The 276206-nt window shown below is 57.4% G+C and overlaps 13 protein-coding genes and 4 long non-coding RNA genes across 31 annotated transcripts in view; 11 read left to right on the top strand and 6 right to left on the bottom strand.

The window, feature by feature from the left end:
- Window positions 1-6966: 6966 nt before the first annotated feature.
- Window positions 6967-10920, top strand: DNAJC22 (DnaJ heat shock protein family (Hsp40) member C22). Its single transcript, XM_024110430.3, has 3 exons — window positions 6967-7150; window positions 7638-8595; window positions 9261-10920. The coding sequence occupies exons 2-3, from the start codon at window positions 7756-7758 to the stop codon at window positions 9438-9440; spliced, it is 1020 nt and encodes a 339-aa protein (XP_023966198.2). The 5' UTR covers window positions 6967-7150; window positions 7638-7755; the 3' UTR covers window positions 9441-10920.
- A 1516-nt stretch (window positions 10921-12436) lies between these two features.
- Window positions 12437-56344, top strand: SPATS2 (spermatogenesis associated serine rich 2). Of its 8 annotated transcripts, none has more exons than XM_065576320.1 (14): window positions 12460-12598; window positions 21934-22225; window positions 37498-37585; window positions 37680-37759; window positions 38050-38158; window positions 39458-39507; window positions 40765-41026; window positions 41350-41562; window positions 42760-42895; window positions 49804-49862; window positions 51178-51287; window positions 53490-53592; window positions 54441-54643; window positions 55196-56344. In XM_065576320.1, the coding sequence occupies exons 4-14, from the start codon at window positions 37721-37723 to the stop codon at window positions 55514-55516; spliced, it is 1605 nt and encodes a 534-aa protein (XP_065432392.1). In that variant the 5' UTR covers window positions 12460-12598; window positions 21934-22225; window positions 37498-37585; window positions 37680-37720; the 3' UTR covers window positions 55517-56344. The 8 variants fall into 8 exon arrangements, with proteins under 8 accessions (XP_008172093.2, XP_065432391.1, XP_065432392.1 ...); XM_065576321.1 differs by having other exon boundaries at window positions 37501-37585; XM_008173871.4 differs by lacking the exon at window positions 37498-37585 and having other exon boundaries at window positions 12437-12598.
- Window positions 56345-62378: 6034 nt separating this feature from the next.
- KCNH3 (potassium voltage-gated channel subfamily H member 3) lies at window positions 62379-90190 on the top strand. 2 transcript variants are annotated; one of them, XM_065575857.1, is made up of 14 exons: window positions 62379-63075; window positions 72572-72805; window positions 73180-73311; window positions 73948-74078; window positions 74691-74940; window positions 75223-75380; window positions 79797-80004; window positions 80625-80906; window positions 82047-82246; window positions 82866-83115; window positions 84130-84341; window positions 88522-88812; window positions 89163-89269; window positions 89861-90190. In XM_065575857.1, the coding sequence occupies exons 1-13, from the start codon at window positions 62997-62999 to the stop codon at window positions 89202-89204; spliced, it is 2469 nt and encodes an 822-aa protein (XP_065431929.1). In that variant the 5' UTR covers window positions 62379-62996; the 3' UTR covers window positions 89205-89269; window positions 89861-90190. The 2 variants fall into 2 exon arrangements, with proteins under 2 accessions (XP_065431929.1, XP_065431930.1); XM_065575858.1 differs by having other exon boundaries at window positions 62380-63075; window positions 72576-72805.
- LOC135977056 (potassium voltage-gated channel subfamily H member 3-like) lies at window positions 89789-91125 on the top strand. Its single transcript, XM_065575887.1, has 2 exons — window positions 89789-89937; window positions 90168-91125. Exon 2 carries the CDS (start codon window positions 90198-90200, stop codon window positions 90762-90764), a length of 567 nt encoding a protein of 188 aa, XP_065431959.1. The 5' UTR covers window positions 89789-89937; window positions 90168-90197; the 3' UTR covers window positions 90765-91125.
- A 231-nt stretch (window positions 91126-91356) lies between these two features.
- MCRS1 (microspherule protein 1) lies at window positions 91357-106297 on the bottom strand. Of its 3 annotated transcripts, none has more exons than XM_065575874.1 (14): window positions 106108-106297; window positions 104759-104888; window positions 104220-104358; window positions 98004-98162; window positions 97570-97679; window positions 96131-96239; window positions 94693-94831; window positions 94486-94561; window positions 94071-94099; window positions 92816-92908; window positions 92406-92488; window positions 92052-92139; window positions 91704-91831; window positions 91357-91558 (listed from the first exon to the last, which is right to left on the bottom strand). In XM_065575874.1, exons 1-14 carry the CDS (start codon window positions 106280-106282, stop codon window positions 91472-91474), a joined length of 1545 nt encoding a protein of 514 aa, XP_065431946.1. In that variant the 5' UTR covers window positions 106283-106297; the 3' UTR covers window positions 91357-91471. The 3 variants fall into 3 exon arrangements, with proteins under 3 accessions (XP_065431946.1, XP_065431944.1, XP_065431947.1); XM_065575872.1 differs by having other exon boundaries at window positions 106081-106297; XM_065575875.1 differs by having other exon boundaries at window positions 104759-105008; window positions 106108-106218.
- LOC135977057 (uncharacterized) lies at window positions 98785-103985 on the top strand. The gene is made up of 2 exons (XR_010594384.1): window positions 98785-99613; window positions 99768-103985. It is a non-coding gene; the product is annotated as an uncharacterized LOC135977057 (long non-coding RNA).
- Window positions 106298-106514: 217 nt separating the features above from the next.
- Window positions 106515-111712, top strand: LOC135977058 (uncharacterized). Its single transcript, XR_010594385.1, has 2 exons — window positions 106515-107340; window positions 107495-111712. It is a non-coding gene; the product is annotated as an uncharacterized LOC135977058 (long non-coding RNA).
- Window positions 111713-115176: 3464 nt separating this feature from the next.
- On the bottom strand, window positions 115177-136724 carry ITGA7 (integrin subunit alpha 7). The gene is given in 28 exon segments (XM_065575888.1): window positions 115177-115893; window positions 116962-117087; window positions 117167-117265; window positions 117435-117548; window positions 117834-117941; window positions 118207-118302; window positions 118304-118384; window positions 118690-118792; window positions 119075-119152; window positions 119348-119372; window positions 119375-119426; window positions 119682-119762; window positions 119839-120046; window positions 120293-120402; window positions 121026-121175; window positions 121259-121428; window positions 121844-121905; window positions 122379-122474; window positions 122744-122871; window positions 123071-123159; window positions 123473-123666; window positions 123757-123964; window positions 127334-127453; window positions 127737-127868; window positions 128531-128786; window positions 129467-129546; window positions 129921-130048; window positions 136555-136724. Coding segments are annotated over 28 exon segments (3444 nt in total). The 3' UTR covers window positions 115177-115713.
- LOC122174394 (uncharacterized) lies at window positions 136604-141519 on the top strand. The gene is made up of 2 exons (XR_006176130.2): window positions 136604-136743; window positions 138737-141519. It is a non-coding gene; the product is annotated as an uncharacterized LOC122174394 (long non-coding RNA).
- Window positions 141520-146981: 5462 nt separating this feature from the next.
- BLOC1S1 (biogenesis of lysosomal organelles complex 1 subunit 1) lies at window positions 146982-154555 on the top strand. Its single transcript, XM_024110398.3, has 4 exons — window positions 146982-147139; window positions 148946-149018; window positions 151185-151317; window positions 153940-154555. Exons 1-4 carry the CDS (start codon window positions 147079-147081, stop codon window positions 154048-154050), a joined length of 378 nt encoding a protein of 125 aa, XP_023966166.2. The 5' UTR covers window positions 146982-147078; the 3' UTR covers window positions 154051-154555.
- A 377-nt stretch (window positions 154556-154932) lies between these two features.
- On the top strand, window positions 154933-161704 carry RDH5 (retinol dehydrogenase 5). The gene is given in 6 exon segments (XM_024110441.3): window positions 154933-155905; window positions 157926-158247; window positions 158408-158666; window positions 160534-160640; window positions 160643-160696; window positions 161390-161704. Coding segments are annotated over 5 exon segments (957 nt in total). The 5' UTR covers window positions 154933-155905; window positions 157926-157934; the 3' UTR covers window positions 161614-161704.
- Window positions 161705-163537: 1833 nt separating this feature from the next.
- CD63 (CD63 molecule) lies at window positions 163538-170755 on the bottom strand. The gene is made up of 8 exons (XM_065575880.1): window positions 170568-170755; window positions 170289-170365; window positions 165619-165807; window positions 165309-165383; window positions 164964-165059; window positions 164599-164748; window positions 164331-164414; window positions 163538-163957 (listed from the first exon to the last, which is right to left on the bottom strand). The coding sequence occupies exons 2-8, from the start codon at window positions 170352-170354 to the stop codon at window positions 163892-163894; spliced, it is 726 nt and encodes a 241-aa protein (XP_065431952.1). The 5' UTR covers window positions 170355-170365; window positions 170568-170755; the 3' UTR covers window positions 163538-163891.
- A 4874-nt stretch (window positions 170756-175629) lies between these two features.
- On the bottom strand, window positions 175630-182078 carry LOC101953281 (inositol polyphosphate 1-phosphatase). 2 transcript variants are annotated; one of them, XM_005308424.4, is made up of 6 exons: window positions 181921-182078; window positions 179345-179562; window positions 179015-179075; window positions 178600-178800; window positions 178104-178278; window positions 175630-176438 (listed from the first exon to the last, which is right to left on the bottom strand). In XM_005308424.4, exons 2-6 carry the CDS (start codon window positions 179546-179548, stop codon window positions 175949-175951), a joined length of 1131 nt encoding a protein of 376 aa, XP_005308481.2. In that variant the 5' UTR covers window positions 179549-179562; window positions 181921-182078; the 3' UTR covers window positions 175630-175948. The 2 variants fall into 2 exon arrangements, with proteins under 2 accessions (XP_005308481.2, XP_065431948.1); XM_065575876.1 differs by lacking the exon at window positions 181921-182078 and adding an exon at window positions 181046-181469.
- Window positions 182079-194890: 12812 nt separating this feature from the next.
- On the top strand, window positions 194891-234245 carry GDF11 (growth differentiation factor 11). Its single transcript, XM_065575877.1, has 3 exons — window positions 194891-195694; window positions 217428-217801; window positions 227424-234245. The coding sequence occupies exons 1-3, from the start codon at window positions 195301-195303 to the stop codon at window positions 227802-227804; spliced, it is 1149 nt and encodes a 382-aa protein (XP_065431949.1). The 5' UTR covers window positions 194891-195300; the 3' UTR covers window positions 227805-234245.
- Window positions 209698-215692, top strand: LOC135977054 (uncharacterized). The gene has a single exon (XM_065575855.1). The coding sequence runs from the start codon at window positions 210461-210463 to the stop codon at window positions 215372-215374; it is 4914 nt and encodes a 1637-aa protein (XP_065431927.1). The 5' UTR covers window positions 209698-210460; the 3' UTR covers window positions 215375-215692.
- A 15242-nt stretch (window positions 234246-249487) lies between the features above and the next one.
- The window catches only part of SARNP (SAP domain containing ribonucleoprotein), a 49672-nt gene continuing 22953 nt past the window's right edge, over window positions 249488-276206 (bottom strand). For all 4 annotated transcript variants that reach the window (XM_065575884.1, XM_005311060.5, XM_042847044.2 and 1 more), the window contains 2 exons: window positions 253868-253957; window positions 249488-251953 (listed from right to left, as the gene is read on the bottom strand). In XM_065575884.1, the coding sequence (XP_065431956.1) occupies window positions 251912-251953; window positions 253868-253957 (132 nt within the window). In that variant the 3' untranslated portion in view covers window positions 249488-251911. The remainder of the gene's footprint in view (window positions 251954-253867; window positions 253958-276206) is intronic.
- Window positions 262075-276206, bottom strand: part of LOC135977059 (uncharacterized) — a 20017-nt gene continuing 5885 nt past the window's right edge. The window contains exons 1-2 of the long non-coding RNA XR_010594386.1: window positions 274744-276206; window positions 262075-274552 (exon numbers count right to left, since the gene is read on the bottom strand). The exon at window positions 274744-276206 is cut by the window's right edge and continues 5885 nt beyond it. This is a non-coding gene — a long non-coding RNA (uncharacterized LOC135977059). The remainder of the gene's footprint in view (window positions 274553-274743) is intronic.

Below are 276206 nucleotides of genomic sequence, written 5' to 3' on the forward strand. Positions count from 1 at the left end.
GCATCAGCCGCTAATACATCTCCAATTCCCCTACTACCGGCGCGGGGTAACCGGGCGGCTTGGCAGCGCCGGCTTTGGCATTGATATACGAGCCCAGAGGGGCCGCAGCCCCCGAGCTCGCATTAATTACCAGCCAGCTGACAAGCCAACGTGACAGGCCGGATTAGGCGCCGGATTCCTTCAACCAGCCCGGCTGTAGTGCCTGGAACGGCGAGCTGGGCTGGGGGGGGCGGTCTCTGGCCCGTGGGTCCCCGTGTGTGTGGAGTGGGTGCACATGGCTCTGGGCGTGGGCCCTGGCTGTCCGTGGGGCTGGGCCGGGGGTGCCGAGAGGGGCAGGGCCGCGGGCGGGGGACTGAGCAGCTGTGTTCGGGCTCGTCTCTCCAATGAGAATGAGCCCGTGGAGTTCAAAGCCACTAAACCGCCCAGCAGCAAGGAAACTGAGGCACGGGGATTTGGACGTGTCTGTGCAAGGTCACGCTGGATCTCTGTGGCGGAACCAGGGATAGAACCCAGGAGTCCTGGCTCCCAGACACCGCCCCCCAGCCCCCACTCGACCCCGTTGCCGTCCCGCCCCGTGTGTCTGTGACGCCAGATCCCCCTTTCCCCAGGCTGCTTCGTAGCCTGCACCCCAGCCCGGGTCTCTGGTCATGGCCGCTCCCCGCCGTGTGTCCGCGGGTGGGTCCCGTGGGCCCGGCCCGTGTCTCTGTTGGCGACGGGCCCCGTGGAACAAGGTGACAAATCTTCAATTAGCAGCAAGGTTCCAAAAATCGATGCCTTAAGCGCTGGTGGCCAGCACTGATCAATGGCTCCAATTATGGCTTGTAGCGGGCGTCTGATCGGTGTCAGGAGCCCCCCCGGGGCGGGGAGAGCCCAGCAGCTGGCCCCAGGGCGGGGCACCGCTGTCCCTGGCAGAGCATTTCAGACATAAGCCTGGAGTCGGGGCGCGCCTAGTGGTTAGAGCAGGAGCCTGCCTGGCTTCTAGCCCTGGCTCTAGGATTGGGAGGTGGGTCTAGTGGTTAGAGCAGGGGGGGGTGCAACATCCCCAGGCCCCAAATGACACCCTGGCCCTCCGCCTGGGACGGCCCCTGCATCCCCAAATGACACCCCGGCTCTCCGCCTGGGGCGGCCCCTGCACCCCCAAATGACAGCCCGGCTCTCCGCCTGGGACGGCCCCTGCACCCCCAAATGACAGCCCGTCTCTCCGCCTGGGGCGGCCCCTGCACCCCCAAATGACACCCTGGCTCTGACCCATTGGTTTGAGACCATCCCCCGTCGCATTGCGGTTTGGGTGGGGAGAGGCGCCGGGGGTCCCAGGCTCTGCCGAGGCCCATCACTGTCAGGCACCTGTCTGCAGGCAGCGGAGAAATGCCAAATCGCGTTTCCCTGACAACCCACAAACCGTGCCTGGGATAAAGGGCTGGAGCTGCCCTGGGGGGCGGGGGTGGGGGGGGTTAACCCACTGTGTGCTGGGCTGTACTGGCAGGGCTGGCAACCATGTGCCAGCTCCCAGCCCCACATTGGAGCAGGGGGCTGGGAGCCAGGACTCCTGGGTTCTGTCCCAGCTCTGGGAGAGAAGTGGGGCCTAGTGGTTAGAGTGGGGTGGGCTGGGAGCCAGGGTCTATCCCCAGCTCTGGGGGGCGTGTGGCTGGCAGGGGCTGGAGGTTGGCGGGGGGGCAGCTTGCGGGGGGGGGGGCTAGTGCAGGCCAATCAGGCCGTTCTCATTCTGGGCACAGCTCCATCGATCCCTTCGCGTTTCATTCCCAGACGCTAGATCTGGCCCCGCATGGAAACGGCAAATTTGACATTTTTAAATCCAGATACTTAAAAGAATCAATAGGGACACAGGAAACCCGCCCCCGCCCCCCCCAGCAATCGATCTGCTGGACTGCGCAGCGGCAGCTGACCTGAAAATGTGTGTGTGTGTGTGTGTGCGTGTGTGTGTGTGTGTGTGAAAATAACCAGCCGGGGGCGAGACCTGAATGGGACCCACTGTAATTGGCTGCGGGGGGGAATGACATTTTGGGAGTGAGGGGCACCGGCAGAGCTGGGGGGTGGGGGGGGCCAGGGCTGGGCTAGCAGGGGCTGCGGGTCGGGAGTGAGGGGCACCGGCAGAGCTGGGGGGTGGGGGGGGCCAGGGCTGGGCTAGCAGGGGCTGCGGGTCGGGAGTGAGGGGCACCGGCACAGCTGGGGGGAGCCCAGGGCTGGGCTAGCAGGGGCTGCGGGTCGGGAGTGAGGGGCACCGGCAGAGCTGGGGGTGGGGGGGGCCAGGGCTGGGCTAGCAGGGGCTGTGGGTCAGGGATGAGGGGCCCAGCAGGGTGTGGGGGGGAACAGGACTACAGGGCTGGGCTAGCAGGGGCTGTGGGTCAGGAGTGAGGGGCAGAATCCAGCCCCCACGTGCTCCCCTCCTGCTCCGTTCACAGGCAGCGGCTCCTCGCTTGAAAACCCCCGGCCCAGCTGGGCTGCGCTCCGCTTGGCTCCATCCTTGGCTGCTCCCCGGGAGCCCCCCGGGGCGGCTGAGCTCGGAGCCAGCCAAGCGTTGGGCCGCGGCGCTGGAAGTTTCTCGGCCGCACTGCCCATGGGACTTGCTGCGCAGACGCTGCTGTCATGGAATAAGACAGGCTGGGGGGGGGGCATTGGGGGGCATCCACAGTCCTGTCAGGCAGCCAGGAAACTCCTGCCCCGATGGACAGACGGACAGAGAGACCCAGACACTGGGGCCCCCGGGATCAAAGGATCCAACCCTCTGACTGGCAATCCCTGCCCCCCCTCAGGAGCCCCCCAAACTGGTAACCCCTGTGCCCCCCGCCCCATGGCTCCCCCCAACGCTCCCCCCCATACACACACCCCACAGCCTCCCTCCGCTCCCAATGGGCAATCCCAAACTCAGAGCTGGGGCAAGACTTTGCAGAGCTCAGGGCCCAGCCCCACGGGGTTGTGGGGGGGACCTCAGGACTCTGATGCCTGGTTCCTGCTCTAACCACTACCCTGCCCTGCCTGAACTGGGAACCGCGCCCAGGAGCCCTGACTCCCAGCCAGGCCTTGGCTCCCCGGCACTCCCGGCACCCTGCTGCAACCCCGCTGGGCCCTCGCTCTCCCCTAATGGCAGCACATGGGGGCGGGGGGCGAGTCCCGCTAACCCCTGTTCTCTGGTCCCCTGGCCCCGGCCGCTCCGGCTCTCTTTGAATATTCATCTGCCCCCCTCAGCTCCTCCGAGGCAAAGCTTTTCAGTCCCCCCCACTCCATCCCCCTCCCCCTCCATGCACCCCCAGGGCCCCCCACTTCATCTCCCCCTGCTTCATTCCCCCTCCCCCTCCGTGGACCCCCAGGGCCCCCCACTTCATCTCCCCCTGCTTCATTCCCCCTCCTCCTCCATGGACCCCCCAGGACCCCCGCTCCATCCCCCTCCCCCTCCATGGACCCCCAGGGCCACCCACTTCATCCATCCCTCCCTCCGCTTCATTCCCCCTCCATGGACTCCCCCAGGGCCCCCTGCTCCATCCCCCCCCCACTTCATCCACACCCTCCCCCCGCTTCATTCCCCCTCCCCCTCCATGGACCCCCGCTCAAGGCCCCCTCCCCCTCCATGGACCCCCCAGGACCCCAGCTCCAGCCCCCTTCCCCCTCCATGCACCCCCAGGGCCCCCGCTCCAACCCTCTCCCCCTCCATGGACCCCCAGGACCCCCTGCTCCATCCCCCCCGCTTCATCCACCCCCTCCCTCCGCTTCATTCCCCCTCCCCCTCCATGCACCCCCCCAGGACCCCTGCTCCATCACCTCTCCCCCTCCATGCTCCCCCAGGGCCCCCCGCTTCATCCACCCCACCCCCTCCATTCAGACCCCTCCACCCCACCATGGCTCTTTAGACCCCTGCTCACCCCAGGTTGAGCTGGGGTGAGAGAGAGACCCCCCCCCCATTTCTTCCCTTCCTCTGCCGAGCTGGGCTCCGGCTAGTTACCTACCAGTGGGGTGGGTGGGGCCTGCTTTGAGGGGGACATTGTGGGAGCACCTGAGAGGCTGGGGTGGGAGGTGGGGGGTGTCAGGGGCTAGCCCTGTTGTACAGCTGGAGGCACGGAGAGGGACCGTGTTGCCGCCCCGCCCCATCCTCAGGCCTTTGGGTTCCAGGCCCCCGAGCCCCTGAGCCAGCCGGCCCCGACCCCAGCGTCTGACCCCCGCCCCGGGCTCCGGAACCGCCGCTAAGTCCCCCGGGGAGACTGGGGGGAGAATGAAATCAGAGAATTCACCCGGCGAGCCCCCGCCCGCCCTGGCGAAGGACAGATCCCATTTGCATGGGGGCGAGCGGCAGGCGGCTAAGTCAACAGCGCAGGCCGGGGCTGGAGATTGGGCTGATTAATAATGAATTAGAGCAAATTGGCGGCCTGCTCCCTGCTAATCCATGTAAATAACGGCGCTGCTGCGACTGGCCTCTGCAAACAGGAGTCTGGGGGCGAGCGCGGCGGGATGGGGGGCGGGGAGACATTGCTAGGAGCCGCGAGACCCTATGAAATCCGCCAGATGTGGCCACTGGCCACCATGACCAGGAAGAAAAATGGGGGGGAGGGGGGGCTGGAGGGATGAATCAATTGCGGGGGCCAGAAGGGGCTGATGGATTGATGGGCGGGGGACACCCCCCAGGGCCTGATTCCCAGCCCAGCCACATGTGAGGTTCAGTGGGAGCTGTCTGCCCCCCGCCCCGAGGTGGGAATGGCCCCCCCCTGCAATCTAGGGTGCTCAGCGCTCTGCAGGAGGGTTTATTGAACGTTGACTCCAGCACAGGAAACTCTCAGGGCCTCAGGCCTGGCCTCCCTCAGCCCAGCACATCCCAGTCTCCCTGCATCCAGGTGGGCTCTGCCTGCTCCCCCTCTCCAGCCCAGAGCCCCCCTGCTCCCAGCTGGGCATCTGATACCCCCGGCCCCAAGCCCCACCTCTGTCCATTGTCTTCTCTCCAGGTAAACAGGGTCGTAAACCGGGGCCTCCTCTCCTGCTTCTGTCCTCGGGATGGAACCGGCTGGTTCGGTCACTGGGTCCTCACTCTGCAGCCCATTGTCCTCCCACTGGCCAGAACCGGCTGCGTCTCCTCAGCTGGGTCTCCGGGTTGGGGTCTCAGGTAACCGGTCACTGGGGCCTCCATCCTCCAGGCCATTGGCTGGGGTCCCAAGTCCCCTCTCCGGCCCTGTGTACCAACAAACTCCCTCTCCCCGCCCCTCGTTAAACCAGTAACACCCAGGGAAACTGAGTCCCACCCCCTCCGCATGCAACCATTGGAAAAACAAACACACCCAGCCCACTCCAGCCCCCCCACGCAGTCAGGGCCCTCTCTCAAACTCCGCCTGCCCGTCCCACTGGCTAAGGACTTCATCCCCCTGCCTCCGGATGGTGCACAGGCAGCTCGGCCTAGTGGTTGGGGCCCAGCACGGGGACTTAGGACACCTGGCTCTGCCCCTGACCTTGACCCTGGGCGAGTCACTTCCCCGAGCGTGGCCCCTCTAGACACCCCAGTAACAATACAGCAGCCTAGTTGCACCCAGAGGTGGCTGCATTTCAGTGGCAGGGGGCAACCACGCATGGCAGGACACTGCAGGTGGCCGGTGCTGTAGGAACGTCTGGCTCGGCTGCTGGTTAGCGCCAGCCGGGGCCTGCGTGGCAGCTCCGGGACGGAAGAGCCTGTGCTGGGAATGACCCCTGGATGGAAACGGACGTGGGTTCCCCATTCGCTGCCTCCGACCTGGGGCTGCTGGTCCGGAGGTTACCCTGCCCCCGTTGTTCCTGCTTGGCTCTCTCCTGCCGGGGGTTTTGTGCAGGGCCCGGGTCCCACGGAGTGTGGGGGAGTCCGGGCCCTGCACCCCCACTTCCTGCGATTCACCGGGACTCTCAGCCAGACAGTAAAACGGAGGGTTTATTAGACGACAGGAACATGGTCCCAAACGGAGCTTGTAGTTACAACCAGGATAGGGTGACCAGACAGCAAGTGTGAAAAATCGGGACGGGAGTTGGGGGGTAATAGGAGCCTATGTAAGAAAAAGACCCAAAAATCAGTACTGTCCCTATAAAATGGGGACATCTGGTCACCCTAAACCAGGACCCCCCCGTCAGGCCCCTCGGGGGCGGGGGCAGGGGCAGGGAGCTTAGACCCCAGCCTTGGGGTTCCCTCCGTTCCCCCAGAGCGCTCCAAACTGAACCCCACGCCCCAGCCGTCTCACTCAGCCTTCCCCGGCTCCTCCTCCAGCCTTTGTCCAGTTTCCAGGCAGAGGTGTCACCTGGCCTCACCCCGCTCCTGGCTCAGGTATCTCCCTCGAGTGAAGTCCCCCCTGCTCTCCCATCCCCCATGCAGACAATTCCCAGTAAAACTCCCCTGCGACATCCCCAGGTCACTCCGCCTGCTCCCCGCTCTGTCACACCTGGGGTGCGCAGGGCCCTGGCCAGGAGGGGAGCAGATGGGGGGGCGGGGGCCGCGCCCGGCTTCACACTCGAAGGCAAAGAGCTCCATCTGCTGCTTCCCAGCTGCAGCGGAGGCTGGACATTCCCACGGCCCCGCGGGGCGGATGGCTCCGAGCCGGGGGACAGCGTGGGGGAGCCCAGTGGTTAGAGGTCGGGGCACGACTCCTGCCTCGCCTGACCCACACGGCAGGTGCAGGGGCGCCCGAGCACACGGCCCCACGAGACCAGGGCAGGGCTCAGGACCCTGGTGTGGAAAATCCAGGTGATGGGAGGAAACGACCCACACGGGCTTAGAGCCAGCTCGGAGCCGGGGTCGGCAGCGAACCCGGGCCCCGAGCGGGGGCGGGAGGGTCATGCTGGCCCCACAGCTCAGGCCCTGGGACAGGGCTGCAGCGCCTAGCGGAGGAGTGAGGGTCAGGAGTCTCTGTCTTTCCACCAGACATTTCCAGGGGCCTCACTGACGCCCGCTCCGCTCCCCCCCAGGCCCCCAGGGCAGCAGAGGCTGCTGGGAAGGCCGGTGCCCTTTGACCAGTGGGTGCAGCCAGAATCCAGCTCTCGCCAAGCCCCACTGAGTCAGCGCCCGGACTCATGGCACATGGGCAAAGTCTAACCCGGGGAGCGTGGGGAGCAGGGGACCAAAGTCCTGGTGGCCCAGCCCCCTCCCTGCCCTGCAGCCTGCAGCTGGGGGCCCAAGCCTGGGTGGTCGTGCAGCGAGGTACGTGAGCCAAGCCGCAGGGCGGCTCTGGGATTGGGCTGGGGGTTGTTGGGCGGGGGTGTCCCTGTTCTCCTGGCCTTAGCAGGCTCCGGGTGCCCCCCTCCCAGCTCACGCTGGCCCTGGCTCCAGAGCAGTGGGGGACGTCTAGGTGTCTCCACGCCCCTGCCGGCTCCAATCCTGCGTGGGACGAGGGCTCCCAGGGGGCCCGTGGCGTGGAGAGGGACCTGGTCTGGTGCCTGGGAACGCCGGGGCACTGAGCACACCTGGATGGGGGGCAGGGGGCATCTCTAGTTACTGTGCAGGGGGGAGGGGGCAGCCCGGGCCAGGGGTCCGGCTAGGGGGGGAGTCAAGGGCACAGAGCCACGGGGCCGTTCTGCCTGTCTCCCCTCCCGGCACAGGCATAGGGGGCAGCTGTGTGACATAGGAGGAGGGATTTTTGCCCCCACCCCCCGTGTTGTGCAATGATTGTTCCACCCCCCTCCTTTAGGGTGACAGGACACCTGCAGTACTGCCAGCAGCCAGCGGGGGGCATCGCAGCGGGATGATGTCGCACCCCCCCAGCCCGGCATTGGAGCCCATGTGAGCCGCCCCCCCGCACACACACGATGGCCAAGCGGCTCCTGGTGACCTACGCCCTGTGGGCGCTGGGGGGCCCCGTCGGGCTGCACCACGTCTACCTGGGCCGGGACAGCCACGCCCTGCTGTGGATGCTAACCCTGGGGGGCTTCGGGGTGGGCTGGCTCTGGGAGTTCTGGCAGCTCCCCGGCTGGGTGGCACGAGCCAATGACACCCAGGAGCCGCAGCCCCGCAGCCCGGAGCCCCCGGCCCTCAGCCCCGTGCGCTTCTTCGGCCAGGTCCTGGTGGGGATCTACTTCGGGCTGGTGGCGCTGATCGGCCTCTCCTCCCTGGCTGGCTTCTACCTGCTGGCCCTGCCGCTGGCCGTGGGCCTGGGGGTGCATGTGGTGTCCAGCGTGGGCGACCAGACCTCGGATCTCAGGAGCACCCTGGTGGCGGCCTTCCTCACCTCCCCCGTCTTCTACGGCCGCGCCCTGGCCATCCTGCCCGTCAGCCTGACGGCCAGCGTGACCGCCCAGCAGTGCCGGCGCTACAAACCCTGCCGGGGCACCCGCGCGACGCTGCGCGCCCGGCTGTACCACCTGGGCCTGGCCTATCTGGCCTTCACCACCCCGCTGGCCTACTGCGCCTTCTGCAACACAGCCGCCACTGTCCGCTACGTGGCCGACGCCATTGGCACCATCTTGGGTTGGCTCAGTTTTTTCCCGGCCCTGGGCAGCTTCCTGGAGCAGCTCCTCCTCCTGCCCTACCGCGCCTGGAGGCTGCTGACGGAGGGTGCCGGCTTCGCGGCCGGCTCCTTCCAGGAGTGGGAGAAAGTCTATGAGTTTGTGCAGAGCTTCCAGAGTGAGCGGCAGCAGCTGGCGTACAAGGTGGGGAGCTGCTGGCTCCTGGGGGGAGCAGGGAGGGTGTCCGCGGGGACGTCAGATCACAGCACGAGGGTGCGGACTAGCGTTAACGTGGACAAAGGAGACGTGTAAGAGAGGGGGATGGGGGCTAGTGATTAGAGCCAGGACTCCTGGGTTCTATTCCTCGCTCTGGGCTGGGGGTTAATGGGTAGAGCAGAGGAAAGCGGGGGCCAGGGCTCTTGGGATCCATCCCCAGCTCTGTTTGGGAGGGAAACCAGCGGGACCTGAGGGGGCAGCGGCTTCCAGTCTGGTTTGCATGGAGCTGGTGGAGGTGGGAGTCGTTCAACACCCATGTTCCAGGGGGAGCAAACGCATGTGAACGGAAGCACATGGCTTCCCAAAGCTTCGGGGCCACATTGAGCACTAGCGCCCCCTAGGGGCTGCGCTGCTCCCAGCGGGCTCGCGTGATCGCCTCCTGCAGGGGAACTCCTGCACTGTCCAGCTCTGTGCCTGCACTGCCCATCCTTTGCCAAGGCCCAATCTCCAGGCAGGATGCAGTTCCTGGGTCTCCAGTCTGGATCCAGCTCCCCTCCCAATCCCGGAGGGGGAAGGCCCCAGAGCTCGGAGACCCACTGCATCCCTCCCCCGCTGCCAGTCCAGTGGGGTCATTTCTCTTTGCAACCCCTCAGGTCTTGGGCCTCCGGGATGGTGCCCCCGTGGAGGAGATTCACAAGAGTTACCGGGAGCTGGTGAAACTTTGGCACCCGGATCACAACCGCCACCGGGCGGAGGAGGCCGAGAGACGGTTCATCGAGGTGCAGGCCGCCTATGAGAGCCTCATGCAGCCGAGGAAAGCCAAGCCCGCATGACGGGCAGCAGCCTTTGTGGGGGAGGCCAAGCTGCCGCGCCACTCCCACGGCTTTGCAGTTGGAGAATGTGCCTGCTTTCTCCACCCAGCCCCCCAGCACTTCTTGGGGACGGCATGAGAACCAGGAAGTGAAACTGACCGGACTAGGTTTGCTCTCACAAGCAGAGTGAAATGCAAAACAGCGACCCAGGTGCGAAGGAAAATGGCCCGGCTGAGCGGCAGTAACCTCAGCTGTTCCTCTCAATCCTGACGTTGCGGCAGAGATGGACAGGGCACCGGGCTGGCACATTGCACTGGGCAGCAAGAGAGATGCTTTCCCCCTCCCCCTTCCTGAGGGGGCAGGTGGCTCACTGGATGGCAACTCGTGGCCTATGCGAAGGGGACTGGCCATCAGCCCTCCTGGGTGCTGTGCCTAGCTCTGCTGCTGAGTCATCGCGTGACGTGGTGCCAGCCATGTCTCCTGTCCGGGTAAAAGGGGGCCAGTGCCTGGTCCCCAGGTGGGCTTTGAGGTGACTGATTTCAAAGTGCTTTGAGATCCAGGGATGGAAGGTGGCCGAGATGGGCCGGGGCTCATGAGAAACCAGGGACGGGGGGACAAATTATCAGAAGAGCCTCAATGAAATGGCCAAAAGTGCTCCAGACCCGTCGCTCCCATTGAGAACAGTAGAGTGTGGATCGGGCCCAGGGCGTGTCATAAAGCAGGGTTCTTCCGTTGTAATTTTTGAGGGCTGTCGCTTAGTCTAGTGGCTGGAGCAGTGGCATGGGAGCCAGGAACATGGTTCTAGTCCGGGCTCTGCCACTGACCTTCTTGGGCAAGTCACTTGATCCCTGTTTCCCTTCCCACTCTGTGTCTGTCCTGTCTGTTTAGACTGCCCGCTCTTCAGGGCAGGGACCGGTAATGCTGCATGTCGCTGCCGACACCCCTCCCTGCTGAGCTCCAGCATTCTCAGGGCCAGCCCCATGGCTCGCATGTAGGGGCTGGCGTTGCATCAGCAATGTTTTATAGCTGACCGGGCAAACATACACCTGCTTTTGATTTACCAGCCGCTCCTGGGCCCTTCTGAACTGTTCCAACGGGCCAGAGTCCATGTGCGGCCGGGGCCAACGAGCGGCTCCCACGCATGGCTGGGGCCAAAGACCGACAACATCACGTTGCTGCCGACTGCCCTCGGACCAAACTTGGCGGTGGCCTGGGGACTCTGCACTTTGCTGCCACAAGCTCTGCAGCCGATAAGAAGGGCGAGGACGGTCTTTTACCCTGCGTTTGGACAGCACCGAGCTCTGCTCTGGGCCTGCCAGCCGCTTGTCCTACAAATAAACAGCACCAATGAAGCACTTTGGGTTGAATGTGGGAACGATGCATTGATATTTGACGTCGTTGTGATGCCCTGGGTGCCCAGTAGGTGTCGGCATCAGGCTGCAGATGGAAAGAGGAGAACCAAAAATAAAGGAAATAAAGCCCTAAACTGGGCTGAGGCAGCGCCAAGAACTGAGAGGACAGATCCCGAGCAGAGAACACAGGAGAAGGGAGGAGCGTGGGGCTTGGGTTGGCCTGTGTTGTGATGCGTCGAGGGCAGAGATGAGAAAGGCCTGGCTGGGTCAGACGTTCTGGGAAGGGGTGGTGGGCTCCAGGGGATGGAGCCTTTGGCTGCTGGGTCCCTAGTTCCCATCCAGCCCAGGACAGGAAGAGCTGTTGTCCAGATCTGCCAGCCTCGAGGAGGGCAGGGGTCCGGCCCTGTGGGTGGAAAATCTGGGCAGAACGTGGCGCTGGGGATGCTATTTGGGATGTGGGACCCTGGCATTAAACTCCGGAGCCAAAGCTGCCCTGATGGGACCTGGGTGGGGACCAGGCCCTCTGCCTGGGACATGGAGAAGGTTGGCCAGCAACCCCAGAGCCAAGGGGCCCCCATGGGAGTAGGCATCATGCATGGGACAGGTGGGGAAGCAGTGACCCCAGGGCCCCCAGACTCCAGGGACCCCCGGACCAGTGACCCCAGAGCCCAGGGGCACCCGGATTAGTGACCCCAGAGCCCCCCCGGACCAGTGACCCCAGAGCCCAGGGGCACCCGGATTAGTGACCCCAGAGCCCCCCCGGACCAGTGACCTCAGAGCCCCCCCAGACCAATGACTCCAGAGCCCCCCCGGACCAATGACCCCAGAGCCCCCTCAGACCAATGACTCCAGAGCCCCCCCAGACCAGTGACCCCAGAGCTCAGGCCCCCCCGGACCAGTGACCCCAGAGCTCAGGCCCCCCCGGACCAGTGACCCCAGAGCCCAGGGGCACCCGGATTAGTGACCCCAGAGCCCCCCCGGACCAGTGACCCCAGAGCCCCCCCAGACCAATGACTCCAGAGCCCCCCCAGACCAGTGACCCCAGAGCCCAGGGGCACCCGGATTAGTGACCCCAGAGCTCCCCCGGACCAGTGACCCCAGGGGCACTCGGATTAGTGACCCCAGAGCCCCCCCAGACCAGTGACTCCAGAGCCCCCCCAGACCAGTGACCCCAGAGCTCAGGCCCCCCCGGACCAGTTACCTTTGAGTCCCCTGCAGCCGACCCCGCCCCCCGGTTCCCCACCAGGCTCCAGCCTTGGCACATCAGTGCTGAGACCAGCTCCCAGCTTCGGCACTTTCCGGAAGCAGCTCGGCTCTTTCCGCCAGGTCCGCGGCGGCGGCTTCGGCAATTTCCGGCTCAGCTCGTCTCCCCCCGCCCCGCCCCGCCCTCGGCATTAGCCGGCGAGAAAAGGGGGTGGAGCCAGGTATCTCCTGGACGCTGTTGGTTTGGTCCTCGACCGTCTCTAGCCACGCCCCTCTCCTGGGGCGTCCTCGCTACCCGTATTGGCTCGAGCGCTCTGCTCGCCCATTGGCTCCGGCGCGCAGGAGGCTCCGCGAGGGAGCCTCTCCTTGTCCTATTGGTCGGTGAGACTTGGATCGGCCCCTCGCCGCTCCTTATTGGCTGGCGGGGCTCGGTGTCCCGTGCCGCCATTGGTTGGCCTCGCTGTCCGCGCGCTGGTTTTCCGTCTCTAGCGCTCGCCATTGGCTGGGTGGCTCCTGAGCCCTGTTCCCGTTGGTTGGTTGGGCTCGAAGGCTCTTGCCGGGGTCGGTGCGGGCCCCCGCCCCCCCCCCTTCCCCGGTGCCTGGCAGCGGCGGCCTGAGGAGACGGTGAGGGGGGTTGTCGCGGCGGCGGCGTCTGGCTCCCTGCGCGCGCGGCCAGGGCCCGCCCCAGCCTCGGCCCAGGGCCGGCGGGGCTGAGGGGAGCAGCCCGGGCCCGGTGGAGGCGGGTGAGTGCGGGGGGAGGGGCAGTGAGGCGGGTCTAGGAGTCGGGGGGGGCCTGTGGGGGGCACTGGGAAGGAAGGTGGAAGGGAGCTGCTGGGCCCAGGGGGTGGGGGGGCAGAGAGCTGATGGAGGGGGGGTGGGCATAGGGGGTTTGAGGGGGCAGAGAGCTGATGGAGGGGGGCATAGGGGGCTGGGGGGGCAGAGAGCTGATGGAGGGGGGGCATAGGGGGCTGGGGGGGCAGAGAGCTGATGGAGGGGGGGCATAGGGGGCTTGAGGGTGCAGAGAGCTGATGGAGGGGGGCTGGGGGGGCAGAGAGCTGATGGAGGGGGGCTGGGGGGGCAGAGAGCTGATGGAGGGGGGGTGGGCATAGGGGGCTGGGGGGGCAGAGAGCTGATGGGGGGGGCATAGGGGGTTTGAGGGGGCAGAGAGCTGATGGAGGGGGGGTGGGCATAGGGGGTTTGAGGGGGCAGAGAGCTGATGGAGGGGGGGTGGGCATAGGGGGTTTGAGGGGGCAGAGAGCTGATGGAGGGGGGGGTTTGAGGGGGCAGAGAGCTGATGGAGGGGGGCATAGGGGGCTTGGGGGGCAGAGAGCTGATGGAGGGGGGGCATAGGGGGCTTGAGGGGCAGAGAGCTGATGGAGGGGGGGCATAGGGGGCTTGGGGGGCAGAGAGCTGATGGAGGGGGGGCATAGGGGGCTTGAGGGTGCAGAGAGCTGATGGAGGGGGGGCATAGGGGGCTTGAGGGTGCAGAGAGCTGATGGAGGGGGGGCATAGGGGGCTTGAGGGTGCAGAGAGCTGATGGAGGGGGGCATAGGGGGCTTGAGGGGGCAGAGAGCTGATGGAGGGGGGTGGGCATAGGGGGTTTGAGGGGGTAGAGAGCTGATGGAGGGGGGTGGGCATAGGGGGTTTGAGGGGGCAGAGAGCTGATGGAGGGGGGGCATAGGGGGTTTGAGGGGGCAGAGAGCTGATGGGGGGGGTGGGCATAGGGGGTTTGAGGGGGCAGAGAGCTGATGGAGGGGGGGTGGGCATAGGGGGCTTGAGGGGGCAGAGAGCTGATGGAGGGGGGGTGGGCATAGGGGGCTTGAGGGTGCAGAGAGCTGATGGAGGAGGAGGGTGGGAGGGTGAAAGGAGGGGGCGATGAGGGTGGTGCTGGGCGGAGAGCAGGCGGAGCGGTGCAGGGGACGCTCTGGGGGCTCTGTGATAGAGCAGCGAGAAGAGGTGGGGGCTCGGAGGATGACCCAGCAAGGAGTTGGGGCGAACGGCTGAATGCGGGTGATGAGGAAGATGTACAACGGCAGGTGGGAGAACATAAAAGGGGAGATTAAGGTCACTGGTGTCAGCTGTGTCCGTGGGAATGGACTCCTGATTTGTACTGCACACCGGCACATACACAGCCAAGGGTCCTGCTGCTCTCACCATCTCGCCCCTACTCCCTGTGTCTGTATATTACACCCACTTGTTACATCCTGGCCTGTAGACTCTTTGGGGATCTTGTGTTTATACGACAGCCACTTCAATGGGGGCCCGATCCCCATTGGGGCCTGCAGGCGTTACTATCCTGCAAATAAGAAATGATGACTGGGAATGAGGCAGCAGGAATATGTCTGATGAAAGGCAGGTAATACTGCGAGGAGGAAAATGGGCAGGACGGTGCTTGGAATCCGCAGGTTTTTGGCATGGTTTCCCTGACTATTCAAACATTTAACATGTAACATTTAATAAAGAATCTGTTGGGCAGCTCTGTGTGTGTGGGGGGAATGTTTTACAGGCTGGTTTATTAACTTTTAGCACTGTCTGTAAAATGTTTAGTTTTTGGTAGAAAACTTCAACAAAATCAAAATGTTTTGGTTTTGTCTAAATTTACAACTGAAAAAATAAAGTTTTTCAGTTTTCTGATGAAAAATCATTTAGTCGGAAAACAGAAAACTCTTCTTTTCCAATAAAAAATTTTTTTTTTCAAGGAAATCATACTTTCCACTAAAATTTGTGTTTAATCAAAAACTCAGTGGGAAACATTTGACACAATCCACACAGAAGTAATACATATCTATCAGTTAATTTGTTCTGCATCACAAATGTACAGCAGTAGTGGTGGTTGCTGGAGCCACTGTAGTTAAGGGTTTGCCAGCATATACTTCTGTTTTGAGGGAGAGTTGATTTGTGTATTGGATTGTAGATTACTTTTCGAGTGGCTTTCAATTATTTTATGATTTTGCTGAACAACTGCAGTATAGTCCCTAAGCGAAAGGGGCTAATTAGATTCAAGACAAAGGGAAGCGGTGACCTGCAAAGAATGGGGATAGAGACATGTTTTTTATAAACTCTTTATGAATACAAAGAAGGTGTGAGGTTTTTTAAATCTGCTTGTTTTTAAGTTTAAAATATCAAGTACTGTCTGTTGGGTGACTCTTTGATAGACTTGGACCACTCAAACTGACCTCACACGAGCCAGGAGAGTGAAAGCTGAGCCACTGAGAGAAAGGAACATTCAGAGGGACTTCTTAAAATTCATCGTTTATTTGTTGTTAACCCCTATTTAATTTAGGAGATCTTAAGGATTCAACACCTTTGCCCCTTCAGTTAAGGCAGGAGATCTAACAGCATACATTTTCTGAGACTTCCAGTAAGTCCTCTTTGGATGTAAGTCCTCTTCTAATGCTATCTGAACTTTTTAAAGGAAATCTTTTACAGATTATGTTGAAAGAATAGCCAAAAAGACACCAGCTCATTTAAAAAAAAATTCCTTCTATAGGTCAGTGTCGAACAAAAATCTTATTTTGGTGTCTTTCAAACCCAGAAAGCTATTTGAAAGTAATCATGGTGGTTTAACAACAAACAAAAGAGAGAAACTCTGTGTGTATCTATTTGAACAAGCTACATCTAAGGAGCAAACAGTTCATATCCATTATTACTTCTTGGGGGACAGTCTTGAAGTGTATTTAATGTTTGCAAAGTGCTTTGAGATCTCTAATGGAAGGTTTTATAGAATGAAGAGTTAAGAAATGTCTGCAATAGGGAAGTAAGAATTTTGATAAAGCGACGGTGGTGGCAATGCACTTAGACATGGCCTGGAACACCTGACAGAGTATGCATACAGCTGCAGTCCAAAGTATGCCTTAAAGCGTCACAGCTGGTTGTAAGAGACACTAAAATACCATCAGGACAAGAATCTCTATCTCTTTCTTTCCGTCTACATTTTCTACCAGGGATCTGGAGACAGGGACTTCTGCAAGTCTCTGCTCCCTCTACTCAACTCCTCCTTATCTATTCTTGTCTCCTCTTTTCACATGAATATGCAATGTCTTTGTCTCCTCTCATATGGCTAAATTGTTTTTCCGGCCAAGCTGGGCTGGATGCAGACCCATCCAGAATGGCTGCTAGAGCATGAGAGGTTCTGTTTCTGTACAGGGCCTGATTACACTGTCTGTGTGGCACACATACCTCCCTCAGGACCAAAGAGCTTGGAACAAAACAGTTGAAGACCAGAATAATACACAGCACTTTACACCAATACAAACACTTTGCAACAGATGTGAATTATCCCCACATTACAGTAGGTGCATGGAAGTGAATTGACTTTCCCAAGGCCACATAGCACATTAGTGGTAGCGCTGGGATTGGAATTTGGGAGTTCTTGCTTCCGGTTCTCTGACTAGTCACTAGACTACAGCAATTTTTTTTTTAATATGCAAGTCTTATAAAAACAATCCTACATTGGATGGTATCCGTTCACTATACAGTTGTGTAAAACATGGTATAATCTGGCATTAGCTAATGCAGTCTACTGGTGGGTGGTGTGGTGATCTGAAATTTGTGGAAAAGTAAAATGGTTGTCTTTTGCTTTTTACCTTTGTATACTGCATCTACATGTGCACACATGTGTGTTTGTGCAACAAATAATCAGTGTGTTCTGAGCGGTGTTCGCATTTTCACTTCTCTAAGGTGCAAGATTGTATAAAACTAGATTGTAAGAGGTATGTATGTTCTAGACTATGTAATGCTTAGCTTGTGCTCTTCATAATGCTTTAATTGAAGGAACAATACAGGTGTGGATTTAAGGAGACCATAGACAGCGACATCTCTATATTTAAATATTCAGTTCATTCTTGTACAAAATAATGAACTGGTTAGAGCAAAATATGTTCCATATGGAAAAATCCTGAATAAAAGTTTGAATGGGATAGTAGGAAAAGATTGTTTTTGTTTTTTACAAAATGATTTTGCTTTCCTCTCCTAGAAACATCAAAGGATTAGTCTGGGGCAGGGGAAAAAAGCTGCTTTATGCAAACAGAGATTCCCCTGGGGCCATTGGTATTGGAGACACTTTCAGACCTGTGCTCAGAAAACCAAGGAGGCCAGAGTGCATAAAAATTCCCCTCTACCTCTCCCCTCCTCTCCACGCCAAGTTGTTAATAGCACTGTGTATTAAATGTGCCTTTTTTCTTCTGGAATCTGATTGTATAGATTCAAAAATCAGTTCCTGTCATGCTTTTCTAATCGCTTTTACCACTGTCTGGCATGTTCCTGGGTGCTGAAACTGGGGGCACTGCCGCACCCCTGGCTTGAAGGGGTTTCCATCATATGTAGGGTTGACCGCTTAATTCAGTGGCTCTCAGTACCTCCACTATACAGATTGTTCCAGAACTCCTGGACATATTCTGTTCCCTCTTCTGACAGAAGATACCTAAGCTAACCTGCTGTTATCAAAACATTGAGCACGTTCAGTTTAGTGTGTGATGGGGGCCATCTGGGCTCACTAGCCTGTGAACCAGGTTTAAATCTCTTCTGGAGCGGAAAAGCTAAAGGTCTTCGAAGAGGAATGATGGAGGCCTGTGTCAAGCTTTAATGATGCTGGCAGTTGGAATTATATGGCTTTTTTGGCTTTTGCTTAAAGAGGAAGTGTCAGAGATCCAGTGCAGGCTGACAAATAAAGTGAATGCTGTCAGCTGGGAGGCAGGGTTTTTTGCGGGGACACAGGACACAACAAAAAAGAAAACTTTGTTGGTTTTTGTTAAAGTATTCTTAATTATTCTCGCTATTCCTATCCCTAGCAGGTATATGAAACCTGTTACGGCTCTAAGTATTGTTTGTGGTAAGACAAAATACGATACGTTGGATCCCTAGGTTAATTTGGGGGCACTTCTAGTACATGGTACTTAACTGATCTTTAATCCTGTGTCCATGTGTATGTGTTACAAAGGCAGGGTGCATAATATTTTGGATAAACATCTTTGTTTTTTGGGGCCTCTGCTGATGGTAGTCATCCTGGTATCTTGGAAATAGTTACTTTTTGTGAATGATTATAAATTACAAATGGAAAGATTTATCCTAGTAAAATGGTATTGTGTGTAGAATCACAGACGTCCGTGTGCTTGATCAACAAGATTAAAATAGCTTGGTAAGGGACTACTTTACTCAAAAGCCAATTAGCCAGATGCTACTGTATAGCACGAATTACGTTGTTTAAGCTCAAGAGAAAAAAACCCAACACTACTTGCTTGACATCCCAACATGAAAATGGGAAAAATCCTTCTAAGTAGCAGATTTGTCCTTTAGGCTTCAGGATAGCAGCAGCAGAAGCAACTTTTTTAGTTTATTTAATAGATAACCCATGCAAAGCTTTCACAGGTACATACTTTTCCTCCCGGCAAACATTAGATAGCCGGTGAGTTTAAATATTGACAAATTATCAGTCCTAGACTATTCTCATAGTATTCTTAAAAGAGGCTATGGATGAGTATATTTTAAAGTTGGTACTTCCTACAATAAAGGCATAAAGAAGCTTGAAAATATATCCCTGCTCATCTTGTTATTCCGTTTGGAAAACATTGTGGGTTTTTTTTTTTTACTTCTAAATTTCAAGCTACTTTAGAAACGCTAATTTCTTTTTCACATCCTATTTTATGTAATCAGCTAAGTGACTGCACGGATCTGGGAACAGCTTAATTGCTCCAGAGCCAGAAAAAGAAGCACAAATGATTGTAGTTTTTTCTTTATAGGTCCTACATAATCTGTGGATGTAAATTTCATAATGGAGTTACTTAAAATCCAACCAATCCGATATTAATTCATTTTTTAAATTTTCTTGCAGTTTTTAAAGGTTAATATTTGTTTTTATACAGATTTTATTGAAATATGCCATACCTAATGTCTTAGATGTTGGGATATCTTTTCTGACTAAATACACTATCCTTTGCAATTTTTTTTAACTTGTACTACCCTTTGGTTATTTTACCGGTCTTGGAATTTAAAGAGATGCTTCCACTTCGTTTTTAAAAACAAAAGTGATTTGTCTAAGCCTTTCATCTAACAACCATGTTGCAATTTCCTTGCTGGTCAGTTATTTACAAGGCATCTGGTTGTGAATGTTGCACAACTTTATGAAACTGAATATTAACATAAGCTGAAGTTGCTTCCGACTGTCCAAGTGATGTTTCCACCCTGGCAGTTTCATTTGATAATGTACTATTGATTCCATCCTTGAGAATATAATGGCCAGCCATTTAATGCTTATCAGATTTATCAATGGCTACATTCCTTTGATCCATTACTAGAGTATCATTTATATGATATTGTCAGGCTTGGTAAATAATAACTTATAATTGCTGGTAAATGCCTTTGTTTTTTCCAAAACTTAATTACTGCAATTATTTTTCTCTTTGAAATGAAGACATAACTTATCTCACAGTTGGAGAGGCTTACCTTTTGCAAAGTGCTTTGAGATCCTCAGATAAAAGGCATTGGAGAAGAGCGATATATAATACATTAGGCTATTTAAATGTATTGCTGCCATCTATTATCTGAATGAGGCATCTCTCTAGCTATTTACTGTCCAGGAATTTGCATTTATAGAAAATCCACAGTCAAAAGTACTGTTAAAAACAAAAAATCAAGGTTAAGACAATCCCATAAAGCAAGGAGGTTCACTTAAAGGGACTGTCAGGTGCAGTGGCAGATTAAACACTGAGCCAATGGGGCGTGGGCCCCTGGAAAAATAGGTGCCCCTGCACCCATATGTGCTTCGCCCGCCCGGCGGAGCCGGATCGGGGTGTGGGGGCTCCCATTTGCTTTGGCTCAGGGCCCCACAAACCTCTAATTCGCCTCTGGTCAGGCGTTATAGATAAAATGTTGCTTCTGTATTTAAAATTGCCTGGGTACTTTCACACACTACTCTGAATCGCAGAAGCTGTTTTGTTTTGTTTTCTGAAAGTAAAGGTTGCACAAGACCTTACATTATAGCTATGTTCCTGAAAGATCCTACAAAAATAGACTTCTGGGTACTAGTTCTGTGATCACAAGTGTGTGTATATACCACATTCCTTCTCCTGAACAGGAATTATCTTGAAATCCACAGCAATTCAGTTCTAGCATTTCCAATAGCAGGATCCTTGTATCATTTACAGTGTACTGCCTGCTCACAGCCAGGAGGGTGGGGAAATGAAACTTACACGTACTCGAATGAGCCAGAGCACATCTGTTTTGAGCATTGACGGTGTTTCTGCAAGCAATGATTTTCTGAAGGTCCTGGCAGTAGGAAAAAGTTCAGCTGGTTCCCTTGTTCTATCCAAATATTGAAGATTTAGTCCTTCACTAAATTTCCTGGCTTTTGTGGGGATCTCATTTTATTTTCAGAATTTCATTTGACACACTCCAAATGTAATGGGTGGGGTGTGCCTCAAGGCACCAGAACCTAACCAATTGCGTTATTTAATTCCAAGAGCTGAAGGCAGCAAGACAGGAGTTTGTATTCCTTCCTTTCTTCCTTCCAAGAGCTTTGCTGACAGGTAAAAGGGCTCTCTTATGCATGCAGCTTTCAAAATACACTGAGCCTTGATTGTGTTCTAGCAGCTTCCTCTGTATCTTAGAGCGTACGTCTCGTGATTGTAAAAAGTGTGTTTGAGTTCTGTGACTAGAAGTAAAAAATGTTTTGAACACTTGTATAGTTTAGCTTGGAAAGTTTTAGTTATAGCAAATACTTCATTTATAAATCAAATACATTTGTATAAGCACCTGTGTTGTAGGAATCTGCTAATGTTCAGTTGGCCAGTGTTACTGGTTTCTTGTATTATGCTAGTGTTGCTGCGTTCCCTAGATGTGGTGACAGGTTTCAGTGGTAGCCGTGTTAGTCTGTATCAGCAAAAAAAACCCGAGGAGTCCTTGTGGCACCTTAGAGACTAACAAATGTATTTGGGCATAAGCTTTCACGGGCTAAAACCCACTTCATCAAAGCCCATGAAAGCTTATGCCCAAATACATTTGTTAGTCTCTAAGGTGCCACAAGGACTCCTCGTTTTTCCCCCCTAGATGTGTAAACCATATCCCGGGAATGTCTTTAGCACACGTGCCTAAGCAGGGGTTTACTATCAGCTCTTCACTGAGTTTTTATATTTCCTTCTGAATGTGGCTGTAAGGTTTAGCGGGGCAGCTGGCTCCACAGAGCTGTGCCAATTTACAGTAGCAGAGAATTCCTTCTTAGTCTTGGTACCTTGTTGTTCTTTGTTTTGCCTGTCATGCCTGACTGTGGTGACTGCTATCAAGGCTCCTGCACTAATTAATGGGAGCAAGAACAGTAACATCACTGACCCCTTCAGTTCTTCAAATTAAAAACAATGCAATGCAGAGCGAGAACTATTCCTGCTTTAGTCAATTGTGATCATGTTCTTTGCTGAAATAAAGTAACAGAAACTATGGGTGTGGTTAGAGAAAAATCAGAGCAACGTAATGTTGTTGCCTTGCTCAAACTGAACATGCTAACACTCCTTAACATGAAGAGAGATTCCTGAATGAAAGTTCTGCTAAATGTTATTGTCTAATATAGGAATTCGGGCTCTTAGTCCCTTGCGTAATGAACCCTGCATACAGAAATGTAATCTCCACGCTACTATCAGTTTAGACAGCTGTTTTTGTAATGGGCCATAAATTGGCCGTAATGCTTTTGTGCGTCAATAAAATTGTCTTGTAAAGGCTACACTGACTCTGAATTCCAGAACTGCACGATTGCTGAAACTCAGGGCAAAGTCTTTAGAGACCTTGCTGCTTTGTGTTTAGATTTTCTTTTTTTGACTGGTAGTTTTACAGTGCCCTTTAAGCAACATACATTTTATTTTTAAAAAGCATTACCCAGAAGAGCCCAGTACCCTAGGAGAGTTCCTCTACAGACATGGCTAATACTGCAGGAGTTTTCTAACTTAATTCCTTTCTTGTTTTGTTTTTACTTTCAGAATCTGGGAAAAGGACAATGTGAGCTGCTACCTTCAGGCATCCTGATAAGTTGGTGTTGAGAGGAAGGCGCCTAGAGTGCTTTGCTGTTCAGTCAGCAGGATTTCTGACGACTCTAGCTCCCATTTGCCATCCATACCAGATATTTGCCATTTCCTTTTGATACAAGACGACGTGTGAATTGCAGCTGTCAGCCACATTATTCAAGGGAGAGGACTATTTTTCCCCCCCTCATATAATTAATTGACCATAAAAACAAATACGCAGGGATGTCTAAGAAACAAAATCAGAAAGGTAAGATTACATGTGAATGAGGCGTTCTTGGCTGGGTCATGCATCAGTTAATGTGGTTATTGGTTCTGAAGTGATCAGTTTGGAAAAACTTTGACAACTTTGGAGGATAATTGCTCTCCCTGTCCCTTTCAAATCTGATAACATAACTTGTCAGCTTGTCCCCACTACTTTAGTGGACTCCAGATAGTTCCTGTTTTTGTCTTGTTTCCATTAACACTTCAGTTGTTCATCCAGATAGCATCTGATTCTAGGCAATTCCACTGCAGTGTGAATGTTGCACCGTATTTGCAATCAGCCTGTGTGGAAATAAGATGTGATCTACTAGAACCAAAATAATCTCTTGTGGGGACACTGTTTTGCTGTTGCATGTGTGAGTTTGAATAGATGTCCATATCACACATTGGACTTGATGAAGCTATGGGCATTCTCTGGTCATTAGCATTTTGTATGATCGTTCTTTCACTCCAGAAGTGATGACCAAGTTTGCTTCCTTTCAGAAGTGGTCTGACAGTGTCTTTGTCACATGCTCTGTGTGCCGTTAAAATACTCGTGAAGAATGACTGTATATGCATAACAACATCTCAAAGTTAAAGGGATACTGTCAAGTTGGAATCTAGTACTTAAAAAATTAAAATTCATCTCAGGTATTACACCTGCCTCCAAGCCATCCTGACAGTTTTTGTCTTTAAAATTGCTGCCCTATTTTTTGAAATGTTTCTCTTTTCTTGCTCTGTGAAAGACAACAGAGGAATGGTGGGACTGACTAGCTACATCATGCTGGCAAATGCACAAAGCAAACAAGCTAAAATCCTAGAGGAACATAACTTTGTTACTAATCTGTTTCAGACGTAACAGTCTTAGGCCCTGATCCTGCAGTGGGATGCACACAGGCAAACCTCTGTGTCTGCATAAAGGAAATGGAGTTCCGTGCAATTGCAGGGTCCATCTGCACGCGAAGCATTGCAAGAACAGGGTCTTAGGGTTACAAGTAAAGATGTTTGGACAGAGGTCTGATATATATATTTTTTTAAGTTGAACGACCCTTCCAATATTTCTGCTATTTTTTCCAGCTTCTTTAATAAGTGTTTAGACCAAATTCTAGACAAATGTTTTTGTCCATGTTAGAGCTAACGAAAAGTTCTGGGTTGATGACAGGATAAACTGATGTCCTCTCCACAGAAGTGGCAGTGACCGTGCAAGTTTCCTCAAACTGCCTTTGTAAGACACTTCCCCCTTGCCCTAGGGATCACTTCTGGGAGTGGGAAAGTAGTTTGGTCTCCATGCCAAAACTCAGGGACTAGGCTAGATGTCCTAAGTGTGTGTGGGGTTTTTCACGAGCTTACTATTTATAATTCTACATGGATTCGGTCATCTGCTGGAACTTTAAACAAAGGCACCAGTTGTGATTGTGGCTGTGGGCACCTACCCACTAGGAACCAGTCTGAAACCACTTAGCTGTTTTATAGACATTGAACAGATACCAGATGTGTGTGAGGCTGCCTTGTGGTCACCACTTCCCTGATCTGGGTTCAAACCAGAGACCATTTAAATATGATGTCTTTGACATGGGATCCAAAAGTACACTAAACATATGGACATTTCACCACTGTTGAGTAGCCAACTGTACTTGAAAGACTTGCTCCCTGGCTGTTGCCCTCAAAGGTTATGGTTTGGTCTTTGAGATTCTGGCTTACATATCCAGCTTTACCCTACAGCAGAGGTTCCCAGGCTGGCTGGACTCTCCTGGTTGCCAGCTGTTAGAGTGCAATGACCGATGTGGTCCACCCTATGAAAAAGTTTGACAACTTCTGACCTAGGCCTAAATGTTATTTCTAGAGTACATGATTTTTCCAGGGTGTTTTAAATGCTAATACTGCATTAATTATGGTCGCATTAGTAGGCTCCGCTGTAATGTCTGGAAATAGATACCACAACTGAATAGTTTATACTAGTGAGTGACATCTCATTTGCAATGATTAGCCCACTTGCCATTCTGCGACGGTATAGTTTTGTATTTCTGTAACAGGATTTGTTTGTATCCCAGAGAACAAAGGTCAGTGGAGAAATAGATGACTATCAGGCGCACGGTAAAGTCAGCACTAATTTATGAAGATATTAAAATCAGTTGGTGATGAGCTGGTGTGTTTCGTTTTTTATATTTTAATGGATTTTTATACCATTTCCACAATTTATGGAAAAGTGAACTCCTGCTGTTCTTCACTGGAGTGTCTTATGGCAAAGGAATAGTGCCAAATAATTTTTATTCAGGGAAATGAAGCTTTTATTCTGTCTCTGAAATTTATATAAACCTACCTGGTTTTCCTATTAATTTACTGTTTTGTCTGAACTGCCAAACAAAATTGAGTACCTAATTTATCCCCGACAAAGAAAATAGTTACTAGTTTTATCTTGGTGGTTAAAACTGATATTTGTTTTCATTAAAGCCCTGATCCTACAAACACTTATACAAGTACTTAGTTTTGATCTCATTGGGACTACTGTTCCCTATTAAACCTTCCTTTAAGAAAATCTTTTTGATGTACGTTGTGGGTTTTGTTTGCTCCTCGTATCTCAAATGAATATTTATGAACAGGATCATACTGTGACCCTCACCACCATCCTGCTTCCTTCCCAAGTCCAGAAAAAAGACTTTCTAGTGTGTTGGGCAACCTTCTTTGGGCACAACAGTCACGTAATACTTAATCTCGCATCTCACCATGAACGTTCTACACATGCATTTTTTGACCTGCCAGTTGTATCTGCCTCTCCAAATGACACTAAAATAGGTTTTTGTTGCCTACATTTAATATGGCTTTTGCACAACATGTAGCATCTATAATAGCCACAAAATGTACACAAGTGCATTTCTTTCACAGACCACGGAAATATGCAAATAGCCATCTGGTTTAGTTTCACACCCAGCTGTCCACACTTGATATTCTCACATCCTGTGTTCCAAAGTATAACAGTTACCTCTAGCAAACTGATATTGCCTTGGGCACTGCTGGAGCTATTTGGCGTGGAGAGGTATTCAATATATACATATAGGATCATTTAGAATAAGAGGTATGTTGTTAGGTCCGTTTCTTCTTTTGAATTAGCCGTCATCTTTTTTGCTTACATACTTTGACTCCTCATTGTAATTATGTAAGTAGCTTTATTCCAGATAATAACTGTTCCTGGTGGAAATAAACTTCCTCCTTTATTCCTTTTCTCTCTGGACATTACTTTCCTTGTTCTTGTATCTATCTTATGCCTGTCCTCTTTATTGTAGAAGATACAGTGCCGAGGTAATTGTTAATTATTATTCAGACTTTTGGTGGATGGATTGGTAGCAGTTTTATAGTTAAGGTGTAATAAGATTTCGATTGTAAGCCTTGTGGATACTCTTCAGACTTTCTTTAAAAGAAATCCTTGTGATTTGAATCTTAGTACATTTTCTGAACAGTTGAAGGAAATTGGTCAAGGAATTTTGGGTTTACAGCTAATCTTTCTCAAACCTTTTGCAAACTGTACTGTTTTGGAGAGAGGGTTGGTATAACTCAAATTGCTTGAACAATAGAACTTCAAAATATTGTTACCCATATTTCTTAAATGTTTATGTAACACTTTCAAAAATGCGTAATGCCCATCTTTAAAAGTGACTTAGGCACTGAAGAGCCAAAGTGCCAATAACATTCAGTGCGATTTAGGTTCAAGTGCCTTAGTCACTTTTGAAAATCAGATGTAGGCTCCTTAAGGCACTTACGCCCTTTTGACAAATTTACCTCTTATCTTTGAAACATCCTGTCAATTTTCTAAGTATTTATTTTTAACTGACTTGTCTGCTGCTGTAGAATCATTTTATCAATGAACATTTTAATGTGACTGGATTTCACAATTCAAGCTTTTTACCTGAAGAAAGGAGTTCTTGTTCTCCAAGGATTTTCCTGGGAGCTCCCACATTGAACTGGTCTTCTCCCGGAAGGATCTGGTCCTTAAGTCAGGATTTATCTATAGAAGGACTCTGAGAGAGGTTAGCATTCTTGGGGAAGATTACTGCATAGCATAAAATGCTGTATCAAAATGATAGACATTCAGGGGCTGAAATACTGAGTCATGAATGATTGGACTACTAAATTTCACCGCTAGCAACAACGCCGCACAATTAAACTGATGAACAAACTTGAAGAGAAAAATGCATCTGGAGATAGCAGAGGGGAATTAACCTAGCTAGATAGGGAGCCTGCCTGGGAGATGTATAAGGGAGTATTGGAAAGGGGCAGGGAAAGCAGTTATCTGTGAGAAACTTTCATTGTGGGGATCTGCAGGTCCCTTGTTGAATGTGGGTAGCCTGATTCAGTTGCCTACATGAGGAGCCCCAGCAGGGTTTGTAGCAGGTGGCCATGTGGAGAGCCTACAGAGGAGTATTGGAGACACACCAAGTGCCTACAGAGGAGTAAAGGAATCAGGAACATACATGTGGACAGCAAGCAGGGATACAGGGTCAGAGTCAATAGAGATGTTTGAACCTGGACTGAATTTTCAATCAGCTCTTTAATTGTTTTGTTTTATAGCCTTAACTTAGTCAACAGCGATTTTAACTGCTTTGTTTAAAAAACAAAAAACCTGGCTAGTGAAGGAATACGTTTATTCTCGGATATTTTGATGCATCTTTTCCCTCAAAAAAGCCACCTCTGCTCTACAGCAAAGCCTCAGCGAGAACTACTGAAAGATTTGTAAGAGGAGCTGTAACTATTTTTAATAACGCAGCAGTTTTGAAACCAAATCATGGGTTCATCTGTTTCTCCTCCTTGAAGCACCAGAGAGTGGAATTTCCCTCTGAACTATGCAGAAGGATATTTTTAAAGTCTTTTGAAAGTTTGCATGCAAAGTATTGGCATATATTCACTTTGTATCTTGTGCATAATGCTGCATTAATTATAACTTTTTACTGAAAGATCTATACTGCAAAGAAACCACTGCACCCTAATGCAGTCCTAGAATCTCCATTTGAAATGTAGTTCCTTGAGTCCAGATGTAGGACTGTATCTGGGTTATACCATATGTTTCATTTAAACTTGTGACTAACTTATTCCCTCTGGAACTGCTTAGAGATGCAAGGGAAAGGCACTCTCAGTGGGGCTAACTGTCTGCGTAAATATTTTGGGTAGTTTGGTGGTTCTGCTGATTCATTGCTGCCTGAAATAATAGCATCATTATTTGTATTGCCAAGCTCTTTCCTTCACCTTCATTTTCCAGCCGGCCCCCACTAATGCACATTACCCTGCTGTTTCCCGTCGGGCTGGGAGTAGAGCGAAACAGAGGCTGCTGCTTGGTCTGAGAGCCAAAGGCAGACGTGTCAGTAAAGCAGCCGCACTCTGGAAAGAGTTCAAAGTTTATGCAGGAAATTGACAATCAAATTATGGGGGACTCCTATTAATTTTCTCTTGGTGACCTTCATTAGCAATATTTTTCAATTTATAAATCAAGACCACTTTTTAAAATGCCCATTCTGCGAATTTGAATTTGTGATCCGAATAATTCAGCAGAGTTCTTTCTGCCTCTGACATAGGCAGTAGATTCTGCAGCTCAGAACTTTGCTGGTGGCTTTGTTGATAATACACAAGGGATAAAAGTTTCCAATGTGCCCCTCTGTCATTGATAGGAGTAAAACTTGGCTTGTAAGTAAAGTCAACAGATTTGACATGAAGAGATGCTGCACAGAGGGGAACGGTGGAGTAAGAAGTTGCTGGATGTTTTTATACCGTAACACGCTGTGTATTGGAGTATTAACAGCATTGTCTTTAGAAAAGTAGCTGGAAATATGCAGTTGTAATTTAATTTGCAGTCATTTTCCAGCTGCAGATGGGAACTACATGGGGTGAAGTGAAAATTCTGCTGGTTAAATTATGGTTTATTTCTTAGGTTTCAGCCAGCTGAAGGCAGCAAGGTTTTCCCTCTTCTCTTGCTGCATTACTTGCTAATTCAAAACGATGTGCAGGGCTTGGGTTAAAATTGCCAGCTGTGACTTACTGTCACTTGTAAGTAGCAGAGAGCCAGTGACTGCTAAATTGAATCAGTAGCTAATAACTGGATGAGTACTTAGAGATGTTTTGGAATGGTTTCCACCTGTCTCCTGTAAAGGAAGCACTGTGCTCTTAAGGGCACTGTCTTCATACCATCGACTTTCCCTACGTCTTATGGGAGTTTTACCTTGGGACTAAACTGTCAGGTTTGAAACGTCTGGCTTTAGAGTCGAAATGCCATCTTCGCATATTTGGGTAGGCCTCGGCTGTCGGCAATGGCTAACGTAGGCACTCTAGCAGCACTAATTAGTGTACAGAGATTCTCTATCCTGTTTCTTTGTAGCTAGATTATTGGGGAGAATAGGAAACCTTTTAAAATATTAATTTGTTTAGTGCTGTTCTGTTCCATCCCTTCGCCTCCAAACGAACGTATGTCCATACGCTGGAAATGCAACCTGCTGCCCAATTAAAAGTGCAGTGTATTCCAGAGGATTCCATTCCCATCTCACAGGTGTCAGACTCGAGGATCCGATCGCTGGCAGGTTTAATCTGCTCACCTGTGAAGGAAGTCTTTGAATCACAACACGCAGAGTTTCACGGTGGTAGACAGTATAAGACTGTCAATGAGAGGTTTTAATTAAAACTTTATGAGCTGACGACCTTCAAATACAATGTTTCTTATTTCTGACTTTATAGAGGCCGTATCCTACTTGGAGATGTATTTAGAATGTTGTTAGAGGAAAGTAAAGGATATTTTTGTCTAGACAGACTCCTTGTGTGCAACTGCCACTTGTTTCCCCTGGCTGACAATACAGTGAGATCACAACAGGGCCCTTGTGCTGTTAAAAATAACTTCCATAGAAACCGATTGAGGCCTCAAGCCTGGATTTCTTTATCTGAGCAGGCTGTACACAAGTGATTTGGGGCGGGAGGAGGAGTTTAAGATACAGGTTTATTAACCAACCTGTCTTTTAAAATCCTATCTTAGTGTTTTCATTTGTGTGTGAATAGGTGTGTGCGTGAAAAAGACGTTCTTCCCCAGGGACCACGAAGAAAGGTGCAAAAACCTTGAGGAGACTTTAACTTGCCTTCTCCACAACCTGAAATGCCGTGGTGAAGCTACACTTTGTAAACCTGATGTATATTCAGTCTTGGTAAAGTGTGAATGTTGCTGTTGCTCTGGTGCTGTATGATTGGTGCTGGAGAGGAAACGCAGTGCCCTCTCTCGTGGCTAAAGCAGCAATGGGCAGTTAGGGGATCTGGGCTCTAGTCCCAACTTGGCCTTCGACTTGCTGTGTAACTTTGTGGAAGGCACTTCACATCTGTGGCTCCATTCTCTTACAGGAGCAATACTTCTACAAAGGTGGGAAGCACAGCAAGATACGCTGCTAAAATTCACAAACAGCTATAAATGTGGAATACAAAGTATATCTACTTTTTAAAAATAGACTTGTCGCATTGTGCATGATTCCTTGAGTCCTGGTGCCAGTGAAGCCATGACAACTTTTGGTATTTAAGGCTTAGAGAATAGTTTTATGTAGCTTTTTTTTGCAAGGAATTTTGAGATGTTAATTTCTGCATAGATCTTCTGTGTCTTTCAGTGACCTCAGGACATGGTAGAAGATCAATGGTAAAGTAATACTATTTTTTTATCAGCCTAATCCCATTGAGACAAATTCACTTTGTCCTAGGAAAATAATGCTCAACAATAATTCAGGTTTGGCCTTCTCTGCAATATCCACCATTGACTTTTAATGACCACTGTGATCCAGGAACAGCTGAAGAGAACTTGTAATTAGAGCAAATTCAAGCTGCTCTTAGCCTGCAGTAAAATTCCATTTTTTTAAATAGCTTTTTATTTCATATTAGCAAAGGTCTGATGTGTTATCCCAGAGAGAGTGAGAGCAGTTACCACTGACCTGAAAAGCCATCGTGACTATAAATGTTTCACAGTTTCACTGAAGTTTTATTGGGTGGGATTTCAAGCATCTATGCTACATAATTCCCCATAGTCAGCCAGTTGCTAGGGTCTTTACTAGGACAGGGAGCAGAAGCTGCCATTTGTCGGGAACATGATTTCGGTCATTAGGCAGGGAACAGAAACCAAAGGGAGCTTTGTCCTCTTGCCTGCCTAACTGAAAGATCTATGCCACTGCTAACTGGGCTTTCAGTGAGCTCTCGTAAGAATGGAATATAGGCAGTCTTGATGCCAGTGTTGGCTTAGTGTGCCACACAAGGCAGTAGGTAATGGCACACGCTCATCTACCGCAGGGCAAGATGGTAACTAGACAAGCGATGGGAAGGAAGATTTTGACTTGTACGTTCACCACTCTACCTTGTAGACAAGACAGGTCTCCATTTTCAGAATGCGTTTGATGTAATCTAATGTAGCATCTATTAGCTATCAAGTAAAATGATCTGAGCTATTACGTAGTCACAGTCCAGCAGTGAAGGTACTTCAGTTCCCAGAATTCCAGAAGTACTTTTCTGTGAGGAAAATCTTTTCATTGACTGTGTCATGGTCTTGTAACTTCTGTCTTGACCAGACAGGCTGTTTTAAGGAAAGTGTCATTTTTGTCCCAAGTGTTTTTGGGAGGATAGAAAGGCTAGAATTGTGTGACAAGCTAAAGAAATATCTGAACTTGTTCATAGCCTCTTCCAAGGATTCTGGAAATTAAGAGACTTCTTTTTTCAGTCTTGTGTTGTTGATGCTGGATCATTCTACAGGCTAAAATTATTCTGGAAACTAGCATTTTTCTCACAATGGACACCCTTTAAAGTGCATTATAGTCAATAAAGGGATTGTAAAAATGATGTTAGATTTCGTTTTTATTCTCCTTCAATGAATCCAGGGCTAATGATCTTAGCCTACAAGTTAAAAGATTATTTTTCTAGCTGCTGGTGCCACAAACTCTGTGGAATCTAAAAATCCACCTGTGTTCTGATTGATCACTGAAGACATTACACTTGTGAATTTGACTTCTTGTGATGTTGCACAAGACAGACTAGAACCCAGCTCAATCTCCCAGAGCAGTATTGTCTCTGCAGGGCTAATGGGAAATAAGAACTTGGCTTCATAGGTCAAGTGAGCAGCTATGGCTTCAGTACGCACTAGGATCAGATATGTTGAGTAAGGCATTTCAAACTGGACAATACAGGTTTGTTTGCCAATAAGGAATTGGAAATTGTATGTGTCTCCATCGCTAACTTTTCTGACCGTATAAGAAGGCATTATTTATTGTTGATTATAACCCTTTGAGTGCCTAGCACTAAATATTTAGTGTGCTGCAGAGGTTACTTCCTGTCAGGAATAACAGGAGATGGAGCATCGAACAACTAAAACACAGCATAAGATGTAAACTATACATCCCCCATGTCTTTAGTTCACTGTGGTTCATATTTCACTGTTGCCCAGGCAAGACACACTGCCTGGTCTTTGTGGGATGAGATACTTTAAGCACAGCAGTGCAGTCAGGATGAGGCAGTTCAGGAGGGGGAGGAAAAGGGGTTACTTACCAAGTCACTCTCGATGCTTTGTCCCTACAGAAATGTAGAAGTCATGTGGTTGGCCACAAACCTTTTTGAAACAGTATTTGAATGTTACAGGGCGCACACAGATCCCTCAAGTCCTGCATTTTGCTGGTCAGGGTATATGTACCCTCCCCCTTGCTGTGCAGAGGCAACGTCATGAAGTCAGACAAGCAGCTCTCTGCACTATTACTGGCCTCACATCTGTGTTACATAAACAGTAGTTTCATTACCTTGTGAGTCTTTAATGGACTATAGCTCCACTACAGTGCTATGGTCAACTTTGTTAATGCGGTGTTAGATGAAGATATTTGAGCTCCACATATGGAGAGAGAGTGAAGATTCTGTTTATCTTCACCAGTGCTAACTGACAGTCTGACTTGCTATCAGGTCGTTGCTTTACTTGTTGGCACTTGATTTCTTTCCTATGTCATCTTTCGAAAGCTTGCACACTGAGACACTACTGTTGTAGATAATGTCTTCTGTTTTTCCACTGGAGAGACTTGTTTAGTTTGAAAGGGTCTATTAGTTGCATAAATATCATAGTGTTTATCTAACATTTCAGGTGCACTTAAGCAGTGATATTGAATAGATAATTGAGAGCATTAGAAGGAGTGTTGAGTAGTGTGAGATATCCTTACGGAATGTCACCAAACGTGGCAATGTCTCTTGTGCCGTGCCTGATCGTAGTCTCAGGAATGTGGTTTGAAATGAATGAGGATTACTGCACGGCTTTTATAGCTTCTGGTGTGTGTACAGAGAGAAAGTTGGACAGGAAACAACGGTATTTGAATTCAAAATGGAAAGATACATATCTACTGGTGCAGCGGCTCATCCGCTAACCTTTTTGTTGAATGCGGTTGGCTTTTCGTCTATCTTAGCTCTGATGTGTGTGCCATGCGTTGGAGGGACTAATCACTGGAGCAGACCAAGTGGTATGGAATGTGGCTAGAGTGGATTCTCTTTCTGATCTCTTCAGTGCAGCTGTTTAAAGAAGCCAGAGTTAATTTGTATGATAAATAGTGGTATAAACAAGCATGGAACTAGATTTGTGATGACATCTTCCCTATTGATTTGATTTCTTTGGAGGAGACAAGGTTACGAACAAAGAAGCAATTTAGGTGGTTAGCATTGTCTCCGGAGTTTGTCACATCAAATCAATGGGATAGCTGCAGTGTGGCTTACATTTCAACACTACAGAGATCTGGCCTAACTTATTCTGCACTAAATGAGTTGTATTATATTTGTGCTTTGGAAAAGAGCATGTCTTCACCTGAGGATAAGGTATACGTTGATATGGTGGTAACATTTTTAATGGGAGTCAAGATTTTATTAAGGGTGTAGAGATGAGTAATTTAACTGCTGTCCCTTCTCTGATGCATTTCAACCATCTCAAGCCAGCTCCGCTCAAACAACCCACACTAACTGGTGGCCAAACTTACTGATCCTCCAAGCCGCATACAACAGTCTTCAGAAATCAGAGAGCCAGGGTGTGCCTGACGGGGGTTGGGGCTTCAGCCTTGTTCCTGCTGAAGCCTCAAGCCCTGGCAGGTGCACCCCTTTGGGCAGAAGCCCTGAGACTCCCCTCCCTGCCGGGTAGAAGCCCTTACCCGGCCACCCCGCTGCAAGGCAGAGGTCCCAAGCTTCCCCCCCCCCAGTCTGATAGGCAGAGAATGGAGCCACAATTGGGCCACCCCTGCTCTGTAAGACCCCGTGGAAGTGTGACTCTGCAATAACCAGTGTATACAGCATGGTTCAAGCGAAGGAAATTCTCCAGGGTCCTTTGCAAGAAATAGTCAAACACAAGGAGGGCTTAATCCATTGAGGAGGATCTGGCTTCTAGATATGTGAATCCAGGTGATGTCTGTACAGAATAGTTCTTGCTGCATTTTTAACTCCATGAGCACGTTCTGCATAGGGGAACCCTTATTTACATCTGTGCAACCTAACTTCAGTGGCCTTACATAGGTATTGCCTGAGGGCAGGATCTGGCCTGAAGTCTTTAGCTGGGAAATCACATAGTCTGGCTTCATGTGAGATAATGAGGTTTTTATAGAGAAAACCACTGTAATAAATACGTAGATCCCAAACTGCACACAGTCTTCTAAATTAAGAGCAGTCTTTTAATGAATTTGATACATAGAAAGCCACTGTAACCCCTTCAAATTGAACTGCAAAGCATTTTAAGGAAAAAAGTTTAAGATCCCAAATTTCTAATATACTATGTGCAAATGGGATTACAAATACATTGGCATTTAGAAATAGCTGCTCTCCCGTTCCTTGCTGATTCCCCTGGCTGTTTAATTTCACTCCAGCAAATATCCTCATGCCTAAAACAGATTAGGGAGTGCTAGACAAACACATTTTCTTGAATTTTGTGTTGTGTTTATACCTTGCATTCATTAAATGTAAACTGATTTAAAGCAAGCGCTGAGGGTAAGCAGGTTAGACATAAGATCAGTGTATTGTAATCTGTTGTTCCAGGACTGTGCAACATGAATTTTTGGAGGGTGGAGGTAAGGGGGACTTCTTTGCAAAGAAGAGTTTGAGCGGGAATTGGTAACATTGGTTTTTATCATCCACCAGCTTTTTTCAGTGGTACGAACCATAAGACTGTTAAAGGTTTAACAGCAGGAAGTTAGTGGCTTTTGTCTCTGAGGCCTGAAATCTGGGAAAGTTTGTTCGTGAGGCTGGAATGGGAAGAGAAACCGAGTGAGGCAGGATTTAACCATTGATCGGTATCCTTAATGAGCACCTGCCCTTTCCATCAAACGTCGGTTCTGTCCCAGTACTTCCTCTGTTTTAAATGCTACATCAGTGTCTGAGAATTAGTGAAGTCCATGTGGTGTCTCAAAGTCTAGTGAGAGTTATTTAGAGAAGGTGAGGGAGAGGTTAAGTTACCAACTTGGAATTCAGTTGAACTAAAACCTAGAGGCCAATGACTGACTTGAGTCTAGGTCTTCTAGCAGATTGTGCCTCACTCCTAAGTAGTGTTGCCCTTGGAAGGTCCAGCCAGCTAAGCTGTCTGGCTGTGGAGATCTGTCTGAGGGCTTGTCTATACTTACGCGCTGGTTCGGCGGCAGGCAATCGAACTTCTGGGTTCGATTTATCGCGTCTTGTCTGGACGCGATAAATCGAACTCAGAAGTGCTCCCCGTCGACTCCGGTAATCCTGCTCGCCGCGAGGAGTACGTGGAGTCGACGGGGGAGCCTGCCTGCCGGGTCTGGACCGCGGTAAGTTCGAACTAAGGTACGTCGACTTCAGCTACGTTATTCACGTAGCTGAAGTTGCGTACCTTAGTTCGATTTGGGGGTTTAGTGTAGACCAAGCCTGAGACTTCGCAAAGGAAATCAGCAGCCTGCCAGTACAGTGTGCTCTGGGTCAGTCCTTGTAGGGGATGAACTGCACATGAGCAAATCTCCTCTTTGAAAGCTTGCTTCGTGCTTAAAAGAAAAAAAGTCCCTGGAGATGCAAAGGTGGTGCTGGCTAGGGGAGGAAAGCGAAGTCTCACTTGGTCTCCGTGAAGTCTGACTTCCTCCAGAGCCAATACAGCTGACACTTGAGTTGAAATAAAGCGAGAGCACAGTTAATGTCACCAACAGCTGCTGCTGGGCTGTTTGTATTCTCTCCGAGACTCTATGCACTAAAATATATACATGAACTACGCAGTCTGAAAGTGGAACAAATTGACAAAATTGCCTGTTCCCTGTCCCCAGAAGACTTGATACTTAGACCATTCAGACCACCACGTGTAGGCTCACATACCAGCCACTCATCGGTATGTGTCTAGGTAAAATGGCATGTTTGGCAGATTCATGTGACCCTTACAGGCTAGTGGGAACCAAATCTAGTGGAGATGACAGGGCTTTAATGGATTGCCTGCAATAAAGTCAGCTCCTTTGTAGCCAGCCCTAAGCCAACTTTGTCAAGCTGGAGTCAAGTCTGCACTTTGAAGTGTGGGAGCTAGGGTAGAAGACAGAAGAGTCCTGATGCAAAGTTTGTTTCCAGCACAGGGTGGAGAAGTGGAAATGTTTTCAGGATAGTTGATTGATGAAGGGCAGAAAATAAGCGTTTAATTGGAAGTTACAGTAGCACTTAACAGTAGCTATTGATGTCTATCGAAGTGTCTGCAGTTTGTATTTCCGGGTAGGTGAAATTGCTAAATATAGAGCAAAGGCTATGGTGCCTGGGTTACTGGTTGTTCCTTATTATTGAGCCCAATAAAAGCACATTGTCCTAAGATTAGTACAGAAATACAAAAGATGCATTGGGCTGCTTGGATTAACTTAATTTAGTGCGTCAGACCAACCCTGTTGGTGGTTAAAGTTGCTGGCTTGCTGCTGTGATCTAGTGCTTTTTTCTGTATTTCAGTTGGCCCGGGGCTGAAGAATGAATCAGAATTTCAATGACTTGTTAAGGCTGTAATACGTTTAGTTAAAGATGTTGCCAACTGAACTAGTTTGCTTTTTTAACATGTTAGATCATTTTTATTTTATCTGGGGCAAGGCAGAGAGTAACCTTTGGCTTGACGCTTTGGACACTGAAAAGGGTTTATTTAGCAAAACTCATTTTATAAAAATGTTACCAAAGAACAACAGGTGCCAACTTACCTGATGTTGGAAGCCCATGTTCTTTATCGCATGAAGAAAATGTACTGTTCATGATAGCCAGTCCACAGGCAATTCTTAATTTGGCTGAGTGTTCCAGATGTTAGAGCTGGGCTTATTGGCGGCAGGATGGAGGTCCCTTCAGCACTGCTCCTGTTTGCAAGCTTACATGAGGAGATTAAAATTGGCCTATCTGGATTTGTGAGGACACAACTAACCAGCCAAGTCTATCTTCCCACTGACCTTATCACTTCGGTTCCCCTACCATGGCTTTTCATTCCAGACAGGAGCATTTGGAGGCCCTTAGATTTGTCCCACTGACTCTTTGGTTGCAAAGTAGGGTCTGGTGTGCCAGATCGATCAGCTATTGCCTCCCGGTCTGAGGTTAGGCTATAATGTATCTGAGTCCGTGCTGCTATTCATCCTCATTGATTGCGTGATAGAATTAGCCAGTTAATATTGTATTTTTGCAGGTGATAAAGGAAGAGCGATCAGACTGGGTCAGACTAATGGTCCATCTAGCCCAGTATCTTGACCGTGGCCATTACCAGAGCTTTAAGAGAGTGTACAGAAGAGGGCAGTTGGAGTGATCCACCCCCTTTTCCTCTCCAGGCTTCATTTTGGCTAACAGCCACTGATGGACCTGTCCTTCATGAACTTACTCAGTTCTCTTTTAAACCCAGTTACATTTTTGGCCTTTACAACATCCCCATGCAACATGTTCCACTGGTTAATAGTGCGTTGTCTGAAAAAAGGTTGGTATGAAACTTGCTGCCTATTAATTTAATCGGGTGACTCCTGGCTTTTGTATTGTGGAAAAGGGTAAATAACCCTTCCCTATTCACTTTTTCCACACCATTCGTGATTTTACAGACCTCTGTGGTATCCCACCTTAGTCGTCTCTTTTCTTATCGGACCAGCCCTAATCTTTTGAGTCTCTCCTCACACAGAGGCCATTCCATACCCTTGATCATCTCTGTTGCCCTCTTCTGAACCTTTTCCAGCTCCACTATATCCTTTTTGAGATGGGGTGACCAGAAGTGGATACAGTATTCCAGGTGTGGGCAGACCATGGATTTATATAGTGGCCTTATGATATCTTCTGTCTTATTTTCTATCCCTTTCCTAGTAGTCCCGAACATTCTGTTTGCCTTTTTCTTCACTGCTGCACATTCAGCAAACACTTCAGAAAACTGTCTCCTGCTTTCTGCTGCAAGGCAAGCATCTGAGCTAACCTGTTGCCTTAGGTTATTCTGAATGTCTCTTCCTGATGTCCACCATTCACAGCACAGCCTTTCGCTGTCTTTACAGAGCCAACAGGGTTCATTTTTGATGTGCAGTCCAACACCGTGATGGCCCAAGGAGGAACCTTTGAAAACATGAAGGAGAAGGTAAGTGTTACTATGGGCAATTCTGTAGCTTTCCTTTGGCAGTGGAAGTGCTAGTGAAAGTGCATCTCTTAGCTATTAATTGAGACATGGGGAAAACATTCACTGACTAAAGTTTTGTTTTGACAGTTTTGCTCTCCAAGATGCATTGTCCTGGCCTATTAAAACCATATCCAAGCGATCCCATGTTCCATACAGTATAATACCCTTTGATGCAAGCTTAGCAGTTACAGTGATGGTACAAAGAAGGTAAGCAAGTGGCAAAGATGTGACTCCTTGTTCCTCTCTTCCAGATCAGTGCAGTGCGTGCAGTGGTCCCCAACAGGAGCAACAATGAAATCATCCTGGTGCTACAGCACTTTGATAACTGTGTGGATAGAACCGTGCAGGCCTTTATGGAAGGTAACGATCTCCAGTTTCGTCATCTGGGTAACTGGGCTTTAGCGACAATGTTTACTGCGGGTTTTGTTTAGAAATAGCCCGTCTTTTCAGCAGGCACCGTACAGCTTTCAGGAAAGGGCCATATGCTATTTTTATACAGTATGTAGACTTTGTGACTGGGGACTCTCTCAGATCTTCTCTGCAAAGTATCCAAGTACGGATTGGCTTTCCTGGAAGACAATCCAAAGATGTTCCTCTCCGCCTTCCCTTCATTTTATTCAGAATCCGCCCCATTAGGTTTTAAGAGAAAAAAAGACAGTTACTTTGTACCAAACAATACCTAATCCAGGAGATATCAAGTATTTAACCATTGCATTTCTTGCTCATGTGCACAAGAAAAGGGATGTCTGCATCAACCTTGGGGTAGTTCTCTCCTCCCTTTTGAAACATGCTCATGTATCGGGATCAGGTGGCATATTGCATCTGATCGAGTTCCTACCTTGTAGGACAGGAGGTGTTCACCAAGGAAACTGTCTTTTTGCACTTCTTGTCTGTTTCTTGTACTAACCCTCACTCACCGCATGGTGCTTTGCCTCTGGCTAAGAGAACAGATGGGTTGTGCAGCTACTCCTAATGCCTGGAACAACTTTATAGAATTGTCCTTGGGGAGGAGAGAGCTGTATAAACCCTCTGACCTGGACTGAATCCCTGTTTAGTCCAAGTTCCAACATTTGTCCCCATATCGAGTGGCACTGGTGGTGATACTGGGAAGCTGGAGTGTCTAAGGGAATTGCTTGTGTGACTTGTGGTTAGGCAGTGGGGTGAGATCAAAGTCTTCACTGTCTGGCTGGTTTGGTTTGCCTTAGAGGTGGAAAAACCCCAGCCTAGGGCTGTAACTGCCCTGTTTGAGCAATTTGTCCTGAATTGTCACTCTCGGTTGGGTCCCGCCAGAACCGCATTGTTACAGAGCCGTATAAACCCTCTGACCTGGACGGAATCCCTGTTTAGTCCAAGTTCCAACACGGCCAAAGTCTTTAGCGTGGCAGTGCTGATAGGGGGGTTGTTACCTGGAAGCAGCCAGCACAGCACAGAATGTTATATGGGAGGAGTCATTCTGATCAGTGGGATATTCCCAAAGCAGAAACGAAACTGATCCTTTCATTTAATCAGCTAAGAGAATTGAAACGTAACTTCTTTACGTCATTAGCTGCAGGACACATTCCAGCTGGCTGTAGATATGAAGACTCCCTGGGTTTTGTATGGCATGAGTGTAAGAGAGTGTGAAGCATTTTCCAGTGCTTATCGTAAGTTTCATTTCAGGCAATGCCAGCGAAGTATTGAAAGAATGGACAATAACAGGCAAGAAAAAGGTAACCTTTAAAATGTGCTTTAACTTACTTTGCTGGGATCTATATCACCCTGGCCTTTTCTTCTTTAACGGCTCCGGGGCATGTTAGAGACCCAGCCTCCTTTATAATTCCATGCTAAATCATGAAGAACAAGGAAAGAAACCACAGGGAAAAGATAGATATATTGCTGTGGGCAGAATTACCTCACATGAGGTAGTCACCAGTCCGGCTAGTCTAACTTACCGCTGAGGTGAAATGCTTTATCTGATGACTTCCCAAGAAGGTTTGAACCCCTCCCCTCCCAAAACACCATAATGCACTTAGTTCAGTTCTACGGTGTAATATTGATGACACTGCCTTGCAGAATCACCATGAAAATTTCCTACCTTGGCCACAAATTGTCCTCCCCTGCCCTTTGCCATGACGATGAAAACACTGCTACATGCTGGTCTTCCTCCCTCCCATCCCACCCCCACGCTGGGGGAGAAGTTGTCATTCGCTTTGCATGTGTTCAGCCTGTTCTGTGTGTCCCGTCCTGAACCCTTGGCTCTGAGCAGCCTCTGTTTTGATGCCCTTCTCCTTCGCAACACATGTTTTGCTCATTGACGGTTTTGCCTGCTGGTCTGTTCGCAGCCCTACCCAAACAGTTAACTTAGGAGGGTTTCACTTATATTTTCAGTGATTAATGCCATCATATCGAAGTACACTACAGTATAAGAATTTAAGCTATGATCATGCCAAACTACTCTCACTAAATAACCAACAAGCACTAAGGCGCAAAACAAAATACTATAGCTCTGATGAGCAAAAAGTGTAGGAGACGTGGGGGAAGCGAGAGGGAGTGTGTGAGGGGTCCCATCCAAGGGCTGATGGTGGGTAGAGCAGCCTCTAGAACGGTGTTGAGTCACTTCTTAGTGGCGGGTAGGTGTGGGCTGAGGCAGGGGATGTGGGATCACCTCCTGGGTCACCATCACCCAGCAGGATTAACCGCGAGGAGGTAGACTGGAATGTCACTGCTGTGTAACTGATACGAAAGGCAGCGTTCATCTGGTAACGGGGGCATGGCTTCCCCCACGCACCGCTGCAGGGGATAGTGCACTCACACCTCATTAATACCAGGCTATCTCTTCTCATTGTTGAGTAAATCCCTCCTGCGTTTGTAGGATTGGCAGAAAAAGCATTTAATTCAGCGATTCCTGGGCAGTAAGCACAAAATGAGTTTTCCCTTCAGGAATTAAGCTTAACCTGTTTTTTGTGGGATGGGTATTTAATCCTTAGAACAAAAAGAAGAAAACGAAACCCAAACCTCCAGTCGAAGCAAGCCTGGGCCTCCCAGATCCTGGTAAACTGGCATCCACTGAAGGGGAACAGTCTGCAGCTTCCTCTGAGAAGGGCGGGATTAATGGTTACCATGTCAATGGCTCGGCCAATGATACGGAGTCTGTGGACTCGCTCAGTGAAGGCTTGGATACGCTTTCAATAGATGCCAGAGAGTTAGAGGATTGTGACTCTGCCACACCGGACATGCCCGATGGAACAGGTTAGACTTTCGCAAGTCTTGTAGGAATTGAACAGCTCGGTAATTTGTCAAACGGCTATTTTCTCCCTTCTGTTGCTGCTGCCTTGCTCTGTGCCAGTTCTGAATACGGAGGTTTTTTAAAATAGCATTAACTCTTTGGCTGTGTAAATACTCTCTTTGCTTTCCACTCTTTGGCAGTTGTCCCAGAAAGAAGGGCTGCTCACCCTGTTGATTTAAGTTTTGGTGGGAAGGGGGCTGTTGAGGCTGGAATACTTTCTATGCTCCCTGTTTCAGCTTTGTTTGTTTCTTTCTTTCTTTCCCTGAACTCACTTGCTTTTCTACAGCAGTGTCTGAGCTAGACAGTGGAATAATGGACTTTGAGCCAAAGTCACCCGTAATGCACTCTTCCCAGAACCCTCCATCTGTCAGGCCGCAGCCAGAGCAGAGGAATGCCAGCAAGTCTCTGTCTAGGTCCACGGCAAGCAATCAGATGTCTGCTTCCTTGTCTCCAGCGATGCTGGAAGATGTTCCGGTTTCTTCTTCAAACAAGAAGTTAGGTAAGGCCTCGAGGACTTGCATGCGCTTGAGTTATAAAGCTGGTTACCTCCAGCAGGGGTCTGTGGCCACCTCTCTGGTTGTACTGCCCAAATGTAGCTGGTTGCTGGTGGATGGAGAGGCACACTAGCATCCTTTTTATTATGTGGTAACTGGTAGTGCACTCTCCTCTCTGCACAGCTGGAGTCTTGACAGCAGTTTAGCTGTAATGCCTGAAGCACCAAACCCATCGCTACAGCCGGGGTAGTAGATAAGCAGTCAGTCACGCTGCATGTGCTTAGCCCGTTTCTCTGTGTGCCCCATCATAGAGCCTTGAGCCTGTGTGCGCTTTCTCCTCCTCCGTGAGAGTTTGTCTAGGAGCCAAAGCTTCCCAGAGACTCAGTTACAAGAAACGACAGCCTCCTGTTATTTTTCCTTCCTTCTGTTTTCTCCACCTCTGTTCTCTTGTCTCGGCAGCAGGAAGGACCTCTGAGACCCCAATTTTAAACACCATTGTTATCCTCTGCTTTAGTGAGATAAGAACATCCGGCCCCTAGTGCTGGTAGTTCACCTTCTTGCTGTAATGAGGACCATAATGAGCCGTTGCTAATTTAGCTTGTCAGGGGGTGATGGCAGTCAGGGAGCTGCAGAGACGCACATAGGCATGGTGATCTGCTCTGTTGGAGATCTGAAGTGTAGAGAAAAAATTTTGTAACAAATAGCCAAGCCTTTCATCTCTTTTTCTTTCAGAGGAAATCGCTCTCTGCGTGGATTTGATTTAGCTTCTAAAAGATTTCCCTTCCCCTGTAAACTTTATTCACAACTGGACAATTTTTCCATATGATTCAGTGCTTCTGCTTGCTATTCCTTGAGGTGGGCTTCCATTCGGTCGTCCCCAATCTGTAGCAAAGGAGCGTCACACAAGAGATGCATTAGATTTCTCCTGTGTATGAAAAGCCAGTGACACATCTGTGTTCTCAGCTGTAAGGAGGAGATTTCATAAGCCTAGAAAAACTTCCACCTGTGGAAAACTCTGCAGCTGTCCAGACTAAATCCAATGTTTTTGTAACAGGAAAAGGCAGAGGGGAATTTAAAGCCAAGCAGTCTGTGGTTTTGAAATGAACTGAAAGACTCCTTTATGATTTATCACAATCTGGAAGGTTTTATAAGCTAACGTGCTTGGCTTTTTCTTTTTTTTTTATATTATTTTCTGTCGATAGGTTCAAATATTGAAAAATCAGTGAAGGACCTCCAGCGTTGCACAGTCTCATTGGCACGGTATCGGGTTGTGGTTAAAGAGGAGATGGATGCCTCCATTAAGAAAATGAAGCAGGCCTTTGCTGAACTGCAGAGTTGGTAAGTAGACTAGGAAGAGATCCAACCATTAGGAATTAGGAGACCTAATGTTTTACCTCATGGATCGCTCATTTGTCTTTTCCCCTTGCCCCGAACACTGCACATCAACCTTGTTAAGGAATAAACACGAATTCTAGGTGCTGGCATCTGCAACACCTGTATCAGCCTAGGGCCTGCAGTCCCTTAGTACTCCTGCCCTCCCAGGCTCCAGCCTTCATACGGCCCACACTGGAGCCACTGTACCACGTGTGACTTAGACCCACCCGAGCCACTGTACCATGTGTGCCTTAGACCCACCCGAGCCACTGTACCACGTCTGCCTTAGACCCACGCTAGCCGTGTGCAAGGCTTCAGTCTGTCTGTTTTAAGCCATGACTCTCTGGTGCTGGAATTGACAATAGCAGCACCCTGTCAGCACTACCCCGATGTCCAGGCCAACACACACACTCTTTTAGACACCGATAATCTGAGGAAATTCACAGGCAAAATATTTAAGGTATTTATCTTAATCCTACCAATTATTGCGGGAAACGTGGTAAGAGAATTCTGTAGTTTTCTTCAAAAATATAAATGTTGGGGCTTGGTGGTAATTCCATGTTAAGGGTAGTGTGACGGGTGTGGAGGGAAGAAACCCAGTGGAAGAGAAGAAACGCACATGAGAGATCATCCCACACAACCTTAACTTTGCCCCCTCCCAGGCCAGCCTTCCACACTATGGAACTGCTACACCTTGTATGTATCATAGCCAGGGCCGGCTCCAGGCACCAGCCTGGCAAGCAGGTGCTTGGGGCGGCCGCTCCGGAGAGGGGCAGCACATCCAGGTATTGGGCGGCAATTCGGCGGATGGTCCCTCACTCCGCCTGGGAGTGAAGGACCTCCCGCCGAATTGCCGCTGCAGATCGCGATCGCGGCTTTTTTAATTATTATTTGTTTTGGCTGCTTGGGGCGGCCAAAACCCTGGAGCCGGCCCTGATCATAGCTATGTTATTGAAGGACTTATTTTAAGATGATGCCCTTTTAAGCTGATAGTACCTATTACACTAGCTGTCTGTGCTGAGTCTGTCATAATTTTTTGAGGAATTGCCCTACCTGATGGTCCCAAATAGGGTCAGTTTTGGTGAAGAAATGTTAACAACTCACTGGAGTGAGTAACATTGTTTGACAGGCAGCTAAATATAACTCTTGTGATAAGGGATGAGAGTAGATTTCTGTGGCAGGCTTGCAGATGTGTTAGAACCTGTCTGGTGACTGAGCTGGCCATAAATAAGGAGTGAAGGTTTTGCTGTAGTGATGTAAAGACATTTGTAACTCAGTTCAAATGCTGTAGTGGTGTGCGATCACCATGTCCTCAATCCTGTAAACATGCACGTGCTTAACTTTGCTACTGTGAGACATTCCATTGATTTCAATGGAACTACTCCCAGGAGCAAAATCAAGCACGTGTGTAAATGTTTGCAGGGATGGGGCCTGTATCAGCAAATGTGTAGATTACATAAACTCATGTCGTCTAAAGGCTGTAGTGTTTGAAGCAGATCTGTGAGGCATCCTTAATTTGCGCCTAGCTGTGGAGCAGAGTTAAGGCTGTTTGGGTGATGTTACCTTTGTTGCCAGGCTTTCTAATTGTTTGGGATGTCTTGGTGTAACCTTAACTTGGAATTTCTGGTATTTCCAATATTTTGAGAGAAGTATATTCTCAAGAGATTTTCCCCTATAAATAACTGAGATATTTACAATCTTAACTCGGGTTAATGTTTTTATGGATGGGAATTAATACTATTTATTATTTATGACCTGTTTCCATCGATTTTGTCTGTGGCAGGAGTTGAAGTAATATTAATTATTATTACTGTGACTTTCTTCTGGCAGCAGCTTTATCCTCTGCCTCTCTGTAGGGAGAAAATCTCTGAAAAACCTCTCATTCGAATGGAAAGCTTTAAGGGTCTGGTTCTTTATCAGTAATTCTTTGCCCTTTGGATTAGAGTCCATGAAACACTCGTGTCTTTTTTTCAGAAAGGGGAAAGATTCAAGTCCCGTTTAGCAGCATTGCTCTGATTGCTGAGAGACAGAGCCAGCACGAACCAGGAAACAGTTCTGTGAGGCTGGGATGTTGAGTACATGTCTGGAATGCAGCCAGTGGGAACCTCCTTCAGTAAATGCCAAATGAAGTGCCTCCCTGCTGGGAGGCTGTGTATGTAGGATTGATAAACCCCGGCTCTGCAGCCGGGTCAATTTAACTTTAGAGAGAAGACGACCTGCCCTTTCCCGAAAGTGACGCACTTGCCACTCAGTTGGGAAGTAGGTTTGTGCCTTCGAGTATCGTTTCAACGCCCTTTATGCTCCATGCTTCAAACAATCAGTATGTTTGTTAACTCTTGTTGGCACAAAACAAGATCTTGGCGCTAATGGTGCTCACTGAGCCATCTCTCCTGCTGGTTTTCGGCTGAAGAGCACTTGCCCCAACGCTAGATTAAAAAGCCGTCTGTTCTTTGGGGGCAGGGCGTTGACTGAAAGGCAAAGTTTGGACGCTTGACTTTAGAGGCCGTGCGGGTGGGCTGCAGAACAGCTGCTGGTGCTGTAGCCATCAAAGCTGTACTCAGACGACTGCCATTTGCTTGGCTGTTTCATGCCCTCTTACACCCGACTCTTATAGTTTCTTACACCAAACGTGAGGCTCTGACCTATGCTTGTAGCTGGACTAGCTCCAGTCCGTGAGGACTGACACTCTCCCCAGAATGTCAGTGTGGAAATAGCCAAAGACATCCTTATGCACTCAGAAGTTCTCTTCAGCCTGTGACGTTTCCACTGTTCAGCAGAGCGTTCTCCAACCTGGGCTCTGCTGAGGTGGTGATAAAGCAGTCCAGTGGGCTAGTCAGTCCGGGGCACTGCGTGGGGCTGTACTGACGGACTGCAGTCTCCTCTGCTTCTCAGATCCCTCCCTCTGTCTTTGGGTTGGCGTCCAGGCTGGCAGTATTGCCTGGGGAACATGTATCATGACCAGAATGCTTCACTACACAGTATGGGGAGAATGGCTTTGCGCACGAGGTGTTGAGCTTTGTGGGGTACGTGGTTCTAGTACTTTGGACATGCTGTGCATTGGGCGCTGGATCCGGGAGGTCCACCTCAGCTTATGCATGTCGCATGCTGTAGGTTGCCTTCATTGTCTTGTGGAGGAGCTGCCAGGCAACCTCCCGTCTTTCAGGTACTTGTTATGTGTAAGCCTGAAATAAACCTGGCCCAAACCCCTCGGTGTGCATGTGCAAAGGCAAGCCGCTGTTTTACTTCACTAACGGACTACATCTTGCAGGCGCTGTTGCCAGAGTTTGGATGCAGCTGAAGTCAGCCCTTCTAACGCTGGGTGAGATCACAACGGTGTGGTCAGCATTATTTCACCTTCCTCGTTTTCCCCTGAATTTCAGCAGCTACCAGCTGGCTGGGTTTTTTCCTCCCTCCTAAACCCGCTTTCTCAGGAGCTGCCATTCAGATCTCTGCTGTGAACTAGTCTCCCCTCCCCCCACATAGATTTGCCCCTGAGGCAGAGCCATCAAAAAATGAATACTTGTTTCTGAAAGGGTCTGGCACAAGGAGCTTGTTTCAGGGTTTTTCGCTGGGTTTGGATCAGAGAGTCGCTCATTCAGTGCGCGAACCTCGGGCAAAGCCACTCGACCTTTGTCCCTTAGTGAGCCCAGCTGTAGAATTGCGTAAAAGGCTCCCGCTTCGCTTCGCTGGGTAAACAAAGCAAGCCGGAGTTTGCACAGGCTCCCCGGCCTGCTTTTGGGTTTGCCCATCAACCTATTTGGAGGCCTGGCGTGCTAAGCCAGGAATGTCTGATAGAAACAGGCACTGCTTTAGCATGGGTGGGGGGGGGGGTGTGGAAGGAGGGTGCAGCACGGGGCTAGTTCTCTGGGGTGGTCACACGATGCACAGCAAGGCTACTTCTAACCCTGGAGATAGGCAAGGGTCGTTCAGGCCCCACACCCATGGCTGGAGAGTCATTGCTATGCTCTGTCGGGGAACCCTTCCTGGAGCACAGTGTGGGATAGCGTTAGCAGAGTGCAGTCATGGGGTACAGTCCCTTCCTGTCCCCTCACGCTCTGTACCACACAGTCTGACTGAACTGGTTATGGTGTGGCTGGGAATTGTCAACCGGGCACGGTGAAATCGCTTTTTAATTTTGTGCTTGTTCATTACTAGTAAATGTGGTGTTTGTATTCTGGTAGTGCCTAGAGCATCCCAGCCAGGGTCAGGGTCCTATTGTACTGGGCACGGACACACTGTCTGCTCTGAATAGCTCACAGCCCTAGAAATGTAGGGCAGAAGAGGTCATCTAGTACATCCCTCCTGCACCGAGGCAGGACCAAGTAACCTTCCACCATCCCTGACAGCTGTAACTTGTTCTTAAACACAGCCAGGATTCCACGCCTCCCTTGGAAGCCAATTCCAGTACCTAACTATCTGTCTAGTTAGAAAGTTTTTCCTAATATCTGACCTAAATCTCTCTTGTTACAGATTAAGCCCATTACCTCTTGTCCTACCTTCAGTGGACATGGAGCACAACTGATCACTGTCCTCTTTCTAACAGCCCTGAACATAGCTGAAGACTTCTCAGGTCTCACCCACCCCTCAATTTCCTTTACTCAAGACTAAACATACCTAGTGTTTTTTTTAACTGTTTCAGGCTTTTGGAATCTTTTATCACAATTGAGCTTTCCTCTGGACTCTCTCCAGTGTGTCGTCAACACCAGGGGCAAGTAGCGTGGGACAGTTCCCTCCCGTGTCTTACATCCAACGCTCCTGTTAACGCAGCTCAGAACATTAGCTTGGTTGGCTCCTCTTCAAATTGTGGTCCACTATCACCCCCAGATCCTTTTGTGCAGGACTTAACATGCAGCCAGTTACTCCTCCCCCATTTTGTATTTGTGCATTTGTTTTTTTCCCTCCTAAGTGCAAAGTACTTCACTTGACACTGTCGAATTTCATCTGATTAGGCAACACAGACACAGTGATAAGTAAACAGAGAAGCACAAGGTGTGGTTCAGACAGAATTCTTAATAGAACTTGCCTCCCTCCCCTCTGAGACACGGGAGAGCACGAGCATTTCAGATGTGCTGTGCTCTGTGCCCACTTCCAAATGGGCAGTAGGATAAAGACCCTCCCCGTTTGGTGTGAGTAAATCATTCTCAATGAGGAGCACTAAGTTCTGATCCTCTGGGTACTATAACTGCAGAGATGCCCGTGTAGCCTGCTGTGATGTCCCACCTCGAATGCAGCGAGAAGCCGCCCTTTTGTATTGTGGAAATATCAGAAACTGTAATGAGCCTAAGTTCATGAACTGGCTGGTAAATGTATTCGTAACATGCTGGCTGCCACGCTCGGTAACGTGGTGTGTCACAGGGTATGGACCGGGTCAGTATGGACAAGTGAGGCGTAAGAGTGAGAATGAGTGCAGAGGGAGCAGAATGGAGACCTGAACCCCTCCCCATCTATATCTGAATCCAGACTGTGGGCATTGGCCTTTCCTCCTTTGCCTCCACAAAGTCTGAGTAAGGCAGGTTGCTCAAGTGCCCTTCTCCACATGACCTGTTCCTTTGAGCAGCAGCTACAGGGAGTGCCTCCTTGTCTGCTCTTCAGTGGCTGAGCTGAGCAACCAAATGAGCGAACTGAAGAGCACTTACTCTAGTCTGAACCTGGTCCTCACCTGAAGTTCTAGCTAGAACTGCCAGTGCAGGCTGCCAGCTGAAGGGCTCGGGGAATTTTTAGTCTCCTAGCAACAGATACGCATCCAAGTCACAGAACAACTTACGGGCAAATGAGGGAGGGAGCTTCATTGTGATCCTCTTGGTTTCGCCTTTGCTGGAAAGTTGTTACAGTCACAAAGGGCTGGGGGGGGGGGGGGGTCATGCTGTGTACTTTGACATCTGTGGGCTGCTTTCTGTGTGTGGTGACAACTGGAGGCCAGAGTGGTGTCTTAGTTGTTAAAATCTTGAATGTCAGGTGTGTGTGTGTGTGTGTGTGTAATCCTGAGCTTGTCAATTCATTGGTAAGGTGTGTTCAGCTGTTAAAGTGCCTCTGTGATATGAGCAGAAGCATCAGCATTCAGCCTTTGTGGTATGAAACATTGTGTTTCATAACAAGCCCAGAGAACTTTGCCTGTGCATCTGGCCCCCGCCCCGGTGAGAGCGTGAACACAAATCACCTCTCTAACGAGGCTGGTTACCGACACCGTCCACATAGAATGAGATGGGGCAACGCGAGACTAAATGTCCCCTGCTCTGTCCTAGAGCTCAGCTCCTACTGACAAACGGTTCTGGAGGGAGTGTTACCTAGTGGTAAGGTCGGGGCCTTGGCCATCAAGACTTCTGGTTTCTGCTCTTGTGCTGCCCTGGACTCAGCCTGCGACTTGAGCAAGTCACTGAACCTCTGTGGCCTAGTTTCCTCATCAGTGAAAAGCGGGTTTTGCTGATGCAGGTCTCCAGAGCACAGCTTCGTGCAGGGGCTTTACCATTGTCATACGGGGATTGCACCGGTACCCAGGCTGCCCTGGCAACGAGCACAGTAATTTATGTGGGCCAAAGTGGAATTGGGTTTTGTAATGCTAAAAAAATTCACACCAAGCTCTCGAACTTCCAGACCAAACAGTAACATGAGAATATTGAGGTGCGTGCTGGACTTCCAATGTCTGCTCGTTGGAACACCGGCTTTCTGCCGCCATCTGCTGGCCTGTTCTCTGCCGATTCTGACCAACATCTAACTGAAGAGCTTCCTGCAGTTGGCCACGTAAAGGGAGGGGAGCTTTTGCTGTCTGCTTTCCCCCCCAAAAAATCCTTTGGTAACTTGCTTTGAATTCTGGGTTGTTTGTGAACTCAGGCGCTTGATCAGACCTTCTGATTCCTGTCACCTTCTCTTCTTAGCCTCATGGACCGAGAGGTAGCGCTACTGGCTGAAATGGACAAAGTGAAAGCAGAAGCAAGTAAGACATGTTTTATTTTTTAGAAGTGGCTCATCTTAAAAGCTGGTGCTGTTCCACTCTACCAGCAAAGTTGAACAGACACTGCTCCAGTGAGAGCAGTGTGTGTAGTACATCTTCCAACTTCCATCGTTCCCAGGTAAACTAAACACACACACACACACACACACACACACACACACGTTTAAAAGTTTCTCTCTACAGGTTAGAATGACATTTAGTTGTTAAAGGGACAAAACTCAAAGCTGGTCACAAGCTACATTTGTTTTGTTAAGTTTGTCGGGCTTCAACGTTGTAAAAATTCTAATTCCAATGGAAAGTTTCCTTTAAACAAACATCCCTTTGTAGTGGTTGCAATCTGACCATTGTGTAAGAGCATTACAAGAATAAAGTGAAATTCACTAGCCTATTTTTAGGTTCCAATGAGAGAAATGAGTGACATAAATGTTGAACAGTTGAGTAGATATAAGATCCTTTCAATTTTAATAATCTGGGGTGTTACAAAGCTCAGGAAATATTTTTAACCAGATGAAGTAAATACTTATACCTTTCTTTATATAACCACTGTTTTTTGTACTTGGTCTTAATGTACCAGGTTTGTTTTGAATCTGGCTGAAACTTGCAGTGCCACCAAGACTTTACCTTATCTGGTACCACATAAGGTATTGGTTAACTATTCTAACAAAAGGCAGAATATCTGGTCTGTGGTTGGGTATGAAACAATTCCTCCAGATCGTTGCTTTCTCTGTGATGCCCCAGTTCCAAAGGTTGTTTTGTGCTAGGAAGCAGGATCCCTGGCTTCACCGAAAGTGTAGGCTGAAGCTGAGGGCATAAATTCCTCTTGGATGTCCGCTATCTCAGTTCCTGGTATTGTACTGCAGATCAGATCAGCTGCTGCCCGTCAGTGCAGGCGGTCTGGGGTGATCAGGAAGGAAATGAAATTGGAGGAGAGACAGGCTCTGTTTTCGTGGGCGTGCCAGTTAAGATGTTGGTGCTGTTGACCCTCAGAAGTGCTTGGGATTTAATAGAAACAAAACCCAGATCTGTTCTTAAACTCACTTTCCAATGGCTTCCCTAGCAAGGCGCTCTTGTGGTCAGAAACAGTTAAAATCTGGACAGCGTCGTTAACGTGTAGATTACCAAATGGTATCGTGGTGGTGCTTGACTGTTCCATTTCTCGACCCAGTACCCTCCTGTGCTTAGCTGCTCGTTTGGGTGCTCAGTTAAACCTTGTGTACCAGTGAGATGCTTTGCAGACTGACTCTTCCTTCAGCATTAATTCTACCTCAGCTTTGGTCTTCCTTTCCTTACTTTTCAGTGGAGATCCTGGTCAGCCGACAAAAGAAAGCTGGGGCACTAAAGAAGATGACTGATGTTGCCGTGCGCATGTCAGAGGAGCAGTTGGTAGAGCTTAGAGCTGACATAAAGGTGAACTTTTCTCCTCCTCCGTCCTATTACAACAGGCACTGGCAGGAGAGCTCTGACTGCAGCGCGTCCCCAGGCCTGTGTTTGGAATGAATGTCCTTTTGCATATACTGTAATCAAACGGTAGTTATGCCCAGTGAGTCAGGTAAGTGCTAGCTTCCTCTTACTGACACAGAAGTGAAGTGACCATTGAAGGACACAGATTTAAAATGGAGCCAAGGTGAATACTTGGGAGTTCTAAGCTCCACTCCAGGGTACACATAAAATCACACTGCCCGGCTTATGCAGAAGTACATTCCGGGCAGCACCCGTGTCTGTAAATCTTCCATTTCTTTTCAGCGAGAAATAGTAGTTCCCAAAATACATTCACTCCTAGCGGTGCGCATGCACATTGTCCAGGACAGTGTAGTAAACTTCAGTACACTTTGTCCTGCATTTCTTCTTACAGCATTCGGTTGGCAAAATACTGACTTCAGCAAACAAAGGGCCTTTTGGTCCTTAACACCACTTAGCTCAGTTCAGCTTTTAACCGTTTGGAATTGGCCCAGAACGGCTTCTGGTACCTCGTGAGCCTTGTCCACCTGGGTTTGCCTGGCAATCTCCTGCCAGGGCTCGCAACACACAATGTGCTGACGTAGGCTAGCTGCTGATGGGTTTGGGTTGGTGTCACTTCCACCAGGATCAGCAGGCACCTGACCGCTGAGTACCGTTGTAGTCAGACAAATGCACTTATTTCTACCACCAGAGGTCAGTAAAATGTTATCTACAGGCTGAATTTTTGATACTAAACTGCTCAAGATAGTTAAGACCAAAGCAGACTGTGACGAACTTCAAAAAGATCTCACAAAACTAAGTGATTGGGCAACAAAATGGCAAATGAAATTTAATGTGGATAAATGTAAAGTAATGCACATTGGAAAAAATAACCCCAACTATACATACAATATGATGGGGGCTAATTTAGCTACAACAAGTCAGGAAAAAGATCTTGGAGTCATTGTGGATAGTTCTCTGAAGACGTCCACGCAGCGTGCAGAGGCGGTCAAGAAAGCAAACAGGATGTTAGGAATCATTAAAAAGGGGATAGAGAATAAGACTGAAAATATATTATTGCCCTTATATAAATTGATGGTACGCCCACATCTCGAATACTGCGTACAGATGTCTCCTCATCTCAAAAAAGATATACTGGCACTAGAAAAGGTTCAGAAAAGGGCAACTAAAATGATGAGGGGTTTGGAATGGGTCCCATATGAGGAGAGATTAAAGAGGCTAGGACTTTTCAGCTTGGAAGAGAGGAGACTAAGGGGGGATATGAGAGAGGTCTATAAAATCATGAGTGATGTGAAGAAAGTGGATAAGGAAAAGTTATTTACTTATTCCCATAATACAAGAACTAGGGGTCACCAAATGAAATTAATAGGCAGCAGGTTTAAAACAAATACAAGGAAGTTCTTCTTCATGCAGCGCACAGTCAACTTGTGGAACTCCTTACCTGAGGAGGTTGTGAAGGCCAGGACTATAACAGCATTTAAAAGAGAACAGGATAAATTCATGGAGGTTAAGTCCATGAATGACTATTAGCAAGGATGGGTAAGGAATGGTGTCCCTAGCCTCTGTTTGTCAGAGGATGGAGATAGATGGCAGGAGAGAGATCACTTGATCATTGCCTGTTAGGTTCACTCCCTCTGGGCACCTGGCATTGGCCACTGTCAGCAGACAGGATACTGGGCTGGATGGCCCCCTGGTCTGACCCGGTACGGCCGGTCTTATGTTCTTAATTCAAACCCAGATCACCGGGTCCACTGTGTTCTCCCAGCAGCAGTCCGTCCTAGACCAGGTTTGTTTTCCCTGGTTGGACTATTGCTGCCGATCACATCCAGAGCAGATTTCCGTAGGGTGGAGCGCAGCAGATTGAGCTGCTCGGAGATTGAGCTACCTGGAAATGTTAACTTCTGGTGGGAGGCTGCAGACACACGTGTGTAGGTGGAACTGGTGCCACAGAGCCCATGCTACTCCAGAGTGACTCGTGGCGTTAACTGTAAGCTTTCTTGGCAAGGCTCTCCGAGCCGTGCCTGACCTGAGGCACTGTTACCAGGCGAGGGAAAAGGCTCTGAGCTCAACTTCCCCTCTTACGCGCCGGGTTGTCACCAGGCATTAGCATAAAGATTGTGTTAACTTGCAAGCGTTTTCTTTCCCATCAAGCACTTTGTCAGTGAACGCAAATATGATGAAGACCTGGGCAGAGTGGCACGATTCACCTGTGACCTGGACGCAGTGAAGAAGAGCATCGGTTCGTTTGGGCAAGGTGAGCTGGTCTGAGGCTGCAGGTGAGGGGTGCCTGGCCGAGAGCGGGCAGCTGTGGACAGGGACAGGGACTGTTGCAGAGGAGAGAGTTCAGAGGGGCCCCTGGATTTAAACCAGGGGCCAGTGGTAGAGCGTTGTCGGGGTGGGCTCTGCTCTGGAAGAAGCTTCCCCTCTGTTCAGAATAGCCGGCGTCTGCTGAGCTTCTGCATGCTGCAAAGCCCCTGTCTCTTCACCCAGAGCTTTGGGGCAAGCCGGGATTGGTGGTAGGGATGGGGAGGATAGCAGTCTGCCGGCCGTCTCATGTTTGTGTTTCATTTATGGTGCGAGAGCATCTTTGGCAGGGCCCCTTGTAGCCGTATGTATAAATGTGAATACATGAAGAGCATTGACAATGTGGTGTATTATCAGAGTCTGTCCAGATCCTATTTAAACCCCACAAAAGCTCTTCAAAGGCTGGTCGGGTCTCTCCGGCCCTTAAGTCATGCAGGAGCCAAGTGTTCTCCTTCATCAGGAATTTGCTTAGTTTGGGGAAGGAGGGACACGTGTAGTGATGAAAACGGGACAGGATCCTGTCGGCTTTCGCTGGAATGTGCGGTGCTTTCCGGGTCCAGTGCCAGTCAGGGCCCTTTCCCGGGGCGTTGTAACGCCGAGGTGCTGACCCCGGCCAGCCGAGCTTTGGCACAGATCATAGGCTGGTCAGCAGGTGAGGAGGTAGTGTCCGCTCTTCCCTTCATGTCACGGAGTGAACAGCGCTGTCGCCCACAGTAGGTGAGATTCAGGGGGCATGTGTGTGCATGTGGAGGGGCGTGCAATTCCTTTACACCATCCTTCATTGTGTTTCCATTTCAGTTTCCCATCCAAAGAACAGTTACTCATCCAGATCACGGTGCAGCTCCGTCACGTCCGTGTCCTTGAGCCCAAGTGATCCCTCCACCCCAGAGTGTGCCTCTGCTCCCAGCCTTCCCACAGCAAGCAGGAAGCCCCCGTCCTCGGCAGAAACACCTGCAGCTGGAGTCAGCGCCGGCAGCCGTCCATGCCAGCCTCACCGAGAGGTAAGTGACGACTTCACAAGAGAAGCCTTTAAATATGGCATGGAGCTCAACCCCGGCTCGGGGCCGTTTCCTCTATATCTAATGGGTCCCTCCTGCCAAGTGCCTTTTCTGAGGGCATTTGTCGTGCCTGGTGCAGACTGGGCAGTGGCAGTGTGCCCTGCTCACAAGACAAGAGGGCACAATAAAAGTCCAGGGCATCACAGCATGGCTGGAGGAAACTTGGCTTTTCTCAGAGAGCAGCACCCCCTACTTCTGCAATGGCAGCTGTCGGTATGAAGTCAGCCACAGCTGCATGCTGCAACATCTCCTGGGGAGGAGCGCGTCTCACCCACCACAACACCCGCCTGTCTTCTGAGACAATCCCCTGAGGTGCCACTGGTCTAGGGGGCTTCCCGGGTGGCTGGAGAGGAGACAGTAATCAGCTTTAGGATCATCCAGGGCCTTGGCACGAGTGGTTCCTAGATCTCTGCTGCATGTAGCTCGCTTTTGGCAGCGGCCGGCTCTGCTAGTCTCCTCTCTCCAGTCCCTTGCCAGCCCGTCTTTCTGTTTCAGGTCTTCCAGGGTAACAGGAGACAAGGCCAGGGCTACCGGCCCCAAGGCCAGCGCCATAACGGCCCCTCCAATCCAGGAAGACACGACAGTACGAACCGGTACAGAAATGGGCCTTGGTATCAGTCCAGTTCCAGGTCTCAGAATTCCCAGTTCCGATCTCCAGGGATTGCTACTGACCCTGGCCAGACTCATTCCATGGGAACCCTGGCGAGCCAGCCCATCCCCTCAGCACAGGTGCATCCAGGCGCACCCAGCACAGACACCGAGGGGCTCCCACAACGTAAGCCAAGGTCAAGCCAGCCTGAAGAGGCAAATTCCTGAGAGGATCCAGATCTCCATTCCCTCCAGAGATTCGGCTTGATAACTGGACTGTAGGAAACTCCTAGCTAGAGCTATTAACAAAGGAACGTTTACACTCCTCTCTTGTGCCACGTTTTTCTCTCCTCCCTTGTGCGTTTTTCCTTCATTTTCTTCTCTTTGTGGAAGCTACTTAATGCGTCTCCATACGCGCTACTGCCATGTGACAGGTTCATGTTTTACTGGGAACGCACCTTGCTGCTGCCAGATCTGTGGCTTCCCCTGGGAACTCCAAGGATCTCCATGGCTCCTTTTCCTTCAGAGTTATCCAGGGAACCCCAGGCAGAATCCGAGCCAAAAATAACCTTCCAGTTGTGGTCCTTGGTGAGCCAACCTGTGGGCAGAGCCCCACCCCCCAGCCAGCTCTCACGGGTAACAGCACTCGGTTCATGCTGGCAGTGACGAGGGTCTCTGTGAAATGTGAGTGTCGGGCTTTAACTAGGGTAGTTGATCAGACTGGAGGGAGCCAGATCGAATCTGAATCCCAGCAGTAGCCCGGGCTGAAACTGGTCACCTGAGTCCCAAGCCCTTGTTATCGGGACCCTTCAGTGGAGCCAAGCAGCAGGTGTGAAGCATATTTCCTGTATACATTTAGATGTTCCCTATTTTTAATGTTTGGGGAGGGGGAGGTGTCTTTATTTTATTCACCCCCTGCCCGTCCCTACCCCATCTTGTCCCTAAACTAAATTTATAACCATAACAATTAGCAGTGCTAATCCTAGGTAACACCAGTCAGAGATTGCTCCTGGCATTCTTGGTAGTTGTACAAATAAAGACGATGCTGACGATGGACACGTTGAACTGTTGTTGTTTTGTGCTTTCCTGCTCAGTTGCTCCCGAGCTCGGAAAGGATGGGATAAGGAGCTTTCGCTTCTGGGGTGAGTGGTGAGGACTGAAAGCAGGTCTCTGACCGCGTGTTCTCAGGCTTAGGCAGAATGAGTTGGAGAAACTGATGTGGCTGAAATTCCACACGGGTGATTCTGTAGCGGCCTGTTTGTAGGGACAGTAGAAACCCCCCGGCTCTGCAGTGACTGCAGCATAATCCCACAGCGGGCGTGTCTGCCAGGCATTGCACCATCCCAGCGCTGGCCACGGTCGTTAGCAGGTCTGAGGTGAAGTGCCTAGAACTTAACGAAGACTGAAAATGCCTCATCCCTCACCTGTTTGTGACAAGATCTGAGCTGTGGCATTGCAGATCACCCAGCGAATGGGAATTTCCGGCTGGAGAGCTCGGCTGGGTCGGAGGAGGCTGGGCATGGTGGAAAGAGGAATAGTTTGACTCTTGAAATGGGGACCTCATGTGCAGTCCACATCAGGGGACCTCGACAGCCCCTCCCAAAAGGGAGATGCTGATAGCAGCAAAGTCTCTCTGTGCAAATCGGTGCATGAATTACGGCATTGTGGTTGTGATTGCACCAGAGGAAGTGATTTTCTTCCAAGTCCTTATTTCTGGGCGTCTAGAACCTCCTCCGACATTCCTGTGGTGGTGGAATGTCTTAGGCCTGGCCATTAAGTCCTTGCAGGGTTTTGAGTCTGGCAAATCGTTTCATTAAATAAGCCCCCTACTTCTGAGCTTTAAATGTTCCAGCGGCATTTGAGAGCGGGGAACGTGGATGGCTCCTGGCTAGTCAGTACGCCGTCACTTGGTGACGTTTGAAAGCGGGTCTGTAAATGTCTGTAAATGTAACATAGGTGCAGCCCTTTGCCATGCCTCAAGCTCAGAGGAGAGCCTAGATTTTACCTGGATTTGCATTCTCTACACGTTTAAAAATGTGCCTTTTTTCCTGGTGTAGACATGGCCTCTTGGCTTGACTCTGCAGCCTTCTCCACCCAAAGGCACAGGGTCCGTTAGTTACCGCCTGGTTTGTGCTGCCGGCTCTGTGTGCAGCCATTACACGATGATTCTCCCCAGTCAAATGCAAGGCATCGGGAGAAACCAGGGAGGGGTTCAGTGACAGAAGGCAGCATCTTTTGGGGTCAGCTGTGTAGTGTCTGGGTTTCCAGTGCTAGTCATCCAAGTATTTGAATGGACACTTCCCCATTCCCAAATATATGACGGGGACGGGGTCCCCTTAGTGCCAGTTAAGTTTGAGATGTGCTGATGAAAAGCTCTGCAAATGGAATCCCGTTTGCCTTTTGCCCCCTTTCCTGTCTCCAAGGCCTTATCCCTCCCCGAATCCGTTTCCCTCCCCCCTGCCCCCGGGAGCTTTCATCAATCAAATCACAGGAATACAAACCCGTTCTTCGCGCTCTCCTGGGTTAACGCTGCTTTTCGCTTGCGGCGGCTTTACTGGCATTTTGGAGCAAATCAACGTGACAGCCACACCCTCCCCTTCTCTCCCATCCCTGAGTCACTGCGAGGGGGAGGGAGCGGCTGGAAAGGCATTTCGGGCCTGCACTGAGGGATCCATTTGAGAGGCAATGTGTCTAGTAGTGCTTAGGCTCCTGGGTTCTATTCCCTGCTCCCCCTGACTTATTGGGGCCTCAACCGAGGCACTTCGCTCCTGCTTCCCTACCAGTTAAAATGGGGACAGGTTACCTGCTTTTGTACGGCACTCCTACCTTGTCCGCTCGAAGCAATGCGGTGGCTGGAATGTGGCGCTTGCCCCAGTTTGGCCTTCTGTGCAGACAGCAGACCGTGGAACTGTCAACAGCCAAAGGCCTTGACGTTCTTCAGAGGGGATCCCCTTACGTGCAAAATCTTTGTATAAAAAAACCAATCTGAAGTGTTAAGGGTTTTCCCCTGGTTTCTGATACAGATTGGTTCTTCTGGTCATAAATAAAAGCCATTAAACCAGCCCTGGGGGCTGCACAGATGTTGCTGTCACTGGCGTAGGTTACAAGTTGCAGCTACGTGCACTTCGCTGCAATAGAGAAGTTGGCTTGAGGGGAATCCTGAGAAATCGGAAATAAACGTACGTCTCTTAATAAAGACGCTGTGGGCTCTCCAGTGCCCAGAACGTGACGATGAGAGCACTGTTCAATACCGCTGGCTTGGGAGCAGCTAGGGGAATCAAGCTGTCACCAAGGGCACTGCTAAATAAGTTGTTTTTACGTGCAGATGTTTTTTGCAATTATTTTTCACGCTTCTGTCTAATCACAAAAATAATCGTAGGTGCATCAGGCTTTCAAAACCTGAGCATAAAGCCCCTCCCAGCACTTAAAAGCCCCCAAAGACTCCTAGAGTTTCTGCAACGTATTAGGTTTTTAATGTTTTAAATGCGTGATGTTTGTGTGTTGTGAAGGGAGGAGAGATTCCCTTCACGGGGACAGAGATAGAAACCCCATTTAATAGCGGTACTATAGGCTGGTTATCCGCTGGCCTCAAAGCACTTCACAGAGGGCAGTGTCGTCATTCCCATTTCAAGGATGGGAAAACTGAGGCAAAGTCCAAGTGACTTGCCCAGGAGTCAGAGGTAGAGCCTGGAACAGCCCTGAGCACTCCCGAGTCCCAGTTGAACGTCCCATTCCCTGCGGTAAGGGAGTTTCAACTGGCCTTTCTTACTGGAACTGCAAGGTCTGTACAAAATCTCACTTCTCATCACTGCGGCGCTTTGGGGTTTGCCCTCAAGGCACCAGCTGCAGACAGGGAGACTGGGCCGGTCAGTGTCTCTTCCTGGCTTTCATGTGTTCGGGGTTTCCAAGAAATTCCGCATCTCTGCTCCTAGCCAGGTTTGTAACAATCTTTTAAAGCCACCAGAAACGGTGGGTGGGGCCCAGCGCTTGGTCTGCCAAGAGCTGGGGGAGGGTACTGTGCTAACGTCTGATAGCCTCAACCCACATCGTGCCCCGTTGGGCCGGGGGCTGCACAGACAGTCTCTGCCCTGCGGGTTTCTTGATATAAAGAGACATGGGGCAGAAGGGGAAGTGACTTGCCCAAGGCCACCTGGAAGCTTGGTGGCAGAGTCAGGTGTAGAATCCAGTGCCCTGCCCACTGGCCGGCCGCGTGGGTAAGCCAGGGCGATCCCTGCCCGCGTTCCCATTTAGCACTAGCCGCTGGAGCGAGACTAGTTCTGAGTGCAGGCCCGGACCCCGTGACCAGCTCCCGAATCTAGTGCCCGAGAGCCTGGGCTGAGTCTTGGCCATGTGGAAATCTCCCTCCAGCACCCGGGGCTAACCCCGGGCCGCGCCCTTCCCAGGGCTCCGAGTTCTCAGGCCAGCAAGCAGCTGCTGCCTGCAGTTTTCTCCGCTCCAGTGGGAAACGCAGCTGGGGCGGGGGGCTCACCTGACCTGGGAGACGGGGGCACACACTCAGGAAGTGAACCCCGCTGGGTTAATCTCAAAACCCAGCCCGTGGGGGGAATGGAGCCCTGAGCTCTCAGGCTGCGGCTGTATCTCCCAGGGCAGCGCCGGACCCCTGCTGCGGGTATGCGTTGGAGGGCCATGATCCCCCTCGGCTGCCAGGTGAGGCCGTCAGCACCCGAGGGGGGGGACTGAGGCCTCTTGCCCCCAGCCCTGCTGCGCTGCCTCTGACACCAGCTGCCTTGTTCCCGGAGCTCCCTGAGCTGCCGTTTCTTCTCCCCCGTTTCACGGCCTAGCTGGCTCGCCCACGGTCCAGCCCACGCAGCGCGCACGGGTTGTATCCTGCGCTGGCTGACAAAGGCTTTCTCCTACGGTTGGGTGCCCACCCATGCCAGCGGGGGGGGGCATGGGGAGCAGGTAGCAGAAGGCAGAGCAACCCCACCTCTATGCTGGCACCACGCCCGAGCCGAGCTGGCCCTGCTCAGCCCGGCTACTGCTAAAGCTGTCGGCCCTGGAAGCCGGGAGAGGCCGTTGGGTGCTCGTCTGTTCTGAGCTCTGGCCAGAAAACCCCTCAGCGGTTCCTGCTCTGTGCGCGGCCGCTCTCCAGGGGGAGCTTTGATGGCCGCTGGTCCCAGGCACTGGGTTTTGTCCTGCCTTGGTCAGACTCCCGCCTTAGTCCTTGGCTTCTAGCCACGTGCTGCCAGGATGCTGCACTTTGCAAAGAGAGCAAGGCCCTGATCCTGCACATGGATCCGGAGCGAGTCGCCCCATCGGCCTACGGGTCTGCAGCGGTCAGCTTGCGGGGGTCAGGGTGTGTGACCCGGTCCCTGGCCTGTGGGGGTCCCAGGGAACGCTGTGGAGCGGGTTGGGGGAGCAGGTTTGAAGGAGAAGAGAAAGGGGGATTGCAGGGTGACAGCGGTGAGGGTCCCTTAACAATTCCAGGGATAGCAACAGTGGAGGCTGCAATTTGGCCTGGAGACAGGAATTGCCAGGCTGCTCTGAGCCAGGCCCATCTTGCCCGGTATCCGGCCTCCCCCAGCTCCGCTGCTCCAGAGACCCTGCCCTGGGAAGCCAGGGGCTGACCTGCCCCTGGGGCAGTTCTTCCTACCCCCAGGAGTGACGGGGGAGGACAGACGCTCGGACAGTTCAGTCCTGTCTGATGTCCCAGTGGATGTTCTCTACCCCGAGAGCCGCCCTGCGACCTCGGGCGGAGCTTGGCGGTGGTGAAGGGCGGCGGGCCTGACCCTGGGCAGGGTGGGCAGCCACTGGGGGCATTACTGGAGCTGTTGCTCATAGACGCCCCGAGCCCCTGGCTCCGTGTGCAGCGTCCCTGGAGCTCCCCGGGGACCAGAGCTTGGCGCCAAGCCCAGGACAGGCACGAGGCTCCTTTCTCGCCGGGATCACCTGGGTAACTTGCTGCCAGGAAACCGCCTTGGGCTTGACTCTGAGCTTCTCTAGGGGAAGCCGCCGGGAGTGTGGGGCTGGCCCCCCAGGTGCGTTAGAGCAGTCCTGGGCCTGCGCTTCCAGTCCCCCCCCGGGCCCTCCCGCCAGGCCCCTACACCAGTCCCTGCACCGCCAGGGCCCACGTGTAACAGTGAATCGGGCCTGGTCCCTCGCAGTTCGGCGCTGGGCCTGGGAGCTGCCAGCACAAAGCCCCCCGAGGCCGGATTTGGTTTGTCCCCAACTTCCCCCTGCAGCCTTGGCAGAGCGGGACCCTGCGCGTCACTCAGCCTGGGCAAACCCCCCAGCGCCGGCCCCAGCCTGGCCCTGCTAGGAGCTGGCCCGGCCAGGGTAGTGCCCCAGGGAGGGGGGTGCATGCACCCTGCTGGGCGGGGAAGGCAGGGTCCTGCCTGCAGGAGTCTGGTCGGCCTGAACCCCAGCCCCAGCTGCGAGAAGGGCCTGGCCTGGCACTGCCCAGCCCCAGCGCGACCCCTTCCCTGCCCCAGGAGTTTGCAATGGCAGTAGGGCAGAGCCCGAGGCTGGGAGACGCGTGTTCTGGGCTCAGTGCTGGATTTCCCAGCCCCTTGGCCAGCTGGCCCTGGGGTCTGATGGCTGGCGCTGCCCGTTCTGCCTGCGGCATCTCGGTGTAAGTGCCCTGGGCAGGGGCTGCCTCTCGCTCGGGGCCCTGCTGTCCCCTGGGGTCTGTGCGTCCGGCACAGGGGGGCCCTGATCTCACTTGCACCCACCGCCCGAGCCCCGGGGCTGGGCAGGGGGGCCTGGAGCTCTGGGGTTTACATAATTCCTGGCCGTGCTGCCAAGTTGCTTTTGAAACCTGCCAGAGCCAAATGCGACCAGAGAAGAGACCCCAGCGCCCGCTGCCCGTGGGGGGGCTGGGCCGGGCCCACCCCCTTTGCAATAAGCGCTGGCTGGGGGTGGGGTGCGGGCCATGGGCCTGGCAGACCCATGCTCTCTAGCTTGCCGGGGGTTTGGCCTGTCTCTGCTCAAGGATGGGAACGAGCCTGGCCCCTCCTGCATCCTGCCGCCGGGGGGGCTGGGCAAAGAGGGGTCCCCTGGGGTCAACACCCCTCCCATGCCCGTCTGTGGCAAAGCCAAGGGAAGAACCCAGGAGTCCTGATTCCAGTCCCCCCCCCCCACACCCCCCAGCCGGGACTGGAACCCAGCCGGGCCCAGGTAACCGCGGAGCTGGGGGCGGCTCTGCCCCTCCGCCGGTGGCCGCTGCGGGGTGCCCGGTCCCGGCCCCTCCCCAGCGCCGAGCGGCCACGCGGAGCAACTTCGGCGGCGCGGCGCGCCCCGCCCGGGAGCGTTTCCACGCGGCTCCGGAGCCAGGGCGGAGCGGGGCACTGACCTGCCCGGGGCAGCCGCGCGGGGCACCCCGGGGCCGGGGAGCCGGGGAGGGGGCGCGGGGCTGGCCGGGGGCGGCGCCCCGGGCGGGAGCCGACGGGCGGGCTCGGGAGCGCGGCGGAGGCGGGCTGCGCTGAGCTGTGCCCTGGCCGGGGGCTCGGGAAAAGCTCGCTGGGGCCGGGGCTGCGAGCCTGGGATTCTCCGCTCGCCCCGGCGCTGGGGGCGGCCCCTCCCCGGGGCACTGGACGGGGCGCTGGGGGACCCCCCGGCTCTGGCAGGACAGGGGCTCGGTCTCCGCCGCTTGGCCGAGGGGGGGTCGGGTTACCTGCAGATTTAATCCGCACCCCCCCGGGGGGGCGGCTCCGCGGCAGGATGGAGGGAGCCTTCCCCGCGTCCTGACATGCCCGCGGCCATGCGGGGGCTGCTGGCGCCCCAGAACACCTTCCTGGACACCATCGCCACCCGCTTCGACGGGACACGTGAGTGACCCCCGCGCCCATCACCCGCGCGTCCGGGCTCCGCGCTTGGGGGCGAGGAATCGCCACCGACCCGGGTCTGATCTCCCACCCCAGTCCCTGGATCGTGCTGGGGGAGCCGCCCGGGACATGAACCGGTTCGGCCCCCAGTCACCGCTCGGCCCCTGGGACACGAGGCTCGTTGGGTTGAACCGGGGGGTTGTTTTCAGTGGGACCTTCCGACCCCCAGACTCTTAAACGCTCCCGCAGGCTGGGACTGGGGTCCCGCTGTCCGGGCTGCGCCTGGGGGGCGGGGAGGGGGGCTGGGCGTGGGAGTCTGGTGAAATCCACCGGAGTCATCTGGTAATTTCCAGTGTCTCCTTCGCCCCCCCGAGTGACGTGCGTTACATCGGCCGAGCGGAGCGCAGTGTGGACAGCCGGCGCTCCCCTTGCTGGGCTGTGGGGGGAGAACCCGGGGCAGCGGCTGGCGCCAGGGGAACTTTCAGGCCAATTTAATTTGCTCTGCGGGGTCTAACGCCGCCTTGGCCTGGTGGCCAGGGTCAGGCCCCGCAGGGGGGCCAGGGGCCATCGGTTTCCTGGCTGCTTCGAGAGCCCCAGGCCACAAGCTCAGGTCTGTCCCCAAGTATTTGGAGTAGCCAAGTCCTGAAGGGGGGCGGGGGAGGGGACCCCAGAGGAGCGATTTAATTCACCCCCGGCTGAGCGGAGTGACAATGTCTTTAGAGCCTGTGTCTTTGAAGGGGCTTTTAAACTGGAGATGCAAACCCCCCCCTGCGATAATCTATAAATACCCCGTCCGCTTGTGTAACACTCGGTAACATCCCAGCAACCGGGCTGATCCGTAACGTGAGCATTGTCCCAGCCAACCTGGCAGATCTCTCTCTCATAGATAGATATACACACACAGCAACACACACACATACACACAGTGACACACACACACAGCGACACACACAGAGCACCACAGCGCCACACACACACACACACACAGCGACTGACACACACACAGAGACTCACATAGCGACACATGCACACAGCAACAGTGACACACACACAGAATGACACACACACACACAGGAGCTGTTATATTGGGTGCGATCCAAGATGCAGCAGGGAACTTGCAGTGCGAGTTACAAACTCCTGTGAACTGGTTTGGCCCCGGCCTGCTGCGGCCCTTCCAGGAAAATCCCCAGATGTGGCGTTTGCACCCAAAGCAGCTGCTGTTTTCTTGTCTGTTTTGGAAAAGTGAGGTCCGGGGGGCAAACAAGCGGCTCTTGGAAAGGGGCAGTGAGTTCAGTCCGTCCCTGGTATCAGACAGGCCAGTCTCGCTGATGGATGCCCAGAGACAGCCGGTGTCACAGATCTCACTCCTGGGTAGTGGAACTGCACAAACAGCGTTTGCTCCTCTCCTCTGGGACGAAACGAGTGAGACTCTCGTCATGTCGGAGAGAAAACAGAACCCAGCTCTCTCAGCGCCCAAGGCTCCAGGGGGTTCTCCAGCCTGGCTGGTTTTCTAGATCTGCTCTGGGGATTACGTTGGGGCAGGAGGACAGACAGACCACAGTGGTTCCTTCGGGCCTTGAAATCTAAACGCAAGGAGCTGTAGTAATAGAATACACACAAACACGCCCAAACATGCACAAACACACACACATACACACACAAACACAGACAAACATGCACAAACACACACAAACATGCACAAACAGACACACACGCACAGACACATACAAACATGCACAAACAGACACACATGCACATACACACACAAACACAGACAAACATGCACAGACACACACAAACATGCACAAACAGACACATGCACAGACACACACACAGGCACAAACACATGCATGCACAAACGCACGCATGCACAAACACACGCTCACACGCACAAACACACACAAACATACGCAGGCACAAACATGCACACATGGTGCTGTGCAATTACACACCAACCGACTCCACAGTGCTGCTGTCCGTGTCTGTGTGTACAGTTCCCACTCGCCTGCGGCAGTGTCACTCTTGGGTGTGCACAGACACAGCCTGTGAGTGGGGTGGGTGTGTACAATATGTGATATTCACACTCATGAATAATTCTACAGCTCTGCTGTTGTGCACATGTGCGAATATGGACCATCGTGTACCCACCAGTGTGCTGCCGTATCATAGGTACGGGAGTGAGTGTGTCCGTGTATCCACACACACAATGCAGCACCACTCTTGTGATCGGCAGATACGCACTGAGGGACACTCGTGCATGTAGTTTCTATTTCTACAGTCGGGTTCTGTGTTGGGTGTGCAGTGTTCCCCTGTAGAGGTGTCAAGAGTTGTGTATAGCCACACACAAATGTAGGTACAGTCGGATTCCTACTCCGGGCGTACTGGAGTGCCTGTGTAGTGTATACGGAGTGTGTGTGTACACAGATACACACACACACAGAGTATTGATGTGTATATTGGTGAGATATTGGCCAGAGGCCCGTGCAGCCCCCCCCCCCCCGGGGGCCCTGGCTCACTCCGTGCGCCGGACGGCCTGTTCCTGGGGGCCACGAAGCAGTGAACGGGGCTAGCAGGGCTGCTGTGAATGAAGCCAGGGTCTCGTGGTTAAGGCAGAAGAAAGCTGCCCCGGAGAGCTGGATTCTATCCCGGCCTCTGCCACCGAGTCCCTGGGCAGTGCTGGGCATGTCACTGACAGCAAAAATGGTGGTAGGTGGTCCCCGTCCCCTCCCTCCCCGCAGACGTCTCAGGGTCTGGATGTCCAGCATAAGCCAGCTGGAGCCTGAGGGTTGGCCTGGCCTGGCGGAGTGAGCACCGGGTTCGGAGTCAGGCGGCCCTGAGGGTTAATTCTGCTTCACTTTGCGGCCTGGGGCACGTCTCTGTTTCCCTGGCTCTCCCGGGGGGACCACGGTGCTGTCGGGAGCAGCGAGGGCACCCGAGAAAACCCCGGGAGGAAATGGACGTTTCTGTTCCTTGCAACAATGGCAGGAGTTGCTGACTGAGCAGGATACAAATACTGAACAGTTGCCTCCTTCTCTGGGCCCTGCCCAGGGCCTGGGCCACCGGGGCCGTGTGCTGGACAGGGGGCTTGGCAGGAGAGCGCCCAGCTGAGGTCTCCCTCCTCCCCGCAGAAGACGTCCGTTTCCCAGGCCTTTCCCGTGCCCTGTGCTGCTGCTTCGGCCGGGACGCGGGCCCAGCACTGGGGAATAGTCACCTTCAATCAGGATTTTGCCCTGCTGGCGACACAAGCTGGGGCTTACAAAGTTGCTATCTCAGCCAAACCTGGCTGGAATGTCATGGGACAAAGAAAAGGTACTTCCCTGGCCCCAGGGCTCTCTCCCTGCTGCATGTCACCAGCCTGCTGCAAACAGTGGAGGTGGTTTATTAATGGAAAGGGTCAGGCAAACTAAATACAGGGGTCATGTCCAGCTCCCTCACAGGGTGTGTGTGAGGTCACACCTGCACGGCTGCTGGGGTCTGTGTGTGTGTGCACAGATGTGCCAGGGTCACTGCTGGAGGGGTCTGTGTGCCTGAGGATGGGGGGGGGGCTCTCTGGGTTAGACAATCCTGTGTTGATGGGCAAGTGATGTCCATTTCTCCAGTGTCCTTGCTGCAGGCTGGGGTGGGTGGATGATCAGGTTTGGGGGAACGTCAGTCAGCCCTTCCCCTTCTGTTATAGTCCTGCAATGGACTGTGCCGATCTCTGCTGGGCATTGGCACCTCACCCGCCAGCGCCTGGCCAGGGCCCCCTGGATTCAAACCCAGCCCCAAAGATCCCACCCCAAGTGTTCTGCAGAGCAGCAAATGAGTTCAGCACCTCGGCCAGCTCCCCGAGTTCCTTCCCGCCCCGCAGGGCCAATCCGTGGTGCGGGAGGCCTTGGCCGGGGTCAGGCGCGCCCCAAATCCCCACTAGGAACAGAGCTTCTAGGGATGGTGGCCCTGGCCTCGGTTTGCCAGAGCTGGGAATGGGCGATGGGATGGATCACTTGGTGATTCCCTGTTCTGTTCATTCCCACGGGGGCACCTGGCACTGGCCGCAGTTGGCAGACAGGACACTGGGCTAGACAGACCCCTGGTCTGACCCAGTCTGCCCGTTCTGATGGTCTTCGTTTCTTTGTGGGGCTTGGAGCCCGCCAGACGCGGATCTGGCTTGAAGTTCCTGGGGCCAGCAAACATCCAGCACCGGGACGGCTGGGCTGACGGTTCAGACTTTGAATTGGCCCCTGGGTTTGGTTACCAGCTCTGCCACGGACACGTCATCGCTCTGTACCTCAGTTTCCCCTCTCTAGGTCTCTTACTCTGTGCCCAGTGGGCTTCGAGGTGCTACCCGTAAGCCATCGAACAATCTCCCTGAAACCAAAGAGGGCAGCTTGGGAGTGAGTGTCGTCCAGAGCGTGGGCCCCTGACACCCACCAGCGAGCGAAGGCAGCCTGTGTCTGTGGACAGCAAAGCAGATGCCCCGTGGCATGTAGGCAGCAGTGAGAGCTCAGGGGTGTGGTGCCCGGAGCTCCCCCTCTAGGCTAGGTCAATAGACTTATCTCTGGGGAAACTGAGGCAAAGGGAGGGGATGAGACAGGCCCAAGGTGGCGCTGGGCTCCCCAGGCCTGTGGGTTAGCTGCCAGCCCAGCTCTTCTCACTGGGGCATGGTCCTGAACGTTCAGCTGCAGAAACCTCCGGGCCCATCTCTGCTCATGGAGAGCAGCCCCAAAATACCGGCCCGGCATATGTGCCTCCATCTGTCTGCACAGCAGGTGGCCGGTTCCCCCGTCCTCCTGCTCCGCCTACTGCCCACAGCTCCCTGCTCTCCCGCGGGCAGCGCCGGAGCTGCACCAGGCAGTGCATGGACGGGGAGCGAGGATCCCCCTGGGCCCCAACCCCACCGCGGGCCAGGCCGGGGGACTGGGTGTGTGGCAGCTCCGAGGGCTCCCTGCTCGCTCCAGACAGGGCTGGGCACTAGGGGGCGCTGTGCAGCAGGGCGCGGGGGGGGTCAGCAGGGGGCGCTCTCCCCTGGCAGACAGGGCTGGGCATTAGGGGGCGCTGTGCAGCAGGGAGCGGAGGGGGTCAGTAGGGGGCGCTTTCCCCTGGCAGACAGGGCTGGGCATTAGGGGGCGCTGTGCAGCAGGGAGCGGGGGGGTCAGCAGGGGGCGCTCTCCCCTGGCAGACAGGGCTGGGCACTAGGGGCGCTGTGCAGCAGGGAGCGGAGGGGGTCAGCAGGGGGCGCTCTCCCCTGGCAGACAGGGCTGGGCACTAGGGGGCGCTGTGCAGCAGGGCGCGGGGGGGAGTCAGCAGGGGGCGCTCTCCCCTGGCAGACAGGGCTGGGCATTAGGGGGCGCTGTGCAGCAGGGAGCAGGGGGGGTCAGCAGGGGGCGCTCTCCCCTGGCAGACAGGGCTGGGCACTAGGGGCGCTGTGCAGCAGGGAGTGGAGGGGGTCAGCAGGGGGCGCTCTCCCCTGGCAGACAGGGCTGGGCACTAGGGGGCGCTGTGCAGCAGGGCGCGGGGGGGAGTCAGCAGGGAGCGCTCTCCCCTGGCAGACAGGGCTGGGCATTAGGGGGCGCTGTGCAGCAGGGAGCAGGGGGGGTCAGCAGGGGGCGCTCTCCCCTGGCAGACAGGGCTGGGCACTAGGGGGCGCTGTGCAGCAGGGAGCGGAGGGGGTCAGCAGGGGGCGCTTTCCCCTGGCAGACAGGGCTGGGCATTAGGGGGCGCTATGCAGCAGGGAGCGGAGGGGGTCAGCAGGGGGCGCTTTCCCCTGGCAGACAGGGCTGGGCACTAGGGGGCGCTGTGCAGCAGGGAGCGGGGGGGAGTCAGCAGGGGGCGCTCTCCCCTGGCAGACAGGGCTGGCCCCCGTGCAGCGCTAGGGGGCCTGTGCTGCAGGAGGGGGGCTCAGGAGGGGGCTGACCCCACCAGCCCCCAGCGCTAGGGGGTGCCAACTTGCAGATGAAGCGTGTTTCACGGAGGTGCAGGCTCCCGGCCCCAGCTCCGGTGGCTCCCAGGGCCCATGCAGAGCTACTCCCCCAGGCTGGGGCAGCTCGGTCGTACCCCCACCAGCACCCGCCCTCCGCTGCAGGACGCACGGCCGAGGGGAGCCCAGCCGGCCCCAGCCCTGAGCGAGCGCTCGCCCCGAGTTTGTTCTGCAGACAGACTACTTTCCCTGAGTAGGCGGAAGGATACGGTTATAGACAGCAGCACGTGGTGTCCCCGGGTATAAATAGCCTTCGCTGAGAACAGAACAATAGCTCTGCCACCTGTGCTGGGGCCGGGCCCTGGGGAAGCAGGAGCTGGGGGGCGGGGGAGGCTGCATGACTGCCCCCCCGCCCTGCGCCCCCTGCACACGCCAGCTGTCACGCACACGCGTGCTGCTCGCGTGGGATCACATGCCACAGGCCAGATCCCAACCCAGGGCCTCTTCCGGGGGGGCCAAGCGGGTTCATCTGAGCCTGGCTGGGAGCAGCCCAAGCCGGGGGCCTGGGGGGCCTGGCGTCTGCTGGGGGGGGATGTAGGGGAGACAGGTGGGAAAGGGACATGCCCCATTGAGGCGAAGCTCTGAGCCGGGGGGAGCCTGGCTGGGGCTGGGAGCCAGGACGCTTGGGGGCTAGGCCCTGCTCGGGGGGGCGTTCAGAGCCCTTGGAGCGGGAGACGTGGGGTCCCTTCGCAGCTCTAGCACTGACCCACTGGGTGACTTTGGACAATTCCCATCTCCTCTCTGCCTCAGTTTCCCTGTGCCCCAGACACTGCTTCTCCCCGCGCCCTGCCCGGCTGGCTGGGGAACGGAGGCAATCCTTGCTCCAGGAGCTGATCGCTATAAATACCCGAGCCCCTTCCCCCTCCCCAGCTCGCCGTGAGTAACAGCAGCAGGCAAATTACAGAGCAGGGCCTGGGCGCCCGCGGCACACGCCGCGCTGTCAGCCTGGGGTGAGCAGGGGTGTCGCGAGGAGCCGGCTGCGTCCGAATTCCCTTGGAATTGCCACGGGGGGCAGGGCGCCAAGCCCCAGACGAGCCTTGGTGGCGATGCGGGAGGCCCTCGGGCTGGGGTCCGATCCCCAGAGGCGGGTTCCTCGGGGAGGCCCAGGGGCCTGGCTGCAAACAGCAGAGACTGAACATGTGGCTCTGGGGTTCGCACAGGCGGCCCTGGCGCGGTGCGGCGGGAGGGGACTCGCTGGGCGTGATGCCAGTCCCTCCGGGCTTTTCCTGTGCCCTTCTCAGCCCCAAGCCTGGGTGCCAAGAGGGTGCTCGGCAGGGCTTGTGCAGCGCTGAAATGCAGCTGCCTCTGGGGTGGGATGCAGCAGCTGTTGGGCAGCATGTAACCATGCTGCCCAGGGCTCTGTGCTTCAGGCTGGGGGTGAAATCTCCCTGCTTGGGCCCCTGCTCTCTGCAGCGCCTGGGGTCAGAGCCAGGCTAGGCTGGGGTGGGGTGGGGTGGGGTGGGGCATGTTAGGGCCTTGAAAGGAACAAGTCTCCTGTTCAGCAGCCCTGACCCCCAGCGGGGGGTTGGGCCAGGCCGGAGCCACGGGCTGGGTTAGCCCCTCGGTGGCTGGCGCTGGCTTGGGGCTGGGGGAGGAGATGCAGCCGGCTGGGGTGTGTGGGTAGCTCTCCACCCTGGCGGGCTGGCCCGGCTCCCCGTGGCTGTTTGGCCCCGAGGGGATCGCATCATCTCTGCGCTCCCGGGGAGCCCCGGCCACATGGTCCCAGGCACAGGGCGAGGTGCCCCGGCCAAGGCCCCTGTGGTGGCAGGAGATTAATTCGGGGAGATGCCCCAGTGCCCAGCCACCGACCAACCCACCCCGGCTGTTCCCATCCCCCACAGGGCTGGAGCGTGAGCTGGGCATTAAAATCCTCTTCCTGTGATGGGCCCAAGCTCCAGGCGGAGCCGGTGAGGCCAGCCTGGGCTGGAAAACAACCACGGACACTGCACAGACACAGCCCCGCGGCCCGAGCCTGGCGAGCCCCCGTCAGCTGGCCCGGGCCAACGCGGGTCTCTGATTGCCGGGGTGTGAGCGCGGCTGAGGCCCGGCTGGTGCCGCGGGCTGGGGCAGGAGGCCAGGCCAAGCGCTCTCAGCTGTGTTGTTGTTTAAGCACCGGGGCCCATGTGGGACCCCCCCGGGGGGGCACTTTGCGGCTCAGCCAGGCTGGGGTGCAGCGACGCTGCCTCTCGGGGGAGCCCCTCCTGCAGCTGAGCGCAATTAGCCGGTGGAGCCGCCCCCAGGGGCCGTTACCTGGGGTGATTTACAGCCGCAGCCTGGGGAATGGGCAGATACTGGGCGCTGGGGGGGGGGCTGGGCTCCGGGGGGGGATGTCCCCTCCCCCCCAAATCCCCTTTAGTTTTGGGAACCCATGTTACATTCCACAGCGGGGCAGAGCCCCCCCAGCCGCCCCCGGCCTGGCCCCCACATGGAGCAAGGTCCCCAGGGCTGGGGGCACAGGGGGGTCAAGCTGGGAGCAACCGTTCTCCCCCCGCACCCCGCTTGTGTCCCCCCCTTGCTGCTGTTCAAATGCAAATGTATGCAAATGAGGCAGGGCTGGGAGTGGGCTCCGGCTCTCAGCTGGTGCGAACGAGGCAGGTTCTGTCCAAATGGCGCAGAGATGACTAACCGCGCCGGGAGCCACGGGGTAAAAATAGCCCGAGTGGGGCCTGCGGGTGCAGACACCCCCGGGCACGTGGAAGATGGGGGCTGGGCACCTGGGCTGCCCCTCCCCCCATCCCAACCTTCCAGTCCTGCCCGCTCCCCCACCGACCACAGCAAGACCCACCGGCCTCGCGCTCCCCAAGCCCTGCCCCAGTGCCTTCCTCTATGCCCTGCTCTGTGCCCGTCCCCACGCCCTGCCCCGGCGCTGGCCGCTCTGCCCTGCTCCGTGCCCGTTCCCACACCCTGCCCCAGCGCTGGCCGCTCTGCCCTGCTCTGTGCCCATCCCCACGCCCTGCCCCGGCGCTGGCCACCCTGCTCTGTGCCCGTCCCCACGCCGGCTGCTCTGCCCTGCTCTGTGCCCGTCCCCACGCCCTGCCCCGGCGCTGGCCGCTCTGCCCTGCTCTGTGCCCGTCCCCACGCCCTGCCCCGGCGCTGGCCGCTCTGCCCTGCTCTGTGCCCGTCCCCACGCCGGCCGCTCTGCCCTGCTCTGTGCCCGTCCCCACACCCTGCCCCGGCGCTGGCCGCTCTGCCCTGCTCCGTGCCCGTCCCCACGCCCTGCCCCGGCGCTGGCCGCTCTGCCCTGCTCTGTGCCCGTCCCCACGCCGGCCGCTCTGCCCTGCTCTGTGCCCGTCCCCACACCCTGCCCCGGCACTGGCCGCTCTGCCCGGCGCTGGGTGCCCGTCCCCACGCCCTGCCCCGGCGCTGGCCGCTCTGCCCTGCTCTGTGCCCGTCCCCACGCCGGCCGCTCTGCCCTGCTCTGTGCCCGTCCCCACGCCCTGCCCCGGCGCTGGCCGCTCTGCCCTGCTCTGTGCCCGTCCCCACGCTGGCCGCTCTGCCCGGCGCTGGGTGCCCGTCCCCACGCTGGCGCCTCGTGTCTTGCAGACAGTAACTTCGTGCTGGGCAATGCGCAGGTGCGCAGCACCTTCCCGGTGGTGTACTGCTCCGACGGCTTCTGCGACCTGACGGGCTTCTCGCGGGCCGAGGTCATGCAGCGCTGCTGCGCCTGCACCTTCCTCTACGGGCCCGACACCAGCGAGCTCGTCCGCCAGCAGATCCGCAAGGCGCTGGACGAGCGCCAGGAGTTCAAGGCCGAGCTGGTCCTCTACAGGAAGAGCGGTGAGTGAGCGGGACGGGGTGGGGGCGGGGCGGGGGCTCGGTGCCCACCAGGGGCCCATGTGCCACCCACCACCGGGCGTCTGTCTGCAGCTGCAACCGGGAGCCGGGACGCCTGGGTTTTCTCCCCAGCTCTGGGAGGGGAGGGGGGTCTATTACTTAGAGCAGGGGGACGGGGCTGGCAGCCAGGACTCCTGGGTTCTCTCCCCAGCTCTGCCCTGCTGCACACGCTCAGAGGCAAGTCCCTCCGTGCCTCAGTTTCCCCTTCAGTTCTGGTGGGGAGGGGGGTTGGGAGGGCTAATCCCCTCGGTGCCCTGGGGGGTAGGGGGGGCGAGCACAGCACTCCGGGCCGTTAGCAGCTCCTCGCTGTCCCCCAGGTGCTCCCTTCTGGTGCCTCCTGGACGTGGTGCCCATTAAGAACGAGAAGGGCGAGGTGGCGCTTTTCCTGGTCTCCCACAAGGACATCACCGACAGCAAGAGCCGGCCGGGTGCCGAGAGCTGGAAGGAAGGTGTGTGTGTGTGTGGGGGGAGCCTGGGGGGCATTGCGGGGGGGGGGGTGTCTGCAGGCAATCTCCATGGCAACTGGGCCTTAGAGACAGCCCCAGACACTCACGCTCGCTGGCCAAGCAAATCGTGGGCCCTTCAGAGGCTGGGTCACGTGCAGGGTAACAGCCTGCTACTGCTGCCATCTGGTGGAGCGACTCCTCTAGCTCCAGCTGCAGCGGCCTGGTCCGCGAGTGGAGAAGGGCCCAGGTTGGATGCGGGGGTCGCATGTTACACAGATGCACACGACACGCGTGCGGAATGGATTTCGCTACGTGCACCAATATGGAGGTGACGTGTGACACATCACAAAATTCATGTGGCGGGGATGGGGCCGAGGGGTTTGGGGTGTGGCAGGGGGCTTGGGGCGGGGGCAGAGGGTGGGGGTGGGCTCTGGGGTGGGGCCAGGGATGAGGGGTTTGGGGTGCAGGCTGCCCTGGGGCTGCGCCGACCCCCCCCCCCCCCGCTCTCCCCACAGCAGCCCCTGGACTGGGGGGGAGGGGTGGTGGCGTAGCTTAGAGGGAACGTAGATGCTGACGCCCCGTCCCATTGCCCCCCCGGGGTGCCTCTAATGTCCGCTGCTCCCCCCCTCTCTCGGGCAGGTGGGAAGCGCCGGTTCAGCCGGGCCGGCGCCACAGGATTCAATGCCAACCGGCGCCGGAGCCGGGCCGTGCTCTATCACCTCTCCGGGCACCTGCAGAAACAGGGCAGGAGCAAACACAAACTCAACAAGGTGCATGGGGGGGGCCGGGCTGTGAGTGGGGGGTTGGGGACGAGACCCTGAGTTGGGGCTGGCGGTGGGGGTTCCCTGGGGGAGGGCGGGGGGCTGCCTGGGTCGGAGGGGTCCGGGGGCAGGCTGGTGGGGTTCCCTGGGGGAGGGCGGGGGGCTGCCTGGGTCGGAGGGGTCCGTGGGCAGGCTGGTGGGATTCCCTGGGGGAGGGCGGGGGGCTGCCTGGGTCGGAGGGGTCCGGGGGCAGGCTGGTGGGGTTCCCTGGGGGAGGGCGGGGGGCTGCCTGGGTCGGAGGGGTCCGGGGGGCAGGCTGGTGGGGTTCCCTGGGGAAGGGCGGGGGGCTGCCTGGGTCGGAGGGGTCCGGGGGCAGGCTGGTGGGGGTTCCCTGGGGGAGGGCGGGGGGCTGCCTGGGTCGGAGGGGTCCGGGGGCAGGCTGGTGGGGTTCCCTGGGGGAGGGCGGGGGGCTGCCTGGGTCGGAGGGGTCCGGGGGCAGGCTGGTGGGGGTTTCCTGGGGGAGGGCGGGGGGCTGCCTGGGTTGGACGGGTCCGGGGGCAAGCTGGTGGGGTTCCCTGGGGGAGGGGCTGACCCCGGCGCTGACCCCGGCCCCTTGCCCAGGGCGTGTTCGGGGACAAGCCCTCGCTCCCCGAGTACAAGGTGGCCGCGATCCGGAAGTCTCCCTTCATCCTGCTGCATTACGGCGCCTTCAAGGCCGGCTGGGACGGGCTCATCCTTCTGGCCACGCTCTACGTGGCCGTGACGGTGCCCTACAGCGTCTGTGTCGGCGCCGGCTCCGACGAGGGGCTCCCGGCCGGCCGCGGCCCCCCCAGCGTCTGCGACCTGTGCGTGGAGATCCTCTTCATCCTGGGTAAGGAGTCTGGGTGCCACACCCTGCCCGGCTACCCCAGCTCTGCCGGTGCCCCTCACTCCCGACCCGCAGCCCCCCGCCCGGCTACCCCACTGCCAGCTCTGCCGGTGCCCCTCACTCCCGACCCGCAGCCCCTGCTCCCCCAGCCCTGGCTCTTTGCTTGGTGCTCTCGCAGGCCAGGACCCCTCCTCCCCACGGGGGCTGTGCTGAGGCCATCGAGCTCAGTTCACTGGTGACTCCGCGCCCCCCCCGTTAACCCTGCGGGCGCTGTGCTCCCCGCAGACATCGTGCTCAATTTCCGCACCACCTTCGTCAGCAAGTCGGGCCAGGTGGTGTTCGACCCGCACTCCATCTTCCTGCACTACCTCAGCACCTGGTTCCTGCTGGACCTGGTCGCCGCCCTGCCCTTCGACCTGCTCTACGCCTTCAAGGTCAACGTGGTGAGTCGGCCCCGGGGGGAGAGGAGGGGAGGGTGTGACGAACTGGGACTGTTCTTGCTGGGGTGTGTGAATGCTGACAGGGGAGTGTGACTAGGATGGTCTGCATCGGGGGATGGGAGCCGGCCCAAGGGAACATACCTGAGCTTGTAACATGAGAACCCAGGAGGGGGTTGGAGGTCAGATGACTCCGGGGCCCGGGAAACTGAACAAAGGCTGTGGGAGGGGTCGCTGAAGGCAGAGTGCTGGAAGCAGGCTGGAAGGAGGCTGGAGAGATGGCTGGGAGGCAGAGATGGCTCTGACCCCCCAAGGGGGTGGGCTGGCATGCCCTGGGACCCCAAGCTGGACCTAACTGAGGGGGGGCCCTGTTGTCTGTGCCTGCAAGACCTGTCTTGGACTGTATTCCTGTCATCCAAATAAACCTTCTGCTTTACTGGCTGGAGAGTCATGGTGAATCGCAGGAAGCCGGGGGTGCAGGGCCCTGAGTTCCCAATACTCCGTGACAACTGGTGGCAGCGGTGGGATCTACTGCACCCCGTGGACGGTGCTTCCTGCAGTAAGTGACTGGGGAGCAGTAAAACGAAGGGGGATTGACGGGGACCAGGCACGCTGAAGAGTGGGAGAGAGACGGTTATTACCCCTGGGAGTGTGTGACCAGCGAGAAGGACTTTTGCAGTAACAGGGTCCCCCGGGGGATCGCAGCGAGTGGTCCAGGGCGGAGGAGTCTGCAGCTCGACCCTGGCGGAGAGGCGGTGACCTCGAGAAGGGCTGGCACACTAGGGGCCCCCTGGGAACTGTGGGGAGCTGTGAGCACACAGGCCGGTGAGTGGCCAGCAGGAAGATGTATGCCAAGCGGCTTAAGAGCGACCTGGTGGAGCTGTGCAAGCAGAGGCGGCTGCGCATTGGGAGGCTCACCAAAGAACAGCTCATTGCCCAGCTGGAGGCGGAAGATCGCCGCATCGCGCGAATGAACTGATCCCTGTGTCTCAGGGAAGCAGCCTGGCAAATGCAGCGCAGGCACCAGTGTCTGTCCCAGCTGGGAGTGGTCAGCCCGCTGCTGAGGGCTTCCCGAGACCCCTCCTTCCTATGCCTAGGGGAAGGGTGGGGAGGAGCCCAGCAAATACCGAAGGCGCTGTGACCCCCCCGGCCAGCAGGGGGTCCCCCCGGCGAAGCTCGCCGGCCAGCAGAGGATCCTCCCGGCGACGTTCGGCATCCGGGGAGCGGAATTGGCTGGAATGGGAGAAAGAGCTAAAACTGAGGGAGCTGGAGGATCGTGAACAACAGAGACAGCATGAACGGGAGGAGAATGAGAGACAGCATCAGCGTGAACGGGAGGAGAAAGAGAGACAGCATCAGCGTGAAGAGAGACAGAGACAGCATGAACGGGAGGAGAATGAGAGACAGCATCAGCGTGAACGGGAGGAGAAAGAGAGACAGAGACAGGAGAATGAGAGACAGCGTCAGCATGACCTGGAACTGGCGAGATTGAAGGGCAGCGAACCCCGGCTGCGGTGAGTGAGGGGGGACCCAGGACTGCACGGGGCTTTGATAAGTGCATCATGGCCCCATACAAGGAGGGGGAGGACATGGATGACTTCCTGGAGGCCTTTGAGACGGCCTGCGAGCTGCACCGGGTGGATCCCGCGGACAGACTCCGGGTCCTTACCCCCTTACTGGACCCCAAATCCGTGGCATTGTACCGCCAACTGGGAGAGGCAGAGAAAGGGGACTACGAACTATTCAAAAAGGCCCTGCTACGAGAGTTTGGGCTGACTCCTGAGATGTACCGGGAAAGGTTCCGGAGTCAGGATAAAACCCCTGAGATCTCATATCTGCAACTAGCCGCCCGCATGGAAAGATACGCCAGCAAGTGGGCTGGTGGGGCCCAGACGAAGGAGGACCTGATTAAACTGCTGGTACTGGAGCAACTGTATGAGCGGTGCCCATCCGACCTGAGGCTGTGGTTGGTGGACAGAAAGCCAGAGAACCCGCGACACGCCGGGCAGCTGGCTGATGAGTTTGTAAAGAGCCGGTCAGGGGGTGGCAGGGAGGAGCCCCAAAGGAACAGGCCCGCCGCGATGCAGAGAGAGAGTCACCCTGGGACCTCCCAAAGGGGGAATATGGGGAATCCCCTCCCACGGGGAATGCCCAGCGTCAGGGACAACCGACCGGCTCGAGGGGACCCACGGGACCTGAGCTGCTATTACTGCGGCCGAAGAGGCCACGTTCGGGCCCAGTGCCCCAAGCTCAAGGACAGACTGAGCAGACCGAACCCGCACCGGGTTAACTTGGTAGAGGCCCAGACGGACGAGGGACAGGCTTCTAACGCAAGAGGGGCTGGCAGCCTATCAACTGCTCAAGAGAGAGAAGGGCCCCAGGCCAGCTTCTCTGGGGGGCCAGATGCTCCGGATTCAAAGTTCTCCGTTTACAGGGTTGGCGCGGGGCTGTCCCTGCGGAGCGAGTGCCTTGTTCCCCTGGAGGTGGATGGGAAGAAAGTTTATGGATACTGGGACACGGGCGCAGAGGTGACACTGGCCCGGCCCGAGGTGGTGGCCCCAGATCGGGTGGTGCCCAACACCTTCCTGACCCTGACCGGGGTGGGCGGGACCCCATTCAAGGTTCCCGTAGCGAGGGTACACCTGAAATGGGGGGCCAAGGAGGGCCCCAAGGACGTGGGAGTGCACCACCATTTGCCCACTGAGGTGTTGATGGGGGGGGACCTAGAGGACTGGCCAAGCAGCCCCCAGACCGCCTTAGTTGTGACCCGCAGTCAGAGCCGGCGAGGGGCACTGCGCCCTGGCCTTGGGGGGGGTGCCTTGCCTGAGGCGCAGGACCCTAACCTGGTGGGGAGGGAACGCCCAGGGACACGGCGCAGGGAGGCTGCAGCTTCGGACCCAGCGGGCGAGAAAGAGCAGGTGGCCATCCCTGTCCCAGCTGCTGAGTTCCAGGCCGAGTTACAGAGAGATCCCTCCTTGCGGAAGATAAGGGACCTGGCCGACCTCAATGCGGTACAGACCATGGGACGAGGTGGCCGGAAAAGGTTCCTGTGGGAGAAGGGGTTCCTGTACCGAGAATGGGCTCCCCCAGGGAAAATGGAGTCAGGGGGGATCAGGAGGCAGCTGGTGGTACCCCAGAAGTATCGCCGCCAGCTGCTGTGCCGGGCCCATGACATTCCCCTCTCAGGGCACCAGGGAACCTGGCGTACCCAGCAGAGGCTGCTACGGAGCTTTTACTGGCCTGGGGTCTTTGTTACTGTCCGACAGTACTGCGGATCCTGTGACCCCTGTCAGAGGGGGAGGAAGGCCTGGGACAAGGGGAAAAGAGCTTTAGGACCCTTGCCCAGCATAAAGGATCCTTTCCAGAGGGTGGCCAAGGTTAAAAGGGCGGCTCTAAACCAAGAGAGCCCAAAGCACAGACCTCCAGACTGGAGCGCTGGGAGAAGACCACAGCCCAGTTGGAACCCCAGAGGTATGGGGGTGGGGAAAGGGCACAGGCCGCATAAACCTTCCCACATGCGAACTGCGAGTGCCATCAAGCACCCCCGACCTAAGGGGGGGCGTGGAACGGAAGGGGCCTGGTGTAATTCTCACCAAGGAACTGGAGGGATGCGGGGGCATCCATGGGAACGGGGGTAGGTTCGAACTTCCCCGGGTCACTGGCTAAAGTGACCCTGCTCAGTTCGGTCTCGAAGGGGGGAGAGATGTGACGAACTGGGACTGTTCTTGCTGGGGTGTGTGAATGCTGACAGGGGAGTGTGACTAGGATGGTCTGCATCGGGGGATGGGAGCCGGCCCAAGGGAACATACCTGAGCTTGTAACATGAGAACCCAGGAGGGGGTTGGAGGTCAGATGACTCCGGGGCCCGGGAAACTGAACAAAGGCTGTGGGAGGGGTCGCTGAAGGCAGAGTGCTGGAAGCAGGCTGGAAGGAGGCTGGAGAGATGGCTGGGAGGCAGAGATGGCTCTGACCCCCCAAGGGGGTGGGCTGGCATGCCCTGGGACCCCAAGCTGGACCTAACTGAGGGGGGGCCCTGTTGTCTGTGCCTGCAAGACCTGTCTTGGACTGTATTCCTGTCATCCAAATAAACCTTCTGCTTTACTGGCTGGCTGAGAGTCATGGTGAATCGCAGGAAGCCGGGGGTGCAGGGCCCTGAGTTCCCCAATACTCCGTGACAGAGGGCCCCGGGGCTGGCGTCGCAGCCGCAGGCCTGGAGCCCCCAAGCACCAGCAAAGCCGGGAATTCAGCTCCCCAGGGACCGTGGGACTGAGCCAGCCCCGCTCCAGCCCCCAGCCAATCTCCCCCTTGGGCCCACCAGCTCCAGCCCCATATCTGCCTCTGCCAGCCGCAGCCCAGCCCTGCTGGGTGTCTGGGGGAGCCCCCTGCAGTGCCCTTCCCCACGCCCGTGCTCTCTCCCCGCAGTATTTCGGGGCTCACCTGCTGAAGACGGTGCGGCTGCTGCGGCTGCTCCGGCTGCTGCCGAACCTGGACCGGTACTCGCAGTACAGCGCCGTGGTGCTGACGCTGCTCATGATCGTCTTCGCCCTGCTGGCCCACTGGGTCGCCTGCGTCTGGTTCTTCATCGGCCAGCTGGAGATCGAGAGCAGCCGCTCGGAGGTGCCGGAGATCGGTATGTGGGGCACACGCGTGTGCACGGGGCACCCCCGCCGCTCTGCACCACACATGTGTGATTGCACGCCCAGTCACAAGCGCACCCGCCGCTCTGCACCACATGCATGTGATTGCACGCCCAGTCACAACAGGTGTGCACCCACCGCTCTGCAGCACACATGTGCAATTGCACACCCAGTCACAACAGGCATACACACACCGCTCTGCACCACGTGTGTGTGCACAGGGCACACCCCAACACATGCACCTGCCACTCTGCACCACACAGGTGCAATCGCATGCTCAGTCACAATAGGCGTATACCCGCTGCTCTGCACGACACGTGTGTGATCGCACACCCACTCACAACACGTGTGCACCTGCCTCTGTGAACCATGTGCCCACACGGGGGAGCATGCATAGCTACAGACATACATGTACACCCCCAGCACGCAGTCTGAGGTGCCCCTACTAAGCCCATCCCCCGCCAGTGCGCCCCAGGCTGCCCTGCCCCTGCCCTGGGCTCGCTCACACCGTGGGGCAGGCCCTCCCTCTGGGCCCTGCCCCAGCTCGTCCCAGCCTGGGGGGCTGCTTGTGCTCTGCCCCGGGGGGGCTTTGACCCATCTCCCTCCCCCCCAGGTTGGCTCCAGGAGCTGGCGCGGCGTCTCGAGACCCCCTACTACCTGGCGAGGAAGAGTTGCAGATCCCCGGCCAACGGGACGGGCCTGGGGGGGCCCCCCGGAGCCAACTGCAGCCTCAACGGGAGCAGCTGGGAGCTGCTGGGGGGCCCGTCTCTGCGCAGCTCCTACCTGACCTCGCTCTACTTTGCCCTCAGCAGCCTGACCAGCGTCGGCTTCGGCAACGTCTCGGCCAACACCGACACCGAGAAAATCTTCTCCATCTGCACCATGCTCATCGGGGGTGAGGGGGCGGGGGGGGCAGGGTACCCGGGTGAGGGGGTGGGGGGAGCAGGGCACCGGGCGGGGGGGGCAGGGCCCCCGGACGGGGGGCACTAGGGGAGTGGGGAGGCTGCAGGACATTGGGTGCGGGGCACCAGGGGAGCAGAGCCCTCAGGGGGAGGCAGACACAGGGCCGGTGGGCAGGGCACTGAGGGTGGGGGACTGCAGGGCTTTGAGGCCAGGGTGAGGGGCACCAGGGGGCTGGGGGTGCTGGCAGAGGCATGAGGGGCAGAGGGGCGGCCTGGCGGGGAGGGGAACAGGGGCATGGAGGGTGCCCGGGGGGGTTAGGTGCTGGGCGAGGCGGGAGAGATGTGGGGGTTACTGGGGGTGACCGGCAGGGGAGGATCAGGCTGCCCCCCAATCTCTGTACCAGGACCCCAGTGACCTCGTCTCCTGGGCACTTTGCATCCCGGCCTCCCAACAAGGGATGGGGCTCGGGGAGCCCTGGGGGGGCCTGTGGGGAGATGTAGCCCCCACCCCCAACCGCCTGTGCCCACCCCATCCCACAGTCTCACCCGGGCTCTGGATACGGCAACGGGCAGTTGCCATGGAGACGGGTGAGCGCCTGTCGTGTGAGTGGGCGGGCGGGCGGGGGCTTCGCCCACAGACGCTGCCAAGGGGGATCACTAGCCGCAGGAGGTGCCCCCCTCCCCCACCCGGCACCCAGGTGCCCCCTGCTCTGCCTCCCATGGGTGGCTAATGCCCCTCACTCCCGACCCGCAGCCCCCTGCTAGCCCAGCCCTGGGCTCCCCCCTTCCCCGGCTCTGCCGGTGCCCCTCACTCCCGACCCGCAGCCCCTGCTAGCCCATCCCTGGGTCCCCCCAGCTCTGCCGGTACCCCTCACTCCCGACCCGCAGCCCCCTGCTAGCCCAGCCCTGGGCTCCCCCCCTTCCCCAGCTCTGCCGGTGCCCCTCACTCCCGACCCGCAGCCCCTGAGTGAGTCTCTACCAAGCACTTGGGTGGGAGCGATCGGTTCAGTCTGGCTCTGTTCTGGCGCCATGTTACACGGACCCTGCCTGGGCCCTGTCCTTCCAAAGCGAACCCAGGCGTCCGGGCTCCCTGCCCCCGGCCAGGCCCGACCCCGGTCCTGCTGTCCCCGCAGCGCTGATGCACGCCGTGGTGTTTGGGAACGTGACGGCCATTATCCAGCGCATGTACGCCCGGCGCTTCCTCTACCACAGCCGCACCCGCGACCTGCGCGACTTCATCCGCATTCACCGCATCCCCAAGGCGCTCAAACAGCGCATGCTGGAGTTCTTCCAGACCAGCTGGGCCCTGCACAACGGCATCGACACCCACGAGGTGAGCCCCCCCCCCGCTGGCCCCCACTGGCCCCCCGACCCCTCCCCCGCCAGTCCCCCCACTTTCCTATCCCTCCCCTGCCGGCCCCCCGCCCACCTACCCCTGGTTTCCTACCCCACCGGCCCTCAACCCCCCACCCCGCCGGCCCCCCCACCTTCCTACCCCTCCCTCCACCACACCCGCCCCCGACCATCTCACCTCCCCCCGCCAGGCTGGCGGGCAGGGTCCATGCATCACCCTCTGCCGGACTCCTGGGGGAACGGAGCGAGTTGGCGGGGGCTCATGGACTGGGGTGGGGGTGGGGCCTTGGTGCATTGAAAACTGTGTTCACATGACAAGCTCTCACTCTAAGAGCAGGGTGGGGGGGTTTCTGGGCCTGCTGGCAGGCTGGGGGCTCCATAGGGGGCTGGCCTAGAGCAAGGGGGAAGATGGGCCCCCCACGGAGCAGCCTGTTTTGTCTCTTCTGAGGTTGGGTTTTTGTGTGTGTGTTTTTACTCTGCCATCTCTGGGCGCCCCTCCTAGGCGGGGGGGGAGGGTGTGGCCTGGCGGGGGGGAGGGGCTGGGCCCCCCGAGCGGGAGCTGGGCTCGTTAATTCTGCGTTCCTCCGGCCCCCGCCCAGCTGCTGCGGAGCCTGCCAGACGAGCTGCGAGCCGACATCGCCATGCACCTGAACAAGGAGCTACTGCAGCTGCCGGTGTTCGAGGCGGCGAGTCGGGGCTGCCTCCGCGCCCTCTCGCTCAGCATCAAGCCGGCGTTCTGCACCCCGGGCGAGTTCCTCATCCGCCGTGGCGACGCCCTGCAGGCCCTCTACTTCGTGGGCTCCGGCTCCATGGAGGTGCTGCGGGACGACACCGTCCTGGCCATCCTAGGTCTGAGCCCTGCTGGGGCTGGGGGGGAATCAGGCAGGGACGCACCCTCTGCTCGGTCCCGGTGCTGGCTAAGCCAAAGGCTTCACCCACAGCCCCTGCTAGCCCAGCCCTGCCCCCCCACCCCCAGCTCTGCCGGTGCCCCTCACTCCCGACCCGCAGCCCCTGCTAGCCCAGCCCTGCCCCCCCCCCAGCTCTGCCAGTGCCCCTCACTCCCGACCCGCAGCCCCTGCTAGCCCAGCCCTGCCCCCCCCAGCTCTGCCCGTGCCCCTCACTCCCGACCCGCAGCCCCTGCTAGCCCAGCCCTGCCCCCCCACCCCCAGCTCTGCCGGTGCCCCTCACTCCCGACCCGCAGCCCCTGCTAGCCCAGCCCTGCCCCCCCAGCTCTGCCTGTGCCCCTCACTCCCGACCCGCAGCCCCTGCTAGCCCAGCCCTGCCCCCCCAGCTCTGCCTGTGCCCCTCACTCCCGACCCGCAGCCCCTGCTCTCCCAGCCCTGCCCCCCCACCCCCAGCTCTGCCGGTGCCCCTCACTCCCGACCCGCAGCCCCTCCTAGCCCAGCCCTGCCCCCCCACCCCCAGCCCTGCCATTGCCCCTCACTCCCGACCCGCAGCCCCTGCTAGCCCAGCCCTGCCCCCCCACCCCCAACTCTGCTGGTGCCCCTCACTCCCGACCCGCAGCCCCTGCCAGCCCAGCCCTGGGCTCCCCCCCCCCCCAGCTCTGCCGGTGCCCCTCACTCCCGACCCGCAGCCCCCTGCTAGCCCAGCCCTGGGCTCCCCCCAGCTCTGCCATTGCCCCTCACTCCCGACCCGCAGCCCCTGCTAGCCCAGCCCTGGGGGTCTCTGCTGGTTTTGTGGTATAGGGATGAGGATGAGCTGCCCCCCCCCCCAAACCTCAGCGGGAGCAAAGGCAGTGGCTGTTCCCCCCCCCATGCCCCAGACAGGCTGTAACGCCTGGGGGGGGGGTGTCACTGGGCCTGCTGCATCCCTGGGCCTCAGCGACCCGCCGTTTGCTCCTAGGGAAGGGCGACCTGCTGGGCTGCGACCTCTCGGGCCAGGAGCGTGTGATCAAGGCCAACGCGGACGTCAAGGGCCTGACCTACTGCGACCTGCAGTGTCTGAGCCTGCGGGGGCTGGGCGAGAGCCTGGCGCTGTACCCCGAGTTCGCCCGCAAGTTCCACCAGGAGATCCGTGCCGAGCTCAGCTACAACCTGGGCAGCGCCGGGGCCCAGGTGAGGGGTGGGGCCAGGGGCGGGGCTGGGGGTGGGGGTGGGGCCAGGGGCGGGGCCGCGAGCGCCCCCTAGTGCTTGGCTGGGCACCTGGGGCGGGGGCTCACCAGGGGCGATCTGCTCCAGCCCAGTGCAGCGGGGGCGGGGGGGGAGGGGGTGCAGGCCCAGTGCAATGCTGGTTGTGACGGTGCTGCCCGTGGGAGCCAGCGGAGGTCACTCGATCCGGGTGAACTGCAAACAGACCGGGGCAGACAGACCCCAACCGCTGGTGGATCCTCCAGTGCTTAGATCTACCAACCAGCTTCTGTAGGACCTCACTGGTTACTCAGAGTCCAAACAAGGCAGTTCCCTTAACGTGCCCAGCGTCTGGCCTCCAGCCAGACACACGTCAGACGTGACGATGAATCTGAAAATCTGATCTCATCATATAAAAGAAAAGGTTCTTCCAATCCCAAAGGATCAGCCCCAGACCCAGATCCAATGATAACTTAGATCCTACCCAAGATACACGCTAGAGTCCATTCTTATTAACTAAGCTAGAATTGATTAAAAAAGAAAAGCGAGAGAGTGTTGGTTCAAAGATCAATATACAGACAGACTTGAGTTCAATTCTTGCGGTTCAGATACACAGCAGAGATGAGCTTTTAGAAATAGTCCATGGGTCCAGTAGTCCAATGTCCATATTCAGGGTGGCTCCAGTCAGTGACTGGGGATCTCAATCCTTGTGGCTTAAGGTTTCCCCCTCTTGAAACCCAAAGCAGATCTGAGATGCAGCAGGATCGTGTCCCAGGGTTTTTATACATTTCCTGCAGCCTCTTGGCCTGAGAAAACAATAGGCCTAACTCTCCTTGTCCCAAACATCCTGGCAATTAGCACAGGGTCATTTATCCATTAAACAGTTCAGATCCAGGTCACCACAACCTTCAGAGAGACAGAGAGACAATAATACTATTTCCCTCAAGTGTCTAAATGTTAATACTCCTTTTTCAATCTTTGAATCAAAGCTCTAGCAATAGACAAGACTTGTTTGCTTCCATCACAAGCCCTGAGCAAACCTCTCCCCTTCTACCTCTAACACTGCCGGCTGCATTTCCAAGCTCTGTTCATTTACCTAGGTCAGGTCAGTGTGAGTTAATTAACTCTTTCTGACCCTGTCACCTTTCAATATCACACTCCTAACGTCACACTGGTCTCACCCCGCTCCAGGGCAGGGGTTGGCCCCCCGCCCTACTGAGCCGATGGGGGGCCCCTCCCTTCCTCCCCCAAACCATCACTTAACATTCCTTACACTTAGTCAAATACCCCCACAATAAAAACAAATCGACACCCAAGGAGCTGCAGGAGTGAACCGGGGACGCAGGCAGAGCCCAGCAGCAGAGCGGGGGTGACCCAGTTTATTGCAACCAGTGCAGCATGTCTGATCACCTGCCCTATGGGCGGGTGGCGTCTGTGTGCGCTCGGTGCAAGGAGCCGCAGAGACCGCGTACGGGCTTGGGAGACCAGAGTGGCCGAGCTGGAGGCGCTGAGGGGGACAGAGAGGTACATAGAGGAGACTTTCCGGGACCCAGTAGAACGGTCCCAGCCCCGGTCTGACAGCCTCTGTGCTGTTGAGGAGGATGAAAGTCCCAGGGAAGAACATCCAGCCGGAGCAGAGGGAAACGATCCCATAGTTGGGACCCTCCTTCCAGATGAAGTCGTGGTCTCCTCTCGCACGGGGGATACCTCTCCGGAGGAGGGAACTCCAGGTATTAGGCAGAGACAGGTAATAGTAATGGGCGAGTCGATCATTAGAAACATAGAGAGCTGGGTTTGCGATGACCGGGAGAACCGGCCTGGTGCGAAGGTTGCGGATCTCTCGAGACGTCTAGACAGACTGATGTGTAGTGCTGGGGTGGAGCCGGTGGTCGTGGTACATGTAGGTACCAGTGACCTAGGGAAGGGTAGGAGAGAGGTCCTGGAGGCCAAATGTAGGCTGCTAGGTAAGAGATTGAAGACCAGGACTCCATGGCAGCATCCTCTGAGATGCTCCCAGTTCCACGCGCAGGGCCAGTTAGCCAGGCAGAGCTGCAGGGTCTCACTGCGTGGCTGAGATGATGGTGTAGGGAGAAGGGGGTTAGATTGACTAGGAACTGGGGAAACTTAAGGGCTGGGGGAAAGCCAACAGGTGCAGAGAAGCACGTGGTTCGAACAGAGACATCCCTTAGGGGAGGATCTCTTAAAGGAGATGGTCTATGTCCTAGTACGGAGGAGAGGATGGAGGATGATAAAATACAGGTAGGATCTGATGAGAAACAGTCAAATGAAAAAAAGCCCCATTCTATTACATCATGTGATGGCAGACAGTTCCAAAGTGACAAGTTTTTAACGTGCTTATATACCAATGCTAGGAGTCTAAGTACTACGCTGGGTGAACTAGAGTGCCTTGTATTCAATGAGGATATTGATCGAATCGGCATCACAGAAGCTTTGGGGAAGGAGGATAATCAATGGGACACACTAATCCCAGGGTACAAAGCTATCGGAAGGACAGACCAGGTCGTGGTGCTGGGGGAGTGGCGCTAGATGTGAAAGAAAGCGTCGAATAGTAAATGAATCAAACTGGCCCATAGAATCTCTCTGGATATAATCCCAGGCGCTAATCATAAGAATACCGCGGTAGGGATATATCACCGACCACCTGACCGGGATGGTGCTAGTGACTGTGAAATGCTCAGGGAGGTCAGAGAGGCTATTCAAATAAATAAAAAACTCAATAATAATGGGGGGTTTCAACTAGCCCCATACTGACTGGGAACATGTCACCTCAGGACGGGATGCAGAGAGAAAGTTTCTTGACACCTTAAATGACTGTTCTTGGAGCAGCCAGTCCTGGAACCCACAAGAGTGGAGGCAATTCTTGATTTAGTCCTAAGTGGAGCACAGGATCTGGTCCAAGCGGTGAATAGAGGTGGATCACTTGGTAATAGTGACCAGAATATAATTAAATGTAACATCCCTGTGGTGAGGAAAACACCACAGCAGCCCAGCACTGTCGCATTTAATTTCAGAAAGGGGGACGACACACAAATGAGGAGGTTAGTGAAACAGAGATTAAAAGGTTTAGCACCAAAAGTGAAATCCCTGCCCGCTGCAGGGGAATTTTTAAAAGACACCATAGTAGAGGGTCAATTTAAATGTCTCCCCCAAATTAAAAAACCTAGTAAGAGAACCAAAAAAGAGCCACCGGGGCTAAACCACCAAGTAAGAGCAGCAGTGAGCGGCAAGGCGGCATCCTTTCAAAAGCGGAGGTTAATTCCTAGTGAGGAAACTAGAAAGGAGCATAAAGTCCACACGTGAAGTGTAAAACTAGAATTAGGAAGGCCAAAAAAGCTTTTGAAGAAGCTAGCCAAAGACTCTAATAGCAAAAAAATTGTAAGTACATTAGAAACAGGAAGCCACTAAACAACCAGTGGGGGCCACTGGCCGATCAAAATGCGGCGGGAGCACTCAAGGACGATAAGGCCATTGCGGAGAAACTAAATGAATTCTTTGCATCGGTCTTCACGGCTGAGGACGTGCGGGAGAGCCCCACACCTGAGCCGTTCTGTTTAGGTGACAGAGCTGAGGAACTGTCCCAGAATTCAGCAATGAGGCACCAGGTCCAGATGGGAGTCACCCACGAATTCCGAAGGAACTCAAATGTACGGTGACCAGATGTCCCGATTTTATAGGGACAGTCCCGATTTTGGGGGCTTTTTCTTATATAGGCCCCTACCCCCCACCCCTGTCCCAATTCTGTAGACTATCACAGGGTTCAGAAAAGTGCTAGAGAAGTCCCTGGAGAATAGGTCCGTCAATGGCTATTAGCCAGGCTGGGCAGGGATGGTGTCCCTAGTCTCTGTTTGTCAGAAGCTGGGAATGGGCAATGGGGATGGGTCACTTGGTGATTCCCTGCTCCGTTCATCCCCTCTGGGGCCCCGGCACTGGCCGCGGTCGGCAGACGGGACACTGGGCTGGAGGGATCCTTGGTCTGACCCAGTCTGGCCGTTCTGATGTCACTGAGAAAAGGCGCCTCGGCCTCGGGCTGGGCGCAGGCATCACTCGAGAACCCCTGAGGCCGGGGGCGGTGACCTGGCTCCGGGCATGTGGGGCAGATGCCGGGCCAGGGAGCCCCTCCCCCGCACTGACCCCTTCTGCCCCCCAGGCCGACACCAGCTCGCTGAACGGCGACAATACCCTGCTGGAGGAGAAGGCGGCCGAGGCCGCGCAGGACGCCCCGGTGCCCCCCGCCCCGCTCGCCAGCCGGCCCAGCCCTGGAGCCCGCCGAGGCACCGTCCAGCCCCCAGCTGCCCCCTGGCTGCCCCCCGTCAGCCGTGGGAGCCAAGCTGCTGTCGCCCAGGAGGGGCGGCCTGCCCCGGACGCGGCGCCTGCCACCCGCTGCCGGCCTCCAGCTCCACAGTCTGCCCTGGATGGGGCCCCCCGACCTCAGCCCCAGGTAAGGTGGTGCCGGGGGGGGGGGGGGGGGGCTGAGCCGGGCCTGGAGTGAGGCAAACACGGGGTCGGGGTGTTTCCTGCTGGTTACCCCGGGGCTGGGCACGCCCAGGCGGCTTCAGGCAATGACCCCCCATGGGGCGGGGGCGGCCCAGGGGTAATGGGAGCGGGTGGGAATGGAGCCCCCATGCTGAGTAGGGCCCCGTGGCTCCCCCAGGGCTGATGCCGGGGGAGAGGGGGGGATCCCAGCCTGCTCCCCCTGCCCGGTGCTGGGCGGCCCTGGGGCTGATGGCCGGGGAGGGGGGATGGAGCCTCTGTCCCCCCCCCCCGTGACGGTGCCGCTCTGCACTACAGGGTGGTGGACGGCATCGAGGAAGACGCCTGCGGCTCGGATAAGTCCATGTTCAGCTTCCAGGTCGGCCCCTCGGGCCCCAACTGCAACAGCCCCTCCCCCGGGCCAGGTACTGGCAGCCCCCGGCAGGGGGCGGCTCTGGGTGGGGCTTGGGCACTCGGACTCCTGGGTTCTCTCCTTGGGAGTAGGGGGGGACGGTCCTCTCCCCCGCTCTGGGTGGGGCCAGGGCTTGGACTCCTGGGTTCTCTCCCCAGCTCTGGGAGGGGCTGGGCACTAGGACTCCTGGGTTCTCTCCCCAGCTCTGGGAGGGGCTGGGCACTAGGACTCCTGGGTTCTTCCCCCTGCTTTGGGTGGGGCTAGGGCTCGGACTCCTCGGTTCTCTCCCCCGCTCTGGGTGGGGTTGGGGCTGGGGCTCGGACTCCTGGGTTCTCTCCCCAGCTCTGGGAGGGGCTGGGCACTAGGACTCCTGGGTTCTCTCCCCCACTGTGGGAGGGGCTGGGCACTACAACTCCTGGGTTCTCTCCCCCACTGTGGGAGGGGCTGGGCACTACGACTCCTGGGTTCTCTCCCTTGTTTGGCTGGGCACTAGGACTCCTGGGTTCTCTCCCCTGCTCTGGGTGGGGTTGGGGCTCGGACTCCTGGGTTCTCTCCCCTGCTCCAGGAGGGCTAGGTGCTAACCTGCCATCTCCCCTTGCCCCAGAGAGCGGGTTGCTCACCATTCCCCTGGGCCCCGCGGAGCTGACGGGCGCCGACGCCATCGAGAAGCTGCGGCAGGCGGTAAGCGCGTGGGGGGGGCTCAGCATGTGGGCAGCCAGCGCCCCTGGCATCGTGGCCTGGGTGGGGCCTAGGGGGGTGGGGGAGAGCATTGGTACTGGGTACCCGTGCACTGGATTCAGGGAGCCCCAGGCCAGGGGAGGGGCCCTGGGCGTGGTTCCCCCACCCAGCTCGTGGGCCCCTGCCTGGCCCAGGGTGCTGCCCCTGGCACTCACCCCTCTCCCTGCCCCCAGGTGGCCGAGCTGTCGGGGCAGGTCCTGCAGATGCGCGAGGGGCTGCAGTCGCTGCGCCAGGCTCTGCAGCTCTTCCTGCTGTCCCAGCCGCCGGCTCCGCTCGCCCGCCCCGAGGGCACCGCCTCCTACGCGGCCTCGGCCTTCCCCGGCACCACCCTGCTGCAGCCGCTGCGCGTGGAGACGGGCATCCCGGCCTTCTTCCTGCACAGCGCGGCGCCCGGCCCGTGTCTCAACGCAGCCTGTCCCCGCGCCCGGCCTGCGCCCCCCTGGGCCTGGGGCCCACCTGCCTCCCACAGCGCCCCGTGGACCTCAGCAGGGGGGACAGACACGGAGCTCGGCAGCACGTGGCCAGCGGCCGGCCCCAGGGACCTCACTGCTCCCACGGCAGCACCGGCCTCCCCTGGCCCCCATGGACACCACGGGGCCACGCCCCCGCCACAGGCTCCGCCAGCCCCTGAGACGGACCCCCCGGGACCTCCAGCTCCAGCCGCTTTGCCTCTGCCCTGGGACCCGCCCGGCCTGGAGATGGTGCTGCTGGGCTGCCACGGTGCCGTGAGTGCCCCCTGCTGGCCCCGGGAGGAGGGCACAGGCATGTGAAGGCTGCACCCTCACACACAGTGGGATTTTTCTGCCCCCCTGGAGAGCCAGGGGGCCTGGCTGGGCCGCACAGCCCCTGTAGGGAGCCCCCGCCGGCCACGGGCCTCGTTCCCAACCCAGCACTGCCGCTGGGGGCCGCCCCCCCATGAGCACTGCCACAAGGGGGCCAGCACAGGAGCTGCTCCCCGGGGCTTGTGGCAGAGCCGGGTTCCACCCGCCCCCGAGGGCACAGCCGGCGGCGAAGGGGCAGGGCCCCACCTGGCCTGAGGAACAGGGGGGAGGCAGTGGGGGGCAGCCGGGCTTCCAGTCCATAGGGCTTCCCCTCCCCCTCCCTTTTTACATTAAAACAGCTGCATTTTGATCTCTGGTCTTGTGTCGATTTCGGCCCCTGCCCTGGCGCTGTGGGGCAGAGCAGCTGCGGTGGGCCCAGCCGCAGGCCCCCAGGCACGGGGGGGGTGGGGGGGGGGCTGCCCTGTTAACCAGGGGAACTCACTGTGGCAGGACAGAGCCTGGTGCCCTTTCTGTGGGCCGGAGCATGGGCTGGACTCGCTGCCAGCCACTCCCTGACGCCAGCAGGCCCCGGACCCCAGCAGCAGGTTGGACACATTTATTTGGAAGGGAACAGTGTACAGCCGGCCCCGGGCCCTGCCCCCAGCCAGAGGGGAGCGGGCGGTCACAGGACAGTAGCAGGGGCCCGGCCCAGCTCCTCACTGCTGGGGGATCTTGGCAGCTTCGGCTTTGATGAGGGCGATCAGGTCCTGGTTGATGAGGAAGACGAAGCGCAGGCTGGCGATCTGCAGGGTAGAGGGAGGGTCAGCGCGGGCAGGGCCCAGCTGAGCTCAGGGGAGCCCCTACAGTGCCACCACCAGGGGCTCCCCTGGGCACCCAGTCAGGGGGCGTCTGACCCCGTCCCCCCCACGCAGCGGGCCGGGCGCTCACCTCCACCACCGAGTTGTTGTTGAGCTTCCACTTGCTGGCACCCAGCACCGGGCGCCCGTCCACGTAGATGGGGCGCCGGCCCTCGTTGGCGATGAAGAAATCCCCGTTGTTCTTCAGCTTGATGACGCCTGCAAGGCGCAGCGGGGGGGCGGTGAGGGGGGCACAGAGACCCCACCCACAGCCCAGCTACCAGGCAGGGCATCACCCGTATCCCACACCCAGGGACTGGAGCACTGGGCAGCGCCCCCCTCGCCCCACACCCAGCGGCCCCGGGGGTTAGCCCCGCCCCTCCATGGAGAGATCTATGAGCCCCACCCCCCGATGGGCGTGTCAGCCCCGCCCCTGTACCTTGCTTGCGGGAGATTTTCCAGGCGGGGCCCTCCAGCGCCAAGTCCACATCGATCTGATTGTCCTTCGTGGCTCTGCCCAGTGTGATCTGGAAGGGGGGGCTGTTAGTGAGGTGCCCCCCACGTGCTCCCCCAGGGTGGCTCTAAGCACCAGCCAGCCCAGCCCCCAGGGAGTCCCCTCTGCTCCACCCACAAGCGCAGCCCCTCCCTGTGTGTGCAGGGGCAGGCTCGGAGCCTGTACGCGGCCACCCGGGAGCCCTCTGGAAACAGGAGGCCGGGGTGATGCCCCGGGGGCATCTCGGGGCATCTAGCCGGGACCCCCTGCCCCGGCTGATCCGGGGCGACCAGGACTCACCTCTCGGGAGCGCATGAGGTAACGCACCATCCTCCCCCGCAGCACGGCCAGCGTCTGGTTGTCAAAGTCCGGGGAGCTAATTCCTGGGTGAGGGAGGGGAGAGATCAGACACTCACCCTCCCCCCCAGTCACACGGAGAAACCCCCATCTCTCCCCCACCCCGTGTCACACGGAGAAACCCCCCAGCTTCCCCCTGGATCACATGGAGAACCGCCCCCACCTCCCCCCATGGGCCTTGGCTGGACAGACCCCTCCCACCCCCACACCCGGGGTCTCAGCCAGGCGGAGACCCCGCCCCCTCCCCCAGCATCAGGGGTCCCAGGGAGCCTGCAGCCTGGATGTCAGCTCAGTGCCCTAGAGGATGCTGGGACATTATTCCCCGCCCCCCCCCCCCCCCCCCCGGCTCTCACCCGTGATGCTGTCCACCAGCACCTGCCACTTGTGCAGCTCCTGCTCCAGCTGCCGGATCTCCCGCTTCTGGCGCCTGTCGGCCACGGTCAGTTCTGCAAGGAGGGAAGTGCAGGGGGCAGCTCGGGCCAGCCCCGGCGCCGGGCACAGGCCCCAGCGAGGGAGAAGGGGCTGGCTCGGGGGGTGGGGAATGGGGCTGGGGCCTCTCCCCTCCAGGGGGCACCGGCTCTGATCCGGCCCCAGGGCAGGGACTGGCTGGCTCAGGGGGTGGGGAATGGGGCTGGGGCCTGTCCCCTCCAGGGGGCACCGGCTCTGATCCGGCCCCAGGGCAGGGACTGGCTGGCTCAGGGGGTGGGGAATGGGGCTGGGGCCTGTCCCCTCCAGGGGGCACCGGCTCTGATCCGGCCCCAGGGCAGGGCCTGGCTGGCTCAGGGGGTGAGGAATGGGGCTGGGGCCTGTCCCCTCCAGGGGGCACCGGCTCTGATCCGGCCCCAGGGCAGGGACTGGCTGGCTCAGGGGGTGAGGAATGGGGCTGGGGCCTGTCCCCTCCAGGGGGCACCGGCTCTGATCCGGCCCCAGGGCAGGGCCTGGCTGGCTCAGGGGGTGGGGAATGGGGCTGGGGCCTGTCCCCTCCAGGGGGCACCGGCTCTGATCCGGCCCCAGGGCAGGGCCTGGCTGGCTCAGGGGATGGGGAATGGGGCTGGGGCTCTCCCCTCCAGGGGGCACCGGCTCTGATCCGGCCCCAGGGCAGGGACTGGCTGGCTCAGGGGGTGGGGAATGGGGCTGGGGCCTGTCCCCTCCAGGGGGCACCGGCTCTGATCCGGCCCCAGGGCAGGGATGGCTGGCTCAGGGGGTGGGGAATGGGGCTGGGGCCTGTCCCCTCCAGGGGGCGCTGGCTCTGATCCAGCCCCAGGGCAGGGCCTGGCTGGCTCAGGGGGTGGGGAATGGGGCTGGGGCCTGTCCCCTCCAGGGGGCACTGGCTCTGATCCGGCCCCAGGGCAGGGCCTGGCTGGCTCAGGGGGTGGAGAATGGGGCTGGGGCCTGTCCCCTCCAGGGGGCGCTGACCCAGTGTCAGGACAGAAGGGCTGTCAGGCCCAGCTGCAGCCGTGCCCGGCTGGATGGGGCTGTGGCGACGGGTCCGAGGCACAGCGCTAACCAAACCTGCCAGGGGTCAGGGCACGCCCCCACCCCGAGCCCCTCAGCTCCCCCACAAGCGCCCCGGGGCAGGGAGCGGAGCGAAGGCCTCGCCAGACTCACCGTGCTCCAGCACCTCGTCCCGCACGTCCCTGCGGGGAAGGGACAGGGGAGGGGTCAGGTAGCTGCCCTTGTACACGCGCCCATGGGGTGCCTCGCAGGCCGGATCCCTAACACGCCAGCCCCTGGACCCAGCCCCAACGCGGGCCCTCTGCGGCCATCTGCCGCCATGTCTGCCCCGCAGGGCACCAAGGGCAGCCGGGCCTGCTCGGCCCTGGGCCACGCTGCAGCCAGCCAGCGAGCCAGCGCCGGAGCCGGGCTCCGGGGGACAGGAAGCACCAGGCAGCGGCTGCAGCAGCTCGGGCCGGATGGTAATCGGCGTGAGGGGCTCCGGGCTGCCCAGGGGATATGGCCCGTGGCACGCGCTGTGCAGCTGGGGCTGCGCCCTGGCGGGAAGGCCCCCCCCGCGGACACTCACTTCAGCTTGCTGTCGTCTATCATGTCCTCCGCGTCCGAGAAGTTCAGCACCTGGTCCCCCTTGGGCAGCGGCTGCACTGAAGGGAAGCAGAGGGCGGGGGGGTGTCAGCACGGCCCCAGCAGCCGCCGGGTGGTGCTGACGCGGGCTCCGGCTCCTGTGCCCGGCCCAGCCGGGGCGGATGGGCTGCCCGCTCGGGCCAGGCCTTACCTGTCTGGTCGTCCAGGAGGTAGTACTGCTTCATCAGCTGCCAGTAGAGCTGCAGGGCCTTGGCCGTGCGCGACGGGTAGAAGGCCTCGGGGTGCTTGTGCAGCAGGTCCTGGAAGGTGTCCAGCGTGGGCTGGCTGGTCTGCGGGACAGACGGGTCAACCACCACTAGGGGGCAGGACAGCCCCCGGCTCCGGGACGCCGGCTGGACCCCAAGCCGGCAGCGGGAGCCTGGGGGTTCGAGGCCAGGATCACAGGGCCGGCGGCCAGGGCTCGGCCTGGGGCTACCACTCAAGGGGGCTCGGCTGGGCAGGGCTCAGGGAAGCTGCTGGGCTCTCCATGGGGCAGGGGACATGGCCTGGCGACTCCCCAAGGCTTTCCTAAGGCATCGACCTCTTGGGATTTCGGTGCGGGCAGCAGCCAGAGCCGGGGCACGAGCGTTGGGCAATCGGGCAAGGAGCCAGGAACCACGGCACACACACCGGGAGCCCCGGGCCAGGCCAGCGCAGCTCCCGCTGACGGGGCTCCCCGGGGGGCACTGGAACCGTTTGGCTGCAGGGTGCTTTGGTGAAGGACACCCGGCAGGATGCTCTGCGGAGACGGCCCTTCCCCCCCCGGGCAGAGGGAGCCGCGCGCCTCCCGGGTCCAGACTCTCGCCCCAGCCGGCAGGGACAGGACTCCGGGTTCCCTTTCACCAGGAGCACGAGTCCGGGTGTCACTGCGGCCTGCGCGCAGAGGGATGCTGAGCGGGTACCGGCTGTTCCCATCCCACCTGGCTCAGCGTCCGGCTGTCACCGCACCCTGCGCGCAGAGGGAGGCTGAGCGGGTACCGGCTGTTCCGATCCCACCTGGCCCAGCGTCCGGCTGTCACCGCGCCCGGCGTGCAGAGGGAGGCTGAGCGGGTACCGGCCGTTCCGATCCCACCTGGCCCAGCGTCCGTCTGTCACCGCGCCCTGCGCACAGAGGGAGGCTGAGCGGGTACTGGCCGTTCCGATCCCACCTGGCCCAGCGTCCGGCTGTCACCACGCCCGGCGCGCAGAGGGAGGCTGAGCGGGTACCGGCTGTTCCGATCCCACCTGGCCCAGCGTCCGGCTGTCACCGCGCCCGGCGCGCAGAGGGTTGCTGAGCGGGTACCGGCCGTTCCCATCCCACCTGGCCCAGCGTCCGGCTGTCACCGCGCCCGGTGCGCAGAGGGAGGCTGAGCGGGTACCGGCCGTTCCGATCCCACCTGGCCCAGCGTCCGGCTGTCACCGCGCCCGGCGTGCAGAGGGAGGCTGAGCGGGTACCGGCTGTTCCGATCCCACCTGGCCCAGCGTCCGGCTGTCACCGTGCCCGGCACGCAGAGGGAGGCTGAGCGGGTACCGGCTGTTCCCATCCCACCTGGTCCAGCGTCCGGCTGTCACCGCGCCCGGCGCGCAGAGGGAGGCCGAGCGAGACTTACCGATCCCACCTTGCTCAGCAGCTGCTCCTCGGTTTTGCTGAACAGCACCTTGCTCTGGATGGCGGTGATGGCTTCGGGGTGCAGCTGTCGCATGGCCTGACAGGCCAGCCTGGGGAGGGGACAGTGACCACATCAGCTCCCGACTCAGATTTCATGTCTCTGACGCCAAGCGAAGGAAGGGGCTCTTCCCCTCGGACTCATTGCTCCCCAGAGCCGCAGCGGGGGTGTGTGTGTGACGTTATGAGTGTAATATGATATCTCATTGGAAGGTGACAGGGACAGAAAGAGTTAATTAACTCACAGCCTGACCTGACCCATGGCCGAACTTTAGAGACTGGTTAGGAAGATCCGTAAACGAACAGAGCTTTGAAATGCAGCCGGCAGTGTTAGAGGTGGAAGGGCAGCTGTTTGCTCAGGGCTTGTGATGGAAGCAAACAAGTCTTGTCTATTGCTAGAGCTTTGATTCAAAGATCGAAAAAGGAGTATTAACATTTAGGAAGACACTTGAGGGAAATAGTATTATTGTCTCTCTGTCTCTTTGAAGGTTGTGGTGACCTGTGTCTGAACTGTTTAATGGATAAATGACCCTGTGCTAATTGCCAGGATGTTGAGGAGAAGGAAAGTTAAGCCTATTGTTTTCTCAGGCCAAGAGGCTGCCGGAAATGTATAAGAACCCTGGGACACGATCCTGCTTCATCTCAGATCTGCTCTGGGTTTCAAGAGGGGGAAACCTTAAGCCACAAGGATTGAGATCCCCAGTCACTGACTGGAGTCACCCTGAACATGGACATTGGACTATAACCTATGGACTATTTCTAAAAGGACTTTTGGCCACTACAAGCTCATCTCTGCTGTGTCTGAACCTCAAGAATTGAATTCAAGTCTGTCTGTATATTGATCTTTGAACCAACACTCTCTCTCTTTTCTTTTTTAATACATTTTAGTTTAGTTAATAAGAATTGGCTGTAGCGTGTATCTTGGGTAGGATCTAAGTTATCATTGGATCTGGGTATGTGGCTGGTCCTTTGGGATTGGAAGAACCTTTTCTTTTATACGATGAGATCAGATTCTCAGCTTCATCATCACGTCTGACAGGTGTGTCTGGACGGAGGCCTGAGGCTGGGCACTTTAAGGGAACTGCGTTGGTTGGACTCTGAGTAACCAGGGAGGTTCTACAGAAGCTGTTTTGGGCTGGTTTGGTAAATCTAAGTATTGGAAGATCCACCAGCTTTTGGGGTTTGTTTGCCCCGTTCACCCTGATTGAGTGACCTCAGCTGGTTCCCACAGGCAGCATTGTTACAGGGGGATGGGGGACTCTCACACCACCCCCCAGCCACCCCTCTGGGTGAGAGACCAGCTGTGCCCGGAGCAGCAGGGTCTGCCCCACAGGTGGCCGGCGCCGGCAGATCCCAGCTCCCCCCCGGTGGCCTGACACTCACTTGGAGATGACCGGGTCGTAGAGCAGCGCGTACCACCTCTCCTGGATCTCCCGCAGGGTGAAGCGGCAGCTGAACTTCACGCCCAGGTGGACCGAGGTCAGGTCGTTGGTCTGCAGGGGCCCAAGGAGAGGCCAGACTCAGGGCTGTGTCCCCCCACCCACTGGGAGGGCCGTTGTCACTGAAACAGCCCTCACGGGCAACGCTTCCCAGCCTCACGCACTGGAGCGAGGACTGACCTGAGGGCTCTGGGAAGCAGCCAGGGACTCCGGGACTAGCCCCCCCAGGTCTCGGTACAAGGTGCTGGGCAGGTGGCCAGACCTTGACAGAACAGTCCCCCCAGCACCACGGGCCCCACACCAGGAGCTCTGCTGACCTCCCACTCCCTGCTGGGACCTTTCCTGGCCTGGCCCTGCTTAGCAGGATGGCAGCATTACCTGCAGCACAGCATTGATGAGCAGCAGGTCATCCGCAGGCTTCCAGCGGCCCAAGTCCTTCGTCACCTGCAGGGGCTGTTTGCTTTTCTTCATCCGCTTGGGGAGGCTGGGGTTCGGGACCGGGCTCGGGGTGACGGGTGCAGAGACGGATTTGGAGACCTGCACGAGCCGGGAATGGAGCTCAGAGCGCCCTTGTGTCTGGCCAGCGGGGCCCACTGCTGGAGGCCATGATGGGCGGACGGGGGCTGCACATCACACCCCCCCACCCAACCTAGGCAGCCCTCGTCCGGGGGGCAGCACGTGGCCCCGGCTCCTCAGCAGGACGTGCCCAGGGAACACGGGCGTCTGAGCGCCAACGACACTTCGCGCTTACCCGTCCAAAGCCCAGCCAGCGGGGCCGGAGCCAGGAAGCGAACTGGCTGCAGGCAGCGAATGAAACTGACTGGGTCTGGCTCCACCGTCCACCAGCAGAGGAACCAGGCCCCACAGGGGAGAACGGGAGCTACCGGAGGCTCTGCCCGGCGAGTCACGGCACGGCAGGAAAGGCTGCTGACTGCCATGGTGAGGGTGTCCCTTTGGCATGGTCGCTGAGGGGCTCTGTGGCTCCCAAGTTCTGTCCCAGGCTGGCAGGAGCCTCCCGCCCTCTGCCCTTTCTAGTCCTGCCAGGGGGAGGTGTCTCTGCTGAGCCAGGCCTGTGCCCCCAGGGAGCTGCAGGATCTACTGGCCGACGGCTCTCTCTGTTCCCCTCCCTCTCAGGGATAAAGCCACCCAAGCTCTCCATGCTCAGGCTGTGAAAGTTACTAGTGACCCCCCCTTAACAGAGCAGCCTTTATGTCAACCAGGGCCATAAGGGGGAAGCAGACACTTCAAGTACACAGTAGCCTGAACTTTTCAACTGTCTTCCCTTCAAGGCCTTACGGTAGTTGGAGCTGGTCCCAAGCCGGTTTTCACTGACCAGATAGCAAAAGCACGGGTCTGACAACCACCAATCAAGTGTTAACACTGCAAGGACCTTTGTCTGAATGTGTATAAAGGATCTGTAAAATGTGTGTAAGACAGAGTTTTTGTACTAAGGTGCAAAGCTCTCCTTTCTTCTGCAGAATAAAGCAACTCTTCCTTATCCCTGTCTGGCTGTTATTGGCTCTCAGCTAGGTGGACCCGATATTTCGGTAACAGTTTCTGGCGACTCCGCCGGGACTATCCTAGCTCGGACATTGGACTCCGGACGGCTGCGGCGAATTGGGAACGGCGCCAACGGGGTGTTTCGCCCCTTTTCTCTGCTTCACCGCAGCCCCTGGGGTTCGTGCTCCGATAAGGTGAGTCCTAATAGGATAAGGAGACACTATCTGGTTCTGGTCTGGTTAACCGGTTAATGAATTTCTGTCTTATACATTTGGGCGTTAGGTGTGTGGACGGAACTGAGCCTCTCATTCGTAATTCCCTCAGAGTGGAAGCCATCGCGTGCGATGAAGCTCTGAGGTCGAATTGGGATCCTTCTGTCCCGTCCCCTGTAGCGGTCAGTATTAGTAGAAATTCCTGTAATAGGATCCTATTAGGCCATAATTCCCTCTGTTCTCTGTGTAATTCTCTGTTAGAGTGTCAGCAGGCAGGTGGGTGGGTCTCTGGTAATTAGGCCATAATTCCCTCTGTTCTCTGTGTAATTCTCTGTTAGAGTGTCAGCAGGCAGGTGGGTGGGTCTCTGGTAATTAGGCCATAATTCCCTCTGTTCTCTGTGTAATTCTCTGTTAGAGTGTCAGCAGGCAGATGGGTGGGTCTCTGGTAAAACCCTCTGAGGATAGCCCTTTAGATTATATGTTAAGTAAATGGTCTTTACCCGGTGTTTAAAAAGAAATAGTTACACCTTGTGTAGAAATTGATGTGGCTAGTGTTGTAGAAATTGAATTGTGGATAGGATGTGCATTTTCCCCAGAACATGTGCAGTGTATATTGTAGCAGAGGTAAAAGAAATGCAAACCTACCAATATAGGTTGTGTTGTCTCTTCCAGATCACTGGGTGTTTTGAAAGCAGGAGTTAGAAGTAAAAGGCAATCAAAAGTCTGGGAAAGTTAATTGTGTCCCTTTTTACGTAAGAATTTTTAAGCTGTGGATAGCTTTGGATCTGGAAGCAAGCCAGAAAGCATCTGTATTAATGCAGTTTTCTAACTAATAAGGTAGAAGCCACTGAAACCTGGGCTGCCTATGAAACAAATAAAGGAAATATGGGGTAATTCCTCTGTTTTGCCTAAAATCAACAAGAGTATGTGTATATAAAGGAAATATTTTAAGCAATGACTGACTGCCCAGAAGGGGTAGACCTCTGTTCTTTTGTCTTTCAGATCATCAGAGAAAACGGATGCCAGCTGAATAGCATTCAACGTACCATGCATTCGCTGGCACAATAGGAATTATTTTTATGTTCTATGGCCAAAATTGTTGTTAAAATTTGCATACCAACAGTCTTTGGAAGCAAGGACATGGAAGGTTAACCCACTCCCCATATTGCCCATGGGATCCTTCTGGCTACCTCAGATTTCTAGCCAGAGGGCTGGGGAGGGAGGAAAGCTATTGGACACCAGAGGTTGTACCGAGTGGACTCCTCAAAGGTGGGTGTGCTTGTCCTGGTTTGTTGCTCCAAAGCTCTGTAATAAAGTTATTTTACTGGAAGGGTGTACATGGCATACATTGAGTAATAAGACTAATGTACTGTATAATGGCAATTGTGTATGTGTTCATTTTTGGGAGAAGGTGTATGAGTGAAGAGTGGAAGTTTCCTTTGTAGGTTAAAAGAAGCCAAGAAGGGAAGCAGGAAAAAGAACAGAACGAGTTAACTGGAAAAAAAATAGCCAGCAAGCTCAGTCCAAAGATAAGATGCTGGCCCATCCAAGGACACTGCCCACAGCTAAGACTTGGCTGATAGCCAAGAAAAGGGGGGGCTGAATGTGCCCAAGCAACTATGAGATCTGCAAAACACTGCCAGGCATTAATGAAATGTGTTAGGTTTCTTTTCTCACAGATAAAAGAAGTGCTACCCAAAGACCCTAGCAGCCCTGCCATTGATTGAAACAAGAAGACTGAGTCTATGTAAAGTCCATCAACGAAAGACTGCTTTGGCTCCCCACTGGAAAGGCCCTTTCCAAGTGCTGTTAACCACCAACACCGCTGTGAAGTGCCAAGGACTACCTGCCTGGACCCATGCTTCTCACTGTAAAAAGACCCCTCCACCTCGGGAGGACTCTTCGACTGATAAGCCTATTTCTCCTTCTAGCTCTGCTGTGCCTTCTGGACAGCAGGAAAAAGGAAAAAAGACAAGGTGAAGTGCTAGTAACCTCTCCCTTGTCCACTGACAGACCTACTGTGCCTCTGGATTTTTCTAGAAGAAGCAAAACCATTACAGGGTGATGTGCTAGTAACCTCTCCCCTGTATGATGCTAAATCACACTGTTTCAGGAAAAGAGAAGAAGGAACACTTGCTTCATTGGAACCACCAAAGTCCAGGGATTCCTGACTACAAGAGACATTAAGAACTGACCCTGGTGAAGAAACAAAGAATTATACACTGGCAGGAAGAAACTTGTGGGACCCATGCTTGGGAATGTGGTATAGTACTACACCAAAAAGAAATGTATTAGGATATCAATGAACTGTGATTAACACTACACTAGGGACTGTTAAATTTTCATTACCCTTATTCAGTTTCCAGATCACCACTACATACCCAAATTGCTCACAGGGGGCTGCCATTAGATTAGCACAACAGAGGGTTTGGGTTATTTCCTCTAGAAAGAAAAGTGACTTGACTGGATCCCTATGGGATGGGGCCAAAAGTGCAGCAGCAGTTTGGAATATTTTTAAGAACCAAGAACATGATGAGAAATTGGGGCACAGCTAACCCAGGTACAGGCTGGAATTGGTGAGTTACATGTTATCTCCGCCCTTAGTTCTATGACCCAGAAGTTGCTGACAGAGATGGTATTGAATATCACTGAGGCTGGGAAGGCATTGCAGTGGGATCTAGCATGTTCAGAAATTCAGGATTTCCTGAATGACCAGCTAATGGCCATTCGGAATGATCTAGAGCATCAGGCTTGGCCCACTGCCCTTACAGACACATCAGGAGTACCATCTGATCTGTGGCCATGGAGACATACTTGGAGACTTTCTGGGTGGAAGTGCAGACATTCTCAGTGCTCCTTCCAAGCATATGGACCGGTTGGGGGGGGTGTGGGCTCCCACATACCGAATCCTGCCGGGTCCATGGGGAGGATGCATGTGGGATTGGGTAATTTACCAAGACATCTGGGAAATTAGACCTCCTGGTATGCCCAATCGATTTTTAGTCAGTGCTCCTGGGATTACATCTGACATTTGGATGGGGTTAGGGAGTCAATGGACATTTTGGTCATTAGAACCCCCACAGCTTCAGTGTATCCGTAAACTGAAGCCAGGAGAAGTTGTTACTCTTCATGACTACGTTTGCTGGGAGGGTAGGGGACAAGGAACTGCCCTGACAGGACACTTATTTTTTCAAGCTAATGATAGCTGTGTTTATGTTAATGACACCATATCGCAAGACATACATTTTAATCTCACTACCACTGCAGGCAACCATATCATTTACTGGCCTGCAGATAGAGTTTTTCAAGTAGCCCTTAAGTTCCAGATACCCTTTAATTGGACTAGTTTAGTATCTGATAGATTTCAGAATTTGTTTTCACTGTTACCAGAGATTCAGAAAATCTCTGAAGTACAAGGGCAAATTCACATGCTTCAAAATATATATCAAGTTGAAAAGTATGCCTTTCATACTGTTGATAGAGTATCTATTTTATGTACTAAGTATGATGTATTGTGCTTTATGACTAAGGCTGTACAACAACCCCATTATAGTATTGCTATGGGAATGTTATTGCTTGTATTGTTATTAGTTATCTTAGGATTATGTTATTGTTGTAAAAGACGTAATAATAGTAATACCTTTCATGTCCATGCTCATCATGCATTGTCATTACATCCAATCAAAACCCTTTAGGTTGAAGCATCTGAAGTAAAATCTGAATTCCAAGACTTAATGCAAATAGAGATTTGAAAATGTTTGTTGTACTAGTATACAAAAGGGGGGGTTGTGGAAGCAGAGAAAGAACTGACAGGAAGGGGATGCAATGCATGACAGTTCGTTAGCAAGAGTTAGGCTAACTGTAACCCTAATAATGCGAGATTTGTAGAAGCAAGGAATGTGTGAGGCGAGTGGGAAAGAACTGTGTGAGAAGTTGTTGCGACCTTGTGTAGATAATATGGAATGTAGACTAAGAGTCTACATTAGTGAGCAAAACAAGATATCAGAATGACCTATGTATAAACAGAATGCTGCTGTTGTTTTCCATGCTGTATCTCTTGATCACACCTTTAGTTTTGAGGACCTCCTTCCAGACCTTGGGTCATGGTTTACGGGGCTCTTTCAAACAATTGTTAAATGGATTCTTTTCTTTCTATGTGTTGTTTGGACAATGATACAATGTGCCAAATGCCTGTGTAATGCTATGATCAAAAGCTCTGCTGTCCATAAGAAAACCCAGTATCTGTCCCTCCAGCTTGATCGCAAATTGCATAACGGGCCTGACAATTTTTGAATTTGTCAGGCCCGAAGGGGGGACTGTGAAAGTTACTAGTGACCCCCCCTTAACAGAGCAGCCTTTATGTCAACCAGGGCCATAAGGGGGAAGCAGACACTTCAAGTACACAGTAGCCTGAACTTTTCAACTGTCTTCCCTTCAAGGCCTTACGGTAGTTGGAGCTGGTCCCAAGCCGGTTTTCACTGACCAGATAGCAAAAGCACGGGTCTGACAACCACCAATCAAGTGTTAACACTGCAAGGACCTTTGTCTGAATGTGTATAAAGGATCTGTAAAATGTGTGTAAGACAGAGTTTTTGTACTAAGGTGCAAAGCTCTCCTTTCTTCTGCAGAATAAAGCAACTCTTCCTTATCCCTGTCTGGCTGTTATTGGCTCTCAGCTAGGTGGACCCGATATTTCGGTAACAGGCTTCAGGGCTGATCTCCAGCTGGAGGTCAGGAAGAACCCCCCTCCGCACAGCATAGTGTCTCCTCCCCGACACACCCAGCCTTAGGCACTGTCAGAGAAGAGGGACTAGGGCCCTGCTCCGGATCGGACAGGGCACCAGGCCCCGCAGGGCGCTGCCCACCCTCTTTCCCCCCTCACCTTCTTCTTCTCGCTGGAGGAGGGCTCGCTGCCTGAGCAGCGGCCTGGCTCCACCCCACTGGGCCCCTTGGCCCGGCTGGACGACTTGGCGAGGCTGCTTTCTACCAGCTCATCATCAAACTTCTTCCTCTTGATGAACCTAGTGGGATAAACGCAGGTCCCAGGTGAGGCCCCTCCACCCATGTGCCGGCCCCGCTGCACACCTGGCTACCTGGAGCCAGCTCTCCACCCCCCAAACAGCTGCAAGATGGGTGTGGGGCGCCCTCTGGTGGCTCCGAGTCCAACCATCACTGCAGCCAAGGGAGTTTCCCTGGTAGCGGCCGGTGAGCCGGGCTCCAGGCCCGATGCTGCTTTACAGGAATGGTGTTGAGTTAGCAGCACCTGGTTCATCACAGGACATCAGGAAGCCCCACGTCCCACCTTCCCATCCCCCTCTCTGGGACTGCACTGGACTAATCCATCCTTACCGCCAGAGGGGGTCCCTGCACGACGCAGGGAACCCCACCCCCTCCTCATTGCCCTGGGCCCTTCCTGGGTACCTGGAGGAGCTCCGCCGCTTGGGGATGGTGCCCGAGACCTGCGATGAGCTCCTTTTCTGTCCCGCCAGCGACTCCTCGTCTTCAGAGCGGCTCGCCGTGCCTGACGCCATCAGTCCGGAGTCCAGCACGTCTGCACGGGGACAGAGGAGACAGAGCCTCACTCCTTCACATCAAAGGGCTCAGACGCCAGGCGGCCACAGAGAACCTGCGCTCCCTTGTGCCAGCCTTCCCAATGCCAGGGAGCAGGTGGCTGTGGGCAAACCTTACATGTTATATGGCAGAAAGCCCTAGAGACTAGAGATCCCAGAAGGCAAACCTCCCCACAACTCCAGAGAGGGAGACCCCCCACAACAGGACTGCAGCACATGGATCTGATATAGAGATCATGTGACATTCCACTCAAATGCAGCCAACTCTGCGGAGGAACGTGGCGCTGGATAACAGCTCACAGCAACACTGCACAGAGGTTTATTATCTGCACTGTGGTAGCACCCAAAGATTTCAATTAGGGTCCCGCCGGACTGGGCCCCGGACACACAGACCCTGCCCGGAAGGTCTCGCGATCCAGGACAGGAAGCGACAGAGACGCCCAGACCCCAGTGGATGCAGGAGACGCTGTCGGCAAAGCAGAAGGTAACTCAGACTGGAGCTGGGCCAGGACGCCAGGGGAACCTGGGTTTACGGCTCCTCTGAAGGACAACGCAGCACCTCCAGCAGGATGGGCGCCCATCCACCCCCAGAGCACCGTGAGGAGACCCCCCGCCCGGCCCTGAGGGGTGGAAATGCCAAGGCAGGACGGGGCTCCCCGGGATGGGCTCAGGCGGGCGCGTGGGCGCATGAACAGGCAGGACCAGCCAAGGGGCTGCTTCCCCCTGCGCCCTGCTCGCTCGCTGCACCCGGACGCCGAGCAGGGGCGAGCGGATTTCACCAGCCGCCCCCACGCAGCCCGCAGGGCGCCGAGACCCCCAGCAAGGGGCCGGCTCTGTAGCTCCAGGCTGGGTTGCTATGGAGACCCCCCCAAGGGATAGACCCCTCGCCCCAGTCCCAGCCGCTGCCCCGGGGAGCCACAGGTAGGGAAACTGAGGCACGATGAGACGAGTCGCTCGCTCCCCTCCCCCGATCGCGCATGGAGTCGGCGGCACAGCCGGGGTGGAACCCAGGCGTCCTGGCTGGGCCTGGGGGGAGGGGTTTCTCCCTTGGGGGGGTCTCCATAGCAACCCCATCCTCTCCCTGACAGTGATCAGGCGCATGCGCGCTGAGTCTGGCTCCCCGCTCCAGGCCGCGCATGCGCATTCACCCCCGCCGGCCAGGCGCCCTCTCTCCCGGACGCGGCGGCCCCGCGGCCTCACCATTCCCCGGTGCGGCGGCTCCGTCTGCTCCGCGGTGGCGTCCGACGAGCAGGAGCCCCCATCCACAGAGGCGGCTCACTTCCGGAAGAGTCCGGTAACTTCCGGGTGGGGCTAAGCGGAAGAGAGCGATTGCTTCCGGTTCAAACTGCGTGACCCTGCCTGTGGGCGCCGCCATTGCGCTCTGGCGGCTGAATGGGCGGCGCCATCTTGGGGAAGGGTGTCACCATGGCCTGTCCTGCACCACTGCTTGGCTACCCCCCCCACTCCCCCCGCCACTCCTGGCACCAGCTCAGCGGACAGGCGGCAACACGGGGCGCCCTGTTGCCATGGCAGCGCACACCCCACCCCCATGGCAACAGCCAGGACTGTGGCCTGGCCACAGGCGAGGCGATGAAGCTCGTCGCCATAGCAATGTGAAAGTTACTAGTGACCCCCCCTTAACAGAGCAGCCTTTATGTCAACCAGGGCCATAAGGGGGAAGCAGACACTTCAAGTACACAGTAGCCTGAACTTTTCAACTGTCTTCCCTTCAAGGCCTTACGGTAGTTGGAGCTGGTCCCAAGCCGGTTTTCACTGACCAGATAGCAAAAGCACGGGTCTGACAACCACCAATCAAGTGTTAACACTGCAAGGACCTTTGTCTGAATGTGTATAAAGGATCTGTAAAATGTGTGTAAGACAGAGTTTTTGTACTAAGGTGCAAAGCTCTCCTTTCTTCTGCAGAATAAAGCAACTCTTCCTTATCCCTGTCTGGCTGTTATTGGCTCTCAGCTAGGTGGACCCGATATTTCGGTAACAGTTTCTGGCGACTCCGCCGGGACTATCCTAGCTCGGACATTGGACTCCGGACGGCTGCGGCGAATTGGGAACGGCGCCAACGGGGTGTTTCGCCCCTTTTCTCTGCTTCACCGCAGCCCCTGGGGTTCGTGCTCCGATAAGGTGAGTCCTAATAGGATAAGGAGACACTATCTGGTTCTGGTCTGGTTAACCGGTTAATGAATTTCTGTCTTATACATTTGGGCGTTAGGTGTGTGGACGGAACTGAGCCTCTCATTCGTAATTCCCTCAGAGTGGAAGCCATCGCGTGCGATGAAGCTCTGAGGTCGAATTGGGATCCTTCTGTCCCGTCCCCTGTAGCGGTCAGTATTAGTAGAAATTCCTGTAATAGGATCCTATTAGGCCATAATTCCCTCTGTTCTCTGTGTAATTCTCTGTTAGAGTGTCAGCAGGCAGGTGGGTGGGTCTCTGGTAATTAGGCCATAATTCCCTCTGTTCTCTGTGTAATTCTCTGTTAGAGTGTCAGCAGGCAGGTGGGTGGGTCTCTGGTAATTAGGCCATAATTCCCTCTGTTCTCTGTGTAATTCTCTGTTAGAGTGTCAGCAGGCAGATGGGTGGGTCTCTGGTAAAACCCTCTGAGGATAGCCCTTTAGATTATATGTTAAGTAAATGGTCTTTACCCGGTGTTTAAAAAGAAATAGTTACACCTTGTGTAGAAATTGATGTGGCTAGTGTTGTAGAAATTGAATTGTGGATAGGATGTGCATTTTCCCCAGAACATGTGCAGTGTATATTGTAGCAGAGGTAAAAGAAATGCAAACCTACCAATATAGGTTGTGTTGTCTCTTCCAGATCACTGGGTGTTTTGAAAGCAGGAGTTAGAAGTAAAAGGCAATCAAAAGTCTGGGAAAGTTAATTGTGTCCCTTTTTACGTAAGAATTTTTAAGCTGTGGATAGCTTTGGATCTGGAAGCAAGCCAGAAAGCATCTGTATTAATGCAGTTTTCTAACTAATAAGGTAGAAGCCACTGAAACCTGGGCTGCCTATGAAACAAATAAAGGAAATATGGGGTAATTCCTCTGTTTTGCCTAAAATCAACAAGAGTATGTGTATATAAAGGAAATATTTTAAGCAATGACTGACTGCCCAGAAGGGGTAGACCTCTGTTCTTTTGTCTTTCAGATCATCAGAGAAAACGGATGCCAGCTGAATAGCATTCAACGTACCATGCATTCGCTGGCACAATAGGAATTATTTTTATGTTCTATGGCCAAAATTGTTGTTAAAATTTGCATACCAACAGTCTTTGGAAGCAAGGACATGGAAGGTTAACCCACTCCCCATATTGCCCATGGGATCCTTCTGGCTACCTCAGATTTCTAGCCAGAGGGCTGGGGAGGGAGGAAAGCTATTGGACACCAGAGGTTGTACCGAGTGGACTCCTCAAAGGTGGGTGTGCTTGTCCTGGTTTGTTGCTCCAAAGCTCTGTAATAAAGTTATTTTACTGGAAGGGTGTACATGGCATACATTGAGTAATAAGACTAATGTACTGTATAATGGCAATTGTGTATGTGTTCATTTTTGGGAGAAGGTGTATGAGTGAAGAGTGGAAGTTTCCTTTGTAGGTTAAAAGAAGCCAAGAAGGGAAGCAGGAAAAAGAACAGAACGAGTTAACTGGAAAAAAAATAGCCAGCAAGCTCAGTCCAAAGATAAGATGCTGGCCCATCCAAGGACACTGCCCACAGCTAAGACTTGGCTGATAGCCAAGAAAAGGGGGGGCTGAATGTGCCCAAGCAACTATGAGATCTGCAAAACACTGCCAGGCATTAATGAAATGTGTTAGGTTTCTTTTCTCACAGATAAAAGAAGTGCTACCCAAAGACCCTAGCAGCCCTGCCATTGATTGAAACAAGAAGACTGAGTCTATGTAAAGTCCATCAACGAAAGACTGCTTTGGCTCCCCACTGGAAAGGCCCTTTCCAAGTGCTGTTAACCACCAACACCGCTGTGAAGTGCCAAGGACTACCTGCCTGGACCCATGCTTCTCACTGTAAAAAGACCCCTCCACCTCGGGAGGACTCTTCGACTGATAAGCCTATTTCTCCTTCTAGCTCTGCTGTGCCTTCTGGACAGCAGGAAAAAGGAAAAAAGACAAGGTGAAGTGCTAGTAACCTCTCCCTTGTCCACTGACAGACCTACTGTGCCTCTGGATTTTTCTAGAAGAAGCAAAACCATTACAGGGTGATGTGCTAGTAACCTCTCCCCTGTATGATGCTAAATCACACTGTTTCAGGAAAAGAGAAGAAGGAACACTTGCTTCATTGGAACCACCAAAGTCCAGGGATTCCTGACTACAAGAGACATTAAGAACTGACCCTGGTGAAGAAACAAAGAATTATACACTGGCAGGAAGAAACTTGTGGGACCCATGCTTGGGAATGTGGTATAGTACTACACCAAAAAGAAATGTATTAGGATATCAATGAACTGTGATTAACACTACACTAGGGACTGTTAAATTTTCATTACCCTTATTCAGTTTCCAGATCACCACTACATACCCAAATTGCTCACAGGGGGCTGCCATTAGATTAGCACAACAGAGGGTTTGGGTTATTTCCTCTAGAAAGAAAAGTGACTTGACTGGATCCCTATGGGATGGGGCCAAAAGTGCAGCAGCAGTTTGGAATATTTTTAAGAACCAAGAACATGATGAGAAATTGGGGCACAGCTAACCCAGGTACAGGCTGGAATTGGTGAGTTACATGTTATCTCCGCCCTTAGTTCTATGACCCAGAAGTTGCTGACAGAGATGGTATTGAATATCACTGAGGCTGGGAAGGCATTGCAGTGGGATCTAGCATGTTCAGAAATTCAGGATTTCCTGAATGACCAGCTAATGGCCATTCGGAATGATCTAGAGCATCAGGCTTGGCCCACTGCCCTTACAGACACATCAGGAGTACCATCTGATCTGTGGCCATGGAGACATACTTGGAGACTTTCTGGGTGGAAGTGCAGACATTCTCAGTGCTCCTTCCAAGCATATGGACCGGTTGGGGGGGGTGTGGGCTCCCACATACCGAATCCTGCCGGGTCCATGGGGAGGATGCATGTGGGATTGGGTAATTTACCAAGACATCTGGGAAATTAGACCTCCTGGTATGCCCAATCGATTTTTAGTCAGTGCTCCTGGGATTACATCTGACATTTGGATGGGGTTAGGGAGTCAATGGACATTTTGGTCATTAGAACCCCCACAGCTTCAGTGTATCCGTAAACTGAAGCCAGGAGAAGTTGTTACTCTTCATGACTACGTTTGCTGGGAGGGTAGGGGACAAGGAACTGCCCTGACAGGACACTTATTTTTTCAAGCTAATGATAGCTGTGTTTATGTTAATGACACCATATCGCAAGACATACATTTTAATCTCACTACCACTGCAGGCAACCATATCATTTACTGGCCTGCAGATAGAGTTTTTCAAGTAGCCCTTAAGTTCCAGATACCCTTTAATTGGACTAGTTTAGTATCTGATAGATTTCAGAATTTGTTTTCACTGTTACCAGAGATTCAGAAAATCTCTGAAGTACAAGGGCAAATTCACATGCTTCAAAATATATATCAAGTTGAAAAGTATGCCTTTCATACTGTTGATAGAGTATCTATTTTATGTACTAAGTATGATGTATTGTGCTTTATGACTAAGGCTGTACAACAACCCCATTATAGTATTGCTATGGGAATGTTATTGCTTGTATTGTTATTAGTTATCTTAGGATTATGTTATTGTTGTAAAAGACGTAATAATAGTAATACCTTTCATGTCCATGCTCATCATGCATTGTCATTACATCCAATCAAAACCCTTTAGGTTGAAGCATCTGAAGTAAAATCTGAATTCCAAGACTTAATGCAAATAGAGATTTGAAAATGTTTGTTGTACTAGTATACAAAAGGGGGGGTTGTGGAAGCAGAGAAAGAACTGACAGGAAGGGGATGCAATGCATGACAGTTCGTTAGCAAGAGTTAGGCTAACTGTAACCCTAATAATGCGAGATTTGTAGAAGCAAGGAATGTGTGAGGCGAGTGGGAAAGAACTGTGTGAGAAGTTGTTGCGACCTTGTGTAGATAATATGGAATGTAGACTAAGAGTCTACATTAGTGAGCAAAACAAGATATCAGAATGACCTATGTATAAACAGAATGCTGCTGTTGTTTTCCATGCTGTATCTCTTGATCACACCTTTAGTTTTGAGGACCTCCTTCCAGACCTTGGGTCATGGTTTACGGGGCTCTTTCAAACAATTGTTAAATGGATTCTTTTCTTTCTATGTGTTGTTTGGACAATGATACAATGTGCCAAATGCCTGTGTAATGCTATGATCAAAAGCTCTGCTGTCCATAAGAAAACCCAGTATCTGTCCCTCCAGCTTGATCGCAAATTGCATAACGGGCCTGACAATTTTTGAATTTGTCAGGCCCGAAGGGGGGACTGTGAAAGTTACTAGTGACCCCCCCTTAACAGAGCAGCCTTTATGTCAACCAGGGCCATAAGGGGGAAGCAGACACTTCAAGTACACAGTAGCCTGAACTTTTCAACTGTCTTCCCTTCAAGGCCTTACGGTAGTTGGAGCTGGTCCCAAGCCGGTTTTCACTGACCAGATAGCAAAAGCACGGGTCTGACAACCACCAATCAAGTGTTAACACTGCAAGGACCTTTGTCTGAATGTGTATAAAGGATCTGTAAAATGTGTGTAAGACAGAGTTTTTGTACTAAGGTGCAAAGCTCTCCTTTCTTCTGCAGAATAAAGCAACTCTTCCTTATCCCTGTCTGGCTGTTATTGGCTCTCAGCTAGGTGGACCCGATATTTCGGTAACAGCAATGAGGCACCCAATCGTGTCAGCCTCGCTCCCGTTGCCATGGCAGGCTCAGCATCCCCCGGCCCACCCCAGCGCAGCAGCCGTCAGCAGCCCCTGGCCTCCCCGGGGACCTGCCCCGAGCCCCCGCCCAGTCCCACCCCGCTGGGGGCTTGGACGTCACCCATCACTCGACACGCACAAGCCCCTGCTGTGGTACCCGGGCCGGCGTGTCACAGACGGACGGACGGACGGGCCCTGCCCCGGCCTTACTGGGAGACCCGACAATCCCACGCGCCCCAGGTCACCAGAGAACCCAGGAGTCCTGCGGCCCAGCGTCCTCTCTGCTGCAGCATGCTGCCTCTGCCAGGCCTGACCTCAATTCCCACCCCTCCGGCCACACGCCTGGGACACCTTAACCCCCATGGGGGCTGCTAGCCAGCTGATGGTGATCTAGGGGGACCTCTTGGGGACCTGCCTGGCCCTACACTTCTATGATCTGACACCACCAGCACCCCTGATCCCGATGACGGGCCTCCTTGCCAGCCCAGAGTCTCCCATCTCTTTCCTGCCCCTGGACACCCCGAGCCTCAGTTTCCTCAGGGCGCAGCGCTAGCAGCAACCCGGGCCGGATCCAGCCCCTCTCCTGCCACTAATGGACTCGGCAGTGGCCAGGGCTCCATTAGAGCCCGTGAAGAGCTTTTTAACGTCTGGGCAGATGCTGATTAATTGAGGCAAGGTCCCCCAAGCGGCACGGCCAGTTGTTAGCGCACAGGGAGATTGTGGAGCAGCCGTGATCCCTCCTCCGCCGATGGAGCCGAGCTGTGGAGCACAGGCAGCTCCGAGAGTCTCTCTGCAGCGCTCCTGCCACCTGTTGGACATGGCTTCCAGCCTCCGCCAAGGCATGCGAGTGGGGCTGGGGAGCCGTGTCCACCTCCCTGGGTGACTCAAGCGACAGAGACAGCACACGGGAGCTGCATGGAGCCAAGGGCTCTGTGAATCCCATAATACGCCCCCCTTTCATGGCAAAGAACCTTGGTTCCTGTGCATCCCATAGTACGCCTGGTCCCACTGAAATGCAGCCACCTCTGGGGAGGAGGGAGCATGCTGGAGTGACAGGATACCCAGGGGTCCGGAGCAGACAGGAGCTGGGCTGGGTGACCTGCTGGGGTCTGAACCGGCCGCTCCAGGGAGCGTGAAGCAGTCCAAGCTCATTTCCCCAGCCCCTTTGGAGCTGGGAGGTGTCGACAGCCGGGAACCCTCCTCTGCCAAAACTGGGGGCCTTCATTTCTCCCCCCCACGAGCACAGCTGGGTGGTGGGACGGAGCAGGCAGTGGGGGTTGCATTGGGGATGGGGGACTTCCCTTGAAGGAAGCTACCTGAGCAGGAACCTGAGCCAGGAGGGGGGTTGGGAGAAATAACCCCTTCTGCCCCGAGACTGGACAAAGGAGAGGAGGAGCTGGGGGGAGGGGGGAGAGAGGAGCTGCGGGAGGGGTTTGGGTTTAGTTTCAGTTTGGGCTGGGTGGTGCAACGCAGGGAACCTCAAGCTGGGGGCTAAGATCCCTGAACCCCCCAGAAGGACTTGATTGAGGAGTTCTGGTTGTACCTACACACTCTGCTTGGGACTGTGTTCCTGTCCTTAAATAAACCTTCTGTGTTACTGGCTGGCTGAGAGTCCCGGTGAATCACAGGAAGAGGGGTGCAGGGCCCTGACTCCCCCACACTCGGTGACAGGTGGCACGGCCAGGCTTGCCCAGGGAGCCTGCCCCAGTCCTCCCCTCCCCTCAGCACCTGCTCTTTAGTGGGGCTGTGGCTGGCTCCTGGGGAGAGCTGGGAGTGGGGCTTGGGCTGGGTGGCCGTAGTGGTGGAGCCTTGGGCGAGGGGCAGGGTGGGAAGCGGGTTCCTTTCAGATGCAGCCTGGGTCATTGGGGACCAAGGGCCCCTGGGTGAGACGAGCGTGGTGGGGCTTGGAGAGGGGGATGGGCGTCCACGTCACCCAGAGCACCTGCCGTGAACCGGAGCCCTGGGCTGGCAGCGCCAGCCGAGTGCCAGGGAGACCCCCCCAGCCTGGGCCCCCAGGGCAGGGAAAAGGACAGCGGGGGTGGGGTGGAGGGGGGGGGTTCTCTGGCGGATAGAGGCTGCCGCTCTCCAGCCCCAGTGCAATCCCACCCCCACTGTGTAAGGACCCCACTGGTGCCTGCAGATGAGGCTATCATGGGGGGGGCGTGAAAGGGGCCATGGGACGAGCAGCAGCAGGGTGAGCTTCCCCCCCCGGGCCATAAAGGGTTAATAATGCCCATGGGGGGGTGCGGGGCAGGTCACTGGGCTGGGGGGCAGTGCTCAAGGGCAGCCAAGGGCCCAGCTGTGTTGTGTCCTTAATACCAACCTTTGGTGCCCCTCCCCCATCACCCCATTGCACCCCCGCCCAGTCCGCACCCCCTTGTGCCCAGCCCCCAGGCCGGCCCCGGAGCGGGCGCTGCTCTCCACCCTGGCAGTGCTCCACACCTACTGCGGCTCTTGGGCCAGGTGAGCGCCAGCGGCACGGAGGGGCACCCGGCCTGGACCAGGTGCCCCCGGTGCAGGAAGGGGAGGGGGGGATTGGCTGGGGGCAGCTGATGGAGCTGCCTGGCGGGGGCCCTGGGCAGAGACTGTCCCCCTGGGGAAGTGTGCCCCATTCCCTGCCCCCCAAGCCAGCCCCCCCACGAGGGAAAAGGCCCGGGGCCCATAAACTCCCTCTCTCTGGGCTGCAGGAGATCCGCCACCCCGAGACCCTGGAGCGGCTCTTCAGGGACCTGGACGCCCACGGCGACCTCCAGGAATACGCCACGCTGGTTGCCATGGTGACCTCAGCCTGAAGAAAGCTGAGTAGAGGGTGGGGGGCCAGAGAAACCGACCCCCCCTGCCCAGACTCACAGTGCGCTTTGTAGACCCCAAGTAACCAGGGGCCCCCCTCCCGAGCAGGTGGGTGAGCCCAGACAGAGCCATTCCATTTCTGGGGAAACTGAGGCACAGAGAGGGGCTGCAATGCCCCCCAGGTCACAAAGCAAGCCAGTGGCAGCACCTAGAACAAAACCCAGGAGTCCTGGCTCCCAGCCCCCCCCTCCCCCCAACTCTACCATGCGGAATCTCCTCTCTCCTGTGCCCAGGGCCATGCGGTGAACACATGCGTTGTGACCGTGGTGCTGGGCTGGGGGATCCTTTGCCGGATTCAGCTCAGCGTGCGGGGTTGGGGTGGGGGGTAAATCCAGCCCCTTCTCCCCCGGACTCTGCAGAGCTCAGCTCCCAGGGGCAGGGGTTGGACACAGATGCTGAAAAATGTTCGTAGGTTTCTGGTTAGTGTCTCGAGTCTGTTGGGCCCCGTTGGGGGGGGGGGGGGAGGAGGAGCTTATGGGGCAAAGCGTGGGGCAGGCGCAGGCATGGGCGATATGCCATTGTTCTCCCAATAGTGTCCCTTTAATAACAATAAGCAGAGACCCCCAGCCGGAGGGGCCAGCAGCCCCACAGCTGGACCATGGAGTCAATCACACAGGGGAGCCCGGGCTAGGGGGCAGGGTCTGCTTGGAGAAAAGCGGGGACACTGCACAAAGGGGCGGGGTTACTACAGAAAGGGGCGGGGTCAGCCCCTGTACTTTAGTTTATCACCTGAACCAGTCTGGGCCCCGTGGGGCTGGGATCCCCCCACAGCAGGGGGGTTTGACAGACTTGAGCAGCTCCAGCCCCAGCCAGCAGGAGGCAGCGCTACACCCCCTTGTCCTCGGGGCTCCGTGGGCAGGCTGAGCACAGGTCCCGCATCTCGCGTCCGGAGTCCGGCAGCCGACGGGAAAAGCAGTCCCCAGCTAACGAGGCAGAGTCACCCCATCTCGGTGTGCTCCCCAGAGACCCCCCTCCCCACAGAACCCCCAAGTGTGAGCCGGCGCCCGCCAGGGGGATCTCGCGTGGGTCGCGGCCCCGGGCGGGACGGGGGCTGCCTAGCCGGAGATGGGCACGTGGCTGTCGCCGCCCTCGCTCCAGTTCGTCACCCACTCCTTCCTCTGGATGGTGCCCGTCTTCTCCTCGCGGAACAGCTGGCGCTCCTCCCGCGGGATCTTGATGGCGTGGTACTGCGGCACCACGGCCTGCTGGGGCCGGCTGCGCTTGAAGAAGCCCACCTGGAAAGAAGCCAGAGAAACGGAGTCAGCGCCCGGTCCCTTGGCAAGGCCCAGGATGCCCCCGCCCCACAGGGGGCGGCTGCGGCAGGCCTGGGCCCCGGCAGACCGGAAGGGAGCAGGGGCGCCCCCGAGTAGCTGGCGCGTGCATCAAAGGTGGCGATGGGAAGCCAAGGCCAGAGACAGTGTCACCTCCCCTGCAGGTCTGCGCCAGGCTCATCCCCACGCATCAGAGACGGGCCCAGCTCATTCAACGCCCCTGGCAACTCCCCAGACACTGGCCTGGCACACGCAGGCATGTTCACCATCGGCACCCGCCACGGCACACCCAGGCGCTGGCCTGGCACACATAGGCACACTCACCATCCCGCCCCCGCCACACCCAGGCGCTGGCCTGGCACACGCAGGCACGCTCACCATCGGCACCCGCCCTGGCACACCCAGGCGCTGGCCTGGCACACACAGGCACACTCACCATCCCGCCCCGGCCACACCCAGGCGCTGGCCTGGCACACGCAGGTGCTAGCCTGGCAGACACCGTGCTCCCCCAACAGGCCTGGCACACCCGCACACTCATGCACTGTTGCTTCAGATGTTCTTGCACACCCATGCACGCCCCTTGCCCCCCGTGAACGAGGGGTGGGGCCGGCTGTTACCGCTAGGCCTCCCCGGCTTGTTTCTCCACCTCGGAGGGCTGCACGGCCAGCCGGGCCCGGTAATAGTTGGCGGCGTATGGGGCTGTGCGGCTGCTCCGCTGGAAGAAGCCGCACTGGGGAGGAAGCGAGGCCGAGGTGAGCGCGTCAGGCCCGGGCCAGAGAGCTGGACGCCGGGTTACGGACGGGGCAGGAATTCCGGGGGGGGGGGGGGGGGGGGGGGGGCTAGGTGCCAGGAGGGGGCAGGGGAAGGGGAGTCCCTGCTTGGGGCTCACTCCCCCAGGTGGTGCACGGGAAGGGGGTGTTGCGGGGGGTGGGGAGGGGCAGGGGCCCAATCCCTGGGGGCACATCTGCCCTGGAGCAGGAACCCCCATACAAGGGGCAGGGTAGCCGGGTCCCCCCGCCCCCCGGCTCTCACCTTCCACAGGACGGAGACCAGCAACCCCAGCACCAGGATCCCGGCCAGCACCGCGATCAGGATGATCCACCAGGGGACGCCCCGGGGCACCGCCGCGCTCGGGTCCAGGTAGATGGTGACGGGGATCTGGGGGGGAAGGCATGAGCAGGATCAGGACCAGGAGGCGGGGCAGGGGCGGGGCTGGGGGCAGCGGCCAATCAGGTACCTGCGTGGCGGCGTCCTTCAGCACCAGGTTCTGGATGGTGGATTTGACGGTGATGTTGGCGCGGACGAGCAGTTCCACGGAGGTCACGGCCGGGTACTCCTGGGAGCAGGGACATGGCTCAGCCTGGTGCCCCCCCGGCCCCCTGCCCCCCCAAGCTGTCCCAGGCAGAGGCAGGATTCTGCACCCCTTCCTGTCCTACCGCGCGGTGCAGCATCAACTCAGCCCCTGCGTCCCACCCCAGAGGTGGCTGCCCCGGGCGCCGGCTCACCTCCAGGAAGGTGCTGTTCCACAGGCGCCCCCAGACAGTGAGCACGGCCGAGCGCTCGAAGCTGTGGAGCGGGCACTGGAAGACGAGGCAGCGGGCAGTGCCCCGGGCACAGTCCTGGAGGGGGGAGACAGCGGGTCAGTGGGGGGGCGGGGGGAGCCTGACCCAGCTGGACAGCGGGAGGGGGGCGGGGGGGGACGTGGCCAGGGTGCTCCACCCAGAGGGGGTTGCAGGGACGAGCCATGGCTGGAGAGTGCTTCATGGTGTGTGGGGAGGAGAGATTCCCGCCCCCCCTCCCCCCCCCCACAGACGAGTGATTCCCTCCCCAGGGCCCCCCGACAGCCCCAGCCGGGATTACCCCAGCCCCCCCCGCCCCGATTTCCACCCCCCGGAGCCACTCACCAACGTGACGTTCTTCCTCTCAGCGTGGGCGCGGTGCCACCAGGGCCCCGTGCTGGGCACCTCCGGGCGCTCGGCCTCCCTCCTGCTCCTGTCCTGCCCGTGGCTCTCCTGGGGGCGGCAGGAGAGGTCACAGGGCGGGTGCTGGGGCCCACGCCACCCATAGCCCCCCCCAGCCCCTCAGTGATGCTGCAGCACGAGCTGTGCCCCATGATGCCCCCTCCCCCATGCCAGTAGGGCAGGGCCCCAATCCCCATAGCTCCATCCCTGCAGCGGGGGGACCCCAGTCCCCTCCGCCCCCACCCGTGACCTGAGAGCCGGAGACCCCCCTGAGCTGAGCAGCAGCCCCCAGCTCCCCGCCCCCCATGCCACGTACCAGTGCCAGCCGTAGGGGGTTGGCTGCCGGGCTGCAGGCCACGCGCTGCCCGGGCCGGGCCGCCAGCTCCAGCCGCAGCGGGTAGAGCAGCCATTTTGCCGTTGGCGATCTCGTGAGGCCACATGAGGTTGAGGAAGGCCGAGCCCAGGGTGTTGAGCGACTGGCCCCGGTTGGAGACCTGCGGGGGGCAGGGACCCTGAGCCAGGTGCCGCCCGGGGGGACACTCACTAGCCTGAGTCTGTGGGGCAGGGTCAAATGCCACCCACCTGCCCAGATGGGGAAACTGAGGCACTTTAGGGGGAAGAGACCCAGCTCCCCTGTCCCAGATGGGAATGGACCCCGGCGTCCTGAACCCAGCCCCCCCCCCCATGATCCTCAGCCCTCCCTCGTCCATGCTCAGGGTGGTCGCAGGGGAGGCTCAGGGTGAGGTCTGGTGTGTGTGTGGGGGGGCGTTGCTGCCCCTTTCCCGTGCGGGGTACTCACCGTCACCTCGTAGCGCACGGCACTGCCCACCTGGCCCTCGGTGCGAACAGCGCTCTCGCCCCGCACCCGGCCGCCGAAGAACAGCCGCCGCGGGACAGCCACGCTGCGGGGGGGGGGGGGGAGAAAACGGGGTCAGGGGGGGTGTCTGGGAGCCCCGCAGAGCCCCACCCCCAGATGGCTTGCCCCGCCCCCGTCCCCCAGACAGCTTGCCTCGCCCCCGGCCCCACCCCAGCCCGCCCCACCCCCCAGATGGCTCGCCTCGCCCTCGCCCCCGCCCCCCAGACGGCTCCCCCGGCCCCCAAGCTGCCTCACCCCTGCAACCACCCTCACGGCTCCTCCCTCCACCCGCCGTGCCCCCCCCAGCTGCCCCATCGGGGGCACTCACCCCGTGACGGACAAGGGCAGCTCAATGACCACACGTGCCCGCGCTGTCACAGGCCGCAGCCCCGGCTGCTCGCTGATCCTGGGAGAGAGAGACGGGGGGGTAGGGGCATCATGGGGGCTCCCCCCACTGCAACCCGCCAGTGACCAGCTGCAATTCCTCCGACCCCCTCCACAGCCAACCCCCCACCCCCTGAACATCACCCAGCCCCCATCACCTGTTTGCTCCCCACCCCGGCGTCCCCTGCCCCCACCCAGCCCTGCAGGGGGCGCTCACGTGCTCAGCACCAGCTCCAGTTCAGCTCCCGCGTCTCGATGGTGATGCCCGAGGTGCTGACAATGAGATAGAACCGCACCTGGGGGGGGCAGAGAGATCAGGGCCATGGGGGGGGCAGAGGCCAAGGGGAGCAAGAGGGAGGTGGTGAGATCTGGGCGCAGTGCGGGGGGCAGCGAGGTCTGGGTGCAGTGTGGAGAGCACTGAAGGGGCAGTGAGGTGTGGGCGCAGAGTGGGGCACTGGAGGGGCTGTGAAATCTGGGTGCAGTGCAGGGGGCAGTGAAGTCTGGGTGGACTGCGGGGGCTGGGGGCAGGAATTTAGGGGGCTGATCCCCACCTGAGCTCCGCGCTTCATGGGGTTGCCCAGCTCGCACTGCACTTGAGAGGCGTTCAGGTTGGGCAGGCACGGCTGCTTCTCCTGGAAAGGACGAGACGTCAGAGCCCGGGGCCAGCAACCCCTCCCCCCACCCCCGGCCCCCCACCCCGTCCTGTACCAGGCCGGGCCCGGCCCATGCGTCATGGGCCCGGACCCCGGAGTAGGGCAGGGCCTCGGGGAAGGTGGCCGTGAGCAGGGCCTCGTGGGCGTCGTCCCCATCCCGCTGTGGCGCCGCTGGGTCTGAGGGCAGGTTGGTGACCTGGATCTCCAAGGCCACGTCCTTCTGGTCGCTCATGGCGAAGACAGCCGTGCCATCGGCACCCCTGCAGTGGAGAGAGGCAGGCCCAGCGCCGCGGTGAGGGGCCCCTGTGGGCATCAGCACAGAGATCCACCGCATCCTGGAGACAGCAGGGGGGCACCATGCAGGGATCTGCCCCCAGACCCGCCCCCTGGATAGATCCCAGCCCCACCCGGCCAGCTGGGGCGAGAGGGCAAGTCTGAGAGGGGCCAGTATGTATCTCTTATCCCTCCCCCCATCCTAGGCCCGCGGGGCTCAGCCCCCCCCCTCACCTGGGCAGGGCAGGAAGTCGGCGTCACCCACGCGGGAGCAGAACTGGTAGCGCAGCTCGAGGTTGCTCTGGCAGATCTTGTCCTCCCCACACCCCTGCTTCAGAAAATTCACCTGGGGACAAACCCCCCGGGGGGGGGGGTTTAGCTGGGATGGCCCCCAGGCAGCGCCTCTCCCCTCCGTGCTGCCCCCCTGCACAGCGCCCCGCCCCCCAGCATGGGCTCGCCCTCCGGCTCAGAGCCATCCCCCAGAATATTCCCGCAGACCGCTGCACGTGCTCCAGCCGCCCAGAGCCCAGCTACGCCCACAGCACCGACGAACGACGCCCCCCTGGGGCGGGGCCGGGCGCTGGCCAGCGGGAGACAGCGACACTGCACAGGGCGCACACAGCCAGCACTGACATGCAGCCCCTCTGGGGCAGGGCCCGGGCGCTGCCCAGCGGGAGACAGCGACCCCCCACAGGCTGACACCGCCTGGAGGAACAGAAGAGTCCCCGGTCTGGGCGCTGGCCAGGGCACGCTGACGAAAGGCATCAGGGGATCGGCACCGCCAGGAGCTCGGATCCCACCGACGAGCTGCTCGCAGGGCAAGGGGCCGGGGGCCGGCGGTGGAGGGGGCAGAGCGCCTCCTGCTGGAGCCTGTTCCTGGCGGGGCTCCCGCCCGTGGGCTGAGCAGGCCTGAGTGTGCTGAGGGGGAGCCCACGTCCCCGGGGGCCGTCACCCAGGAACCCGCCTCACCTCTGCCCTCTGGCTGCTGGGCAGCTGGGCGTTCAGCACGGGCATCAGCGGGGGCAGGGCGGCGGCCTGGACCTGGCGCTTGCTCCGGGCGTGCTCGATGCTGTATGTCAGCACCAGGACGATGGGGCGGAGCTTGTCCCGGATGCTGTCCTGTAATGAGGAAGCAGGGGGCTGAGCCCGCGGCAGGCCGGGGGGCGGGGGCAAGGGGGCGGGACTGGGGCAGCAGGACCCACCTGCAGCTGGAAGGTGGCCTTGACGCAGGCAGGGGCGCGCTGGTGGGGCAGCTCCACCACGTCCGAGAACTGGTGTTCGGGGTCCGTGGGCTTCCGGTCCAGGAAGGCGACTCTAGGGGCCTGGCCCAGCTTCCGCCGGTCCACGTCAGCGTCCAAGGTGTACGCGAGCGCTGGGGGCGGAGGGAGGGAGGGCGGGCATGGACTCCGCTGTGCCTTCCATTCCTGGGGGGATTGCTCACCCCTCAGCAAAATGCAGCCACCTCTGGGGTGGGCACGGCAGCTGTTTATACGGGGATCTGTCACCCAGTGCTGAGATGCAGCCACCTCTGGGGTAGGGCTCCCCAGGTAGCTTAGAGCACCCTCAGGGTTGCTCTGGGTTGTGTCCTGCTTCCCTTAGCATCCTCTGAGCTCTGGGAGACAGAGAACAGCCGTGGGGCAGCGTGCTCTGGGCGTCTCCCTGTGCCGGGTCTGGGAGCAGGGCCGATGCAGGGGGGGTATTCTCAGGTGGTATCCTCCCCCCCCCCCCCAGCGCGGCACGTCCAGGCCTGGGGAATGCAGGGCCTGGCCCGGCCCAGCCGTACTCACTGACGCGGGGGCTGTAGCTGGCAGGACTGGCCGTGTAGCTGAAGCAGGCTCGTACGTCCACACTGCACAGGGAAACCACAGAAAGGCTCGGCCTGAGACAGGGCCGACGTCAAACCAGCCGTCCCTCCCGGCTGGGGGGACTCAGCACCCCACCCTCCGGGGAGGAGGAGGAAGAGCAGAACCTGGCTCTGAGCAGCCGCTGGGACCAGGAATTTGTCCCTTTCGTCGGGGTCAGAGTGCGCCGCTGCCCTTGAGATGGGCAGCGCTAACCCCGTTGTACCCCTGGGGAAACTGAGGCAGGGATTGGCCCAAGGCCCAACAACAGGTCAGTAGCAGAGCTGGGCACAGAACCCAGGAGTTCTGGCTCCCTGCCCTACTCCCTACCGGCTCTAACCACTAGACCTCCCTCTCTCCTGGGTGTGGAAAGTGTGCGTGGCTGGTGGGGGTCGGGGGTGATACAGGCACAGCTCTGGATCCCAGGGAGCCTGGGGGTGGGGGCAAGGACGGGCAGCCCCCTCCCCAGGCCCACTCTCACCAGATGCCCAGGTGGTGGGGGCAATTCCTGCTCTCCAGGTCGATGTTCGGGGGGGAGAGGGAGACGTTCTTGGAGACGTGGATGACGGGCCGGGCTCTGCAAAGCAAGAGGGGAAACCGCTGGCAAAGGCGCCCGGCCGGCCTGCGCCCCGGCTGCACCAGGCCTCCAGCTCTGCGCGGTGTGCGGTGCCCACCCCCTCTGCACGCCGGGCATGGGTGGAGCCGTCGGCTGGGCCAGCGTCGCCCAGGGGGCTGATCCAGCCGGACGCAGTGCAACGCCCGGGGCTGGAGGGGCCAGAGTCCCACCAGGCCGCGCCCTGCCCAGCACACGGCCCCGTCCATCGGCATGGGGTGGCCAGTGCCCACCTGTACAGCACCACGCTGTCCGACAGCGAGCCAACAAGCAGGTCCGGGTAGAGATTCCCGTCTATGTCCAGGCCCCCGGACAGGGAGTAGCCGAAAGTCCTCACCCCGACGCCTTCCCCATCCAGGACCTGCAGGGGGACAGACGGACGGACGGAGAGCCGGAGAAGCAGCAGCTGCCTCTTGGGGGCGGAGCCGCCAGTGTTTAGGACAGGAAGTGAAGGGGGATCCTGGACCCCAGGGGGCCGCCGGGGGAGGGGCTTAGGAGCCTGTGGACCCCACAGTTCAGTGACACCCTCCAACCCTCGTGCCCTGTTTACGCCCTCTCACCTGGGCCGGTTTGGTGACGATGCCCAGGTTGCTGCCGTGGTAGATATAGACCTTGCCGGCTCCATCAAAGGGGGCTCCCACGGCGATGTCTGTGGGGGGAGGGGGGCAGGGTTATGGCTGGAGCAGGCCAAAATGGGGTTGGGGGCCCCCCGGGCACTAGGGCCAGAGCCAGGGCAGTTCCCCTGCCCAGAGCTGGATACGTGCCACGTGGGGGGGGGTCCCTCCCTCCTGCAGGGGCAGCTCCGTTCCCCAGACCCCGTAACCCAACTGAGCAGCCAGCCCCATTGCCCCCCCCAGCCTATACCCACAGGGGGAGCCCCCCAAGGGACGGCGCCGGGACCCCAGGTCAGCCCCAGCCAGGCTCCCCCCGATCCCCCCTCCCCTGGCTGCCCGGCCCCTCACCCTGGAAGCCGTCCTGGTTGAGGTCGCCGAGGGCGGCAAGGCCAATGCCGAACATGGAGCGGGAGGTGCCGTTGAGGCGGATGGAGCGGGCGCCCGCCCAGCGCCCCGCCTGGTTGATGTACACGTAGGCGGCCCCGCCGATCTCCTCCTGCCGATCGAAGAAGTGGGGCGCCCCCACCACCAGGTCCATCCAACTGGGCAGGGGCAGAGGGCAGCAGGGTCAGGCCCAGCCCCTGCCAGCGCCGAGCAGCGGCCACGTCCCGACCCCCCAGCCCCCGGCTCACCCGTCGCTGTTCAGATCCACCACGGCCACGGCGTAGCCGAAGGAGGAGGTGAGCTGCTCCCCGGGCAGGACGGCCTCGGGCACCAGGCGGTTCACGTTGTCCCGGCGCAGGATCAGCACGGCCCCCGTGTGGTTGGCCCGCGGCGCCCCCGTGACAAAGCTGAGCTGGTCCTGCCGGGTCAGGCCCTTCCCCGAGTCGACGGAGAAGCCTGGAGTGGGGGGCAGAGCGACAGGCAGGGTTGGTGCTGCTGGGGGGATGGGAGGGTCCCTTAGGAGCAGGGGGCCAGGGACTGGCCTGGCCCTACTCTCAGCTCACGTGGGGTGAGGCCAGGCCAATCGCCCCCCCCAACACTCGCTGAGCCCCCCCGCTGCTAGATCCCGGGTGGGAGGGAATAGACAGGTTCTGTCCAACGCCGCACCCTCGGCCAGCGCAGCCCGGGGGTCCGTGGGCACCACACTAGCCAGACACACCGAGACCACTGCCCCCTGCTGGGTGGAATCAGCACGGCTCCTGCGTGTTGCAGAGGCTCTGTACTGCGCAGAGCTAGTGGGGATTCCCGCGCAGCTGCCGCAGCGGGGGCTAGTCTGGAAGGACCTGGCACCTAATCCGTCGCACGCTGAGCCAGGACGTGGCCGCCGGAGGCCGGGCCATGAGCTGGGTCAGGACCCCACACCTGGGGCAATTTGAGACCGGATGGACGCCCCCCCCCGGCTGGGGAGAGGAGACGTTTGGCTAATACACACCAAGTCCACACACAGGCTCCCAGGGGCTGGACAGAGCTGGGGGGAGGGGGGTCTGGGAGGCACCAGATGTGGACTCCACCCACTCATCCGCAACCCCACAGGGTGGCCTAAAGCCAGGCCCCCCACCCCCTCCTCCATATCGGGGGGGGCCCAGATCACACTGATCCCCAGCGCCCGGCCCCGCTGCTGCTCCGTGTGTCTGTCCGTCTCTCTGCTCAGCCCCCCCAGCCGGGATACAGCCACGGGGGCGGGAGGATGCGGGGGCCAAGGGGAGCGACCAGGAAGCTGGACACACCTCATATTTCAGATACCAGAGTCCCGGCCCGGTCCCCAGGCCCAGCGTCGGGGGGCAAGGCCCAGCAAACACCCGGCAGGGCGGGGGAGGGGTGACAGTTCTGCAAAGGGGGGCGGGGGGGAGGATTGCCCAAAAACAGCAGCTGAGTGAACCCCCCTCCCCCCCCCCCCCCCCCCACTAACATGTCTCTGCTCTGCCCGGGCCTCCGGCTGCCCCTCGCCGTGCCACAATGTAGATAAATCTCTGATAATTTTCATATGACTTTACATTGTGCCTCTTCAGATAACCTTGTGGTGGGTCTACCCACGTGTGACCTCTGTTTTCATGGGACTTTGTATCAAAGCCTCATTTAGAAACTTTGCATTGCCCTTGGTATAATATTATAGCCCCTAAGGATAGAATAAGATAGAAGAAAAATTTCTTTGTGCTAGCAGTAGAACAAGAGCTCTCCCCCCCCCCCCCACTCTTAATCAATTGCCCTGTTGAATGAATGAGGTGTGGATGAGCAAGGCATGGAAGGCAGCACCTCCAGACAGCCTCAACTGTTGGAGAGGGGCTGGGAGCCAGACCCAAGGACAATAAAACGTGTCAAGTGGGCTCATTAAAGACAAGCAGACATACCCACGGCCTGGGGGGTTAGAAGCAAGCCCCTTCTTTTGGAAACACCCTCTTTGCAGCATTGGGCCAACACTCAAAAGAAAGCAGCACAAAGGACCAATGGACACAGACACAGAGTTTGAATCCGGTCTAGATTTGCATAAGAGGAAAGCTGCTATAAAAGTGAGGTGTCTTGCAGAGGACCCCGGGTCTCGTCTTGTCAACATGGGAGCATCGATCCGGATCGGCAGAAGCCCGGCTCCACCCCCTCCCCCATCTAACTCACCTGGCCAGTGAAGTTAAGGGGAGCAACTAATTGGTAACAACAAGACGGAGTGTGTTTGTGTGTGTGTGTAAGTGTAATATATTATATGCATATGATACAGTGTTAATGAATACATGTATTACTAATAAATGTGGCGTTTTGTCTTATTCCCCCTGAAAAGATCCTGGGCAGTACTTTAAGTACAACCTCAGTTTCCCTGTGGTGCTCTCTGGAATTTCCAGGAGGGTGGGGGTGGGGTGTCTGGTGGTTAGAGCTGAAAGAGGTGGGGGTGGGGATCAGGACTCCTGGGTTCTATTCCAGCAGCTCCAGGGATGCTGCCAAGCCAGCGGCTCCCCCGGCTGGTTGCTGAGTGCCCCCCCAGGATGATGCCAGGCAGGGCGTGCCCGTGCGACGGCCGAACCAGGCGCTGCTCCGTGGCGTCCGTCTCTGGGGCCCAGGCCAGCAGCGGGTCAGCGCATGGGAGCTCCCTGCAGGCAGGAGTGGGGGCGATGGGGGGGCAGCAGCCAGGGCTCAGCGAGGGGGAGCACGTCCTGCTGGCATGCGCTGGGGAGAGCCATGCACCCCCGAGCAGAGCGACACCCCCCCACATCCCACAGGACACACCGCATGCAACACACAGCCCAGGCAGCACCTCGGGGACCCTTCCAGGCTCCGTGTCCCTCTCCCAGCAGGGATCCCCAGCCCCCAAATGGCTGCTGACAGAGTGGTGCTGACCCCCCTCCCGTCTGCAGCCCCCCACAACACCTCCCGCCCAGGACCCCCCAGCACTGCAGCCAGCCCGGATGGGGCCCAGCGCCCGTCCCCGGAGCCTGGAACGTTCCCCGATGGCACGGGCACAAGACACTCACGCCTGGCAGCAGAGCTGGCCTCCCCCGGCGCTGGGACTGCCCCTGCTCACGGCCTCCCCCGGGCACCCAGGGGGGCAGGGGACGGTGCTAGCACCTAGAGACGTAAGGGGCAGGGGCTGCCCAGAGCAGGTGTCCCCAGGGATCCTCTCCCCTGCTTGGGGCCTGGGGACAGCGGGACGCCCTCTGAGCAGGGCAGGGTTCACGCCCCCTCCCCGGTGCCACAGCCAGCAGAGGGTAGCAGAATCCGTGTTCCCCGGGCAATGAGCACCAGGACGTGTAAATCCCTGGGCACTAGCATCCAGCTTGGCACGTGCAACCGCAGAGTGTGTGTGTGTGTGTGGGGGGGGGCTGCGGGGGAGAACCGCGCAGAGACGGCTCCGAAATGGGGAGAGGGAAGGTGGGGGGGTGCGTGTGGGGTGTGTGCAGGGTTGTGTGCTCGTGTGTGTGCACGGGCAGGGACGGAGGTGTCTGTGCAAGGACGGTTTGTGCACACACATGGGGACGTGCCTAGGGAGGGGCAGGGGTAAGTGCGAACAGGGGTGTGGGGCTGCGTTCAGGGAGGGGCATCAGTCACCCTTCTCTCCCCCCCCCCCCCCCCGCTATGGGGCAGGACCCGGGCGTGGCGCCCCCCGCTGGCCCAGGAACAGAAAGGAGTTTTCATTTCCCCTCAGCTCCAAACGCCAAGAGGAGAACGCCGAGCTCGGGGATGGGGGGCAGGCGGCGTCCCCAGGGGCGGCACAGAGCCGGGGTCCTGGCCGGCCACTTGCTCGCTGACAGGCGGGCACCACACGCCGCCGCGGTTACAAACCTAAGTTGCTATTCTGGGCCACGTCGCCGACGGTGCCGGGCAGCCGCTCGCCGGGCTCTGCCGTTTTATACACCAGCTGATCGGGGTCTGCGCTATGAACGTTTGTCATAAACAACAGACCTGTGGGGCCGCGCCAGGCCGGGGGGCGGGGGCGGGGAAAGAGAGAGAGAGAGAGAGTTAAAGGATGGAGACCCCTCCCCACCCAGGCAGTGGGGAGCCCCGGGCGAGGGAACCGAGGGGTCGGCCCCCCGAGCAGCAGAGACTCTCCGATCGCCCCATTTCCCTCGCTGATTTCCTTCCCCGCGGGCCTGGGGGCCAAAGACTCAAACGGCCGCTGCCAATGGCCGGGGGCTGGTTCGGCCCTCGTGCCCGGCCCTGCCTGCCGCCTGGCAGCGCTCCCTACCGAAGTAGCTGTTGGCGGGCACGGGGATGAGGGAGGGGTCCTGGTCCTTCTCCCCCCCGGCTTCGTAGGGCCCGTCGTCGTAGGTAACCAGCTCCAGGGAGCTCTGGTTTACCAGCTCCACGCGCAGGTCCCCTGCCAAACCAGAGAGGGGTTAGTGGGGGCAGGGTGGCACGGGGGGGGGGACTGGGGGCAGGGATGGCACAGGGGGGCAGGGATGGCACAGGGACAGCATGTGGGGACAGGAATGGCATGGGGGGATGGGGGGCAGGGACGGCATGTGGGGGCAGGGATGACACGGGGGGACAGGGGGCAGGGATGGCATGGGGGGCACAGGGATGGCATGGGGGGCACAGGGATGGCACGGGGGGGGGGGGGAGATGAGGACAGTCTTGGATCCTCCTTTGCCTGGCACAGAGGTTGGAGCTTCCAGCGTTGGGTCTGAACTGAAGGTGGCCGCACTCCCTAAGGAGAGAAATGGTTCTCCCCTCCCCCCCCCTCCGCCCCCCCAGCCATGGGCTCCTTCCCCCATCCACACCCCCCCCCAGCCATGGGCTCCTTCCCCCATCCTCCCCCCCACTAGCCACGGGCCCCTTCCCCCACCTGCCCCCCCCAGCCACGGGCCCCTTCCCCCATCCAGCCCTCCCCCAGCCACGGGCCCCTTCCCCACCCCCCCGAGTTACCACCAGTCCCAGGGTAGCTGGGCCCATGCTCCGATCTGGGGGGCGCCCAGTCCCCAGTGTCTGTGGGCCTGGGGTGAGAGGAGGGAACGCCCGCGGGCCCCCGGCCTGGCTCACCCTTCCAGTTGTAGGTGCCGGGCGCCCCGAAGAGTACGTAGTGGTTGTCTGCGGTGAAGCCGGCCGACACCCCCTGCTGGCAGAAGCCGAAGCGCTCGTGGCCCTGGGGGCGCCCCTCGCAGAACTTCCACTCGCCCCCGTCCAGCTCCTCTCGCACCGTCAGGTCCTGGCTCAGCACGTAGCAGCGCCCGATGACGTCCCGCGTCTCCAGCGGCTGGTTCACCCGGTTCCGCGATTCGTAGAGGTGGGCGCAGGTCTGGGATCGAGCCGGGGGATGACAAGCGGGACGGGTTAGAGAGGGTCCCGCCCCCTCTCCCAGGCTCCCCCCATCACTCGTGAAACACGAGGGCCCCGCTGCTCGGCGAGGCAGGACACGGGGGTCCTAGCTCTTCGGCTGCTGGCTCTGGGGAGCGACTCGCCTCAGGCCACACACCGAGTCAGCAGCAGAACCCAGGTGTCCTGGCCCAGCCCCCCCAGGTCTAACCACTGGCCCCCCACTCCCTTCACAGCCAGGAAGCGAACCCAGGTGTCCTGGCCCAGCCCCCCCAGGTCTAACCACTGGCCCCCCACTCCCTTCACAGCCAGGGAGTGAACCCAGGTGTCCTGGCCCAGCCCCCCCAGGTCTAACCACTGGCCCCCCACTCCCTTCACAGCCAGGGAGTGAACCCAGGCGTCCTGGCCCAGCCCCCCCAGGTCTAACCACTGGCCCCCCGCTCCCTTCACAGCCAGGGAGCGAACCCAGGTGTCCTGGCCCAGCCCCCCAGGTCTAACCACTGGCCCCCCACTCCCTTCACAGCCAGGGAGCGAACCCAGGTGTCCTGGCCGAGCCCCAGCCTGCCCCCCTCCAGGCTCTAATCCACTAGACCCCCATCCCCACGCACAGAGGGCGGAGCAGAGGGTGTCGCCCCTCCCCACCCCCCCGGCAATGCCACTCACCACGATCTTGCCGCCGGCCCCTTGGCTCTTCACGCTGACGCCTAGCCACTGGTTCTCCTTGCTCTCCTTGTGCAGGTCCACTGGGGGGAGGCGCAATCAGCCGCCAGGCAGACAGCCCCCCCAGGGCCCCTGACGGAGACCCACTGCCAGCCCCCCACCCCTCCCCTTGCAGTGTCCCCCCCCCCCCAGCAGATCCTTGGCCCAGGATTCCCACCCACTCCCCCATGGGCAGTGCCGGGCATCAGCCCAGAGACAGCTCGGCCAAGGGCCACGCACAAGGAAACGGGGCCAGATCCTGCTCTGGCGGCAGCGGTATAAATCAGGGGTAACCCCCCCCCCATTTCAATGGAGCCACTCTGGATTTGAGGGCAGGGTCACCCCCACTCCCACTGTGGATTTATGCTGATGCCACCAAGGGCAGGTCCCGGCTCCCGCCCCCCCGGAGTGCCCGTACCTCCCTCATCGATGGGCACGCGCCAGCAGTCATTGATCTCGCGTGTCAGGGGGCAGGCGTAGAGGCCGCCGGTCCGGTTCGCCCTCTGGCCCGGGAGGCCTGGCGCCTGCGGGGCCCCCACCAGCATCCTGGGGGAGACGGGCGAGCGTCAGTGGAAGGGGGGAGATGGGATCAACCACCGCCGGACGCCCCTCGGGACGGGGCTGCAGTGACGCCGGGCTCCCAGCCTGGGGGGCAGGGGGCACAAGGGGCCCATATACAATTGCCAGGGGATTTGGGGGAGACCGTTGGGCTGAGACCCAGCCCAGTCAATCCATGAGCTGGTGCCCAGGCGGCAGGCGGGAGCGACCTTGGGCAGGGGGGGCCCTGCTGCGGGAAGGAGGGTGGGCACAATGGGGTTGGGGTGGTGACTGGCACCGGCTGACCCCGCTGAACAGGGGGAGGGGACCCATGGCTCAGGGCAGGGGGGGTCCCGGGGGGCAGGGGGCTCCGCTCTGCGCTGATCAGCCGTGTCCAACAGCTGCAGCCTCGGAGGGGGGCCCCGGTGCCAGCTGTTCTCAACCGCCCTGGCCACCCGCTGGGAGGGGGGCAAACCACAGCTGGATCCCCCCCGCCCCCAGATGTTAGCCTGCCTCACGCCCCCGGGACCAGCTGCGGGGTCAGGGGGAAGGGCACTCGCCCAGCGCCAACTACTGCTGCCCGCTTGAGACAGAGACAGACGGGGGCGAGGCCGGGCTGGCGCCAGCCAAGTGGGGCAGAGAGCCAGGAATGGGGGGACCCCGAGACTGCAGGTGATGGGCGGAGCCTAGGCAATGATGGGCGTGTGCACCACACACAGCCCTGCAAAACCACCCACCGAGACACACCCAGAGCCCCACGCAACACTGCACACATTCACACACACAGCCCTGCGCAACCACACACCGAGACACACACACAAAACAAACACCCCCACAGCCCTCCCACCCCCCACAGCCCTACACAATGGAATGGGTCATGCTCCCCTGGCACTCACAACCCCCATGTGGTTTTGCAGGCACCCGCACACGCACACACACACACACACACACAGATGCCCGGCCCCGCTCCCCCCACCCCCACCCCACAGAGCGAAGCACTGAGTTTGCCCTTGCCTGAGGCGAAACCCAAGGTCTGATCTAACACCTGGGGGGTGGGAAGAGGCCAGGGTGGCCCCAGGCCCCATTCCAGGCCCAGCAGCTGCCCCCAGCCTCAGCCCCACGGGAAGCTCCTTGGGCCCAGCCCGGCCCCGATTCAAGCGAGACGCCTGGAGCGCAGAGCCGCCCCTCTGCTCCCCGACTCCAACCCGGGCGATGGGGGGGCACGGCCAGGCCGGGAGAAGAGGGGACCCTCACACCCACAGAGCTGGCTGGTGGGGGGGGGGCAGCTGTGACCCCCCCCACCCCAGGCTGCACCCAGAGCAGGGACACAGACAAGGTGAAACTGACCACAGAAATGGGCAAGGCCACCCCACCTATGCAAACTGGGAAGCGGGGGCTGGATCCGGGGGGGGGCAGATTCTGATGGGAACAGCCTGGAGTGACGCCAGGAGCCAAACGATAAATAACCAGGACCAGAAGCTGCTGCTTAGTCACCGCCTTAATCACCGGGTAATTAATCACCAGGAGCAGGGGCAGGGATGCGGGATTGGGGGAGGGGCGACAGAGCGGGGGGGGGTGTCTCTGCTCTTGGCCGGGATCAGGACTCAGCCGCGGGGGCCATGCCCCAGTCTCAGGGCTGCCACACCAGACAGACCCGGAGCCAGGGCAGGGGATCGGGCCCCTTGCCCACCGGCCCCCGCCCAACACCGGGGGAGGAGCCCCCAGGCCCCCACGGAAAGGGTTTGCCCGAGCCTGGGGCAACGGCAACATTGGATCCTGGGCACATGCAGGCTGGAGCCTGAACGCGCCACGTGCACACTGTTCCCTCGTGCACCAGCACCCGCTCACACCAGCACGGCATCTGCCTCTCTCCCACAGAGGCCCATGGCCGTCCCGTGCACACCGCTCCCTCGTGCACCAGCACCCGCTCACACCAGCACCCGCTCGCACCAGCACGGCATCTGCCTCTCTCCCACAGAGGCCCGTGGCCGTCCCGTGCACACTGCTCCCTCGTGCACCAGCACCCGCTCGCACCAGCACCCGCTCGCACCAGCACGGCAGCTGCCCCTCTCCCACAGAGGCCCGTGGCCGTCCCGTGCACAAACCCCCAGGCACGGGCCCTGGCACACAGACAGGCGAGCTCCCATTTCCTGGCAGCCCCAGCCATGCTCACTCTTGCCAAGTGCTCCCCTCGGCACTGCACGCGCCCAGCTCTGCCCCCTGGCACACAGACTCGCTCTCGCCCACGACTGGCAGGGACGCCGGGCCCCAGTGGCGAGAGGTGGCAGGGGTGTGCCCGGGACCAAGCAGCAGGGACTGGCCACAGCTTCAGAGCAGGTGGGCTCCTGCAGCCAGCAACTCGGGGTGGCCACCAGCCCCAGGCCTGCCACGCACAGGGACCCTGGGGCTGGGCCTTGGCTTAGTTCCATTGTCGTCGCCAGTCGGCCCCTTTGCTGACTAGCGCCAGGCCAGCAACAGAGCAGCCTATGGACCCTCCACAGCTGGTGCTTCTGCTGTGCCCCCCCAGTGCCCGCCCCCAGCCAGTGCCCCCTGCTGGGAGCCCCCCCCAGGCCAGTGCTCCTGTCCCGCCCCTCACAGCCCCCCCAGTGCCCGCCCCCAGCCAGTGCCCCCTGCTGGGAGCCCCCCCCAGGCCAGTGCTCCTGTCCCGCCCCTCACAGCCCCTCCAGCGCCCGCCCCCAGCCAGTGCCCCTGCCTGCCCCCCACAGCGCCGCCTGCTGGGAGCCCCCCCCAGCCAGTACCGTGCCCCGCCCCTCACAACACCCCCTGCTGGGAGACCCTTCCCCCCCAGCCAGCTCTCCTGCTGCTCCCACAGGGAAAGAGAAGCCAAGGAGGCAGGAGAGCTCACGAGAGGAGATAGAGATGGAGCCGGTAAAAATAAACTGGAATTCACTCCAAATAACTCGGCAGCAACATGCCCAAAAAAGGACAGGACCAGAGAGATCCCATGAGCGTCTGTGCTGGCCCAGGGCACCAGGGCAGCCACCTCGGGGGTCCCAGGGGCTGGGCACGGAGCCACCCTGCACCTTTCCTACGCCCGCCCCCAGCACGCACCCCCCTCACTCCCCACTGGGAATGCACCAATGCTGCCTCGGTTTCCCCAGCGCCCCACCCTGCTGCCATCCCCGCTCAGCTCCCACGCTAAGCCCCCCAAGGGATCCCATTGTCCAGACGGGCTGCCCCTGCCTGGCACGTCAATCCACAGCCCAGGGCAGCCGGACCTGGGGCCCCTGCGTCTCATGGAGATTTTGTTTCCTTTGGCATCACTGCTGATCCCAACACGAGGCATGCCAGGCGCATCCCCCTGGGCTGGTGCCACAGGCCGGCTCTGCCGGCGTCAGTCAAGACCAAGAACCCCAGAGTCACGCCCGGCTAACGCCCTCAGGCGGCGGAATCGGGGCCCAGGATTGGGCAGGATCTTTCCTTCTCCCTCTGGCCTGGGTGGCAGGACACCTGGGTTCTATTCCCAGTTCTGCCACTGACCCGCTGAGTGACCTTGGGTGAGCCCCAGCTCCTCTGTGTGACTCAGTTTCCCCTCCTGCCTCTTGGCTGCCTTATCTAGTTAGACTGTGAGCTCCTCAGAGCACAGATAGTTTCCAACTCTGTTGGTGCAGCGCCTGGCACGACGGGGCCCCGATCTCAGGTGGGGCCCCTGGGCCCTGTGGCCATATAAACCGTACCCCTGTGTTTGCACCCGGCTCCCAGACCAGTGCCCAGCAGTTCGTGCTCCCTTTGCGCTGTGGAAGTGACTGTGCAAGGCACAGGGCTCGGGGACTCGGCCGGACACAGAGCTGACGCTGAGAAACGAGCCAGGTGGACCCCAGAAATACCCCAGTGCCAGGGATGGGACGGACCCGACTCCCACTCCAAAGCCCTCGGCGCCGAGCCTCCCCCCTCGGCAGCGCGCAACGGCCCGGCCGGTATTTGCACTAATCCTGCGCTTTGTCCGTGGCGTCGCAATGCAAGAGCGGCAAGAGCAAATCCCCCCGCGGGGAGGAATTCCGGGAACGTTTGACAGGCTTCAGCCTGGAGAACGAGGAACATGACCAAAGCTCCCCCCGGCCCCAAAAAACAGACAGACGCACGTAGGGACCTTTCCTGCGCCAACCAGGGCGTGAGATCCGAGCTCCCCAGCACCTGTTCATTACCCAGACTGACCGGCCTGCGACCCGCCCGGCTGGCATTTGACCAGCTCAGCCCAAAGGGATTTGGTTTTACGAGAGTTTTTATCTTCTCTGGGCAGCGACCTCCCCTCCAGAGACACCCAGGGACAGATTGGATCTAAGTGCATGGTGCCAGCGAGGGCACTGCTCTGAGGACGCTCACAGCAGCCAGGCACTGCCGGGGCTCCGAATGGGGCTCCGCTGCCAGGGGCCCAGCCCCGGGAGCTCCCCCAGGAGGTCACGCTGCCAGCACCCACCGGCAGCTCTGCAGAGAAGCCAGCCGCTGCCCCCGAATCCAAATCAGAGTTGGCAGAAACCGTGACAGGCTGGGAGCCAACAAAGATGGCGCCGGGGGCGTGATAAGGGACAGCACATTCCCCTGGTGCCGCTGTGCCCACGCCAGCCCTGCGTCACCACCAACAGGGGGCACTAGCACCACCAGCCATGACTCACCCGGCTTCGAGCAGCTGCCAGGAGCCCCCAGTCCCGTCCCCCTCCGATGTCTCAAGGGGGGGCACTGAAGAGCCCCTGGGGAGCGTTATAAGACTACAAGCCTCACCCCCCTTTCTCACCCCATGTTTTGCTGTTGCTCTGTGCACTCGATGCGCCCCACCCCAGAGGTGGCACCATCCCAGGGACGCAGCGCAGGGCGAGTTTGCAAAGGGGCTAGAGAAGCACCATATTCCCACCCCCGTGGAGCAGACGTGGGGCCGATGCTGCTGCTGCCGCTGGGGCAGGCCCGGGGGGTTCTCAGCCTCCCACCCCCACGGATCAGAACTATCGATTTCCTCTCCCGGCTCAGGCTCCGATCCCTGCTGAATCATTTACCAGGGAGGGGGGAACCCAGGGATTGGGCCCAGGGCAGCTCGCAGAGTCTGGGCCCCTCACCTAAATGGCCCATTAATGATTCTGAGCAGGGCCCACAGCTCCATTCATATTCATGAGGGCTTTGTTTAACCCTTCACAGGCTCCCTCGGCAGCAGGGCACACACTGGCCCAGCTGGGAGCTGCCCACGTCCCTTGCCCCAGGGGGCCCTGTCCCTGCACCCAGCGAGAGCCCAGCGGGACGCTGCCAGGCTGAGGATTGCAAAGCGCTGACATGGCCACCGTCCATCGCTCCTGTATCACCAGCAACACCACGGCCCTGTCGCCCCGCACGCTGCCAGCCCCAGCGCACGGCCACCGACCTCGCTACATGTATAGACTTCAGCGGGCTAGTGGACAGAGCACAGCATTGGGACCAGGGAGCCCTGCTCCCACCTCTGCCACAGGGTGACCTTGGCCAAGTCCTTTCCTGCCCGTGCCTCAGTTTCCCCATCTGCACAATAGGGATAATGACACTGTAAAGTGCAGGGGGGGGTTATTACACAGCCCAGCCCAGCTCTGTGCCCCCCCCCCCACGTTCTCCCACCAGCAGGTCTGTGTCCCCCTGAATGGGGGGGGGGGGGAAGAGGAAGGAACTGCTGTGGTACAAGCTCCCCAGACTGTGCCCCCTCCCACAGCCCCTGGGGATCTGGGCATCTGCTCCTGCATGGGGGGCACCCGGCTTGCTCCAGACAGTGCCCCTCCTCTGCCCCCCCGGGTCACCACCAGGGCAGGATGCCTGGCAAGGACTATTCCCAGCCCAGGCTGGCCAGCCCCGCACCCTGGCTCTGGCCAGCCCTAGCCCCATGGGGTCTGTGTACTAGTCAGAGACACCTCCAGGTACCCCCTGGCTGGGCAGCCCCCACCCCCCTGGAGGGGATAGAGCTGCCCCCTTACCTGACCTGACAGGTGCCGCCCAAGGTCACCCAGAGAGTCAGGAAAAGAACCCAGGAGTCCGGACTCCCGCTCACCACTAACAACACTTAGCTCTTAGGGGTGACTCCGGATTGACCCTGTGGGAACTGAGATCCGAATCCAGCCTGATTCCATTGCGGTGGGGGGTGACTCCGGACTGACTCTGCCCCGGACACCGGGGCCAGTCTGGGTTTTCCACTGGAGGCTGGATCTGGCCCGGGGACCCCACGAGCAGATCGGAGAGTATACAGGGAGCGACACCCCCCCCCCGCGCGTCGGTGAAGTTCGGGGGGGGGGGGCTGCAGGGCCAGGCAGCCTCCTGGGGTAACAGACGTGACCGTGCGAACCCCCCCCCCGCAGGGAAGTTACTATTTAGAGCCAAGAGACGGGGGGGGGGGGTCTGAGCTGCCCCCCCCCCCGAAACTTGCTAGGAGCAGCGCGGGGGGGGGGTTGTTTTCACAAATCATGCGAAGCGCCCGGGGACCCCCCCTCACCCCCACGGGAAGGCTCCGGGGGGGGGGGGGATAAGGCGACCCCCCCCCCCCCCGCACTCACCAGCTGGCGGGCTCGGGCCGGAGCTGCCGGTGCAGGGCCACGGAGAAGCCGAACAAGCTGCCGCCGGCCCCGTCCTTCAGCAGCGGGTCGGTCCCGTCCAGGTTGAAGGCGGCGCCCGCCAGGAGCTGGAGGCCGAGGCCGCAGAGCCAGGCGCCCGGCGCCCCCCGCATGCTGCCGGCCCCGGGACAGGTGCGTGGGAAACCCCCGGCTGAGCAGCGCCCCCCGGGCCGGGCCGGGGCTTCGGGGCCGGGCAGCTGCCGAGGGCGCCGCCCCCCCTCCGAGCATGTGCTTTGCAGGGGGAAGCGCCGCTGAAATGCAGCCACCTCTGGGGGGGAGCCAGGAGCGCGGGCGGGGCGGGGCGGGGCGGGGGAGGAGCCGGATCGCCGGGGGGGGGCTGGCCAGGCCGCTGGGCTGCGCATGTTTCACCCCCTTGGGGTCACTGGGCTGCAGGGGGATGGGCTCAGAACAAGCAAACGAGTCACCCACTAAGGACATGGCCCAGTTCCCGCAGCACCAGGGGCAGCGGGCGGGCCAACCCCGTATTCTTCGCTGTGAACCAGCCGCCACGTTCCACCCCAGAGGCGGCTGCATGTTAACAGGCAGGGACTGATCGTTGCCAGCGTCAATCTGCAAAGCACCTTGGGGTGCTGCCTCTGGCTGCCAAAGGCTGGAGCAGCTGGGAAGCCCCTGCCAGCGAGCTCCCTGCCGCTGAGGTCCCCACAGCCAGAGCTCCCCCCCCAGCCGCCATAGGGCGCCGGCTGGGACTGGGGCAGTTGTGACCCTCTGCAGCCAGCACCCCCTGCTGGGAGAGGCTGGGAAAAGGGGCTAGAGCCCCCCCAGCAGCGGGCAATGCCTACACGCTGTCCCGTGCTTCGTTACACAATGTGGGCTGGAGGGAGTTTGCAAAAGTGGGTAAGAGTGAAGCCCCCGGGCTCTCCCCTCCTGGGCAGGAAGGGCGGGCAGTGCTGCTCCCACTGCAGGACGGTTGCAAACGGCCGGGCCCTGGAGTACAGGCCTGACCCCAAACGGGAGCACGGTGGGCGTCACATTTTTCCAGCACATTTCCAGCTATTTTTAAACCGCTCCCGCTCCCCACGGGCGTTACAAGCTATTTACGAGTTGGCTCCAGCTCGGACGCTGGATGCAGGAGCCCAAGAATCAGGCGACCCTTGACCTTCCTCCCCCAGTCGGTTCACTTCTGCTCCCCAGGGCCGAGGCAGTGCTGGGACAGATGGGGGGACCCCGCCCCTTTGCAGAGCCCCGTCTCTGGGACCATCTGCCTGATGGCCCCACGAGCTCTTCCTTCGCAGTGGAACCTGGGAACGGGCCCGATTCAAGCCACCGGCCCAAGGGAGCATATGGCGTTAGCCTCCGTTAACTCCCTCCACCTGCACGTCCCCCCCAAAACATTCTGTGCCACACCCGAGACCTGAGATCAGACCCCCAAATTCCCCCCGCCCTCTCGGCAGCATCCGGCGGGAGAAGGCTGGTGTCGCTCAGGTCCGGCTTCCGTGGGGGTCTGGACTCGGAGGCAGTTGTGGGTGGGAAACAAGGAACAGCCGGTGTAAATGAAACCGAGCCTCGGGGCGTCCCTTCAGCCCTCGGCACGGAGGGGGCACTCGGCCATCTGTCGGCTCGAAACGCGGCCCGACGGCCACGCCCCAAAGCCAGGTCCTGGAGCCTGGTTCGCGAAGCAAGATGCTCTCAGCGTCTCTCGCTCCCTGCTGCTCTTCTGTAGGGTAGGGGGTCTCAAAGTGGGGGGCGGGACCCCTCAGGGGGTCGCGAGGTTATTACATGGGGGTCACGAGCTGGCAGCCTCCACCCCAAACCCGCTTTGCCTCCAGCATTTATAAGGGGGTTAAATATATTAAGTGTTTGAAATGTATAAGGGGGGTCGCATGCAGACGATTGCGGGGTGAAAGGGGGCACCAGAACAGAAGTTTGAGAACCACTGCGGAGGGTCTGTAAAGCTGCCTTGCGCCGGCTACATTCACCCCCTGCCGACCCCAAGAGCCGGAGGTTAGTTTCAAACCCACGAGAATTTTTAAAACAACGATCTGGGGCTCTCCCCCTTTGGATCCCACTCGGGCTGGGGTGAAGCTTTTCTCTGCCACCACAAAGGCCAGAAAGTTCCCTTGCTTTTGTAGCAAGGGGCCAGGCTGAACATCTTCTGTCATGGCAGGATTCAAGGACCCGGGGCTTGGAGAACAATCCCGACCGTCAGCGGCACCCGTTGGGATCAACGCCTGCGTTTCTGCCCAGTGGAGCGGGATGAAAAACACCCAATATTGACCAGCAAATGGCCGCTTCACAGATCACCTGCCTGCCCCCCATGTCATAGGCCAGAGACTGTCCCCCATTCCTCCTGCACTGCACCCAGCGTGTCTGGTTAAACCATCTTCCAAAAAGCCCTCCAGCCTGGCTGCGAAGATCCCACGGCCTGAAGGATCTGCCCTGGCCCGTAGGGTGGAAGGGCCAGCCTGTTGGGAGAACGCCATTGGGCCTGCCGGCGTCGGTCAGCATCTGAGATTCTGCTTCACTTCCTGTCCTAAAACTGCAGCCTGGCCCCACTGTGCCCTGGGACAGAGCTGCCCCGTGCCGCCCGCCGGCTGGCTGCTCTCACCAAGGGCACGTTTGCCGGGGTCCCTTTGCAATGGGAGGCGTCATGGAATTGGCATTGGGCTGATTCCCTCGCCCTGGAGAGAGCTCCGGCATGTGCGTGTCCCCTCTTGGAATCACGCCGCTGTGCCCCCCCCATCGGAGCGTTTCTGCTTCAATACAAGTGCCGACCTCCACAGGCAGCGTCCCTGGGGTAGAAGATTCGGTTGGCTTCGACCCCTCCGCTCCCCCTGGCTTCTGAGAGCCCCTTTCAGTGGCAGCCAAGCGACGTCAGGGGCTGGCAGCGGGGCTGGGCCGGCCCTGGCTCCCCGAGCCGGCTGGATCCAATTCAGGGGGAGCTGAGTCTCGTGAGTGCCTCAGGGGGCGGTGGGTGGGGCTGGCAAAAAGAACTAGGCCAGAGAAGGGAAAAACCTCTGTGGGTGTGGAAATAGCTGGAGCCAAAGAGCATCAGGGGCTGGGAGCGGAGCACTGAGAACAGAACTCTCTGAACCCTGTCCCAGGGCCGAGTCCTTCCGCCCCTCCCGGGAGCATCCTCCCCCCATGGAAGACAGAGGGGAAGAAGCTAGAGAGTAGAGGGAGGAGGGCGGATGGCAACGTGACGACAGGGCACGGAATCAGCTGGTCCGTGCCCATATACCCGCCTGGCACCTCTCTGCAGTGGCCGGCTCGGCCTCCGGAATCTCAGCTTTCATGCCTAGCCGTCAGAGGGGCGAAGGAAACCTCAGAAACGTGACCCACGAGTAACCCAGGCAGCTACGTCTGCCGGAGTCTGCACAGAGCCTGGGCCAATAGCTCAGAGAAGTGTGAACCGTCCCCTTCATCGCGGGGAGGGGTGGACTCAGATTCCCAGTGCCGAGCATGGCTAACGCCTCCAGCCCTCGTGTGGAGAGGGGGGCAGGGTCCCTTTGGGGGCCCCGGCAGGGGGCGGTTGGGAGATGCCGCTGCTCATTTGCCCCCCCCCCCCACCGCAGGAGGGCCCCACAGAGCTTAGCGAGTCCGTGATGAACCGCGGCCCAGCCCCACTGGATGTCAGGAGGTCGGCGCTCAACACCACCCCTTATTTCCCAGTCTGACCCCACTGAGTGGCTACAGTGCAGGGCTCCTGGGCTCCGTTCCCAGCACTGCTGGGGGCAACTCCCAACCCTCAGAACCGGGCACTGATGTGGGGGACCCCAACTTGAGCCACCTCAGGCCTGGTTCTCAGAAGATGCCGAGCGCCCGCAGCACGTCTGGCCCGGCTGGGCTCTCTGCCTCCGACACAGGGAACAATTCGATCCCCTCACGCCCCCCCGGCTGGCTGGGCTCCGGAGAACGTGGTTGTGTTGCTGGAGGCAGCAGATCTGTCGCCCAGGCGCGTGGGGAGTCAGCCAGGGCTATTTTTACACGGTTACTGTGCTAACTTTGGGCCAAGCGACTCTGGAAGCTCCAGCCAGAGCGTCTCCTGGTGCGAGCAGCTAAATTCAGCCCTGGAGCTGCGTTGGGAAAGGCGCCGAGTGAGGAGTGGGCAACACGGCTGAGTAGGGGCTGCCCTTCTCCTTAGGAGGGCCCAGCTGTGGACTACCCTGCTAGAGGTGCCATCTTACACTTCAGCCACGGCCACGGACGGCCATGGACGGCCACACCCGTCACGGGCAATGACTCCTGTCCCAGGCCATAGGGTTACTGCATGCTGGTAAACAGCTGCAACGTTCCACCCCAGAAACATCTGCACGGCAGCCGGGAGTGAACGATCCCTGCAAACGCCGTCTCTAAAGTGCTCTGGGATCCTGCTAAAGAACCGATATTCAGTATCAAGGAGCCACAGGCCCGGTGCTCTCCGACAGCTCTGGAGCCGTCACACTCTCACTGGGGTCAGCCCTCAGCTGCACCGTCTGCTGGGACCGAACCTCGGAGCCGTCAGACCCCGGTGTCGAGCTGGGAGCTCCCTGGAGCGAGTCCACCTGGACTGAGCACCCGAGGGAGACTTGCACCCCCGGCTTCCGGACTCTGCAGTGACTCTCAGCCAGCGGGGTAACAGCAGGAGGGTTTCTTAGCCATCTGGACACGGCGCAGACAGTCCTTAGTTAACACAGAGAACAATTGAATTTTTTTCCCCCCCATGTTAAGTTCTCTTCACACCTTCTATGGGTCATCTCGATTCTCACTTCAAAGTTTTTTCTTCTGCTGCTACTGATGGCTCATCTCAGTTGATTGGCCTCTTACAATTGGTACGCGTACTTCCACCTGTTCATGTTCTCTGTATGGATAAATATCTTCTGTCTGTGTGTTCCACTCTATATGCACCTGAAGAAGTGGGCTGTAGCCCACGAAAGCTTGTGCTGAAATAAATGTGTTAGTCTCTGAGGTGCCACAAGGACTCCTGTTCTTTTTACAGAGAACAAAGTTACAGCAAAGTCCAGGAGCCTGTCTCCTCCCTCTGACAGCCCACCCCTAACAACCCCATGGGGCCCCTCCTCAATCCTCTGTTCTTCACCTGCCCATCCTCCTTAGCCCTTTGTTCTCCACAACCTGCTGGCTTCCTGCGGAGGGGGAACCATCCATGGTCCTTAGTTGCTAGGATCCAAATGTCCGGGGCAACGGAAGGGGCCATTGTCTTCTGGGACTGTCCATGGCCTGGGGCCCTAGGTCCAGACAGCCCGGCCTCAGTCAGACCTGGATCTCTGGGTCTTTGCCAAGAATAAACAACCTTTTACCCACCACTTAGTTAACCAGGCACCACACAGGGGAAACCGAGGCACGCACAATATTCCTTCCAAATCACTAATCCCCACTCCATCACACGAGGTCGGTCGCAAGGCCCATCTTTGCACATTCTGCACCCAAAACTCCAGCCCTGGGGCTCCAAGTCCCGTCTTTCCCTGCCTGGCGCTGGGCTGAATAACCAAACAGGAGGCTGTCAGCCCCCTGGAGGGAAAGAGGGACTAGAGCAGATTGGGGGCTCGACTGAGTCATGCGTCCCAGACCTCTTCCTTCCCTGGGCTCCCCAACACCCCCAATCCCATGTCCAAGGACCAGCCCCTCCGCCCCCCAGCCTTGCTGTCCCAGTGACTCAGAGCTGGATTACTGAGCTCACCAGACTCAGATCCTGCCTTATGCCAGCTCTAAATCCAGCTCTGACGCCAGCCGACCGCGCTGAGCTCAGACCCCACAGGCTGTTTTGCCGACTCACCCTTCGGGAGCTGGTGCTGCGTCTGGAGTCCACTGCAGGCTAATTTCATCTCCGCAGTGCTCCTGGCTCTCGAGCGCGAAGGCTCAGGTTCCCCGTCTTTGGAGCCCTGCCAGCTCTTTCCCGGTCTGCTGATACTTCACGTACCTGCCGCCTCCCGCATCCATCGTGCCCTGAGATGGAGCCGGGCAGCCAGGCAGCCGTCCACGCCATCTAAACACCCAGCTGTTTGTGAGACGAGAGCCCCCCACCTCCCACACATCACAGATCCAGAGGGGCCCAGGCGTGACGCTGATGGGAGCCAGATGATATGATCTGTGGCTAGGAGCCCCAGGCAAGGCCTGGGATCCCCACGGCACTAGGCGCTCTACCAAGACAGACAAAGGGGCCCCCAAAGCACTGGCAGTCACAAAGGATCTGATTCTCCTGCCGCTGACACCGGTGAAAACCAGAGTAACTCCACCCAAGTCAGCAGTGCGAAGCCCTCTCGGAGAGGAGAATGGGGCTCTGGACAGCCCAAGAACCGTCCATCGTACGGACAGCCCAGGCCACGCCAGGAAACGCAGCCCCAGAGCCGGGACTCGGAAGGATCAAAGCTGGAAGCAGCGAAGAAGGGGAAGGAATGAGAGAGAAGTCAAGGCCCCGCTGCCCATCCCCGGGTGTAGAAGAGGCTGATGAACGGTCCTGGCTCATCCTGGGAAGGGAAACGTGCAGCCCACTGTATTAAAATTGGGACAAGCCTGCAAAATTCAAGAGTGGTGGGGACCCTCCTTGTCTCCCCCCAAGAGGTAGCTGCACCCTTGGGGCCAGCCCTCCTCCAGAAGATCCGAGTGGATGGTCAGGTCATTCTCAGTTTACATAATGGGTGGGGCCAAGGAGGGAGCACTATCTCCAGAGAGATGAAGGGACTGGCCCAAGTCCTCCCAGGCAGCCGGTGGCAGAGCTAGGAACTGAATCCAGATCTCCAGAGTCCCAGTTCACCGGCCTTAATCTTGGCCTTTTCTGTCTTGACCTAATTCCAACCCGGCTAATTCCATTCTGCCTTCCTAACATCCTCCTGAAGAGTCAATCAGCTATAGGATTCTCCGCCACTTCCTGTCCTAAACTTGCTGGGTGCTGTTAAACAGCTGATGCATCCTGCCCCAGAGGTGGCTGCATTTCAGCTGTTGCTTGGATACAGCCACAAGGCCGCCGGGCTCATTCTGATAGGATCTAAACGAAAACAGAAAACAGAGTTAGTGTTTCACTTGTCTCTTTTGTCTGGGATCTATTTTCCTGACACTTATTCTGGGTCCTTTCCCTGTGGCGTGTAACTGATGCTAATCACAAGCTCACTAACTCAGCTCCCACCGGCGGTTTCAGCACAAAGGGAGGACGCTGCATCCACACATTGTCCTGCCGACTCAATTCACAACGTGCCGTGACAAAGCAACACCGGACTGCGGCAGAACTTCACCACCATCCCACAGCGTGGCACAGCTGCCCGGGAAAGTAATGCCACCGAGCCTGGGGATGTTCAAAAGGCAGCTCTGACATCGTCACGGCTTCAGGGGGCAGCGTGGGAAAGACACGTCAGATTCCGTCACCGCGTCCCATCACAATGCGTTAGTGGTGGCGTCAGAAACGTCACCGCTCTGGCAACAGGGTCTCGCATGGCGCTGTGTGTGATGTGCCTCGGTAACACCACCTCCGAACACGTCACTGTATTGCCTCAAAACACCCCGGCTCCATGCCAGCCCCGGGGCCAACCACCACCCTGCTGGGTCAGTCCCCACCCCGGGCACAGAGGAGGCACGCCATGTCCCACCACCCCCGTGCAAAACGCCCCTGTAACAAAGCGGCCTCTGGCAGGACACTACTGAGAGTATCAATTCAGGACAAATTGCTTAGAGCAGGGCAGTCACCGCCCCTTTGCACACCAAACCAGCCAAACAAAGAGGACTTCGGTTTTACCCCACTGGCTAACCACAGTTCACACAAGCAATTCCCTTAGACACTTCAGTTTCCTAATATCACCACCAGTGCCACTCGTCATGGGGACGAATGGTTCTGAAAACCAATACCCCAGTAAAAGAGAAAAGTTCTCCTGATTCCAAAGGACCAAGCCCCAGACCCAGGTCAATATACCCAGTTAGATCTTACCCACAAATCATGCTGTTGCCAATCCTTTAGAATCTAAAGAAATAAAGATGAGAGCTAGAATTGGTTAAATGGAATCAATTACATACAGGAATGGCAAAGTTCTTGGTTCAGGCTTGTAGCAGGGATGGAATAAACTGCAGGTTCAAATCAAGTCTCTGGAACATCCCCAGCTGGGATGGGTCCTTCAGCTCAGAGCTTCAGTGTAGCAAAGTCCCTCCAGAGGTCAGAAGCAGGATTGAAGACACAATGGAGATGATGCAGCTCCCTTCAATAGCTATTGTATCCATACAAGCTCTGGCAAATGTTTGGAACCCAATTAACATGTAGAAATGAATGTTGTCCATAGTACAGGAATTTTGGCATTTAGCCGTGAAAGCAATATGCTAGTGTGCCTCAGTTTCCCTTTTCATACAGCACATCAGGTTTGGAACGTCTTTTCCCCTGTAAAAAGTTCCAATACTGTTCACAGGCATTAACTGTGGGTATGTCTACACTGGAAACGTCAAAGCGCAATGTGGGCAGTGCTTTGAAGTGCGAGTGTGGTCGCGCACGAGCGCTCTCTACCAGCGCTCCTGGTAATCCACCTCCACGAGGGGAACAGCTCCGAGCGCTGGGAGCCTGTCCACACCAGTGCTTAAAAGCGCTCAGACTTGCTGCGCTCAGGGGGTGATTTTTCACACCCCTGAGCCAGCATGTTAGAGTGCTATAAAATGTAAGTGTAGACAAGCCCTGTGAAACATCAGTATCACAAGGTCTTTTAACATACTGTGTTCTTATTCATCACTCTTAATGTGTTCAAGGGATTTTCCAAAAGATTAGGCACATTGTATATTTTTACAATTCTTGATATTAGCAAAACATTCGTTCAAAAATCACCATTAGCAATAACAACAAATCCATTGAAGTGTCCATCTACAATCATGTTTGTCATGCCACACCTTAATACCATTGGGGTTTGGGTCTTTTAGGGTTACCCTGTGGCTTCCCTTTGCAAAATTAAGTTTTCCTTTTTCTTCTTGTCCTGTAAAGCAAGTTTTTCTTCTCTCTGTCAGCCAGGTAATGTGCATCAACACAGACACTAGCTTGTTCACCAGCTTTCAGATCCTTAACTGCTACCAATTCCAAGGCTGGACTCTGGACCACACAAATCCAAAGAGTCTGAGCGTGAGCGTTTGCTTGCTCTCCCCTGCATCCTTAAGCATTCAGCCATAAAACTGTTCTGCTCTGAAACCCCTGTCCTCAGACCCTGAAGCACAGACTGTTCGCTCACAGAATCAGCATGGAGACATTCCTGTTCCAACACCATTGTCTTCCCAACAAGCTGGCCAAACCCAGCCACTTGGTTCCACTTCCTTAGCAGCTCTTACTCCATCTGAGACCTTCTCAAAGCTAATCACACGGGATCTCTCAAAAGGAAAGTCAGTGGATCCATTCACAACAGAACATTTCTGGCTGTTAGGAACTGAAACTTCCTGGATTAAATCACTCCCACAGCCTTCAGTTGCAGCAAACTGCTTGCACAGATCACCCTGAACATTTCCCCATCACTGGTTAACATAAGGCCATTTGCTTGTTCCTCCACCATTCACAGCACCTTTCAAAGAGAGATGAATACCGAGATTGATAGGATCTCCCTTTGACCTCTGAATGACCAGAATACAGCATAGACAGGGACTGTTGATTACGATCCTACTCATACATATGTAAAGACCCAAAACCACAAACATTCTCTCCCCACATGTCTTTTGAGGGTTATTTATTTTGCAGGATGTTTAACCCTTTCCAGCCAGGCGTTGTCACACCCCCAGCGTGAGACTGGTGTGGAAGGGCGAAATCAGAGCTCCTGGAGACACTTTAAGGCCATTCTAAGGTTGCTATGAGCTGGGTTTACACTGTGTGAGGCCAAATGAGTGAGGCGCGCTTGCCAGAAACTCAGTCCAGACTCTGTGAAACGTTTCAGGGACTCCGGGGTCTGGTCTGTGTGTCGACTTAACATAGCCATTAATGTTCTTCAGCGAGCGCTGACTCTGGCCACATCACGCCCCCCGCCAGTGCCAAACACCCTCCCCCGCATCACCCCCCCCCAGTGCAAACCCCCCCCGGCCACCCCCCCACTGCATCACACCCCCCCAGTGTCAACCACCCCCCGCCACCTCCCCACTGCATCACACACACCCCAATGCCAACCCCCCCCGCCACCCGCCACTGCATCACACACACCCAGTGCCAACCACCCCCTGCCACCCCCCATTGCATCACCCCCCCCAGTACCAACCACCCCCCACCACATCACCCTCCCGGCCACCCCCCACTGCATCACACCCCCCCAAGTGCCAACCCCCCCCCGGCCACCCCCCCACTGCATCACACCCCCCCAAGTGCCAACCCCCCCCGGCCACCCCCCCACTGCATCACACCCCCCCAAGTGCCAACCACCCCACCCCCCCCGGTGCCAGGGGGCGACATCCCCCTCCCCTCCCGCGCCCCCGCTCTGGCCCCGTAGGCCCCCGCCCTCGTCGCGGGGGGCGGGGCCGCGGGGTCACGTGGCGGCGCAGTCACATGACCCCGCGCGCGGAGCGGCGCGGCCCGGCCCGGCTATGCTGTCCCGGCTGCTGCGCGAGCACCAGGCCAAACAGAGCGAGCGGAGGGAGCAGCAAGGTGAGAGCCCGGGGGGAGGGCTCCCGGCGTCTCCATGGCAACCTGCTCCCCCCCCCCCGGACCGGATTCCTATTGGCCCGGGCGGCCGTCACTCTGGGGGGCTGGACCTGCCTGTCCGCGTCGCGCCAGGCTTCGGGATCGCCATGGCGCCGCGTGATGACGTCACGCTCGTGACCTCACTGTTCGGGGGTGACCCCGTTACTCTTCTCGTGGCGTCATCTCGTGACGTCACCCTCGAGAGCGGCCGTGGCCCCTCTGGTGTCGTGTACCCCCCAGCTGGGGGTGGGGGGCTGGACCCTGCTTTGCGGTGGGGAAACTGAGGCACGGAGCGGGGGAGCGACTCGGATCAGTGGCAGGGCTGGAGTCGGAACCCAGGTGTCCTGAGCCCGGGCGGCCCTGCTCTGACCCCCCCGAGCCGCTCGCCCCCCCCCCCCCGAGCCAGGATAGAGCGGAGACTCCTAGACTGGCAGGGTGGGAAGGGACCTCAGGGGGTATCGAGTCCAACCCCTGCTCAAAGCAGGACCAACCCCAACTAACTCATCCCAGCCAGGGCTTGGTCAAGCCGGGCCTTAAACACCTCTAAGGATGGAGATCCCACCACCTCCCTAGGGAACCCATTCCAGTGCTTCACCACCCTCCTAGTGAAATAGTTTTTCCTAATATCCAACCTAAACCTCCCCCACTGCAACTTGAGACCATTGCTCATTGTTCTGTCATCTGCCACCACTGAGAACAGCCGAGCTCCATCCTCTTTGGAACCCCCCTTCAGGTAGTTGAAGGCTGCTATCAAATCCCCCCTCATTCTTCTCTTCTGCAAACTAAATAACCCCAGTTCCCTCAGCCTCTCCTCGTAAGTCATGTGCTCCAGACCCCTAATCATTTTCATTGCCCTCCGCTGGACTCTCTCCAATTTATCCACATCCTTCTTGTAGTGTGGGGCCCAAAACTGGACACAGTACTCCAGATGAGGCCTCACCAATGCTGAATAGAGGGGAACTATCACGTCCCTCGATCTGCTGGTAATACTCCTACTAATGCAGCCCAACATGCCATTGGCCTTCTTGGCAACAAAGGCACACTGCTGACTCCTATCCAGCTTCTCGTCCACTGTGACCCCCAGGTCCTTTTCTGCAGAACTGCTGCTCAGCCAGTGGGTCCCCAGCCTGTAGCGACTCCAAGGAGTTGTGGTGGGACGCCGACAGACGCCGGTCGGCGGCGGATAGGATCGAACCTGGGACCTCTGGAGCTTAGTGCTTGATCTAAAAGGCATCTGGCTGTTAGCTACGGCTGGAGAGCAGACTCAATCTCGCTCTCTCGTGGTGTCGGTGCAGAACCCCACACCCTGGAGGTGTGTGGGTTACGCTGGCTCCTGTAATCCCCGAGACCCTGCTGGCCTCCCAGAGCCGGGGGTAGAACCTAGGAGTCCTAGCTCCCGTTTCCCTCCCTCCGCCCGGACTAACCACCAGATCCCGCGCCCGCTAGCGCTGTACAAATACCTTCTCGTTACCTGAGCTTTGACAGCGTTTCCCAGGCGACGCAGACACCTCGAAGGACGAGCTTGGCCCTTGTCACCCCAGAGCTCCCTGCTCCCGCTGAGCGCCTGGGATGGGGGACGTGCCGCCGCCGCTCACGGGGATCAGCCCAGCCTCGTCTCCAGGAACTCCTGCCATTGCACAAGCTGGTCTGCGCGGTTGCGACTTCAGGATCAATGCTGGCGGGGCGACGTCTGTAAAGGGGCAGTTGGTTTGGGCCCCCCCTCCCTCCCCACAGTACAAACACTGAGGCACTCGAGCCTTTCCCTTGCAGAGCGGAGACGGCGAGAGGCCATTGCTGCGGCCACGTGCCTGACTGAGGCCCTGACGGACCACCTGAACGTAGGGTGAGTGGCCGAGCCGCCCGGCAGCATCGGGAAGAGCGTGTCCTGCCCGGCGCACGGTGACGGCATTTCCCCGGGGCCTCCCCAGGGCTGGGCAGGGAGTTCCGGGGAAGCAGTGAGTGGCACTACATAGGCTTGGCGACTGAACTGCCCCTGGCCCCTAGGCATAGTCCCTGTGGGGGCAGGGGGCAGCCTGGCAATGGGGTACGAAACCTTTCGTCCAGGTCGTCCCACCCAGGCAGACAGCAACCCGTTGATGGCTGTTTAGTGGCCTGAGTGTCATGAGTTCGCAGGCCTCAGAGCACAGCGAAGTGGGGATAGCGATGTGCTTTTGGGGTGTGGCCCCTTCACGCCACAAAGACCAAGCACTGACTGGGGTCCAGCCCCCGCTGCCACCCAGGGTGGGGGAAGCTGGGTGGGGGCGGGGTACAGCCCTGGGGGTCGTGGGCCTGTGGTCCCCAGGGCTCCGAACCCTGCACCTCTCACTGAAATTCATGCTCTGGATTTGCGGCCCAGGCCAATGGCAGGGTCCGGCTTTGTGTGTGGCTCCGGGGCCTATCGCCCTGGGCTCTGCTTGGCCCCCCCCCCTTGGCGCTAGCTGGGGCTGCGTAATCCTCTGAAAACCGTAGCCCGCAAAGACTCCTCAGCGCCCCCGAACGGGGCAGCTCCCTGCCAGTCCCTGGCCAAGATCCCGCTCCCCTGACTGCGGGAAGCGGCTCGGCAGAGGGAACTTTGCGGCCGTGTTCCCAGCAGGGATGTGACTCTGCTCATCGGGCAGCGAGCTGGCTTCTGGGCAGCTGGCTTTTCCCTCCATGGGCACCCGCCCAGGGGCCTCTCCCTCAGGGCTGATAATGGCTGGTTCCCTCCCGGCCAAGGCCTGCAAGGGTTCGGTTGCAAAGGCTTTGGTCAGCGTCGTGGTGCGGGTTCCCTGGCGGGCTCCAAGAGAGAGCAGGGCTCTCCCCCTTTGCCGCCAGGCAGGCTGCCCCTTCTCCAAGCACCCGCAGCCTTCCAGGGCGGGCTGGCTGCAGGGCAGGGCTGAGGAGCCGGGGGCCTGCTGCCAGCGCTCCATGCCCTTGGGCTCTGGGCGTTACCTGGCCCCCGGGAGCCTCCTGCCACACAGACACGTCTAAGGTGGGCTCCTCCCCAGGCGCGTCTCTGCAGAGGGGGCTCTGTCTGTTCCGGCTCCCCAGCCGAGCTGGGTCGGGCACACCAGCCGCTGTACCCGTGACGGGCACGCAGCCCCACGCCGGGCCAGACCCTGGGGAAAGTAAGCTCCGTCCCTGGCATGAAACGAACATGCTGGTCTCAGCCCTGTTCCCGGTGGCCCTGCCAGGCGCCTCCTGGTGGTGGTCCCAGCAGAAAGGCCAAAGCACCCTGGGGAGGGGCTGGGAGCTTCAGAGGCAGTGGGGCTAGTGGCTAGAGCAGGGCGGCTAGGAGGGCAGGACTCCTGGGTCCCCTCGCTGCTGCCCCACTGTGCGAGTCCCTCTCCTGTGCCTGCATTCCCTGCCTGGCTGCGAGGGTGACTGCCCTGCCGCCCATACCGCGCGCGAGGAAGCTAGCCCGGCCCACATGCCTCCCCCAGCCCGTGCCCCACGGCCCATGCCCCAGAACTCAGTGCCTGGCACACCCCCTCCAGCTGTCGGGCTGGATCCCTTCCCCGCTCCAGGAGCCCTGTTGCATTCTGGGCACACCGGGTGTCCTGCGTGCGGCCTGGCCTGAGGAGAACCCGACGCTCCCAGGGCCTGGTAATGGGTCCCAGATGCTGCCAAGCCGCTAAGCTGCTCCGGCTTGGGAACTTCCCCGGCCAGAGACTCCCAGCGCCTGCCTCCGCCCCCACTCCGGGGCGTGCTCCTCCGGGGCCTGCCCCGGCCTGGGCCTCTGGATCCCGGCCAGCCGCTGCTGGGGCTGCCGGCGCTGAAGGGGGCGATACGGGGGGCAGGGTGTATGTCCCCGGGCGGGGCGGCCGGCGGGGGGGCGATACGGGGGGCAGGGTGTATGTCCCCGTGCGGGGCGGCCGGCGGGGGGGCGATACGGGGGGCAGGGTGTATGTCCCCGTGCGGGGCGGCCGGCGGGGGGCGATACGGGGGGCAGGGTGTATGTCCCTGTGTGGGGGGGGAGAGGGGGCCGTTCCCGGGGCCTGGCTGATCCCCCCCCCCCTGCCCTGCCCAGGGTGGCCCAGGCCTATGTGAACCAGAGAAAGTTGGACCATGAGGTGAAGACGCTGCAGATCCAAGCTGCCCAGTTCGCCAAGCAGACGGGCCAGTGGATCAACATGGTGGAGAACTTCAACCAGGCGCTCAAGGTCAGTGCGCCCGGGACGCCCTTGGGGGGCGGATCTCCTGCCCAGCTGCCCCCCGCCCTGCCCCGAGGGCAGAGAAACCCCCTCGCCCAGGTGCCCTCCTGCCTCCAGCCCAGGGCTGGGAAAGGGTCCCCCAAGGGTCTCCGGTCAGCTGGCGGGAGGGGGCTCTGATTTCCCTGGGGCGCTCGGCCGTTGGGGGTGGGGATGGTGTGGAGCAGGGGGGTGGCACCGTGCTGGGGGAGGCAGCTGGTTGGTGCCAGTTTCTGTTGACACCGGCCTGCCCCCCCCCCCAGGGCCTTGGCCTTCTGCCTGTGCCCCCATCACGCTGGCATTGGCACCACCGCCGCCCTCTCCCGCCACTGCCAGATCAGAGCTGTTTGGTCTCCCTCCGGCCTCCCCACAGCACTCGCTCCAGGGCAGAGAATCGGCCCATTGAGCCTGGCTTGGCCTGAGCCCTCAAAGCCGGCATTGTGCCCACCGGGCGTGGGGGACGGCGCTTGTCACCGCACAAAGTCAGAGCCCCCCCTCCCCCCGCTGGCGCCCGACTCCTCCCCTTCGCCCACCCAGCAGGGCTGGCATGGCCGTATGCCCAGCACCTCCTCCCCTGGCCTCGCCCACCTGCAGCCTCGGCGCCGGACATACCGACATGCCAGGAGTGTTCCCTGCCACTGCGGAGTGGCTGCTTGGCTTCACGCCGCTGGGGGCCAGGTCCTGCCCACGCTGGCTCCGGGGCCCTGCACCACTGGGCACGGGTGCAATGTGTGGAGCAGCGTCAGCTCCCCGGGTGCAAGGAATGGATGGTTCAGCACGACGGGCATTGTGTGCTCAGGAGGCGTTCAGCTGGGCTAGCAGGGGCTGTGGGTCGGGAGTGAGGGGCACCGGCAGGGCTGGGGGGCTGCAGGTCGGGAGTGAGGGGCACCGGCAGGGCTGTGGGGGGGGCCAGGGCTGGGCTAGCAGGGGCTGCGGGTTGGGAGTGAGGGGCACCGGCAGGGTGGGGGGGCTGCGGGTCGGGAGTGAGGGGCACCGGCAGGGTGGGGGGGCTGCGGGTCGGGAGTGAGGGGCACCGGCAGAGCTGGGGGGGGACCCCCGGGTAGCTCCCCCTGCTGGTCACTCAGCTGCTGTGCATGGTGCTGAACGGGGGAAGGGCGCCACCTGCTGGTCAATGTTGTACTTAAAGTCCTGCACAGGATCTTTTCAGGGGGAATAAGACAAAACGCCACATTTATTAGTAATACATGTATTTATTAACACTGTATTATATGCATATAATATATTACACTTACACTCACACACACACAAACACACTCCGTCTTGTTGTTACCAATTAGTTGCTCCCCTTAACTTCACTGGCCAGGTGAGTTAGATGGGTGAGGGGGTGGAGCCGGGCTTCTGCCGATCCGGATCGATGCTCCCATGTTGACAAGACGAGACCCGGGGTCCTCTGCAAGACACCTCACTTTTATAGCAGCTTTCCTCTTATGCAAATCTAGACCAGATTCAAACTCTGTGTCTGTGTCCATTGGTCCTTTGTGCTGCTTTCTTTTGAGTGTTGTCCCAATGCTGCAAAGAGGGTGTTTCCAAAAGAAGGTGCTTGCTTCTAACCCCCGAGGCCGTCGGTATGTCTGCTTGTCTTTAATGAGCCCACTTGACACGTTTGATTGTCCTTGGGTCTGGCTCCCAGCCCCTCTCCAACAGTTGAGGCTGTCTGGAGGTGCTGCCTTCCATGCCTTGCTCATCCACACCTCATTCATTCAACAGGGCAATTGATTAAGGGGGGGGGGGGAGAGCTCTTGTTCTACTGCTAGCAAAAAGAAGAACAGGAGTACTTGTGGCACCTTAGAGACTAACAAATTTATTAGAGCATAAGCTTTCGTGGACTACAGCCCACTTCTTCCGAAGTGTAGTCCACGAAAGCTTATGCTCTAATAAATTTGTTAGTCTCTAAGGTGCCACAAGTACTCCTGTTCTTCTTTTTGCGGATACAGACTAACACGGCTGTTACTCTGAAACCTGCTAGCAAAAATAAATTTTTCTTCTATCTTATTCTATCCTTAGGGGCTATAATATTCTACCAAGGGCAATGCAAAGTTTCTAAATGAGGCTTTGATACAAAGTCCCATGAAAACAGAGGTCACACGTGGGTAGACCCACCACAAGGTTATATGAAGAGGCACAATGTAAAGTCATATGAAAATTATCAGAGATTTATCTACATTGTTGTGGCGTTCTGCCTTATTCCCCCTAAAAAGATCCTGTGCAGTACTTTAAGTACAACATCAGAGGGGAGAACTGCGCCTGGGCACAGGCAGCCCCAGCGTGTGGGCCCCATGGGCTGGGGACCGGGGGCCAGGGCCGGCTCCAGCATTTCTGCTGCCCCAAGCAAAACAAAAACAAAAAAGCCGCGATCGGCGGCGGCAGTTCGGCGGCAGGTCCTTCGCTCCTAGAGGGAGTGAGGACCTGCCGCCCCCGAATTGCCGCAGGTGCCGCCCCTCTCCCTTGGCCGCCCCAAGCACCTGCTTGTTAAGCTGGTGCCTGGAGCCGGCCCTCCCAGGCAGGGTGGTGTAGGGTGCCCGAGGCGTTGCCCAGCCCTGCAGGCTGGGCCCTGAGGTCTCCTCTGCCCGACAGGAGATTGGCGACGTGGAGAACTGGGCGCGCAGCATCGAGCTGGACATGCGGACCATCGCCACCGCCCTGGAGTACGTCTACAAGGGGCAGCTGCAGCCCTCCAGCTCCTGAGGCCCCGCCCGGCTGGAGCCCCCGCACCCCCCTGGCTGCCGGGCTCAGGACCCCCCCCCCCCCCGCTGGCCCCAGCTGCACCCCGCCCGGCACCCGCCCAGTGGGAACGGCCCAGCGGTTTGCCCCCTCGGCTGGGTGGAGGGAGCAAGGAAGAAACGAGCCGTCCTGCATTGCCTGTGTCCCTGCCCGGGGGACGGGCACCGTCCTGCCAGCCAGCGGGGGTGTTGGGAACCCCGGCCGCAGGCACTTTGCTCTGGCCCTGGGGGCTGCTGGCCCGTCTGGTGCCCTGCCCCAGGGGGGAGCCGTTGGGTGTAGGCCCTGGTGCCACCTGAGCCTCTCACTGGCCTGCAGGTCGCAGAGGGCGTCTGGGTCGGGGAGGGGGGAGACGGGATCTGCCCCCCAGCGCAGTGCTGCAGGGGGCACTGTGGGGGGCAGGGCAGGAGCACTGGCTCGGGTGGGGGGGGCTTTGCTGGGGAATGGAATAAAATGTATCAGTTAAACCGGAGCAGGATGTGTGTCAGAGCCTCTGTAAGGGGGGAGCTGGGCGCTAAGGGGAACCCAGCCTCTCCCAGCAGGGGGTGCTGGTTGGGGGGGAGCTCAGCAGGGGGTGCTGTGAGGGGCGGGGCAGGAGCACTGGTTGGGGGGGCTCCCAGCAGGGGGTGCTGTGAGGGGTGGGGCAGGGTGCTGGTCGTGGGGGAGCTCAGCAGGGGGTGCTGTGAGGGGCGGGGCAGGAGCACTGGTTGGGGGGGCTCCCAGCAGGGGGTGCTGTGGGGGGCGGGGCAGGAGTGCTGGCTCGGGGGCTCCCAGCAGGGGGTGCTGTGGGGGCAGGGCAGGGTGCTGGTCGGGGGGGGAGCTCAGCAGGGGGTGCTGCGAGGGGCGGAGCAGGAGCGCAGGCTGGGGGGGCTCCCAGCAGGGGGCGCTGTGGGGGGGGCAGGAGTGCAGGCTGTACCATGCCCCGTGGGGGAGGGGGAGTTAATGTCGGATCAGGGCTCCCCCCTCCCCACCCCCAAATCCTCTTTCGCACTTAAATCCGCCTCTGAGTCCTGGACAAAGGAGCCGTGTGACCCGGGCACTGGCTAATCCTGCCCCACCCCCATGCTCAGCACATGCTCCCCGCTCGGATGCCCCCCCAGCTGGGCCAGGCCCGGGGGGGGGTGTCCCTGCTCCGTGCAGGGCAGTGGGGGGGCCCCTTTCCCACCCCCTCCCCTGCCCAGGCCGGCCCCATGGCCCCGGCCTGCCGAGCGTGTCCTGGCGTCTCTTTGATGTCACCATGCATGGGGGGGAGGGGGAGGGAGCCTGGTTCCCCCCCACCCCCCATATGCCATGAGGGAATTCACCCTGGGGCACCCATCCTACAGCTGGGGAAACTGAGGCACAGAGCAGTCGTGCATCGCAAGCAGGGTGACTTCACAGACCCCCCGACGTTGTGCGGCTCAGTGGGTCCAACATGGCAGGTTCCTGGCGTCTCCTGCCCCCGCCCCCTCCCCTGCCCTCACCCCTTCTGTCGTGCTCCCTTGGTTTGGCCCGGCTGCCCCGGTCCCCTCCAGAGCCCCCGTTACCCCTCGCTGCCAGGCTGTGGGGCGCGTGCCCCTGACCATCGCTGGGGGATTGGGGCTCCCGGGGGCGCGCTGGCTACGTGGGTGCAGGGCCCCATTGCTGCAGAGCCGGCCCTGCCCCCCTCCCTGGCACCGCCCGCTGTGCCCAGCTCCTCCTGGCGTGGTGCTGGCAGGGCTTAGCGCCGGGCTGGCAGGGCCCGCCCCATGGGGGGGGGCAATCGGCTCTTCCCTGGACTTTGCCTGGAGCAGAACTTGTGTGACTGAGCCCCGGCCCCAGAGCCGGTCTGAACAGCAGGAAGGTATGTGGGACGAAGGCAGCGCAGGGGGTATGGGCCGGGGGGTGGCAGCTGGATCAGGGCCCAGCTGCAGGGGTGATGCCAGGCGTGTCGGGGGTGAGGGGCGTAGGGGGCAGAGCTGGTGGCTGGTGGAGCAGGGGTCACGGACGGGGCGAGCGGCTCAGCCACTGACCCCCCCCATACCTGTGGGTCGCCCCAGCTGCCCTGGCGTGGTGAGGCTGCATGGGGCCGGGCTGGGGGCCACTGAAAGCCCAGATGGGGCGGCAGGACGCCTGGGTTCCATTCCCAGCCCTGCGCTGGGTCCGTGGGTCAGCCCCTCCCCTGCTTTGTGCCTCAGTTTACCCACCTGAAACACAAAGCGCCTGCCCCCCTTTGGCAGCTGCTGAGGAAGGGCATTTTGCTGCTGTCTGGGGGACCTTCGGGAGCTGTGCCGAGAGGCAGGCAGCTCCCCCCCGTCCAGCCCAGCCCCAGAGCGTAGCCCTGCTGTGCCCGCCCGGAGCAGTGGTCCAGCCGTTCCTGCATCCCGCTGCCTGTGGCTGGTGCGAGGGCTGGCGTGGAGCCAGGGCACCCGTGTGGCCCCCTCAAGGCGCCCGCAGGCCGGGGGCACGACCCTGTCGACGGGTCTCAGGCCAGCTGGGCCCCTGGGCGAGGGCAGCCTGCCCCTCCGTTAACCCTTCCAACGCTGGCACCAGCACCTGCTGTGAGGGGGCAGGACTGGGCCTACCAGACAGACCCTGGGGTGGTCCCCAGGCTCCAGCCTCCAGCCCAGGCGCCATGCCCCCCCGGGAGAACTGCAATGGGGGGGAGGCACAGACTCGGGTGCAGCCCCTGGAGGAGGCGCGGACTGGCCCAGTCCCACCTGAGCCAGCCCCCGGGGGCCCTCGCGCCCAACTCCTTCGAGGGTATGAAACCTCCTCCCCGGCCGGGCCTCTCGCTGTTCAGAGGATTCAGGAGCACGGGTCTAATCCCCCTTGGTAATGCCCCCCCCCCAGCCACGGGGCACTGGGCAGCCGGCCCAGCTCTGCCGTCGGGGCCAGGGAACGGACCCCACCTTCCCCCCTTCCTACCAGCCACTGCCGGGAGCCCCTCGGTAGAACCCTGGTTCTTGGGGGGGGCGCTGGGTCCCCCCCCTGCGACTGAGCATGCCCCTCCCCCCCGCAGTGCCTCCAGGTGCAGAGCCCACATGTCACCCTGTCCCCCCCCCGTGGCCCCTTCCAAGGCCCCAGCTCAAGGCAGGGTTGTTTGGGGGCTCGAGTGGGCGAACTGGATGGCTCCACTCACCCCGTCCAGGGGGGGAGCAGGCGACGCAGGGGGCCAGGCACCGACACCCCCGGCCAGGGGGATTAGCAGGTAAGACAGGAAGCTCTCCCCCCCCCCGAGCCCCAGGGGGCTTAGAGTGCCCGGGGGAGGGGACTGAGCTCTCCCCTCGTGACTGCAGGGGCCAGCGGCCGGCTTCGCTCTGCCCGGCTCCCTGCCCCGAGCCCGGGGGCATGTGGCACCAAGGGGGGGGCACCCCGCTCTGTGCCTCAGTTTCTCCATCTCTGTAACAGGGAAGAAGCCCCATCCCCAGTGCCCCCGGCCCCTCCCCACGGGAGCCTCTGACGCGCTGATCCCGGCTAATCCGCAGCACGCCCGGCCGAGGCCCATGGCCTACTTCGGGCAGGTTGTCGCGGAGACCGGCCGTGGGGGGTAAGGGGGAGCCGTGGCTGCGGGGGGCTCTTGCCCCCCCCGGGAGGGCGGCTGCACAGAGCGAGGGGGTGGGGGTCTCCCTGTGCCACGGAGTTGGCAAGTGGTAAGTGCCTGCCCAGGCCACGGCCACCCACCGACCCGGCACCTGCCCGAAGCCAGTGGGCTGGAGCCTGGGGACCAAACCCCCTGCTCAGGGCACCCTCCTCCCCCTGCCGCAAACACTGTGAATTACTCCGGGAGGGAAGCGGGTGGGAGGGGGTGGGGGACCCAGGACACCTGGGTTCCTTGCACGATCCCCTCCCCTCCGACTCTGAGGCTGGTGTGTTTGGCGCAGGTGCCAGCCATGTGGCTCTACGTGGGCCTGGTGGCCCTGGTGTGGGCGCTGGGCTGGTACCTGCGGGACCGCCAGACCCTGGCCAGTGTCCAGGACAAGCACGTCTTCATCACGGGCTGCGACTCGGGCTTCGGGCACATGCTGGCCAAGCGGCTGGACAGGAAGGGCTTCCGGGTGCTGGCCGGCTGCCTGACCCAGAAAGGAGCCGACAACCTGCAGCGCACCAGCTCGGCCGGCCTGCGGGCCACCCTGCTCGACGTGACCAGCAGCGAGAGCATCCGGCGGGCCGCGGCGTGGGTGCAGGCTGAGGTGGGGGAGAAAGGTGAGCGGGGGGGGGGGGGGAGCTCCCTGCCTCTTCCAGCAGGGGGCACCGTGGGGAGCAGTGTGGAGGTGCTGGGGGGGGGCACCCAGCCAGGGACACCGTGGGGGGCAGAGGATCTGGCTCGGGGGGGCTCTCAGGGCAGATCCCGGCTCCCTTCCAGGTCTCTTCGGGCTGGTGAACAACGCGGGGGTGGCGAACCCCATCGGCCCCACCGAGTGGATGCGGATCCAGGATTTCCGGCAGGTTCTGGCCGTCAACACCTTCGGCCTCATCGAGGTGACCCTGGCGCTCCTGCCGCTGCTGAAGCGGGCGCGGGGCCGCGTGGTCAACACGTCCAGCGTGCTGGGGCGGCTCTCGGCCAACGGGGGCGGCTACTGCGTCTCCAAGTACACGGTGGAGGCCTTCTCCGACAGCCTGCGGTGAGCCCCCTACATCCGGCCCCCTTCCCGGCCCCCTTCCCTGTCCCCTCTCCGACAGCCTGCGGTGAGCCCCCTACATCCGGCCCCTTTCCCTGTCCCTTCCCCGACCCCCTTCCCTGTCCCCTCTCCGACAGCCTGCAGTGAGCCCCCTACATCCTGCCCCCTTCCCGGCCCCCGGCCCCCTTCCCCGACCCCCTTCCCTGTCCCCTCTCCGACAGCCTGCGGTGAGACCCCTACATCCTGCCCCCTTCCCGGCCCCCGGCCCCCTTCCCTGTCCCTTCCCCGACCCCCTTCCCTGTCCCCTCTCCGACAGCCTGCGGTGAGTCCCCCACATCCCGCCCCCTTCCCTGTCCCTTCCCCGACCCCCGGCCCCCTTCCCTGTCCCCTCTCCGACAGCCTGCGGTGAGCCCCCTACATCCTGCCCCCTTCCCCGACCCCCTTCCCTGTCCCCTCTCCGACAGCCTGCGGTGAGCCCCCTACATCCGGCCCCCTTCCCGGCCCCCTTCCCCGACCCCCTTCCCTGTCCCCTCTCCAACAGCCTGCGGTGAGCCTCCCACATCCTGCCCCCTTCCTGGCCCCCGGCCCCCTTCCCTATCCCTTCCCCAACCCCCTGCCCCCTTCCCTGTCCTTTCCCGGCCCCCTTCCCTGTCCCCTCTCCGACAGCCTGCGGTGAGCCCCCTACATCCTGCCCCCTTCCCCGACCCCCTTCCCTGTCCCCTCTCCGACAGCCTGCGGTGAGCCCCCTACATCCGGCCCCCTTCCCGGCCCCCTTCCCCGACCCCCTTCCCTGTCCCCTCTCCAACAGCCTGCGGTGAGCCTCCCACATCCTGCCCCCTTCCTGGCCCCCGGCCCCCTTCCCTGTCCCTTCCCCAACCCCCTGCCCCCTTCCCTGTCCTTTCCCGGCCCCCTTCCCTGTCCCCTCTCCGACAGCCTGCGGTGAGCCCCCCACATCCTGCCCCCTTCCCCGACCCCCTTCCCTGTCCCCTCTCCGACAGCCTGCGGTGAGCCTCCCACATCCTGCCCCCTTCCCGGCCCCCGGCTCCTTTCTCTGTCCCTTCCCCAACCCCCTGCCCCCTTCCCTGTCCTTTCCCGGCCCCCTTCCCTGTCCCCTCTCCGACAGCCTGCGGTGAGCCCCCTACATCCTGCCCCCTTCCCCGACCCCCTTCCCTGTCCCCTCTCCGACAGCCTGCGGTGAGCCTCCCACATCCTGCCCCCTTCCCTGTCCCTTCCCCAACCCCCTGCCCCCTTCCCTGTCCTTTCCCGGCCCCCTTCCCTGTTCCCTCTCCGACAGCCTACGGTGATCCCCCCACATCCTGCCCCCTTCCCGGCCCCCTTCCCTGTCCCTTCCCTGACAGCCTGCGGTGAGCCCCCCACATCCTGCCCCCTTCCCCGGCTCTCTGTCACACAGCCCCCATCCCCGACCCCCTGCCATGCCGCGCTGGGAGGTAGTGCCCCCTGCCAGGCCCCCTCTCAGAGAAGGCCTGGGTTACCCCCAATCCCTCAACTCTTTGCTGGGGGACAGGCTGGGAGCCAGGACTCCTGGGTTCTCTCCTGGCTCTGGGAGGAGAGTGGGGGCTAGTGGTTAGGGGGGGGAGAGAAGAGAGCCAGGACTCCTGGGTTCTCTCCTGGCTCTGGGAGGAGAGTGGGGGCTAGTGGTTAGGGGGGGGGGAGAGAAGAGAGCCAGGACTCCTGGGTTCTTGCCCTGCCCCCGCATTGATGTGGCACTGGTAGAGTCGGCTCCTGCTCTGGACACGGAGTTAACGCCTGGGCACCGGCCACTCAGCTCCGTTCCGGATCCGGCCTGTTCCCCGCCGGCTGTCCTGGGGCTGGGGGCACTTCCCCCGCAGCTCACGCCGGTGCCTTGCAGGCGGGACATGTACCACTTCGGGGTGCGCGTGTCCATCGTCGAACCCGGGTTCTTCAAGACGGCCGTGACTAGCCTGGACGCCATCGAGGCCTCGCTGCAGGAGCTGTGGAGCAGCTGGCGCCCGAGGCCAGGCAGAGCTACGGGGAGGATTTCTTCCAGCAGTGTGAGTGCCGGGGCCCGGGCCGGCCAGGGCCAACCCCCAGAGCTGGGCCTCTGGCACTGGGGTGCTCAGGTCACAGGCTGAAGGGAAATGGGGGGCCCCCTTCATCCTGTGAGACCCCCACTCAAGTCACTTACCTGCTACCCTGCCTCAGTTTCCCCAGCTGCAGAACAGGGCTGTGGGGAGACAGTCAGCTGATCCCCTGCACTCCCCACGTGGGGCTGCTCTTTGTCCCCCCCCCATCCCCGTGTGTCTCAGTCCAGCCCATGGCCACTGAATGGGGAACCCCTCCCAGCTGCTGGGGTGGGGGCTGCGTAACCCAGGTGCTGCAGAAGCAGAGGTGGGGGGCATGGCAGGGGACACAAGAAAAGAATCGCAGCCCTGAGGAGACAGGAAGTGCTGTGCCTTCCGCTGGATGCAAGAGCCACCTTCACTTCCTGTCCTAAACTCCCCTGCCCAGTTGCTGCATGGCTGGATAAACACTGCCCCCGCCCCCAGGTGGTTGAATCTCAGCGCCGGGCAAGGCAAGGCATCCCTGTCTAAACAGCTGCCGTGCTCCACCCCAGAGGTGGCTGCATCTCACTAGTAACACAGAGGTGCCCGGGGCAGGTAGGCAGTGGCCCAGGAGGCAGGAATGGGAGCCATGCATGGGGGGCTGTGCCCAGCCCTGCCTCACCAACCCCCTCCCCTCCCCAGACCTTAAGGTGCAGCGTCTCATCATGAACTTCATCTGCGACCCCGACCTGAGCAAGGTGACCAGCTGCATGGAGCACGCGCTGCAGGCCAAGCACCCGCGCACGCGGTACAGTGCCGGCTGGGACGCCAAGCTGCTCTGGCTACCGGCCTCCTACCTGCCGGCCTTCCTGGTGGATGTTGTGCTGGCCACGATCCTGCCGAAGCCGGCTCGCCGCAGCCGCTAGCCCCAGCGCTGTACGTGGGGTTTAGCCCAAAGAATGTGATTGGGCCCCGGCCCCCCAAAGCCTCTTGGAAATAAACCAGCCCCCAAAGGACGCCAGGCCTGGCCCGCTCGGTTCTGTTCACATTCCCCCGGGCAGGGACCGGGCAATTCCCCTTCCCAGCCTGGCTTCGCCTCCCGCCAGCCCCCTGCTCAGTGCGACAGCGGGGGGCTTCCTGGGTCTCGCCCCGCTGCTGGGAAGGGAGGGGGCCAGTGGAGTGTGGGGGGGGTCAGGACTCAGGGGTTCTCAGCCCAGCTGCTGGGAAGGGAGGGGGCCAGTGGAGTGTGTGGGGGGGTCAGGACTCCAGGGTTCTCAGCCCAGCTGCAGGGAAGGGAGGGGGCCAGTGGAGTGGGGGGGGGGGTCAGGACTCGGGGGTTCTCAGCCCAGCTGCTGGGAAGAGAGGCAGCCAGTGTGTGGGGGGGTGTCAGCTGCTCAAGGGGGCGCTGGGGCCAGGGCGCTGGAAAGCAGGACCCCTGGCTGGGCGAGTCACAGCCCGTGCCCACGCTGCCCTGGGGCTGTTACGGACTCACGGATCGTGCCCACTCTTGGCCCCGTGCGGTCCGTGAGGGGTGCCCCTGTAAGGGCCAGGCCCACCCGCCCGCAGCTCCCATCCTGCTAGCCCCGGCCCCGGGGCTTGAACCTGCAAAGCTCGGGGCTGGTTAGGTTCCCCTCCTGCAGCCCCACATGTGACCAGCAGGGGGCCCAGCTGGGAGACAGTAAATGTCACGTCCCACTAGCCCTCAATGGGGGCAGCCAGGCCTCCTTCGCTATGGGGGATGGGCTGCTCCCGGGGGGGGCACAGCTGGGCCCCTGCCCAATCCGAGCAGGCGGGAGTGAGCTGCTCCCAGCCGAGGGCTGGCCCCAGGTGAGTCGAGTTACTGGGTCTCAGCTGCACGGCCCATGCACCAGCCTCAAGCAAGGCACATATGGGTCACGGAGCCCCCCTGCCTGGCCATTGGGGGCCCGGAGATGGAGCGGGGGGGTCCCCACGCCCACTGTGGGGGGCAGAGGGGACACCAGGAGGCCACCGGGCGCCAGGGCCGAGCCCCATGTCTGGTCGGCAGGGGGCCCCCGGCCTCACCCCACGACTAGCTGATCCCCGGCCCCAGCCCAGGGGCTCCTGCTGGCTTGGAAGGGGCCAGGCTCTCAGCTGCTCAGCAGCAGGGCCCCCCCCCCCGCCTGTCTCCACCCAGCCCCCGGGGGCCCCGGTGGCTCCCCCCCCTTCCTGCTGCAGGAAGCAAGACCCTTCCGGAGGGGAGCGGCCGGACAAGTTTCCATGACAACACTTGCCAGAGACCTTCAGGGGCTGAAAAATATTGAAGGGGGGGGGTGGGAAGAGATGAACAAGTCCAGCCCCCTCCCACCATGCTTTTGGGGGCGTGGGGGGGGGGGTCAAACACCAGCCCAGGCGGGTGAAATTCTTGGTGTGTGGTCACCAGCCCTGGGCTGGAAGGGGGGGGGGGTAACTCAGGGGTCAGAGGGATGGGGGGGCGGGGAAAAAATCACACATGCCCCCCCACTGAGCTGGGCACGAGGCTCCCGGTCCCGCTGCAGCAGCAGAGGGGTTAACACTTGGGGGCAGGCCCTGCCCCCCACTCACCACTGACGCGGGGGGGGGGTTGCTCCCCTGGGACCCCCAGCATGGACCCCCCAGGGCATGTGTGTAGGAATCCCCCCCCCTCCTGGCACTGACCCAGCCCGGGCTGCCCCAGTAACACCTGCTTTGAGCCCGGCAGACGCCCACACGGCCCCGGCTGCGGGGGGGGGGGGGGTGAGCACAGGGGCATTTCGGAAACTGCCTTAACCACCCCCCACCCCCAAGAGCTGCCCCCTTGCCCCCCAAGCCGGGGCCGAAGGACCCAAGAAGCCCCGAGGCAGAACAGAGCAATCCAGGGAAGCTTTTTATTTTCAAAATATTGTGCCCCCCCCCCAAACACATCTTCAAACATATCAACATTCCCCCCTCTCCCTAAAGACAGAGACCCCCCCCCGGACTCCCCTCCCCCGACACTGGAGAGGTGGGGGGGGAGGGGCAGCTAAAGAAAGAAAAGGGGGAGGGGGTTTGGCAAATATTTAAGGCACCTGCTGCCCCTCCATTAGAGGAAATATGGTAACCGCTGCAGGACAGGAGCTGCCCACCAGGGGGCGCTGCGGAAAGAAGGCGGGTCTGACGGCTTAAAGGGGCAGAGACACCCCCAACCCCCCAGAGTCCTGGCTGGGGCAGGACGACCCCGCCCGGCCACTACATGACCTCGTAGCCGCGCCGGATCCCCCTCATGAGGCAGCAGGCGAAGACGATGCCCAGGAGCTGTAAGAGGGGACGAGGAGTCAGGCGATCACGATGCCAACACCCCCCCGGCTTTAACCCCCCACCCGCCGGGCACTGCCCGGCCCTGCGACTTTTGCCCTCCAGCCCATTAGAGGGAGGGGCACCCCCAGCTCACCCCCCAAAGCTCCCCGATCGGCCCCTCAGGGTCCCAGCTCTGCGCCCAGACCCAGCCGCGGGATCTAGGGAAATTGTCCAGCACCCTGGATTCCCCCACCCCACCCCCAGCACTGCCCCGCCCATCCGGGCTGCCCATGTCCGGACTCAGGAGCAGGGGCGGGGCATGCCGCGGGGCAGGACCAGGGCCAGGGGCGGGGCCAGGAGCAGAGGGGACCAGGGGCGGGGCCCTCAGTACCTCGAAGAAGGCGATGCCCAGCGCCACGGCCGCCACGATCACAATATGTTTCTTCAGCCAGGCCTCGATGCTCTCCGCACAGCCCTGCAGCGGGAGCCGATGAGGTAGCTCAGAGACCCAGCTGGGACAGTGCAAACCCCCCTTTCCCACCAACCCTACCCACACCCGAGCCCTGCCCATCCCCACCAGCTCCAGCTGGGACAGTGTGAACTCCCCCTTTCGCCCCAGCCCTGCCCACACAGCCCCCCAGCCCCAGGCTGGAACTCACTTGGACGTTGATGGTGTCAGCGGTGGGATTGACGTTGCAGGTGGACAGGGTGGCGTTCGCCTGGCAGCAGGATGTGGGGACGCTGTGGTTGCTTTTGAACGGTTCGTATTTGAACCAGTCTGTGTAGTTATGGGCTCCGCAGCAGGAATACTGTAAACAAGGAGAGAACCAGGGGTCAGAACAAGCAGGAGCTGTCTGGCCTCAGGGGCGTGAGGTCTAGTGGTTAGAGCAGGTGGCTGGGAGTCAGGACTCCTGGGTTCCCTCCCCAGCTGTGAGAGGGAAATTTGGTCCAGCATTTGGAACTAGGGCCTGCAACACCCCACCTGGTCCCCCAAATGAGGTCAAAGGTCACCCCCCCCACTCACTTTCTTCTGCAGTTCGTTCATGGTCTCCGCTACCAGCTCGTCCTTGCTGTATTTCTTCATGGCATCCTCCAGGCCGCCCTGGAGCGCGGTGCGGACCTGGGGGGGGAGCAGGGGGGGTCAGAGCAGCCACATGCGTTTCCAGAGGCAGCGCCCAGGGGAACAGGGCTGCCGGGGCCGAGCGCCCCCTTGTGGGCTCTCGCGTCACCCACAACCTCGGCTGGAGGGGCCCGGACCCAGGCTGAACCCCACTGGCGATCCCCAGGCAGCCCCAAGAGACGCCTGCGCCAGGGGAGCAGGACCCCCGCCCCCCCAATCGCGGGAGCCACACGGCAGCGAGGTGCCCACCTTGTCCTTGAAGATGTACCCGGCGATGGCAGCCGCGATCTCCACCAGGAAGATACAGGTGAGCAGGACGGCGAACTGTGGGAGAGAACGGGGTGAGCCGTGCCCCTCAGCCCTGACCCGCAGCCCCCCCGCCAGCCCCGCCCCGGGCTCCCTGCCCCCACATCCGAAACCCTTGTGATGCCCCTGAATCCTGCCCCCCCAGCTCCCCACCGGGCTCCCTGCCCCCCAGCCCTAAACCCTTGTGATGCCCCTCAGTCCTGCCCCGCTGGCCCCCCCGCCCCCATCTCTGCCGCTGGCCGCGCCCCCTCACCGTGGTGACCATGCAGTAGTTCTCCTTTGAGGCCCCGCAGCAGCCGAAGAAGGAGACGAAGAAGATGACGACGCCCACCACGATGATGACGATGGGGGCGCCCGAGGCCGAAGGGCTACTCATGATCAGTGTCTTGTTGAGCTCGAGCTGCACTAAGACCCCGATGACGATGAGGGCAATGCCGCAGAGCTGGAGGGGAAACGGGGGCAGGTCAACCCCGCGCAGCGCCTGGTCAGTGCCCCTCCCCCACACTCACCCCTCCCAGCCCCCGGCTGGCCCTGGGCCCCATCAGAGCCAAGAACGTGCTGCCCACGTCCCCTCTGCTGGATAGCACCTGACCTGCTCAGCTGTGTGTCACAGCCCCGTACTGCTGGCAGCTGATGGGGATTCGCCTGTAGCCGGGGTGGCTTTTGGAACGAGGAGGAGGGGGGACGCGAGTGCCAGTCCTGCCATCCTCAGGGAGTTCCTCTATTTGCTACAAGAGCTTAAATGTCCCCCCAGGATCCCGAAGCACATGCCAGGCCATGCTTGAAATGCAGCAACCTCTGGGGCAGGGCATGGCGACCTCGCAGCAGCAGTGCTGGAGAAAGGAGTTCCCTCCCCATCCCACCAGGTCCTGCCCAGTATCCCCTCCTGGGGGAGGGGTTTGGATAGTTCGGGATACCACACACCCCCCAGCCAGGACATCAGGGTTCGCACCCCGAGCAGTGCCAGGGTGATGCCATGCAGACACCAGCCGCCCTGGCAGCATCTCAGACACCAGAATGGGGGGGGCAGAGACACCCCCACCCTAAAGACAATCTGGAGCAAGGGGAGGGGTGAGAACCCCCCCAATAAGGGGGAGATGTGCCAGGTAAGTCCCACCTGGCCCCAGAGAGCGACCCACACACAGACCCAGGCCCTGCGGCCTCCTTATCTCCTCATCCCATCTGGGGATCTCAAAGCACAAACTCTACTGAACTTCGCCTCCTCCACACTCCCATGTACACTACACTCCCCACGTGCTCTCCCCCCCCCACCAGCCTCCACCCCCTTCCCAAACAGCCCCGCCCGCCCTATTTACCTTTCCCTGCCCAAGGAACACAGACCCACAGGTGCATGGACGCCACCCACTTGCCAGGGATCAAGGGGCAGAGAGCGCTGCCAGCCCCGGGAGGGGGCACGGGGCAGGGTCATTCCCTGAACACATTGGGGAGGGGGGGGGCTCACCAGGGGCAGAGGCTGGCAGGGACCAAGACGCCCTGGCCCCACTCAGGGGGGGCAGATAGGGTCCGTGGCCCCACTGCCGGGCAAGGGCGCCACTGCTCAGCCGCATCACAGGACCCTACCCCACCCCCCGCGCCTGGTCCCACCCCACTGAGCGGGGGGTGATTTGGTACCAGCAGGACAGAGCTGGGGGCACCAGACCCTGTGTGGCTGGGGAGTCAGCACCCCCCAGGTCCGAGTACTGTAACCCCATGGGAGCCCCCCCCCGGGTATGTGTCCTGTGACTCTGGACCTCCCCTTTCTCCATCAGCCCCCCGGGAGGGGGGGTTCCTTGTGCACAGGGGGGTCGGGATCGGCTGGAACCAGCAGGGGGAGGGGCACGGGAAAATGCCACATGGGCGAATAGGCCCCACCCCCGGGTGTGACCAGGCCTGGGGGTCCCCAACGGGGGAATAACGCCCCCCCCTTAATCCTGCCCTCCCTGTTCCCCCCCAAAGCCCAGCCGCCTTTCTCCCCCTCCAGCCCAGCTACATGGCGGGCGGCGGGGGGGTGGGGGGGGTGTTATTAAAGCCAAGCAACTCTGGAGCCTGGGTTTCCGGCCTGGCCTGCTCGCAGGCGGGGTGTGAGTGTGTGTGTGTGTGCGTGAGTGTCTGTGTGTGTGTGCGCGCGTTGTGAGGCCTCGCAGGGGGCAGAGGATTCTGGCACCGGCTCTTCGGCTACAGGGCCCGATGCCAAACGCGACCCTCCCCCCCCCGCAGGGCCGGGCGGCTGCCACGTTAGCCCAGCCCTGGCTCAGCCCCCGCCCCCGTCAGCAGGACAAGCTCTTGGTGCGCAGCAGGGCCCAACCGGCCCTGCAACAAACCGCCTCCTGCTGCTGCCGGCGAGCTGCCCCAGGGGCAGGCCTGGCCCCCTCATCCCCACCTCCCCGGGGTGGGCTACGGGGGGAGGGGCGGGGAGCCAGGCCTCTGGGCTTCCCACCCTAGGAGGAGAGCAACATCCAGCGGTTAGAGCAGAGGTAGCTCAGGCCCCCCGGGTTCCGGTACCAACTCTGCCATAGTCAGGTCCCTTCCCCGTGCCTCAGTTTCCCCATCTGCCGAATGAGGCCGCTCCACCTTCTGGAGCCTTATTCCCTGGTGGGTTTTTTTTTTTGGGGGGGGGGGGGGGGGCAGCACAGGGCGCCGGTCAGAGACCCTGAGCCGAAGCCCTTTCAGTGACGTTCCATCCGCCGGGATCCCCACCCCGGGAAAGCCCCATGTTCTCTGCTCAGGTGTGTTTACCTGCCGGGGAAGGTAAACAGAGCGGCCAGCTTGCCGGCCTGTGCAAACACCGGGGACACTCCCCTGAGCTACTCACCAAGGACGGGCTGGGCCGGGCACCACTGACGCTGCCCCACGTCCCTGCCAGGCCGAGGGGAGATACAGACACAGCCACTGGGGTCACAAGGGCCACTGCCGTGCCAGACTCTCCTCATTCCCCCGGCTGCAGCCCACGCCCACCACTGAGCCCGACTGCGGGCACCTGGGCCATATCCCTGGCACCATGGGCGCTCCAGCACCGCCCCGGGACTCCCCGGTGCCAACGGGTCGTCAGGGTCCCCTTGCCAACCTCTGTGGGACAGTGGCCAGGGCTGGGCACACGCCCCCTCCCCCGGGACCTCCCTGGCCGGGTGGGGCTGGGACAAGAGGCTCTGGCTTCTTCCCACCATTGAGCAAGTGAGACCCCCGTGAGAGCCGCTCCTCCCGCCTACGAGGGGTGACTCAGCCCCCCCGTTCCCAGCAGGACGCGCCCTCCCCCTCCGGCCAGTTCCGTTGGGCAATCACTGCCCGATTACGATCGACACCCGGAGCCGTTAGGCGCTGCCCGGGTCTTTCCCCACCAGCCACTTCCCCCTGGGCACATGACGCCGGCTGCGATAGCATCTCCCTCGGGGCGGGGGCCCAGCACCGTGACAGGCCCCCTCCGCGCCCAGCTCCCGGGACCACGGCCCCCGAGGTCACTGGGTCATGGACAGGCCGTGGCAGCGTCAGCAGAGGTGTCAAGGGGGGAGGGGGCATCTGTCCAGGGCAGGCGAGGCCAGCCCTGAATACGCTGCCGTGCGGCCCAGCATAAAGTCTCCAGCCGCTCTTGGAAAAAAATGCTTATGACTCACTCACTGCCTTGGGGCGTTACCCCTGAAACCTAATGCTGGCTGGTTATATGTCAACAGTGCAGCTGCTGGGCTATTAGCAACAAGTCACCAGCTGCTCGGGGGGGGGGGGGGGGGGGGGGAACGACACACCTTCCCTAGCTGACTCCTCTTTAGGATTAGCTGCCCACCCCCCCACCCCCCAAATCCACACCCCCCAAACAAGTCAGCCGCTGCCAAGCAGACACCTTCCAGACTTCCTGCCCCGGAGCACCAGAAAAAGCCTCACGGCCCAGTCAACCATCCCTTGTGCCCCACCCCAGCGGAGAGCCGGGAGCAGCCAGGGAAGGCCCCGTCGCCTCACCTGCAATTCTGGGCTGGTTTGCACCCTCCAGACACATTAAATGGAAACTCCTGTAACCCCAGGGCGTGAGCTGGGCGGTGCCATCGCTAGCCAAGGCCTGTACGAGGCGGCGGCACTATGCTCTCTGCCAAGGAAAGTCAGAACCCCAAGCCTGTTGTCATAGACCCCATACTGCAAACAGGCAGGGGAGAGTCCCGTGTGCTGGTCCTGGGCGACCTGGGGGCACTGTGGCCACGAAGGTCTGAGTGGCACCAGGTTCGTGACAATACTAGCCAACTTCCTCGACTCCCTGGCCCCAGTGTGAGGCCGATGCTCTGTGCGTTTGTAGGGCCCTTTGGAGCCCCCATTAGCCACCAGAGCTGGGCCGCAGCTAGTCCACGTCCTGCCCCCACAGCAGGGAAAAGGAGCCTCTCTGGGGCTGGGCCAGAGCCCAGAACCCGGCTCCGAGCTTCCGAGGGGCTCAGGGCTGAGAGTCGGAATCTCTCTGGTCTCCCTAATGAGCCCAACTGGCTCCTCGGCCCCACACATCAGCCCCAGCCCGGGCCCATCTAGCCCGGCCTCCAACCTACCAGCAACGGGGACAACCAGCCCCCGTGGACCTTCCGCCCAGCCCCACCCCAGGTTAGGCCCAGCTCATGCCCTGCCACAGAGGGGGGTCAGCCCCCCACATCCTGAGAGACCCGAACCCCCCACCTGCCACAGCCCCTGTCCATGGGGAGCCCCATGGTCCAACTCCAGGGATGCAGTTTGCAGCTGACCCTGGGGAGTCTCCAGCCTCCCCCCCTCACCCCCCGCAGAGCTGGGCTGGACCCTGGGACCTCCCAGCCATGGCTCGGCCCCCCAGATCCCCGCCAGCAATGGGGCAGGGAGACACGCCCATGGGCGCTGGGGGGGGACTAGGGGGTGGGGGTGACGCAATCAGGAGCCGGCCCGAGGGAACGAGGGGTGCGGGGGGGGGGGCCAGGCCCGACTCACCCAGAACAAGAAGTTGAAGAAGAAAACCAGGAACTTGACGCATTTCATGCCGCCTTCCAACGCCATGGCGCCCGGTGCTGGGGAGGGACAAAGCGCTCAGAGCCGCCGGCGGGGGGGGGGGGGGGGGGGTGCGGAGCAGCCGCCGCCCCCCCCGTCTCCCGCGGAAACACCCCCCCTCCCGCCAGAATCCCCCCCCCGAGCCCCCCAGCCCGGCCCCGCCCGCCAGATCCCCCCCGCCTCGGCCCCCCAAAGCGCCCGAGACGAGCCCCCCCCCCTCACCTCGGTCCCCCCGAAAGCCGCGGCCGCTCTGTGCCCCGGGACGCAGCTCCGGTCACTTGACTGCTCGGATCCACGCAGGTAGCGGGAGGGGCCCCGGCACCACGTGACCCCTGTGAGTCAACAGGAAACCCGCGTGGGCGTGGGGCGGCCCCGGCCCCGGCCCCGCCCCTGGGTGGGTCCCAGCCCCGGCTCCAGGGGCCCCGGTTAACCCCCCCCCCCCCCCCCGCCGGGCCCAGGGTGACCCCGCCAGCCCCGGGATCTGCCCCCCCCCCACGCGCGGCCCCCACGTGACCTGAAATCCCCCCCCCCCCCCCCCCGCGCCCCGGGAATTAACAGCAACTTCCTCCAGCTCCAGGGCCACACAGCTGCTGAGGCCGGAGCCGCCGAGCTGCGGCCCAGGGTCAGACAGGCCCCATCTCGCCCCCCGATCCCACCATCCCCCCAGCCCTGCCCCAGCTTTGGGGGAGACCCCGCGTCCCCTCCCAGCTCCTGCCGGTCAGAGGTTTAGGTCGCCCCGAGGCGGCTGCGGCCCTGCCCGTGAACTGGCCCAGTTATACTTTGGGCCTTCACAACATCCCCTGGCGAGGAGTTCCACAGGTTAACCGCGCCTTGCATGGAAACGCACTGCCTCTCGCTTGTAGGAAACCTGCTGCCTGTTCGCTTCATTGGCGACCCCAGGGAAAGGGCAAATAACCCTCCCTAGTCCCTTCCTCCCTTTCACTGCGGCTGGGTCTCTGAAAACACCCAGTGTTCAGCGGCTGTCAAAAAAGGGAACAGAATGCCGGGAATCATTAGGAAAGGGATCGATAAGACAGAAAATGTCATCTTGCCTCTATATAAATCCATGGGATGCCCACACCTTGAATACTGGGTGCAGATGTTGCCCCATCTCAAAAACCATACAGTCGAAAAGGTTCAGAAAGGGGCAACAAAAATGACTAGGGGTATGGAACGGCTTCCGTAGGAGGAGAGATTAATAAAACTGGGACTTCTCTGCTTGGAAAAGAGACGACTCAGGGGGATATGATAGAGGTCTATACAATCGTGACTGGTGTGGAGAAAGTCAAACAGGGAGTGTTATTTACTCATAACACATGAACTAGGGGTCAGCTGATTAAATTAAAAGGCAGCAGGTTTAAAACAAACAAAAGGAAATATTTCACACAACGCACAGTCAACCTGTGGAACTCCTTGCCAGAGGATCTTGTGAAGGCCACGACAATAACAGGGTTCAAAAAGAGCTAGATCATTTCATGGAGGATAGGTTCGTCAATGGCTACTAGCCGGGATGGACAGGGATGGTGGCCCTGGCCTCTGTTTGCCAGAGCTGGGAATGGGTGACGGGGATGGCTCACTTGGTGATTCCCTGCTCTGTTCATCCCCTGTGGGGCCCCTGGCACTGGCCGCGGTAGGAAGACAGGACACTGGGCTGGATGGACCCTTGGTCTGACCCAGTCTGGCCGTTCTGATGTTCTCCCTCCCAGCCTGATTTTCTCGCCCTCTCTCCTATCCCCCCTCAGTCATCTGTCCTGGGACAGGAGCCGTTCCAGCCCCGGGATCACCCTGCTGCTCTGGGCAGTGTAGCAAGGCCCATCTGGGACGGGACCCAAACCGCCCCGGGTGCTGAGCGCTGGGTTCGAAGGGGCTGGGAGCTGGAAGCCAAACCAGACAAATTAGTTACAAATTAGTCCCAGATTGTTAAGGGGAGGGGATTAGGCCCTGGCCCCACCTCCCCGGGGCAGGGGGAGAACCCCATCGCTGGCAGTGCCCCAGCTGTGCCCAGGGCAGACTAGAGGAGAACCTGGGGTCTCTCCGGCCCCTGCACGGCGGTAGAACAGCGTCCACCCCAAATCGATAGTTCACCCAGGCCCTACAGTGAGGCTTTTCCTCACCGCCGGCCCCCCTCCCGGGAGGATCACGTCCAGCCCCTCTAGCCTGGCTGGGGGGCTCTGCTCTGGGACCAGGTGATTCTCCCAGGGCTGAGCGGGGCATGGGGCGCAAGGAGCTGGTTTGCCACGCGGCTGCCAGTGCCTCATGGGGCTGGGCAGCTGCCCAGGGAACGCGGCTCCTCCGGCGTGGAAGCAGGCGGCCTGCGGGAGCGAGAGCTGGTTTCCCTTGCAAATAGCGCGGTCCGGAGCACGACAGCCTGTGGCAGGTGCAGGAGCCGACAGCGCTGGGGGCTGAATCGCCTGCTCCAGGGAGCCTTTGAGCCGCCACACCGCTGAGCCAGCCAAGTTTAGCCATGTGGGAGGACAGCAGGGGAGCCAGGACTCCTGGGTTCTGTCCCAGGTCTCCACCCGCCTCACTGCGTGACCCTGGGCAGGTCACTGGCTTGTTCTGTGCCTCAGTTTCCCCCCCTGGGGAATGCAGACAATGCCGGGCTGTTGTCGAACTGCCTTGTAAAGTGACTTCATTTTACCCAGGAAAGTCCCTGGGTGCTGGGCTGGCGTCAGCCCGGACAGGACAAACCTTCCTTTATGTCCCCGTTGCAATGGCAGGCCCGGTTCAGTCTCGGAGGGGGGAGAGGCTGTCAGTTAGGGGCAGGACCTTGGTTTTAAATGTCTCCCTCATACCCTTGTGTTTTATGGCCTCCATCAGGGCATTAGAGAGACCATCCCACCCACCACCACGATCAGCCACCAGCAGCGTGTGGTCTGGGCCCTCGGGCCGCGGGCACTCTGCCTGCTGCCCACGGCACGGGCCGGGCGAGGAGCTGGAGCGTGACTTTAGTATCTGTAGTGTGTAGTGCCTAGCGGTCCCACCCGAGACCAGGGCCCCCCATGCCAGGCCCGGCACAAACACGGAGGAGGAGCCAGCCCCTGCCCAGAGAGCCTGACCCCTAACTCGATAGGTCAGGGGATCAGGGCACTGAGGCCCAGAGAGATTTGGTGACTTGCTCACGGTGGGTGCAGAGCTCAGAAATGACCCCAGGTGAGGAGTTAGACCTGGAAACAGCGCCCCCTAGAGGGGAAAGGCCCATGCTCCATTCCCAGCCCCCCCAGCCAGCCAGGCCCTGCCCTGGGGCTGGATCACCCCCTGGAGAGGTGCGGCCCATCACTCCAGATTAGATAGCAGCAGGGTGAGGTGTACGGAAACTCCTCCCTCCTGCCCTGCCCAGGGACAGCTCAACGCTGCCAGGTCGGGGAGCCCCAGGGCATGGGCTGCCCGGAGCCAGGACTCCTGGGTTCTATTCCTACCTCTGTGCTCACAGACTAGGTCACCCTGGGCAGGTCCCTTTCCCTCCCTGCGCCTCTCTCCCCACCCCCGCTGCTCACCTCTGTACAGCTGGGCCCAGAGGGCAGCCTGCCCGCCTCTGCGTCCAGCTCCCGGCACCCCCCGCGTGGGCCTGAGCCAAGGGGCCTGGAGCAGGACACCCCCCCAGCGGGTCCCAGGGGAGTTTGGGGCAGTGGGGTGCCCAGAGGATGCTGGGGGCTGGGACCTGCATGCCAGGGAAGAAGGGAAGAGCCAGCGGCCCCGGCGAGCTCCCTGCCACCCCACTCCCTGGCAGCTCCCAGCACCCTTGGCTTGGCTCTGCAGGTCTCGCACACGCCAAGGCTGGGCAGCAGGGCAGGGGTCCGGGTACTCCGCTGCGGGGGTGGGGCAGGGGGCATGGATAGGACAGTTACCTGTTCCGTAACTGGCATTCTTCGAGATGCGTTGCTCCTGTCTATTCCACAGTAGGTGTGCGTGCTCGCCCCGTGCACCGGTGCCGGAAGTTTTTCCCTTAGCAGCATCCGTAGTGGGGGAGCCCCACTGCGACCCCTGGGGTGACGCTGCCACATTGTGCCATAAAGGGGGCTGCGTGCTCCCCCCACCCTCAGTTCCTTCTTCCAGACAACTCCGACAGAGGGGAAGGAGGGTGGGACGTGGAATAGACAGGAGCAACACATCTCGAAGAACGCCAGTTACGGAACAGGTAACTGTCCTTTCTTCTTCGAGCGATTGCTCCTGCGTATTCCACAGTAGGGGACTCCAAGCTATGCCTGACGGAGGTGGGTAGGAGTTTTAAGGGTTACCCGGGCGGAGCACCGCCCTACCAAACCCGGCGTCATCCCGTGCTTGGGGGACGATCGCATAGTGCGATGCAAAAGTGTGGCCAGAGGACCACGGAGCAGCCCTGCAGATGTCCTGAATAGGGACATGAGCCACCTAGGCCGCTGACGAGGCGAGAGCTCGGAGCAGATCTCACGCTCCTTCTTTGTTCGCGGCTTGAAGGAGCGGCAAATTTTACACTTCTCACTAACGTGAGCCTCGCCCAGACAGCGAAGACACTGAGTGTGTGGATCGCTTCTGGGCATAGAGTTGTGACAAGAGTCGCACGCACGACTTGAAGCCTGGGCCACGGGGCATGCCCCGAGCCCGGCACTAGCGCAAGAAAGTTCAGTGAGACTGGACACCCCTAGGGCTATAAACACTGCAGCCAAGGCTGGAGCACGAAGTTCCGACTACCGTCACTGGCGGCAAGAAGGAACTGAGGGTGGGGGGAGCACGCAGCCCCCTTTATGGCGCGATGTGTCGGCGTCACTCCAGGGGTCGCAGCGGGCTCCCCCACTACGGATGCTGCTAAGGGAAAAACTTCCGGCACCGGTGCATGGGGCGAGCACGCACACCTACTGTGGAATAGACAGGAGCAATCACTCGAAGAGAAGCCGTACTGCCCCGACCCCCCTGACCAGGCAGCGGGGAGCAGCTGCCGGGGCCCTGCTGGGGGCCTGGCCCCCGAGCTCACTGCTCATCCCTGGGCAAAGCGCACCCTGGCTCGAGAGGGAACTGCCCGGCTGGGCCGAGGGGGGAACGTTTCCTGCCCAGCAGGGTTTATACAGCCCGGCTGCTCCTGCCCCCTGCTGGCTCCGGCTGGTAGCATAGCATGGGGCCTGCTGCCGTGCCCAGAGGGGTCTGGTGCAGTGTGCCCCGCCCCGCCCCAGTCCCAGAGCGCTCCAGGGCCGGGTAGAACCCGGTGCCCAGGAGCACCAGCCGGGCAATAGCTCTGGAGATGGGGTGGCCGGGCCAGGGGCCTGGCCTGGGGCGAAGGAGGGAGAACACATGAAAGGCGAGAGGGCAGGAACAGAAACGCACTGTTTAATGGGGGGCCAGGAAACACCCCCTGTGGCAGAGGCTGGCACAAGCGGGCGCCCGCAGCACTAGCAGAGGGGGGTGGGGCTGGAAGGCTCCGGGGGGGAGGGGAGGTGGCACCTCTCTGGGGCCTTTGCCCCATGCGTAAGGTCTGCGGCACCTGCCAGGAGCAGTGGCTGCCTGCAGCCCCCTGCCCCCCCTCCGAATGGTGCTGCCAACCTCACCCCTTCGCGCCCTTGGGGCCAGACTGCCCCCACCCCCACCGGCGGAGCCAGGCCCTCCCCCCCGGCAGGGCAGTCCCCTGCGGGTCACAGGGCAGCAGTGGTCAGAGTGGCCAGCACCACCTCCAGGTGTTCGCGGTGCATGAAAGCCACCAGGCCGCCCCGGTTGGCCCAGCGCTCAGCCCCCACGGCGCCCGCCGCAGGCTGGTTGTAGGTCAGCTCCGGCAGCGCCCCCCGCTGGCCAGCGCGCCAGGCCTGCAGGGCAGCCTCTAGGTCCACCATCCCTCCGCCCAGAGCCCGCAGGATGGCATGGGGGGCACACGAGTCCCACTTGAAGGTGCTGCCCTCCGAGAGGACGTAGGCCTCGGCCAGCCCCAGGATCACACATAGCATCTTGTAGCCGGCGCCCGAGGCGAAGCGCAGCCGCTCCCCGTACAGCGGCCTCAGCGCCCGCTGGATCGCCGGCGTCTCGCTGCTGCTCAGGACGACGCAGGGCTCGGGGCGTAGCGGGGGCCGGTGCAGCGAGGCCAGGCTGGTGCCCTGGTACGAGATGCCCCAGTGATACACACCCTGCCACCTGCAGACAGGAGAACACAACAGGGACAGCACCAGCTGCGACAGGGAGCTGACAGCAGCTGCTCAGGAGAGGAGCTCGGGGGCTGGGGGAGCGGGGAGCCCAGGGCTGGGCTAGCAGGGGGCTGCGGATCAGGAGTGAGGGGCACCGGCAGAGCTGGGGAAAGGGGGAGCCCAGGGGTGGGCTAGCAGGGGGCTGCGGGTCAGGACTGAGGGGCACTAGCCGAGCTGTGGGGTGCAGAACCCAGGGCTGGGCTCGGAGGGGGCTGCGGGTCAGGACTGGGGGACACCAGCAAAGCGTGTGTGGGAGAGGATCACACACACCCTGGGGGGGTCCCTGCCATGAACTGAAGCTGATCAGAGGTAACCAGGAGCCTCAGAGCCAGCAGCCACTGGCAAATACAATTTAGACAGGGCTACTATAAGGTGGGTGCATAACTGGCTGGATAACCGTACTCAGAGAGTTGTTATTAATAGTTCCCAATCCTGCTGGAAAGGCACAACGAGTGGGGTACCGCAGGGGTCGGTTTTGGGACCGGCTCTGTTCAATATCTTCATCAACGACTTAGATATTGGCATAGAAAGTACGCTTATTAAGTTTGCGGATGATACCAAACTGGGAGGGATTGCAACTGCTTTGGAGGACAGGGTCATAATTCAAAATGATCTGGACAAATTGGAGAAATGGTCTGAGTTAAACAGGATGAAGTTTAACAAAGACAAATGCAAAGTGCTCCACTTAGGAAGGAACAATCAGTTTCACACATACAGAATGGGAAGAGACTGTCTAGGAAGGAGTACGGCAGAAAGGGATCTAGGGGTTATAGTGGACCACAAGCTAAATATGAGTCAACAGTGTGATGCTGTTGCAAAAAAAGCAAACGTGATTCTGGGATGTATTAACAGGTGTGTTCTTCCGCTCTACTCTGCTCTGGTTAGGCCTCAGCTGGAGTATTGTGTCCAGTTCTGGGCACCGCATTTTAAAAAAGATGTGGAGAAATTGGAAAGGGTCCAGAGAAGAGCAACAAGAATGATTAAAGGTCGTGAGAACATGACCTATGAAGGAAGGCTGAAAGAACTGGGTTTGTTTAGTTTGGAAAAGAGAAGACTGAGAGGGGACATGATAGCAGTTTTCAGGTATTTAAAAGGGTGTCATAAGGAGGAGGGAGAAAACTTGTTCACCTTAGCCTGTAAGGATAGAACAAGAAGCAATGGGCTTAAACTGCAGCAAGGGAGGTTTAGGTTGGACATTAGGAAAAAGTTCCTAACTGTCAGGGTGGTTAAACACTGGAATAAATTGCCTAGGGAGGTTGTGGAATCTCCATCTCTGGAGATATTTAAGAGTAGGTTAGATAAATGTCTATCAGGGATGGTCTAGACAGTATTTGGTCCTGCCATGCGGGCAGGGGACTGGACTCGATGACCTCTTGAGGTCCCTTCCAGTCCTAGAATCTATGAATCTATGAATCTATGAAAGCAACACCCCCACCCCCTTCTCTCTGCCCCAGTCCCTGGGGGAAGGGTGGGGTTGGTGCAGGCCAAGGGCTCCACCGAGTGGCCTGCCCCAGGTGGGTTTCCCCAGCAAGGTCCTGGTGCTGGGGCGCTTGCAGACCCCCCTAGCCCAGGACGTGCCCAGGGCAGGGCTCAGGGGAGATCCGGGGGTGAGTACCTGTGGGTGAGGGGGTCCTCCCGGAAGAACGGCTCGTTGATGACCCCCAGGACCGGGTCCCCCGAGCTGCGGTCGTACGCCCCAATGAGCACCAGCGCCGAGCACAGCCCGGACGGGCAGATGCCATCGATGGGCGCCACGCGGGCCTGGCCGCGGATGTACTGATTGGTGGAGTCTGCCAGAGAGAGGTGACGTCAGAACCAGGCTCCGAGCCCCGCCCGGGGCAGAGTGCAAAGCCCACCAGCCAACAAAGCCACGTGGCTCCCTTTGTCCTCGCCTTGCGGGCCACTGGGCAACAAGTTCTCTGGGTCTCAGCACGACTGGCGCTAACTGGGGGTCTCAGCCCTACAGGGTCCCTCCAGGGCAGGGAGGAGCCACCTTGGGGGTGGGGCCAGGGGTCAGCACCTTTTCCCAGCGCCAGGACACCCTAGTTGGTCAGCTGCTCCTGGCGCCCCCTGGTGTCATGCTGGGGGATGGCAGCGAGGGCCCCCCTTACCGATGGGGTCGATCCAGATGGCCAGTCTCTCCGGGGGGATTGCCAGCGCCACTGCGTCCAGCGCCGGGTCCTGCAGCGCCACCTCCTGGTGGATGGCGGCTGCCAGCAGCTCGGCCGCTGGCTGGTTCCGGTCCAGGATTGTAAAGAGCAGCGAGGCCGTGTCCTGCTGGGTCGCACACACCTGCACCACCAGGGTCTCTCCTGCGGGCAGACGGGCTTAGCCAGACAGGGCAGGCTCAGGGGCTCCCAGTACAGTGTGAAGTGGGGGGACCCCCCACCCCAGTACAGGACCAGCTCAGAGCCCTCCCCACCCCATGCTGGGGCAGGCTGCGTGGGAGACCAGGACCCCACTCTGCAGGGTACAGCGCCCCCCGCTGGTAGCTCCGTCCCGTGCCCACGCCGCCAAGTCACTCACCCAGGCTGTTCTCAAACTGGTTGGACTCCTCCCCGCCGATGTGGCCGCGCAGCTCCGGGAACTGAAAGAGACAGGGAGGCTCAGGGCAGCACAAACGCCTTGTCTCAGGCCCATGAGACTCCATCTCCCTTGGTCTAGGGGTGAGGGGATCCTGGAGCGGGGTGTCCATTGATGGGGATCGAGACAGCTCCTTGCCTCAGGGATATGATGCCCTCCCCATGCCCCCAAGAGGCACCCCCTGCTCCCGCCTAGGCACCACCCCCACCCCCTGGATGCAGTCGGGCAGGCGGAGAGGAGAGGCCCCCAGCCCCGCAGGGCGCCCACGGGTACCTCCTTGCCCACGTCGTGCTTTATGACCTCCTGGATGAGCACGTCCGCCAGCGTCTTGAAATCCTGCACAAACTTCTTGTTCTTGTCGGTGCCCGTCTTCTCCTCGATGAGCAGCTGGAAGAGCGCCTCCTCCTGGCGGCACAGCTGGGCGATGCGGGCCGACTTCTCCGACGCCCCCACCAGGCTCTTCAGCAGGGCTGCCATGGTGGAGCGGGGGTCTGGAAGGGAGGCAGAGATAGATGGCACCCCGGATCCCCCTACACCTTCCCACAGGCCAAGAGAGACCAGAGCCCACCAGAAGGGGAAAAGGAAAGTCCAGTGGTTAGAGGGCAGGACTGGGGGAGCAGGGCTCCCAGGTCCATGGGGAAGGGAAGCGGGGCTAGCAGGAGAGCAAGGGGCTAGGAGCCAGTTCTGTGCCTGATCCGCTGCATGACTTTGGACAAGTCCTGTCTCCAGGCCTCAGTTTCCCCTCCGAAATGGGGAGAGATGAGCCTTGTCTCCCCCTCTCATGGAGTTGCAGGGCAGGCTGGAGTGGGGCCAGGACCACCACCCGGCATCGTGGTGCCAAAGGGGTTAACAAAACCCGGCTCAGAATAGCGGGTCTAAAGCAGCAGCCGGGGAGTTGCTCTGAGACGGGGGAGCCGCCTGCCAGCCGGGGCAGGGCTCACCCCAGCTCCAAAGGTTTCTGTGAGAGGCACATGCCAAAATTAACCCAAACTGCTACCAGATGTGACAGAGGCCAGGCCAGGCCGAGTGCCAGAGGGCAGGGGAACGCCACAGGGACTCTGGCCCGGCCTGGGGCCATGCCATGGGGCCGTGGATCGACCCACGGGGACTCTGGCCCGGCCTGGGGCCGTGAATTGTCCCATGGGGCCGTGGATCAACCCACGGGGACTCTGGCCCGGCCTGGGGACGAACCATGGGGCTGTGGCTCGAGCCACAGGGCTCCGGCCCGGCTCACTCCCCCACGCAGTTTCCTTCTGGGGGATGCTGCCTTTGGTGCCAGGGCAGAGCACTGGGCCAAGCTGGCAGCGTGTGGGGGAGGGGAAGGAGACTGGGGCAATTCCCCCGGCCCCTCCTGTTGCCGCCCCGGCCCCCCTCGCTGGCTTGGAGGGGGCGAGGCGGCTGGTGGGGAACAGCCCTGGCAGGGGTCGGCTGGGAGACCGCCCCCCCACCGGTGCTATGGGCCTGCCCCATCAGAGCCCTGGGCTCCCGGGGGGGGGGGCAGCCCCCTCCCCCTGGGCCATACAGGGCCAGCAGCGCATACAGCTCCCTGGCCCGGGCCCCACAGAGACCCCGACCCCTCCCCTCCCCTCCAGGGGCGACCCCACCCTGCCTGAGTCAGGCGCCCACCCGGCCCCACATTAACCCCTTCAGTGCCGAACAGCATCCCAGGCAGGAGCCCAGCGGCAGCAGCCCCCCCCCCCCCCCCCAGCCTGTCAGCTCCCCCCCAGCCTGGGACCTGCCCCCCCAGCCTGTCAGCTCCCCCCCCCCAGCCTGTGACCTGCCCCCCCCCAAGCCTGGGACCTGCCCCCCCCAGCCTGGGACCTGCCCCCCCCAAGCCTGGGACCTGCCCCCCCCAGCCTGTCAGCTCCCCCCCCCAGCCTGGGACCTGCCCCCCCAGCCTGGGACCTGCCCCCCCAGGCAATCCGGGCCCCCCTCGCGTGCAGCATCGTGCCGCTCCCCCCGGCCCCCCCGTACCCGCCGGGCTCAGGGATGCTGCGGCCGCTCGCGGGCGCTGACGGATCACGGGTGGGATCGTCCCGACACCCCCGCGAGGGGCGGGTCCCCGCCCGGCCATGTGACGCCGCGGGGTTAACCCCTTCGGGGCCGGGCTGCCCCACATCCCCCCGCCCCCCGCCCCAGGGGCTTGGGCGTCGAGCCCGGGAGTTCCCGGGTTTGGATCGGAGCCTCCGCTCCAGGCCCTGGCCGTGCCCCCCGCCCCGCTAGTCACAGGGGTTATCGCTGGGGAAATCGAGGCACGGGGGTGGGGGGGTCCGGCCAGTCAGCGCAGAGCCAGGAATAGAACCCAGGAGTCCTGAGTCCAGCCTCCCTCCCTCCCAGGACCCCCCGCCAGGGCCGGGAATAGAACCCAGGAGTCCGGGGTCCCCCTCGCCCCCGCCAGAGCTGGGAATAGAACCCAGGAGTCCGGGGTCCCGCCCCTCTCCCGCGAGAGCTGGGAACAGAACCCAGGAGTCCGGGATCCCGCCCCTCCCCCGCCAGAGCTGGGAACAGAACCCAGGAGTCCGGGGTCCCGCCCCTCCCCCGCCAGAGCTGGGAACAGAACCCAGGAGTCCGGGGTCCCGCCCCTCCCCCGCCAGAGCTGGGAACAGAACCCAGGAGTCCGGGGTCCCGCCCCTCCCCCGCCAGAGCTGGGAACAGAACCCAGGAGTCCGGGGTCCCGCCCCTCCCCCGCCAGAGCTGGGAACAGAACCCAGGAGTCCGGGGTCCGCCCCTCCCCCGCCCCATTCGCAGGGTCCGGACCCTGCCCTCCCCGGGGCCCGGGGCTGGTCGGAGCCGGGAGCGGGGCAGAGTTGGGCCGGATCGGGCCCGCCCGGTAAGACCCCGTTTCTAACCTGCCAAGACCCGAATTTCGGGTTCTGGGTTTCCCAGGCAACCGCTGGTGACATCAGCACGGCAGAACCGGGCCCACTCTCAGGCCTTGGTGATGTCATCAGCCGTTGCCATGGTGAAACAGCGAGCTCTGAACTCAGGTCCTGACAGGTCAGTAAAAGAGGAACTGATTTTCCCGCTCTCAGATTATTCTGACACCTGGCACTTTACACACCTTCACGAACAAGACCCCGGGACCGCCCCCCCCCCCCCGCGCTCAACAGGGGAAACTGAGGCAGGGAGGGGGGAGACTTCAGCCTGGCCACACAGCAAGGCTGGCATAGCCGGGGATGGAACCCAGGAGTCCTGACCCAGCCCCACCCCCGCTCTAACCACTAAGCTGCCCCCAAAGACCCTCCCTCTGCCCCCAGACACGCCTCAGCCCCTTGCCCCAGACAGGCAGGGGAGGCCCAGCCTCGCCCTGGGGCCTGCTCCCTTCCTGCAGGGGGTCTGGGCCGGATCCCTGGGCCTGGGGGGCTTCTCGCCGCCCCCGGGGGGATCAGGCGCCTGGAGCGGGGTCCAGCAGCACTGGAGGGAAGGGAGCTGAGCCCAGAAACGGTCTCACGGGAGCTGCCTTCGGGGCCAGTGCTGGGACGCAGGGGCCCAAGGGAAGCAGGAGTTTTACGGAGAATCAGAAATCCAGGGGCCGCAGGGCCCAGCCCCATCGCAGGAGCAGTTCCCGGGGCCCGGTGCCTTATGCTGCGTTGGGTGTTTTATCCTCGCCCCGTGATGGCCAATGGCTCCGGAACGCCCCTTCCTTTGAGGGCCACGGCCCTGCAAGCCCCGGCTCGGGGCGTGGGCCGGTGTGGGGCTGCCGGGGAGACAAGGGGAGGGGGAGCCAGCCACAGCCAGGGAGGGAACCACACTCACTGCCTTCACTCCATTGTGCCAGGGTACCATGATCCCGACCCGCAGCCCCTGCTATGGGCTTCCCCACCCAGCGCTGCCGGTGCCCCTCACTCCCGACCCGCAGCCCCCTGCTATGGGCCCCCCCGCCCAGTGCTGCCGGTGCCCCTCACTCCCGACCCGCAGCCCCCTGCTATGGGCTCCCCCCGCCCTGCACTGCCGGTGCCCCTCACTCCCGACCCGCAGCCCCCTGCTATGGGCTCCCCCAACCCAGCGCTGCCCGTGCCCCTCACTCCCGACCCCCAGCCCCCTGCTATGGGCTCCCCCCGCCCAGTGCTGCCAGTGCCCCTCACTCCCGACCCACAGCCCCCTGCTATGGGCTCCCCCCGCCCAGCGCTGCCGGTGCCCCTCACTCCCGACCCGCAGCCCCTGCTATGGGCTCCCACCGCCCTGCACTGCCGGTGCCCCTCACTCCTGACCCGCAGCCCCCTGCTATGGGCTCCCACCGCCCTGCACTGCCGGTGCCCCTCACTCCTGACCCCCAGACCCCGCTATGGGCTCCCCCGCCCAGCGCTGCCGGTGCCCCTCACTCCCGACCCGCAGCCCCCTGCTATGGGCTCCCCCCGCCCAGCGCTGCCGGTGCCCCTCACTCCCGACCCGCAGCCCCTGCTATGGGCTCCCCCCGCCCAGCGCTGCCGGTGCCCCTCACTCCCGACCCACAGCCCCCTGCTATGGGCTTCCCCACCCAGCGCTGCCCGTGCCCCTCACTCCCGACCCGCAGCCCCCTGCTATGGGCTCCCCCCGCCCAGCGCTGCCGGTGCCCCTCACTCCCGACCCGCAGCCCCTGCTATGGGCTCCCCCCGCCCAGCGCTGCCGGTGCCCCTCACTCCCGACCCACAGCCCCCTGCTATGGGCTTCCCCACCCAGCGCTGCCGGTGTCCCTCACTCCCGACCCGCAGCCCCCTGCTATGGGCTCCCCCCGCCCAGCGCTGCCGGTGTCCCTCACTCCCGACCCGCAGCCCCTGCTATGGGCTCCCCCAGACTCACACCCATACACCCCCCGGGGCTGGGCTAGGCCAGGCCATTAGCTCCCCGCCTGGCTCTGCTGACTCCAGCCGCAGGAGGCCGGGGATGCTGCACGCTCCGCCTCCACTAGGTGGTGCTCTGAACCCTGCTCTAGACAGAGAAGCGGGGGGGGGGGGGGCCTTGATATCAGTGGTTAGGAACTGGGGATCTATTCTGGCACCCAACAGCCCAAGTTGAACCGACCCTGAGTCCACCCAGGCCACAGCAGGTGCTAAAAGCCCCCCCTCCCCCGGAGACTCAGTGACCACGGACCCAGGGGCCCAGGTTCCAGAGCTCTGGGGCACCCGCGGAAACACCCCGGCACCGACAAACCCGGAGCTGCTTTGGAGACGGGTTCTCATTCTTCGTAAGCGGCCCAGAGCCACGTGCTCATGCCCCCAGCGCAGGGCCAGACGAACCGCAGTGCTCAGCTTGGGAGCTGTTTGGGCCAGGGACCGGTTTCTGGTTCTGTGTTTGTACAGCGCCTGGCGCACTGGGTGCCCGGGCCGGGCCTGGAGCTCCTAGGTAGCACCGCAATGCAAGGGGAATAAGAAGTCACAGGAACTCAGCTGCGGATGTTGGTCCTGCTTTGAGCAGGGGGTTGGACTAGATCCCTCCTGAGGTCCCTTCCAACCCTGATCGTCTATGATGGACATTTTGTAATGCCCTGGACAAGTGCCTGCGTTTGAGCTCCTTGCATGGGATTTTAAAACAAAACTTTACGTAGGAAAACAAAGTCGAACAGGTGCCTGAGGCGTCACCGGAATTCCGCAGTGGCCTCACTGCCCAGTGGCAAATCCCAGCCACAGAAAAGATAATAACAAACTCCTCCCGCTCAGAGTAGGGGTCTTCCCAACACACGTGCGCACCCCCTGCCCCCCAGAACTAGCATCTACATTCAAAAACCAAACGGGGGTAAGCTCTCGCATTCCCAGGCACCACGGCCCCTTCCCGTACAGCTGGTAACGGACACTCAGACCACGCTCTGGCCTGCTGAATGCCCTTGGACAAGTCACTGCTCTGCTCAGTGCCTCAGTGTCTCCATCTCTACAATGGGGCCATGGGCACTGCCCTGCTCCGTAAAGCACTTTGTGACACTATGAGTCACTAGCTCTCTTGGTTGCAGAGAAAAACTGGACACGTGACCAAAGTGGAAACCTAAAAGCTCAGAAACCAGAAGGGGGGAATAGAGAGAAACCCAAATTAATATTTTTTAAAAACTCATCATTTTTATGCCACTCATGATTTTCGGGGGCCCAGCCATAGGCCTGGAATGGCTGGGTTGGACTCCCCCCCCCCCCCCGTTTGCACTAAATCCAATTGCAAACTCCCCCACTTTAGTGAAACTGATCCCACTCCATGTGCAGACAATCAGCTGCCATGCAACCCCCCCCCTTTACTGCCACCCCCTGGAACTGGCATGACCCCCCCCCTGAACACCAGCTCACCAGCAGCCGCAGCTAGCTACAAGCGGGGGGGGGGGATGCATGTGGACCTGTACGGCTTTCCTGGGTGTGGGGGGGAGCCTTGCCCGATTCTAACGCAGTGTGGGGAGCTGGGTGGGGTGAGCTGAGCCCTGCAGCGCCTCCCCCTGGTGGCTTCAGGGCTGGGCGTGGGGTTCAGCCCTGTCTTCCTGCGTGTCACGCTATTGGCGCAGGGGTTGCTTCGGTGGCTGCAGGGGGCTGGGCAGGCAGCACCATTTCCCGGCCTTTTCCAGTGCCTGGCCTGCCCCGCGAGAGGCTCCTAAGACTGCCCTCCCCGTGGGGCTCATCGCCCAGTGGGGCAGGTTCTCTGGCCTTTTCGGCACTGATTCAGCTGCTTGGTGACAAGCGCATCAGCAAACGACGCGCCCGACGGACGGCCGCGGCCCCACGAACGCTGCAGCCCACACATAGCTTTAGGCACATTCTGCAGTATCCCCCCGCTGCTGAAATGCAGCCACCTCTGGTGCAGAGCACGCCAGCGGTAAGCACAGCACCTCCCAGGCCTGGAGATTCCATGCCCAGCTGGAACTGCGGCAGGGGGAAGGGCAAAATGTAAATGCGTTTGGCCAGGGCACGAGCGACAACCCTGTACGCTGAGGAAACATGCCAGGGCTCTTTCCCGCCCAGGGGCAGCCAGCGGGTTTAACGATCCAGCCCCAAGCTGGCGACACCCCGGGACGGCTGCAGTTTAAGGGTGTCCAGGTGAGCTCTCTCTGTGTGGGCTGCATGGAGCAATGGTTAGAGCAACCATGTTCCCTGGGGTGGGGGGCTCCCCTCCAAAGAGGCGGGCATCAAAACAAACCCTTTCCATGCTTTGATTGTTATCTCCCCGTCTCTGCAGCACAAGCCCCAGGCTGTAGCTACAACTCCTGTCCTCCCGGACACCCCGGCGCAGTGAGACGCAGCCCACAAATAAACGTCTTTTACAACAACGGACCTAAAACAAAACCTCAGCCCAAAACCCCAAACCAAAACCAGCCAATCCAACAAGAATCTGGCTGGGACTTTGCTAACGGATAAAGAAACCGACCTGACATATACAGAACTGAAACCAGTCCTTTCACAGTCAAACTCCGAATAAGGGCATCTGTCCCTTCCTCCCCAGTGTCCCCACGGCCACGTCTCACTGACACTGCACCTGCCTTAGGGCAGGATGGTCCCTCGTATTTGTCTGTAACATGTCCCACTCTGTGAGTGATAATTCCATGAAAATCAGCGGTAAAGCCCAGACGAGAACCCCGGAGTCCGGATCCCCCAGGCCCGGATGGCTCAGCCATACACACAAGTTCCAAACCAGTCAAGGCTTTTTGAAATGACTTTCTCCTTGCACCTGAGGCTGGGGAGGAGCGGACAGTCACACGCCTTGCCGTGCATCTCTGCAGGGAAGCCAGTGACCCCAGCCCTGCAGCTCTGCTTTCCCACGCTCTCTCCCACATCCAGGCTCCCCATTCATGGCCTGGGGTTCACTTTTCTGCCGACGGAGAATCCCACGGAGAGTTGGGATGGCAGAGACCGGGCTGGGGGCAGGCCCGCCTCCAAGCTGCTATCACCCGCGTTCAAGGGTGGCTTCAAACCAGGGCCGGCTCCAGCATTTCTGCCGCCCCAAGCAAAAAAAAAAAAAAGCCGCGATCGGCGGTGGCAGTTCGGCGGCAGGTCCTTCGCTCCTAGAGGGAATAAGGGACCTGCCGCCCCCGAATTGCCACAGGTGCCGCCCCTCTCCCTTGGCCGCCCCAAGCACCTGCTTGTTAAGCTGGTGCCTGGAGCCGGCCCGGCTTCAAACAGGAAAGAACTCCAGGCATAAAGCAAAGCTTCCGGCCAGCCGGCGAGAAGAACCGAACCAAAGCAGGTGCTGGGTTTGTGGAAATCTGGCCCAGGAGTCGATGTGGTTGGCTAATAAACGGCCCCGGCAGCCCGTGTCGCTCCAGGATTGGCTGGGGCCACCAGGAATATTTTAGGGCACCTGCAAGTCCTGACCTAGCTCTTCCCTTTCCCCTTCCGGAGGTTTCAGGGAGAGTCGTGCTCACGGCTCGACCTCCAGCCCCCACGTCAGGGCTTGGGGTCGCTCACAGGCATGGCTTCCTTTAGCCTCGCCGCCCCCTGTGAGGGAGGGAGTAGCTCTATTTCCAGCCTACTGGTGGAAAACTGAGGCACGCCGAGGCGCAGGGACCTGGCCCATTGGCGCCCCAGACTAGGCCCGAAGCCTCAGGACAGAGCCAGGGATTCCTGCATCCCCAAGGCGCTGGCCGAGCCGCAGCGCAGCGTGTCTCAAAGGACCGTCTCCGAGTGCGGGAGAACCCGCCGCAGCCCGGCACTGAAAAGAACTGCACCTTATGTGATGCCTCACTTTGCCTTGGAGCCCAGGTGGCCTCACTGGGAGACCAAGTGCCAGCGCCTCAGGACCCGGCCTTGCACAAAGGAACCGGGCCGCACTCGCCTGCTGCTGGGGGAGGCTGCTCCGTGCGGAGCCTGTTCCCACTTTCGCCACGTCCAGTTCTCAGGCCCCTGCATGCAGCCACTGATCCCGGCCCTGCCCTCCCCTGCCCCACAGTCCCGCTCGTGGCCTCCAGCCGCTGCGGTCTGTCTCCGTCTGGCCACCACACGCTGCTCCTGGTGGCCACCCAGCAGCCGCCTTGCTGACGCGGAGTCCGCTAACGCTGCACCAAGGTCCCGTTCTGCCTGGCACACCCCTGGCTCCCAAAGACCCGCGGGGACGAGGCTGGTGGGGCTGGCTCATGTGGGGTCCTCATTTCTCAAGCCTTGAGCATGCCTAGGTCTCCGCATCTGCCCAGCCTGCAGGTTCCTTGCCAAGGCAGGGCCGCGGGTGCAGCACAAGGGACGGGGGCGGGGGGGGGGGGGGGGAATCTGGGGGGCGTTACAGGAGATTCCCAGATGTTAGAGCTGGACAAGAGCTTTTGGGGTCAAATCATCCGTCCTTGGCCAGTGCTGGTCTGGGTTCCTGTCTCCAGGCCAGTTGGGAGTGTCTCAAGAGACAGGACAGAATAGAGTTCAGCATGTCAGCTGATCTAATCTGTCCGTCTATCCATCCCCATGCACCCCCCCATCTATCTATCTATCCCCACACACACCCCATCTATCCATCTCCATGCACCCCCATCTATCTATCTATCCCCCCCCACACCCCATCTATCCATCCCCATGCACCCCTGCATCTAATCTATCTATCTATCCCCATGCACCCCATCTATCTATCCATCACCATGCACCCCTGCATCTAATCTATCTATCCCCATGCACCCCATCTATCTATCCATCCCCATGCACCCCCCCATCTATCTATCTATCCCCCCACACACCCGATCTATCCATCCCCATGCACCCCCATCTATCTATCCATCCCCATACTCCCCATCTATCCATCCCCATGCACCCCTGCATCTAATCTATCTATCTATCCCCATGCACCCCATCTATCTATCCATCCCCATGCACCCCCCCATCTATCTATCTATCCCCCCACACACCCGATCTATCCATCCCCATGCACCCCATCTATCTATCCATCCCCATACTCCCCATCTATCCATCCCCATGCACCCCCGCATCTATCTATCTATCCCCACACACACCCCATCTATCCATCTCCATGCACCCCTGCATCTAATCGATCTATCCCCATGCACCCCCATCTATCTATCCATCCATCCATCCCCATACTCCCCATCTATCCATCCCCATGCACCCCCCATCTATCTATCTACCTATCTATCTATCCCCACACACACCCCATCTATCCATCTCCATGCACCCCTGCATCTAATCTATCCCCATGCACCCCATCTATCTATCTATCCCCAAGCACCCCCATCTATCTATCCATCCCCATACCCCCCATCTATCCATCCCCATGCACCCCCCATCTATCTATATCTAATCTATCTATCTATCCCCACACACACCCCATCTATCCATCTCCATGCACCCCCGCATCTAATCTATCTATCTATTCCCATGCACCCCATCTATCTATCCATCCCCATACCCCCATCTATCCATCCCCATGCACCCCCCATCTATCTATCCCCCCACACACCCCATCTATCCATCCCCATGCACCCCCATCTATCTAATCTATCTATCTATCCCCCCACACCCTCTATCTCTCCCCACACCCCTCTATCTATCTATCTACACACACCTCTCTCTCGCTCTCCCCTTTTATGTTTCTGTCTATGTAGATCCAGCTGCTTGACCCCTGTGCTAAGCCAGTGCAGAGCAAAGGGCTATGCCACCCCCAAGCCAGATGAGGGACCTGGAGTAAGAACAGCCAGATGCTAACATCTGTCTTATGGGACCGGCTGCCTGAGAAGCAGCCGGGGCAGGGCCTAGGAGGTGAGATGACAGGACAGACCCATCTCAGCAGGGACGGTCCATTCGGCCAGGCGGGATCTTTCCTGCTGCGGAAGTTCTTTGTGGCTACTGAAACTGGTCACCAGCTCTGCCCCCGGCTCCACAACGCATCGGCCCGCAGGATGGGTGACGCTGGTGCCAGGCAGCTCAGGGCATTGGGAGCTGAAAGGCAGCTGGGTTGAAGATACGGTAAGGCCTTAGGTCAGACAGAGCTTCCCCTCCCTAAGGGCTTAGCAGCCTATGGGACAGGCCCAGGCTCCCTTGGGCAGGCAGAGCCCTCGGGGAGACCAGGCTGAGCGAGGACTTGGCCCCAGATTCATTCCACCCAGCACTGAAATGCCAGATGGCTGCACACCATGGGATATTTTCACAGAATCTCAGGGTGGGAAGGGACCTCAGGGGGTATCTAGTCCAGCCCCCTGCTCAGAGCAGGACCAACCCCAACTAAATCATCCCAGCCAGGGCTTTGTCAAGCCGGGCCTGAAAAACGTCTAAGGATGGAGATTCCACCACCTCCCTAGGGAACCCATTCCAGTGCTTCTCCACCCTCCTAGTGAAATAGTGTTTCCTAATATCCAACCTAGACCTCCCCCACTGCAACGTGAGACCATTGCTCCTTGTTCTGTCATCTGCCACCACTGAGAACAGCCGAGCTCCATCCTCTTTGGAACCCCCCTTCAGGTAGCTGAGGGTGCTATCAAATCCCCCCTCACTCTTCTCTTCTGCAGACTAAACAATCCCAGTTCCCTCAGCCTCTCCTCATAAGTCATGTGCTCCAGACCCCTGATCATTTTTGTTGCCCTCTGCTGGACTCTCTCCAATTTGTCCACATCCCTTCTGCAGTGGGGGGACCAAAACTGGACACAGTACTCCAGATGTGGCCTCACAGTGCCGAATAGAGAGAAATAATCACCTCCCTCGATCTGCTGGCAATGCCCCTACTTATACAGCCCAATATGCCATTAGCCTTCTTGGCAACAAGGGCACACTGCTGACTCATATCCAGCTTCTTGTCCGCTGTAATCCCCAGGTCCTTTTCTGCAGAACTGCTGCCTAGCCATTCGGTCCCTCGTCTGTAACAATGAATGGGATTCTTCCATCCTAAGTGCAGGACTCTGCCCTTGTCCTTGTTGAACCTCATCAGATTTCTTTTGGCCCAATCCTCCAATTTGTCTAGGTCACTCTGGACCCTATCTCTACCCTCCAGCGTATCTACTTCTCCCCCCAGCTTAGTGTCATCTGCGAACTTGCTGAGGGTGCAATCCTTCCCATCATCGAGATCATTGATAAAGATGTTGAACAAAACCGGCCCCAGGACTGACCCTTGGGGCACTCCGCTTGATACCGTCTGCCAACTAGGCATGGAGCCATTGATCACTACCTGGTGAGCCCGACAATCTAGTCAGCTTTCTAGCCACCTTATCGTCCATTCATCCAATCCATACGTTTTTAATTTTTTTACCCAGAGACGCCCGGAAGGAGCCACTCAAACAAACTCCCAGGGAAGTGGCAGATTCTCCAGGTCTGGATGGCTTCAGCTCCAGGCTGGAGGCCTTGTAGCCAAGCCCAGGCCCCTGGGCTCAGCGTGGGGGAATGGGGCAGAGTTAATGGGTCCGTGTTGCACATCAGGCTGGATGAACGAATGGGCCCTTCTGGCCTTAAGACTAGACTGCAGCCCCCAGCCTCTGCTCTGACCTGGAACGGCCCCAGCCTGGGCCTTGGTTTGTGTGGACTCCTCTGAATGGCTTCCATGCACCGAGCTGCAGGGTGCTCAGCTGGTCTCTGTAGCGGGCTGGCCCCTGGCCCCAGTGGTGAGCTGCTGCCCTCGCCCGACACAGGGCCAGGGGCTGAGTCGCTCCAGATGGGCTTGGAATTCGTGTCTCCAGGGAGCGGAGCTGTCGGATGGCCCCTTGCACACCTCACGCACCCTGACTCCAGGTAGGCCTGCCCAGCCGGGGCCATGTTGCAGGCCACGCTGCTCCCTGTTGTTTCACTCTCCATGGTTCTGATGACAAGGGGGGGACAGGAAATGGGGTGGGGACATAGCTGGTGTTCCCAGCTCCGTTGCGATTTCCAGCTGGGCTGCGCCATGTAGGATAAAAGCAATGCTAATAATCCAGGACACGAGTCAGTTTGCCCTGGGGTCCTAGAGCATGGCTCTGGTTCGTACATTTCTTAGCACGCATTCGAGGGGAGCGGAATCCTTTTCCCTTGAACAGATGTGCTGAAACATCTGGCAAGACCTCTCCTGCTAGTGGCTTTTCCGCTGGCTCTCTCCACGCGGGGGTGAGCTATGCGCAGCGGCGGGGGGGACTTGTTACAACAATCAATAAACTACGCCAAACAAACAGGGGTTTTCCCCACCTTGCTGCCCCCAGACAGGGGGCTGGAACAATTCATACAGTGGGGGGCTGAGAGCCAATAAACCAAACTGGAAACCCTGGATATGATAAGACGGGGGTGCAACAGCCCCCCAGCACCTCCAGTTCCAGCCCCTCTGCCCCCAGACGGTTTATTACTAATAATAATGACAAATAAATGAGCACAAGTTGGGGGCGGGTCAGCGCACAGAGCTACCTGGCCGGGCCTCTACGTAGGAGCTGGAGGGGGGACATGCTGCTGTTCCTGGGAGCTGCTTGAGGTAAGCGCCACCCGGAACCTGCACCCCTGACCCCCTCCTGCGCCCCAACCCCCTGCCCCAGCCCTGATCCCCCTCCCGCCTTCCAAACCCCTCAGTCCCAGCCCGGAGCACCCTCCTCTACCCCCAACCCCTCACCCCCATTGCACCCCAGAGCCCACCCCCCGCAGCCAGAGCCCGCATCCCCAGTCGGGGCCCTCACCCTCTCCTGCATCCCAACCCCAATTCTGTGAGCATCCATGGCCTGCCATACAATTTCCATACCCAGATGTGGCCCTTGGGCAAAAACCTTTGCCCACCCCTGGTCTACACCCCCTATATCTATCCATCCCATCCACCCCATCCACCCCATCCATCTATCTATCTATCTATCTATCTATCTATCTATCTATCTATCTATCTATCCCCACACCCTCCCTCCATCTATCTATCTATCTATCTATCTATCTATCTATCTATCTATCCCCACACCCTCCCTCCATCTATCTATCCCCCCCATATCTATCTATCCCATCCACTCCATCTATCTATCTATCCCGACACCCTCCCTCCATCTATCTATCCCCACACACCCCCTATATCTATCCATCCCATCCACCCCATCTATCTATCTATCTATCAATCTATCTATCTATCTATCTATCTATCCCCACACCCTCCCTCCATCTATCTATCCCCACACACACCCTCCATCTATCTATCCCATCCACCCCATCTATCTATCTATCTATCTATCTATCCCCACACACCCCCATATCTATGTATCCCATCCACTCCATCTATCTATCTATCTATCTATCCCCACACCCTCCCTCCATCTGTCTATCCCCACACACCCCCATATCTATCTATCCCATCCACCCCATCTATCTAGCTATCTATCCCCACACCCTCCCTCCATCTATCTATCCCCATACACCCCCTCTATCTATCTAACCCCACACCCTCCCTCCCTCTATTCCCACACCCTCCCACAATCTATCTATCCCCACACACACCCTATATCTATCTATCCCATCCACCCCATCTATCTATCTATCTATCTATCTATCTATCTATCTATCTATCTATCGATCCCCACACCCTCCCTCCACCTATCTATCCCCACACACACCCTCTATCTATCTAACCCCACACCCTCCCTCCATCCCCACACCCTCCACAATCTATCTATCCCCACACACACCCTATATCTATCTATCCCATCCACTCTATCTATCCCCACACCCTCCCTCCATCTATCCCCACACACACCCTTTATCTATCTATCCCATCCACCCCATCTATCTATCTATCCCCACACCCTTCCTCCATCTATCTATCCCCACACACACCCTCTATCTATCTAACCCCACACCCTCCCTCCCTCTATCCCCACACACCCATCTATCTATCTATCTATCTATCTATCTATCTATCTATCTATCCCCATACACCCCCTCTATCTATCTATCTATCTATCTATCTATCTATCCCCATACACCCCATATCCCCACACCCTCCCTCTATCTACCTATCCCCACACACACCCTTTATCTATCTATCCCCACACACCTTCTATATATCCATCCCCACACAGCCTCTATCTATCTATCGATCCCCCCCCACACCCTCCCTCTATCTACCTATCCCCCCACACACCCTCTATTTACCTATCCCCACACACCCTCCCTCTATCTACCTATCCCCACACATACCCTCTATCTATCTATTCCCACACACCCCATCTAATCTATCTATCTATCTATCTATCTATCTATCTATCTATCCCTACACACACCCTCTATCCCCACACCACCTCTATCTATCTATCTATCCACCCCCACATGGCCTCTATCTATCGATCGATCCCCCCACACACCCTCCCTCTATCTACCTGTCCCGACACACACCTTCTATCTATCCATCTATCCATCCCCATACACCCCCATCTAATCTATGTATCTCCACAAACCCTCTATCTATCTATCCCCACACCCCCTCTACCTATCTATCCCCACACGGCATCTATCTATCTATCCCCATACATCCCCTCTATCTATCTATCGATTCCCCCACACACACACCCATCTCTCTCTCTCTCGCTCTCTCTCCCTCCTTTTAGAAAAGAGCAGGACAGGGAGACTTGGGGATTTTCACTGGATGATTCGCTAGTTGCACTTTGGGCCCCCCCGCCTGCCTCGCCCCGGGCCTGTCACCCGTGACAGCGGCTCCAGCCCCGTCCCACGTGGCCGGCTCCGCCCGTGGGCAGCGGAGCAAGGCGAGGGGCGATTCCCGGCCCCCGGGCTGGGAGCGGGAGTGCGGGGGGCACCGGCGCAGAGGCGGGGAATGGCCGGAGCGGTGGGACCCGGGCCGGGCAGCGCCCAGGTGCCAAGCCGGACACGGCGCCGCAGTGAGCGCAGGGCAGCGGAGGCGCCGGGGGGGGGGGGGTGACAGCTGGGCACGGACCCCCCCCCCGGGGGATATGCGGGGGGGCTCAGCCGGGGTCGCTGGAGACACTCGCTGCTTTGGCTTCCCCCAGACACGGGGTCGCGCTCCCGGCTCCAGAAGTTCCCCGGGGCGGGTTCAGGGAGCAGCTCCCCCCGCCCCGCCCCGGGGGTCCGTGTTTCTTTAAGGGGCTGCCGGGGCCGCCCCCTCCCCCGGGCCGGGCGCGGAGCGGAGCGGGGCCCCCCTCGCGCGGCTCGCTCCCCTCCGGTGACAGCCTTTCGCCAGAGGCTCTTTTGTTGCGTCCCCAGCCAATCAAGGCTTTTGACGACACAGTTCAGTTGGGATATAAAACCCCGAGTCTTTCTTGCCTCCCCCCCCCGGCCAGCATCACTAGTTACCGGCTCCCACCCAGCCGGCCCCGGAGAACCTCTGCCCCCAGCACAGCCCCCCCCCCAGCCGCCCGAGCCCCAGGTCCAGAGGCGGGGGGAGGCAGGAGGGGAACCGGCCGTCCAGCCATGTCGGTGCGCAGGTCCCCGCTCTTCCTGTGCGCCCTGGCGCTGGCCGTGGCGCTGGCCCCGGGGGAGGTGGTGGAGAAAGGGGCCGGCGGCGGGCAGCCCCCCCCGGGGCCCGAGGCGGAGGAGCCGGGCTGCCCCGTCTGCCTGTGGCGGAAGCACAGCAAGGAGATGAGGCTGGAGAGCATCAAGTCGCAAATCCTGAGCAAGCTGCGGCTCAAGGAGGCGCCCAACATCACCCGGGAGGTGGTGAACCAGCTGCTGCCCAAGGCGCCCCCGCTGCAGCAGATCCTGGACTTGCACGATTTCCAGGGGGACGCCTTCCCGCAGGACGAGTACCTGGAGGAGGACGAGTACCACGCCACCACCGAGACTGTCATCAGCATGGCCCAGCAGAGTAGGTGGCTTCTTTGTTAAGCGGGGAGCGAGAGGCGAACTTCCTGGGGGACCCCCCGGCTCGCCGCCCCAGGGAGCCGGCTACTTTGCGCCCTTTCCGCGCTGCGGCCCGAGCGCGTTTCAGGGGGTCCTTGCGCGGGGGCCGGCGCTGCAGGCTCCCCTGGACTCGGCGGGGAGCAGCTCCCCTGGGGGGGCTCTTGGCTCCCCTGGTGCCGGGCTGAGTCCCGCACCCCGCGGGCAGGGACCAGAGGCCGCTCGGGGCGTCCCGCGGGGCATTGTCTGCGGCCGGGCTCCGCGAACGCGGCTGCCGCTGGGGCGAGCTGCGAAAGTTTGGTCCGGTTCCGCCATTGGCCCGAAGTGAGCCAGGCCCCGGGAGCGCTGCCCCCCGCAATTCGGCAGGGGCTCCCCTCTGCCCAGCCTGGGGGGCGGCCCGTCGTGCAGAGCGGTTCTCGCTGCCTGCCAAGCCGGCTGGGGGGAGGGGGCTCAGGGCACAGCCCAGTTTTGGCTCCTGGGGGGGGGGGCGGTTGCTCCAGTTGGCCAAGGGAGAAAGTTAGTTTGAAAGCATCCCCCCGACAGAGTTGGGCGCCTGGCAGGAGCTGGGGCTCTCCTTCTGACGGGGCAGGAGCCCAGAGCGGGCCGCTGGAGCCAGGCTCTGAAGTTGGCACCTCGGGTCTCCACATCTGAAGGACTCGGCCCCCAGGCAAGGCCGCTCCAGGGGCCTCTCCGAGCTTGGCTGGCACGCCGGGCTCGCCAGTCCTGGGAGGGGCAAGGAGATGCACACCTGGGGCTCCTGGGGCAGGTGGTGCTGCCACAGAGCGCCCTCGATGGGGGACTTCTGGCTGATTGGATGGGGCAGCCCCAAAGCAAGTGACCTGGACAGATCCCGAACCTCGCTTGCGAGGCGCTGATCCACATCTGCTGGGCTAGCAGGGTGCTGGGCTCACTGGCCCAGCCAGTAAGATGCTGCCCGTTCAGGAGCAAGGTTCTGCTGTGGCAGTGAGGGCATCGCTGCTGGCAGGACACGCAGGCTCTGGCTCGGGGCAGGGTCGTCTAGGGTGATCATAGGGGGCTGCAAGCCGGGACTCGCAGGCTCTAATCCTGGTTCTGTCACTGACTTATGGTGTGAGCTTGTGCGAGTCACATCGCCGTCCCGCGCCTCTGTTTCCCCAGCTGCGGTTCAGGAGTGAGGGGCACCGGCCAGGCTGGGTGAATGTGGGGAATACCATCAGCTCTTGACTAAACCGCCGCGTTTATTGCAGTGGAATAGTTGAGTCCAGCTGCGGTGAAAGGAGCAGGGCTGAGAGCCACGGAGGCCAAAGGCCTCTGTCCTATGAGCAGGTGGAGGTTGGCGAGCCGCTGGGTGATGCCCATATGCCCGAGCGAGTCCCGCCCTGGGGCTCTGTCTCCTTGGCCTCCGTGCTCAGCTGGGCTGGTGGGTTTTGCAGAGCTGACCCGGGGCCCAGCGCAGGCGAGTCACCCGGAGGTCAGTGGAGAGCAGCCGCTTTGCGAGATCCCACTGCTCTTGGCACCAGCTGGGCCCTTTGCTGCAGCCTCCGCAGAGACGGGGTGTGAACAGGCCACAGGACCGAGCTCCCCTTGGGCAGGGCCTGCTAGGGCAGGGGCGAGGCTGGGCTGGCTGGGTTGGCCTCCAGCCTGTCAGCATCACCCTGCCCCTCCCCAGCAGCAGAGACCCACGGCCTGATCCCAGGGGCTGGGCTGCCTCCAGGGCAGGCAATAAATGGAACCTCCTTCCCTGAGGGGGCTGACAGATGGGCTGCGAGTGTTGCCCCCACCGAGCTGCGGCCAAATGCCGACCCTGCCGGCCAGCCTGGGCCTGGGCAGTGAGCAGAGGGGAGAGAACAGGGCAGGTGGGCGCAGAGAGAGGGGCAAGGACATGGAGCAGGTGGAGGGGTTTGCACTCTGATGACACAAACGCCGGATCACAGCTCTCAGAAAACAACCTGCCCCAGGAAGCAAAGGGGGCTGGAGGATCTAGGCATGCTGAGAGGTTGGGGGAAGCAGGGGTGGTAGGATCTGTGGGGCTGCAGGGTTAGTGACCGTGGGAGATCAGCCTTGAAAGGTCCGTGTGTCCAAACGCAGACCTCCCGGGTCTCCGCTCTTGAGGGAATGTCACAGAGCACCAAGTGCTTGGGGGCCCAGGGACTGGTGTTCTGGCTTTGCCCACAGTGATCCTCTTGCTAGGTCTGGTAGGCGGTGGTTGCTCCTCGTTCGGTCGGCCACATGCCCTCTTCTCCACGCTGCAGCTGTCCCTGAGCCCAGTGAGTACCGGGGGGTGGGGGTCACCCACAGTGCAGTCTGTGTGGGGGGGTCTGAATAACACGGCATGGCGGGGATACGGGCCACTCTTTTCCAGGTGAGACTTACCACCCAGCTCCTGGCCACCTGCGGTCTCTAAACTTCCCCTGGCGTGTTGCCTCTGAGACTGAGTGCCAACGCAAAATCCCAGGTCAGGAAATTCCATTCTCCCTCCAGCCGAGCGTATTCTGGGGTCTCCTCTACTCACTCAGACCCACTGAGACTTCACCTCCTGTGCCTGGGCGTACGAGGCAACCCGTTTCCCCCCGGCTGGCTCGGTGACTGATGTCTGACTCCATGCGGGCGGTCTCCTTTCCAATCTCACTGCAATAGGCTGTTCCGTGTCCTCCGCACCTTCTCTTCCCTCCAGGTGGGATCCAATCTAAGACAGACCTTGTGATTGTGCCACAGGGAAGCCGGATGACATGGCCAAACCACCGTCACCATCTCTGTCTTCTACGTTGGCTACCCAATCTCTCCAGCTCATTCTCACGATTCTTCTTAGACAACACTGGTGGAGTGCACCCAGCGTCCGGCTGTGCACTTGGACCCTCAGCCACCTTTTGGAGGTGTACAGTAGTGCCGGGAGAACAGGAGCATTGTATGATCTCATGTTAGCGTGTAGATGGATCTTCTTCCTCTTCCAGACGGTTGACAAGTGGGAGAACGATCCACAGGCGTTGCCGATTCTTGCCTTCGCCGTAGTGAGCTGCTGTTAGCAGATATTGTTCTTCCAAGATAGACAAAGTCATCAACTCTTCCGTACTCTTCTCCATCAATCACACATCGGCCAGCACGGACAGCGTTCTCTTGTTCCTTGGTCTCGGTCTTCCATGTACTGACACGGAGTCCCACTTTTGCTCAAAAAGAATCTTTTAATTCCATCCAAGCTGGTATCCAGGATGACTATGTCATCTGCAAAATCCAAGTCCCGCAGCTTATCTCCAGCCCAAATGATACCAGAGGTCTGGCCAGCAGCCATCCCCCTTCTTGTCACAGTCTGTGACCGTGCAGAAGAGACGCCCCCTTGCCTCAGAGCAGTAACAATCTTTAACCATTCTGTGTCTCCGCTCTGTCCTGATGCAGGCTCATCAAAGCTTTGATCAAATTAGCGATCTTTGCCGGGATTTCACAGCATCTCCCGCTTGGTCTACACCAGTGCTTCTCAAAGTCGGGCCGCCACTTGTTCAGGGAAAGCCCCTGGCGGTTTGGGACGGTTTGTTTACCTGCCGCGTCCGCAGGTTCGGCCAATCGCAGCTCCCACTGGCCGCGGTTCACCGCTCCAGGCCAATGGGGGCTGCGGGAAGCGGCGCGGGCCGAGGGATGTGCTGGCAGTGGAGCGGTGAACCGCGGCCAGTGGGAGCCGCCATCGGCCGAACCTGCAGACGCGGCAGGTAAACAAACCGGCCCGGCCCGCCAGGGGCTTTCCCTGAACACGCAGCGGACCGGCTTTGAGAAGCACTGGTCTACACTACAGCCTCACATCAGTGTAAATACGTTGCTCAGCCCTGGAAATCCACACCCCTGACTGAGGCAGTCCTGGGGCAGACAGCAGCTTCTCCCAGGACCTCTGGGCTGACGGGAGAAGTTCTCCTACACAGCGCTGTGTGTGTGGGCAAGCCCTGAGGATCTTCCAGAGGGTTTATCTGTGTTTATCAAGGAAGTTAAAAACCATCTTCTGCTGAGATTCTAAGCCTCTCCCCGGGTCTCCTCAAGGGGGAAATCTGCTCTGAACACAACCAACCGGAACAAAATCCAGCCTGTTCTCCACCACCAGCAGTTTTCATCCTATTAAAAATGACTTTCTCCGGGTCCAGACAGGAGGCTCCCCCGTCTCCAGCTGTCACAAATAAGCTGGTCCCCCATGACACATCTTCTCCAGTCCATGGGACAGATCTCCTTATCCCAAACTGTCCTGCACACCCACCTCCTCTGCAGCTCTTTACCGTTCACCCTCCATCCCACATAGCCTGGTGCTTTACCACCCTTCAATTGGTTTATGGCCTTAGTTACTTCCTCAAAGGTGATTGCTTCTAGGGACATAGGTAAGTTTCTAGTTCTTCCCATCTCTGGGTGTGTGATAGCGGTTCTGGCTGGCTGAGCACAACGCAGCCGACTCTCTGTCCTTCCTCTGGGGTTAACATTGTACCCTCTCGGGCCTTCCCAATGCCACAAACGTTCGAGACCTGTGATGTTTAGGTACTAGAAAAGGGCTTTAGAATCCCTCCTCTCATGCACCTCCCCAGCGTCTCTCCCTGGATTTTCCATCCATTCTCTCGGGCTGATCTTTTCACTTCCTTCTCTTTGTCTGCAGGTTCTTGTTGCAGAAGAGCTCTTGTACTGCTGTCGTGCTCTTGTTGAATTATCTCTCTTCATTCTTTCCTCTCTCCAGCAAGCCTCCGTGGGTCTGGATGGAGCCGTTCATGTTTCCGAGATCTCCCCTCCACTGTAACCCTGGCTGCGTAAAAACGGCCATTGTTCTCCCTCCACCAATGTCTCTAACTCTTCAAATCAATGGCTAAGCGGCAGATGGAGACACGCCTTCACTGCTAGATCTACTAACTTCCTAGTACCGTAGAGATGTGTCACCTTCATTAGTGCTAGGTAGATTGTCCCAGTAACAAGATGGTGGACACTTCCAACATCAGCTCTTGTGTGCACCCTGCAAACCAACAATGCACTGATCTCTTGTGCTGGGTTGCTGTGGGCTGTTAAACTGTGAGTGAGTCCCACCCCAGAGGGCATTGCAGACAGGGACTATCTCGGCAGTGTGTATTGTCATGGCAAACAGGTGAAGTTCATACAGAACTGCCCTGAATTCCCTGACATGGGGGTCTCCTCCTGCAATAAACCATGGCAAACACATTCCGCTTTATCCCACTCCGCATCACAGCAGGTGCAACAGACACTGACTCCTTGGGAGCCAAACCCGCCAAACTGAACGGAAGCTACCGCTGGGGCTTTCCGGATCACTGCCGTGTCCTGGCTTAGTTCTGTAATACGAGGGACGTCTCTCAGTTAATTGTCTAATGATCATAGCTCGCTATCTCCAGACAGCCCCTCCATCTGTCCATCCACCCAGATATACACCCGGCTACCTACCAGCTACCACAACTTCCTCTCTCTCCATCCATCCCCATACAACCCCTTTCTCTCCCTCTCTCTCTCACCCCCCCAATGTATTCCCATTCTAGTCGAGTCTTTGCTCCGTTCGAGCACCCCCAGACACAGCATTGCTCCCAGACATAGTGTCTCTGCATCCTGCTTTCTCCTGGCCTGGGACCTTGGGTACCTGGGAGGCCTCTTGTACTTCCCTGGATGTGATCAGCTGGGACACTTCCCAGCAGTCCTGGGAACAGGGGACCGTCGGCTGTGCCTGGAGCTCTCAGCCTCGGGGCCAGTCCTTTCCCGGGGGCCACGTGGGGAGGGTTCTCTGTTCCGCTGGGCTGGGTGGGGTCCCAAACCCCTTTGCAAGTCTGGCTCCTCGGGAGCGGGTTGTTGAGGTGCTTGGCGTCAGCTGAGGGAGCAAATGCCACAGAGCAGAGGCAATAAATCCCGTCCCATCCCTGCCTGGGCCCCGACGAGCCTCGGTCACATTGCAGAGAGAACTGGGGCTCTGGGTAGGAACCTCTCCAGCTCAGATCCAGCCCTGGGGTGGGGGTGAGGTAAACCCAGGCAAACCAGAAGCAAAGTAACCAACCACACCAGGCACCAGGGGTACTGAGTCTCCCACCTCTCCAGCAGGATGTGTGCAGGGGAATGGCGGAAAAGTGCAGCCGGTCTGCCCGGACTGGGCCTGATCCTGGGGCTGGGGCGGCGTCCCCTGGGGGCACAGCAGGGACTTTGCAGGCATGCCTCCAGTGGCTGCTCACAGCTCATTGCCTAGTGGTTAGAGAGAGGTGGAGGTGGGAGCCAGGAGGTCCAGGCTCTGCTCCCTGCTTTGCCAATGACTCACTGTGGGAACTTGGGCAAGTCACAGCCCACTCCGTGCCTCAGTTTCCCCAGCAATGGCAAGGGGGACAGTTCTTGCCATTATTCGTATCCCTGCAGTATCCTGTCACCCATCCGTGGCCCAGGTCCCACTGCGCTGGGCGCGACACACACAGCCGCTGCCCAAAGAAGCTTACACTCGAGGCGTGATACTGACCTTGGCCCCAGCTGGGCTAATGATGTGAGTCTCCTATTCCCAGTGCTCCCTGGACTCTGCAAACTGCAGGGAGGTGGTCACTGGTGGGGCTCTAACCCACCAGGCCCCACTCCCCTCCCAGAGCCAGGGAGAGAACCCAGGAGTCCTGGGTCCCAGCCCCCCCCGCTCTAACCCACCAGCCCCCACTCCCCTCCCAGAGCCAGGGAGAGAACCCAGGAGTCCTGGCTCCCAGGCCCCCTGCTCTAACCACTAGGAAACACTGCCTGTCTTTACCTTCTCCCGGAGGGGGTGCTACTGGACTCTGGTGCCTTTTCCCGGGGCTGATCCAGAGTCCGGGCCCTTGACTTGTTCCGTCCTGACCCAGCCCTGAGCCCAGCACGTCCAGGAGGCAATACACAGGTGCCCGTGGAACGCGTGCTGCCCCCTGCAGCCCTGGCACTGGGACGAGCCCACGGGCCGGCGCGGCGCATGGCGAAGTGCCCGGTTACCCAGCCTCAGGGCCAGCTTTGGTGCCGGAGTGTCGGCTGGCAGTGAGGTTGGGCAGGGCGTCTGGCCAGGGTGGAGGGGTGTGCAAAGGCTGAGCGGAAGGGGGGGTGAGGAATGGTAAGGCCAGGCACTTCCCTCCAGCAGCTCATGGACAAATTTCCTTCTCGAGCATTAATAGACTTGAGTGGCTTTGAAATTTTATTACCCATAAAATTGAGAACACGCCGGGGGTTTTGCTCCTCACCCGTGTGAACGTTTGCTGCTCCCCACCCGTCCCCCCATTCCCTTCACTTGCCCCCCCCAAATAAATACCAGAGCCCATGTCCCACCCCACCTGACTGCTGAGGGGGGAGGGAACCTAACCGCCATCCACCCCCAAACCCCTCACCCATCTCAGTGGGGCCGCAAGCCCCATTAGGAGGGGCTGTCAGAGGAGGGGAAGGCCTGGCTTGTGGGATCCTAGGGCAGGTGACCCCCCCAACTCCAACACCCCCCCTCCCATGCGCTGTCTTCCAGCGTTATTATTATGAATTTGGCTTGGCAATTGTGGGTGGGTTTTTATGGTTCCTGAACAGAAGGAAAGGAAGGTTTTATAGGCTGTAGGGCCCATAAACCTCTCAGGTTCTCCTCACCCTCCCCACCCCGCCCCTCAGCACAGTCCCCCCCCCTTTTTTAACTGCACAAGAAACTAGGGAAGGTTAATTGGGTCCTAAAACCATTTATTGGCTACCCGTGACCCTGCTGACCTTTGGGGTGGGGGGAGGGGAAGTTAATGAAGGGAGATTAAGGGGGGGCACAGTGTGAAACCCAACAAACCTCACTCACAAATCTCACCATTAGGGTGCCATGGAGCCCAGAGCAAATTAAAAAAGCTGGGGGTGGGCTGCAGGTCGGGAGAGAGGGGCAACGGCAGAGCTGAGGGGGAGCCCAGGGCTGGGCTAGCAGGGGCTGCGGGTCGGGAGTGAGGGGCACTGGCAGAGCTGGGGAAGGGGGGAGCCCAGGGCTGGGCTAGCAGGGGCTGCGGGTCGGGAGTGAGGGGCACCGGCAGAGCTGGGGGGGAGCTCAGGGCTGGGCTAGCAGGGGCTGCGGGTCGGGAGTGAGGGGCACCGGCAGAGCTGGGGGTGGGGAGCCCAGGGCTGGGCTAGCAGGGGCTGCGGGTCGGGAGCGAGGGGCACTGGCAGAGCTGGGGAAGGGGGGAGCCCAGGGCTGGGCTAGCAGGGGCTGCGGGTCGGGAGTGAGGGGCACCGGCAGAGCTGGGGGGGAGCTCAGGGCTGGGCTAGCAGGGGCTGCGGGTCGGGAGTGAGGGGCACGGGCAGAGCTGGGGGGGAGCTCAGGGCTGGGCTAGCAGGGGCTGCGGGTCGGGAGTGAGGGGCACTGGCAGAGCTAGGGGGGGATCCAGGGCTGGGCTAGCAGGGGCTGCGGGTCGGGAGTGAGGGGCACCGGCAGAGCTGGGGGGGAGCTCAGGGCTGGGCTAGCAGGGGCTGCGGGTCGGGAGTGAGGGGCACCGGCAGAGCTGGGGAAGGGGGGAGCCCAGGGCTGGGCTAGCAGGGGCTGCGGGTTGGGAGTGAGGGGCACCGGCAGAGCTGGGGGTGGGGAACCCAGGGCTGGGTTAGCAGGGGGCTGCGGGTCGGGAGTGAGGGGCACCGGCAGAGCTGGGGGGGCAGGGCTGGGCTAGCAGGGGCTGCAGGTCGGGAGTGAGGGGCACTGGCAGAGCTGGGGAAGGGGGGAGCCCAGGGCTGGGCTAGCAGGGGCTGTGGGTCGGGAGTGAGGGGCACCGGCAGAGCTGGGGGGACCCAGGGCTGGGCTAGCAGGGGCCGCGGATCGGCAGAGAAGGGCACCGGCAGAGAGGGAGGCAGAATCTCCTGGAAGAGCAGGATGGATGGATGGAGTGTGAGTCTCTGGGACGGGGGTCTACATGGCACCGGTGGCTGCTGCTAGACCAGAAAGATGAAGGGCATCAAGTGTATCAGCTGCTCCCCAGCCCTGCCAGGCCCCCTGCCCCCCAGGGACCCGTCTCTTGGGATGAGGGGAGTTCTGGCCTGCTGGCACGCCGGGGTTGGCACCTCCAGGCCAGGTCTGGGCCCCTCCCAATCTAGTTCACACAGGCTGCGTGAAGCTGCAGCACCAGCTGCCGGCCCTAGCGACCAGGGCCAGCTGCCAGGGGCTCCGTGCCCGGCGAGCAGGCCCACGCCATCCCTCTGCTGGGGGGTTGGCACCCGAGGATTCAGCCTCCCTGGCTGCTGGGCTGGAGCCAAGCGGGGCAGTGCCGGCCGTGAAGTGGGAGCCTTGGCTCCTCGCCTGGGAGCTGGGGCTAGCGGCTGGGACGAGGCCAAAGGGTGAACACAGCTGCAGGGCTGGGACCCTCCAATAGGCAGGCTGGGGAGAGGCCAAAGGCCCCTGAGCCACCGGGGGCCGCTGGGCCAGGATCTGCGGTGCCCGGGCCCAGGTGAGCCTCGAGCGAAGCACAGAGCCCCCTGCCCAGCTCCGTGCCAGCCCTGGGAACAAAGAGCCGCCCCCACCCGCGCACCCTCCAGCAGCCCCTCAGCTGCAGCCAGCGTCCCGGGAACCTTTCTGCCCCTGGTTGCCAGGGCGACGGGAATAGCATCTTGGCACGGCGGGCGGCCAGCATGCCAAGAGCAGCGTTAGCGGGCAGCGGTGCCCTCCTCGGCAGCCAGCAGCACGTGGGGAGCAGGGGCGGGGGTCGCCCCGGAGGGAGATCCCTGCCCCACACCCAAGGGGGAGGCAGCTCGGACACAAACCTGCCTCTGGAGGCCAAGACTCACGTCTGCCTCAGGCCACAAGTGACATGAGCTTCATGGTCTCACCAAGGGCTGCGGGTCGGGAGTGAGGGGCACCGGCAGAGCTGGGGGTCGAGGGGAGCTCAGGGCTGGGCTAGCAGGGGCTGCGGGTCGGGAGTGAGGGGCACCGGCAGAGCTGGGGGTGGGGAGCCCAGGGCTGGGCTAGCAGGGGCTGCGGGTCGGGAGTGAGGGGCACCAGCAGAGCCAGGGAAGGGGGGAGCCCAGGGCTGGGCTAGCAGGGGCTGCGGGTCGGGAGTGAGGGGCACCAGCAGAGCCAGGGAAGGGGGGAGCCCAGGGCTGGGCTAGCAGGGGGCTGCGGGTCGGGAGTGAGGGGCACCGGCAGAGCTGGGGAAGGGGAGAGCCCAGGGCTGGGCTAGCAAGGGCTGCGGGTCGGGAATGAGGGGCACCGGCAGAGCTGGGGAAGGGGGGAGCCCAGGGGTGAGAGAGCAGGGGGCTGCGGGTCAGGAGTGAGGGGCACCGGCAGAGCTGGGGGGACCCAGGGCTGGGCTAGCAGGGGCTGTGGGTCGGGAGTGAGGGGCACCGGCAGAGCCGGGGAAGGAGGGAGCCCAGGGGTGAGAGAGCAGGGGCCTGTGGGTCCGGAGTGAGGGGCACCAGCAGAACTAAACTTGCCTGCATCTGCCATGCTTGGTCTGGCTCCCTCCTCTCCCAGATTGTCACCTCCCTGTCCCCCCGCCCTCCCTTTGCTGTGTCAGTCCCTGGTGCAGGCCGGGGGGGCTGCCCACTGGCTGAGGGCCCCTGAGAACTGTGGGTCTGTGGGGCCTGGCCCAGCTCTGGGTCCCGGTGCCCCACAATGCTCACTGCAGGGGGTCCCATGGCTCAGAGGGTTGCAGAGGCTGGGTCCTGCCTTTCCCCTCCTGCTGCTCTGGGCCTGGCGTGGGGCAGCTGCTGAGAGCCACGCACCTGGTACCCCGGCCTGAGCCCAGCACGCAGCAGGGCCCTTCTGGGGTCGGGGGCAAGGGGGGACCCCCCATGTGCCACAGATCTCCCTCCCCCATGGTGCTGGCCCCATTGTGGCCAGAAGGAGGCGCTGCGGAGCGTCACTGGCCATGGGACTGGAAGGCAGAGCCGTGCTGTGGCTTTAAGAGTGCCGGGGAGGGCAAGGGGAAGGGGGCAGAGAGAGGAAAGTACTTTTATGGGCTGCTCCCAGGAGAGTGGATTTAATAGGGAGCTTGTGCTCAGCAAATTGCTGGGAGGGGTTTGTTAGCAAAGCACCGCAAGGCCCCCCGGCCCCTGTCACTTTGGTTTATGGGAGCCCCTTGTGGGCGCGGGGGGCTGGGCGGGTGACATTCCTGGCCCCCGGTTGGTGTCATGACCCCTATCTGTTAGTGGAGGCCTCGGTTCACAGCAAATGGCCCAGCGCTGCAGCTGGGTGCTATTAAACCTGACCGGTGCGTGTGCAGGGGGGGCACCGGGCGAGGACGGGGGAGAAATTCCCCGCTCAATTCAACCCAGATGTTTCCCCAAAAGGGAGGGTCAGAGCCAGCAGCGCTTTCGGGGGATGGGTATGCAAAGGGTGTTGCGTGTGTACCAGGGAAAAAAGTTGGGGGGCACCATCCTATCCCACCTAGCTCCCCTGATTCCCATCCCCCAACCAGCTCCCCCTATTTCCGTCCCACAGCCAGCTCCCAGCCCTGCTCCGACAGCCCCCGGCCCCACTCCGACAGCGCCCACGGCACGGGGCACCCGGCCCCGCTCCGACAGCGCCCACGGCACCTGGCCCCACTCTGACAGCGCCTGGCCCCACTCTGACAGCACCCACGGCACGGGGCACCCGGCCCCACTCCCACAGCACCCACGGCTCCCGGCCCCGCTCTGACAGCGCCCACGGCTCCCGGCCCTGCTCCAACAGCGCCCACGGCACCTGGCCCCGCTCTGACAGCGCCTGGCCCCACTCTGACAGCACCCACGGCACGGTGCTCCCGGCCCCGCTCCCACAGCACCCTCGGCTCCTGGCCCCGCTCCAACAGCGCCCACGGCACCCAGCCCTGCTCCGACAGCGCCTGGCCCCACTCTGACAGCGCCCATGGCACGGTGCTCCCGGCCCCACTCCCACAGCACCCACGGCTTCCGGCCCTGCTCCGACAGCGCCCACGGCACCCAGCCCTGCTCCGACAGCCCCTGGCCCCACTCCGACAGCGCCCATGGCACGGGGCACCCGGCCCCGCTCCGACAGTGCCCACGGCACCTGGCCCCGCTCTGACAGCGCCTGGCCCCACTCCGACAGCGCCCATGGCACGGTGCTCCCGGCCCCACTCCCACAGCACCCACGGCTCCCGGCCCTGCTCTAACAGCGCCCACGGCACCCAGCCCTGCTCCGACAGCCCCCGGCCCCACTCTGACAGCGCCCACGGCACGGGGCACCCGGCCCTGCTCTGACAGCGCCCACGGCACGGGGCACCCGGCCCTGCTCTGACAGCGCCCACAGCCCTTGGCCCCGCTCTGACAGCACCCACAGCCCCCGGCCCCGTTCCAACAGTACCCACGGCACCCAGCCCTGCTCCGACAGTGCCTGGCCCCACTCTGACAGCGCACCCGGCCCCGCTCTGACAGTGCCCACGGCACCTGGCCCTGCTCCGACAGCGCCCACGGCACGGGGCTCCCGGCCCTGCTCTGACAGCACCCACGGCCACCGGCCCCGCTCTGACAGCGCCCACGGCAGGCTGGTGTCAGGGATTCAGCTAGGACATGCTGCCCTCCGGAGCCCTGTTCCCCCCCTCTGAGCTAATGAAGCGGGTGCTGCTCAGCGGAGGCACGACTCGCCCTAAGGTTACATGACAAGTCAGCATCAGAACTGGGACTAGAACCCAGGAGTCCGGGCTCCCTGTCTCCCCCATCCCCCTCTTCTCCGGGCTCTGGGTGAGCGCAGTTTCATTTTATTCCCCAGCTCCAAGGGGCAATGGCTTGGCAGTCCTGGTCCTGCGTGTGACCCTGGAGCAGAGCCAGCACTGGGGCTCGGGAGGTCTTGGTGCCCTCCTCACCCCAGAGAATGTCCTGACTGCCCCAGCTAAGGGCTGCCAAGAAGAGAAGGGGCCAGCGATTCTTTGCACGTGGCTCTCGCGCTGAGATCCGCGAGGGACAGAGCTGGTCTCCTCGGGAGAACCTGTAGCCCTGAGCTGTGTGCAGTCAGGGGCAGGCCCTGGGTTTTACACCTCGTGCAGCACCGCCCCTCCTCAGCAGGCCTCAATTCCTCCTGGCACAGAGGGCAGCACGGCCCTAGCTTCGGGGGGCTCCCAGCCTTGACACTGCTCCCGCACAGCCTGGTGGCACGGGGAGGGGCCTGCCTTCTCCCTGGGCGCATTGTTCTGCCCTGCGGGCAGCCAAGTGCTGCAGAATCGCCGAGTTCCTGGGATTCCGAGGCCCAGACGTGTGTTTGCCGCTCCCCGCGCTGTCTGGCTGTGCCGGTTCGGCCTGGATAAATGTTTCCCTTGGCAGATGCCAGCATGTTCCTGGCAGCCTTCCCCATCCCCCGGCCCCACCAATCTCCAGGGAAGGTGCACACTTGCCCTCGGACACAAACAAGTGATGGGAGACGTGGTGAGCGCAGCCGCCCTGGCTCCCAGCTTTGGGGCAGGGCTGAGTTCAGGGAGTTCACCCAGAGCCAGACAGCCTGGTTCACGTCACCGGTGGCATGAGTTCCTTAGGACTCAGCGCCCCTGCCAGTCCCATTATAAGTGGGCAAACAGCACCCACACAAAGGAGGCAGCATGCTCCCCTGCTGGCACCCCACTGTCCTTACACAAAGGCCACTTGACTGAACCAAATACACCCCTCACACGCTCCTGCGGCCTGCCCCCTGCCCCTTCCTGGGTCACTCAGGGAGTAGAAACCTGAAAATCAATATAGATTTGAAAAATAACCCCATTCCTGCAGATGGGCAGGAGAGCTCAGCAGGGGGCGCTCTCCCCTGGCAGGCAGGGCTAGCCCCATTGTCCCAGCGTGGCACTAGGGGGCGCTGTGCTGCAGGGTGGGGGGCTCAGCAGGGGGTGCTCTCCCCTGGCAGGCAGGGCTGGCCCCATTGTCCCAGCGTGGCACTAGGGGGCGCTGTGCTGCAGGGTGGGGGGCTCAGCAGGGGGCGCTCTCCCCTGGCAGGCAGGGCTGGCCCCATTGTCCCAGCGTGGCACTAGGGAGCGCTGTGCAGCAGGGTGGGGGGCTCAGCAGGGGGCGCTCTCCCCTGGCAGGCAGGGCTGGCCCCGATGTCCCAGCGTGGCACTAGGGGGCGCTGTGCTGCAGGGTGGGGGTGTGACGGAGCAGGGAGCAGGGCAGATTTGACCTGGGAATGTTGCAGGGGGGTTGCAGTGGGGATGTGGGACTTCCCTTGAAGGGAGCTACCTGAGCTGTAAGCTGAGCCAGGAACGGGGGTGGGGAGAATTAACACCTTCTGCCCGGGAGACTGAACAAAGGAGAGGAGCAGCAGGAGGAGTTTTGGTTTAGTTTCAGTTTGGGCTGGGTGGTGCAACGCAGGGAACCCCAAGCTGGGGTCTAAGCTCCCTGAACCTCCCAGAGGGACCTAATTGAGGGGGGTCTGGTCGTACCTACACGCTCTGCTTGAGACTGTGTTCCTGTCCTTAAATAAACCTTCTGCTTTACTGGCTGGCTAAGAGTCGCAGTGAATCTCGGGAAGAGGGGTGCAGGGCCCTAACTCCCCCACAATCCGCAACAACTGGTGGCAGCGGCGGGATCTACTGCACCCCGTGGACGGCGCTTCCTGCAGTAAGTGACTGGGGAGCAGTAAAACGAAGGGGGATTGACGGGGACCAGGCGTGCTGAAGAGTGAGAGAGAGACGGTTATTACCCCTGGGAGTGTGTGACCAGCGAGAAGGACTTTTGCAGTAACAGGGTCCCCCGGGGGGATCGCAGCGAGTGGTCCCAGGGGCGGAGGAGTCTGCAGCTCGACCCTGGCAGAGAGGTGGCGACCTCGAGAAGGGCTGGCACACTAGGGGTCCCCCTGGGAACTGTGGGGAGCTGTGAGCACACAGGCCGGTGAGTGGCCAGCAGGAAGATGTATGCCAAGCGGCTTAAGAGCGACCTGGTGGAGCTGTGCAAGCAGAGGCGGCTGCGCATTGGGAGGCTCACCAAAGAACAGCTCATTGCCCAGCTGGAGGCGGAAGATCGTGCGAATGAACTGATCCCTGTGTCTCAGGGAAGCAGCCTGGCAAATGCAGCGCAGGCACCAGTGTCTGTCCCAGCTGGGAGTGGTCAGCCCGCTGCTGAGGGCTTCCCGAGACCCCTCCTTCCTATGCCTAGGGGAAGGGTGGGGAGGAGCCCAGCAAATACCGAAGGCGCTGTGACCCCCCCGGCCAGCAGGGGGTCCCCCCGGCGAAGCTCGCCGGCCAGCAGAGGATCCTCCCGGCGACGTTCGGCATCCGGGGAGCGGAATTGGCTGGAATGGGAGAAAGAGCTAAAACTGAGAGAGCTGGAGGATCGTGAACGACAGAGACAGCATGAACGGGAGGAGAAAGAGAGACAGCATCAGCGTGAACGGGAGGAGAAAGAGAGACAGCATCAGCGTGAAGAGAGACAGAGACAGCATGAACGGGAGGAGAATGAGAGACAGCGTCAGCATGAAGAGAGACAGCGTCAGCATGACCTGGAACTGGCGAGATTGAAGGGCAGCGAACCCCCGGCTGCGGTGAGTGAGGGGGGACCCAGGACTGCACGGAGCTTTGATAAGTGCATCATGGCCCCATACAAGGAGGGGGAGGACATGGATGACTTCCTGGAGGCCTTTGAGACGGCCTGCGAGCTGCACCGGGTGGATCCCGCGGACAGACTCCGGGTCCTTACCCCCTTACTGGACCCCAAATCCGTGGCATTGTACCGCCAACTGGGAGAGGCAGAGAAAGGGGACTACGAACTATTCAAAAAGGCCCTGCTACGAGAGTTTGGGCTGACTCCTGAGATGTACCGGGAAAGGTTCCGGGGTCAAGATAAAACCCCTGAGATCTCATATTTGCAACTAGCCGTCCGCATGGAAAGATACGCCAGCAAGTGGGCTGGTGGGGCCCAGACGAAGGAGGACCTGATTAAACTGCTGGTACTGGAGCAACTGTATGAGCGGTGCCCATCCGACCTGAGGCTGTGGTTGGTGGACAGAAAGCCAGAGAACCCGCGACACGCCGGGCAGCTGGCTGATGAGTTTGTAAAGAGCCGGTCAGGGGGTGGCAGGGAGGAGCCCCAAAGGAACAGGCCCGCCGCGATGCAGAGAGAGAGTCACCCTGGGACCTCCCAAAGGGGGAATATGGGGAATCCCCTCCCACGGGGAAGGCCCAGCATCAGGGACAACCGACCGGCTCGAGGGGACCCACGGGACCTGAGCTGCTATTACTGCGGCCGAAGAGGCCACGTTCGGGCCCAGTGCCCCAAGCTCAAGGACAGACTGAGCAGACCGAACCCGCACCGGGTTAACTTGGTAGAGGCCCAGACGGACGAGGGGCAGGCTTCCCACGCAAGAGGGGCTGGCAGCTTATCAACTGCTCAAGAGAGAGAAGGGCCCCCGGCCAGCTTCTCTGGGGGGCCAGATGCTCCGGATTCAAAGTTCTCCGTTTACAGGGTTGGCGCGGGGCTGTCCCTGCGGAGCGAGTGCCTTGTTCCCCTGGAGGTGGATGGGAAGAAAGTTTATGGATACTGGGACACGGGCGCAGAGGTGACACTGGCCCGGCCCGAGGTGGTGGCCCCAGATCGGGTGGTGCCCAACACCTTCCTGACCCTGACCGGGGTGGGCGGGACCCCATTCAAGGTTCCCGTAGCGAGGGTACACCTGAAATGGGGGGCCAAGGAGGGCCCCAAGGACGTGGGAGTGCACCACCATTTGCCCACTGAGGTGTTGATGGGGGGGGACCTAGAGGACTGGCCAAGCAGCCCCCAGACCGCCTTAGTCGTGACCCGTAGCCAGAGCCGGCGAGGGGCACTACGCCCTGACCTTGGGAAGGATGTCCCACCGGAGGCACCGAACCCTTCCCGGGTGGGGAGGGAACACCCAAGGACAGGCCGCGGGGTGGCTGGGGCTTCCGACCCAGCCGACGAGAGGGAGCAGGTCCCCATCCCTTCCTCAGCCGCCGAGTTCCAGGCCGAGTTGCAGAAGGACCCCTCCCTGCGGAAGCTAAGGGGCCTGGCTGACCTCAGTGTGGGACAGACCATGAGGAGAGGATGCAAGGAGAGGTTCCTGTGGGAGAAGGGGTTCCTGTACCGAGAGTGGGCTCCCCCGGGGGAAGTGGAGTCGTGGGGGATCAGGAGGCAGCTGGTGGTTCCCCAGAAGTTTCGCCACAAGCTACTGTACCTGGCCTATGACACCCCTCTCGCAGGGCACCAGGGGATCCGGCGCACCAGGCAGAGGCTGCTACAGAACTTTTACTGGCCCGGGGTCTTCACCAACGTCCGGCAGTACTGCCGATCCTGTGACCCCTGCCAGAGGGTGGGGAAGGCCCGGGACAAGGGGAAGGCAGCATTGAGACCTTTGCCCATCATAGAGGAGCCTTTCCAGAAGGTGGCCATGGACATAGTGGGACCTCTCAGCAAGACGACCCGGTCTGGGAAGAAATACATCCTGGTGGTGGTAGATTTCGCCACCCGCTACCCCGAGGCAGTGCCCTTATCGTCCATTGAAGCAGACACTGTGGCGGATGCGCTGCTGACCATTTTCAGCCGAGTGGGGTTCCCCAAGGAAGTCTTGACGGACCAAGGGTCCAACTTCATGTCGGCCCTGCTCCGGTGCTTGTGGGAGAGATGTGGGGTCCGGCACAACTGGGCCTCAGCATATCACCCCCAATCCAACGGGCTGGTGGAGAGGTTCAATGGGACGCTAAAAATGATGCTGAAAACATTTATGAATCAGCACCCGCAGGACTGGGACAAGTACTTACCTCACCTGCTGTTTGCGTACAGGGAGGTACCCCAGGAGTCTACCGGGTTTTCGCCTTTCGAACTGCTATATGGAAGGCGGGTAAGGGGGCCCCTCGACCTGATGAGAGACGAATGGGAGGGGAAGGCCACTCCTGACGGAGAGTCGGTGGTGGAGTATGTCCTGACCTTCCGGGAACGACTTGCCGAGCTCATGGGCCTGGCCAGGGAGAATCTGGCCAGAGCCCAGAGGAAGCAGAAGGTCTGGTATGACCGCACAGCACGGGCCCGCGCCTTCGCCACTGGGGATCAGGTGATGGTCCTCATCCCCGTGAGGAAAAACAAACTCCAGGCCGCCTGGGAAGGGCCCTTCAAGGTTGTCAAGCAACTAAACGAGGTAAACTATGTGGTGGAGCTGTCGAACCGGGCACACCACCACCGGGTGTACCATGTGAATATGATGAAGCCATATTATGACAGGGGGAATATGGTGTTGGCCGTGTGTGGACAGTGGGAGGGGCAGGGAGATGACCCTTTAGTAGATCTATTCCCTGGGACAAGAGTTGGCTTCCCCCTGGAAGCAATTCCCCTCTCTGATCGGCTAACCCCTGCCCAGCGAGCTGAGATCGGAGGGGTGCTGCATCTGTACCAGCAGCTGTTTTCCAACCAGCCTGGACGCACTAATCTGACTGTCCACCGGGTGCAGACAGGATCGCACCCGCCTATAAAATGCTCCCCCTTCCGAGCCACAGGGAAAACTGCTCAGGACCTGGAAAGAGAGGTCAATGACATGCTGGCTTTGGGGGTGATCCAGCCGTCTTCCAGCCCTTGGGCCTCGCCGGTGGTGCTGGTCCCCAAAAAGGACGGGTCGATCCGGTTCTGTGTGGACTATCGGAAGCTCAATGCCATCACTGTAGCCGATGCCTACCCCATGCCCAGGCCGGACGAGCTCCTAGACAAGCTGGGAGGTGCTCGGTACCTTACCACCATGGATCTTACAAAGGGCTATTGGCAAGTGCCGCTGGATGCAGATGCCAGGCTGAAATCGGCCTTTGTCACCCCTCTGGGGCTCTATGAGTTCCTGACCCTGCCCTTCGGCCTCAAGGGAGCGCCGGCCACCTTCCAGCGCCTGGTGGATCAGCTACTGAGGGGGATGGAGAGTTTTGCCGTGGCGTATATCGATGACATCTGTGTCTTTAGCCAGACCTGGGAGGACCACATATCCCAGGTTAGACAAGTGCTGGACCGACTCCAGAAGGCTGGGCTGACCGTAAAACCGGAGAAGTGCAAGGTGGGGATGGCTGAGGTATCCTACCTAGGCCACCGGGTGGGAAGCGGCTGCCTAAAGCCGGAACCAGCCAAAGTGGAGGTGATCAGAGACTGGCCCGCTCCTCAAACCAAAAAGCAGGTCCAAGCCTTTATTGGGATGGCAGGGTACTATCGGAGGTTCGTGCCCCACTTTAGCGCCATAGCCGCCCCCATCACTGAGCTGTGCAAGAAGGGGAAGCCAGACAAAGTGGTCTGGACCGAGGAGTGCCAGGAGGCTCTCCGGGCGCTGAAGGAGGCTCTGGTCAGTGGCCCAGTTCTGGCAAACCCAGACTTTGACAAGCCCTTTATGGTGTTCACCGACGCCTCAGACACAGGACTGGGGGCGGTGTTAATGCAGGAGGATGAAAAGGGGGAGAGACACCCCATCGTGTACCTGAGCAAGAAGTTACTACCCCGGGAGCAGAACTACGCGGCCATCGAGAAGGAATGCCTGGCCATGGTGTGGGCCCTCAAGAAACTAGAGCCATATCTCTTTGGGCGTCACTTCACCGTGCACACCGACCACTCTTCCCTGACCTGGCTGCACCAGATGAAAGGAGCCAACGCCAAGCTCCTGAGATGGAGCCTGCTCCTGCAGGATTATGACATGGACGTGGTCCATGTGAAGGGACGTGACAACCTGATAGCGGACGCATTGTCCCGGAGAGGGAGCCCTGAACTTCCCCAGGTCACTGGTCAGAGTGACCCCGCTCAGCTCAGTCTCGAAGGGGGGAGAGATGTGACGGAGCAGGGAGCAGGGCAGATTTGACCTGGGAATGTTGCAGGGGGGTTGCAGTGGGGATGTGGGACTTCCCTTGAAGGGAGCTACCTGAGCTGTAACCTGAGCCAGGAACGGGGGTGGGGAGAATTAACACCTTCTGCCCGGGAGACTGAACAAAGGAGAGGAGCAGCGGGAGGGGCTGGGAGTTTAGTTTCAGTTTGGGCTGGGTGGTGCAACGCAGGGAACCCCAAGCTGGGGTCTAAGCTCCCTGAACCTCCCAGAGGGACCTAATTGAGGGGGGTCTGGTCGTACCTACACGCTCTGCTTGAGACTGTGTTCCTGTCCTTAAATAAACCTTCTGCTTTACTGGCTGGCTAAGAGTCGCAGTGAATCTCGGGAAGAGGGGTGCAGGGCCCTAACTCCCCCACAATCCGCAACAGGGGGGCTCAGCAGGGGGCGCTCTCCCCTGGCAGGCAGGGCTGGCCCCGATGCCCCAGCGTGGCACTAGGGGGCGCTGTGCAGCAGGGTGGGGGGCTCAGCAGGGGGCGCTCTCCCCTGGCAGGCAGGGCTGGCCCCATTGTCCCAGCGTGGCACTAGGGAGCGCTGTGCAGCAGGGTGGGGGGCTCAGCAGGGGGTGCTCTCCCCTGGCAGGCAGGGCTGGCCCCATTGTCCCAGCGTGGCACTAGGGGGCGCTGTGCTGCAGGGTGGGGGGCTCAGCAGGGGACGCTCTCCCCTGGCAGGCAGGGCTGGCCCCGATGCCCCAGCGTGGCACTAGGGGGCGCTGTGCTGCAGGGTGGGGGGCTCAGCAGGGGGCGCTCTCCCCTGGCAGGCAGGGCTGGCCCCGATGCCCCAGCGTGGCACTAGGGGGCGCTGTGCTGCAGGGTGGGGGGCTCAGCAGGGGGCGCTCTCCCCTGGCAGGCAGGGCTGGCCCCGATGCCCCAGCGTGGCACTAGGGGGCGCTGTGCTGCTGGTGGTGATATTTGGCAAGTGAGGCTCCAGGGATTGGCCATGGTCTTTACAGAGTCCAACAGTTTTCGCAGGGCTCAGCCCTGGCACTTTTGTTCTGCTGCCCCTCTCCATTTCTCCTGGAGTGACAGCTGGATGCAGGCTCTTCCCTCACCATCCTAACTCCTTGTGTAGCTTTGCTGGACCTGTTACACAGCTGGCCTGCTCCACCCCAGAGGTGGCAGCATTTCAGGGCCTGGTGGGATGCTCCAGGCTGTCTCAGGTGGAGGAAGCTAGATCGGGGCCGGGGGTTATTAGATTTTGGTGCAGGTGTTTTGGTGACAGGACTCCTGGGTTCCACGCCCCTGCGGACTCGGTGCTGAGTGTTGGAATCCAGGGATGACCCAGTGAGTCACTGGGTTGGGGGTTTGTCCAGTTCTGTGGGGGTGCAGCTGAGACTCCCCGAGATGCCTGACAGAGAGGCCGTCAGTTCCCTGGCTGTGCCTTGGGGGGGCTGAGGGGGGCTCAGGGCTGCTCTAGGGCTGAGGGGGGCTCAGGGTCTGCTCTAGGGCTGAGGGGGGCTCAGGGTCTGTTCTGGGGCTGAGGGGGGCTCAGGGTCTGCTCTGGGGCTGAGGGGGGCTCAGGGCTGCTCTGGGGCTGAGGGGGGCTCAGGGCTGCTCTGGGGCTGCTTTTCTGACATAGGGGGAAAGCAGATCAGTGACAGGCAGCTTGGAAGAAATGCACCATGGGCTGGTCCCGGCTCGCCATGTGCTCCTCAATCCTGACCCATAGCCCTGCCCCGCTACGTCAGCCCGGGCATCCAGCCCCCGCTACCCACAGCTCTTCAGTGCCTTGGCAACTCCCCCTCCCCGCCCACTACCAGCGTTGGATCCCCCCCGCTCGGCCACTGCCCCTCAAGCCCGATCCCTGCCTGTATAAGATCACGGCATTGGGGTCAGAGGCCGGCGGCAAGACCGTAGTGCAGCTAGAGGGGAAATGGCCTAGTGACCTATGACCCGACCTTCACCTCCTAAGGCTCTGGGAGGCGTTCCCATTCAGCGAGGGCCTGGCTGTGGGTCCTGGGGGCTGGGCAGCAGGTGTCCAGAGCCGGGAGGCAGCTCCGCTCACGTGTGCTTTCCCCCCACCCCCCCCGCAGCGGACCCGGTGGTGCAGATAGAGGGGAACCCCCACTGCTGCTACTTCAACTTCAGCCCCAAGATCATGTTCACCAAGGTGGTGAAGGCCCAGCTGTGGGTGTACCTGCGGCCCGTGCAGCACACCTCCACCGTCTACTTGCAGATCCTGCGCCTCAAGCCCATCACCGAGGAGGGCAGCCGCCACATCCGCATCCGCTCCCTCAAGATCGACCTGCACTCCCGCCTCGGCCACTGGCAGAGCATCGACTTCAAGCACGTGCTGCAGAACTGGTTCAAGCAGCCGCAGAACAACTGGGGCATCGAGATCAACGCCTTCGACCCGAACGGCAACGACCTGGCCGTCACCTCCCTCGGGCCCGGAGCAGAAGGGCTGGTAGGTAAACACGCAGGGGTGGGAACCGGGCCCCAGCCCCCTCGCAGGGCCCTGCCTGCCTTGGTATGGGGGACTGGGTCAGCGCTGAGCCCAATGTCCCAGTGCAGGGCGAGGGGGGGCCGTGCTGCAGGGGGCAGGGTGGGGGGCTCAGTAGGGGGGTGCTGTGCTGCAGGGGGCTCAGTAGGGGGGGTCTGTGCTGCAGGGGGTGGGGGGCTCACTGGGGGGGCTTTGCTGCAGGGGGCGGGGCGGGGGGCTCAGTAGGGGGGCTGTGCTGCAGGGGGCGGGGCGGGGGGCTCAGTAGGGGGGCTGTGCTGCAGGGGGGTCAATAGGGGGTGCCGTGCTGCAGGGGGCGGGGCGGGGGGCTCAGTAGGGGGGCACTGTGCTGCAGGGGGCTCAGTAGGGGGCGCCATGCTGCAGGGGGTGGGGCGGGGGGCTCAGTAGGGGGGGCCATGTTGCAGGGGGCAGGGCGGGGGGCTCAGTAGGGGGGCTGTGCTGCAGGGGGCTCAATAGGGGGTGCCGTGCTGCAGGGGGCGGGGCGGGGGGCTCAGTAGGGGGCGCTCTCCTTTCAAAGTCAGTGCTGACCACAGTGCACCCCACCCTTGGGCTCTCTTCAGCACAGATTGTAACACAGCACAAAATTCTGCTCCATTTTCATATAATGGGTGAACTCTGCTGAGGAGAGACCCAGAATACTGGCACCGGATGGCAATGGGGACTGCAGGTCAGGAGTGAGGGGCACTGGCAGTGCTGGGGGGAGCCCAGGGCTGGGCTAGCAGGGGCTGCGGGTCGGGAGTGAGGGGCACTGGCAGCGCTGGGGGGAGCCCAGGTCTGGGCTAGCAGGGGCTGCGGGTCGGGAGTGAGGGGCACCGGCAGAGCCGGGGAAGGGGGGAGCCCAGGGCTGGGCTAGCAGGGGCTGCAGGTCGGGAGTGAGGGGCACTGGCAGAGCTGGGGGGAGCCCAGGTCTGGGCTAGCAGGGGCTGCGGGTCGGGAGTGAGGGGCACTGGCGGCGCTGAATGGCTGAAGCCCGATGGCTCTAGGAAGGCACACACCCGTTCCCCTCTGGGTTCACCATGCTCTCCCCGTGAAGGGGGATTTCTGAGCCCTGGGGAGCCAGGCTGATGTGGAGGGGGTGGCCTGTCCCCTTCTGATTCCCAGCCGCCCCAGAGCCTCTTTCCTCGCCGTCGAGCTCCCCAGCAGCAGGCATGGAATGGAGGCCACTGTGCTGCAGGTCCATCGATGGTCTTCCCATCAGTTTCACCCGCCAGCCTCAGTCTCGGCCTGTTCCTGGCCAGAAGGGAGAGGGGTTGTCGCCTTCTGCCCAGACCCACGGCCACCTTCCCGCGGGAGATGCATCATGTCACCTCAGACGATAGAGTCATAGACGATCAGGGTGGGAAGGGACCTCAGGGGGTATCTAGTCCAACCCCTGCTCAAAGCAGGACCAACCACAACTAAACCATCCCAGCCAGGGCTTTGTCAAGCCGGGCCTTAAACACCTCTAAGGAAGGAGATCCCACCACCTCCCTAGGTAACCCATTCCAGTGCTTCACCACCCTCCTTGTGACATAGTGTTTCGTAATATCCAACCTAGACCTTCCCCACTGCAACTTGAGACCATTGCTCCTTGTTCTGTCATCTGCCACCATCTGTCTGTGCCCCCAGTGAGGAGATGGCTGGCTCCTGCCCAAGCCCGTCCTGTCTCTGAGTCCTTGGGCCAGTCGTAGCCCATGGGTCAGCCCCCTTTCCTAGTCTTCTAGCTGTCCTGCTGGCAGGATTTATGGCTCCCCGGGTTCAAATCACGCTGGACCCCAAGGCAGGGTCAGGATGAACACTGGGGAGGAGGGAGGGACCCACTCAGCCTAGTGACGCAGAGCTCAGCCCAGAGCACGGCCTGCATTGCCCGGCACCCAGCTACAGGGTGAACTTCTCCCCCGCCCCCCCCCCCCCCCGCATCAGGGGCCGGCAGAGGGCAGAGGAGGCTGGATTAGTAGATGAAATCAATGGATTCGCTAGAGATGGCTGGCTGGGTGGAGAGGTAGCTAGGGAAGGATGATGGATACAGAAGGGTGGCTAGGTGGAGGGAGGCTAGGGATGGCTGGGTGGAGAGGTAGCTAGGGAAGGATGATGGATACAGAAGGGTGGCTAGGTGGAGGGAGGCTAGGGATGGCTGGGTGGACAGGTAGCTAGGGAAGGATGATGGATACAGAAGGGTGGCTAGGTGGAGGGAGGCTAGGGATGGCTGGGTGGACAGGTAGCTAGGGAAGGATGATGGATACAGAAGGGTGGCTAGGTGGAGGGGGGCTAGGGATGGCTGGGTGGAGAGGTAGCTAGGGAAGGATGATGGATACAGAAGGGTGGCTAGGTGGAGGGAGGCTAGGGATGGCTGGGTGGAGAGGTAGCTAGGGAAGGATGATGGATACAGAAGGGTGGCTAGGTGGAGGGAGGCTAGGGATGGCTGGGTGGACAGGTAGCTAGGGAAGGATGATGGATACAGAAGGGTGGCTAGGTGGAGGGAGGCTAGGGATGGCTGGGTGGAGAGGTAGCTAGGGAAGGATGATGGATACAGAAGGGTGGCTAGGTGGATGGAGGCTAGGGATGGCTGGGTGGAGAGGTAGCTAGGGAAGGATGATAGATACAGAAGGGTGGCTAGGTGGATGGAGGCTAGGGATGGCTGGGTGGAGAGGTAGCTAGGGAAGGATGATGGATACAGAAGGGTGGCTAGGTGGATGGAGGCTAGGGATGGCTGGGTGGAGAGGTAGCTAGGGAAGGATGATGGATACAGAAGGGTGGCTAGGTGGAGGGAGGCTAGGGATGGCTGGGTGGAGAGGTAGCTAGGGAAGGATGATGGATACAGAAGGGTGGCTAGGTGGAGGGAGGCTAGGGATGGCTGGGTGGAGAGGTAGCTAGGGAAGGATGATGGATACAGAAGGGTGGCTAGGTGGAGGGGGGCTAGGGATGGCTGGGTGGAGAGGTAGCTAGGGAAGGATGATGGATACAGAAGGTGGCTAGGTGGATGGAGGCTAGGGATGGCTGGGTGGAGAGGTAGCTAGGGAAGGATGATGGATACAGAAGGGTGGCTAGGTGGAGGGAGGCTAGGGATGGCTGGGTGGAGAGGTAGCTAGGGAAGGATGATGGATACAGAAGGGTGGCTAGGTGGAGGGAGGCTAGGGATGGCTGGGTGGAGAGGTAGCTAGGGAAGGATGATGGATACAGAAGGGTGGCTAGGTGGAGGGGGGCTAGGGATGGCTGGGTGGAGAGGTAGCTAGGGAAGGATGATGGATACAGAAGGTGGCTAGGTGGATGGAGGCTAGGGATGGCTGGGTGGAGAGGTAGCTAGGGAAGGATGATGGATACAGAAGGTGGCTAGGTGGAGGGACGCTAGGGATGGCTGGGTGGAGAGGTAGCTAGGGAAGGATGATGGATACAGAAGGGTGGCTAGGTGGAGGGAGGCTAGGGATGGCTGGGTGGACAGGTAGCTAGGGAAGGATGATGGATACAGAAGGGTGGCTAGGTGGATGGAGGCTAGGGATGGCTGGGTGGAGAGGTAGCTAGGGAAGGATGATGGATACAGAAGGGTGGCTAGGTGGATGGAGGCTAGGGATGGCTGGGTGGAGAGGTAGCTAGGGAAGGATGATGAATGCAGAAGGGTGGCTAGGTGGAGGGAGGCTAGGGATGGCTGGGTGGAGAGGTAGCTAGGGAAGGATGATGGATACAGAAGGGTGGCTAGGTGGAGGGGGGCTAGGGATGGCTGGGTGGAGAGGTAGCTAGGGAAGGATGATGGATACAGAAGGGTGGCTAGGTGGATGGAGGCTAGGGATGGCTGGGTGGACAGGTAGCTAGGGAAGGATGATGGATACAGAAGGTGGCTAGGTGGAGGGAGGCTAGGGATGGCTGGGTGGAGAGGTACCTAGGGAAGGATGATGGATACAGAAGGGTGGCTAGGTGGAGGGAGGCTAGGGATGGCTGGGTGGAGAGGTAGCTAGGGAAGGATGATGGATACAGAAGGGTGGCTAGGTGGAGGGAGGCTAGGGATGGCTGGGTGGACAGGTAGCTAGGGAAGGATGATGGATACAGAAGGGTGGCTAGGTGGATGGAGGCTAGGGATGGCTGGGTGGAGAGGTAGCTAGGGAAGGATGATGGATACAGAAGGGTGGCTAGGTGGAGGGAGGCTAGGGATGGCTGGGTGGAGAGGTAGCTAGGGAAGGATGATGGATACAGAAGGGTGGCTAGGTGGAGGGAGGCTAGGGATGGCTGGGTGGAGAGGTAGCTAGGGAAGGATGAGGGATACAGAAGGGTGGCTAGGTGGAGGGAGTCTAGGGATGGCTGGGTGGACAGGTAGCTAGGGAAGGATGATGGATACGGAAGGGTGGCTAGGTGGATGGACGCTAGGGATGGCTGGGTGGAGAGGTAGCTAGAGAAGGATGATGGATACAGAAGGGTGGCTAGGTGGAGGGAGGCTAGGGATGGCTGGGTGGAGAGGTAGCTAGGGAAGGATGATGGATACAGAAGGGTGGCTAGGTGGATGGAGGCTAGGAATGGCTGGGTGGAGAGGTAGCTAAGGAAGGATGATGGATACAGAAGGGTGGCTAGGTGGATGGAGGCTAGGGATGGCTGGGTGGAGAGGTAGCTAAGGAAGGATGATGGATGCAGAAGGGTGGCTAGGTGGAGGGGGGCTAGGGATGGCTGGGTGGAGAGGTAGCTAGGGAAGGATGATGGATACAGAAGGGTGGCTAGGTGGAGGGAGGCTAGGGATGGCTGGGTGGAGAGGTAGCTAGGGAAGGATGATGGATGCAGAAGGGTGGCTAGGTGGATGGAGGCTAGGGATGGCTGGGTGGAGAGGTAGCTAGGGAAGGATGATGGATACAGAAGGGTGGCTAGGTGGATGGAGGCTAGGGATGGCTGGGTGGAGAGGTAGCTAGGGAAGGATGATGGATGCAGAAGGGTGGCTAGGTGGAGGGGGGCTAGGGATGGCTGGGTGGAGAGGTAGCTAGGGAAGGATGATGGATACGGAAGGGTGGCTAGGTGGAGGGAGGCTAGGGATGGCTGGGTGGAGAGGTAGCTAGGGAAGGATGATGGATACAGAAGGGTGGCTAGGTGGAGGGAGGCTAGGGATGGCTGGGTGGAGAGGTAGCTAGGGAAGGATGATGGATACAGAAGGGTGGCTAGGTGGATGGAGGCTAGGGATGGCTGGGTGGAGAGGTAGCTAGGGAAGGATGATGGATACAGAAGGGTGGCTAGGTGGAGGGAGGCTAGGGATGGCTGGGTGGAGAGGTAGCTAGGGAAGGATGATGGATACAGAAGGTGGCTAGGTGGATGGACGCTAGGGATGGCTGGGTGGAGAGGTAGCTAGGGAAGGATGATGGATACAGAAGGGTGGCTAGGTGGATGGAGGCTAGGGATGGCTGGGTGGAGAGGTAGCTAGGGAAGGATGATGGATACGGAAGGGTGGCTAGGTGGAGGGGGGCTAGGGATGGCTGGGTGGAGAGGTAGCTAGGGAAGGATGATGGATACAGAAGGTGGCTAGGTGGATGGACGCTAGGGATGGCTGGGTGGAGAGGTAGCTAGGGAAGGATGATGGATACAGAAGGGTGGCTAGGTGGATGGAGGCTAGGGATGGCTGGGTGGAGAGGTAGCTAGGGAAGGATGATGGATACGGAAGGGTGGCTAGGTGGAGGGGGGCTAGGGATGGCTGGGTGGAGAGGTAGCTAGGGAAGGATGATGGATACAGAAGGGTGGCTAGGTGGAGGGAGGCTAGGGATGGCTGGGTGGACAGGTAGCTAGGGAAGGATGATGGATACAGAAGGGTGGCTAGGTGGATGTAGGCTATGGATGGCTGGGTGGAGAGGTAGCTAGGGAAGGATGATGGATACAGAAGGGTGGCTAGGTGGATGGAGGCTAGGGATGGCTGGGTGGAGAGGTAGCTAGGGAAGGATGATGGATACAGAAGGGTGGCTAGGTGGAGGGAGGCTAGGGATGGCTGGGTGGAGAGGTAGCTAGGGAAGGATGATGGATACAGAAGGGAGGCTAGGTGGAGGGAGGCTAGGGATGGCTGGGTGGACAGGTAGCTAGGGAAGGATGATGGATACAGAAGGGTGGCTAGGTGGATGGAGGCTAGGGATGGCTGGGTGGAGAGGTAGCTAGGGAAGGATGATGGATACAGAAGGGTGGCTAGGTGGAGGGAGGCTAGGGATGGCTGGGTGGAGAGGTAGCTAGGGAAGGATGATGGATACAGAAGGGTGGCTAGGTGGATGGAGGCTAGGGATGGCTGGGTGGAGAGGTAGCTAGGGAAGGATGATGGATACAGAAGGGTGGCTAGGTGGATGGAGGCTAGGGATGGCTGGGTGGAGAGGTAGCTAGGGAAGGATGATGGATACAGAAGGGTGGCTAGGTGGAGGGACGCTAGGGATGGCTGGGTGGAGAGGTAGCTAGGGAAGGATGATGGATACAGAAGGGTGGCTAGGTGGAGGGGGGCTAGGGATGGCTGGGTGGAGAGGTAGCTAGGGAAGGATGATGGATACAGAAGGGTGGCTAGGTGGAGGGGGGCTAGGGATGGCTGGGTGGACAGGTAGCTAGGGAAGGATGATGGATACAGAAGGGTGGCTAGGTGGAGGGAGGCTAGGGATGGCTGGGTGGACAGGTAGCTAGGGAAGGATGATGGATACAGAAGGGTGGCTAGGTGGATGGAGGCTAGGGATGGCTGGGTGGAGAGGTAGCTAGGGAAGGATGATGGATACGGAAGGGTGGCTAGGTGGAGGGAGGCTAGGGATGGCTGGGTGGAGAGGTAGCTAGGGAAGGATGATGGATACAGAAGGGTGGCTAGGTGGATGGAGGCTAGGGATGGCTGGGTGGAGAGGTAGCTAGGGAAGGATGATGGATACAGAAGGTGGCTAGGTGGAGGGAGGCTAGGGATGGCTGGGTGGAGAGGTAGCTAGGGAAGGATGATGGATACAGAAGGGTGGCTAGGTGGATGGACGCTAGGGATGGCTGGGTGGAGAGGTAGCTAGGGAAGGATGATGGATACGGAAGGGTGGCTAGGTGGAGGGAGGCTAGGGATGGCTGGGTGGAGAGGTAGCTAGGGAAGGATGATGGATACGGAAGGGTGGCTAGGTGGAGGGAGGCTAGGGATGGCTGGGTGGAGAGGTAGCTAGGGAAGGATGATGGATACAGAAGGGTGGCTAGGTGGAGGGACGCTAGGGATGGCTGGGTGGAGAGGTAGCTAGGGAAGGATGATGGATACAGAAGGGTGGCTAGGTGGATGGAGGCTAGGGATGGCTGGGTGGAGAGGTAGCTAGGGAAGGATGATGGATACAGAAGGGTGGCTAGGTGGAGGGGGGCTAGGGATGGCTGGGTGGACAGGTAGCTAGGGAAGGATGATGGATACAGAAGGTGGCTAGGTGGATGGAGGCTAGGGATGGCTGGGTGGAGAGGTAGCTAGGGAAGGATGATGGATACAGAAGGGTGGCTAGGTGGATGGAGGCTAGGGATGGCTGGGTGGACAGGTAGCTAGGGAAGGATGATGGATACAGAAGGGTGGCTAGGTGGATGGAGGCTAGGGATGGCTGGGTGGAGAGGTAGCTAGGGAAGGATGATGGATACAGAAGGGTGGCTAGGTGGAGGGAGGCTAGGGATGGCTGGGTGGACAGGTAGCTAGGGAAGGATGATGGATACAGAAGGGTGGCTAGGTGGAGGGAGGCTAGGGATGGCTGGGTGGACAGGTAGCTAGGGAAGGATGATGGATACAGAAGGGTGGCTAGGTGGATGGAGGCTAGGGATGGCTGGGTGGAGAGGTAGCTAGGGAAGGATGATGGATACAGAAGGGTGGCTAGGTGGCGGGAGGCTAGGGATGGCTGGGTGGACAGGTAGCTAGGGAAGGATGATGGATACAGAAGGGTGGCTAGGTGGATGGAGGCTAGGGATGGCTGGGTGGAGAGGTAGCTAGGGAAGGATGATGGATACAGAAGGGAGGCTAGGTGGATGGACGCTAGGGATGGCTGGGTGGAGAGGTAGCTAGGGAAGGATGATGGATGCAGAAGGGTGGCTAGGTGGAGGGAGGCTAGGGATGGCTGGGTGGAGAGGTAGCTAGGGAAGGATGATGGATACAGAAGGTGGCTAGGTGGAGGGAGGCTAGGGATGGCTGGGTGGAGAGGTAGCTAGGGAAGGATGATGGATACAGAAGGTGGCTAGGTGGATGGACGCTAGGGATGGCTGGGTGGAGAGGTAGCTAGGGAAGGATGATGGATACAGAAGGGTGGCTAAGTGGAGGGAGGCTAGGGATGGCTGGGTGGAGAGGTAGCTAGGGAAGGATGATGGATACAGAAGGGTGGCTAGGTGGAGGGAGGCTAGGGATGGCTGGGTGGAGAGGTAGCTAGGGAAGGATGATGGATACAGAAGGTGGCTAGGTGGATGGACGCTAGGGATGGCTGGGTGGAGAGGTAGCTAGGGAAGGATGATGGATACAGAAGGGTGGCTAGGTGGATGGAGGCTAGGGATGGCTGGGTGGAGAGGTAGCTAGGGAAGGATGATGGATACAGAAGGGTGGCTAGGTGGAGGGAGGCTAGGGATGGCTGGGTGGAGAGGTAGCTAGGGAAGGATGATGGATACAGAAGGGTGGCTAGGTGGATGGAGGCTAGGGATGGCTGGGTGGAGAGGCAGCTAGGGAAGGATGATGGATACAGAAGGGTGGCTAGGTGGATGGAGGCTAGGGATGGCTGGGTGGAGAGGTAGCTAGGGAAGGATGATGGATACGGAAGGGTGGCTAGGTGGAGGGAGGCTAGGGATGGCTGGGTGGAGAGGTAGCTAGGGAAGGATGATGGATACGGAAGGGTGGCTAGGTGGAGGGAGGCTAGGGATGGCTGGGTGGAGAGGTAGCTAGGGAAGGATGATGGATACAGAAGGGTGGCTAGGTGGATGGAGGCTAGGGATGGCTGGGTGGAGAGGTAGCTAGGGAAGGATGATGGATACAGAAGGGTGGCTAGGTGGATGGAGGCTAGGGATGGCTGGGTGGAGAGGTAGCTAGGGAAGGATGATGGATACAGAAGGGTGGCTAGGTGGAGGGAGGCTAGGGATGGCTGGGTGGAGAGGTAGCTAGGGAAGGATGATGGATACAGAAGGGTGGCTAGGTGGAGGGAGGCTAGGGATGGCTGGGTGGAGAGGTAGCTAGGGAAGGATGATGGATACAGAAGGGTGGCTAGGTGGAGGGAGGCTAGGGATGGCTGGGTGGAGAGGTAGCTAGGGAAGGATGATGGATACAGAAGGGTGGCTAGGTGGATGGAGGCTAGGGATGGCTGGGTGGACAGGTAGCTAGGGAAGGATGATGGATGCAGAAGGGTGGCTAGGTGGAGGGAGGCTAGGGATGACTGGGTGGAGAGGTAGCTAGGGAAGGATGATGGATACAGAAGGGTGGCTAGGTGGATGGAGGCTAGGGATGGCTGGGTGGACAGGTAGCTAGGGAAGGATGATGGATACAGAAGGGTGGCTAGGTGGAGGGAGGCTAGGGATGGCTGGGTGGACAGGTAGCTAGAGGGAGCTGATGGGATGGCTCCCTGCAGCATGCCCCTCCTCCCCGAACGCTGGCCCTAGCTGCCCCGGAGCCAAGGCTCAGCTGTCTGCTTTCTCCCCCCAGCACCCCTTCATGGAGCTCCGCGTGCTGGAGAACAACAAGCGCTCGCGGCGCAACCTGGGGCTGGACTGCGACGAGCACTCCACCGAGTCCCGCTGCTGCCGCTACCCGCTGACTGTTGACTTTGAGGCCTTCGGCTGGGACTGGATTATTGCCCCCAAGCGGTACAAAGCCAACTACTGCTCGGGCCAGTGCGAGTACATGTTCATGCAGAAGTACCCGCACACCCACCTGGTGCAACAGGCCAACCCCCGGGGCTCGGCCGGGCCCTGCTGCACCCCCACCAAGATGTCCCCCATCAACATGCTTTACTTCAATGACAAACAGCAGATTATCTACGGGAAGATCCCGGGCATGGTGGTTGACAGATGCGGCTGCTCTTAAAACCCAGCCGGTGCTCCCCCAGCCCCGCTCCCGTGCTCCCGGCCAACCAGCAAGCGTCATCTTTGCTTCCCCCCCTTTTTTTATAGATATAAAAAGAACGAACATTGAAATTCTTTTGTGAATGTCGGGGGAGGGGGGAAAGACAGAACCCCCCCAAGAAAAACGAACCAAACCCAAACTCTCCCGCGCTTCGCCATGCACTGTGCAATAAGCAAGCATCCCCACAGCGGGGGGCAGCCGGGGTACCTGCAAAGGCATTATTCCCCGCCCCCTCACCCCCACCCGGTCGCCAGCCTCAGCCACCAGCTGCGGCTCAGTCAGAGAGGTGTCTCTTACCAGGCCTTGGTTCTTGGAGGACTAGCCGGTCCCCGGGCGGCCTGGGAGCGAAATGGTTAACGCTGAGACGGCAGGACAGCGACCCTTCAACCGTTTACAAGCAGTGGAAGCTTTCTATGTGTTTAAGTTAAAAACAAAAAATCAAACAATGGTATGGAGTTGGAGCTCACAGGAGATTTTGTACGGAGTGAGAGAAGAACCGAAGAACAAAGCGGCCTGGTAAAAAGGAAAGATACCCTGGACCACTGGCCTTTTCTTCCCAGTGGTTTTGTTTCGGGGGGACGGGAGAGGGGATTTCAGCTGCCTGCCCTTTGAGAGAGAGAATTCCCCTGGCAGGGCTCCAAAGATTGGATCGCTTGGCTCCCCGGACCCAGGCAGTGCGTGCTGCGGAGAGCTAGGAGGGGACATGGAGGGCTGGGGCTGCATTGCTGATGTTGGAAAGTCTGATCCTGCTGGCCCAGCACAGGTTAAACTGCCTGATCTGACCGCACCGCCTGGCCCAGAGCAGGTGCTGGGAGCCCAGATTATGGTCAGGCTCCCTGATCTCCTTGTTCCTTGGCAAACTGCTCCAGAGCAAACTCCCCCCAATCCCTGACACCCCTGTGCAGCTTAACGCCCCATTACCCCTGCACACCCCAAGCCTCCCATCCCAGCATGCCTTGTGCACCCTGTATGCGCCCATCCTGGCACCCCACACACCCATCCCACCATCCCCTGCACACCCCAAACTCCCTGATCCCAGTGTAGGGATGACAGGCTCCAGCTCCTGTCTGGGCCCAGCTTTGATCCTAATATGGGGGGGGGACCCTGGGAGTTTTTGCCTGCGAGAGGACTGCAGGAGCAGGTGAAGGAGTCCAGTAAGTCCCCTGCAGCCCCACTCCCACAGGGCGCCGTGCATGCCACTCGTGCTAGAATGCCTGGGAGGAGACGGCTTCCCACAGTAACTTATTTATTTATTAATTATTCTCCTTGCGAGAATTCACAATTCGCCTGGCTACTGCACTAGAAAAGCATGTGGCCTCCCACCTCACCTGGACAGAGCCGTGTGAATGGCTGTGGTTTTTAATGCACTTACATAAACCCTTTTCTTGCTGTCTTTGGAATCACCAAATAACCCCCTGCCCCACATTAGGTCTGAGATTCTGGTCTAAACCCCACAGCCCTCCAGGGGTAGCCTGCCTGGGTTAGCAACAGACTGAGAGCCCACTAGCACAGGCAGAGGAAAGCCAGACGATCTGCCCCAAGCAGGTGCGCGAGGGATGGGGAATCCTGGCTCCTGGAAGCTCCATCTGCATTCCCAGCCAGGTGGAGGCCAGAACAGGAGCAGTGTCTCTGACTGCGGAAGTGTCTTGAAGGGCAGTTGTGTAGACAAAGCATTCGGAACAGACGGGAGGGAACAATCCGGCCCTGGCCGTATGGGCTGTGGACCAGGTGGGATCCAGTTGAGATGTTTGGAGGGACTAGGCAGGATCTCTCAGGGCTTTTCCATCACTGAGATCTGTGAAGAGAGTCACAGGGACGAACATGGCTCCATGTGCTTCCCTGATGAACCCCAACGGGCCATGGAGCGGAGGCGCTTCCCCCTGCTGTCTCAACGCCCTGGCGAGAGCGGTTTGCCGGGTTCGGCCCAATCTCTGTGGTGGTCTCGGTCTCCAGAAGCCATGGGAGCCAGGCAGGCAGCAGTGTGTAGCGTAGGAGGCTCATGGCTCTGGATGGAGGGTGTGCGAGGAGGACATGAACCCGGTTGTGCAGTCAGTGTGGATCCCGACTGGCTCCTGGAATAGGGGCGGTTATGGAGAGATTCTCTGCTAGCTGGCTCAGGTAATCAGCCTGCCAATGATTTGCCTCTCAGTTGCCGCTTTGCATTCAGCCCAGGGACCAGACATGGTTCCCCCGACTGGGGGCCCCTGTGTGAGGTGAGTCAGGGAGTCCTAGTGGAAGAACCATCATTGCAATCGGGATTCACCAGCCTATGTGTTGGCACCAGAGAGCTCCTGGAGACGGCGCATCTCCAAGGTTGGCTGGTGGGGTGGCATAGGGCAAGCTCCCCGGTCTGTGGGTTCAGCTGGCCTGGCACTTCCATGGGCATTACCTTCTTGGTCAAAAAGTGGATCACTATTCAGGAAAACAGGAAGCTCCATCCCGCTGACCTGAGCAGAGCCTGGGGTTTGTTCCTGGTGTGAGGCAGGATGGACGCGTACGGGTCGAGTTGATCTCTAAAGGAGGAAAACTTGGCCAGAAACCCTGGCCGTGGAGGATTTTGCTGATGCACCACATTTGCTTCCCACTCTGCCCTCGCTGTTTGGATTATTACTAAGAACGTTTGCACAAAAACAGGATCCTTGTTTCTTAAGAGTTCATTGGCTCCTGCTGCTTGGGGCTGCCCCCACCCCCCCTGTGCCATCGGGAGGATGCAAACAGAATCCGTGGGTCGCCATCTCCGAGCTGTCATGGGGCAGCGTCCCCGGCGCCGAGCCGGCGGACCACGGGGGAGTTGGATGATGTTCCACTGCAGATGTCAGACCAAGTCCCTGATGCCTCGTGGTCATTAAAACCCCTGGAGCACAACACTTCCCACGCTGGCTCGGCAGCTGCTGCGAGCTACGGAACTGTATGGAGCTAAAAATACCTCAGCCCTTTCGCCCGTTCCTTTGCCATGGACGCATCAGCTGTAGTGGGCCCAGGGCGAGGCCGGGCCTGCGACTGGGGAGGGAGCTGTCGGTGAGACACTCCCTGTGCGAGTGGGGCCCACTGGAGGAAAAGGCCGGAGAGTCCCCGCCCCTAGCACTTATCTTAAGAGTCTGGCGTCCTGGCCAAATTCCAACGGGGCCTCTCTAAGCTCCTCTTGGGGGTCATCTGGAGCCAACGCCTCCTTGCGTTCCTCTCCCGAGAGACCGTGTGCAGGTACTAGGGCAGAAAGGCTGCCAGGTATTCCCGCCTTTCCCCGTGGCTGGGGCCTCCCTGGTTCTAGGTATACACCCTACAAAGCACTTAGGGGTGGGTCGGGGTGAAAGAGGCCCTGGGAATAGATCCTGCTGTCTGCCACTGCTAGAGAGATCAGTTCTGCTCCAGTTGAGCTCCTGACTCCAGGGGAGCAGGGTGGGCCCCCAATACTTAGCACTTGTCTCAGGCTTTTTGTCCGTGGATCTCAAAGCGCTTTACAAAGGGGATGGCCCCGCTCGACAGAGGGAGAACTGAGGCGCAGAGAGAGGACGTCACCGTCCCAGCGTTGCACAAAGAGCCAATGGCAGGACCAGGCGCAGACCGCAGATCGCATGGCTCCCAGTCCAGGGCCTTCGCCCCGGGGCTGCTGCCTCACTCCTTAGCACTTATAGACTAGCGCTTTACATTTTCAAAGCACTGTACGTAGATTAACTAACTTATTCAGCCCATGATCTGGTTCTAGCCAGGCTGTTAACCTCGGCAACGAAAGGGACCAGGCTGAGCTCCTGCTAGAGAAAGGAAGGAAACACCAGCCCTTTGCCACTTTGAGGTACCTCCAGTATTCCATCCGCCTGACTCTCATCCGCCTTGCCCATTAGCCCCCCGCTGCGGGAGCAGGCTGAACTTTTCTGGCACACACCAGCCAACTTAGGTCTGCAGTTTGCGCTCTTGGCAGGACAAGAAAGTGTTTTCCGTTCACTGCCAAGGGAGGCCTGGGCAGGGCAGGGTCGGAAAGGAGATCGGAATATTGTCTGGTTTCAAGGAGGGGTCACTAAAGCAACAGGATGCCATGAACTCTGAGGACGCAGAGATCCTGTTTTCATGCTGAAGTCCTGAGTGACAGAGAGCCAGATCTTAGTCTCGTTAGAAGAAGAACCTGTCCCTCCGATGTGGCTGTGATCTGAAGTGGCACCATCTGCCTTGGCATCCCTGTCCCCTGTCTCTACTGTGACAACCACACAGCCCCAGCCCAGCTGTGAAGGAGTCTGCCTCGCGCATCACCACAGCCCCAACTGCCAGCTTCCGACATTGGAGCAGAGAGAGAGGAAGGACCCAGTGGGGCGACAGGATCATAGGGTCAGCGAGTGGGCGGGGAGCCCCGCACAGTACCTGGGTGGCTGCAGCACTGTTCTCATGAAGAGGCAGCGCTGGAATCGACACCCGCAAAGAACCTTCTGAGCCCCGGAGGCAGCAGCCGACCGAACCAGGAGCAGACGGGCCAATTCTCATGCTCCCTGCAGCCCACTGCTGCTTTATTCTGCCTGGGAATCATTTTCCCATCTGGCATCCGAAGCAGGGACAAGGAAACAGCCCCTGCTCCTCTGTCAAATCTGCTGCTGGGGACCTTCTATTCTCTTCACACCTTAGCATGATGCCTCCCAGTCCAGGCATGGAGGGCAGCCCCAGTTTGGGGGTCTAAGAACACACCTCTTCCTCTTACCAAGAGATACACTCTGCCCCTCTGGAAACGCAGGACTTGAGCAAAAAGGAACCGGAGCAGCTTTGTATCTAACCCCTCAATCGGAAGGACCCAAGAGATATTACTACACCAGTGAGCACGTACTAAGGTATTCAGAACAGAACCTACGTGGCTCTAGGAGTTAGCCCAGGTGACTGGGAGTCAAGGCACCTGGATTTCTTTCCTGCTGTTGTCCTTTTGGGGAGCTGCTTCCCCAGCTGTGCCTCAGTTTCCCCCTGTGAAATGGGGCTCACCCCTGCCTCGCAGCCTGTGGGGAAATGGAGGTGTAAAAAGGGGAAGCGGCTGGCCCACTGTCACACGGGAAGTCAGGGACAGAGCCAGGAATTGCTGGCTCTGTGCTTCTCCAACAAGACCCTGCTCTAGGAACGCCCAATGCCATGAAGGCAGCATTTCAGGAGTGGTCATGCTCAAGGAAACAGCTCTAACAGTAACCTGGCAGGGCCCTGGTTTTATTCCCTCGCAATAATCCCAGTTCCTGTTTGCTCATCTCATACGGGGAAGGTTCATTTTCTAGCCGCCACCGCCCGGGCTCTGGCTGTTTCCAGCATTGTTACTGGGAACGACGCTTCGGCGATCTGGAGCTGCTCCCCTCACTCTCCTGGAGCTGGGCTGGCTCGCCAAGGGACAGCATTCAGCGTCTAGGAGGCAAACTGCTCCTTGCCAACATGCCTGGGGAACACTGCTTCCCAAGCCCAGGTGATCTGTTCAGTACCTTTTCCCAGAACCCCTCTCTAAAGCGGCGCAGGTCAGCCTGGGATTGGGCGATTGTTACATATTTGAATCCCCTCCAATTTTAAGATGGAGATGTTCTTAGGTGACCTAAGCTATGGAACTGGGCCATGTACTTGCCATCATGTGCCCAGTTGCCACGGGGGAGCAGAGGGAGGTAGCGTGAATGACGAGGCTATTTCTGACTAAGTTCAGTTTCCTGTTGGTGGCCTCACTCAGACATGGAGGGGGGGAAAAGTTAACCCAGAGATCAGAGATGGAAAAGACCAGTTAGATTTATGGGGGAAGGATTGTTCCCCACAGGACATTTCTAATGCTTCACCAAGGCTGTTTTGAAAGGCTTTGAGCAATGGGCTATCCCCGCATAGCTCAGTTGTGTCTTGCTCACAGCAGCCAAGGGAGCTCTCAAGCAAGCTTCTAACTACAGCTGTGATCACTCCTTCATGCTAACTACAGGCTCGGGAGGTGGGCTAGGAGAGAGAGAACATGACCAGGAACTTATTTGTGGCTACAGTAGCTGACAAGACACCTAGATCGTCCCCATGAGAGATGAAGCCTAAAGAATCCTACACATCAGAGATGAAAAACAACCCTTAGGTCTCATCTATTCTGCCCCCTTCGTTCCTTACAGCATATTTCCTAGTGCTTTCACCAGGCTGGTTTAAGTTCTCCCAGTCAATGGGAAACCCACCAGTGAGATGGTGGTGTTTGAATCAGGGAAGTTAGAAACGAGAACGGTGTAGTAGACCCTGCAGTCCATCTCCCTGCAAATACACAACCCCTTCCTAGATACACACATCTGCCAGGCAGGCCCCGTCTCTCCCTCTTAAACATGGAAGCTCTCACTGGCCGTTGGCTGGGGCATGGAGAAATTTGGGGAAATTTTTACAGCCAGGTGACACCAGAGATGAAAAGTCCTAACTCTGGCAATGGGGAACGTCACCCATGGCTGTTCTGTGTATTGTCCGGGGGAATCTGACTGGCTGAGGGCAGGCAGATGTTGTTTCATGTGTGTTTGTACAGATCAGCGCTACGAGTATTTTATTATTTACTTGGTGTATGTTACTGTGCGTAATGTCTTAGCTTGTGTTTGTTTTTTTCAATGGGTATCTGAAGATGAAGAGAAGAGTTTACAAGGATGGCGGCTCAGGAAAGAAGCCATTGGTTGGGGTGGGTTTTTTTTTTTTTTTTAATCACATGACCAAAAGGCCATTCATTGGTTGGGTTGTTTTTTCATTGTTGTTGTTGTTGTTTTAATCACATGACCAAACACAGCACTTGAACATCAAAAATAAATAAATAAAAATATTTTAAAAAGTAATAATAATAATAATAAAAAAAAATCAAAGAGTTCAGCGCTTTCCGCTCCAGTCCTGCACCTGTGACTCACTCACCCTGGGCCTGAGCCAGCGATTCAGATGAGGCTCCACCATTACAGAGGGCACATGCGCTCCCATCACGAGGGACTCTTCTGGCAAGGATCCAGGCACTGGCCGCTGCACCATGCAGGAACTTGTATTCCCACGAAAGGGTTAGATTGGTTTCGTCAGCTGATTTCCAGGTCCAGAGGCTGCCACAGCAGGTGCCCATCAACAGGCTTCCTACAAGAATCCATGGAGCATTTATTGACTTGACTGATGTATCCATCCACCCCCACTGGATAGTCTCATCCGGCTGCACTGCTCCCTCTCACTCAATCCATCTAGGAGGCGACAGGCAGCGCGAGCTGTGGGGCGCTCTGGAGGCTCAGAGGTAGTGGCAACAGGAGACTTGATTCTTCCCAAATTGCAGGAGCGAGGCAAAGCGTCTGACTCGAGAACGCTGAATGTTCACTGTAAAAATGTCTGTATTGAGAGGCTTGGGCTAAGGTACCATTTGCACTATGGAAGGTTAAAGAAAATTTAAGAGACTAGTATGGGGTTTCCCTTTGTGACACACCAAGGGCTCGACAGGAGATGCTTTTATGTCTGTGCTTTCTCTTCTTGTATTGCTGTGCGTAAGGATTAGTGCGTATGCGTCTTGATGTTTTTTCCTGGCTGCCAGAGGAGCTGGTTCCCTCTGCCCTGCTCTGTGTCCGTGGAATCCCAGTGGTCAGAGGCGAGGCACCCGTGCCAGGATACTCGACTGAATCCAGATGGCGGCTTGTAACTGCCTCACTGAGCTCCACCTGCAATGTGTGAAATTCCCCCGCTCTTGCATCTTCTACAGATCTTCTCTGACAAACTGGGACAAGTCGGGGTTCCCCAGCACACAGTCCAGCCCTGCGATCCCCAGGTATCACTTGGGGCCAAGTAGAGGACTCTGCCCACGTGATAAGTGGCTTAGGAGCACAGGAAGAACCTGGGCTGCGCATTGGCGTCTCGCTGGAGAATAATCTGTGTTCCAGCCCATAAGAGAGGGGCCCAGCTGCCCACTGCTTCTGAAGAACTCCGCAGCCCTTCCAGAAAGGCAGGGAAGTAGTTGCTGTGTGTTAAGGAGCAACCTTGATTTTTGAAATAGTTTTACGAAGCCAGCGTGGGAAGGGAGCTGGGTCTAGTGGTTAAAGCTGGGAATCAGGATTCCTGACCTTGAGCAAAGGTTTGTGTTCCTCCTCAGTAGAACAAAGAGAATACCTACCTCATAAGGGTTTTGTGAGGCTTCATTACTGCACGAGGCATTTTGAAATCCACAGGCAGCAGGCATGCTACAGCCACATACAACGCTGAGAACACGCATGTTGGGTGACGGGTCTTTTTGTAGAACATATTTAAACGGAAATGCCACCACTCCCTCACCTCCCAGATGGTCCAACAGAAATTAGTCTTAAACCAGAGAGCCCACTGCTCCCAGCAGCCATCTCCTCAGCTGCTGTTCAGTTGACTTGGAAGTTTAAAAAGCTTTAGTGTGTTTCACTTCTCCACCAAACAGACCCTGCTGAGTGTCCCTGAGCTGAAGGCAACACTGGAACTACTCTCCAAGCTGAATCCACTGCTGGAGGTGGATTTAACAGCCTCTGGGAAAAACCAGTATGGTTTCTTATATATCATGTGGTCCAGGTTAAAACGTCCCTCTAGGAAACAAATTCCTTCCCCCCAGCAAACATTCCTGTTTAAAATTCTCACCAAGGGGGCAAATTTCACACGGACGCAATCAACTAAAGAACAACAGAAAGCTCTGGTACCTGAAAATGTAAGAAATAACAAACCGGAGGAAGCTCACATTTATGATGAGATGGGGCAGAACAGGAGGGATTTACAGCTTCTCTTTCATAAACCATTCTAGAAAAAGCTACAGGAAAGGGGGAAAAAATTCAATGACTTATTTCTCTTCCATGTTGTATAAACTAAGCTTTAGTCATTTGTATATATTATAACCGTTGCTTCTGTCCCAATTTCTTTCTTTCTTTCTTTTTTTAGACTTTTTTTGTACAATAAAAATGATATAGCCAAACAAAACAAAAAGGAAAAAAGGAAAAAGGAAAAAAGATCTGCTGGCAAATGCATTTTCCTTTGGTGATTTTTCTTTGATTGTCTTAAGAAAGAGACTCATGCAAGGAATAGAGCTCAGCAGTTCTGTTCCCCAGATTGCAACTGGTACATTTTAGAAATTCTCTGAGCTCGATTGATTTCCCATTTGGTTGATGGTATCTCTCTCTCTTGCTCTGCCTAGCCATAAACACCTGGGTTCCAGTGCCAGCTCTGGGAGGTAAGTTGGGTCTAATGGATTAGAGGAGGGGGGCAGGTCCTAGGGATCAGGACGCCTGGGTTCTGTTCCCTGTATGACTTTGGGTCAGTCATTTCACCTTTCTAAGTCTCAGTTTCCTTATCTGTCTTTACTCTCTGGGGGCGTTGGGGAGTTTAATTCCTGTTTGCAACATGCTTTGAGATCTTTACTTGGGAGGCTTGATACAGGCAAGTTATTCCTGGCTAGCGAAGGCCTGTGGGATTCTTTGGAACGAGACGTATTATAGACTAGATGGGCCAGCACATCATAAATCATTCCTGATTTAGCAAAAAAGGAAACAGGCTTGTAAATATCCTGGGGGCAAGGCAAGGGCATCCAGCGTCACCTTGGCCCAAACAGGCACTTCAGCCATGGTCCAGTGACTTGGTCTGTGTGAGCTGATCCCCAGGGCTCTGTGGGGAACAGCCTACACGATCGGGCCCTTGGCCTGCACCTCCCTCCATAGTGGGCTCTGGAAAGTTTCTGAGGTTTGCAGCTGAGTTTACACATCCTCAGAGCCTTCCAAACCCACATGTGTTGGCACATCCAATCCCTTCAGCTCTCCTGTGGCCTTCTCCTCCCTCGAGAGCTTTTGGTTGGATTCAATGACCTGAGTTTTGACTGGCTCCGAAAATAGGTTTCCTAATGTTTCTCCTTTTTTCCCACACTCCCTGATGCTAACCATAAAACCAGTCCACCACGCGGGTGGAGGAGCTGCTGGGAGAAGAAAATCCAGCCCATGCCCTGAATGATTTTCCGTAGCTGCAGGAGGTTCTTGCTTTCATATGCCAGTCAGACCAAACACAGTCACGCTCGCTCTCCTTTTTAAAACCCTCTGGAGCTGTTTCTCTTTGTCATTTTAACAATGATGCAAAGACAGAAATGCACCCAGCTCCGCAAAAAGGCAGCCCGCTGGCAAAACTGCTCCTTCAGATGCAGACGAAAGGTGCCTCCATCCAGCAAGGACCATCAGGATGGGTGTTAGCCTGGCACTCAAGAGTCAGGGGCTCCGCTTCTTGCTCCTTCCCAGCCTTCCTGTGTGACCTTGGGCAGCCGAGAGGAACAAGTGGCACCACTTTACTCTGAGGTGTGAATATCAACTGCGGCAACCCCCTGGGCAGACTTGCTGGCTTCAGTTTAGCTTAAATTCCTTAGGAGCGGGGTTAAACCAGACCAAAAGCAGAAGCGCTTACAGCGATGCAAGAGCATCCTTGCAGGGCTCGGCACCTGTTTAAGGCCTTTTCTACACATGCAAAATTGTACAGCTTTGACTCCCTTGTTCTCGTTAAAGTGGCAACACTGTCCCCAGCGTGGCTGCAGTTATAAAGGTACCTCGGAGCGGTGGGGCTGCCAGCCACACCCACCTGAGAACCCCTCTAGCAGCATCCACACAAGGGGCTATACTGGTATTGCTACGTGGGCAACACGACTGACTGACAGGAGTTAAACCAGTGCGACTTTCGCACGCAGACAAGCCCTTAGATGCTGTGCCTCAGTACCCCATCTGTACAACCGAGATGCCAGCACCGCCTCCCTTCACATGGGGGCAGATAAGTGCCACAGCCAGATGACATCAGTAATACTGGACTCAGTTGGCTTTGCCCAGGATTACTCTCAGACCCGCCCAGCAGCAATCCAGCCCTGCACAGATGGCACCCAGCCCCTCAGGATGCGTGCAGAGCAGAGCAGTCTAGGGGACGGACGCCAGGCCGGGGTGGAATAGCAGGGCCCCGCGGGTTCTGGCCGCGCTGATTCTGCAGGGGGTAAATGGTGCCAGGAGTGGGCTTGGCACCTTGGTTAAACTGCTCTCTACGTTGGCCCCCAGGGGTAGACTTGCTGGCTCGGCTCTCATTGAACGTCAGCTCTCCCTGAGCACAGGCAAGGAAGGCGAGCCGTAGCTCCAGCAGCGCCCCCAGCAGAGGGGCTCTCCAGAGATGGACAAGGGATATCCTTCCCCCTCGCCCAAGCCTGGCTAATGCAGACAAATGGGCAAGAGCTGGCATGAAGCCAACCATGCCCCCTGCACACGCTGTGGGTTATTAAGGGTCTTCCTTTGTACACCTTCCATGCACCACCCCCCCCAGCTAGTCCTCACTGATACATCCCACACTTTGGGAACCCCTGTGCAAGGAGTGGAACCTGCATAGCCCCCCTCAGCCCACAGACTCCAGCCACTGCCAACTATGCTTGGTCTGTCGTGCAAAAAGCTCCAGCCCTTTTCTTTGGAAGCAGAGGGGGCAGCGGAGAAACGGAGAGGAGAAAGCGCGCACGGCTTGGTCGGGGTGGGAGGCAGCACTCCGCCAGGGCAGAAAGGGTTAGAGCATTCTGGCCCTCCCCCAGGGAAGTTAAAGAATCCCACATGTTCTGAAGAGGCTGGAGATGTTTTGGGGGCTCCTGCTGGCTACTAACCGCAGGGGAAAAGCAGCTCCCCAAAACCACAACGCAGAGCCTTTGGCCAACTGGGTCAGCAGGAACCGTCCGCTACTCCCAGCCAAAGGGCGGCAGGTGGCCTCTGCGTGAAATGAATTTGGTGGGTCTCAGCCCAGCTCCTCCTGAAAACCACCATTCCCTCCTGGGCCACCTCAGCATAGGGGCCAAGGGCTGAGTGAGTCATGGAGCCTGAATGCCCCTCTCCTGCCCCAGCCCCAGAGAAATAGGCAGGCTGGCAGGAGTGCATGTGACATTCACCCTGGCCCCAGGCTACAGCAACCAAAGGGCATCCAGGCCCACAGCTATCCAGCAGGCACCTTGCCTTGGCCGCACCTGTTTGGTGGTTCCCTATCCCGTCTTTTGGCTAAAACTCACTGGCTGCCAGCTGCTCACTCACGCTTTCCTTGGGGCTGGAAGGAAAAAATGGGAGGACAGGCCCCAAATAGAAACCCCCTCCCCAGGGGCAGGGTTATGCTAATTAAGGCAGGCAGGGCTCTGGCCTTCCATGTGGGGCTCCGGGAGGGAGAGCAGCTTGTCTAACTTGGTTCTGGGCAGTCCCAGGTTGGGTAATGCAAGGGGTCTAACTTTTCCAAAGCCAGCAGTGATTCTAGGTACCCCATCTGAGGAAAGCTCAACAGGGCCCCATTGCAGGACAGTGCCTGGCACCCACCCAGTGAAAACTGAGCTCTTCGAAGAAGCCACAGGTTGGGCTCCCAGAATCACTTGCGAAAATGTAGGACACAGGGGCTCTCCCTGCAGTAGGCAGCATGGTTCAGTGGACAGAACAGCAGGCTAAAAATCAGGAGCCCCTGCATCAGGCCCCGGCTCTGCCATGTGACTGGGCAAGCCGGTCTCTCCAGGCCTCAGTCCCTGCTACACACAGCCCTCTCGTACACCTAACATGGGGTGGGGCCGGGAGCTTTAATAACTGCTGGCCGACTGCTTCAGGATCTCCAGCTGAACAGGCGCTAGCCCAGGGCAACGGAGCCGAAGCAAAGCTGTCGACAAGAGGGGCAGCGTGGCGGGTGATGTGGCCAAGGCAGCTGCTCGTTGGCAAAGCCAAGTGACACTGATGGGCTGCAGTCACTGTAACGGTCCGAGTCAGGGCCTGAGCAGCGTTCTAGCCGTTGAACACCGAGACCCACCGAGGCATGGGTCTAGGAAGGGTCCACACAGCATACCAGGCCTCATGCAGTATATAGAGCAGTGCGGTTCGATACCTCTGCTAGGACGCCAAATGCCCTGGTGGATGACAGAGACATCCTCCCGCATACACACGGTGATCACGCCCCCACTCCCGGCTTCACACGGACGGCTGCTTCCTCCTCGCGCAGCTCAAACTTGTAAAGCTGAGATTTACAACTGGCCCGAAGTGCCGGAGGAAACCAGATCACCGCAGCTTTTATGGAGCCCTCATTAGGAGCTGGCAGGTATGCTGAGAATGTCACAGCTAATTAGAGCTGTGAGCAGAGGGAGTGGGAGACCAAGGGGGGGGGGGGGGGCACGCACACACACACACCCCGACATTAAACCAACCTGAGGCTGGCTGGGTCCTTGGCCTATAGACCAGTGAGCGCGTGTGCCACCAGGCTGGGGGAGGGAATGGAACGGAACGGCAGAGGGATTTGCTAGCATCGCTGGCGGGACAAGGGGGAAGGACTCCAAAGGGGAACATTTGTGGGGCTGTGAGCAGCTTGGCTCAAGCATGGACCAGCCTGTAGGGACCTCAGAGCAAACACTATGGGACAGACCAGTCGTGGACTTCCTGATACCAACCCATGAGCTCCTTGCATGGGCTGGCCTGGGTACTAGCCCCATTAGCTAATTAGCCCTCACCCACCTAGCACTGGGGTCCTCTCTATACCTTCGCCCAGTGTGATGTACCCACCATCTTACCACGGCTCCTTGCCTCTCCCACGATGTTACTCTCCCCATTTTCCATCCCTACTCTCCCTTGCATCAGTTCCTGCATTTCTGGCCCATTCACCCCTCTGGGACAATTCTGCGTCCGTTTAATCCAAAATCTCCCCCCACGGAGCCACCTTGCTGTAACCAGCCACTTCTTTAAGACAAGGCCAAGGGCCGAGCTGGATCTGCAAGGAGTGCACGTGTCTCACTATCAGCCCTGGGCTACGGGGTACCTTGCTCTGGCTGTCTCTGGCCCTCTCTTTCCTGGCCCCTATTCTCATTCTGCCTGGATAGGATTCGAGTCTCTAGGATTCGAGTCTTCTTTGAGCTGTGACCACCCAAGAGCCTGCGGTTGCCTGGTGTGAAACACATTGATGGGCTCAGTTGAGTTCTTTCTAGACAGGTGCATCCATACCACAAACCAGCCCCCAGCGCACTGCAGTTGGCACTAGCTGCCCCTCCTGTCCGGCCTCTGAAGATAAAACAAAGATTGAAGAGGAAGCAGAGACTGGATGCTCCCAGCCTTGTCTGACAGCTACCAAGCTGGGGAGAAACATGAAACGCCCCCCTAGGGCTGTCACTCCAGCCTTCCCAGAAGCGCTACAGTCACAGCTGCAGTTGAGTTTTTGAAAGGTGCGAGCAGCTACTTTTCAGAGGTGCTGAGGCCAGCCAAGGTCTCGGGGAAGCCAGAGGGCAGGAGGGTGCCTAGGTCCCCAACAGACTCACCCCACTGCTGTACATTCTCAGACCAGTCACTTTCAGAGGAAAATGGGAAAGTGAAAGGGGAATAGGGTTGTGGCTGGAGCATGGAGAGTCAGGAAAGTGACTTCCCACACTCTGGCGCTGCTCCCCCTTCCCCCCTGTACAGGGGTCTTGAGAGCCCTAGGTTCAGTTCCTGACTCTGCCCCAGACTTCCTGGGTGACCTAGGCCAAATCACTTAGTTTCCCCACCTGTACAATGGGAATAACAGCCCTGTCCGGCCTCACAGAGGCATTGAGAATCAATACATTAAAAGCTGAGAGGTACTTAGAGACACTGTGATGGGGGGTAAATAATCTCTGAGATACTCGTTAGCTGTGCTGTGGTAGCACCTGAGAGCCCCTGTAATGGACCATAACCCCATGGGACCACAGATACAGACACCTGGAAAAACAGCCAGACCCTGCCCTACCTGGTCCCCTATTACAGTAGCATCAGATCAGTACCTGTGCTAGATAAGTCTGGAATGCTCAGACACAAGGACTCCAGCTGCAGGCTCTGTTGCATACCAGCAGGTAACTCCCCGCACTGTTGTTATTAAAGGGTCTATAATATTACTGAACCCCCATCTCCAAGCTGCCACCTACTACACACCCGGAGACAGATGGATGATAGCAGCTGGAGTTCGAGCTGGAATCTAGATCTCTGGGTTCCACTCCTCCAGAGCGCCTGGGGGTGCATGGGGCTGGGCGGAGGGGTAGGGTAGGTCAGCCCACTTGTAACATTCCTGGGTGGGTGGGTTGGTTGGTTTGCTTCGAAGGACGATGTCAAAAGTTTAATGAGAGCTTGCTTTTGTTCTGGTCGCGTCTCCCCCGAGGCTGCTGGGAGCTGCGCCCCGCATCACCTGCTTTCCCCGGCCCTCGGCTGACCTAATTCAGAGACAGAGGGTGCAGGCACGCAGGGCAGACAAATTAGGACAGGGACAGAGCCAGTTACCTCCATCCTGGTGACCACCCACAGCCATGTCAGAGGGAGGGGGTGCAACCCCATGCCAGCCATGCCATAATGTGGCTCTCCTAACCTTCCCCCTCTGATGCCTAATACGACTGTCCGCATGCAACATTCACAGTAATTATACCAGCAGGCAGGCAGGGAGCTTGGCTGGGATCCACCCATCCTGCTGACTCTGTAGCCGTGTTAGTCTGTATCCGCAAAAAGAACAGGAGGACTTGTGGCACCTTAGAGACTAACACATTTATTAGAGCATAAGCTTTCGTGGGCTACAGCCCACTTCTTCGGATACATATAGAGTGGAACATGAGTGTGTGTATATATATATATATATATATATATATATATATATATACACACACACTCATGTTCCACTCTATATGTATCCGAAGAAGTGGGCTGTAGCCCACGAAAGCTTATGCTCTAATAAATGTGTTAGTCTCTAAGGTGCCACAAGTCCTCCTGTTCTTTTTGCGGATACAGACTAACACGGCTACAGAGTCAGCAGGATGGGTGGATCCCAGCCAAGCTCCCTGCCTGCCTGCTGGTATAATTACTGTGAATGTTGCATGCGGACAGTCGTATTAGGCATCAGAGGGGGAAGGTTAGGAGAGCCACATTATGGCATGGCTGGCATGGGGTTGCACCCCCTCCCTCTGACATGGCACCCCCTCCCTCTGACCTGTTCATGGTGGGTGTGGGTGTGTGGGAGTTGAGGGGATATATATATATATATATATATATATATATATATATATATATATATATATATATATATATATATATATATATATATATATATATATATATATATATCCCCTCAACTCCCACACACCCACACCCACCATGAACAGGTGGGAGTTGTCTTACCAACTTTGAGAGGCCAATGAAATAAGAGAAAAAAACTTTTGAAGTGATAATCAAGCTAGCCCAGTACGGACAGTTTGATAAGAAGTGCGAGAATACTTACAAGGGGAGATAGATTCAATGTTTGTAATGGCTCAGCCATTCCCAGTCTCTATTCAATCCGGAGTTGATTGTGTCTAGTTTGCATATCAATTCCAGCTCAGCAGTCTCCCCTTGGAGTCAGTTTTTGAAGTTTTTCTGTTGTAATATAGCCACCCGCAGGTCTGTCATTGAATGACCAGACACGTTAAAGTGTTCTCCCACTGGTTTTTGAGTATTAGGATTCCTGATGTCAGATTTGTGTCCATTAATTCTTTTGCGTAGAGACTGTCCGGTTTGGCCAATGTACATGGCAGAGGGGCATTGCTGGCACATGATGGCATATATCACATTGGTAGATGTGCAGGTGAACGAGCCCCTGATGGTATGGCTGATGTGATTAGGTCCTATGATGATGTCACTTGAAGAGATACTCAAAAACCAGTGGGAGAACACTTTAACCTCTCTGGCCATTCAATGACAGACCTGCGGGTGGCTATATTACAACAGAAAAACTTCAAAAACTGACTCCAAGGAGAGACTGCTGAGCTGGAATTGATATGCAAACTAGACACAATCAACTCAGGATATAATAAGGACTGGGAATGTTTGAGCATTACAAACATTGAATCTATCTCCCCTTGTAAGTATTCTCACACTTCTTATCAAACTGTCTGTATTGGGCTATCTTGATTATCACTTCAAAAGTTTTTTTTCCTCTTACTTAATTGGCCTCTCAGAGGTGGTAAGACAACTCCCACCTGTTCATGCTCTCTGTATGTGTGTATATATATCTCCTCAATATATGTTCCATTCTATATGCATCCGAAGAAGTGGGCTGTAGCCCACGAAAGCTTATGCTCTAATAAATTTGTTAGTCTCTAAGGTGCCACAAGTACTCCTGTTCTTTCTGTAGCAGGAGACCCCAGTGCTGCCTGTGAAGCAAGGACTGTAACACCAGCGGCAGAGCGATCACGCTGGAGAGGTGGGCACAAGCCACTGCAACCCACCCCTGATAAAGCACACATGGGTCGTACAGGGCAGCAGTCAGTCCACAGCACAACAGATGGTTTGGGGCAATTGTCATCCAATGAGCCCAGCCTAAACTCAGCTGTGGGATGTCCCTTGTTTGTCCAAGGTCTCATGGGCACAGTCCACAGCCAGTAGACCCCGCAGAACACGATGTATCCGCCGTGGAAGGACAAAGGGCTGAGCTGACCCTGCCGGGGAGCAGTTCTAAGCCGATGGTTAGAGCCCTACACCACCTCCTCCTCAGGGACATCCCTGTCTTCTAAAGGTTAGAACAGAACCTGTCCTGACTGTTCATCCCCTATCAACCTCGGCTTTATAAACCTCAGCCTACCATTCTGTGGGGCTAAGTTGCGGCTTTGCACATGGCGCTGGGACCAAAGCTCTGGAGAGCAGCCAAAGGAATCCATGCATATGGGCACTTCCACCTGCCGCCGTATGTGCTTCTGAACCTTGCTTCACACCTGGGATAAGCGGTCCTTGATGGAGAAAGGCCAAGCAGGCTGGGGAACAACAAAGCAGAGGGGCAGGTCACCCTGAGGCTGCCATGAGCGTGGTGGGAGCAGAATGGCACGCACAACTGTGGAGAGAGAATAAAGGTCCTCACTCTATTCCCCGCTGAGTCTCTTCTTCCAAGGCACCTGGGATGAGATTGGGGGGGAAATCCCCCAGTTATTGAAAACATCTTCCCTTCTGAGACCCCCTGACAAGTCAATTACACTACACAGGAGCAACAGGGAACATCTAACATCTGACCCTCATCTCTGGGAGCTCCTGGCTCAGCAGAAGAGAAGAAACAGGTTCTGATGAGCCCCCTCACTCCACCCTTCTACCTGAGCGCAGGGACTGGGAGATTATCTGGCCTGTGCTATAAAGGAGGTCGGACTAGAGAACCATGGTGGTCGCACCTGGCCTTGTAATCTCTGAATTTATGACACGTTCATACAGCAGCCTGCACACGGGGGCTCTGGCCTGGCTGAGGTCTGGGCACCAAGCTTCCAGTGCAGTAGTGCCAAGAGCAGATACAGTAGGACTGTAATGAGAAGTGTGATTGACAGCTAAGGGGCAAGGTGCCGGGGAGGAAGAGTTGATTGCAGGAGTTATCTGGGAAAGAGAGGACTGCCCAGCTCACTCACTTCTCTTCAGGCCTTTGCCAGAGCATGTGCTTCCCAAAGCACGTCCTGACGGGTCATCACATGGCCAACCATGGCACACGCCCCTCCCTCCAGCTTCCAGCTTGAGTGCATCTAGCAAACAGAGCTGCTGGGGAGAGGGAGTAACACAGAGATGTGTACTTCAGAAAGGGGCAGGACTGAGGGAGCAACCATGGAGTTAGGTAATGTCCAGAGCCATTCTTGCAAGGGAGGGGAGCCAGGATGCCTGGGTTCTACTGCCAGCTCCAATACCAACTCCCTCTGGGTCAAGCCACTTCCGCTTTCGATGTGTTTCACAAAACCATCATGCAGCCCAAGTTTCCCCACAGACAGGGCCCAGAGGCCCCCTGAAATGTCTTGACAACTGCCACTCAGCCAATCCAGAAACAGAGCTTGGAACAGAAGCCAGGACTCCAGCCTCTCAGCCCCTGCCCCCATGCTCTAGACATTACCGCTTCTGAAGATAGGAATAGAACCCAGGAGTCCTGACACCGAAGCCCCTGCTCTAAGCCTTGGTGTAGAGATGCCAGGCTTCCTGATTTAACTACTCAGCAACATTCCTTCTGTCCTGAAAAATATTTGGGGTAGTGAAATGATATTCATTCTATAGAAAATCCACCCCTGGCCTTGGATTCTGGAGGCAATGTGGACTGGATCACCCAACAGGCCTCCCTGAGTTCTGATTTCTAGGGGAAAAGCACAGTTGATTCACGGCCCAAGCAAGCTGTGCAAATCAGAGTTTAACTAGTCCTGAACCCCTTGGATTAGCCAGGGACTCCAGGGATTGAGCCAATCGCAGCAGCAGCTCACCAAGTCCCAGTTCTTGCAAGATGGATATAGATATTTTTTAAAAACAGTCCATTCACCTCCAAACGCAGGGAGGAGGGGACGAGCGTGGTCAGAACTACAACTGTTAAGGTGCACAGAAGGACAGAGCAGTACAGAGTAGGATGGGCCCTTGCTGTGAAACTAACCAGCCTTGACGCAGTTGGGGGCAGGGGAAGAGGATAACCTGTAACCTAATCAATTTGAACATAACACAACTTCAAGCAAGGGGGTTTACCTACAGTCAGTTTCAAGGCGACTCCAGAAGAGATTTCAGTGCAGGCCTAGAAGATATTTAAAACTGTGGGGAGGGGAAGGAAGGGACAGAAGAAATCTTAAAGTGTATTGCTCTGTATTAACCCGCTTCCCCTCTCTCTCTCAGGCTCTGGTTTTGTTTCCTTATTTTTCTGAATTTAAACACAAGCAGTTTCCAACCCAGCCACAGACGACTCAGGGGCAGGAGGCCATTGGGGTGAAGGGGACAGCGCGAACGGGAAGATGTGTTTGTGTTTCTTTGTGAAGGGGCACGCACACACACACACACACACACACACACACACAGTGTGCCCATCTCTTCTCTCACCCCACCTCCTCCTTCCCTTCACATTGTGCGAGCCCAACCATTTCCCACCCCCACTCCTCCCGCCGCCCTGACCTATAGTCCCACTTGCGTTTTCAGCCCAAGCGTCTGCTCTGAAAAGTGACTTCATGCTGAATTTGGGCGCTGTGCGGCGTTACCAGCTCTCACGCTGCAAGCCCTGGCCCTCCTTTTCTTTCGCTCGCTTTCCCACACTTTCCCCCACTCATTGTGTGCCCGCTGCTTTTTTTCTCCACCTATTCAGCCCAAATTAGTCACGAGCGGCTCCCAGCTCGGAGAGGAAAAATAAATTAGGTGGTGTTTTAAACCCAGTGTGATTAGAATGATTTCCCCCCCACACCACGGAGGGAAAAGCCCAGCATTTAAAAGAAGTAGTGTCCTCTACAAAATAAACTCCCACCAAGCGGGAAAAAGAAGCAGAGGGGAGAGAGGGGGGAGGGGAGATCTCGACAGGCAGCGATGCCCTCTGTAGCACTGGCTGCTGGACCAGGGCTGGGAATACAGAAAGTGCCTATACACAGGCAAAGGGAGAGAGTGATCAATAAAGGAGAAGCGAGGGAGGAGACCTGGGTTTGTTGCTATATTGCTCCCATGGCCAAAGGAAATTCATCCCGAACAAGGAGAGGGAGGTGAAATGGGGGAGCAAGAGACACTCAGGTAGTTTTACTAGTGCACAGGGAAGCGATCAATTTGAGGATGGGTGCAGGGGAGAGAATGCCGGGGGAAGGGAGGGGGGCAGAATATGCATTAGTGCTCCTAGAACGTGAGGACTGGATTTGGAATGGCAGAGAGAACATGCAATGGAGGCACTGTCCATATCTGTAGTGATCCCATATGCCCAAGGGAAACTGAACAAGCTGTGCTTGTGTGGTTTCTAGAGGCAATAGGGGCTGGGTTCCAGTGGTCAGACAACGGGACGGCAAGACAGGATATCTGGCTTCTATTCCCAGCTCTGGGAAGAGAAAATATTGACTAGTTAGAACAGGAGACTGAAGTCAGGACTCTTGGGTTCTGTTTCTGCCTCAGAAAGGGGAGTGTAATCAAGGGGTCAGAGCACAAGCATGGAAATTGGAACTCCTGGGTTCTACGCCCAACTCTGCTGTACAACCGTAAGTGAGTCCCTTTACCGTACGTCAGCCTGTACAAAGGGGACCCCACTTACCTAACCCCCGGGGGGATTAGGGATTTGAGTACCACCAGCAGCCCTCCCTGCAGTACTGTCAAACAGCGGATCATTTATACCACTCAGGTAGTATACGGAGAAGTACAGGAAGTGATCAGAAATAAAGCAGCCAAGGACACAAAAGGATATTTGCACTTGCCAAGCAGACCAAGGGCAATCCTAGAACTGAGAGCATCTGACTTCTTAGCACCAAATAATAAACAAAGGAGGCCTGGGCACTATATACACAGCACCCAGCATGTGCAAGATGCTTTACAGGACATTTAAAAGCAGAGTCCCTACTCCAAAGGGCTTGCAAAGTTTAATGAGGTCAACAGGAAGCAAAGAGGAATTCTGTATCCAACAAACTATAGGGAAGAATTCAGGGAGGCAGAATGGGCTAAGAACTGGGGTTTGTCCGGGATGCCAGGGGTTAACAAAAAGCATCATGGGATCTTGCACGACTACAAGTGCTCAGGACCTCTGTGTTCATTTGAAGGCAAGGGGCACAGTACACTGTGGGAAGTCATTTAAACCAGGGCAGAATGAACGTAAATGACGTTTTCCTTGGGCCATGGGATTGACGTGCACGGGTGTAAACAACACCACACGATGCAGCGCCAGAGAGAATCAGACCTCAGCCATGTTTGGCTCTGTGCTAGCACTGCCCAACCCTGACACCACAGGAAAAAGCACTGTTACATCACACACCAAATAGGCAGATACAGGTGTTGCCTTGAAGAAGCAGTTTTATTATGAAACCAAGAGTGAAATGCAGTGTTTGTCCTGGCACACTTCAAAACATTTCAAGCAAATAACCAGCCAAAAGCCATGAGCGGAATAGAAAATACATATTACAAAATCCGACATACAAAAAAAACCAAAAACAGAATAAGGTTATTCCATTAAGTCTGGAAGGAGACGGGGGCTTCAGTTCAATCTACCATTGACACCCCAAGCCACACACAATGCAACCTGAATCCTATAGTTGCTGGGCAAGCAAACCAACCTCCGATATTGCTTAGAATCACCTGGGGCATACAGCTGAGACATCAGCCTGCGTGCATCGGTGGTGCCGAGCACAAGCCATTTGAAGACCTCTACATTTACAGAAAAATATATTGCTTTTCAAGAGTCAGGCTGGCCCCTTTGCCCAGCCTCCTGTACACATGCAGCTGCTGTTCTCCACTGCGTATGACCAGTGCAAACACATCTTTCCAATAGAGGCTATGGTCAGAAGCAAGAATCCCTGGATGCAAATCTCTGAAGCACAGGCACATTTCAACCAAAATGGACATTTAAAAGCAAAGATCAATCAAGGGGAAATCTGCCCAGCTGTTCTATTTTTCTGGGGACCTTGATATAAGTTTAAGGGTAAAAAAGTTACATAAGATGTTAGACGCACAAGGAATACCTGTGTGTAAAAACCTATTAAGGAGACGAGGAAAGGCACCATACGTCTTCCTTCTCTACCGAATCACTCTAACAACAGCTATTGGCCTCAGAGGCCTAGAGCAAAGCATGGGACAACAGCTCTCTGGTATTCACTAACACTCTTGCTCCATCTACACAACTTAATATGGAGAACTGATTCCTACAGCTTCCTAAAAACAGAAGGTGCCGTTTGATAAGCTAACCAGACAAAAGGTGCATAACATTTGCAGCCATGCTGTGTTTCGCTCCTGTACTAAGCATGATGTTGCAGGGAAAATGGATGTGACAGGAGGGAAATTCGCTTCAGTCCCGATGCAGAACAGGTTTCAAACCACGTATTCCCAGGACAAGGTTGGTGCTGTCCCCCTTTGCAAGAGGTGAGGCAGGAAGGCTGGTTTAAGACTGGGTGAGGTATTAACAAGTCTGACTGAGCTAGTCTGGATGTTAGATGAGGACAACACAAAATTCAACCTGGGAATAAAAACTGAGCAACAGAATTTTTTTGAAAGGCAAGAGAAATCTCACTAACCTTCCAGGAGATCTGAACATTTGTACTAAATGCCACAAGCCCCAGAACAGCCCTTAGAGGCCGGTGAAGTGGGTTTAATTTGTAAATGTTCTGGGATTCCTCTCTCCTTATTCCAAGGCTTTGGCCTTGATCTTCTGCCAATCACCAGCTGCTGCTCCAACCCATTCCCCACGAGACCACCCCCGGGAGCAGAGGTAGCGGAGAAAGACCCTTTCACATAAGGGTGGTTCATGAAGTTTAAAGCCTATCGGATACAAGAATGACGATTATGTTTTTTGGCAATCCCGTGCAATATATTAGAAAGGCCCTGCCCTGGCCAGCGAGGCAGCAAACACGATGTCACGAGCTGGGCGGGGCAACCCAAGAAGCAGCTGATGATCGACAGCAGAACCTACGTAGGGATGCAAGGGGCACTTGAGCTGAAGAATGTTTTTAGCCAGGCTATTGGTGTGCATGCCCTGATACTGCTGAACTTAAAGAGTGATTTCCTGGGGCTGAAGGAGGGAGAGGAGGGTTTCTTTGCCCAGGGCAGCCCAAAGAAATGGAGACAATAAAGATCAGCAACATTTAAATAAAAGGGCGGCTCCAGGAAGTTCCTGCTTTAAGTGGCATAACCTGTCTCTCAACCCAAGGGTGCAACTCCCTAAGACATAGCAGGGAGAGCAAACCTTCCTCCAACTTCATCCCTGAATGGCACTATCCTTTCCTCATCCTACATCTGATGATAATGGCCACTCCAGTTCTCCTTCCCCACTACCTAGGTTCAAACCTGCACCTTGGGTGGGCATTTACACCAGTGCACAGTGGGTGTAAAACACTTCCAATCTGGATGTGGTGGCATTACACATCTGCTTTGCACTGCTGTAAATAACTACACAAGTGGCAGGGGAATGGCGAACTGGGCAATGGGATTTCAACCACAGAAACAAGAACATTTTTGCTCTTTACTCTGTATATATATATATATTTTTTTAAAACTTCACAATTGAAAAAATAAGCAGCACAACTGTACAGCTATCAGGGATTCTCTATTGGGTCCTGTGTGCGGAAGAGAGCCTACACTCCTTACTAGTGCTACTGTGTGTGTGGCGGGGGAAGGGAAGGGGGGAGAGAGAGAGAGAGAAAGAGAGAGAGCGCGCACACACGTGAGCGTGCTCCCCGCCCAACAGGTAAAGCCTAAAATGGACAGACATCAGACAATCCCAAAGCGTTCTGCTCTTTTCCTCTTCTTTGCCTGCAAAAGGGATTGAAAGAAAAATCAAAACCAAAAACATTCACAATTCAAACCCCACACACATTTGGATGAAGACTAAAAAAAAAAACAACAACAAAAAAAAAAAAAAAACAACAACAAAAACCACACCACACTTGATGCTATTAAATGACCCTAGTGCATGACTGACCCAGCCCCTGCCTGAATACGGGATCACAAGGTTAGTTGAAGAGAGTATTTGGTATCTATGCTTGGCAAGGCGCTAGAAGATTTTAGTCCAACAAACGGAGCTTGAAATCAAGTTGCAAAAGCATACAGTGCCCAAGATACAGTGCTGCTGAAGTCACTTCATCTCGCTGGCAACATGCTACAAAAGGGAACAATGCCTACTTGAGAGGCCTGGAAACCCTTCCAGGCAATGGGGAGGTGGGAAATTTAAAAGGGCAAAGGGTTAACACTCTTCCATTCATGGAAAAGGTGAGAGGGACACGCTAAACTGCATTAAATATTCTATTGCGTCTCTCAGATATGCCTTTAACTTGATACACGAGGGGCGTATAAATCTTAATTTTTAGCAGGATAAATAGCCAGGGGGCAACAGAAGCCCGAACCAAGAATCTCCAGGGGAAAGGTGCATTTGAGTGCACACAATACTAGTCAAAAGACCTTTTTGTTCCAGGCACAACCTATAAGTGACCTAGCGGAAAAACATGGAATCCTTCCCCCCCAGCCACCCCCTCTGCTCAGACTGAACAGGGGCCCGTTCTCCAGTGCTGCTTGCAGAAGGCTGGGAATGCCGTGCACCATTTCATTCCAGGGAAGCGTTTATCAAAAAGCTACAAAAACAAAACAGAAAAAGCCCCCAAACCCCACCTGAATTGCTGAGATCACTCTTCGGAGCCAAACAAAAAACCACTTCTTGTATGTCGAATCCAGAAGCCATCTGGTTAAGTAGCTTCTAAGACCCCAACAGCTCACCCTCCCGCAACCTTTGCCAATTGATTGTTAAAATTAAAATCCATATCCAGCACCCCTCTGTGGACAGTGATGGGGGCTCAGCTCTCACTGATTTATGCGAGAGTATTATTTATGCAGCACCAATAGTGTTCATGATACTCGACAACAGGAACGTAGGAACTGCCACAGGACCATCTAGCCTGGTCTCTGGTACCAGGTGCCGCACAGCAAGGCATAAACCCCCATAAATAAAATGGTGAGGCACTGTCTTGCAGAGCTTACAAATTAAAAATCAGACCAAAGAGACAACAGCAGGACAGAGGTGTCAAATCAAAAGATGGAAGAGAGAAAAGCAAGGGGTGTGGTCAATTTCTTGATCCTTACTTGTTCCTTCCTTTTTATGTTGTGAAATTTACATGGCTGTTATGATGAAAGGAGTGAAGCAAGTTTAAAGTTCAAGGGCTTCCTGGATAAAGGAAGTCACAAGGAGGGATGTGAATGGGAGGTAGTACAGTAGGCCACTCAAGGCATAAAGGGAGCAGTGTGGAGGAAACTGGAGGAGAACGGTTGCTCCCAATTTTCTGCAGGCATCTGTATTAGTTTGCAAGACTAATCAGCCAGGGCTAGCCAGCGCTGGTCGTTTGGGCTGCTCCAGACCAGGCTGACAAGCTCCCCTGGGGGGTTAGAATGCATGCAACCCAAAGAGGCAGATGCTCATCATCAACGTAAAGAAGAGAATTTATCTTTGCGGTATCATCATTGGGGTACCTGAAGGAAACGAATATAAAGTACTTGCATGCGGACGAGTAGGATGAGATCCACTTGAGTAGCAAGATCTCATGTGTGCAAAGAGTTACAGTGCCATCTTCTGGGATATTCAACTCTCCTACCAAGTCAGCACGGAAAGTGTTCTCAGCTGCCCTCTCGCCCCCAAACTTCTTATCACGTGCCCCTCTGCTTGCAGGTTTAGCATTTTACCTCTGTGTCCTCTGTGGCTCCAGCCCCAGCCGAACTTGTTACAATGCCAAATCGCTCCTTCCTCTTCTTCAGCTTCTCATCATCTTCGCTCTGTGTGGAAAGAAGGTAGAAGATTTAGTTTGCCAGACAGGCCTAAAAGCATCATTTTAACAGTTGATAAGATTCCTTTCCTCGCCCCCCAAATCTTCCTGCTTTTAGCTACAACACCAGATGCTAGAAAAAAGAGTAGTTGCAAGATGATTTTGGGGTGCACATGAATTAGTGCACAGAACTGAACATACATGTTAGCAGGCATCATCATGCTGGCATGGTTAGGTGCCCCGTCCAGAAGGGATTTATTGAATAGATGCTAAAAAGAACCTCCGAGGAGCATTTACGATAAGTAGGTCCCCATGCAAAACCAGCTCTCCCTCCTCCATGGTAATCAAGGAAAAGTGAACCCTATTTCTCTGGACTACAGTGGTGAAATTTGTGGAGTTTGTGAGATGAATGGCTAAAGCTAGGTAACCCGTGACCTTGCACCTGCCTAACTTTGCAACTACTCTATCCCCTCCACTTTAAATGTCTTTAGCCTTTAACCGTCCACCTTAACAGGTCAAGTCAAAGAAGAGCCGACCACGATAGCGAGTGAGGTAGGGAGGAAAAGAGGAAGCCTTTATATTCCCAACGGAGTAAATGAAAGGTGCTGGATTGGCAGCCTTAGAAAGCGAGTCTCTGTTTAACCAAAGCAGTACAAGTACCTGGGCAGTGGCAGTGTAAGCTTCCTGTCAGTGTCCCCCAATCCTGACAGGGAGGGAGGGTCCCTTCCTAAGTTCTCCCTTAATGACCCCATTAAATCTTTGGCCTCGGTAATGGAACCCAAACTCATTTCACACATGCCACTGAGCAGCAGACCAGGGTTGGATTTCAGTTAGGAACCTAGAGATGAAAGCCTCTGGATCCCTATTACCAACCCAAGTGTAGGCCCAACATTGAGGATTTACAAGATCTCACGTTAAAATCAAAATGTTTCCCCGATGAAATGCTCCAATGGAAATAGTTTAAAAAACTGCCCCGTAAAGTTTGCAACACGAAGAGAATTTGCAGAAAGTGAAGCTGGCGACTCCCTGCAGAATGATGGCATAAACACTCTTCAGCAGCTCTGGTGAAACTAGCAGCAAAAGGGAAGAACCCAATTCACTTTGATGAGCATCACCACCAACACACACCAATCCACCTGCTGCATGTTTTTCCTCATTTGGAAATGAAGGAATGTGGTCGAACATGATAAAGAGGATGCACCCTCATAAGAGCGAACGGATCAGGTCAGCCCAGTGGTCCACCTAGCCCAGTATCCTGTCTTCTGACAGTGGCCAGTACCAGATGCTACAAAGGGAATCAACAGAACAGGGCAATTCTGAGTGATCCATCCTGTCATCCATTCCAGCTTCTGGCAGTTGGAGGTTTAGGGACACCCGGGGCATAAGATTGTGTCCCAGACTATCTTGGCTAATAGCCAGTGATGAATCTATCCTCCGTGATCTTCCTTAATTTTTTTTTAACCTAATTATACTTTTGGCATTCACAACATCCCCTGGCAACGAGTTCCACAGGCTGACTGTGCATTGTGTGAAGTAGTTGTTTTACAGCTGCTGCCTATTAATTTCACAGGGTGACCCTGGTTTGTGTGTTATGTGAAGGACTAAACAACACTTTATTCACTTTTTCCAAATCATTCATGACTTTACGAACCGCTATCATCTCCCCCTCCATAGTCATCTCTTTTCCAAGCTGAACAGGCCCAGTTTTTTTAATCTTACACTTGACCCTGCAGTGAAACCATAATGCCATGTTTGCAACATCACCTCTCTCTCTCTCTAGGAGCAGGCTAATGTCAGCCACAGGACTATGTGAATCATCCAACATAAACCAAGGGAACATTTTATACAACATAAGCACCTGGGGAGTACATCGTTTCCCATGCCTGCCCAGGGCAATAGGCCCTGAGCTTGAAGCGCTAGCTCCCCATTTGCCCTTAGAGACTTCATGGATCATGATGATGGTCTCAACTTTTATCGAGAGAACCCGCTGGCCCCTTCACAAGGGAGCGCTGATGTTACTGGAAAGTCTCACACAAGTTACCGAATGAGCTCTCTTTGTTGCTTCCAAGGAGGATTTTTATGGCCATATGGATTTATTTTATTATTATTATTTCCACCACTCAATTTCTTGCATTTTCTAATCCCCTATTTAAAGAGGTGCCCACTGGCCCAGAGGATGCTGCTATCTGTCAGCGAATCTTTTATAAGCCAAAGCAGAGTTTTTCCTGCAAGGCAGCATTCCAGTGCAATAGAACAATCCTAAAAATCCCTCCAAAGCTCAATCTAGACACAAAGTCTTAGCATGGGCCCCAAGATCCAGTTAAACACTGGAATAAATTGCCTAGGAGGTTGTGGAATCTCCATCTCTGGAGATATTTAAGAGTAGGTTAGATAAATGTCTATCCGGGATGGTCTAGACAGTATTTGGTCCTGCCATGCGGGCAGGGAACTGGATTCGATGACCTCTCGAGGTCCCTTCCAGTCCTAGAGTCTATGAATCTATGAATCTTTGGTTCAGCCTCAAGAGGACATGTCCGTATATATCCTGTGTACATTTGCACAGTAGAGCAGGCAGATTAGACAGCATAGATATTGGTTTTGCACATTTTAACTCCTACAGACTGATGTGACAAATAACACTGGTCTCCAATTTTTGAGAAGTCGTCTGCTTCAGAGATAAAATGTGCTATTTATTATGTATTCTGATGTGCTGAATTGTGTAGATAGAGTTTTAATCATAAATTGTAAACCTAGGTCTTTTAATGTGTTTATGGTTGCTTTACATGATAATATTTCACCTGTCCTGTTTATGTAACACTTTAAAATTTATTATGAAACAAAAGGCAAAAAACTATTATGTACATAGTTTAGTCCTATTCAGTGTCTACTCGGCGCTTCTTGGCTTGACTCTTGTATTCATTAAATGGAGCATCTCTTGTCACTGTCCAGCAATAGTCTGCAAGCATTGATGGGCTCCATTTGCCCTGATAGCGTTTCTCCATTGTTGCAATGTCCTGGTGAAATCGCTCGCCATGCTCGTCGCTCACTGCTCCGCAGTTCGGTGGAAAAAAATCTAGATGAGAGTGCAAAAAACGTATTTTTAGTGACATGTTGCAACCAAGGCTTTTGTATGCCTTGAGGAGGTTTTCCACCAACAACCTGTAGTTGTCTACCTTGTTGTTTCTGAGAAAATTTATTGCCACTAACTGGAAGGCTTTCCATGCCGTCTTTTCCTTGCCACGCAGTGCATGGTCAAATGCATCATCTCGAAGAAGTTCACGAACCTGAGGACCAACAAAGACACCTTCCTTTATCTTAGCTTCACTTAACCTTGGAAATTTTCCACAGAGGTACTTGAAAGCTGCTTGTGTTTTGTCAATGGCCTTGACAAAGTTCTTCATCAGACCCAGCTTGATGTATAAGGGTGGTAAAAAAATCTTCCTTGATTCAACAAGTGGTGGATGCTAAACACTTTTCCTCCCAGGCTCCAATGACTGTCGGAGTGGCCAGTCTTTCTTGATGTAGTAGGAATCTCTTGCACGACTATCCCATTCACAGAGAAAACAGTAGTACTTTGTGTATCCAGTCTGCAGACCAAGCAAGAGAGCAACAACCACAAAGCTGCCACTGATGTTGGTCATAGTTTATGCACCTCAAAAGTTGTTTCATGTGGTCATAGGTTTCCTTCGTATGGACTGCATGACCAACTGGAATTGATGGCAAAACATTGCCATTATGCAGTAAAACAGCTTTAAGACTAGTCTTCGATGAATCAATGAACAGTCTCCACTCATCTGGATCGTGAACGATGTTGAGGGCTGCCATCACACCATCGATGTTGTTGCAGGCTACAAGATCACCTTCCATGAAGAAGAATGGGACAAGATCCTTTTGATGGTCACAGAACACGGAAACCCTAACATCACCTGCCAGGAGATTCCACTGCTGTAGTCTGGAGCCCAACAGCTCTGCCTTACTCTTGGGTAGTTCCAAATCCCTGACAAGGTCATTCAATTCACCTTGTGTTATGAGGTGTGGTTCAGAGAAGGAGGATGGGAGAAAATGTGGGTCCTGTGACATTGATGGTTCAGGACCAGAGGTTTCATCCTCTTCCTCTTCCTTGTCTGACTCAAGTGAGAGTGATTCTGGTGCATCAGGAACCGGCAGTCCTTCTCCCCCACGTACTGGGCGTATAGCTGATGGAATGTTTGGATAATGCACAGTCCACTTTTTTCTTCTTTGACACACCTTTGCCAACTGGAGGCACCATGCAAAGTAACAATTGCTGGTATGATCTGTTGGCTCTCCCCAAATCATTGGCACTGCAAAAGGCATAGATTTCCTTTTCCTGTTCAACCACTGGCGAAGATTTGTTGCACAAGTGTTGCAGCATATGTGTGGGGCCCACCTCTTGTCCTGATCTCCAATTTTGCAGCCAAAATAAAGGTGATAGGCTTTCTTAACCATAGTGGTTATACTGCGCTTTTGTGATGCAAAAGTCACTTCACCACAAACATAGCAGAAGTTAGCTGCAATGTTCACAGAAGTACGAGGCATCTCTGCTCACTTTGGCTAAACAGAAATGTGTCCCTTTGCAAAATCAGACACTGACAAATAAGAGAGCACGGCACTGTATGATTTCTAGAGCTGATACAGGGCAATTTGTTCAGCAGAGTGATGTAAGCTTCGTTATGATTGCATCATCCATGACTTCTAGAAATAACATGATGCAATTCATATCATGTATGACGCAATACCAGCTTCAGATTGCATCATTCATTGTTTTGCCTAAAAAGCAAGTACTGTCCAAACCCAGTCATAGATTTATTCATAGATCCAGTCAAAGATGTATTTTAGTCATTTCTGGTTTAAATTGAGATCCCTTCCCTTTATAACTCACTTATCCTCTGCCATTCCCAAGTCAAGGGTCGTATATACTGACCCAATAGCATATCTTGAAAACTAGAGCCAATCAACAATTGTAAGCATCATTTTCGCTCTCAGTGACCCAGAATTAGTAAAGTTTGACAACATTTATTTCAGAAGCATTTTGGCTGTAAAGCAGTGTAATCCATCTCACAAAGTACCCTAAACTCTCACACTTACAACAGACCATGAGGCTCGGCTCTGTGGTTCTAGTCTGTTAATGACGTTAATGTGAACTATGTACATGGGGTCACTAGGGATCTTTGAAAGGCACCTTCTGTTTGAAGCCTTCACAAAAAACAGACATCCCTTAAAACTGGGAATGTCCTAACTAGATTGTGGTTAATTCTCAGTTAAGGGTTTCTACACCCTAACCACTTACAAGCTTAAGGTTCTTTCCTGGGAATCATTAGTAAGCAGAACTACCAATAAGTTGATAGCAGCCACGAATGAAAGAGACCAGGGCTGTAATTTGTTGTAAAATTCTACAGCTGCTGCTCCTCCAGGATCTGCACAAGAGAGGTATCTCACAAGTGGTATTTTTCTAAACCATTAAATATGAAGGCACCTTTCCTTTGAATGATTTGCTGCAGTGCCCTCAGATTTGTTACCCGTGGTTTAATAAACCGCCCGGGTAGAATCTGGCTTACTATCCAACGCTAGGGGCTCATTTCTGCAAGCATCAGAAAGGATGTCTCATGGAGCTCGACTCCATTCTTCTGCTGACATTCACTTTGCACACCAAACTGTTTTCACAGGGGATGCTTCAGATTAGGATATTTTACTTCACTCCCTGCTCCTTCAGCGAGAGCAGAGGGGCAGGCATGCATGCTCAGAGGAGTTCTTCTCTTGCTATGGACACAATACATTTGGCTACCACTGGCAGGATGAGAGATCTGATCGACTCATGGTTTTCAGTCTAGCAATAGGCAGTCTGATATACCACACAACTACCTCGATACTCACCATAGGGCTCTTGCCCCCCCGTTTCTATTCCCTGCACTGGCCACCACTCCTCTCAAAAGCATTTCCATTTTGACATGACCATCTCAGCACCCACTCAGCTACCTTCACAAATTCCATTTCAGTGATTTGCCGTCTGAATGGGGACAGTTTTACTGACATTTTGCAGAACTGTCACGTCCCTACATTTCTCGAGATTCTCCACAAAACCAGAGGCTTTTATCTCCACTGCCACTACCCACACAGATGCCTTGACTATCAGTAATAACCAAGGCCATCATTACCCTTTAAAAGCCTCAATGCATCCATTTTCAATGGATTTATTTCTAGCTTTGGCTATTTCAGTCCTCATTTAGCCAGTTTCGTCAACTCAGGCTGTCCAATTACCTTGCTACACTCCTATAATTTCTCCTCTGTCCCCTGTCACTAAGTATATTTCATGTCTTCCCCTCCAACACCATTTGTTACATTTCGTGACTGGGGAGAGCATGGTCTGACAGAGGCACTAAAAGGCATTCATTTGCAATCAGGTGAAGCCTACAGAGCCATCCTTGTGATGACACAAATAAGAGATGAAACAAATCGAAACCATCACCAATACAGCGGGTGCCTGGAACTCCTCACTGGATGCACAACTTCCCACGTCCATTAGGCATCTAAGTAAATGGGTATGAACTTCGTCATCATTTGCTTTACTAAAAAGGCAGCCCATCAGAGCAAGAACCCAGGAGGCCCACTGCCTACAGCTAATAGAAATCCATAGATTGGTAACAGGTAACTTCTAACCCGATTGCTCCATTTTAATAAACTGACGTGAGCCAGCCAGCGCAGGAAACGAACCGGACACTTAGAAAAAAGATCCATTTAAAATGCAAACTCGCAAACCAGACCTAATGACATGCCGGTGCTGTGGCCAATTTTCATGACAAAAGTGACACTTGACACCCCGTCAGCGAGCAGCTGGACAGCTTCCCTTATGTCAATACCTTACATAAATGACACCATAGCAACCGGCTCAGCATTATTAATTAGGACATCCCCATGTGTTGTGGCAACAGGGGCGACGGAAAAGTTTTAATTGAAAACTCAGCAATTTCTCAGGAGTTTTGGCTCCGTAGGCAGGCAAGGCCCAGACAGCGCACTCATTTCTTTCTGTGCACTTATGACACTTCACTGGAGTAATTATTGCTAAATACAACTGCTAACTTTTTCCTTTGTTCAGGATCCCCTTAGCCCTTGAACACCCACAGATCTGCCATGTTTTTAGTCTTTAACGTCCCTTCCCAGAAAGCCTCTCGAGACCCTGACTATAAACAACAGTCATTTAAAGGAAGCAGTGCAGTGTAGCAGCTCGGGCATCCATCTGCCTGCCAGGGACTGGGACTCTGTACTCACCATTACCACTACCTAGTTTCTACATGATCCCCAGCGCGGGAGCATCACAGTGCCTCTCCGGGCATGGCTTGTTAGCACTCTGGGTTTGAAATGTCATTATTCCCATTTTACAGCTGGGCGACAGAGGGGTAGACAAATTAAGTGACCTTCCCAAGACACACAGAAAGTCTGTGAGAGCAGGGAACTGAACCCAATTTTCCTGTGTCTCAATCCAGGAGGCCATCCTCTCTAAGGCTACGTCTACACTAGAAACTTCAAAGTGCTGCCGTGGGAGTGGCTTTGAAGTGCGAGTGTGGTCGCGCATGAGCGCTCTCTCCCCGCGCTCCTGGTAATCCACCTCCACGAGGGGAATAGCCCCGAGCGCTGGGAGCCTGTCCACACCAATGCTTTAAAGCGCTCAGACTTGCTGCGTTCAGGGGGTTGATTTTTCACCCCCCCCCGAGCCAGCATGTTAGAGCGCTATAAATCGTAAGTGTAGACAGGCCTTAGTGTGGGCATATCACCTCCTCCGTCCCTAGAAAGGCGGTTGTGAAGCTTAGAGTCTTTGGAACTACCAATGGTGGGCAGAACTATGTATCATTTGGGATCATGGGGGCTGCAAAAATCACTGTTTGGAGAAGTGTAATCTATATGCAAGCTCTGATGCTGGTAGAGAAAATCCACTCCAATCTGCTCATTTAACCATGTACAACCATGCTCTTCGATTGCTACGGGTGACCAAAGTGGTGTTCAAACCCTGCTGGTGGGAGAATGGCCCAAATACAACTTCAGGAGAAACAGCAGCACTGTGTCTTTAAAAGGACACATGGGAGTGTCTCTTGGGGAACTGCACTGAGCTGCAGGTTTTTATTTATTTTTTCGGTAACCCCTCCACCTCCGATTGTGGCCCTGCAGGGAAAGAGTAGAACAGTCTCACTAAATCAACACTGTTCTAATGATCTTGCTCACTTGACCCCCTAGCATGACAGTGTCAGATGCAAACACGCTTACAATAAACTTCACTCCATCTTTGGCTCCTCGCTGACAGGTTTTGATTCATGGGGTGCTGAAACCCATCTGAGGAAAATTACCTCTATCAAAACACGGCTATCTCTGCATTTATCAAGCCCTGGGGCCTCGCTTGAGTGTACAAATGGGCACATGTGCATCTGCAGGGAAAGCTGACCTTTCTAGCAGCATCAGACAAATTTTAACCTTACTGTTACTAGGTTTGCTCCCTTTGCACTCACACTAGGAGAGATTTTGGGGGGGGGGGGGGGGGGGAGGTGAGGGGGGGCTTTCCGTGAAGGATTCGAGCCTGAGAGTCAAAAACTTTTAAAGTGTAACGGGCATGGGGGAGTGTGCAGGATTTTAGACGTGTAACTACACATTTCTAGTGTGCTGTACCTAGCTGCAGCACTTTGGGTTCAATCTAGCCCTGTCCTGTCATTTTGAACGAAATAAGTGGCTAACCTAGTCATCCACAGGGCCACAATCACACAGCTCACCTCCGTGCGAGCGTCAATAATAACGTCACCACACCACATGGAGCTTCCTCAGGCTCTTTTCTAACCCATTCACGATTTTGGCACTTTCCTTTATAAGCGGCAGCTTTCTACAGCCAGCAACTGAACGGTCAATGATTCTTCAAATCAGCCCGTAGGCCTGTAAGTTGTTGAACACTCTCCATGCCAAATGACTTCAATGGGAGTGGCTGGAGCTCAGCTGAGCTCCAGGCAGAATCAGGTCATTCATTTTGAAGGCGGGATTACTTCTATAGACGGATGCACCTTGGGACAGGTGTCTCTTCTGGAACGTACCCACGGGGCATGCGGGCAGTGTCCAGTGAAAGGTTTTGATCAAACTGAAAGGACGACGACATTAACTGGACTGAGCTCTTCACCTGAAAAAGTGGTACTCGACAGTTGAACCAGAAGACTCTTGAGTGGTCACACCCCCAAACCAGCTTTAAAAGACCATGTTTACTGCAGCCAGACAAATGGGCCAGGAGCAGCCTTTTCATGAAGCAACACTGACACACAGTGGGGGCAGGTGGGCAAACCCAACATGTACATCCACTGAAGAGGTCCAACCAGCACAGCTCCAGGTTTTAAAAATGTCTGTGAGAATTAAATAATCCCAAATTTATCTGGCCTTTATTTCATACCTAGTTTATTCCCAAAAGATAAACGGACCCTTTTAAAAATCAGATCATTCCTCTCGCCCCACAGGGTGGGCAGGTTGCCAGTTTCAGTGCTGGAAGGGTGAATGCCAAAATGCATTAAGTCTTGGTTTCCATGGTGCACGGAGCAGCTCTGGTACTAACCTCATCCCCGCAAGCAGAATTGGATTTTAACTTGGGAGGGGAGGGCGCAGCTGGTTACCTTTTTAAATGACACGCAAGAGCTCCCTGCAACAATGGCGGCACTCAGCTCTGCTCCAACAGGAGAAGCCCTGTTCTTTCTCCCATCTGAAGTGAGGCAGCTCCCAGCTGATCCCAGTAGTACAAGTGAAACCTCTTGGTGTCCTCTATGTTAGGGGTTGGGGGGGCCCAGATCAGCTGTAATGTCCCTAGTAATTATACTAAGGCTATGGCTACATACAAGTGCTGCAACTACACCACTGCAGTAGAGACACTTGCTACCGCAGTGGTCGGGGGGTTTCTGTCCCTGTGGTAAATCCACCCCCTCAAGAGGCGGCAGCTAGGTCAATGGAAGAATTCTTCCATCAAACTAGTTTTGTCGGGCTTAGGTCAGCTGAACGACATCTCGGGGTGGAACTTTCCACACCCCTGAGCAATGCAGCTAGGCTGACTTGAACACGTACTAACACACATTTCTCCCCCTGGTTAGCCTTAGATACCCAGGAAGCCCAAGCAAGTGACAGAGCAGCAGCTCCTAATCTCAGTTGTTTAGATTTCATAGCAGTGGCCTGGGTGTAGGTGCTATGGAATGACACCTCGAGGCTACAGCGCAGGGCTCATTACAAATAATGAAGATAGACGGAAATGAATGGAGGACCAACCTCTCTCTTTAGTAGCAGCAGACAGGTGATGAGCACTGGACTCGGGCTCAATACAGGAAACAGAAGTGGTAGGGAAGAGGCTACACTCTGAAGAACCTGCCAATACTCTAATCTCACCTCTGACAGCGGGCATCAGATCACAGATGATCAAAGTCGTGTGTAATCTTGGGGTCATGCTAGATTCACCACTAATCCTAGACCTTACAGACAAGAAACCATGGGACAATACCTCACCCTGCTGAAAGCCAAGCCTCACAGGGTCGTATGGGCAAGATGCCGTCTCCACAGATTAAGAGTCCCCTAGAGAAAAGGAGTCTGAATTTCCAGCATAACACTGGAGAGGAATTCTAATCACGAACGTAGAGCTACAGACACAAACCTCCATAATCTCATCCTTGGAGCTTTCATTCTGAGAGAATGGAAGGGTGTGCATGCGCATGTATGTATAAAAATAGACCCTTCTGGTCATCTACTCTCCTGTATCTTGCTGCAGCATGACGGATGGCAGGATGAAAAGCAGAGCCCTGAGGCTTTCAGGCGATGGTAGATTAATGATGACATGGCCTTGACCTCCAAAAGGTAAAGGTTATGAAACACTCAAGAAACACTCAAGGGTAACTGGGCTTCCAATTTCATACCCAGAGGGTGAATGACAGCAACTGATGGTTTTATTCTCAGAAACACTCCAATCCTGGGATGCACAGCTGTCACCCACCACCTTTTTGAAATTCATCTCAACGTATTTATACCTCTCCTGGCTCTTTTGCCTTGCAGACTCCATTCAAGAGCTTCCGAGTCCATTTGGAGTTGATCAACTAATGTACATCAGCAAATATTTAGCAGGGGTTGTGAAACAATTGGAAATCCCAGGGGTTTTTATATAAGCATTCCTCATGTGACTTACCCTTTCAATTCACATCCCCAGAATTGCTTTTCACAGAAATATTGTGCAAGACCTCAGCTTCATACTAGACCACACACTGTAAACTATCTTCGAGGAACCACCAAGGAGATTGGTAGTTTATAGACTCCACTTCCCCCACCCCCCAATTCTGCTGCCCCCCAAAAGACCTCCAAATGCCTGGTTGTTTTCAATCTGTCCCTTTCAACCCAAGACAACACAGCACTTTAATCTCCAACCTCATGAAATGAAGGTAAATAAAATTTTGTAAGGTTCACCTCACTTCAGGTCTTCATTCAACATTTGGAGCTAGTTACAGGGAGACGTATGGCGAGACTGAGGCTCTCTCTTTCCAGCGGCTCAAAGTCTTGTTCAAAAATAACGCTGGAAAAGAGAGCGCATTCCCTCGACCTAGCGTGGAATACGTTCACCTTTTCAACTCCATTTATATCAGATACCTACGAAAAGGGTTATTCATGAAAGGCTTGTATCACAGCCTACTTATGAAAATACTCTGCTCTTTTAGATCACCCTTTCCTCCCCCGGCTCAGGGGGGGGATTGTTTATAGACAGTAGTATAAGAGATGTACACTGAAGGGTGTCCTCAGCACTTCACAAGCATTATTCAGTTGCATTCCCCCTGGGAAGTGGGCATCATCCCTCATTTTGCTAATGGTTCACTCAAGATTCCCCCCAGCACCTCAGTGACAGAACACAGAAGTTCCCAGCCCTACAGCACTGACCCATCTGTGTTTCACTGATGCAACTTTAGCTGGCCTCTCGAAGTGTGGGGAGTTTACTGACCAAGCTCCCCTCTTGGAAGGTTCTCACACATTTTGCTGTCTTTAAGGACTAGGACTTTCACAGCATCAGCCTCTAGATCATGTAGGTCTGGAGTGATGCTTCATTTGCCAGCTAACATGGTCTATTAAAACATTTATAAACACTAGGGACAAATCAAAATGCATCTAAGCCAGTCGCTTTTAAGGGCAGCAACTCCTCGTACAGATTTCGGAATACTAATACAACAAAGAGGCCAACTTGTTAAACTTATTGAGCCGGATTCTGATCCGACAGTGGTGTGAACTGAGAGCATCGCCATTCAAATCAGTGAAACGTAAATGCAGTACAGGCAAGATCAGTAGCAGGTCTCTATGCTGAGACAGCAACTTTGTAATTCACAGTAAGCAATTTTCTGCTATAATACATTAGTCGGGGAAAAAAAGTGACTGTGGTGTTACCTTTAGCGCCTCTCCCTTTCCCCACCTCCCTTCCAGTAAAAATCCAGGAAACAGATCAAGCAAGGGAAGGATAAAGGAATCTCACTAACGTATTTTTTGGAAGCTGGTTTTGGTAGAGGGCAAAAGTTACAACAGCTGGCAGTTCTGAGGTTTCTCTGTGTCAAGATACTGAGGCCTTAACAGTTAAAAGTTTATGTTCTCTCCAAATGGAATCAGCAGGGGAGGAAGACAAAAAAGTCACAGCCATGTGTTAAGAGTACACCTGCAACTCTCCCAGAAGTGGAATACTGAAGTTGAAAAGCATTCTTTGACCTAGACGTCAGAGGAAGAAAGACACGCGTAAGGAATGCCACATGGCAGAGTGAAAAAGACACATCTCAGGTGCAGGGCAAGGCAAAGGGGTTAGGAAGCATCTTCACAGTCCCTTAAGAACAGCGTCCTAAACATCATCAAAGCACTTCAGCAGAGTTGTTTTTTAATTTACCAGCACAGACAGATTTTGACAAGCCCACAATGTACAGAATCTCTACCAATCTGTAGACACCAGAGGCTTTGCTTGACAAAAACATATTTAGGAGTTATGGTATTTATGGTAAACAAGAGGCCACCCCAAGTTAAAGCTACTTGGTGCAGGGAAAGTTTTCCCTTGAAGCGTCCAGCTGTTATTAAAAAGGAGCAATCGGGCGATTACTAAACACTATTTGAATTGCACATTAGCCCCAGATTAAAAAAAAAAAAAAAAATCCATCCTATTCAAAACCAACAAGCGCAAAAACGGCAACACACCACAGCAATGTTAACCCTTCCTGTGCATTGAGACAGTTTACACCCACACACCTCTATTTATGGGAGGGAGAACTTTTTATTTGGGCAAGTGGATCATATTTCAACTGTATTTTATCAGCGGAGGCCAATATGACTCGCCATTCTACCAACTAGCAATATTAAAGTGGTGATAAATGTGGAATGAAGCCACATTCCAAGGCACTGGAACTCCAGTGAATTTGAGGTGCAAGGGAAAACATCAGGGTGCATCCTTGCTCACTGAAATGGACAGCACAGTCCCAGTGTGCTGAAAATGAGTGTGTAAAAGGGGACGTGTGGGGTCCCCAGATTTATCCCCACTCCAGGATTTCAGATCAAACTGGCTCAGTTGACAAGTCAAATGAAGGTTCTTCTATCTGCAGGCCTCACACACTTCCCCTGGGACCTGGAAATGCAGCTGGGCTCTTTCCAACTGTGACCCCCAACGGTAAGTGATTTTGCAATCAGTACTGAGCTACATATTTGGACAGAGGCTAAAGAGAATCCCCCTCACTCTCCCATAGCAGCACTGGGAGCTCATGCAGGGCTAAGCACCCCTAGATATCACAGTGACTTAATACGTCCATTCTATAGAATAGACAATAAACGAAAATTTATCAATATCAAAGCGATTGGATCCAACTCAGTACATGGGGAGCAGAGATTGGGAGTAATCAGTGGCCATTAGACTTAAAGTCTATATATGGTCAACATCTAAAAAGGCTATGGGAGAAAGAACAAATGGCAATACACAATAGTACCTCAGAGTGTCACTTCATGACATAGATTCATTAGGACAGGCTTTGAACTAATCTATAAACCAGAATTAAATGCAAGATTCCCAACACCCACAAGCGAGAGCGTTAGCAATAGCTCTCAGAGTCGTTCGTTCACCATTTTATACTCTGTTTCTCTTTTTGCAGAGTGGCAGAGACAAAGAACGGGTTGATTAACTCCCTTCCATGACCAACTTTGCTTGGCTGAATTCCCCTGTAGTCTGGTTTGCAGAGGCATTACTGGCGTTTAATTATTAAAGGTGAACGGAGAATTGAAAAATGTAGTTTTGTATGACAGTACTGCTTAGTTCCCAACCAAGATCAGGGCCCCATTATGCCGGGCACTGCCCAAACATGGAACAAGAGACTGGCCTTGCATTAAAGAGCTAATAATCTTCAGAGACAAGACAGAGGGTGGGAGAAAGGAGTTCCAGTGTCCAGGGTGCCTGCCTGGGACATGCTGGAGACCAAGGCACTCAACTCCCTGCTCCGCCACCAATGACCCATTTCTCTGGCCCTCAATTTCATCTGTACAACGGTGCTCACTGTGTGCTGTAAGGGTAAAAACACAAAGATAAGGTGCTCAGATGCTACGGTAACGATGACCGTAGATGTACATCAGGTGGATTACACTTTGCAGCTCAGGAAGAGACAGACATTAATCGACAGGCTCAAGGGAGCACAGAAAGTGTGGGGGAGAACTGGGAACTGAACCCAGATCTCCGGAGCCAGAGACACAAGACCATCGCTCTGAACTTGGAAAGCAAGAGTTTTATTATGCAAAGCTTATCCGTTGCCATATTTAAAAGGCATGCAAGTACTGCAAATCTTGTCTATTCTCAAGCAGACTGGATATCATCCATCGAATTAGTCCAGCTACTCTGGATGTTAGCTACTTCAAATGCCTTATAAAATACTCAGGAGCGTCTCTCTGGTCTGGAATAATAAGGCAGTAGAAGTACACCCAGTAGAAAAGTAATACATATTTGTTCTTTTCTATTTGCTTCATGGCTTAAGGTTTCTGTGATGCCAACAAAAGCAGCCCCAAATTCAGGGAGATGGGCAGGTCAATGAAGGAGCAGACTTTTTGCAAATATTTTGTCAAGATCAAAAGGTTGCTAGTTTTTAAATCTCCACATACATTTCTCAAGGATTTCAGATCACACACAGAGAAAAATATGCTGGCCAAAACACATTTAAGACAGTTTAACCTCTAAAAGCTGTTCCTTCATTTCTGTTTGGATCTTAAGTGTTCCTTTTTCCAGAAGACACTGTACCTTTTTATTAGTGGGAATAGCCAGAGCAAGGAATAGATGTGTTAGGAAGTTCCAAATTATTAGTAACAGAAGTCAGGTTAAATCCCAGACCTTAATGCAAATCACTTTTCCAACACCACCATGAAGCTCAGGAGTCTAAGCCCACCCATTCATACATTTTGTCCAAAAGACTTACTGCTTTTTGTTTTAAATAGAGTTAAAATACTCAGCAATATAAATCTACTATGTTTTGGCAAAAGACCGGTCAATCAGAATCCCCTTACAGCTAAACTAATATTACGTTTAAAAAACCAGCTTATGCCTAGGGCAGCAGGGTTTTACACAGCCGTTTCCTGTGGGACTCTCCTGTAGGAACGCTGACATACATAAACAAAGGCATTACTCAGAGATGGGCCTGAACCTAAATCCAGATCCATCGGATGGCATTCTGATCTGGATCAATCCATTTTGCAGCTCTGAGCAAGCTCCAGTAATCTCAGAACTTTTTAAATGCACTCTTATATCTCCTTGAATTGGGCTGAGTTAGGAAAGCCTTTCCCCTTTATTAAATAACTAAATCAAAGCAGGCTTCCAATGACGTGAGACTAAGCGTTTTCCATAAGCTGAATTAGTTGGGATGATAATACTCTTAACAGCCTGACCCAAAGCCCCATGGGAGTCTTCCATTGATGTAATGTGTTTTGGATCAGTTACATTTAGCGAGGCTCCACAACGTTCTGCAAGACTGTGTTAAAAGGTAAACCCATCGAAGCAAAAGGGGTACTCCAATTCCAAATCGAATGCCATAGCAACTCACTGAAAGTGTATTAATTTGACTGCATGGTAGGTTTCCGAACTCACAGGACTCCCTCCGTAGTCAGTACTTTCAGAAAAATGTTGGGGAAGAGAAGTAATCCAACGAATGGGGGAAGGGAGTAAAATTACAGCAAGTAGCACTAGCAGAGATGTTTGACAGTTTGGTTAAGAGCAATGGAGAAAGCTTCTTAAATATCTTTATTGAAAAATTCAGAGGGTGGTAGTGCAAACAGAATTTGTATAGGCTTAAGATCTTTATTTAAGAAAGCCCTAGCAGTTCATGCTACTACCTCTCTCTCATTCACCCTTAATTTTATGTGGGTTGGGTTTTCTGGTTTAACTTTTGTCTTCCCTGGTGAACAGGGGTTAAAGAGAAACCTGACTTCGTTTCTCTCCCTCAAATTAGAATAGATCCTTGAAGGCTAAGAGCAAGAGCACAGTTTGCCATTCTCCCCCAGTCGCTCCTCCAAATTCCTGCAGCCAAGTGGTTCAACAGCCCCTGAATGGCACACATAATGACATCATTGATTGAACCATAATAGAAGGGAAAGGGGGAGTGGGGAAAAGATGTATTTGTGTTACAGACAAAAGATAAGTTCTGTTTCACAGCAGGGACAAACGAAGAACCAGATGACTGGACAGAGTGAGGTCACAGAGTCCCCCCCAGCATTGTCTTCTCTTTAAGCAACCCCTTCCCCACTCCCTAAAGGTTTGTTAGGGACGCAAATCCTTTTCAAATGGCACTGTGGATAAAGAAAAGATCAGGGGTCCTGCTGACCCCTCGCAGCTCCTCGTCATTTATTTTTAACATGACATCGTGTGTGTGTCAGCGTGTGCAAAGAGGTAACAGGAGGGGAAGAGACAAACACGAAGAAAGGAGTAACTGTAAACACTACATTACTACAAACATTAAAGCCGTTACAAAGGGGAAAGGCAAAGCAAAAGGACAACAAAATAATGGAACGTCCCCGCCGGAACCACTCAATTACCGTGTTTTTAGATTTCACCATTTCTTCCTCTCCCCTAGACTGGCAGCTGTTTGGGAAAGCAGCCTGCCACGAATCTGAAATTGGGAGCATACTCTGGGTATTGTGTTCATTAAATGATGGCCAAGCTGAAATATGCAAAACACCCTGAAGTCTGGAGGAGAGGAGGTGGTTCAGTCCATTTGAGAGAAGGCATTTGCATAGTTCAGATTAGGACTGAGAACACAGCAAAGGTTATGGACTGTTTCAATGCAGGGTTTCGGTTTGGCCTATGCCTAGCAGAAACACACCATGTGAAATTATTTAGAGTGCACTGTTTGGGGGTGGGGAGAGAGATGCAACCCTCCCCAAAACGAGAACCACTCACAAGCCAGTAACCAAAACGAGGAGACAAACAGATGGTGTCACCAGTGTGACAAGAGAAACAAGACAGAGGGATTTTATAGTCCAGTGTCTAAAATCTGAAGAAGCGTGAGAAAGACACTAATATTATCAAGAGGGACTAAAAGACCTTCCATTAAAGAGAGAGGAAGAAAAACGCTCAAACTCAAGTAGGACATTGGTTCTTCCCCCCCTCCCAATAGCACTCACTGGTCACATGGTCCTGGCTCTGCCACCGCCTCCTCATTTCCAGCTTCTAAATTGTATCCAACAGCCACAAATACCCTCAGGGCTTTCCTGTTGCTATCGTTCTATATAAGCTGCTCAGTGCTGGAGTTGCCACCGGGATGTAACATGAATAGAACAGGAGAAGTCCATGAGACCCTCCCTCTCTCTCTCTCTAAGGTCCATTTTACAGAAGAGTTTGAGAACCAGGAGAAAAGGAAAAACAACAAGAGTGGTATGGCACACAAGCTGCCAGCAACTCAGAAAAAGGCTAACATACTAAACAGACACAAGGGGTAAAAATCCTAGTACCACTGGAAAGTCCTAGCCTAGACAGATACTTGGGCCTCAATGTCTGGATACCCCCAACTTGAGCCACCTCAAAGGGGCTGATTTCCACACAGCAGTTCCAGAAAGTGAGGTCCCTTTAGGGTTCTGCCCCCTAGGTCTTGGAATTCTGTTTAAATAGCATCTAACAAGTATGGGTTGAACTTGACACCATCCCTGCCTTAAAAGGTCACAATCCTACGCGGCCTAACATGAATACATAAGAAGGGTGGAATGAGCTCCCAGAAGAAATAAGAGTAAACTAGAGGCCCGTACATTTATTAAAGCCTTTGCCACAGAGACAGCAAAACCTTGGTAAGAAGAGGAGGGAGGACTCCTAGAACCTTGGAGAGGTGAAGAGTTTACTACATGATGGAGAATGCCTTGAAGACTTTGCTTAGATACAACAGTGATAGGCACGCTGGAAAAATCAAAATGCACATTGAAAGAGATGGTTGGTAGGTCAGAAACAAGAGGAAGCCTGCTTGGAAGAACTGGATTTGGAGGAAGGATCGAAGAAGATCGGGAAAATACTTGACACAGGGAAAACTGGTCAGAGCTTATAGGCAGCATGGAGATTGGAAAGTGCAGGCCACAGGAACGAGCAGCTTAAAATCGGTTTCAAGGAATGAGAGCATGAAGTTGATGTGGAAGAAAAGGAAGCCAGTGACAGGACTGGAGAGATGTGAGATGTGGTCAGAGCAGGCGGAAAATTACATTAGCCGCAGAGCTTTGGATCGGATAGCAAGGGAAGGCCAGATGAGGAGATGGCAGCAGCTCAGAGAAGAGATGACCAAGATTACTGCAAAAGGACCCTGAAGGAGCCAACCAAAGAGGACACCAGGGCTGCAAAGGAAGGGGCTTGAGAATCTGGAGGGGTTTGCTCTGTCATCCAAAGACCACTTCCAACCACCCTTCCAATGTAGGTGCTGGTGACGGTCTGAATAATGGCTGCCTCCTCCTCTGGCAACCATCTTACAAGAAAAGAGCAAACTGGACAAAATCCATAGAGACAGAGTGACCTACACAACAGGTGGCCAAGTTTTAGCCTCCACTGGCAAATGACTTTTTAGGGGAATGCCAGGGAAGCGCCCTCATCTCTACCAAGCCAGCAGGAGAGAGAGTTCCCAGGAGATTTAGAACCACATGGGGATGAGATTGGGATTCTGTGCTTGAAGGAGCACAGTCTCCAAAAATACCACCACCCTGAACAATTTGTTACAGGTAACACCTAAGGGCCCTACTACTTTGTGCAGTTAAGTGCCCTTGTATCTCATCAGCTTCACTGTTTCCCATTTATGTGGCTCATTCATCAAAGCAACAGGGGCAAGGAAAAACATTTAAAAGAACAGGAAAATGTGATTGTAAAGCCACAGGATCTGACAAAGAGACTCGGGAGGGAAGGTGTCATACCTGGAGCTGCTTTAAACTGTTTACATTAATTAGATTTCAAATTGATGATGTCCCTTTCAGAGAGCAACTTTTTACTGATTCCTATTTCTTTAAAATGCCCTGGCGATAGAATAGCCTCTTCAAAGGAGGTGAAAACTATCTAATGTTCACACACAGAGACAGAAAGGCAGGTTGGTGTCATTGCACCTTCTGCAAAGCATTCAGCATCCCTTAAGGAAATGCTACTTTTCTAAGTATGTTTACGAAGATTTTCAACAAATACACAGATTTCCAATTTTTAAAAAAAAACTCTACTTACATTTTTGCATTCAAAGGAAATTAAAAATCAAAATGCATCTTAGGATAAATTGTTATTTATTCAAAATGTAAATGAATTATATAAGTCCAGAATGAAAAGAAAAGTAACTTCATCCTAATGTTTTATATTGGGGTCTCACTTTTAACCATCGGGGAATAATGAATTCCATGCTGGAGCTCAAACTCACGCATTTAATCTTCAGGGGATATTCAGTCCTTCATCAAACTTCTCCCATTACATTTTGATTAACCATGGGCATGTTTTAAAATCTGGTTTTAGATGGAGTAGGGTGGGGGTGGGGAATCAGCAATTTTCAAACCTCCCTATAACTCCTTAAAAGAATAAGCCTCTCTAAATTACAACAGATCTTCATCCACACCTCAAGCAGCAATTGTGCACAGGATTTTCAAAGGTGTCCAAGAGTGAAAGTCAATGGGAACTGGGCACTTTGGTGTCCTTCAAAAACCCCGCAACAGGAATGCTACAGACAGCAGGGAAAGGATTATTTTTCCTTCAGTGGAAGAACACTCTTCTAACAAAACAGAGACAGCAATGGCTCTTTATCCACACTTCCCCTACCTTAAGTTCAGAAGTAGACTGCTGTATGCAGTGTTGACTAAGTAGACCATACAGATAATCTCAGTCAGCACAAGGAGATAGCTAGGTACCGGGAGTGGGATAACTTGAACACAACCATTACTAGTCAAGAATTCTTGCAATGGTGTTTACTTAGCACTCCAAAAAACCTGCTAGGTGCATTACAGAGCAACAATGTCAGGACAGTCTGTCACAAAAAGTTTACAATCCAGTAAAGGAATTCTACCCGATAGACAGACCTGCCCACCTTCAGACAGTTGCAGTCTGTTCACATTTCCTATTATTTCATAAAGGCCCCTTTTATTCTGCTCTCTACAGAGGAATTAAACTGCATGCTTGCAGGCTCATAACAGCATCAAACCCACATTAGTCTAGCACAGCTTTAAGATGCTTTTGTCTCCACATCTAACAGTAATAAGTTATACTATAAACCTTGCTATAAAACTAGAGGCTAAGACTGTGGACTTGGAAAAAAAAAACACACACACCTCCAAACCAGGGCATTAGGAATAACCATGCTGGAAAACAGTCAGGCTCAGTTTGGGCTGGGTAGCCATTTTTAAACACCTGTTGGGTAGTTCAAACAACATGGAACTGAGAAATCTGCTTTGATAAGACCATCCTTACATAACCCATAGTATGGGTTGTGACACTTTACAGCCTGATAAGATGGGAGGTTGCAGGGGCTCAGCACCTTAGGGTGAATGAACCAGGAAGCCAGTCTGGGCCTCTTGTTAAGGCAGCTGTCCCCCAAAGTACATCTCCTCCAAACACCTGCTGACATGTTTTGTTTTGTTTTTTAAGGTCTCTGGTGGGAGGTCTTGGTAGCTTAGTTCATGTATCAACTACTCTGGGTAAAGCTGATTGGACAGTAGCTCATATAATCAACTGAGCACACACAGCCTTCACCCCCACCCCCGCCCCCCGCCAATTGGAGCTTTCAATGAGGTCCCTTCTTACAATCCCTATCCCTGGATTCTATTCCCTCCAGTTTGGAGCTCTTGAAAATCCTCCAGGGGATAAGCTGCTGGATTTCACAAACTTCCCTATTTGCTTTCAATGGGAGACACGTGAGGACTCATCACTTACCATAAATCTCCCTCAATGGTTCCACTATGTTCCAGCCAGGATACATGGGCTCAGAAATGTACCAGGGGTACCACTGGTCTACCTCTGTGTCCCCCAGCAAGTTGTAGTTCTCCCCTGTGCTCATTGCCAGTTCCCTCCCCAAAGCCCTTTTGTGAGACAGCTTTTTATGAGCAAAATCAGCTATAAATATCTTTGTACTCTTTACATTCACCTTGCACCTAGGCACTTGCTGGTTTCACTAAGCCCCACTAGGATTTGGGTTTCTTTCTCAGGCAAACCAGTACATGATCCACGTGTATGCTAGCTCTACTGAGTTATTCCTTCTCATGCCTACATCCTGAGCAGTGCTGCCCTGCCCTATTCTTAAGCAGCCCAGATCGGAGTGTGCATTTCTTTTTCAGCACACTATTAGCCTGCATGAGACAGCTTTCTCACTGGCCTTTGTCAAGAGGTGGTCTGGCGCTGAACTTCGCAGCAAACCAATATGTGAAAATAGAAATTTCCCCCTCCCCACCATTCCTGAGTCCAGTTTCAAATCAGGTCTTTGTCACAGAAAGCTAATGATAACACAGACAGGGGCTATGATTAGAAATACAATCATCTACGTATTGAGACCAAGGAGCTGAGGGGGCATGCAAGAGGGGAGACAGGAGTGTTAAAGCATTCTTATTACAGGAGGGAAAACAAATCCATGTTTCACACTCACAGCCCGACTTTAGCCGTGCAGCCTGTGCCATCAACGCAGCCATGCGCAGGCCATTAGGTAGAGAAACTCCTTCTCCCACAAGCCAATGGGCGGGGGAGGAGACAGCCTAGCTTACTGCACCCTTGTGTTAAAATCTCCGGAACTGCCAGCACTATT

This window comes from Chrysemys picta, chromosome 22 (genome assembly GCF_011386835.1).
Source record: "Chrysemys picta bellii isolate R12L10 chromosome 22, ASM1138683v2, whole genome shotgun sequence".
Taxonomy (NCBI): domain Eukaryota; kingdom Metazoa; phylum Chordata; order Testudines; family Emydidae; genus Chrysemys; species Chrysemys picta.

Excerpts from the sequence above, each read along its gene's own strand:
- DNAJC22 (XM_024110430.3), top strand. The coding sequence starts at position 7,756 with ATGGCCAAGCGGCTCCTGGTGACCTACGCCCTGTGGGCGCTGGGGGGC. Across the intron at positions 8,596-9,260 it reads GGCAGCAGCTGGCGTACAAG|GTCTTGGGCCTCCGGGATGG; the intron begins GTGGGGAGCTGC and ends GCAACCCCTCAG.
- SPATS2 (XM_008173871.4), top strand. The coding sequence starts at position 22,201 with ATGTCTAAGAAACAAAATCAGAAAG. Across the intron at positions 39,508-40,764 it reads CAATAACAGGCAAGAAAAAG|AACAAAAAGAAGAAAACGAA; the intron begins GTAACCTTTAAA and ends TTTAATCCTTAG. Across the intron at positions 54,644-55,195 it reads CATGCCAGCCTCACCGAGAG|GTCTTCCAGGGTAACAGGAG; the intron begins GTAAGTGACGAC and ends TTTCTGTTTCAG.
- KCNH3 (XM_065575857.1), top strand. The coding sequence starts at position 62,997 with ATGCCCGCGGCCATGCGGGGGCTGCTGGCGCCCCAGAACACCTTCCTG. Across the intron at positions 74,941-75,222 it reads GGAGATCCTCTTCATCCTGG|ACATCGTGCTCAATTTCCGC; the intron begins GTAAGGAGTCTG and ends TGCTCCCCGCAG. Across the intron at positions 80,005-80,624 it reads CTCGGAGGTGCCGGAGATCG|GTTGGCTCCAGGAGCTGGCG; the intron begins GTATGTGGGGCA and ends CCTCCCCCCCAG.
- LOC135977056 (XM_065575887.1), top strand. The coding sequence starts at position 90,198 with ATGCGCGAGGGGCTGCAGTCGCTGCGCCAGGCTCTGCAGCTCTTCCTG.
- MCRS1 (XM_065575872.1), bottom strand. The coding sequence starts at position 106,282 with ATGGCGGCGCCCACAGGCAGGGTCACGCAGTTTGAACCGGAAGCAATC. Across the intron at positions 104,889-106,080 it reads CGCGGGGCCGCCGCGTCCGG|ACGTGCTGGACTCCGGACTG; the intron begins GAGAGAGGGCGC and ends GTCCCCGTGCAG. Across the intron at positions 98,163-104,219 it reads CCTCCAGCGAGAAGAAGAAG|GTCTCCAAATCCGTCTCTGC; the intron begins GTGAGGGGGGAA and ends CGGCTCGTGCAG.
- BLOC1S1 (XM_024110398.3), top strand. The coding sequence starts at position 147,079 with ATGCTGTCCCGGCTGCTGCGCGAGCACCAGGCCAAACAGAGCGAGCGG. Across the intron at positions 147,140-148,945 it reads CGAGCGGAGGGAGCAGCAAG|AGCGGAGACGGCGAGAGGCC; the intron begins GTGAGAGCCCGG and ends TTTCCCTTGCAG. Across the intron at positions 151,318-153,939 it reads ACTTCAACCAGGCGCTCAAG|GAGATTGGCGACGTGGAGAA; the intron begins GTCAGTGCGCCC and ends TCTGCCCGACAG.
- CD63 (XM_065575880.1), bottom strand. The coding sequence starts at position 170,354 with ATGGCGTTGGAAGGCGGCATGAAATGCGTCAAGTTCCTGGTTTTCTTC. Across the intron at positions 165,808-170,288 it reads TCTTCAACTTCTTGTTCTGG|CTCTGCGGCATTGCCCTCAT; the intron begins GTGAGTCGGGCC and ends TTTCCCCTCCAG. Across the intron at positions 165,060-165,308 it reads GGTACATCTTCAAGGACAAG|GTCCGCACCGCGCTCCAGGG; the intron begins GTGGGCACCTCG and ends CTCCCCCCCCAG.
- LOC101953281 (XM_065575876.1), bottom strand. The coding sequence starts at position 181,190 with ATGTGGGGCAGCCCGGCCCCGAAGGGGTTAACCCCGCGGCGTCACATG. Across the intron at positions 178,279-178,599 it reads CATCTGGATCGACCCCATCG|ACTCCACCAATCAGTACATC; the intron begins GTAAGGGGGGCC and ends TCTCTCTGGCAG. Across the intron at positions 176,439-178,103 it reads GAGGACCCCCTCACCCACAG|GTGGCAGGGTGTGTATCACT; the intron begins GTACTCACCCCC and ends TCCTGTCTGCAG.
- GDF11 (XM_065575877.1), top strand. The coding sequence starts at position 195,301 with ATGTCGGTGCGCAGGTCCCCGCTCTTCCTGTGCGCCCTGGCGCTGGCC. Across the intron at positions 195,695-217,427 it reads CATCAGCATGGCCCAGCAGA|CGGACCCGGTGGTGCAGATA; the intron begins GTAGGTGGCTTC and ends CCCCCCCCGCAG. Across the intron at positions 217,802-227,423 it reads GGCCCGGAGCAGAAGGGCTG|CACCCCTTCATGGAGCTCCG; the intron begins GTAGGTAAACAC and ends TTCTCCCCCCAG.
- LOC135977054 (XM_065575855.1), top strand. The coding sequence starts at position 210,461 with ATGTATGCCAAGCGGCTTAAGAGCGACCTGGTGGAGCTGTGCAAGCAG.